The 288,358-nt window shown below is 42.3% G+C and overlaps 2 protein-coding genes across 7 annotated transcripts; both read left to right on the top strand.

The window, feature by feature from the left end:
• Positions 1-6,575: 6,575 nt before the first annotated feature.
• ODAD2 (outer dynein arm docking complex subunit 2) lies at positions 6,576-180,394 on the top strand. Of its 5 annotated transcripts, none has more exons than XM_050939024.1 (20): positions 6,576-6,814; positions 8,631-8,882; positions 11,606-11,763; positions 13,110-13,305; positions 13,903-14,009; positions 14,503-14,639; positions 28,485-28,601; positions 54,654-54,871; positions 59,532-59,654; positions 59,876-60,020; positions 86,300-86,446; positions 86,682-86,891; positions 87,061-87,297; positions 90,835-90,945; positions 93,136-93,290; positions 100,447-100,689; positions 117,582-117,696; positions 134,162-134,350; positions 135,024-135,245; positions 179,952-180,394. In XM_050939024.1, exons 2-20 carry the CDS (start codon positions 8,659-8,661, stop codon positions 180,063-180,065), a joined length of 3,168 nt encoding a protein of 1,055 aa, XP_050794981.1. In that variant the 5' UTR covers positions 6,576-6,814; positions 8,631-8,658; the 3' UTR covers positions 180,066-180,394. The 5 variants fall into 5 exon arrangements, with proteins under 5 accessions (XP_050794981.1, XP_050794980.1, XP_050794979.1 ...); XM_050939023.1 differs by lacking the exon at positions 6,576-6,814 and adding an exon at positions 7,118-7,151; XM_050939022.1 differs by lacking the exon at positions 6,576-6,814 and adding an exon at positions 7,138-7,210.
• Positions 180,395-203,100: 22,706 nt separating this feature from the next.
• On the top strand, positions 203,101-259,957 carry MKX (mohawk homeobox). Of its 2 annotated transcripts, XM_050939159.1 has the most exons (7): positions 203,101-203,142; positions 205,602-205,889; positions 208,561-208,720; positions 217,743-217,896; positions 219,147-219,482; positions 257,324-257,357; positions 257,474-259,957. In XM_050939159.1, the coding sequence occupies exons 2-7, from the start codon at positions 205,708-205,710 to the stop codon at positions 257,658-257,660; spliced, it is 1,053 nt and encodes a 350-aa protein (XP_050795116.1). In that variant the 5' UTR covers positions 203,101-203,142; positions 205,602-205,707; the 3' UTR covers positions 257,661-259,957. The 2 variants fall into 2 exon arrangements, with proteins under 2 accessions (XP_050795116.1, XP_050795114.1); XM_050939157.1 differs by lacking the exon at positions 203,101-203,142 and having other exon boundaries at positions 205,624-205,889; positions 257,479-257,551.
• The last annotated feature ends 28,401 nt before the right edge of the window (positions 259,958-288,358 follow it).

Genomic DNA, 288,358 nt, shown 5'->3' on the forward strand with positions numbered 1-288,358 from the left:
TTTGTTCTAAGAATGCCAACAAACTATCAGTGCCTAAATGTAGTGCTGTTTTTTGTGATGACACATATCAATGGAGGCCACCAAATTGTTAGTTTCCTGTAAGCTACACAAAAATGGTAACCACTTTTGGTGACAACTTACTTGGGATGCAATTGTACTGGTAATCTAGATGTGCTGTTTATGAAAGCCTGAGATAAAAGATACTATAAAGTGCAAACATATATTATGAATATAAGTAATGGCCTATATAACATATGAATAGGAAAAATAAAAATAGGTATCTATTGAACAATTACTTTTCTGGACCTTTTGCAGACAGCTCTTTCAATTATCACTGATTAACTTAACAATTTTTCACCTAATGTCTCTACACTGAAAATTCAAGTTATAATATGAACTTTATTTCTTTTTGTCATTGACTATCCATGGGATACCATATTTAGAAAAATATTTCTATTAAACACAAGATAACAAACAGTGGAAGTAAATAAATGAAAGCTGTCAACATCATTAGAGGATCATCTGTCTGTCCCTTGATTAAGTTCATGGGCTAAATTTTCATTTAATATTTAACATATGCAATAGCAAATACATTGTCTTCCTTAAACTCCCTTTTTTATGTATGCCAAAACCTTCCTCAACAACCTTATACATTCATGCTTCACCAGTAAAACTAATATCTATATTCTAGCCTAATACATATGGAAGAAAAAAGAGAAAACATACGGTTGTTTACACACTCCCATTACTACTGTTCCTGAGATTTAAAAAAATAGTTTCCAAAAACATTCTCCTACTTCATAGGCCAAGTCCCTGTCACTCCATATTAATTAGTTCTTTGCTTCCCATTCTTTGCTCCAATAAATGATTGACTCATCTTTGATTAACTGTGGGTAAGCATTATGCCTGTATTTATTTAAAATCCAGCCACTATACATAGTTGTACCTAATATAAAGTATAAAGGTCTAGCCAAATACAGTACATTTACTGCTTATTAAAAGGCCCATCCTCTGTCTAAACTACTTTTTAAAAATACATTACAGGTTCACTGAGTTCCGTTCACTGAGTTCTACTCCCTGGATACCTCAAAATAAATACACAAAGTCTGGTTCTGAGTTAAGACTCTCCAAACACAGCTTTACTAATTAACAAACAGATTTTTCAACGAGCAAACCCAAACTATTAATGTAAAGCCCAAACTGTCATACCCGACAAAAAGCTCTGTGTAACTCAAAAGTTTGTAACCAACAGAGAGTCCTGTGGCACCTTTAAGACTAACAGATGTATTGGAACATAAGCTTTCATGGGTGAATACCCACTTCCTCAGACACATGTAATGGAAATTTCCAGAGGCAGGCATAAATATGCAGGCAAGAATCAGTCTGGAGATAATGAGGTTAGTTCAATCAGGGAGAGTGAGGTCCGCTGCTAGCAGTTGAGTGTGAACACCAAAGGAGGAGAAATTGCTTTTGTAGTTGGCTAGCCATTCACAGCCTTTGTTTAATCCTGATCTGATGGTGTCAAATTTGCAAATGAACTGAAGCTCAGCAAAATGAGCAGGAGTACTTGTGGCACCTTAGAGACTAACAAATTTATTTCAGCATAAGCTTTCGTGGGCTACAGCTCACTTCTTGGATGCATAGAATGGAACACACAAACAGGAGATATTTATACATCCAGAGAACACGAAAAGGTGGAAGTATGCATACCAACTGGAAGAGTCTAATCAATTGAAATGAGCTATCAGCAGGAGAAAAAAAAGCTTTGAAGTGATAATTGAGATGACCCATAGATGATGTGAGGAGAACTTAACATAGAGAAATAGATTCAATTAGTGTAATGACCCAACCATTCCCAGTTTCTGTTTAAACCTAAGTTAATTGTATCTAATTTGTATATTAATTCGAGTTCAGCAGTCTCTCTTTGGAGTCTGTTTTTGAAGTTTTTTTTGTTGCAAAATTGCCACCCTCAAGTCTGTCACTGAGTGGTTAGAGAGGTTGAAGTGTTCTCCCACTGGTTTTTGAATGTTATGATTCCTGATGTCAGATTTGTGTCCATTTACTCTTTTGCATAGAGACTATCTTGTTTGGCCAATGTACATGGCAGAAGGGCATTGCTGGCACATATCACGTTGGTAGATGTGCAGGTAAAAGAGCCCCTGATGGTGTGGCTGATGTGATTAGGTCCTATGATGGTGTCACTTGAATAGATATGTGGACAGACCTGGCATCGGGCTTTGTTGCAAGGATAGGTTCCTGGGTTAGCATTTATGTTGTATGGTGTGCGGTTGCTGGTAAGTATTTGCTTTAGGTTGGGAGGCTGTCTGTAAGCAAGGACTGGCCTGTCTCCCAACATCTGTGAGAGTGAGGGATCATCTTTAAGAATAGGTTGTAGATCTTTGATGATGCACCAGCACCCTATCCCTCTCACAGAGATAGATACCTAAGTCTGTACTGTACTGGACTGTAGGGAAGCGTCTGTAATCCACAACCAGGAACCCCTTCGTGGAGTTGGGTACCTAATTTGTTTCTTATGTGAATGAGTTAGGCACCTGATTCACTCCACAAAAAATAGCAGAAGGAAGAGGAGTTGGTGGTGCCACCCATCTTGTAACGTTTAGCTCAGAGGTTGGAGCACTCGCCTGGGATGTGAGAGAGACGTATTAAATTTCCCTTCTGCCTGCTGGGGAATAAGTTTTTGAACAGAGGACTCCCACATCTCTCAGGAAAGTGCTCCAACCACTAAGCTATGGGATATACTAATGAGGGAGGAGGGGACTCCTTCTGCCTCTCCTACTGAAGCTATTCCACTTTCAAAGAGTCATTGGAGCCCTTGGGTCTCCCACCTTCCATATGAGTGCCCTAGACACCAGGCTATAGAGTCATTCTAAGTCTTTGATGCAGGGATTCTAATTTCTACACAGTGGAACAGCTTCAACAGGAGAGACTGCAGGAGCTCCTCATCAGAATATCACATAGCACTGGTTAGCACATTCTCCTGAGAAGTGTAGAAGACCTTTCTTCAAATCCTTTCTCCCCTTCTGACAGAGGTGGGAATGGAATCTGAGTCTCCCACATCCCAGGTGAGTGCTCGAACCACTGGACTAAAATTTATAAGGTGGGCAGCACCACCTCCATCCATCATTTGAATGGGACCTGATCTAATAGGCAGTCTCTGAGTACACCTACTGGATCAGGCCCCACATGTGAGATAGGTGGAGGGTGTGACACTGGCGAACCAGGTGCCAGCACATGAGAGAGCGCCAGACCAATTCACTTGTGTATTAGTATAGATAAAAGTGGTTATTAAATGAATAAGACTGTATTTGACGTTTAAACTTCATGAAAAGTTGGGATGTTACTTGCACTGTTTTCACTTCTCTGTATCCCGTTATAATGTAGTAGCAAACATTTACATTGTGTAATTCCTGTAACTAAAATAACGCATCAAATGAGAAAGAAGCCTTCTGGAATGTGAATGAAGCACTTTAACAGAAAAGTGCTAATTTCAAAGCAAGTGGTCATTGTGTGTGATGATCGGAGGTCAAAGACTCAAACTGCATTCCTCACTCGCCATCATCAAAGGAATAGCCCACGTGGGTAGTGACACTGTCATCTTGTTTTCTGTGAGAAGAAGCTATAAGCATAAGCACCGACTTCCCCTCTGCCCTGTGGGTGCTTGACCCCCCCCAACCCCACCCCTGGCCCTGCCCCTGCACCACCTTTGCCCCGCTCCAATTCCACCCTCTTCTCCCAAGTCCCCTCCCCTGCCCCGCCTCTTTACCACCTCTTCCCCTGAGCACACCATGTCCCCACTCCTCCCAGAAAGTCCTAAGTGCTGTCAAACAGCTATTAGACGGCTGGCAGGAAGTGCTTGGAGGGGTAAGAGCGGGAACGCTGCGCTTGGAGGAGGAGGGGGTGGGGGGCAGGAGGTGCTTGGCTGCCAGTGGGTGTGGAGCACCCACTAATTTTTCCCTGCGGGTGCTCCAGCCCCGCAGCACCCATGGAGTTGGCGCCTATGGCTATAAGTATGGATTTAAGGAAAGATCTTGCATCTCTAGACTGTTTGAACACTTATGGGAAAGTGTACCAGATGCAAAGCAGAGATCCCCAGAGATAATCCGGGTACCTTGAAAAGACTTTTGGGAAACTGGCAGTTTACTACATCATTGCCACCATTTGGAATTACAAATGCTGATATAACTGTGCATATATTTTACCTGCTTTAACCTCTCAATAATTTGCATTTCCTTTTCTTAGCTAATAAACTTTGAGTTAGTTTATTATAGAACTGGCTGCCAGCGTTGTCTTTGGTGTAAGATCTAGGATACCAATTGATTTGGGGTAAATGACTGGTCTCTTGGGACTGGAAGCAACCTAAATGTGATGTGATTTTTGGTACAAGAGACCTTTTTTCCAAAGTACAGTTTGTCTGGGTGGCAAGATAGATTACAAAGCCTAAGGGGACTGTCTGTGACTCAATGGTAAGACTGATATACTGATCGAAGAGTTCAGATTTGTTACTGGCTTGGTGAAATCTAATTACAGAACAAAGCACCAGTTGGAGGTGTCTGCCGTGTTTTCTGAAAGTCTGCCCTGAGGTAGGCACTCATGGTCATGAGCCATTCCAGACAGCGTGACAGAGGGAATGCCTAACTTCTCCCAGTTCATGGATTGCTCTGGAGCCTAGATGGAAGATAGGCATCCAGACACCAGATTCTGCAATTAGACACTCATGGCTGGCTCATGCCAGCTGACGGGTTTGCAGGTCTCAGGCTATGGGGCTGTTTTGCAGCGTTGACATTTGGGCTTGGCCTGCAGTCTGAACTCTGGGACTCTCCCACCTCGCAGGGTCCTACAGCTTGGGCTCCAGCCCAAGCCCAAACATCTCCAGCGCAATTAAACAGCCCCTTAGTCCAAGCCCTATGAGTCCAAGTCGGCCAGCAGCAGGTTTTTAATTGCAGTGTAGATATACCCTAGAGCAGTGGTTCTCAACCTATTTACCATTGTGGGCAGCATCCAATAATGCCTGTATGTCCCTGAGAATGTCCAATGGGCTGCAGCTGTGTGCTGATTGGGCTGCAAGTGGGCCATGGGTTGAGAACCACTGCCCTAGAGTGAGGCAGCAGTGCAATGCTCAGAGGCAGAATCTTAGGCATCTTTCACCCTGAAAATATAGGCACTGAGTGAATTTAGGTCTATAGGGTTAGGTGGAAGTGGAGCAGGGGTTTTGTAGATCACAGGGGAGCCTGAACTGATGTTTAGGTACCTAAGTATCTTTGTGAAGCTGGGCTGTAATGACTAGAGGACCATGATATACCATCAGTTTTTAAGCAGAAATTCCCCCTGCTGTTATTGACAAATATGGCTTAAAACTCAAGGCACAATCTGGCTGAGAATGAAGGCAGTAATGAACAAGACTGTTGTTGTCCAAACAGAAACTCTGCTAAGCTGCTCTTCACTCTTAAAATGTAACAATTTTAATGCAAATATAGATTTTGTTTTAAACTATTTATCAGGTATGTATATATAATGTATATAATCAACATCATAGCACAAGAAACTATAGCAGAATATAAAGATGTCCCCAAGATCTTCTGAGTGCCCAATGGTTAGATATTGAACAGTATATTACAACATAAACATTTTAAAATGTATTTTAATATGGAGAGATTAATACTTCATCTCTGTTGAAGGTGGTAACCTGCTAATCCCCAGTACTCTTTAGAAACCAAATGAGTGACTGAAAGAGTTACTATATCTATTAGGTATCAGAGGGGTAGCTGTGTTCAGTTTGTATCCACAAAAACAACAGAGGAGTCAGGTGGCACCTTAAAGACCAACAGTGCCCAAACAAATCTGCTAGTCTTTAAGATGCCAGCAGACTCCTCATTGTTTTTCTATCTACTAGATTACTTGATTGTGTTGTTTTATTTGTTAATAGTTTAATTCAACTATTCTGAGTCTAAATGGAGGACTCGAATCACCAAGATTTGTCAATCCCCACCCCCTCTCATGAGAACTAATTTCACATGATAGTTTTTTTTTAAAAAAGAAAAACATGTAAACATAAAATAAAAGTCTAATTGATATTAAACCTGAAATAACAACTAAGTCAACTTGATTAAAGATATTTTCTTGTAGTAACCTCAAGGTAGTGAATTATTTAAGTTACCACACGCTAACATTCTCCAGGAAATAAATGCGGTGCTTCTCGTTCAGTCTCCAGGGCCAGTACTTCAAATCAGTGAACTACTTTATTCAATCCCACACCAAAAACGAAGTGTGAAGCTGGTCCAATACCCTTTCCTCTAACTCAAACCTTAGAAAGCATGGACATGGGTCAGTCATTCATTCATTACCTTCCCCCTCCCCCCCCAACGCCTCAATTACACCCTACCAACTGCCCCACCCACACCACACTACACTCCCCTCACATTTATCCACAGCCAGCAGCCTTGTCAGACCCAGCCTCCCCGTTCCCTGATCCTCACAGCAAGTATTGCTCCTCAGGACCCCCAGAGCCGCCCTCTCAGACTTTCCATCCCCCCAGCAGCCAGGCGCCCCCTTGCCTTGCGGAGACGGCCGTGTTCCTGTCGCCGGGGCCGGGGCGCTGTGCTGAGGGCTGGGGAGAAGCCTGGCGGCGGGGGTGCGGGGTGGGACAGGGGCTAGTCCGCTCCCCCGGGCAGGCCCGACTGTGTTTACCCGTCTCTCCTAGTAACCGGCGGCTGCGGGCCAGTCCCCATAGCAACCCCGCCGGCAACGGTAGCCAGCAGAGCCGGCAGCAGAGGGGCCAGAGCTGGAGCGGGGCAAGGTACCGGGGCGGAAAGCGGGTGAAGGGGGCTCCTGTGGTCCTGCCGCTGCGAGCGGTGTGCAGGGGCTCAGCCCCCACGGGAGTGAGCGGGCCCAGCCAGGCTGGGTCTGACCCCCGCCCCACAGTGGGGGAGCCTCCCCCAATGAGTGAGAGGCCAGGGCGGTCTGATCCCTGCCCCACAACAATGCAGCCCCCACTAGTAAGTGAGGAGCCAGGGCTGGTCTGACCCCCTAATCCACAATGGGGGGGCGTGTCTCACACCCAGTGAATGAGAGATCTTGGAAACAAGCTGTTCTCCGTGCCCCAAAGTGTAGGAGCCTCCCGCTGCATGTCCCCAGTGAGAGAAGACACTTAGGCCTCTATTGACTCATGTGGCTCCCATCCCCCTGCTCCCAAGTAGGTGAGGGGGCCTGTGGCTCACACTATCCTCTTATTTCTACACTTAAATTAGATGAAGAGTTGGCTATGTTTACCTGCCCTCTGCAATCCTCCAGCTCTCATAAAGTTGCCTAGCATTAGCTGTAAATAGGATTGTCACCTGCCTACATTTTCCCAACATCATCCCTTTTTTGAGGTGGCTGTCCTGGGAAGAATCTGAGGGTGTTCAGTACACACTGCCAGCTGTCCAGTTTTATGGGCTCAGGATCACCCTGGATGTTCTGGGTTTTTATACCTGAGATGTGGCAACTCAAGTTGTAAGATGCCCCTTCATTTTCAGTTTAAACTGATTTTTACTGAAAAAGAATCCAAGTTTTCCAAAAAATATTATTTTTTTTCTGATTTTCACCCTACTTTTGTATCATTCAAATATATAGCAAATAATTTGTTTTATTAGGAAAATACAATACATTACATGAGATATATGTATTACAATAATATATTTGCGTGTATATGCAAAGCTGTCTGTTGAAGTAAGGCTTTGTATTAGTATAGACCAGTGGTTCTCAAAGCTGGTCTGCTGCTTGTTCAGGGAAAGCCCTGGGTGGGCCCAGCCTGTTTGTTTACCTGCCACGTCCACAGGTTCTGCCGATCGCGGCTCCCACTGGCCTCAGTTCACCACTCCAGGCCAGTTGGGGCTGCGGAAAACAGTGTGGGCCAAGGGATGTGCTGGCTGCCTTTCCTGCAGCCCCCATTGGCCTGGAGCAGCGAACCGCAGCCTGTGGGAGCCACGATCGGCCGAACCTGCAGACACGGCAGGTAAACAAACCGGCCCAGCCTGCCAGGGGCTTTCCCTGAACAAGCTGCAGACCGGCTTTGAGAACCACTGGTCTAGAAGATACGCACAATAAACAAACAGGCCTGCATGCAAGCTCTGAAGTGCGTGCGCATCTGAATGTAATGATGAATCTCATGCCCACCACGTAGATATTTCAAGCTGTTAGCAGATAATGGTTTAAAGATTTGACACACTAAAATTATTAATAGTTTTTTGCACTGATTTTCACCTGTTTTTATTTTTGTAGTAATATCTACCAATAAATTCCCAGGCAAAATTAAAATAAAAACTAAAAGCGAAGGACCCTAAAGATGACAAAAAAAATCTCTTAATCCCATTGCAAACAGAACAGAACCTATTTGCTTTGCACTTTTTGAAATGTTATTAGTATGGTTAATTAACAGAATTTTCCCCAAGTAGCCTCATTCTTTTTAATATAACATTAGCAAGCCTATTCCCCTCATTGCTGGTGCAGCTCCATTGAATTAACTGAATCAGGCCCAAAGATGCTTATGGCTAACTATTAAGTCTACAAATGTATTCTTTTAATAGTTTGGGATCTTAAACATATTTAAAGAATAAACTATTTTATTTGCTAAGGCACACATTGTTGATATTAGCTGAAACCATGGGAGTGGCACTGACAAGAGCAGCTCAATGGACCTCGGCTGGTTCTGGAACTGGTACACTAGAACTCACTCCTTTGAATGAATCTCTTCTAAATGACATAATTAAGTTTGCAGAGAACTTCAGCTCTAGACATCCTCAAGAAGCAGTATTTGTCTTCAGAGAACCACTTGAATGGAAAACACAATTGGATTATTCAATATTTGAATTAGGTTATGAGATCAGGTAGGTCTGAATGGCAGTGGTTTTTAAACATATTAAAGATGAACTGCAAAGAAAAAAATTGTGCTAACTTTGTATAAGGAATTTGCTCTTTTTATTGTATTTCTTTTCTCCTAGTTTGTTACATTGGACATTTTGTATTCTGATTTATAACTTTTCCCCAAAGGACTCTGAAAATTTTTGTAGCACCTAGATTGTGACTTCACACCTGTGTGTTGAAACCTAATCTCCAGTTTCTTACTGAACTGGGGCGAATATATTTGCCTTTGTCTATTCTAGGAATTTTGACACTCTATGTCTAGTGCTGGTGCAGACCTCCCAGTGCCAGCAATGAAGGAGGCACTAATGTAGGCCAGGCACAGGTGTGTTACACACTGTATGTCTAGACACCCACGGCTGGCCCTGGCCAGCTGACTTGGGCTCATGGGGCTCAGGCTGCAGTGCTGTTTCACTGCTCTGTAGACTTTTGGGTTCAGGCTTGAGCACGGGCTCTAGCACCCTGCAAGTTGGGAGGGCCCCAGAGCCCAAGCCCCATGAGTCTGAGTCAGGATAGCACAGCTCAGCTGCAGGTGTCTAGTTGCTGTGTAGACATATCCTGAGTCACCGTACCTTGAAATGAGATACAAAAAACAACGCAAAAAAAAAAAAACAATGCAAAAAAGTCCTATGTAGTTATACCCACTGAATCTTAGGTCCTGTCCGCAGTGTAATTATAACTGTATTGATGCACCCAGTTACAACATAGTTGAGCCAAGCCATGTTAAAGGAACTGTGCTACAGCTTTGAAAAGAGAAGGGCAGTTACACTTTTTTGGAATAAATTGATGAATTAAACAGTAATAGGTCACCATGACCAGATAGTATTCACCCAAGATTTCTGAAAGAACTCAGACATGAAATTTGAGCACTACTAACTGATATGTAACCTACTGCTTAAATCAGCCTGTGTACTAGATAACTGAAAGGTAGCTAATGTAACACTTATTTTTTAAAAAGGCTCCAGAGGCAATCCTGGCAATTACAGACTGTTATACCTAACTTCAGCATGAGGCAAATTGGTTGAAACTATAGTAAAGAACAGAATTATCAGACACATACATAAACATTCCTTTTATAAAGGAAAATCATGCCTCACTAATCTATGAGAATTCTCTGAGTGGGTCCACAAGCATGTGAACAAAGGTGATCCAGTGAATATAATGCACTTGGACTTTCAGAAAGCTTTTGACAAGGTCCCTCACCAAAGGCTATTAAGCAAAGTAAGCAGTCATGGGATAAAAGGGAAGGTCCTCTCATGGATTGGTAACTGATTAAAAGATAGGAAACAAAGAGTAAGAATAAATGGTCAGTTTTCACAATAGAGAGAGGTAAATAGTGGGATCCCCCAAAGAGCTGTATTGGGACTTGTGCTGTTCAACATATTCATAAACAATCTCGAAAAAGGGGTGAATGATGAAGTGGCAAAGTTTGCAGATGTTTCCTAAAATTAATCGAGATAGTTAAGTCCAAAGCTGACTGGGAAGAGTTACAAAGGAATTTCACAAAACTGAGTGCGTGGACAACAAAATGGCAGATGAAATTCAGTGTTGCTAAGTGCAAAGTTGTGCACATTGGAAAAAATAATCTCAACTATACATACAAAATAATGGATCTAAATTAGCTGTTACCACTCAAGAAAGAGATTTAGGAGTCACTGTGGATATTTTTTTGAAAACAGAGAGAATGTTAGAAGCCATTAGGAAAGGGATAGATAATAAAGTAGAAATATCATAATACCACTATATAAATCTGTGGTATGCCCACACCTTGAATACTGCATGCAATTTGGGTTACCCCATCTGAAAAAAGGTATAGTAGAATTGGAAAAGGTGCAGAGAAGGTGCAGAGAAAATGGTGAGGGGTATGCAACAGCTTCCATGAGATGAGATTTTAAAAAGACTAGGACTCTTTAGGGTAGAAAAGAGACAACTAAGGGGAGGATATGATCGTGGTCTATGAAATCATGAATGGTATGGAAAAAGTGAATAGGGAAGTGTTATTTACCCTTTCACATAACACCAAGGACTAAGGGTCACCTGATGAAATTAATAGGCAGAAGGTTTAAAATGAACAAAAGGAAGTATTCACACAACACACAATTAATCTGTGGAACTCATTACCAAGGGATGTTATGAGGCCAAAAGTATAACTGGGTTCAAAAAAGAAATAGGTACGTTCATGGAAGTTAGGTCCATCAATGGCTATTAGCCAAGAAGGTCAGGGACACAACTCCATGCTCTGGGTGTCTGTCAACCTCCAACTGCCAGAAGATGGGACTGGATAACAGCTGTAATGACCCTATTCGGTTCATTCCCTCTGAAGCATCTGGCACTGGCCACTGTTGGAAGACTGGATATTAGGCTATATGGACCATTGGTCTGACACAATATGGCCGTTCTGATATTCTTATGTGTATTTCTGTTGCCAGCTGTAATATATTAATATATATTTAATTGATAGAGCTTAGTTTGATAAGTAAGGTACAGCAACCTAACATTTCTTTCTGTGAACTCTTTTGATTTTGCAAGTCAACATGGTCTATTAGTAAATAGAAAGAGGAATGTAAATTAGAAGACATGGTCCATTTTTGATTCAGAGCTTTGAGCAGCATTCTCACAGTTGGACTCTACCAAAAATTTTCCTTTAATAAAAGTTTTCTCTTTATGAAGTATCATTTTATTCTTCTAGTGGAACAACAGTTCAGTCAGAAGAAAGAGACAAAGATGGTCAACCATTGCTTCTCCTCACTGCCTCAACTATCAAAGTACGCAGTTTTGGCCAACTCTCTCGTTTGCTACATGTGGCTATGGAAAAAAAGTTAAAGGAAGCACAGGCATGCCTTCAAGGTTGTTTTTTTTTCTTGCTCTTGAATTTTAATGTTTTAAAAAAATAAGAGAAAGAAAGAAACACATACGTTACATTTTATTTAGTACAAATTTTGGCTTATGAGAGATTGGTTGAAAATAGTGATGTGATGAACCAACAAACTTCTATTTTTTTATTTGTTTACCTTCACTGAAGTGAGTGATATAGAGCTCTGGAATAATGTTAACATTGAATTACATATAAAGATACATGTGTACTGATTGGTACCTCAACAATTATAGCAGATCATATATTCAAACCTTGGCATACTAAATGTATCCTCAGAAGCTAATAATAGTTTTTTTCTGTACTTCTAACGTAATCTCCCTTTTCTAATGTTAATTTATTAAAAATAACCAACAAAATATGTTATGCGTAAGAAGTTCATGGCTATGAACATTTTCAGATCTTTCTGATGAATGCTTCTAGAAAATATGTAACAGTATAGTTATTGGGTCATATCCAGTTCCTTGTACACAAACTGTGACTAAAAAGCACCTAAGTGTGCTAAATTAGACACCTATAGGGATGCAAGATCTGAGTAACATTCATTTGTGAAATTGGTAGAAAACAAGTTAGCTACAATTCTCATGCAGCCACAGATGTATTGGGCCTGATTTGTAAAATGCTCACACAGCAAAGGCCCACACAGGGATCATGCCAGCAACTGCTATGCACCTGTGTAAGAATACTGTCACTCATTGGGCCACTGAGAACAAGAGTAGTTTATAAAACCAGCTGACACACAGTTGTGTCACTGGTCATTGTATAGGACAGCTGGCAATCCTGAGCAAGTGATAGCTGGGCCTTTTATGGAATCATTGGGATTGTTGCCAACAAATCTTTTAAGACATTGTTTTATACTAAATCAAACTTCCGTAATGATGGCTTTTCTGTGAATTGAGCCCATTGACTTGATGTTTGGGCCATCGTCCAATTTTATTATCTCTGAAGGTAAATACTGACATAACAGAAAGTTTTAGATTTATTGAATCAAGAGGTAAATATCAATGTTTATTCACCAGAAGACAGCTCCTGTTTATTACTTGTTTGTTTTACTTGAATTTTGTTTTCATTTTGTTAAAAACTGATATATTAGTGTATTTCAAATCACAATAAAGTGATGTGAAATCATTTACTCCTACAGGATAAAACAGTAACATTTTAAACCTGTTAAGGAACCCATTATCTATCTTTTAAAATTAAATGTGTTCATATTATAAGTTACCATTGTTAAAATGCTTTGGCAGTGAAGGATTTTAGAAATCCTTTAAGATCAGTTTTAAAGTATCATTATCTTTATATTGACAATGTTTCTCATTTACAGCCAATAGAGATCCTATAGTGAAAATTCTTGGCCCAGGATATGGGACCATTGAAGGAGAAGATATGTCTATGCTGCGCTTGCTAGACAGAATGAAAAAAGATGATGATCCTGATACAGAGATTAAAATGAAGATCTCTCTTCTTCTTCAACAGCTGGATATGCAACTACTTAACAGTTCTTTAAAACATATTTCACAGTAAGTGCATTGCAAATTAAACTGTCCATTTTTTGCCAGTAAATTTTTTGTTTTGTTTTTAAGTTAAATTCATTTTAACCCAAAACATGTGCTTTTGGTGTGATATGAAGAAATCACTCAAAAGAGGTATGAAAGTAATTATCTTTATTGATTTATGAAAACCAGGAAAAGTTGCTGAAATGAAAGATATTTCCTGGAGGTTTAACAATATGAGTATAAATATGTGTGTGTGAAAGTGTGTGTGTGTGTGTATACGTATATATGCATGCAGTGCGTATGTTCTATATTTGAAAGCAACTCAATATCATATATATAAATAAATAATGCACTAGCAACTAAAACATTTTAATAGAGTTGTTCATTTTGTTACGAAAGTACCTAATAGATTATACTGAATTTGTCAAAGAGTTATAACGGTTTCATTTTAGTTGTGAAACTAAAATTTCACTAAATAGCTGTTTGCCTATTTTTAATTATTTTTCCACTACTCTGAAGCTAGTGAAAGGAAAGAGCAAAATCCCTTTATACAATGGTCTGATTATTTTTTGAAAATCTATTTTTATTATTAGATTTTAGACCATTTTCTATTAATTACAGAGAGGTGAGATTAAGTCCAGCTGCTGTAAAAAATGAAGTGGATCTGCTCAAACATTTCTCTGGAGAAGGAGAAGATACTGTGCTGGAATCTCTTGAATATACATCAGGTTAAAATTCTACCTTTTATGTTTTTGTTTTATCATGTTTTACATTTATACCTATACGTTAAATATAATACATTTTATTTTTTTTTCATGTAGATGTTAAAATACATTCATTATCTCTTACTGATTTAAAATGTGTATTTCTATTTTTAAGTAATAATATAGAACAACATGTACCTACAGATATGGAGCTCAATTCTTCAACCTTGATTTACATAAATAATCCCTATTCATTTCCCATTGAATTCAGTGGGACTAATTAAAGGCTTGGTCCTGAGAAGTGCTGCACAGGTGTTTAAGTGATTTGTTGCATCAGGCCGGAATGCTCAGCACTTTGCAGGATCAAGCCCTAAATCAGTTCAGATTGTTGACATAAGTAAGGGTTGAAGGATTGGGACCTTAATTTGTATAAATTTTATAATTAAAAATCTATTCAGGTCTTAATATTAGAAATAGCAATATATTTTTAAAAATAACAAAAACACTCTTGTTGCAGAGTATGAATTCTCCAATGGATGTCGAGCCCCACCTTGGAGACAAGTCCATGGGGAAATTTGTTATTTGATTGTTAAACCACATGACACCGATCCTTTGTATATCACTTGCAGCACAGCAGGAGTGTTTTTAAATGGGGTAAGTAACAATAAAAACTCAAATCTGGGGTAACAGAAACTTGAGTACTGTATGTAAAAATGGGTGAGGCCTGCCTGAGGAACAAGTTTGGAAACCACTGTAGTAGAGTATGTGGCCAGCTTTCTACCTCCTTTCACGGTGTTAGCATGCTCTAATAGGTCGAAATCAATATCTGTGGCATTACTTAAAGATGTTCCAGTATCTGCAGAGCCACTACATGGTCTTCAGTACATACCTTCTCTAAGCACTATGCCTTGGTCCATGCCTCTAGATTCGGTGTGTCAGTTGGCTATGCAGTTCCATCTTCATTTCTGGACCTGATTCTGTAGTATACTGCTCTCGGGAGTCATCTGAAGTGGAGCAAGCATAGGGACACTATTCAGAGAAGGAGAGGTTACTCTCCCTGTGCAGTAACTGTAGTTCTTTGAGATGTATGTCCCTATGGATGCTCCACTACCTTCCCTCCTTCCCCTGTACTTCAGAGTTTCCTTGTAGAATTTTGTGGTAGATTTTGTGGTAGAGGGTGGTTTGTCTGTGCAGTCCCATAGAGCCATGGTGCGGGGCACAAGGACATGTAGGACACATGTGCAGGCTGAATGGACACTGCTAATGAAAATCTCTGAATGAAGGCAGGTGGGGCGCATGTCACCTAAAGTGGAGCCCCTATAGGGACACACACATTGAAGAACTACAGTTACTGCACAAGGTTACTGCACCCTCTCCTTCCTGAGTCCCAGTCCCAAATTATTTTTCTCTCTTCTTATGATGATTGCTTGTATGAAAATATAAGAGTTTGGAACACGTATAATAAAGAATAAAACCCACACAAAATTTAACAGATTTTTAAGGAAAAAAATGCATACATTTTTTGCCCCAGCTATATATAAGGGCATGATCTTCTAAATACATTCTACTGGAAGTGCTTACTACTATGAATCCCACTGAAATAATAGAGTAATAGATTTTGTGGCCAGAACGGGCCATTACCATCATATAATCTGACCTGCATAACACAAACCATAAAATGTTATTCAGTAATTCCTTCATCAAGTCCATAACTTCTGGTTGAGCTACAGCATATCTTAGAAAGACATCCATTCTTGCTTTTAGGACTTCAAGTGATGAAGAATCAATCACATTGTCCTCACCCATAACTATTTCACATTTGGGGAAAATGTATACCTTCAAGTCAGTGGCATTGCTGTGGGGTACCCGCATGGCCCCACCATATGCTAACATTTTTATGGCTGACTTAGAACAACGGTTCCTCAGCTCTCATCCCCTAATGCCACTACTCTACTTGCGCTACACTGATGACATCTTCATCATCTAGACTCATGAAAAAGAAGCCCTTGAGGAATTTCACCATGATTTCAATAATTTCCATCCCACCATCAACCTCAGCCTGGACCAGTCCACACAAGAGATCAACTTCCTGGACACCACAGTGCTAATAAGTGCTGGCCACAAACACCACCCTATACCAGAAACCTACTGACTGCTATACTTACCTACATGCCACCAGCTTTCATCCACACCACATCACACAATCCATTGTCTACAATCAAGCTCTAAAAATATGATTTGCTCTAATCCCTCAGACAGAGAAAAACACCTACAAGATCTTTTATTTATAATTGGAGATATACCTATCTCTTAGAGCTGGAAGGGACCTTGAAAGAGTCATTGAGTCCAGCCCCTTGCCTTCACTAGCAGGACCAATTTTTGACCAGACCCCTAAGTGGCCCCCTCGAGGATTGAACTCACAACCCTGGGTTTAGCAGGCCAATGCTCAAACCACTGAGCTTTCTCTCCCCTATCAAGTGTTCTTAAAACTACAATACCCACCTACTGAAGTGAAGAAACAGCTTGACAGAGATATTCCTATCTCATAGAATTGGAAGGTCATTGACTCCAGTCCCCTATCTTCACTAGTAGGACCAAGTACTGTCCATGACAGATTCCCCTCCTTGATCTCTAACTGGCCTTTTGTAGGATTGAACTCACAACCCAGGGTTTAGGGAGCCAATGCGCAAACCACTGAGCTATTCCTCTTCCCCAAGACCCAGAAGAGTACTCAGAAATCACCTACTACGGAACAGGCCCAACAAAGATAGTAAGAACGCCACTAGCCATCACCTTCAGCCCCCAACTAAAACCTCTCCAGCACATCATCAAGGATCTACAACCTATCCTGAAGGACGATCCCTCATTCTCACAGATCTTGGGAGACAGGCCAGTCCTTGCTTACAGACAGCCTCCCAACCTGAAGCAAATACTCACTAGCAACCACACACCACAAACACTAACCGAGGAACCTATCCTTGCAACAAAGTCCATTGCCAGGTCTGTCCACATATCTATTCAAGAGACACCTAATCACATCAGCCACACCATCAGGGGCTCGTTCACCTGCACATCTACCAATGTGATATATGCCATCATGTGCCAGCAATGCCCCTCTGCCATGTACATTGGCCAAACTGGACAGTCTCTACACAAAGGAATAAATGGACACAAGTCAGATGTCAAGAATTATAACATTTAAAAACCAGTCGGAGAACACTTCAACCTCCCTGGACAGTCAATTACAGATCTAAAAGTGGCAGTTCTTCAACAAAAAAAACGTCAAAAACAGACTCCAACAAGACACTGCAGCACTTGAATTAATTTGCAAGCTGGACACCATTAAATTAGGCTTGAATAAAGAGTGGGAGTGGATGGACCATTACACAAACTAAAAACTATTTCTCCATGCTAATTTTCCCCTACTGTTACTTACACCTTCTTGCCAACTGTTTGAAATCGGCCGTTCTGATTATCACTACAAAATTTTTTTTCTCGTGCTGATAATAGTCCACCTTAATTGATTAGTCTCGTGACTGCTGGTATGGAAACCCCCATTTTTTCATGTTCTCTGTGTGTATATATATATAATCTTCCTACTGTATTTTCCACTGCATGCATCTGATGAAGTTGGTTTTAGCCCACGAAAGCTTATGCCCAAATAAATTTGTTAGTCTCTAAGGTGCCACAAGTACTCCTTGTTCTTATCCCTAATTAAGTTCTTCCAATGGTTAATTATCCTTACTGTCAAAAATGTGTGCTTTATTTGTAGTCTGGATTTGTCTAGTTTTAGCTTCCAGCCATTATCCCTTAGTTGTGAGTTTAGTCCTTGAGGGGGCCACTTAGGAATCTGGGGTAAAAATCAGTACTTGGTCCTGCTAGTGAAGGCAGGGGGCTGGACTCAATGACCTTTCAGAGTCCTTTCCAGCTCTATGAGATAGGTTTATCTCCATAAATTTTGTTATACTTATGTCCGCTAAATTAAAGAGCACTCTGTCAGAAATCTTCTCCCCATGTAGGAAGTTATAGAACATTGTTAAGTCACCTCTTAATCTTCTCTGTGATCAGCTGTAAACAGATTGAGCTTCTGTAGTCTCTCACTGTAAGGCAGGCTTTCCAGATCTCAAATCAGTGCTGTAGCTCTTTTTTATATCCTTTCCAATTTGTCACCATCCGTTTTAAAGTATGAACACCAGTACTGGACACAATAGTCCATGTAAGGAGGTGCCCTGGCTCCCTGCCGTGCCTGAGAGGGACAAGCCAGAGCAGGTGCCTCAGTGGGCGGAGCCACCGCCGCCTGTCCCCGCCCCCTGGAAGTCAAGGGGCGGGACAGGAAGTATAAAAGCCTGGCCCAAGCACTCAGTTGGCGGCCGGCTGCCAGAGAGGACAGACGCTGGTGCCCGAGCTCCCACTGGGCCCAGCCTACTGGAGGAGTGCTGGCCTGACCTGCCTCATGCTCAGTATTGGAGGAGCGCTGGCCTGATCTGCCCCGCGCTCACTACCCGGAGGAACGCTCATAGACTCGTAGACTCTAGGACTGGAAGGGACCTCGAGATGTCATCGAGTCCAGTCTCCTGCCCTCATGGCAGGACCAAATACTGTCTAGACCATCCCTAATAGACATTTATCTAACCTACTCTTAAATATCTCCAGAGATGGAGATTCCACAACTTCCCTAGGCAATCTATTCCAGTGTTTAACTACCCTGACAGTTAGGAACTTTTTCCTAATGTCCAACCTAAATCTCCCTTGCTGCAGTTTAAGCCCATTTCTTCTTGTTCTACCATTGGAGGCTAAGGTGAACAAGTTTTCTCCCTCCTCCTGGTGACACCCTTTTAGATACCTGAAAACTGCTATCATGTCCCCTCTCAGTCTTCTCTTTTCCAAACTAAACAAACCCAATTCCTTCAGCCTTCCTTCATAGGTGATGTTCTCAAGACCTTTAATCATTCTTGTTGCTCTTCTCTGGACCCTCTCCAGTTTCTCAACATCTTTCTTGAAATGCAGTGCCCAGAACTGGACACAATACTCCAGCTGAGGCCTAACCAGCGCAGAGTAAAGCAGAAGAATGACTTCTCGTGTCTTGTTTACAACACACCTGTTAATGCATCCCAGAATCACGTTTGTTTTTTTTGCAACAGTATCACACTGTTGACTCATATTAAGCTTGTGGTCTGCTATGACCCCTAGATCTCTTTCTGCCATACTCCTTCCTAGACAGTCTCTTCCCATTCTGTATGTGTGAAACTGATTGTTCCTTCCTAAGTGGAGCACTTTGCATTTATCTTTATTGAACTTCATCCTGTTTACCTCAGACCATTTCTCCAATTTGTCCAGATCATTTTGAATTTTGACCCTGTCCTCCAAAGCAGTTGCAATCCCTCCCAGCTTGGTATTGTCCACAAACTTAATAAGCGTACTTTCTATGCCAACATCTAAATCGTTGATGAAGATATTGAACAGAGCCGGTCCCAAAACAGACCCCTGCGGAACCCCACTTGTTATACCTTTCCAGCAGGATTGGGAGCCATTAATAACTACTCTCTGAGTACGGTTATCCAGCCAGTTATGCACCCACCTTATAGTAGCCCCATCTAAATTGTACTTTCCTAGTTTATCTATAAGAATATCATGCGAGACCGTATCAAATGCCTTACTAAAGTCTAGGTATATCACATCCACCGCTTCTCCCTTATCCACAAGGCTCGTTATCCTATCAAAGAATGCTATCAGATTAGTTTGACACGATTTGTTCTTTACAAATCCATGCTGGCTATTCCCTATCACCTTACCACCTTCCAAGTGTTTGCAGATGATTTCTTTAATTACCTGCTCCATTATCTTCCCTGGCACAGAAGTTAAACTAACTGGTCTGTAGTTTCCTGGGTTGTGTTTATTTCCCTTTTTATAGATGGGTACTATATTTGCCCCCTTCCAGTCTTCTGGAATCTCCCCCGTCTCCCATGATTTCCCAAAGATAATAGCTAGAGGCTCAGATACCTCCTCTATTAACTCCTTGAGTATTCTAGGATGCATTTCATCAGGCCCTGGTGACTTGCAGGCATCTAACTTTTCTAAGTGATTTTTTACTTGCTTTTTTTTTATTTTATCTTCTAAACCTACCCTCTTCCCGTAAGCATTCACTATATTGGACATTCCTTCAGACTTCTCAGTGAAGACCGAAACAAAGAAGTCAGTAAGCATCTCTGCCATTTCCAAGTCTCCCGTTACTGTTTCCCCCTCCTTACTGAGCAGTGGGCCTACCCTGTCCTTGGTCTTCCTCTTGCTTCTAATGTATTGATAAAAAGTCTTCTTGTTTCCCTTTATTCCCATAGCTAGTTTGAGCTCATTTTGTGCCTTTGCCTTTCTAATCTTGCCTCTGCATTCCTGTGTTATTTGCCTATATTCATCCTTTGTAATCTGACCTAGTTTCCATTTTTTATATGACGCCTTTTTGTTTTGTAGGTCACGCAAGATCTCGTGGTTAAGCCAAGGTGGTCTTTTGCCACATTTTCTATCTTTCCTAACCATCGGAATAGCTTGCTTTTGGGCCCTTAATAGCGTCCCTTTGAAAAACTGCCATATCTCCTCAGTTGTTTTTCCCCTCAGTCTTGATTCCCATGGGACCTTACCTATCAGCTCTCTGAGCTTACCAAAATCCGCCTTCCTGAAATCCATTGTCTCTATTTTGCTGTACTCCCTTCTACCCTTCCTTAGAATTGCAAACTCTATGATTTCATGATCACTTTCACCCAAGCTTCCTTCTACTTTCAAATTCTCAACAAGTTCCTCCCTATTTGTTAAAATCAAGTCTAGAACAGCTTCCCCCCAGTAGCTTTTTCAACTTTCTGAAATAAAAAGTTGTCTGCAATGCAGTCCAGGAACTTATTGGATAGTCTGTGCCCCGCGGTGTTATTTTCCCAACATATATCTGGATAGTTGAAGTCCCCCATCACCACCAAATCTTGGGCTTTGGATGATTTTGTTAGTTGTTTGAAAAAAGCCTCATCCGCCTCTTCCACCTGATTAGGTGGCCTGTAGTAGACTCCCAGCACGACATCACCCGTGTTTTTTACCCCTTTTAGCCTAACCCAGAGACTCTCAACACTTCCATCTCCTATGACCATCTCCACCTCAGTCCAAGTGTGTACATTTTTAATATATAAGGCAACACCTCCTCCCTTTTTCCCCGTCTATCCTTCCTGAGCAAACTATACCCATCCACACCAACATTCCAGTCGTGTGTATTATCCCACCAAGTTTCAGTAATGCCAACAATGTCATAGTTGTATTTATTTAATAGCACTTCTAGTGCTTCCTGCTTATTACCCATACTTCTTGCATTTGTATATAGGCATCTAAGATACTGGTTTGATCTTGCCTCCCAGCTTTGTCCTGACCCTCCTTTCTCTCTGCCATTATAGCCCGTGCTCCCTCCTGTTTCCAACCCATCTCCCAGGTCTTGTTCCCCACTTACCTGTGGAGTTTGCTCACCTGTCCCCGTCGAACCTAGTTTAAAGCCCTCCTTACGCTGGCCGGACTTGCCTCATACCCGGTACCCGGAGGAGCATCAGCCTGACCTGCCTTGTGCCCGGTACCCTGAGGAGCGGCCTGAGCTTCCCTACAACTGGTATCCCGAGGAGTGGCCTGAGCTTCCTTAAGACCGGTATCCCGAGGAGCTGCCTGAGCCTCCCTATGACCGGTACCCGGAGGAGCCCATGGTCTGGGACCCCCCCAGACAATGCTGGCAAGAGACAGATACCCAGAGAGGGGGACGTCGGAAGTGGCCCGGGGGTAGCCGACCCTAGTTTGGCTCCTGAAGAGCCTGAACCCATGTCAGTGTGTTGCGGCCAGGATCCCCACTGACAGCAGCGTGCCTTTGCCGCTGCTAGGGCCCTAGGCTGGAACGCAGTGGAGTGGGAGGGCCTGCATTCCCCCTGCCACCTCCCCCCAAGGGTGGCAGACTCCCCCTCTCTCTGGCCTGAGGAGGCCTTCTGTGTAGACCTCTGGGTTACTATGTTTGCTCAGCCTGCTGAAGGCCTGAGCCTGAACTGCTACTGCCCCACCCTGCCCAAGGGCCTGGGCTGATATACTGTGTTTGCTCAGCCCCTGCCTGAGAGTCTGAGCCTGACCTGGTACTGCCCCGCCCTGCCCAAGGCCTGGGCTGATACTGTGTTTGCTCAGCCCCTGCCTGAGAGTCTGAGCCTGAACTGCTTACTGCCCCGCCGTGCCCCAGGGCTTGGGGATTATGTACTTGGTGCTTACCCGACCCCGGCTGGAGGGCCGGGACTCTGCCTTGTTTGCAGACCCTTTATTCCCTCAACGCTTGCTGAGGGGTTAGGCCTACCAGACTGCTGTGTGTGTAAGGAGGCGCTCTGGCTCCCCGCCGCACCTGAGAGGGACAAGCCCCAACACCTCTGGCTTACACGTGGTACCAGAAGTGGGGAGTTCCACCCAGGATGTGGGCGCGGACTCTTAAAGCCGGTGAACGGGGGGCTGCGGGAGAGGGAGCCCCCTCCCCGAGATGGACATGTCCCAACTCGTCGCCCTTCTGACAGAGAACCGGGATTGGCAGCAAGCGGCTCAGTCACGGTGGTAAGAGGAGCAGCAGGCTGCCCAGCTCCAGCAGCAGCAGCAGCTCGTCGAGCAGCTGGGGACTCAACAGCGCCAGCTGATCCAGGGCCTGGTTAAGCAGCAGCAGGAGTTCCAGCTGAAATGCCTCCAGCAGCTTGATGCGGAGCGGGCCCCCTGAGAGGGGGCCCAGTCGGGAGGCACCGATGGGGGCCCGAGCCCCCACCCACCGATCCGACTGACCAAGATGGGCCCTGGCGATGACCCCGAGGCCTTCCTGGTCACCTTCGAGCGGGTGGTGACTGTCGCGGGGTGGAACCCTGACCAATGGGCCTCCATCCTGGCCCCATACCTGACAGGAACGGCTCAAGCAGTCTACCGAGGCCTGTCTGCCGAGGCGGCCCAGGACTATAGTCAGGTGAAATCCGCTATCCTGGACGCCCTTGATGTAAGCCCGGAGACTTTCTGACAGCGGTTCAGGGGCCTGATGTACCCCGCCGGGGCCCGGCCTTGTATGGTGGCTCAGGAGCTCCGGGAGACCTGCCAGTGGTGGTTGCAGCCCGAAAGTCGGAACAGCTGGCAGAGCAGGTGATCCTCGAACAGTTCACTCACATCCTTCCATCGCAAGGAAGAGCCTGGGTCCTCCGTCATCGACCGGCAACACTGGCCGCCGCTGTCACCCTGATGGAGGACTTCTTAATGGCGGAAGCCCCGGTGGGCCCAACTGGCCGAACAACCCCAGTGGGGCCGGAACGCCCAACCCCGAGAAGAAGGCGATGCCCACTCGGGCTGCAGCCCCACCTGCGAGGCTGGCCCAAGCCCCAACTCCCGCTCCCCGGAAGATGCCCTGGAACCCTTCTAGGGACTCCCCCAGGATTCGGCCCCGATCGGGACGAACCGACCTGGAGCCTTGTTTCTCTTGCGGTAAGTCAGGACATCTCCAGAGAGACTGCCCCCAAATGGAGTGCACCTTTGGCCAAGTCTGCTCCAGGGAGGCTCGGGCCCGTCGCCGACAGCCCGCCAAGATTACAGTGCCCGTGGTGGTTGAGGGGTACCCGACCATGGCCCTCCTTGACTCCGGCTGCGGACAGACATTAATCTGCGACCACTTAGGTCCCCAGGCAGATGCACGCCTGGGGAAAATTTGCCTGCAGTGCATCCACGGCAACATACGGCCTTACCCCAGCGCCTGGGCCCAACTGACAATAGACGGGGTGACTCGACGGCTGGTAGTAGGTCTCACACCCAGGCTGGCATATCCAGTGATCCTGGGCCGGGACTGGCCCGAGTTTCCGGCCGCCCTGCGCCAACATACCGGAGGCGGCATGGGTCCCATACCGGCCTTGGAAGGAGAGACCCCAGAAGGGAAGGAAAATGAGCGGGGGGCCCCAGAAACAGAGGAGGATGAGCAGGACCCACTCCCCCCCTGAGCACCCCGTCGAGATAAAGGATGGGGACGATGCTTCCCTGGGGGAGGCAGGGGATCCCTCGGCCCCCGTGGACTTCTGCTGGGACCAAAGAGCTGACCCCACCCTGAGCGGGGCATATGAGCAGCTCGCCGCCATGGATGGGACTATCCTCGATCCGGGTCGAGCAGCCCGGTGGCCGCACTTTGAATTGTGACAGAACCGCTTGTATCGGGTCGAGAGGGACCCGCACACCACGGAGCCCCGAACTCAACTCCTCGTGCCCCGATGTCATCGATGGGCGGTCATGAAACTGGCCCATGATGTCCCAGCTGCCAGACATCTGGGTACCGAAAAGACCCTAGCCCGAATATTGGGACGCCTTTATTGGCCGGGGATACACCGCGAGGTGAAGGACTATTGTCCCTCGTGCCCGGATTGCCAGTTGACTGCTCCGGCAAGGACACCCAAGGCACCGCTGGTCCTGATGCCACTAATCGAGACCCCTTTCGAGCGTGTGGCCATGGATCTGGTGGGGCCCCTCCCTAAGAGAGTTGCAGGGTTCCAGTACATCCTAGTGATGCTGGACTATGCCACCCGGTTCCCTGAAGCGATCCCGCTCCGTAACATCACCGCCCGCACCATCGCAGGCAAACTGGTCAAGGTCTTCGCCCGCGTTGGCTTGCCCCGGGAGATCCTCACAGATCAGGGGACCAACTTCACCTTGCGGCTGTTGGAGCAGGTGTGCGGGGTCCTAGGGATCAAGCAACTGCGGACATCGGTGTATCATCCCCAAACCAACGGGTTGGTAGAGAGGTTCAATCGAACCCTGAAGGACATGTTATGAAAATTTCCCCTGGAGGACCTCCGCCGGTGGGACCAGCTACTCCCGCAAGAGGTGCAAGAGGTCCCCCAGTCCTCAACCAAGTTCTCGCCTTTCGAACTATTGTATGGCCACCGACCCCGGGGCCTCTTGGACCTGATGAGGGAAACATGGGAGCAAACCCCATCACCCGCCCAGGGTCTCCTACAATATGTGGATCCAGCTCCAGGAGCGTCTCAAACAGGCTGGGACCCTGGCGCAAGCAAACTTGAAAGCTGCCCAAGAAATGCAGGCCCAGACGTACAACCGGGATGTGCGCACCCGTGACTTCCAACCTGGAGACCGGGTCTTACTCCTCCTCCCCTCCAGTGAGTCCAAGATCCTGGCTCGATGGCAGGGCCCTTATGAGGTGGTTCGAAAGGTGGGCCCCGTTACTTATGAAATTCGTCAGCCTGACTGGTGGAAAGAACTCCAACGGTACCACGTCAACCTCCTCAAGCCCTGGCGGGAACGAGAAGGGTTGTTGATCAATCTCTATCCACCGGAACCCAAGCTAGGGCCCCAGGTACACCCCAATGAAGACCCTGAGGGACCCCAGCTTAGGGAAACGCTGATGGAGGAACAGCTCGAGCAAACCCGCTGCCTCCTTCAAGCGTTCCCCCGTACCTTTACATCCCAGCCGGGACACACCTCCATGGTCTATCATTGGATTCAGACTGAGCCGGGGGTGGTGATCCGGGCCGCGACCAGACCCCTACCGTATCACCGAAGGTGGATCATTGACGACGAGGTGCGGGCGATGCGAAGGAGTAATCGAACCTTCGCAAAGTGAGTGGCGTAGTCCAGTCATCCTGGTACCAAGGCCCGATGGCTCCCAGCGATTCTGTATTGACTTTAGGCGCATTAACGCCGTCTCTAAGTTTGACGCCTACCCCATGCTCCGAATAGATGAGCTGCTGGCCGGTTGGGAGAGGCCCGCTATATCACTACCCTAGACTTAAGCAAGGGATACTGGCAGATCCCCCTGGAACCGGCCTCCAAGGAGAAGACCGCGTTCGCCACTCCGACCGGCCTGTATCACTTCACGCGGATGCCCTTCAGCCTTCATGGGGCACCCGCCACGTTCCAGCGCTTGATGGACCGCCTCCTCCAACCACATCACGACTACCCCACAGCCTATCTAGATGACGTAGTCGTCTACAGTCGGCAGTGGGAAACCCACGTAGAAAAGGTCGCCGCCATCCTAAGGTCCTTGCGGGCGGCCGAGTTAACGGCCAACCCTAAGAAGTGCTGCATCGGCTGGCGTGAGACCACCTACTTGGGGTATACCGTCGGAAATGGGCAAGTGAAACCTCTTGTGAAGAAGGTTCAGGCCATCGCAGCCTGTCCTCCGCCGACCACAAAGCGCCAAGTCCGCCAGTTCTTGGGGTTGGAGGGATATTATCGATGGTTCATTCCCCAATTTGCGGTGGTGGCCGCCCCCTTGACCGAGCTCCTCACTAAGGACAGCCCGCGACAAGTACGCTGGACCTCCGAGTGTGACGAGGCTTTCCAGTCGCTTAAGGCAAGCCTCTGTAGCAAGCCGGTCTTGTTTAGCCCTGACTTCCATCGACCCTTCGTCCTGCAGACAGATGCGTCGGAAGTGGGGCTCGGGGCTGTCCTCTCACAGGAGGTGGATGGGGAGGAACATCCGGTCCTCTACATTAGCTGGAAACTGTTCCCCAGAGAGCAAAACTACGCAGTGGTCGAAAAGGAAGCCCTCGTGGCGAAATGGGCCTGCGATGCCCTGTGTTACTACCTCCTTGGGGCCCTGTTCACCTTGGTCACTGTCCACTCTGCCCTCCAATGATTGTGCCGTATGAAGGACCACAGCATGCGACTTCAACCGTGGTACTTGGCTATGCAGCCCTACGCCTTCACTGTCTGCCACAGAGCTGGAAAGGACCACACCAATGCTGACTTCCTTTCCCGCTTGGGAGGTATGGACGAGCCTGGCCCTGTTGCCCGTGAGCCAGCCTTGAGGGGGTGTGTGTAAGGAGGCACCTTGGCTCCCCGCCGCGCCTGAGAGGGACGAGCCAGAGCAGGTGCCTCAGTGGGCGGAGCCACCGCCGCCTGTCCCCGCCCCCCGGAAGTCAAGGGGCGGGACAGGAAGTATAAAAGCCCAGCCCAAGGGCTCAGTTGGCGGCTGGAGAGGACAGACGCTGGTGCCCAAGCTCCCGCTGGGCCCAGCCTACCCTGTGCTCACTACCTGGAGGAGCGCTGGCCTGACCTGCCTCGCGCTCGGTATCCGGAGGAGTGCTGGCCTGACCGGCCCTGCGCTCACTACCCGGAGGAACACTGGCCAGACTTTCCTCATACCTGATACCTGGAGGAACGTTGGCCTGACTTGCCTTGTGCCCAGTATCCTGAGGAGCGGCCTGAGCTTCCCTACGACTGATATCCCGAGGAGCGGCCTGAGCTTCCCTACGACTAGTATCCTGAGGAGCTGCCTGAGCCTCCCTACGACCGGTACCCGGAGGAGCCCATGGTCTGGGACCCCCCAGACAACGCTGGCGAGAAACAGGTACCCAGAGAGGGGGAGGTTGGAAGTGGCCCGTGGGTAGCTGACCCTAGTTTGGCTCCTGAAGAGCCTGAACCCATATCAGTGTGTTGCGGCCAGGATCCCCACTGACAGCAGTGTGCCTTTGCCACTGCTAGGGCCCCAGGCTGGAACGCAGTGGAGTGGGAGGGTCTGCATTCCCCCTGCCACCCCCCGCCCCCCAAGGGTGGCAGACTCCCCCTCTCCCTGGCCTGAGGAGGCCTTCTGTGTAGACCTCTGGGTTACTGTGTTTGCTCAGCCCCTGCTGAAGGCCTGAGCCTGAACTGCTACTGTCCCACCCTGCCCAAGGGCCTGGGCTGATATACTGTGTTTGCTCAGCCTGCTGAAGGCCTAAGCCTGAACTGCTACTGCCCCACCCTGCCCAAGGGCCTGGGCTGATATACTGCTGAAGGCCTGAGCCTGAACTGCTACTGCCCTGCCCTGCCCGAGGGCCTGGGCTGATATACTGTGTTTTCTCAGCCTGCTGAACTCCTGAGCCTGAACTGCTTACTGCCCCGCAGTGCCCCAGGGCTTGGGGCTTATGTACTTCGTGCTTACCCGACCCCAGCTGGAGGGGCGGGACTCTGCCTTGTTTGCAGACCCTTTATTCCCTCAATGCTTGCTGAGGGGTTAGGCCTACCGGACTGCTGTGTGTGTAAGGAGGTGCCCTGGCTCCCTGCCGCGCCTGAGAGGGATGAGCCCCGACACCACCGGCTTACTGTCCACTAATGGTCTTGCTAATGCTATATACAGTGGTATATCCCCTCCATATTTCTACTTGCTATTCCTCTGATTATGTATCCTAGCTTTCTTAGCCACTGCATCATACTAGAAGCTCATGTTCATTTGGTTTTCTCACATGGTCCCTAAGCCCTTTTCCATGGGGCTACTCACAAAGCAACACACGCAGTAGTAACTACTTGCAGGACTGGGTCTAAGATGCTGATCATGCAATGAGTTTCATGTGAGTGGACCCTGGGGGCTCTGTGTTGGCACAGTGGTCAGTTGTGTGAGGATCATTGCAAGTTTAGGAGCTATATTCCTTAACAGTATTTACCTTACAGAGAGAAATCTATTATGAAAGAAATAATAATAATTTTAAATTGTGTTCTTTTTTTAAGGGTAGAGGAAAGGAGAAAGATGATATTGACTATGAGAGAAAAAGTGACATATGTAAAGATCTTATAACATTATTAAGGGAAAGATCACCAAAATTTGTAGAGAATATGGCTAAACAGGTATGTATATTCTGATGTTATTTTACATATTGTATTGTGATATAGTGTGCTCCCATATCAGTAGTAGTGCTTAGCAGTCAGCTCATCCCAGTTATGTGGCATGGCCCTTTAAGATTTTGGGAGGCTTTGATGTATGCAAAAGATCTAGGAAATAAGATATTGGAGTAAAGGAAGCAATCCCCAGAATATGTAATGATTGGGAGAAAGTCAGTTACTGTTTGTTTAAGGTGCTGGGATCAGAAGTCTTGCAGAGTGGGTGGGGCAAGTCTCTCTTGTCTTCCAACCAATTGGGAATGAGCTGGAAGTAGAGGGCTGTGTATATTCAGAGAGTCACCAGCATGAGAAGGTTGTCAGCTGAATCCTCTGAATCTGAGGACTCTTGTAGAAAGGGACCAGCTAAATGAGAAGCTGGTTGAAAGCCACAGCTGGCCTGAGGTAATGAGTGCAGGTCAAAAAGGGGAGCCATGGGCCTTCTGTGCCAAGGAGGGAGCAGTTTGACTAAAACCCTCTATCTCCAAGAAACAGGGCTATTAAGACTCCTGAACCTAAAGTGGAGCTCTTTGGGGGAAGCTGTATGAACTAAATAAATTGAATCCTAGGAGAAGGGGAATATTGTTTAAAGACTCTGGAGGCAAGTAGCTTATTTCTGAATACTAGTAGAGCAAGCTGAGGGAAGTGTGCATGCAGGGCCCTGCTTGGCCAACAGGGGGCATGTCCTTTGTGTCACTGTTACAAATAACTGCATTTGTAAAAATTACATGGGTTCTGACCAACTTGGTCTAAAACACAAATATTGCTATATAATTGACTTGCAAAGTTGTTAGATTTCTGCAGCAATGTTTCTAAAGAAAGTTAGTAAAAATCTGCTGCATATTTCATGTTTTCTGTTGTAGTTACAATGTATATCCATGATTAGATGTAGAATTTCCAAGAACTTGCAATGCCTTAATCTCTTTTGTATTAAATATTTTCTTTTGTACTAAATATATTCATATCCTATAACATCAAATTATGACAATAGGAGACTATTTTTATCCTCACTCGTCCATGAGTGAGCTAGTAAGTAAAAATATCTTTGTGATTACTGTATTTATACTACATTCTTTTTCAGTGACACCTTTCTAATATTTCTAACTACTTAAAATATTTTTAAAAGTTGAAATGTCAAGTTTTTGTTTGTTTTTTCTTCCAAATATGTTTCTTTTGATAAAATGTATCTAGAGAATTCTGTCAAGTGTCATTATCGAACAGTAATTACTACAATTTTATGGATTAAGCTACCAGTTTTATCAGTCATCTGCAACTATAAGCCTCCTCTCAGAATAACTGTGGTATGATACAGTGTTATTATATACAATGTATGGTTTTTATTACTATAAGTGCAAGATCCAGCCCAAAGAGAAAATTAATAATGAAAATGCTTAAATGAATAAAAAGACACTCAGATGTATATAATAGATTTCTAGAGACAAAGGAAACCACAAAATGAGAAAAATTGGAATGGCATTTATAGTACAACTTACCAGACTGTTAGTATGTAGTATAAAAACACAGTCTTATAGTACATACCATTTACATGTAATTAATAATTGTTCATACTTTGGTATCATCAACAATTTATTTTTCTACAGTTGTTTTTCATATCACATTGGCAGCTCATAGTCATCCTGTGATCAACCAATACTCCGAGGTCCTTCTCCTCCTCTGTTACTTCCAACTGATGCGTCCACATCTTATAACAAAAATTCTTATTAATCCCTAAATGCATGACCTTGCACTTTTCACTATTAAATTTCATCCTATTATTCCAGTTTCCAAGGTCATCCAGATCTTCCTGTATAATATCATGGTCTTTCTCTTATGGACAATACTTCCCAGATTTGTGTCATCTGTAAACTTTATTAGCACGTTCCCACTTTTTGTGCCAAGGTCAGTAATAAAAAGATTAAATAAGATTGGTCCCAAAACCGATCCCCGAGGAACTCCACTAGTAACCTCCCTCCAGCCTGGCAGTTTACCTTTCACTATGACCGGTTGTAGCCTCCTCTTTAACCAGTTCCTTATCAACCTTTCAATTTTCATATTGGTCCCCATCTTTTCCAATTTAGCTAATAATTCTCCATGTGGAACTGTATCAAATGCCTTGCTGAAATCGAGGTAAATTAGATCCACTGTGTTTCCTTTGTCTAAAAGATCTGTTACCTTCTCAAAGAAGGAGATCAGGTTGGTTTGGCATGATCTACCTTTTGTAAAACCATGTTGTATTTTGTCCCAATTACCATTGACCTCAATGTCCTTAACTACTTTCTCCTTCAAAATTTTTTCCAAGACCTTGCATGCTACAGATGTCAAACTAACAGGCCTGTAGTTACCTTTTTTTCCTTTCTTAAAAATAGGAACTATTCTTCAATCATATGGTACAACTCCTGAGTTTACAGATTCATTAAAAATTCTTGCTAATGGGCTTGCAATTTCATGTGCCAGTTCCTTTAGTATTCTTGGATGAAGATTATCTGGGCCCCCCAATTGAGTCCCATTAATCTGTTCGAGTTTGGCTTCTACCTCAGATGTGGTAATGTCTACCTCCATGTCCTCATTCTCATTTGTCATCCTACCATAACACCTAAGCTCCTCATTAGCTTCATTAAAGACTGAGGTAAAACATTTGTTTAGATATTGGGCCATGCCTAGTGTGACAGGCCCAGGCCAGTGTGGTACAGAAGTCTGGTAGAGGGCAAATATACTAGTCACTGGCTGAGTAGTTTTCTGTTCCCTGAGTGACTAGAGCAGGGGCTGCACTGGAGTAATCAGGAACCTGCTAGAACCAATTAAGGCAGACAGGCTGATTAGAACACCTGCAGCCAATCAAGGCAGGCTAATCAGGACACCTGGGTTTAAAAAGGAGCTCACTGCAGTCAGGGAGGGAGGAGCTAGAGGAGAGGAAGTGCGTGTGAGGAGCTGGGAGCAAGAGGCACAAGGAGCTGAGAGTGAGAGGCTGTGCTGCTGGAGGACTACGGAGTACAAGTGTTATCAGACACCAGGAGGAAGGTCCTGTGGTGAGGATAAAGAAGGTGTTTGGAGGAGGCCATGAGGAAGTAGCCCAGGGAGTTGTCGCTGTCATGCAGCTGTTACAAGAGGCACTATAGACAGCTACAATCCACAGGGTCCTGGGCTGGAACCCAGAGAGGAGGGCAGGCCTGGGTTCCCCCCAAACCTCCCAACTCCTGATCAGACACAGGAGGAGTTGATCCAGACTGTGGGGAAGATCACTGAGGTGAGCAAATCTGTCAATAAGCGCAGGATCCACCAAGGTAGAGGAGGAACTTTGTCACACTAGATTATCCTTAACCTCCACTCTATCCTCAGTATTTAGCGGTCCCACTTCTTTCTTTGTTTTCTTCTTATTTATATGGCCATAGAACCTTTTACTATTGGTTTTAATTCCCTTTGCAAGGTCCAACTCTACGTGGGTTTTGGTTTTTCTCACTTTATCCCTACATGTTCTGACTTCAATAAGGTAGCTGATCACTTCCATCTTCCATTCCTTGCAGGCTTTCTGCTTTTTCTTAATCACCTCTCTGAGAAGCTTGCTCATCCAGCTTCATCTACAGCTCCTGCCTATGAATTTTTTCCCCTTTCTTGTGATGCAGGCTTCTGATAGTTTCTGCAACTTTGTCTTGAAGTAATTCCTGGCCTCCTCCACCTTTAGATCCACAAGTTCTTCAGTCCAATCCACTTCCCCAACTAATTTCCTTTATTTTTTAAAGTTAGCCCTTTTGAACTAAAAAACCCTAGTCACAGATCTATTTTTTGTTTATCCTTCCATTTAGTTTGAACTGAATTAGCTCATGATCACTCGAACCAAGGTTGTCTCCTACAACCATTTCTTCTAAGAGGTTCTCACTACTCACCAAAACCAAATCTAAAATGGCATCCCCTCTTGTTGGTTCAGCAACTACTTGGTGAAGGAATCCATCAGCTATCGCTTCCAGGAAAATCTGAGCCCTATTATTATTACTAGCACTTGTCCTCCAGTCTATATCTGGGAAGTTAAAGTCTCCCATGATCACACAGTTCCCGTTAGTATTTACTTCATTAAAAAGGTCTCTAGCCATATCCAAATCAGATCCTAGTGGTCTATAGCAAACCCCAAGCACTATCCCGGGGAGGCTCTAGTAGCTTTCTTCCCCAATGTGATTTCTGCCCAGACAGACTCTGTCTTATCCATTCCATCCCTTCTTATTTCTTTACAGTCTACTTCATCATTGATATACAGTGCTACTCCACTACCTTTGCCTTTATTTCTGTCTTTCCTAAACAGCACATACAGTTCAATACCTGTACTCCAGTCTTGACTATTATTCCTATAATATCTGTTTTCACTTCCTGCACTACTAACTCTAGTTCCTCCATTTCGTTACCTAGACTCCTCGTATTGGGAGGGATCGGCAACCTCTGGCACGCGGCTCGCCAGGGTAAGCACCTTGGCGGGCCGGGCCAGTTTGTTTACCTGCCGCATTGGGAGGTTCAGCTGATTGCAGCTCCCGCTGGCCTCGGTTCACTGTCCAAGGCCAATGGGGGCTGCAGAAAGTGGCGCAGGCCGAGGGATGTGCTGGTCACGGCTTCCTGCCTTCCCCATTGGCCTGGAGCGGTGAACCGCAGCCAGTGGGAGCCATGATCAGCCGAACCTGCCGACGCGGCAAGTAAACAAACTGGCCCGGCCTGCCAGGGTGCTTACCCTAGCGAGCCGTGTGCCAGAGGTTGCCAACTCCTGCTGTACATACATCTTAATGTTTGCTGTTTGGCTTCTCTCACATTCTTTACCTGATTAGACACAGACATTCTACTGCCAGTATCTCGTATTAGACTGGTATCTACACTACCCTTCCTCCTTATGTCCATTCTCCTACCCACGGCTGTATCCTTTCTTACTTAGTTTTCTTCGCTCTCAATGTTAAAATCTGGATGGAGATTATCTGGACATCTCCCTGTCATAACCTTAGTCCCAGATTTGGACCTTAGCGTCCAAAATATGGGGGTTAGCATGAAAACCTCCAAGCTTAGCTACCAGCTTGGACCTGGTACTTGCTGCCACCACCCAAAAAATTAGAGTGTTTTGGGGCACTCTGGTCCCCCTGAAAAACCTTCCCTGGGGATCCCAAGACCCAAATCCCTTGAGTCTCACAACAAAGGGAAATAATCCTTTTTCCCTTCCCCCCTCCAGGTGCTCCTGGAGAGATACACAGACACAAGCTCTGTGAATCCAAACAGAGTGACTCCCCCTCTCCGTTCCCAGTCCTGGAAACAAAAGCACTTTCCTATTCACCTAGAGGGAATGCAAAATCAGGCTAGCAAATCCAACACACAGATCTCCCCCCTGATTTCTTCCTCCCACCAATTCCCTGGTGAGTACAGACTCAATTTTCCTGAAATTTCCCAGTAAAGAAAACTTCAACAGGTCTTAAAAGAAAGCTTTATATAAAAAGAAAGAAAAATACATACAAATGGTCTCTCTGTATTAAGGTGACACAATACAGGGTCAATTGCTTAAAAGAATATTGAATAAACAGCCTTATTCAAAAAGAATACAAATCAAAGCACTCCAGCACTTATATTCATGCAAATACCAAAGAAAAGAAACCATATAACTTACTATCTGATTTCTTTGTCCTTACACTTAGAAACAGAAGATTAGAAAACAGAACTACTTCTCCAAAGCTCAGAGAAAGCAGGCAGACAGAAAACAAAGACTCAGACACAAAATTCCATCCACCCAAAGTTGAAAAAATCCGGTTTCCTGATTGGTCCTCTGGTCAGGTGCTTCAGGTGAAAGAGACATTAACCCTTAGCTATCTGTTTATGACACGCCCCCCAAATTGCAGACAGTGGGGAAGCTCACTGGCGGCGATTTCCTTCTAGAACTTGAAAATAAACAGATTACTACAACACATGCACCTTTACATATACTACTAAGTATATAACTAACAGACTTCTACATTTTAAGAACACTTTTTAACTACTGAATTCTGGGAAACTCTCACGGGAGAGTGCATCAGCAACTTTATTAGAAGCTCCTGTGATGTGTTGAATTTCAAAATCAAAATCTTGGAGAGCTAAACTCCAACGAAGAAGTTTCTTGTTGTTCCCCTTGGCAGTATGAAGCCACTTTAGTGCAGCATGGTCAGTTTGTAGTTGGAACCGCCGTCCCCAAACATATGGGCGTAGCTTTTCCAGGGCGTACACAATGGCATAGCATTCCTTTTCACTGACTGACCAGTGACTTTCCCTCTCAGACAGTTTCTTACTGAGAAACACGACAGGATGGAAGTTGTGATCTGTTGCTTCCTGCATGAGCACTGCTCCTATACCACGCTCAGATGCATCTGTGGTTACTAGGAATGGCTTGTCAAAGTCCGGGGCCCTGAGCACAGGGTCAGACATGAGCATCGCTTTAAGCTGGGTAAAGGCCTTTTGACACTCATCAGTCCACTTAACGGCATTTGGCTGGGTCTTTTTGGTCAGGTCGGTCAATGGGGCAGCGATTTGGCTGTAGTGTGGTACAAATCGCCTGTAGTATCCGGCCAAGCCTAAGAAGGATTGGATTTGCTTCTTGGACCGTGGGACAGGCCACTTTTGGATAGCATCCACCTTGGCCTGTAGGGGGTTTATGGTTCCTCGACCCACCTGGTTCCCCAGGTAAGTCACTCTGTTTTGGCCTATTTGACACTTTTTGGCCTTAACAGTTAGTCCGGCCTGCCTGATGCGCTCAAAGACCTTTTCCAGGTGTAGTAGGTGTTCGGGCCAGGAGTCTGAAAAAATGGCCACATCATCGAGGTAGGCAACTGCAAATTCTCCCAGTCCAGCTAGTAGACCATCAACCAGCCTCTGGAAGGTGGCGGGTGCATTTCGAAGGCCGAAAGGAAGGACATTGAATTCATACACCCCCGCATGGGTGACGAATGCTGACCTCTCCTTGGCAGGTTCATCTAGCGGTACTTGCCAGTACCCCTTGGTTAAGTCTATTGTAGAGATGAACTGGGCACTTCCCAACTTCTCCAATAGCTCATCGGTGCGTGGCATTGGATAGTTGTCCGGACGAGTTACCGCATTTAGCTTACGGTAGTCCACGCAAAAGCGTATTTCCCCATCTGGTTTGGGTACCAGAACCACTGGAGATGCCCATGCACTGGTAGATGAGCGGATTATACCCATCTGTAGCATGTTCTGGATCTCCCGTTCTATAGCAGCTTGGGCATGAGGAGACACCCGGTAGGGTGGGGTTCTGATTGGGTGAGCATTACCTGTATCAATGGAGTGGTATGCCCGTTCAGTCCGTCCTGCGGTGGCTGAGAACAATGGGGCGAAGCTAGTGCACAGCTCCTTGATTTGTCGCCGCTGCAGACGTTCCAGGGTGGTTGAGAGGTTCACCTCTTCCACGCCACCGTCTTTTTTCCCGTCGTAGTAGACACCGTCAGGCCACTCAGCATCATCTCCCTGAACTGTAAACTGACAAACCTGTAAGTCTCTGGAATAGAAAGGCTTGAGAGAATTAACATGGTACACTTTAGGCTTTAGTGAGGAATTGGGAAATGCTATGAGGTAGTTTACAGCTCCCAGGCGCTCTTGGACCGTGAATGGCCCTTCTCATGATGCTTCCATTTTATGGGCCTGTTGCGCCTTCAAGACCATAACCTGGTCTCCTACCTTGAAGGAACGTTCTCTGGCATGTCTGTCATATCAGGCCTTTTGCTCTTCTTGAGCATCCTTTAGGTTCTCTCTAGCAAGGGCTAAAGAGTGTCGGAGGGTGCTTTGTAGGTTGCTTACAAAGTCCAGAATGTTAGTTCCTGGAGAAGGCGTAAACCCCTCCCATTGCTGCTTCACCAACTGTAATGGCCCCTTAACCTCGTGACCATACACAAGTTCAAATAGTGAAAACCCTAAACTGGGATGTGGTACAGCCCTGTAGGCAAACAGCAACTGCTGCAACACTAGGTCCCAATTATTGGAGAATTCGTTGATGAATTTTCGTATCATGGCCCCCAAAGTTCCATTGAACCTTTCCACCAGGCCATTGGTTTGATGGTGGTATGGGGTGGCAACCAAGTGATTCACCCCATGAGTTTCCCACAGTTTTTCCATGGTCCCTGCCAGGAAATTAGACCCTGAATCTGTAAGGATGTCGGAGGGCCAACCTACCCTGGCAAAGATGTCTGTTAGGGCCAGGCACACAGTGTTAGCCCTGGTGTTGCCTAGAGCTACTGCTTCCGGCCATCGGGTAGCAAAGTCCACTAAAGTCAGTACGTACTGCTTTCCTCTGGGCGTCTTTTTTGGGAAAGGGCCCAGAATATCCACAGCTACTCGCTGAAATGGGACCTCAATTATGGGGAGTGGCTGGAGAGGGGCCTTGACCTGGTCTTGAGGCTTTCCCACTCTTTGGCATACCTCACAAGACCGGACATACTTGGCAACGTCCTTGCCCATCCCCTCCCAGTGGAAGGACTTCCCCAACCGGTCTTTGGTTCTGTTCACCCCAGCATGGCCACTGGGATGATCATGGGCTAAGCTTAAGAGCTTCCCCCGGTACTTAGTTGGAACCACCAACTGTTTTTGCGGCTGCCATTCTTCCCGGTGTCCACCAGAAAGAATTTCCTTGTATAAAAGTCCTTGGTCTATAACAAACCGGGATCGATTAGAAGAGCTGAGAGGCGGTGGGGTGCTCCGTGCCGCCGCCCACGCTTTCTGAAGGCTGTCATCTGCTTCCTGCTCAGTCTGGAACTGTTCCCTTGAGGCTGGGGTCACCAGTTCTTCCTCAGACTGTGGACTTGGGCTTGGTCCCTCTGGAAGCGATGTAGGTGATGGGGTTGTTTCCGTTGCTGGTGAACCGCTCTCCGCTGGTGCACCTGAGGGTATTTCAGGCTCTGGCTGAGCCTTTTGGGTATGGCTGTCTGTTGCTTCTGCCAGTTGTGGCTCGCTGGCGCCCACTGGCGTTGAGTTTGAAGATGGGGTTGCAATCGCTGGTGCTGGTTGCTGTTCCAGTTCCGGGCCTGGGACTGGAGGTGCTGTGGCTGTTTCAGTGGTTGGCATGGAATCTGGATCCACTACCTCTGTCTGGGTCTCTGGTAACCCAGACGGGGCGTCTGTGGACGGTTCAGGAACAGGAATGGGTCTGGAAGCTTGCCTGGTTTGGCTACGGGTAACCATTCCCACTCTCTTGGCCCGCCTCACCTGGTTGGCCAAGTCTTCCCCCAGTAGCATGGGGATAGGATAATTGTCATAGACTGCAAAAGTCCACATTCCTGACCAGCCTTTGTACTGGACAGGCAGTTGAGCTGTAGGCAAGTCTACAGCTTGTGACATGAAGGGGTAAATTGTAGCTTTGGCCTTTGGGTTGATGAATTTGGGGTCAACGAAGGATTGGTGGATAGCTGACACTTGTGCCCCCGTGTCTCTCCACGCAGTAACCTTCTTTCCACCCACTCTCAAATTTTCCCTTCGCTCCAAGGGTATTTGAGAGGCATCTGGGCCTGGGGATCTTTGGTGTGATGGTGGTGTAATGAATTGCACTCGCATGGTGTTCTTTGGACAGTTGGCCTTGATATGTCCCAGTTCATTACACTTAAAGCATCTTCCATCTGATGGGTCACTGGGCCGAGGTGAGTTACTGGAGACTGGTGAGGTGGAAGAGTAGGGTGTCTGTGGCTTTACTTGGGTGGTATGTGGGGTCTTTGGCTGTCCTCGGTTGTAGGGTTTATGGTCTGTGTGCCCCCTGGGGTAATCGTTCCCCTTGACAGTAGCTTTCTTGCTTTCTGCCAGTTCCATCCATTTGGCTCCAATCTCCCCCGCCTCAGCGAGATCTTTGGGTTTTCCATCTTGTATGTACCGTGTGATGTCTTCAGGAACACCATCCAAGAACTGCTCCATTTGTATGAGGAGGTGCAGTTCTTCCAAGGTTTGAACGTTGTTTCCTGTTATCCAGGCCTCATAGTTTTTTGCAATGTAGTAGGCGTGTTTGGGAAATGACACATCCGGTTTCCACTTTTGGGTTCTGAAGCGCCGACGGGCATGATCTGGGGTTATCCCCATTCTGTATCTGGCCTTGGTTTGAAAAAGTTTATAGTCATTCATTTGCTGCTTAGGCATTTCAGCTGCCACCTCTGCTAAAGGTCCACTGAGCTGTGACCTCAATTCTACCATGTACTGGTCCTCGGGGATGTTGTACCCAAGACAGGCTCTTTCAAAATTTTCCAAGAAGGCCTCGGTGTCATCACCTGCCTTGTAGGTGGGAAATTTCCGGTGCTGTGGAGCAATAATTGGCGCCGGGTTGTTAGGGTTGGCTGGCACATGCAGCCCAGCTTTTGCCAACTCCAGTTCATGTTTTCTCTGTTTTTCCTTCTCTTCATTCTCTTTTTGTTGTTTTTCCTTTGTTCGGCGGTGGGCCAACTCATCTTCTTCTTGCTTCCTTCTGTGGGCCAACTCATCTTCTGCTTGTTTCCTTCGGTAGGCCACCTCTTCTTCTTCTAGTTTTATTTTGTGTGCTGCCTGTTTGATTTGTTCTTCTCTTTCTTTCATCTCCATTTGTCGCCTGTGTTCAGCTTCTTTGAATTGCTCTTCGGCCTCAATTTTTGCCTTAGAAGTCATGATTCCTGTTTTCTTGTGTTGGAGTGCCCTCCGGTGTTTATCTTCTGAACTGCAGGCTCTGTTGCCTCCTGGAGTCTGCCTAGCAACAATGCTTTTTTCCCTTTCTCTCTCTAGCTAATGTTCAATGAAAGGAAACCAGAAAAACCACTTTATTTGCATGCATATAGTGCTGGTACTTGCCTCCTAATGGGAGGGCTATTGTGTGACAAAAGACCCTTAACAGTCTCTTAATGGCTTCTTGCTTATTATGCAAGCCACAACTGCCAGAGTGAGCAGAAAAAAAAATTCTCTCTGGTTCCCTTTTAAAACCAAACTGTTTCTCTCTGCTAAAAAGCCCTTAGCAGAGAAAAGAAAAAAAATAATATTCCTACTGGCTTCTGGATTCTGTCTATATCCCAACCGCTGCTACACCATGTCATAACCTTAGTCCCAGATTTGGACCTTAGCGTCCAAAATATGGGGGTTAGCATGAAAACCTCCAAGCTTAGCTACCAGCGTGGACCTGGTACTTGCTGCCACCACCCAAAAAATTAGAGTGTTTTGGGGCACTCTGGTCCCCCTGAAAAACCTTCCCTGAGGATCCCAAGACCCAAATCCCTTGAGTCTCACAACAAAGGGAAATAATCCTTTTTCCCTTCCCCCCTCCAGGTGCTCCTGGAGAGATACACAGACACAAGCTCTGTGAATCCAAACAGAGTGACTCCCCCTCTCCGTTCCCAGTCCTGGAAACAAAAGCACTTTCCTATTCACCTAGAGGGAATGCAAAATCAGGCTAGCAAATCCAACACACAGATCTCCCCCCTGATTTCTTCCTCCCACCAATTCCCTGGTGAGTACAGACTCAATTTTCCTGAAATTTCCCAGTAAAGAAAACTTCAACAGGTCTTAAAAGAAAGCTTTATATAAAAAGAAAGAAAAATACATACAAATGGTCTCTCTGTATTAAGGTGACACAATACAGGGTCAATTGCTTAAAAGAATATTGAATAAACAGCCTTATTCAAAAAGAATACAAATCAAAGCACTCCAGCACTTATATTCATGCAAATACCAAAGAAAAGAAACCATATAACTTACTATCTGATTTCTTTGTCCTTACACTTAGAAACAGAAGATTAGAAAACAGAACTACTTCTCCAAAGCTCAGAGAAAGCAGGCAGACAGAAAACAAAGACTCAGACACAAAATTCCCTCCACCCAAAGTTGAAAAAATCCGGTTTCCTGATTGGTCCTCTGGTCAGGTGCTTCAGGTGAAAGAGACATTAACCCTTAGCTATCTGTTTATGACACTCCCAACCATCTCCCCCAAATTCCTAGTTTAAAGCTCTCTTAATCAGTTGTGCCAGCCTCCATCCTTGAAGTCTATTTCCCTCTTTACTCAGGTGAAGTCCATCCCAAGAGAACAGTCGTCTGTCCATGAATGCTTCCCAGTGGCCATACATCCCAAAGCCTTCCTTATAGCACCACTGCCTGAGCCATCTGTTGAGCATCATAATCTTGTCACACCTTTGTTGCCCTTCTCTAGGAACGGGCATAATCCCACTGAAGATCACCTGAGCCTCGATTTCCTTACGTGTCTTCCTGAGCCTTGCATAGTCTCCCTTGATACGTTCCAGCAAGAATCTAGCCGTATCATTTGTTCCCACATGAAGGACAATCAGTGGATTCTTTCCCGCTCCCATTAGGATCCTCTTCAGCCTCAGGTCCACATCCTGTATCTTAGCACCCAGCAGACAGCACACTCTTCTGTTCTCTGGATCAGCTCTGCTTTCAGGCCTCTCTGTTCTTATCAATAAGGAGTCCCCAATCATGCAGACTTGCCTTTTCCTGGTGATGGTGCAATTCTCTGGTCTATCCCCTGTTCCCTCTGGCTGCAAGTCCTCTCCATTCCTATTCTCTCTTGCAATCCTCTGCAGCCCATTCTGTATCCTCCTGGGGCTCATATTTGGTGTTATCTCCAGTGGCTCCTCCCCTCTTCCTGTCGGACTAGCTGCACTTCTCTTCTTCCTTGCCCTCTCACCTTCAGTGACCACCTGCTGTGCACCTTCTTCATTTTCCAACTCCGCAAACCTGTTCCTGAGCTCTATTTCTCCTTCACTGGCCCGTCTTTTCCTCTGCCTGGTTCTCTTAGTCTCATGCTTCCACTGTCCACTTTCCTTACCCAGCAGTCTCCCCTCAGAGTTTTTTGGTCCTGCTTCCATCTGCAAGTCTGAGCTTTTCAGCCTCCTCGTGTCTTTGCTCCATCATCTGCTTGAACCCCCTTCTAAACTCAACCAGAGTTTCCACCTGCATCTCCAATCCTCGGATCTTTTCTTCCATCAGCTCTATCAGGCGGCACTTCATGCAGACGAAACTCTTTTCAGGTACCCCCTCCAGGATCATGTACATGCCACAGCTTCCTCGTCCAGTCATCTTCATTGTGTCTTCCACTGCTTGGGTCACTAAAACTGCTGCCTCTGTATCTGTCATAGTCTTTCCACCTAAATCCTGTTAGTCTGGGAAACACAAACCAACCCAAAACACCACCAGCCACAGCAAAACAAACCCCCAGCGAGCATCAGAACACTGCCAGAACACCACACGCCCACTTCACTAGCCTGTCTGTTTCTCTACATGGTTCTTCTTCTAGTCTTCTCCCCAAACTTCTCTTGCACACTGTTACTCAAATTCCCCTGTTTACAGCTCTGTGTACTGGCTCCTGTGCTGCTGCAGCTGTCTGTGCCACTACCTGACTGGCTGGCTACCTTGATAGGACCCCTAGTCAGAGAAGCCTCTGAGCCTAGAGAACCTAGTCAGGGCTCAGCTTCTCTCCCAGCACACTGCCCCTACCAGCCTCTACACATACAAATACAAATAGCTACAAATACCTTCTCCTCCAAATACCTTGCCACCAGGCTACAGCAGCTCTAAGATTTAACTGTGTCTTTGGCTTCCATTCGGACTGCAACATTAGCTAGAGTAAAAAATATCCCATTTTACCTATTACAATAGCATCCAGTAGTGCCAGTACAGTTAAAGTTGTTTCATCATTCCTATTTACAGACCTCTCTTTACAGATTTTAAGTGGTTTATAACTCGGCAGTAAAATTAATTACAAGTTGAAACTTGTCAGAAGACCTCCACCATTACTGGAATTTAGGCTTTTTAAAATATCCTCTTAGGTTTATGTAGCACCTTTCAGCAAAAAGAATCCTAAAGCATTTTGCCCAACAAATTGCAATAGGACATAAAAAAGAATATTATTTCTGACTGAATCTATAGAAGAAGTTAGATAGGAAGACTGTTATCATTTAAATTGAAATATATCCACTATGCCAAGGCTAACAGCCTTCTCCTTGTAAAATGTGCCATAGGATCTTTAGGCTACAGTGGAGTCGCATCGTAGGTGCATTTAACTTATGCAATTATAACTATACGCGCTCAGCAAAACAAAGCAAAAAAGAGAAAAATAACAATTTAAATACTGTACCTGTAGTGCGGATGGTTCCGCCCGCCATTCCACTCAATGAGCGTTTGACTATACGCAATTTTCGCCTTACGCACTGACTTCAGAACCTAACCCCTGCATAAGATGTGACTCCCCTGTACATCTGCATTGTACGTCTATATTCCTTTTGGCAGCATGCAGAGTAGCATACCTTACACGCCCCCCTAGCGTGGGTCTAAACAGCAGTGTAGATGGTGAGGCACTGCTTAGGTGAATAGAGTAAAGAGACTCCTGAATCCTGTGAGTGTGTACCTGGGTATGTACCCTACAGAGCTCTCTACTTGCCCAAGTAGTGCCTCCCCATCTATATTGCTATTTTTAGTAGTGTAGTGTCTCACTGCCTCCCTGTTGCTGGACTCGTTTCCTGCCACAGGGAAATGCTCCAGTAGTGGAGAATAACTCTGGTAGTGGGGAAAAACTCTGGCATCTGCCTGCAGCTAGAGCCTTTTCCTGCCACAGGGAGCTAGCTGCCAGAGCCTTTCCTTGCCACAGTGAAAGACTCCAGCAGTGGGGCAATGTTCTGGCAAGGGGGAGGCAGTGTGGAAAGGATCTGGCTGCTCCCCGATACCTCTCCACTGCCAGAGTCCTGTTGACACATGTAGTTACACACCATAGAGTGGATGCAGCCTGCTTTTCTCTCTCTCTCTCTCTCAAGTGGTTTGCAGTGTACTTATAGCCTTAATTTCCACAAAGGTTCAGGACCTTAGTTTTACATTTCATTTGAAAGATGGTTCCTCCAGCAGCACAGTGGCCCCCTCACACCACACTGGAGCACTGGTTTAAGTACTGACTGTTTGGGAAGAATGCCACTTACTGAATCACCAGTATAACTTCCTAAAGCGCTTTGATTTATCTTGCCATTTAAATTCTAGCCAGAACCTGGCATCTTGAGACAGGGAGCATACTTCCTTTACATTTTGCATAGCATAAAGCACGTTTTATGGTATTTAGTAAATAACTGTCAACTATGTTTAGCTTATTGAGATACGGCTCCATATGAGAAAACCCTGCACCATAAATATCATCCTTTTCTAGCTTTTCTCAGCAGAGATCTAGGATTTGAAGTGATATAGATACTGATCGGCACACTCCTAATAACAGTTTCTCCATCTGATGGTTGAAATCATTTATGGAATAACACAGAGAAGCTTGCATTGCTACTGCCTTTGCTGTATCTGTTCTTTGGTTAATGGCTACAATTTTCTGTACAGTCAATCTGGCACCTTTCACAAGCACTAAAAAACTTAAAAAGCATATTGCATATGCTTGCGGAGAGTTATTAGAAGGGAAAAAATTCTGCTGCAGTGAGTAACTGTTCTTTTTTGTAACTGTGATTTTAAGTGGTTAGAAAGAAATACATGGCATTTATCAATACAGAAACAGAATCTACAGTATGTGAGGTCTGGAACAAGTTTGCTTCGTGACATACCATGAGAGAATTGCCTCCGAACAGTCTCCTGCTAATGTTCTCTAGGAGAAACAGGAAGAAGAGAACTTCTTTTGGCCTAAAAACTCACCCTCTTCTGTTGTTGATACCGCACATTCAGGGTATGGATCAAGGATCTGAGTCTTGATGTTTGCATGCCAAGATGAGGAATACTGTATCTTCCTCAAGGCCCTGGCCACAACTGCCATTCTTTCAAAAGCTCAACAAGACTCCTTTCAGAACTCATCAGCACTAATTTGTAATTGACTTGGAGAACACAGTCCATTATTAAGCAGTGTTCAGAAGGGTCTGGGATTCCTTTCATTGACCTTTTAATGCTGTTATACAAAAGAGTTGCATGGTACCTTGTTGACGCTGGTGGGTGTAACAGCTGCCCTTCATTTGGGATAAATGTCAGAAGCAGTTAAGCTCCTTTTGGAGTAAGGTAACTGAAACAATAAGAGCCACCACCCAAAATGCAGGCCACATGCAAGGCTGATCAGGAGCTGAGCTCATGAGCATGGGAACTAAGGGTGTGTGTGGGGGGGTGCTGCAACATCCCCAACCTGCACCTGGAGTCCCAGCTTCTGGCCCCACACCCAGGGTCCCAGCTGCCAGCCTCATACCTGAGGCTCTGCTCCTGGCCCGTGCCCAGGGTCCTGGCTGCCAGTCCCACACCTGCCACCAGCTGTGGCCTCAGCCTCAGCCCCCTTGCCCCGTCTGTGTCCCCCTCTCCCAAAGCCAAGGCTCTGGGGTTGGGGGAACAGACAGGGTTAAGGGGGGACATGAGTTTGGGGACCATTGCTTTACAGTTTCCTTAGCTGGCTTTCAGCACCTCCACTACAAAGTGTTCCAGCGCCACTGGATGAGCTGTGTGGGTAGAGAGATTTATTTGAGGCTGAATGCAAAGGCAGAGGGCTCAGTATTTTTTTGCTGGGCAGAGAAGGAGCAGAAAACCAAGGACCACTAGCGATGCGCACTTATAGTGTGACTGAGCAAAAGCAAAGAGAGACAGATTGAGTGCTGGCTGGAAAAAAAAGTTTGGAATATTGAGCAATGAAACTGGCCTGTTTGATTCTTACTGTCCTACAGGGAAACAGGACTTTGTGTACATTCTTTGTAAATGAATAGGCTTTCACAAAAAATCCCAACAACTTTCATTTTCTCCTCCTAACAGAAAGACCTTCCAAGACCCTGAATATTGGCTCACAAGGCAACAATACAGTATATATTTCCCCTACATGGAAGAGCTAAATTATTTATCATAAAAATGTGATTAGCTGGAAGAAAATTCTTAGAGTTCATTCTCATGTTTATGGGACTCCATTTTATTTGGTGAAATGAGCAAATAATTAGGAGCCAAATTTTCAAGAGTAGACACAGCTTTTGAGGTACTTCATCTTTGTGTGTCCAACTTTGATCCACCTTGGGCCTGATTTTCAGAGGTGCTGAGCTCAGGTTTACTTTAACTGGAATAGCACATTTTTGAAAGTCAGACCTAAGGTATTTCAAGTTGGGCACATAAAACCAGTGGCTAGTTTTGATAATTTTGGTATTAACCTTTAATATTTTGTTCTGTCTAAAAATAATACAGTTTTAATAATACATTGTTTTAAAATCCATTCTACATCTTTGCTTAGACAAAAATAATTCTTCATAACTGTATATAAATATGAATTTACAGGTCATAAGTATTGTGATGTATGAACATTTTTAATCACGATTACTGCAGTAACAGGGTTTTAAAAAGAACATAAGAACAGCTGTACTGGGTCAGACCAAAGGTCCATCTAGTGCAGTATCCTGTCTACCGACAGTGGCCAATGCCAGGTGCCCCAGAGGGAGTGAACCCAACAGGCAAGATCAAGTGATCTCTCTCCTGCCATCCATCTCCACCCTGTGACAAACAGAAGCTAGGGACACCCTTCCTTACCCATCTTGGCTAATATCCATTAATGGACTTAACCTCCATGAATTTATCCAGTTCTCTTTTAAACGCTGTTATAGTCCTAGCCTTCACAACCTCCTCAGGCAAGGAGTTCCACAAGTTGACTGTGTGCTGTGTGAAGAACTTCCTTTTATTTGTTTTAAAACTGCTGCCAAAAGGATTGACTTCACTAAACTAACTGCCTCTGCTTTAGAACTCTTGAAGGTAGAATTAATATAGAATTTAAAAATACAATAAGTGTTCCTATAAGTATGGCAAAAAGTCCCCATAGATGTATATTTTTTAAAATATACAGATTTTGAATTCATTATAAATTTTGTGTATAAAATATTAAATATACTATTATTTCTACCGATCTGGAATGAATGGGTATTCCCTTCCTCATAGCAAACTGCTAGGTAGCAACAACTAACAAAAAAGCTCCGAAGATGTTGGTGTCTCTTGATAGCTGCTGCATTTCTCACTGTCTAAGCCCTCGTCCAGACTAACCCGCGGCATCGGCGGGTTAAAATCGATTGCTCGGGGATCGATATATCGCGTCTAGTCTGGACGCGGTGTATCGATCCCCGAGCGCGCTTACATCGATTCCGGAACTCCATCAATCCGAACGGAGTTCCGGAATCGACGCGGAGAGCCGCGGACATCGATGGCGCCCCGTCCAGACTGGTGAGTATCTCGATTTTAGAAATTCGACTTCAGCTACGTTATTCCCGTAGCTGAAGTTGCGTATCTAAAATCGATTTTAATTCCTAGTCTGGACGTGGCCTAAATGTAATTAAGTTGCAGCTCAGTTGTTATGATTGTTTCTCTGAGATAAAATAAATGGTTCTTTAGAGGAAATGATAGTTCTTCAAGTGATTGCACATATGCATTTCAATGGGGGGGGGTGCACCGCGTGTATGATCGTCAGGGGATTTTTCCCCTAGCAGTACCCGTTGGGTCGGATGTGGAGCCCCACACAGTGGCGCCTTCATAGTGGTGTGTATAGGTCCCTGCAGACTTGCCACCTGCTCAGTTCCTCCTTACTGCTGGTGACAGACGTTGGAGAAACTTGGTCTCTTGCATTCGCAAGTGGCTACCTAGTGGTTCCCTTTTTTCTTATTTTTAAGTAGTTTAATTGAGTTGTAGTAACAGTAGTTACGTTTCTTTGCTCTCCCCTCCACCAGTTTTCCCCAGGCACCGTGGCATGCCTCAGTCGCAGGGGTTTAGGTTTTGCACATCTCTTGCACTCCTTATGTCCAGAGGTGATCTGCACGCTGCTTGTCTTAAGTGCCTAGGAGAAGGTCATCAGACAAACAAATGCTCAGGTTGCAGGAGCTTTAGACCCAGGACTAAAAGAGAGCAGGATTGTCATTTAAAACTTCTCCTGATGGAGTCAACCCTCCACCAGTACTGGAAATGGCATTGGCATCATCAGTGTGCTGCGCCCCAGCCTCTGTGGGAGACCTGGCACCGAGAAAGGACTCCTCCAAGGAGCATCAGCACTACTCCCTGGCTTGCAAAGCCAGCTGTAGTGGGCGGCACCGCTCAAAGTCCCTTGCATAAGAAAAAGAAGGCAAACAGGGGTCATTCCCCCATCAAGAAGCTGCAAGGGAATTCCAGCAGGGTGCGTCCTGCAGCAGGACGCTCACAGCCTGGCCTTCAAGACCCAGCAATATTGACTTCGGCCGCAGCCAGAGGTCCCTCAAGTCTGTTGCCAGTGGACTCCATGACTTGGGGGGAATTGGAGGAAGATCTCAATGTCCCCTCCACACCGGATACTATGAGGCAGCGCGGGACCTTATTGCCATGATGGCACAGTCCCCGGCCCCAAAGATGAGAGCACCAGCACTGCTCCAGATGTTGGCCCAAGTTCAGGAACCACCAGCGGCATCAACGACGGCACCATCTGCGGCATCTATGACAGAGCCACATATGGCACCATCTCTGGCACTCTTCATAGCACCAATGGCAGCACCGCCTCCTGTTCCCTATTGAGGCAAGCCCATGATGTTACAGTGCCACTCCCCCATCACCTCAGTACCCCTCCCCAGCACCATTGGGCTCCGCGCCCTCCCCCCCACTACATGATGGGGCTCAGAGTACTTGTCTGAGTCAGAGATTGAATATTCTGTCTACCGATGCAGCCGGTACTGCTTGTGATCCCAGCACCAGTGCCGGCACCGGAGGGTCATGAACTCGTTGGCACCGGCAGTATTCTTGTCACTCCAGTGGCAGGGCACAGTACAATAGCCCTTTTGGACTCCTTGGGCCTATCAGACTCAGGGTCAGGGCTCCAGGGCCGCATTGGTGGTATCCACACCCTGTGCTTCCCCCTCAGTAACATTGGTGTCACACCATACCCCCAGGGCTCTGGAGAACCCCACATGGGGACAAGGATTCTGGGCCTTCACACTTGGGCACAGCATCCGAGCCAGTTCCACCAGTGGTACTGGAGCCATCTCCAGTCATGGGGGGACCGGTGCACCCAACGCAGCCTTTAAGGAGCCAGAAGTTCAGGAATACCCGGTCCTATGGGCCGCCTCCTCCTCCTCACCCGACAAGGCAGTGGCAGGCACCCCCAACCACCCTACCAGCGATGGATAGCATGGGACTCCAGGACCTTCTTAGGAGGGTGGCCCTAAATCTCCAGGCAGAAGAGGTCACAGAGGAGTTGGACCCAACAGTGGACATCCATGCCCCAGAGGGTCAATCTAAGGTGGCCTTGCCCCTGATAAGAACTATCCAAACAGTAGTAGGGTGCTCTGGCAGACCCCGGCCTTGATACCACCCACCACTAAAGGGGTGGAGAGATGGTATTTTGTGTTGGAAAAAGTGTATGAACACCTTTTCACCCCGCCCCAACTGGAGACTCTAGTGGTCGACACGGCTTATCATAAGGAGCGGCAGGGGCAGCCTGGTCCCGCTCCAAAGTCATGGGGCACTAAGAAGCTGGACCTTTTTGGCCGGAAGGTCTACTCGACCGGGGGTTCCAGCTTCAAGTTGCCAACCAGCAAGCGGTACTCAGCCACTATGCTTTCAATTCCTGGAATGCATTAGCAAAGTTTCAGGAGTTGCTTCTGACTGACTCACGCAAGGAATTTAATACACTTCTAGAGGAGGGCAGGGTGGTCTCAAGAACCTTCCTTCCAGACCGCATTAGATGCAGCAGACTTGACAGCTCAGACTACGGCTACCTCCATTACAGTGAGATGCAGCACGTGGCTGCAGGTGTCAGGTATACCACCGGAGGTCCAGAACACTATCCAGGACCAGCCCTTTGACCATGTGGGCTTGTTTGCCCAAAATACAGAATCTTGCTTGCATAGTCCTAAGGACTGGTGGGAAACTCCAAAGTCTCTGAGGATCCACATTTCTGCACCCCAAAGACTCACCCTCAGCCCCTGTCCGCTTCTATGCTAGGCATCCAAGGTGAGACTCATCCAGGAGACGAGGCAGGAATAATAGGAGGCACCCATCACAGTCCTCCTCAGACCAAGGCCAGGCTCTTTGAAACAGCTCCCTGACCCAAAGCCAAACTTTTGAAGATGTGCCCGAGGATGGAGCACCAGTACCGAGCTCAGATCCTTACCCCTTCTTTGTGAATCGACTGTCCCACTTCTACCATTCTTGGTCTCAGATCACATCAGATGGCTGGGTTCTGAGCACGGCGGACATGGGATATTCTATCCATTTCTGTTCCCTCCTACCCCCATTCCCCCTCCCTCTTCAGGAACTCTTCTCACAAACAACTCCTTCTCCAGGAGGTGTAATCTCTCCTCACTCTAGGGGCAATAGAGGAGGTTCCTCAGGAGTTCAGGGCAAGGGGTTCTACTCCTGCTATTTCCTCATCCCCAAGGCCAAGGGTGGACTCTGCCTTCTCCTGGATCTGCAAGACTTCAATACGTTCAGAAAGAAAGTGAAATTTCACATGCTTTCCCTGGCCTCCATCATTCCTTCCCTGGATCTAGGGGACTGGTACGCTGCCCTCGACTTGTAAGATGCATACTTTCATATCTCCATTATCCCAGCCCATAGACAATTTCTTCGCTTTGTGGTCAGTGGCCAGCACTACCAATTAAGGGTGCTCCCATTTGTGCTTTTGGCAGCCCCTTGGGTATTCATGACGTGTATGGCGGTCGTGGCAGCCTTCCTCCGACCAAAGTCAAGTGCAAGTTTTCCCATACCTGGAAATCAAGGCCAAATCGCAAGCACAAGCAACGGAGCATGTGTCTCTGGCTTGGGCCACCTTCCTCAGGCTAGGCCTCATGTTGAACATGCCCAAATCCACACTAGCCCTGATGCAGAGAACAGAATTCATGGGAGCTCTCTTGGACTCCATGCACGCCAGGGCTTTCCTGCCCGAGCTGCGCTTCCGAGCACTCAGGGACATAATTGAGAACCTTTGCCGGTCACCACAACGATGGCCAGAAATTGCATGAAACTTCTGGGGCATATGGCGGCTTGCATAGACATGGTCCAGTACGCCAGATTGTGCCTTCATCCCCTCCAGGCATTGTTGGCACAGGTGCACAGGCCCAGCAGGGACCCACTGGACAGAATAGTTACCCTCCCGCCTCATGTTCTTGATTCTCTCTGCTAGTGGCTACAGCCGCAAGTGGTCTATGTGGGAGTACGCTTTGCCAAACCCCAACCTACGCTATTACTGGTCATGGATACCTTGGCACTCAGTTGGGGAGTGCACCTGAGCAATATCAGAACCCAAGGCCTATGGTTCCATGCAGAACTATCACTGCACATCAATGTAAGGGAGCCGAGAGCAGTTTGTCTGGCATGCCAAGTGTTCCAGACACACCTTCAGGGCACATGTGTGTCAGTGCTGATGGACAACACCACAGCGATGTTCTATATAAACAAACAGGGTGATGCTCACTCCTCTCCCCTGTTGAAGGAAGCCCTCAGGCGGTGAGACTTTTGCATTACCCACTCAATACACCTAGAGGCATACCTTCAGGGAGGACAAAATGAGCTAACCAATTGCCTCAGCCGCTTGTTTCATGGTCACAAATGGTCCCTCAGGGCGGACATTGAGCTTTCGATTTTCCAGAGGTGGAGCTTTTCCCTAGTTGTGATGTGGAGCAACAGGAAGTGCCAGCGGTTCTGCTCCTTTCTTGCCTACAGCCCAGTCTCTGTCGCAGACATCTTTCATCTTTCATGGATGAATCATCTGCTGTACACATTCCCACCCTTCCCTCTCATACACAAAGTCCTCCTGAAGGCTCGCTGGGACAGGGCTTCCTTGATCCTCATAGTGCCAGCATGGCCCCACCAGTATTGGTTCACCATGCTGTTGAACCTTTCAGTGGACAGACCAGTAGCCCTTCCTGTGTGCCTGGCCCTCATCACACAAGACCATGGCTGTCTACAACACCCCAACCTGGAGTCTCTCTTCCTCTTGGCGTGGAAACTCCATGACTGAACTTGCTAGAGCTTCAGTGTTCTGACTCAGTTTAGGGAAGTTCTGCTGGGAAGTAGGAAGCCCTCCACTCGTGCCACATACCTGGCAAAGTGGAAGCGGTTTTCCATCTGGTCTCTGCAGATGAGCAGGCCTCCGCATCAATCATCAATTCCCCTTGTTTTGGAATACCTACTGCACCTCAAGCAGTAGGGGTTGTCAATATCATCTCTCAAGGTACACCTGGCTGCCATTTCAGCCTTCCAACCGGGGTCAGAGGGTAGGTCAGTCTTCAGGAATCTCATGGTGGGCCACTTTATCCCCAGGTGCAGCAGCCCATTTCACAGTGGGACCTCAACCTGGTCTTGTCCATGCTCGTGAGGCCCCCTTTCGAGCCCATGGCAACCTGCCCTCTGTCCTACCTTTCCTGGAAGGTGACCTTTCTGGTGGCTGTAACCTCAGCCAGAAGGGTCTCTGAGCTCAGAAGGCTGACTTCCAAGCCCCCCTGTATGGTCTTTTATAAAGACAAGGTGCAGCTATGCCCTCACCCTGCGTTTCTACCAAAGATAGTGTCCCAGTTTCATGTGAACCAGGACATATTTTTACCTGTGTTCTTCCCTAAGCCACATGCCAGTAACAGAGAGTGAATGCTCCATTCCTGGGATGTCAGGCATGCCCTAGCCTTAGCGCACTAAGCATTTAATAAGTCACCACAGCTTTTTACTGCAATCGCAGAGAGAATGAATGGGCTTCCCATTTCATCCCAGCGCATTTCATCATGGATCACGTCCTGCATCAGAACATGCTACGACCAAGCTAAGATTCCAGCCCCTCCGCTGACAGAGCACTCCACAAGAGCGCAGACTTCATACGCAGCATTCCTTGTGCAGGTCGCTCTTCAGGACACATACAAGGCAGCAACATGGTCTTCCATCCACATCTTCACATTGCACTATGCCATCACCCAATAGGCAAGAGATGATACAGTCTTTGGCAGGGCAGTCTTGTATTCAGCAATCAGGTGAACTCCAACCCCTCCTCCAGGGAAACCGCTTGGGAATCACTTATTGGAATGCACATGAGCAATCACTCGGAGAAGAAAAACGGTTACCTACCTCTCGTAACTGTTGTTCTTCGAGATGTGTTGCTTATGTCCATTCCAAATCCCACCCACCTCACCTCTGTCAGAGTATTCCAGCAAGAAGGCACTGAGCAGGTGGTGGGTCGGCAGGGACCTATATACACCACTATGAAGGCGCCACTTCAGAGGGCTCCACCACCGACCCGATGGGTACTGCTAGGGGAAAAACCTTCCAACGATCGTGCATGCAGCACACACACAGAGCTATTGGAAAAACAACAGTTACAAGAGCTAGGTAACCAGTTTTTTGATGCATTTTTTCAATGGTGAGGAATAGCTTCAAAGAGTTCATTACCTTACATATATTGCAAAGCTAATCAGCTTTTGTATTGTCTTATTGGCCTTTTCTAGACTAACATTTAAAGGTGTGATGTTAGTCACTGTTAGAGATGTTAGCACAGGGTAGCTGTAAGAAGAGTACTGCCTTTAACATGTGCTAAAATGGTTAAGTTATGGCCGAACTAGGATTCCCCCCAGGCTTCAACTTGACCATTTTAGCATGTGTTAAAGGCAATTTACCTTGTCTAGATTACACTTTTAAAGTGTGTTAGTTAACATGAGTTAGCTAAGTGTTAGACCAGAGGTCGGCAACCTTTCAGAAGTGGTGTGCCGAATCTTCATTTATTCACTCTAATTTAAAGCTTTGCGTGCCAGTAATACATTTTAAAGTTTTTAGAAGGTCTCTTTCTATAAGTCTATAATATATAACTAAACTATCGTTGTATGTAAAGTAAATAAGGCTTTTAAAATGTTTAAGAAGCTTCATTTAAAATTAAATTAAAATGCAGAACCCCCCGGACTGGTGTCCAGGACCCGGGCAGCGTGAGTGCCACTGAAAATCAGCTCGCATGCCGTCTTTGGCACCTGTGCCATAGGTTGCCTACCCCTGTGTTAGACATTTGGGTCAGCATGCATGGGACAGTATGTTCCCATCACAGACTAGTAGGAGGCAGGCCACACTTTGACAGTCTCTTTAAAACTGCCTTGGACCAGGTACATAAAAGAATGTCACTGCTTGGATACATGCTAGTGACAGCTGGAATAATAATAATAATAATAATAATAATGAACAATCATAAGTTATCTTTCCTGTCAAAGCTGAATAGTCCAGTAGGAAATAGGAGTTGACAAGAGGCAGTAGGTGTTCTGTTGTCAATGCTTTGAAAAACCCTGGTACTAGGCAGAACCAGTTGTTGGTTTTGTAAGGAGCATTCAGCTCCCTACATGAGATTGTACCAACAACTCCCTTCAAAGACAAAACAGAAAAAAATATAAAGAGAAAATATTTACATTAATTTTACTTTAAAAAAATTAGCATACAAACTTGAAACTAATCAGCACATTAATTAACTTATTTTTAACATTCATTTTTTTGGGGGGGTGGCATATCTTACAATGGCAACAAACACTCCACACCATGTGATAGAGTTGGATGAATACTTTGGATTTACTGGAGATATGAGCCAGTGCTTCAAGCCTCACTGTCCAAGTAGGGAACATGTTAATCAGCACTCATTCACAGAGTGGATTACTTCATTGCTAATTAAAGATTAAAAACTAAGGACCTGATCCTACAAACGCTTTACTCATGAAAATAGCTCTTATACAAGTAGTCCATTGAAAGCAGAGGGAGAGAGTTTGCAGGACTGGACCATTAAAAGTGGTTTCAAATTGGATTCTGTAGCACTGCTGGTGTCGCAGATTAGCAGTGGGACAAAATGGACCTTTAGCGTAAGTTCAAGAATTTCCAAATTTAGCTAATGACTTTGTTTTTAAATACATTTCAGTTTGTGTATGGTGGCAAATGTTTTCACCCTAAGAATTTTCAAATTAATATGGAAACTGCATTCGTTGAAAGGCAATTTAAATGTACACAATGGAATGCATTCAAAGTTCTGCATATGCCATGTATAATTGTTAAAGTAATGTATCCTGGGATTTCTTCTTCTAACTTATTTTAATGTGTATTATTCATGTGGCAATATGATTGACAGACCATTTCTCCATTTTTTTATAGGATTATACATTTTTTGAAGAACCAACGTATGAAAAGCATTATCGCCATATGGAAATAGTTGACGCTGAGGATGTAGGCCAAGCCCAAAAGTTTTACGATTATTCAGAAAAGAATGTGTTTGAGAAGACGAAGAGTCCTCTTGTAAAAAGCAAACCCATTGACAAGAAATTAGAACCATCTCTGAAGTGGAAGAACGTTGGGCTTCCTGCTTCCCAGGAGTATGTAGTTATTTGAAAAACTGAGTTTATAGCAGACTTTGCTAATTCAGACTAATGATTTGGAAACACAGTGTATGTCTGTGATTTTCTTTTTAATTGAAAATAAATTAAACAAATACAAAATAAAATTCAGGGCCCTGCTCCTATAAAACATTTTAAGGGAAGATTGCTCACTTGTAATCCAGTTTCTTATAGTCTTCTTCTGCCATCCTACCTGACAACAGCCTGGAATGTCATCATGATGGCGCTCCACCTGTCAGGAAGGAGACAGCAAGATCTTGCAGTTATCTGCAGTACTTAAGCCTCAGTTCAACCATTTTCCTCAATTAAAAGTTTCTAAGGCATGAAGGAATAGACAACCTATTCCAAGCAACACTTTCTGAGGAGAGAAGAGGACTGTAATAAACAAGACTGTCAGTAAGTAATTTTCCCTTGTCATATAACACACTTCTCCTAATCTATATGGCAATAATCTTGGCTAACAGTGGACATAGCAAGCAGTCGAAAACCCAGAAGAGAGTTTACTTACAGTACAGATGGATCTTCTTTTTTGAAATTGGGATCTGCCACAGATATCAAGTACAAGTGATACTGGAGGATGACTGTCTAAGGGGAGGCCTAGGACAAGGTGGTCATCTTGCAGAAAGAGAAAATAGATGCCTCATCCCTTCAAACCCCAGAGTTGACATGCTGTAGGAGGAAGCACATTTGACATATCTGGGATGCAACCCATGGGCATGACTGATAAGATGAGGCTTCAGCGGTACAGGACATACCCTCCTGCACAGCCCCAGGTATAGGTCATTTTAGTCAGAGCCCAGGTACAGGTCATTTTAATGGGAGAGGGTCTAATTGCTCTCCTAGGTACAAATCGTGAGTGTCTCTTCTGTAGAGAGTGTAAATTTATGATTAGCCAAAGGGGCTGCACCAGCAGGATCTGGGAGTCCTCCTGAAGTCTTGGAACACCAGAACAAGAGGATCCTAGATGAGAGGGCCAGAGCAGGCCCTTGTGGAGATCACAGGTATACTCAGACCTGCCAACAATTGTGTTGTAATGAGGAAAGAGAGAATCATATTAAAAAATAAAACCCATTGCAGGTGAGGGAGATAGTCAGAAATGAAATCCAAACTTCCCATAATTGATGTGGACATGTCTGGATGGGAGCCCCCAGATTTGAGGCTTACCTGGTCCACAGTCCTTGTAGCCTGGTAAAATTGCTGTTCTGGGACTATCTGAAACAGCTGAACAACACAGTGAGGAGAAGCTTGTCTGAAGGTCCCTATAAAGTCAATCAATACAGCGGATAACAAGTGAGTGTCAAAGCAGGTACCAAGTGGTTGTGAAAGTCAGCAAGAGTACAGCTCCTCTGAAAGGAGAAGGCATTATTAGCTGGTTAGTCAGTGACAGAACCCCTGGAAGTGGAGTTGAGCTGTTTCTGGAGCTCAGGATGCTGGGACAATGAAAAGTAGAAGAGGAGTGGTGTCCCTATTTGCTTCTCTTCTCTCTTTATGAACTCTTTATTCTTTTTTCCCCCTCTTCTGTCTTTCATTCTTCTTTCAGTCTTTTTCTTCTTCTACAATGAAAGAAGAAAGGAAAAGGGCTAGTGGAACAGGAAGAAGAGGTAATTAGTGTTCCATGGTTCCAGCATTCAGGAAGCAAACCAGTGAAAGAAAGTGGCTGGAGGAGGACATACATACAGCAACTAACAGATCTTGCTTTCTGCATCCTGATTGGCTGAGCTGTAATGCTGAAAGTCAAGGCTTTTTCTAGTTAGGATCAGACAAGAACAACATAAACAATTAATTTAACGGCTGTTTAGTTTTAATTATTTATTCTGATGCTGCGTAGTATGAGACTGATCCTGTAAAGAGGTCCACATTGGCAGACCCTAGCAATCTTTCAGGTACCTTTGCAGGATAGAGGCCTATATTCGTGTATATACATTTACTATATTATATTTTGTGTAACTACTGAAGTCTTAATAATATGATACTTCACTACAGCCCTCTGCTATTAAGGAGTTTTAAAAGACCTAGGTGAGGAGCTCACTACACCATTAATGTTGCTTTTCAATAAGTTTTGGAATGCTGGGAAAGTTAACGAAGACTGTAAGAAAGCTGATGGGCCAATATTTTAAAATATTTATGGGCCTGTCAATCTGATATGGATCCTGGGCAAGAAAATGGACCAACTGATATACGATTCAATTAATAAAGAATTAAAGGAGGATAATACAATTAATACCAATATACATGGGTTTATGGAAAATAGAACTAACTCAAGTTTGATTGATAAAGATAGAATCATAGAATATCAGGGTTGGAAGGAACCTCAGGAGGTCATCTAGTCCAACCCTCTGCTCAAAGCAAGACCAATTCCCAACTAAATCATCCCAGCTGGAGCTTTGTCAAGCCTGACCTTAAAAACCTCTAAGGAAAGAGATTCCACCACCTCCCTAGGTAACCCATTCCAGTACTAATAGTGTTGCTGTAATGTACTTAAACTTCTGTAAGGCATTTGACTTGGTACTACACAATATTTTGATTAAAAACCAAGAACAATATACAATTAATAGGGTACACATTGACTGAATCAGAAGATGACTAACTAATAGGGCTCAAAATGTAACTGTAAATGGGGAATCATCACTGAGAGTGTATGTTTCTAGTGTGGTTCCACAGGGATCTGCTATTGGGGCCCTATGCTATTTAATATTTTTATCAAAGACTTGGAAGAAAACATAAAACCATGATTGATAAAATTTGCAGATCACACACAAATTGGGTAAATAATGAAGAGAATAGTTCACTGCTATAGACTGATCTGGATGGCTTTGGAAATTGAGCGCAAGTAAACAATATGCCTTTAATATGACTAAATGTAAATATATACATCTATGAATGAACAACATAGTCCATACTAATAGGATGTGAGGAGTCTATCCTGGGAAGCAGTGACTAAAAAAGATTTGGGAGTCATGGCTGATAATCAGCTAAACATGAGCTCCCAGTGCTACTCTGTGCCAAGAGGGCCAATGTGATCCTGGGGTGCATAAAGAGGGGTATGTCAAGTAGGAGTAGCGAGATTATTTTATCTCTATATTTGGCACTAGTGCGACTATTGATGGAACATCATGTGCAGTTTTGGTGCCCACAATTCAAAAAGTATGTTGATAAATTGGAGAGGGTTCAGAGAAGAGCCATGGAAATAATTATAAGATTAGAAAACATGCCCTATAGTGATGGACTCAAAGAGCTCAATCTATTTAGTTTAACAAAGAGAAGGTTAATAGGTGACTTGATTACAGCCTGTAAGTGCCTATATGGGGAACAAATATTTGATCATGAGTTCTTTAGTGTAGCGGAGAAAGGTACAATGTGATCCAATGGGTGGAAGTTGAAGCTAGACAAATTCAGACTGGAAATAAGGTGTACATTTTTAACAGTGAGGGTAATTAACCTTTGGCACAATTTACCAAGAGCTGTGCTGAATTTTCCATATCAGGCAATTTTTAAATGAAAGTTGGATTTTTTTTTAATGTTCATGTTTAATGAAATGGAATTATTTTGGAGGAGTTCTGTGGCCTGTGTTATACAGCAGGTCAAATTAGTGTATCAGAATGATCCCTTCTGGCCTTGGAACCTGTGAATCTATAAAAAAGCTGTCAGTGAGATCTCATTAACTTCGTTGAGAAAAAGAATGTTCTGTTTTGTTTGGATTTTGTCTTGATGAGATTACTGAACTACAGATTAGCAAACTGAGAAGGCTTCCACCCTCTTCTCATTCAGGTCTTGCTAAAAGACAACTTCTGTTGCAGTGCCTACCTGCTGATTTGCATAGATGATTTATGTATCTCATAAATGAAAAAAAAGTGGTTTTAGAATTTTATTTGGCCAATTAAAACATTGACCATTTTTCTTATGTTGTAGCCATAATTTTCAACTCTGGGTGCCTAAATTCAGGCACCCAAATCTTGATTTGCATACTTAAATGTAAGTTGCCTGATTTTGTGGAAGTGCTGTGCACCCACAAATTCTGTCTGAATCAATGAGAACTGGAGGTTCACTGTACTTTGAAAATCAGGCCATTTTATTTACATGCCTAAATTTGGATTTAGAAGCCTAACTTTAGGGAACCAGGTTTGAAAATGTTGACCCATACCTCCTTCCCTACTGATTGTTTGTTTTCAGTAGACCCGAGTATATACTTGCTGATTCCTTGCACAAGGCTCAGTCCTTGCCCCACAAAAGTTTACTTCATAAAAAAAACAGAAAAAAAGACAATCAGTGAAGTTGTGCTGTATCTTGTTTAGACACTCTTGGTATTCTCCGAATCCTCAAAACTTTGTCTGAACAGAAATTTAGGCACCTAAATAAAATCTTTACATTTCAAATCCAATAACTTCTGCTGCTAATTTTTATAATGCTCTCTTGCTATTTAATCCCACTGAAAATGTACCGTGGGGGAAAAAAATGCTCTAAGTATCATACTGTGCAGCAGAGCTGATCAATTTAAACAGTGTAACTTCTTAATGAAGATCATTACACAAATTAATTTACACACATTTGTATACTGATATTGTTGTGCAGATATTAAAGAACAGATACAATATTTATAGAACTGTAAAATAAGATGTTTAACAAAAACAAATATTTTCAGTGACAAAGCTGCAAACAAAGTTATCCCAGAAGAAAAAGAGAACAGACCTATTGTTCCGGAAAGCAAGAAAAAAACCAATATCCTTCCCCCTGGACCTATTAAAGGACAATCAGTTTCAAAACGGTATAGCGTATTCATTTTTCTCCCTTTAATTCCATTCTTGTATTATCTTTTAGCACATACAGTAATTGTAATCTCGTTCAATAGCTGGTAAATCGAATTATGAATTTTTTTTCTAATGAAGTTTTAAATGAGAAAAATCTTGTCCAATTTGTTATACCTGTGTCTGTTTACATTAATCAATAACTACTTAAAAGTAAGTGATTTTGTCTTTTTGTTACTAGTAAAGTGTCAGAAAAATCTGATGAAATTAGTGAAAGTTCTTCTGAGAGTGAGGAAGATGAAGAACAGCCTGAACGTCACCAGGAAGGGAACACTGATTTGCCATCTGAATACTGGCAAATTCAGAAGCTAGTAAAATACATAAAGGTATGAAAAGAAATGTTAACAGTTCTTTGTTTATAAAAATGCTGAAGACTCAGGTGTTGAAATTTAGCTAAATAGCTCATATATTGAGATTCTGAAACTCTGGACATTCCTGTCACCCTCCCCTTGCTTAGACTTTTTTATTTGCTCTTTTTGAAGTATAAGTCCCCGGAATCAGTCCATCTATTTAATTATTTATTTGATGTTATTTAAAACTTAAATGATTTCTTCTTTATGAATTATTGTTTGTTTTTGAATTTTGAGGTGCAGTATTCCAAGACATTTCTTTATGTGGATAACAACTTTCAAGAACTTTTATTAAATTAGAATACTTTGCCTAAAGTCTTTCATCAACTGTTTTTAATACATTACTGAAGTAACCCTAATGTTGCCTTGTATCATGTCAAATGTTTGTTAGCTGAAAAGAAATTGTCTGACAAATAGGAATCTCCAAAAGCAAAAAAAAAATTGATTGTTATGACTATTTTTGAAAATATATAGTAGCATATACATATTTATAATGCTGTTGTTGTATTACATAATAAAAATAACACCATTCCATGGCACTTTTAAGCCAATTATGTGTTTCCCTCAGGGAGAATCCCTTTACAAGTTTATCAAGGAATGTAAATAATATAATTTACTAATAATTGGCATAGGATTATTTGGGTTTTTTTAATAAAACTATAAATTATACAACTTTGTCCACACTCGAAAATCATCAGACAGAATTCCCAATGGTGCTATCAGTCGTTCAGTTGCCCTGGTGTTAGCAACAGTGATATCACTAATGCAGTGTAATCAAAGCTTCAGCAGTTTCCAGTGTTTTAACCACGATCAGCAAGTTTAACTGACTCCTCTCTGTCTCTTAGCTGGTTACCAATCCATCTTTCACTGACACCTTTTAATTTGTGTATGTAGAATCTACTGTAGATGCTATAGTAATGGATGCATAAAGAATTCAGAGGTGAATACTGCCATTGCCATGGTTCTCTATGCCTTCCCCACCTCTAGATTGGACCTTTATATTGCATGCTATTTGGAGCTATCCTAAAAGACCATCTGGAAGCTTAATGTTGTGCAGAATGTGGCATCTTGTTTGCTCAGTGGTGCAACTGGTGTTGAGCATATTACATTATCCTTGGCAGAATGCACTTATTTCTATTTGCTTTTAAGTGTAGTTCAGGATGTTAATGTTAATGTCTGGGCTGTGTCTACCTCAACAGACCACCTCTCTTTATGTATCTGCCCTGATGGATGCTGCAATCAGTTTTGCATTTGAACTTTGGGGTAACAGGCTAGGTCCTTGGCTATGGAATTCATTACTATCATTGGTCTCCCATAAACCCCACCCTTATCCGCACCTGTGAACTCACCTCCATACTGACAATACTGCTATCTTCTTTCCTTGCAGTGTAACTCACAACTCGTCCCTCCTCACAGGGCCCTCATATACATAATACAGCTGCTGCATATTATTCCTATTCTTCTTTGAGTAGGTGCGGCCATGTATTCCCTTTAGGGGTGTGTGTGTGTGTGTGTGTGTGTGTGTGTGTGCAGTGTAGCAGAGCCAGAGAATTTTGCCTACCAGTACCCATAAGAGGCAGCGCTCATACCTCGTGCTCACAGTCCCTACCCAGCTATATGAGGCAGCACTGCCTCAACCCCTCTCAGTTCCTTCTTATTTCCTGTGGCTGGAGTCAGAGCCCGTTGTGGTTCCTCACCTCACAATCTCTTTTTCTTAATAACTTTTTCTAGTTGTATATAGTTAATTAGTACCCTTAGTATAGTGTGCGTTAGCTTTAGATTAAGTATTTGCCCTGGTTTAAACGTTGTCCATCGTGTGCGGGAGCGATCCCCAATGACAATCGTCACACACAGGGGTTGCTGTGCTTAGGTGAAGCCCACATCAAGGAGCAATATTCAATTTGCATATCGTTCACAAAATGGACTGAGGTGGTGAGGGATCGTCATATAAAGCAGTACCTGCTCGAACAGGCCATGCAACCTGCTTTGACATTGAAGCCTATATTGGATTGGTGGTTGCCCTGGGGTTCTGAGAATGTCGCTGTTTTGCACTCTGAAGCTGGTGCCTCTCTGAAGACAGAAGTTGCTCCCCATCACGTGTACTGAGGAAAAGGTCACATAAGACTGTTGCTCCAGGTCTTGTGGGGATTTGTATGCATCCTCTAGAAGGCACACAGGCTGGTATGGTGTGAATGCTGGTGCACAGGATGGAGCAAGTCCCGTCTTCCACTCCCCAGTACTGCGCAAGGAGGTCAGAGACCCCTACCATTGGCTTTGGTTCTGGCCCCAGGCCATCTGTTGAGTCAGGTAATGACAAGGGCGATGTCGGCACTGGTGGTTTCCCTACCAGTGGCGTATCAGATGACAATCGACCTACTCTGCTTTTCAGTCCCTACTTCTCCCTTGATCCAGGACTTTGCCAGGGCTGTGGTATTTATAGCCACAGTGGCTGTGTGGGCTGCTGAACCTGTGGGTCTGTTAGCACCAGACCCCCATATTTCCCTTCCAGAGTTAATGGAAGTAGGGCTGGTGCTCGGCTTGGCACAAGGGATCTCCTCAGCACCGGAAAGTTCTTTGGCACCCCTGCTGTCGGCGCTGCCAGTGTTACCATGGCAGCACTCACCGCTCTCAGCTTCTGCACCGCTGATGACTTCCAGGTTGAGGCTGCTTTCAGCAATGGAAATGATGGAGGTGTACTAGGTGCCGGTGGTACTGTTCCCACCATCAGCACCAGTTCCCTCTTCATTCTGGGCTACGGATGAGTCAGACTGGTCGCTCACAACCTCAGGGCTGGCTCCACCTTTATCTCCTAAATCCTGGGACTTTTGTGGTGCATGAGTGCTCCACCTTTATCCCCTAAATCCTGGGACTTTTGTGGTGCATGGGTGCTTCCCTGAGTATTCAGGTGGGGTTCCTGCAGGAGAATACCCATAAATTGTTGAATATCCTGAAGCCATCTGCCCCTAGAGCCTTCTAAGTTTCTCTGAAGCACACTAGCTTTGGTACTGCCTACTGCAAAGCACATGGAGAAACACTACTTCATTTTGGTGCAGGGATTTGAGGATTTTTACTCCATCTGGCTCCAAATTTCCTGGTTGTAACCACAGTGAACAATAGAGCCCAGCAGGGCAGATTTAAGTCCACTCCCAAGAATAAGAACTCTAAATGGATGGACCTGATGGGTAGGAAGATTTACACCTCGTCATCCTTGCAGATTTGCATTGCTAACTAGCAGGCACTGTTGTCCAAATATGACTTTGTGAACTGGATGGCTATGTCTAAGTTTGCAGACCATCTATCCAAAGCATTGAGGGAGGAATTTGGGGCATTTTATCACTGAATGCTGCTTTGTAGTTAAGACTTCATTGCAGTTCATTCTGGATGTCTCGGCTACTTCGGCCAGAGTGATGGCATTAGCAGTGACCATTAGAAGGGCTTCCTGGCTGCAGAATTCGAGCATTGCTCCCGATGTGCAGCAGGCCATGGAGGATTTGCCCTTCAATGACCAAGTGCTTTTTTTTGGACACAATGGACGAGATCTGGACTCCTTCAAGGGGTCTAGAGCTCCCATGTGGTCCTTGGGGCACACCTTTAATCATAAAATCCTCAATATGAAATAACCATGCCGGGCAGAGCAAACATGAAATACTAAGGGCAGACTAGTACTCCACGATACCTCCCCTTCCCCCGCAATTCTCCACCAAAAATTTCTGTTACCAGTCTTCCTGAGGCGTCAGGTGATCAGGCTGAGGCTGCAGGATCATTGGGGAGGAGATGACGGAGCTCACAAAGTGATTGAGTTTTAAGCTTTATTAATAAAATAACAGCAAAGTGTGCTGGGGGTTCCCCATGTCACTCAGAGGAAGGAAGAAAGCGTTAGTGCCCCAAGCCCTAACACACTTTCATACTCACACATGCACTCGGTGGGGCTGGCCAAGCCTGGGTGTAACATACGAAGAAGGGTAGGAAGAGGTGGACAGGAGTTCTGTCCTATGCACAGGTCGTCCGGGGTCCGCTGTTGATCTCCAATTTGCTTCAACTTTCAGGAGGGTTTTAAGTCCTGGGGTCTTTTGGGGGCATTTCATTCAGGAACCTCAGTCCCCCATGCTCTTTGTACTAGTCCAAACCGGCTTTCTGTGGCCTCCTCAGTGTTCCCAAAATGCACCGGCTTTGTGAGACTGTTGTTTTTCCCCTCACTGGCTTTCACCGTCTCCCTATTTTTTTGGTGTTGGGTAAGATCCAGGTACAGCTGCAGACTTCTTGCTGTATAAAGTTTGTTCGAGTGCAGTGGCCTTGGACTGGAGCCGGCGTCTTTTCTTCGGGCTGAGCTGAGTTGTCACATTAACACATTCTCTTCTCCCTTTTTCCCCCTTTGGCCTCTCGCAAACTGCAAAGGAATCTTCCACTCCACACTCACACCTTTAACCCTGCCCAGAATACTTTGCAATGCCTGCAACAGCATTAGCAACATACAGTGCTGATCTGCCTCCCCAGGAGATCCCTTGAGGGAGGGGGCCATTGGGATGTGACAGTGCCACTACAGTGGTCAGCAGTAGCAGTATCATCAGCACATATTTGGGCAGCCTTTCCCTCCCTCAAGACAGCAGGTCTGCCCCAGAAAGAGACATAGGTCCAATAGGAGGAAGCCGACAGGTCTGGGGTTTGGCCAGTCGACATGCCTTCTCCAGTGCCCTGCACCCCCAACACCTATTTTGACTCCTTGGTCTGGAACAATGTTCCAGATGTCACTTCCTTCTCCCTATCCCCTCTGTTTGGGGACAGGCTGGCCCACTTTCACAATGTTTGGGGCATGATCACCACTGAAAGCTGGGTCTTAAGCACCGTCCAATCAGGTGATGCCATCCAGTTCTTTTCTGTCCCTCCTCCCCACCCTTGCTCCTCATCCCTCTTCAGGGACCCCTTTCACGAGGTACTGCCCCTTGAGCAGGTTCACTCTCTGCTGGCTTTGGGAGTGGTGGTGGAGGTTCCACTGGAACACTGCAGTCAGGGCTTCCATTCTTGGTACTTTCTGGTGCCCAAATCTAACAGAGGGGTAAATCTATTCTCAACCTTCACAGCCTCAACAAATATATCAGATACATGAGGTTCTGAATGGTCACTGTACTAACTCTCCTCATGTTATCTCAGAACAGCTGATTTTCTGCTCTGTACCTTTAGGACACTATTTTCATGTGGCAATTTTGCTAAGCCACAGAAAATTCCTTTGATTCGTCATAGAGTGCCATTTTCAGGATTCAGTGCTTCCCTTCGGCTTCTCTTCTGCCCCTTGGATTTCACCAAATGCATGGTTGTGGTGATTGGCATACCTTAGGGAGAAAGGAATCCATATCTTCCTATATCCAGATGACTGGTTCCTGAGGGGCAGGTCTAGAGAGGAAGTCCTTTCTTACAGCAACACTACATTGGTCTTGCTCAACTGGAGAATGTTTGTCAGGGTGTTCCCTTTGTTAGCCCTTAGCAACCATGTCTGTTCTCACCCATGCCTCCTTGATGGGCTGGAGAGCACATCTGAGGTTGCTGAAAGTTCAAGGTCTGTGATGGGAGCAGGAGTACTCACTGCATGTTAACGTGCTGGAGCTTTGGATCATCTACAATGCCTGTCACACTCTTTTGGACCATAGCAGTGACTTGAGTGGTTCACATACTTACCGACAATACCACCACAATGTATTATGTGAACAAGCAAGGGGAAGCACACTCCTGGATACTCTGTCAAGAGGCAATCAGGTTGTGGCAGTTTTGCATCAGGCAGAGTATCACTCCAATAGGTGACCAATTGCCCAGGGTCCAGAATCATCTCACAGACAAGCTTAGCAGGAATTTTTCCCTGAGTCATGAGTGATCCCTGAAGACAAGTATCCTCTGGATTATCTTCGCAGTTTGAGGCATTCATATGATTGATCTATTTGCTATGAGGGACAACAGGAAATGTCATATGTTGTGCTCTCAAGGGGACTCCCTGTCCAATGCTTTGCAACTCAGCTGGCAGTCAGCTCTCTTGTATGTTTTTCCCTTGATCCCAATCATCCCACAGGTCATCTTCAAGATGTAGATGGACCAGACCAAGCTCATTTGCATTGTCTTGGCATGGCCAAGGCAATGCTGGTTCTCTGAACTACTCAGGCTGTCAGTTCAACTTCCCATACCCCTTCCTGTCCATCCCATCCTACTCAGATAGAATCACAGTCACACCTTACATCCTGCACTCAGCTTCCTGCATCTCACAGCATGGCTGAATGAAGAGGAAGTGCAATGTTTGGTGACTGTTCAACAGATCCTACTTAACTATAGAAAGCCCTCTACCAGAATTGCCTATTCAGTAAATGGAAGAGGTTTTGGTATAGTCATTGGCCAACAGAATTCAGCTGACACTGGCTTCTGTTCAGGACATCTTGGAGTACCCACTGCATCTTGAGTCATTGGGACTTGCACTTAATTCATTGAAAGTGCAGCTGGCAGCAATATTAGCATTTCATGCTCCCATTCAGGGAAGATCACTCTTCAGTGCCATGATAACAAGATTCTGAAAAGGGCTTCTTCATCTCCATCCTCCAATCCAAGAGCTGCTTCCTATGTGGGATCTTAACAAGGTCCTAGCAGCTTTAATGGGACCTTTGTTCAAACCCCTGGCATGTTGTCCCTTTCTGCTTTTGTGTCAGAAGACTGCATTCCTGGAAGCAATAATGTCTGCAAGGAGAGCCTGAGAGTTTCAAGCTCAGATGGCAGAGCTTCCGTATACCCAGTTCTCCAAACACAAAGTGATGTTACGACCACATCCAACATTTTTGTCTAAAGTTGTTCCTTAGTTTCATTTGAACTAGCCGGTATACTTACCCGTGTTCTTTCCTAAACCACATTCACCTCTGGAGGAGCAGCATTGCCATACATTAGATATCAGGTGACATCCAGCTTTCTGTCTAGACAGGACTAAATTGTTTTGTGCTTGTTTCACCTGTTTGTGTCATATGCAAATCATATGAAGGGGCAAGCATTCACAGATGATCTCTCAATGGATAGCATTCTGCATCAAGACTGCATATGAAATAACTTCTGCTACACCTCAGTGAGTGCAAGCTCATTCTACAAGAGCATAAGAAACAGCAATAGTATTCCTCAGTGACATCTCAATACTGGACATTTGCAGGGCTGCTATGTGGTTGTCCATACATACATTTATGAACCATTATGCCATTACTGCATCTTCCAGAGCATGTTTTGGTAGTGTGATCCTGCAATCTTTATTTCAGTAGAGCCCAAGCCCTGCCTCCTGTGGTGGGTACTGCTTCTTAGTCACCAAAATAGAATACAATGCTGCATCTACTCAAAGAAAAAGAAATTATGACTTACTGTAGCTATGATTCTTTGAGATGTCCACGACCCACCCTCCATATCCTCTGTATCAGAGTCCAGTCTCTAGGTGTTTGGTGTAAAGAAACTGGGTGTGGGTGTCAAGGTGGTGTTGCCTCATATTGCTCGGGGAGGGGCTATAAGAATGAGACGTGAGCACCACTTCCTAGACTTTTGCCTAGGCAAAATTCTCCAGCTCCAGGAGCTGGACACTCTCACACCTCTGTGGAATACACCTCTGCATCACATCTCAAAGAACCACAGTTACAGTAAGTAATTGTTTCTTCAGTATGTGAACTGGTCAAATAGATATGTATGTATGAAGCCATTTTGAATTACCAGAGTGCAAAAATGGTTTGAAAGTGGAAGACGATTTGACCAGTTAACATATTGGGAAAAAAAAATTACTACTGTAACTGTGGTTTCTCATGCTCCTATATTTTAGAAATAGTCTGAACAGATCTTGTTTGACCTGTCAGCAACAATCACTGAAAAATTTAGAAATTTCATCTCAAAGAAATCTCTCTCAGAAAATTAATAATATTTGAAAGTAGGAATTTTAATATCTATCTCCATAAAGCAACAATATTGTTACCAAAATTCAGAATGCATACCTGTGTGTGTGTGTGTGTTTTTTTTTTAAAAGTATGTATGTATGTATATATATATATATATATGTGTGTGTGTGTGTGTGTGTGTGTGTGTGTGTATGTATGTATATATATATATACACACAACATATATATATACACACAACAACATCACACAGGTTTTTAAATTAATTAGAAAGTAGTTATTCTTAAACAAAACAATTCTCTAGAGGTTGTTGGCTACATTGAACAACAAATCTCCAAAGGGTCCAATAAAGCTGAAAAAGATGCTGCAGTGCAATACCACAGACAGTGGTGGAAACTCTTTATTGATGAAGTGTGACTTTAGCTAGCACATGGAATTAATTTATAATTCAAGTGCAAATATTGTACTTCAGGCCGTGCTGAGTAGATTTTTTGGCATACTTGTTCATGTGGGCAAGTGTTCATGACATATCCAGCATAAGAGAAGGTATATCTTCAGTTATATTTATATATGTTGTAATATTATATTTACAAAAAAGCTCAAGCGTAGTTTTTCAGGGTGTATGTGTGTGTGTGCATGTATCTGAGAGAGCTTCATTACCTATGACTTGCATATGATAATACCATAGTGTAATTTCTATTAAATAATAAAATGGGTGGCATTTTATCTGCCACTTCTCTTCTGTAATAGTCTGAAGAACAGTAGAGTATGTCTATGCGGATAAACATATTATTAAAGTAGAACAATTTGCTGGAATATGATACAGGTTTTAAGAAATATATATCTCAATTGATTAGACTCTTCCTGTTGGTATGCATACTTCCACCTTTTCATGTTCTCTGTATGTATAAATATCTCCTGTCTGTGTGTTCCATTCTATGCATCCGAAGAAGTGAGCTGTAGCCCACGAAAGCTTATGCTGAAATAAATTTGTTAGTTTCTAAGATGCCACAAGTACTCCTGTTCTTATAACAATATTGTCATGCTGTGAGGTATTGGTGAATGCTTGGATCAAAAACCTCTTTGAGATTAGGTATGAAGAGACCCTTCAATTAACATAACTCTCAGGATAAGTTAATCATAAGCCCACCATGTAAGACAAATGGGGGTTGTGAAACTGCCCAAGAGTTTTTTGGACTAAATGAGCGGAGGGCTTTAGCTGTGGGGTTGTGTGCAGTGGTGCTGGACCACTTTTTGTAGTGAAGGTCCTGAAAACCAGCTAACCAAACTGTAAAGCAGTGGTCTCCAAACTTTTTACTTCACACCTCACCTTCCCCCTGTCCACCCCTCCCCTTCCCCCTCAAGAGCTGGGGCCAGGAGCGGGGTCGTGGCTCCGGGAGGGGATTAACACCAACAGAGGTAAAGGGGCCAAGGCTGGGGTCATAGCTGGGGGCAGGTGCGGTGTGTGTGTGTGTGTGTGTGTGTGTGTGTGTGTGTGTGTGTGTGTGTGTGTGTGTGTGTGTGTGTGTGAATGAGAGAGAGAGGGAGTCAGAAGGAGCAGCTAAAAGCATGGTGGCTGACCCTGGAACAAACCTGGGGAGAGATTTTTGGGTCAGGGATGTAGGCTGAAATGAGTGTTCTTGGTGCTGTGAGAAAAACAAGCTGTTTCCTGCTATTTGATTCCTTCTTTGTTCACAGAGACAGGACTTTGTACATTCTTTGTAAATAAACAAAGTTGTATAAAAGAAACACCTGACTATCACCAATTTCTGCTCCCAGCTGGAACATCTGCAGTGCCCCAAACTTTGACTAGCCACTTGAGTTGAAAGGGGGCAACAATATTGATGTGTGCTTGAAACCTTTCTCTAGCACAGTTACCCTCCTCTCACAATGATTCTCCAGAATACTGTGCCAGAGCATTGTGCTTTTTTCAGCACTTACAGACATGCAGATAGTTTAACAGACATTTTTTGTGGTGTGCTTGGCAATGAGCACTTTTTTTTGTGGGGGAGGAGGAGGTGTAATTTAACTGAAATTGAAAATTCCAAAATGAACAAGTGAATATTGCTGCTCTTCAACTACCAGGGTGGACAGTTACTTGGCAGAAAGTAACACTTGTATAAGAGACAATTCTGTGCCATATTCCAAGAAAAGTATTTGGCTAACTTTGCAGCTCTGGCTACTAAATAACTTATCTATTTATACCCACTCTTCTCCATGACATCTAAATGCCTTTTGAACCCCCAACTTCAGTATTTAGTCTGAATCTCTTTAGTTCTTTAGATGATGTGAGCAGTAACAAAGGAAAGAATAAAACATAAAAATGTAGAATTTTTTTTTTTACAGGTTGCCTGCCTATTTTATAACAGTTACAGTGGTTATCATGAAAAAGTCAGCATTTTACAATAGATACCAGAGGTGGGAACTTTTGGCAAATGCTGATTTTATATTAGAACTAAGAATTATTATTATAAGTAGAAGTGGCAAAGTGTTTTGGACAAATAGTTTATTTGCTGAAAAAAATCTGTTTCAGTTGACCTGAAACTATATGCAAATTTGCCAATTTTCAGGACATTATGCACTATGGGGGTGTGATTTCTAAAGCACCTGAAACTATATGCAAATTTGCAAATTTTCAGGACATTATGCACTACGGGGGTTTGATTTCTAAAGCACAATAACATGTTACGCACTAATTGTTCCATGTAGATCCTGCTTATGACCATTAAAGGCTCCCTGATGGCCCTAGCGAACTTTTAGAGTGCACCACCAGAGTCTACATAGACCAATTAGTGTGCAGCATGTCAGTGTGCTTTAGAAATTATATCCCTGTACTGTGCATGTAGACAAGCTCTGTAGAAGATATTTGCGGAGGGGGCTAAGATGGGGCCAGGTACCTCTTTCTTAGAACTTTTAGCCCTGTGGTTATGGGATTTAACTGGGATACAAGAGACCAAGGTTCAAATCCCCCCCTCTACCTTTATAGCACCAATCTTCAAAATACTTTGCAAACAATTATTGATTTTTATAACAGTGTTGCGAAGTAGATAATTTTCAGTTGATTTTTGGCTACAACAATCCAATTCAGATATATTTCCACATTTTGAGGGGCCTTATCTGAATCTCTTGCAACATAAGAAAAACAGAGAAAAGGGCAAGGTAGAAGTAGTGTAAAGAAGAACACTAGCCAGGAAAAGACGTTCAACAAAAGTGATGCAGAGGAAACAGAGTTGGGAGGGAAAGAAGATCTGCCAAAAATGAAAGAGGAGAAGACATGCCCTTCCCGTATAAAGGGAATGAAGAAAACAGGTTTCCCAGATATGAAAATAAATTATGATAGCAGTCATGTTGTATTGTATTCAGAAAGTTTTCATGCTAGTAATTAGACAGTAACTGCTTTAATTGGGATTCTAAAACACATGGCTAAATTTATTTTTAATTACCATTGCCGAGTCAGTTGGATGAAGAAATTTATAATTATGGAATGGAGAGCTGATTTATTGTTTTTGCTTAAAGAATCAGAACTTGGTTGACTCTGGAACTTGCCATGAAATTTAAAAAAAGATAAAGGGACTTCTAAGGTGTGTTTATGGTTCTCTATGAGAATGAAATTGAAAAATATATTCCATATTGCTGGACAAACTTAGCTACACAGATATCAGCTGAAAGATGAGTTGAATAGTTTCACTTAATAGGTTTTTTGCATTTTCCAAAGAGCATAGATGGGACTATAAGTAGAGCTGGCCAGAAAACAAGAATTCTGTTCCATTGTGAAAAATTTTGACATTTGTTTTCATTCTACATCAGAATGAAACCGAGTTTTTGAAAATGTTCATGAAAATGAGAATGAGAAACCCTCATCTCAGAATAGCCAATAGTCCAGTGGTCAGGGAATTCACCTGAGATATTAGAGAGCCAGGACCAACTCTGCGTGTTTTAGAGCAGAGACTTGAACCTGTCTTTTACACATCTCAGGTGAGTGTTTTAACCACTGGCTATTCTGGAGTGGGTGGCTCTTTCTTTCTGTGAACCTGAGAAACTTTCATGACAAAAGTTTCATAGAAACTAATACATTCTGCAAAAAATTTCAGGTGCAATGAATTGGCATTTTACAGTGGAAAAAAAATAGTTCGTGCAAAAGATATAGAGAAGAAAAAGAAGAAGCCTATAAGACAAAGAAAAATTTTAAATGACCAAACTGGCCTTCTAAACACATTCATTGTTAGCAAGAAAAAAAAAAGAGTCTCAGCAATAGCCTCCCAAATGGAGAGACTGGGTCACAGGTAATTACTCTTATAAGAGAAAAAGGAATTAACAAATAGAGGGGGTAATGTAATGAGGGAAAAAGAAAAGGAAATGCATAAATAAAATGCACTGTAATAGCACAGTACCAAGGCCTTCCTTCCTTTTTAATGCAGAAATTTTTTAAACCGGTCTAGTATTTTTATGTCACTACATTCAATTTAATAATAAAATTTGTGTGGGTGACTGTAGTCCATTGGGGGGAGTGGCTCGTCCCCTTCTGGGTCTGTGCGTGGACAATCCACCTCACTACATCTCCAGGGGTCGCCTGATGTAGGGAATCAGCAAGGCGATGGGAGACGTGGGCTCGGGCCTGAGATCAGGGCCAAACAACAAACACAGTTACAGAGCCCCAGATCCTGGTCGGGATGGGCAGCAAAGTTTCTGGCTCAGGCCTGTACTCAGGCTGGGCAGCAAACAGTCAGTTAGCCCAGGCCTTTGATCGAGTGAGGCAGTAGAGAGTCTAAGGGGCTCAGGCCTGCACTCATGATGAGCAGCAAACAGTCAGGCCTCCGAGCTCTAGTGGAGGGCTGACAAGTGCAGGCTTCATGCCTAAGAGATGGGGAGACTGCCAGCCACGGGTTGGGGTGGCAGGGGTGGATGCAGGCCCACCCACGCCACTGCGTCCTGGCCCAGGGCCCTAGCAGTGGCCGAACGGTCTGCCACTGGGTCAGTGGGGATCCTGACCCCAACATGCTGACTCAGTTGCTGTCAGCGTTGCAGCCAGAGAGGGGTCGGCTACCCAGGGCGACTTCCTAACTCCCCCTCAGGGTGTACTTGGCTCTGTAGAGGGTCATCCTGGTTGTCGGGGAAGGAGGCCTCAGTCAGTTTTTGCAGCTCCTCCGTGCTCGGGTCTGTAAATGGCCCTGGCGGTCCTGGCCAGTCCTCAGCTCCCTTGGAGTTTGCAGTGACCTCCCAGCCTGGGAGCTCAGAGGAGGCATCTAGCTCCTCCAGCAGCTGCCTCCCAACTGAGTTCTCTGGCATGCCTTTTGTACCTCCAGTCCCACCCACTAACTTCCGGCTGGAGGGTTGAGCGTGGCGTGGCTCCGCCCACCATGGTTCAATGAGGGGCTCCTCCCCCTCTGGGTCTGTGGGCAGCCAATCTGCCTCACTACAGTGACTCTGTTGCTATTTGTGGAGATTTTGTTGATTTGTTTTTGTTTACTAGGATCCTATATCATTTTATTTGTAGTAACAAGTGTAATTTAGAATATACCCGTATGTCTTGTGAAGAGTAACAAAAACTTCTGTTTTTTGTATTAGAAATAAACTTCCTTTTTGTTTCCCCTCTTTTTATATCACTTTTTCCCAAAGTGGTTCTTTGATTATCCAGTTCTCCAGTCTTAAAGATGTCATGTATGGCATATAGATGCAGTGCAGTTTAATCACATCTTAGTGTATATGCAGTTGTTCGAAAACTATGGCTATAGAAGGTGCTTAAGCCATGCCCTTCTCTGTGTGTCTCTTTTTGTCATGTGTTTACTAGCTTACATTGCTGAGCAATTCCATTATATATCCCCAGAGGACATTTTTCCTCTTAGATTTTCATACATTCATTGTAGCTTAGTTTTACTCATGAAATCCTTTTTTGATTTGTCTGAAACCAAACTGTCTTTTTTTGGCTGCCCAACACTTATCCAGGCTCAGCTGCCTGCTAGCTTCTCAGTGGCCTGTAGGGACACAAGGTCTTCCTAGTCCATCCTCATGAAATTTCCTCCACAGACCCACATCCACCTGTGCCCCAAGTAACTTGGATTCATTCAAACAAAATATCATAAGGTAGTTAGCTATAAGAGTGTTAAGGCTTTTATCCTCTTTCTGAGCCAACCGCTATGACAAAACCACAAATAGTTAAGTAAATCTGATATTTTATCCCTTAGAACCAGTATTACGCATATATTCTATGCAGTGCATGTCATATCCCCAACTCTGCAGTTAGGATTTACAGGGGCCAACCCAAAATGGAAAAGCACCACGTTGTTTTTTTTATTTAAATTAACTCCATCTTTGCCCTCTGGTCTTTCACCTCCACTTTTTTTCCCTTCCACTCAATCTCCCATTTATTTCCACTTGTTTGTTAATTTTTATACCAGATGAGGTGATAGATATGGACAGAATTGCGGGCAGTTGAAAGAGAGATGAGACTATTGGTAAGCACCAGGGGAGGAGTCACTTCTTTCTGGTTTTCCTAGATGTTAAAGAAAATGATGTACTGTATCACTTTCACTCAGTTCCTCTCATCTAGTCAGCTCCTTAGTAAATCTATCTTTTCACATAGATAGATAACAGTGGCAGTGACATATGGTTATGTGGACCAGCTAGAGCCACGCTTAGCAGGTTTGAGTCTTTATTGCAGTTTTTAAAAAAGATATACATAAACAAAATTTATTAATTATGTCAATATTTTTTGCTGGCCATCTTCTTAACCATTGTTAGTAGGCCATATTAAGGATAATCCCTAGCCAACTAAGACAAAATCCACCCCTTCTACTCAATCCTCTTCTCAGAAAAAGCTGGGAAAAATAGATAAGCCTTGCACTGTGCCCTGACATTAAACAAACTCTTCTAGACTAATGGGGGAGTTATGGATAAACACTAAGATTCACGTTTGGAAAAAGTCCTCACTAGACTTTCCAACTTTGTCTTCAGTGTATTGGATTCATATCTTGGATCCCTGAAAATGGTACCTTCTCATTCCAAGAACCCAGGCAGTTACCCACAGTCCCTCATTTGAGATCTCAAATCAGGGTGACACAATCCTTTTTCCATTAAAAGCTTGCTCAGTAAATTTACGGTCCTATATCCCAAGCTACGCAGTTACTTTAGATTTCTTAAATCATTTTGAAATTTGGGCTTCAGATGCTCTTTATGCTTAGCTTGCTTTCTACCCTTGGACTCTTTCTTCGGAGGAGCAACCTTCTTGGTCATTGCAATTGTAATTTAATTGGCAGTATTCAACTGGTTGGGGGCCAGCCCTTTCAGTTTCAACCAGTCTGTTAGCTGGTATTTTTTTACCTTTTGGTTTTGATGAAGCAATGCCTAGAGTCAGGATTCTCCCCAACAGTGTCCAGCTCCCCAACATACACATCTAGGGATGTTAAGACAAAGCATCAAAAATTGACCTCAAATACTGGGAAAAACAGATAGAAGTTGTCTCTTATAGTAACCAGGGCCCAAACCATTTGGAGTTTTATATATCAAAACAAGCACCTCAAATGAACTAGAAGCCAGCACATTCTCTGGATGTAATATCTCCCTGCGTGGAATACTACGAGGGCAGTCACATTCTGCACTGGCTGTTTGTTTCTAATTGGTCTTCAAATATATCCCAAATTAAGAGTGCATTACAGTAATCCAGACTGAAGGTGACAGTGGAATGGGCTACTATCTAAGTTGCATCTGAAATAAATGATCACAACCTTCTTATAAAATGTAGCAGGATAAAAAGTACCCCAGATCACTTATTTCATTAACACATTTAGAAGCAGCTATCTAACAAGCTCTCCAGTTTGCAAACCTGATTAATGAGAGGTTGATAAACTCCCTTGTTTCAAGGGCTCAGATATTACCTCTGTCTATTCTTCTGATTGTTCCTCCCCTCTCCCCCCCAGTCTCCTTCCCCTTTAACTCCCAGGCATGGCAAAGTTCTAGGAAAGACAATCAGCTGCACAGTCCAAGTCTGATGGAACAGAGATATAGATACGAGTATCAGCTGAAAGCACCACGAGCCATGCTGCTTTTTATCTTCCCTAATACTCTGATTACTGTACAGGTTGAGGAGAATAGGTGACAGAATAGACACTTGTGGTACCCAGCATGACAGAGGTCTCAGGAGAAAATGAGCAATTGCCCCATTATACCCTGTGGTTCTACTCAGAGAGAGAATAACAAAACAGTTTTTTGATGGATCATTCTCCCCTCCCAGCGCCATTCTCCCCCTGCATAAAGTATGGCAACAGTTGTAATCCACTGGTTTCGTGGTTTTCTAGCATGTATGTCATTTCTGTCATTGAGACATATCATGACTGCCAGTACCAAGCTGTTAATTTGCAATTAAACAATAGTAATTTGGTATATCTTACAGATTTGTAGAGAAGTGTGAACATTATGGAATTTATGATTTTTATCATGCTTGTGATTTTCCAGTGGCCTTGGATATATTAGTCTGTTTTTTTTTTATGTGCTGCCAGGCTGTAGGCCCCAGAACATCCAGGAAATGGGGCAGGGAATTATTCCATAACTCAGTTCTACTTGTCCATAACTCATCTCTACAAGTTCCTACTTGACCTGTGTTTTATAAACTAAAATGAAAAGTTGGAACTAAAACTTAAGCCAAAACAAAACTGAACATCTAGGGGCTCACTAGTGTACAAAACTGTTCTGCTGAACATATACATATAGGGCCCTTAGTTTTCAGTTTTTATTTTATTTATTTTTTTCTGGGCATTTATCTGTGTTTACTACTACAACAACAAAAACAGGTGAAAATCGATGGAATTCAATGTGTTTTCCTGCAGCCCTGATTCTATGGAATGAGCTGGGGAAGGCCTCTGGAGCCTCATTTCTGGTAGAGGCCTCAATGTGGATCTGTTTAGGTCCTGAGGAGTCTGAAGGGTTGGTGGATAGGCTCTGTGGACTGCCCCCAATGTAACAATTGTGGAGAAATTTTATGGAAAGGAAACCTCACAGAGATGTCCTCACCATTATCTTCCTTCCTCCCATCAGTTTTCTCAGAGAAGGAGCAGTCAGGCCCATGGATACCAAATTTATATATGCTGATCATATCATTTTCCAATATATCTGACTTTGTATACATTTTCTTAAGTTTTTAAGCAGATTTTACTGTACAGTCTAGAACTCTTAACAAATCATTCCATTTAACCCTTTAAAAAGTGAAAACAAAGGAAAGACAAACTTTGAAGTAGATTTTATTTTAAGGTAAGATTTTTTGTGTGTGGCCATTTTTTATTGTATTGTAATTCTCAACTGTGTGATGTGTGCCTTAATATTGAACTTATAATTACTATACTGACACTGACTGGAAAATGTTTTATTAGCATAGCACACACCCTGTTTTAGAATTTATATTTTATTTTCATCTAGTTTGTGGATACTTATACTGTATCATTATATAAGAAGAGATACACATTTTAAACTAAATCTGCATTTAATCTAAAGTCTTAAACTTGATTGTTGAAGTGCCAGTAGAATTCAGTTTGCGTACAACACATGATTTTGTGTAAGTTTAATGGGACACTAACTATTTCCATGCTTGTTAAAATCTATGCTGTATGACTTGTGTAATGATAACTACAAGAAAGAGAAATATTTATTGTGGTCACCAGTAGTATTACTTATGCGGCAGAAGTAATGTTTTGGGACATGAAAAATATTTTATTGGGGTTTTGCTTGAAAAATGTATAGTAAGCTGTGTTTTTCATATTCTGTTTTATTTAATATGGGAGAATAAGAATATTTTTAAAATACTTGGAACATACCAAATATCTTATGTCAACCATTACATGTGTAATAGATAACTATAACATGAATTATTGCATGATGAGTTAAAGTATAGTTACAGTTTAGTGAGTGTATTTCTTAAAGGAAAAGACATCACTGGGAGTGCTAGACACACATTCCTTACATGTGCGTAAAGAAATGAAATGGCATGTATTTTTAAACATCTGTCCTTGCACACCTTGTTATAAAGCAAAGCAAATTTAGAATATATCTGTAACATAGGCGCCGACTCCGTGCTCTGGGGCTGGAGTACCCGTAGGGAAGAATCCCCGCCCCAGCTCACCTCTGCCTCCTCCCCTCAGCGCGCCTTCCCCACTTCTCCTCCCAGTGCTTGCCTCCACAAAACATCTGTTTCACGGCGAAACAATCAGTTGGAGGGAGTGGGGAGGAGCAGGAACGTGGCGTGCTCAGGGGAGAAGGCAGGGAAGAGGCAGGGCTGGGGCGGGGATTTGGGGAAGGGGTCCAATGGGGCAGGGAGGGGGCAGAGTTGGGACGGAGAGTTTGGGGAAAGGGTTGAAATGGGGGCGGGGCGGGGGTGGTCAGGGGGAGCGGGGGCGGGAGCACTCACCGGCGTCAGGAAAAGTTGGTGCCTATGATCTATAACCTGAGCTATGGTATTAAGATTATATACTTTGTAAAAAGACAACTGTTAGCCTTTTTGAACTCTCAGACCACAGTGTTTGCTGTAGTTTTGGGCTTTTCTGTTATTTAGACAGGACAGCTATATATGTCAGAGGAAAAAAATCACTTCTCTAGGAAAGCTGCTGAAAATATTACGCAGTACTTTGGTATGGAATGTACTGTGTTCAGTAGGTTTACCTAATACTTAAAGTTAGGCACATGCTTAATTACCTTGTGGAATCAGAACCATAGTAATGATTAAACAAACAATCAGGCTTATTTTTAGAGAGACAAGGTGGGTGAGATTGTTACTCTGAAATATGGATTTTGGGATGCCCCTGTAATAAACTGCCTATTGTCCCCTTAGTCTGTCCTTGAGGTATACATTTCTGAGGTTGTTAAGGAAACACTGAAGGACACTGATATAACCTTCTGATAAGGTAATTGACACAGGCAGTTTTCTTTCCAAAACAAAATATCTTTTATTAAAGTGTAACTTTAGCGCCCTTGTGGCGAAGATGGAGTCTGCTGTGCAGGCAGCTCTCGCCAAGAGAAGGTGTGCGCAGGAATGCAGCAGGGAAAGTCCCTCCCACTCCAGGGTCACCTGTTCCAAACCCCCCAGAGTGAACACACACTGGAAAAGTATAATGAACGTAGGAAAAGAAAATATTTATTTACAGAGGGATGAAAGGAGAAAAATGGGGAAATATAGGGGGAATGGTAAAACAGGGTTGCATTCAACTCAAGGCCCCACAGGCCCAGTGGTACAGTCTGAAAGGGCAGACACTGAGCAATATGTCTGCACACAAAGTTCAGGAGTCCTGGGCAAAGTTCCAGTCCAGTGAGTCTTGGGTGTCCTGGTTGTCTTTGGTGTCAGCAAACTTTCCCCAACAAACCCCTCCAGTGCCCTCTTGTGCTACTCTCTGCAAAGCCACAAAGAATGACAACCTCCCCACTTAACTAGCTAACAGCCTCCCTCCTTATTCCCAATGCGAAGTCACGAGCCCCAGTACTCATAGCCCCATACAGCTCTGGGCAGTAGTGATACTGGGTCCAGCTCTGGTTTGTCCTTCTCAGGTGATTCCTCGCTGGCACAGTGCTCCTCCTGGCTCCTGTCTTGGGGTGTCCCCAGTTGGTCACTCTGTCCCTCCTAGGTTTCAGGCAGGTTCTTGGCTGCTTCACTCTGTGAGGCCTGCTTGCTGCAGCCCTTCTGTCTGGAGCTCCTGACACACCCTGTTGCTCTCCCCCTTAGGCAAAAGATTTAAAGGGACCATGCTCTCTAAACCCCAAAGGGGTTACAAAAGTAACTAATAATCCCTAATACAGTATAATCTAAAAATCCTAAACAAAGCACAAAATCCCTGACACCAATCCCTTATTGCAAGTTAAAGAGCATTCAGACTACCATAACATATAATTTAAATCAGTGGTTCTCAAACTTTTTGTATTGGTGACCCCTTTCGAACACCAAGCCTCTGAGTGCGACCCCCCTTAGAAATTAAAAACACATTTTTGATATTTAACACTGTTAAATACTAAATTTAAACCCTATTGCTTAAAGTGAATTTACCTTTTCTCACTGCTTTTAAATTAAGACTAAAACACATTTTTATCGAACTAAATATAAGTGGAAAAGTTATTTTTAAGTAGAATTTTATTTTAATACTTGACAGCAAATAATGACCTGAAGCACCCAAAAATCAGTGAGATGGATGATGCTGTTTATTTGACACAAGAAGTTTTATTCTTGGTGTTGTTTTAGAAAGGGCGCATCTGATGTCATCCTTCACATCACGCTGGTTTCGAGATGTCGTCTTTATTGTGAGAAGGCTGGAGAATCTACTGTTGCATTTGTAGGTAGTGGGAAATGGCAGAAGGACTCTCAGGGCCATTTCAGACACCAGTGAGTAGTCACTTGCAACTGAGCACCAGAACTGGTTTAGAGGCAGCTGTGTGAATTTTGCTTTCACTTCATCATCATTGATCATGTCAATAAACTGTTCCTGTATGTGAATATCGTCAGTAGGTAACTGCTCAGCTGTCACACTGAAAGGGTTCTTCACCAGGGAATGAAGTGCTTCTGGTAGCACTAGGAAGTAGTGTGAGAACTCTTCATGAAGGGCTCTCAAATGTTCACTGATCGCTGACTTGAGAGCACTCTCAATGTTAACTTCCTCCTCCTCGCTGAACGAGGATAGTGTCGGAAACATGCCATATCTGTCTGTGTCCAGCTTCCTGCACTACAGATCCAACTTCATCTGGAAGGCTTTGATTTTATTAGTCAGAGTCTATTAATGTTGAACATTTTCCCTGAAGTGACAGATTGAGATCATTAAGGCTACCAAAGATATCAACTAGGTATGCCAAGCAGAGAAGCCATTTCTTGTCACTGAACATTTTGTTCAGCTCTTGTTTCTGTTTTCGCAGGAGAAACCCTGCCATCTCTTCACAAAGTATGAAAAAGGCGCTTTAATGCACATCCCCTAGAAAGCCATCGGACTTGAGTATGGAAAAGCAAAACTTCATATTTACCACCCATTTCATTGCAGAGCTCTCGAAAGAGACGACTATTCAGCTCATGAGCTTTAATGTAGTTCATTGCTCGTATAACAACATCCACCACAGCATTAAGGCATATTGGCAATGTCTTTGCAGCTAGGACTTGACGATGGATTCCACAATGAGTGACAATCACATTAGGTGAGACACACTTTACCTTCTGCTGAAAGCCAGACCATGCACTCATCATTGCTGGAGCACCATGAAGATTTTTCCATTCAATGCCATTGCTTTTGAAAAAGGCATTCACCTTATTGAAAATGGCCTGTGCTGTTGTGGTTGTTGCAAGTTGTTCACAGAATAAGAACTCATCCTTAACATCCTTGGCATTAACATAGTGTACGAATGCTATCAGTTGCGTGCAGTGAGTAACATTAGTAGTTTCATCAAGTTGCAGGCTGAACATACTGAAAGCGGAATGTGTAATTTCGTGCACAACTCGTTTTTTGATATCTTCAGACATCTCACATATTCTGCATTTCACAGTATCATTAGACATGGAAAGCATATTCAGGTTTTTGGCAGTATCATTGCCAACCATAAGTACCACAGTATCTTCACATGCTGGCAGAATAAGCTCCTCACCAACTGTACGTGGCTTTTTGGTACAGGCAATTCATAGGGACACAACATAAGAGGCCTCCACAGCTGAGGACGTTTGCTGTCAGAAACTTCCATCAGCATCAAGCCTAGCCTTCTTTGTTGCTTCTTCTCTGCATTTGAAAAAATCCATGTTTTGATTCTTATGCTCTGGATGTTTAGTTTCAAAATGTCGCTGCAGTTTGGATGGTTTCATTGACTCGGCAGACAAAAATTCACAGCAGATGACACATTGCGGTTTTTCAATTCCAGAGTTGATGATACTGGTAAAACCGAGTTTAATGTAAGACTCGAGATACTTTCATTTTTTGGCGGTTTTAGCAAGTGGCCATTATTTTCAGGAGAAAATTTGCACTTGTGTGTCTGACTGTTAATTAATAAAGTACTTGTTCAGCTGCAAATCACGCCCTCTAATGCTGTCTCAGTACAAGGCTAGCCGTAGGAAAAATGGCACCCTGGGCAAACTTCTATTTGGCGCCCTTTCTTTGGAGGTGGAGCAGTCCTGGAGTGGAGTTGGGGGTGGAGCTGGGCTGGAGGAGCTTGAGGCTCTGAGGTCAGCACATGGTGATGATGGTGGCTCACAACCAAGTGCTTGGCTGGGCTCACAGCGGGTGGTGGGGCTCAGGGTTGACAACCACAGGGTGTGGCAGGGCTGGGAGTTAATTAACAACCTTGTGCCTGGCAGAGCTCCTGGCTGATAACCTTCAGCATGTCCTGGCTCTGCCTGACAACCCCAGTACAGGGGTCAGGGCTCACAGCATCCTGGATGCCCTAGCTCAGAGCTCACAGCCCCTCTGCTGGTTGAGGCGGGGACTCATAATCCTGCCTGGCAGTTGGAGTCGGGGATCACAGCCCTGTGCATGCCTGGAGCTCGCAGCCCCATTCCTGGCCAGAGTTGGGGTCTGGGCTTGCAGCCACATGGGGGGTCAGAGTCGGTGCTCTCAGCCTCGTGTGGGGGTCAGAGTCAGGGCTCATGCCCCACGCCTGGCCGGAGCTCACAGCCCCGCTCCTGGCCAGGGTTGGGGTCGGGACTCGCAGCCACGCATCCTTGTTGGGGTCGGGGATCACAGCCCCACGCCTGCCTGAAGCTTGCAGCCCCACTCCTGGCCAGAGTTGGGATCTGAGCTCACAGCCCCATAGGGGGTCGTAGTCAGGGCTCGCTGCTCCGCACCTGGCCAGAGCTCACAGCCTCGCTCCTGGCCAGGGTTGGGGTCGGGGCTTGCAACCACGCATCCCTGTCGGGGCTCACAGCCCAGCGCAGGGGTTGGTGTCATGGCTCACAGCCTAGCGCAGGGGTAGGGGTTGGGGCTCCCAGCCCAGCTCAGGGGTCAGGGTCGGAGCTCACAGCCCAGCGCAGGGGTTGGGGTCAGGGCTCGCAGCCCAGTGCAGGGGTCTGGGTCGGGACTTGGAGCCTGGAGCAGGGGTCAGGGTTGGGGCTCACAGCCCAGTGCAGGGGTTGGGGTCAGGGCTCGCAGCTGCGTGCCAGGGTCAGGGCTCACAGCTCGGCACAGGGGTCAGGGTTGGGGCTCACAGCCCAGCGCAGGGGTCAGGGTTGGGGCTCGCAGCTGCGTGCTGGGGTCAGGGCTCACAGCTGGGCACAGGGGTCAGGGTTGGGGCTCACAGCCCAGTGCAGGGGTCGTGGTCGGGGCTCGCAGCTGCGTGCCAGGGTCAGGGCTCACAGCTCGGCACAGGGGTCAGGGTTGGGGCTCACAGCCCAGCGCAGGGGTCGGGGTCGGGGCTCGCAGCTGCGTGCTGGGGTCAGGGCTCACAGCTTGGCACAGAGGTCAGGGTTGGGGCTCACAGCCCAGCGCAGGGGTCAGGGTCGGGGCTCGCAGCTGCGTGCTGGGGTCAGGGCTCACAGCTGGGCACAGGGGTCAGGGTTGGGGCTCACAGCCCAGCGCAGAGATCGTGGTTGGGGCTCGCAGCTGCATGCTGGTGTCAGGGCTCACAGCCCAGCGCAGGGGTCAGTGTTGGGGCTCACAGCTGAGCACAAGGGTTGGGACTCACAACCCCCCACATAACTGGGTTGCGACCCCCAGTTTGAGAACCAATGGTTTAAATGATTCTGAGTGTAGCGCTGTCTTACAAGTGGTCAGTGGGAAGACTGAAAAAATTGGGTGTGTTTAGTCTGGAAAAGAGAAGACTGAGAGGGGACTTGATAACAGTTTTCAAGTACATATAAGGTTGTTACAAGGAGGGAGAAAAATTGTTCTTAACCACTGAGGATAGGACAAGAAGCGATGGACTTAAATTGCAGCAAGGGAGGTTTAAGCTGAACATTAGGAAAAACTTCCTAACTGTCAGGGTGGTTAAGCACTGGAATAAATTGTCCAGGAAGGTTGTGGGAGCTCTGTCATTGGAGATGTTTAAGGGCAGGTTAGACAAACACCTGTCAGAGATGGTCTAGATCAGGGGTAGGCAACCTATGGCATGCGTGCCGAAGGCGGCATGGGAGCTGATTTTCAGTGGCACTCACAGTGCCCAGGTCCTGGCCACCGGTCTGGGGGGCTCTGCATTTTAATTTAATTTTAAATGAAGCTTCTTAAACATTTTAAAAACCTTATTTACTTTACATACAACAATAGTTTAGTTATATATTATAGAGTTATAGAAAGAGACCTTCTTGTTGTCAGTAGCTATCGGTGTGGTGCGCTGCTCTTGTTTAATGATGTTAACAGTCGGCTGCGTGCATATCTTACTACACTTCTAAAAATGTTAAAATGTATTACTGGCACGTGAAATCTTAAATCAGAGTGAATAAATGAAGACTCAGCACACCACTTCTGAAAGGTTGCCGACCCCTGGTCTAGATAATACTTAGTCCTGCCATGAGTGCAGGGGACTGGACTAGATGACCTCTCGAGGTCCCTTCCGGTCCTATGATTCTATGAAATTGCTGACAGCAGTTCTTAAATAATACTTTAAGTATTATAGAAGTAAAATACAATAAAAATACAAACATTCCAAGCATACACATGTTAAATACTGTGCCAAACTATACTATACTAAAAATTATATCAAAAACTGGCAAATTTACTCAGTACTGGGTTTACAATGGCGTAATGGCACCAGGCCCACACTCAGAAGGGGCCCCAATGCCTGGACCATTGATCTGCCCCCATCCCATCTGTCGCCCCACCCAAGGCCCTTCCTGCTGCTTGCTCCTCTCCACCTCAAGTGAAGCGTGGATGAGGCCTCAGGAGGGAAGAGGCCGAGCTGAGGCGGAGCCTCGATTGGGAGTGCAGGTGGAGTGGAGGTCGGGACTATGGTCCAGGTGCCGGAGCCCATAAAAGGTTAATCCCGTCCTGATCTTATTTTATAAATCCATTGGTATCCCTTTAAAATCTCTGTTGCTGCTTTGTAAATCTTTAATCACTGTTGCTGTTCAGTCAGCTTTGCTCCACTCTGGTTTTCTTTTCTCTCTCTGCAGCTGCTTTTCTGATTTCTTTCCAGCAGCTTTCTCTTTGCTGGCTTCCAATTCCCATCTTCTCCTGATTGAATCTCTCTCCAGTGCAGCTCTTCTTGTGCAAATTTGCCTGCTGTTAGCTGGCCTTTTATGTGGCTCTCTAATGTTCTCCTAATATACCTTTCTGAGAAATGTACATACCCCGTATCAACTATTACTTCAGAGTTCTGATTGACAACTCTGACCTTTAAAACAAGTTGTGAGCTGTATGAATGGGGTCTGACCAGGTAGCTGCTCAGTTAACTAACCTCTCTGTCACCTGGTAGTGCACATGCTCAGTAGCCACTAATCTTGCACATGCTGACCTAAGTTCCCTGTAGATCTAGATGTTGGCCCAACTTTTGTAGAGTTCAAAAGGATGTTTGGATATAGGGGTTTTATAGAGTCATAGATTTTAAGGTCACAAAGGATCATTGTGATCATCTAGTTTGATCTCTGATATAACACAGGCCGTAGGACTTCCCTGAATTAATTCCTCCTTCCATCTAATAGAACTAGACTAGAGCAGATCTTTTAGAAAAACATCCAATCTTGATTTGAAAATTTCCAGTGATGGAGAATCCACCACAGCCTTTGGTAAATTGTTCCAATGGTTAATTAGCCTCAGTGTTAAAATATGTGCCTTATTTTTAGTCTGAATTTGTCTAGTTTCAACTTTCAGCCATTGGATTTTGTTGTACCTTTGTCTGATAGGCTGAAGAGCCTTCTATGATGAAATTTCTGTTCTCCAATGTAGGAACTTACTAGACTTTGATCAAATCACCCCTTAACCTGCTTTTTGATAAACTAAATAGATTGAGCTCCTGGAGTCTCTCTCTATATAAGGTATATTGTTTAATCCTTTAATCATTCTTGTGGCTCTTCTCTGAACCCTCTGCAATTTATCTACAGTGGACACCAGAACTGGAGATGATATTCCAGTAATGGTAGCACCAGTGACATATCCAGAGATAATATAACCTCCCTACTCCTATTCAGTATTTCCCTATATATACATTGAAGGTTGCATTTGCACTTTTAACCACTGCATTGCTCTCTAAGCGCATGTTCAGCTGATTAACTACCTTGACCTTCAGATTGTTCTATATCAGTGAACTGTCCGTTTAATTATTTACTACTCCCTCAATTTTTATATCATCTGCAGACTTTATTAGTAATAATTGTATGTTTTCATGCATGTCGCTGATACAAATGTTAAATAGTGAAGGGCCAAGAACTGATACATAGGGTCAGTTTCAGTATGTTTATTTAATAATAAGGTTGTGTTTTACCTGTAGCTATAATAATTTTTACATTATTTTAGGGAGGTAACCAGACAGCTACAGTAATTGCATTATGTTCAATGAGAGATTTTAACTTGGCTCAAGAAACTTGTCAACTGGCCATCAGAGATGTTGGAGGTCTTGAAGTACTAATTAATTTACTTGATACAGAAGAAATTAAATGTAAGGTAAGTAAATTTGTCTAAATAAATTGACCTTGTATATGCTAGCTAATATTAGAATGTTCTCCCCCTCCCCTCCCCTACACATCCCATGGAATATATGGTATAAAGAAGTGTTGTTTAAAGGGTTCCATGTAGAAGAGAGAACATGTTAGATCACCTATTCTTTTAAATGATTGCTAGCTAAAATGATTATATATTCTTAAATAATGCCTCACATTTAATATCTTCCTCTGTTTAGATTGGTTCTTTAAAAATCCTGAAGGAAATTAGTCAGAATTCACAAATCAGACGTACAATTGCTGATTTTGGGGGCTTACAAATTATGGTGAAAATACTAGATTCCCCAGATAAGGATCTGAAATGTTTGGCAGCCGAAACGATTGCTAACGTTGCCAGGTTTAAAAGAGCACGAAGGACAGTAAGACAGCATGGCGGAATCAAGAGACTAGTAAGTAGATATTAAAATCAGCACATTTACTGTATTTATATATTTTTTTCCACTTTATAAGTCATTTGTTAGCCAGGAAAAAAAATAGTTGTAGATCATTAAAATGCAATATAATTACATTCTTCCTGATTAACAGTAAATACACTAAGAATTCTTTGATTTTTGTCAGGTTGGGCTACTGGACTGTGTTCCATTGGGGTCAGCCAATCTGACTCCACATCAGGAAAAAGATATTGAAGTAGCACGCTGTGGGGCTTTGGCGCTCTGGAGCTGTAGCAAAAGCACCAAAAATAAAGAAGCAATTCGTAGGGCTGGAGGCATTCCATTGCTGGCTCGGTTGCTAAAGTCCCCACATGCAAACATGTTAACACCTGTGGTGGGGACATTACAAGAGTGTGCATCCGAGGTAAGCCAAATAACTACTTAGGCTATGTGTACACTTATGGCAGCATGCAGAGTACGGGCACTACATGTGTAGGTACAGCAGTGCCAGGACAGGCAGGAAGCCTGTCTTAGCAGACTCGCTGTGCCGCTAACTGGGAGCCCACACCCCAACTCTGTGCCCCAATCCCCTGCCCCAGCCTTGAGCCCCCCCAACCCCAGAGTCCCTTCCTGAACCCCAAACCGCTCATCCTCATCCCCATCCCAGAGTCTGCACCCTCATCCCAGAGCCCTCACCCCCCTGCACCCCAATCACCTGCCCCAGCACTGAGCCCCCCAAAACCCGAAGCCCCCTTGTTGCACCCAAACCCCTCATCCATGGCCCCACCCCAGAGTCTGCACCCCCAGCCCAGAACCCTAACCCCCTCCCACACCCCAACTCCCTGCCTCAGCCAAGAGTCCCCTCCCACACCCAGGACCCCTCATTCCTGGCCCCACACCCCAGCCCTCTGCCCCAGCCCTGAGCCCCTCCCACTCCCCAAACCCCTCATCCCCAGCTCCTTTGGGTCATGGGCATCAACACTTTTCTTCAACTGAGTCACCAGAAAAAAAGTTTGAAAACCGCTGCTCTATTCTATTTGCCTAAGCCATGCCTCATTGATACTGCTATTTATGCCTGCTGGGTGTTTGAAGTGTAAGTGCAGTGTAGTCATACTTATAGTTTAACTAGTCTACTTCTAACTTTTTTAAACTGATGGCTCAAAGTCAATCTGGGCAACCTACCCTTTGGAAGAATGCTGTAGTACACTCTCTATTCCATCAAGTAGTTTGGTCCCATCTAAAGGGCAACATTGGACCAAGGAGAGTGAGTACTGTAGGTGTGCCTTATACAAGTTTTTTAATGAAGGTCATGGCTTATGAGGCTGTAAGGCCCAGTCATCACATCATATTTGTGCTGGAGGCCAGGAGTGATTTGTGAGAGAAATTATATGAAACTAATATAGTTCAAGATTTTCATTTTTGTAAATTTTTCATATTTGACAAAAATGTCTGTTTTTATTGCAAGAAATTTGAAAAGTGGATTTTCAAAAGTTGTCACAGCTACATCCTGGCCCAGTAGTATACTTAAATAGCAGAAAGCTGAATTGGAAACACAAAATTCTTAGGGAGGAAAATGTGGGAATTCAAAATATGTATAAGGCTACTAGTGAATCAGTGGACAGGAGGCTGATCCCATCACAACACAAGTTAAATAGTTTATATTATACATGCGCTTTATACAAAACAGCATCTTGGCAGTCTCAGAAGGAGTAAAGGAAAGTGTATGATTTCCATCAAAATTTCCATTACAGATTGTACTGTCTTGATGTATCCAGGGTTTATAAACTGCCAAACTTTGAGCTGTTTTGGTGTGGGTTTAAAATGTCTGTCTAAATAAAATATGGCCAGGAAGATTGCTCTAATGGTTAGAACTTAATAATATGCATTTTACAACTTTAAAATTACTTTTCTTTCTTTAAAAAAAATGGGCTGGATTCTGCTCTCGGGTACATTGGTGCAACCCCACTTAGTGTATTTCAATGCCATTTTACTAGTGTACCTGAGAGCATAATTTGGTCCTGTGTTCAAGTAGAGTAAGTATCTTATTTAAACCAGTGAAAGCCAGGAAATTCAAAGTAAGGACTGTGACACCCTGGTTTTAATTCACATTGTAGTTCCTAACTTTGAATTTCCTGACTTTTGTCACTTTTCAGACCTTAATATTTAAAAATAGTGGTTTATATTTAAAGTGGACAAGGTATTTTAGCGCTATATAGTAATATGGAACTATATAGAGAATTGCTATTATAATAAGCACAGAATTCTTACAAGCATACTATTAAAATTATACACAAAAACTACATTAGTAAATCATTAAAGTTGCAAAGTCATGAGCACATGATTTCATATTATTTTTTTCTACAGGAATTCAGTGCACAGTTGATGGAAAGTGCTCAATTATTCAGCAGCTATTCAATATTTAGTTTTATTCTTATTGTTCATTGTATGGCCTTAGGCCTTATATACTGCACACTGTTCAAACACTGCTGTGAAGACAAAATTATTACTTTCCTCATGGTCTTAGAACTATAATATCTGAGTGCTTGACAAATATTAATTATTTTTTCTTCATAAATTCCCTGTGAGGTGAGGGGGTGGAATTATCGCTATTTTACAAAGGGGCGTGGAAACACAGCAATATTAAGATCAAAGGTATCCACTAATTATGGGTGCCCAGTTTGGGACATGTATGATCCAATTTTTCTGAGTACTTACCAATATGTAGCACTTACATGTGCAGAGCTTAGTTCTCATTGACTTCACGTTCCATTTGTGAGTGCTCTGCAAATCAGACCTCAGATTATTAAATTGGACGCCCAGAAAATGAGAAATATACACAATTAGTGACCATCTCTGAAAAGTTTGGTTTCAGTGATGTGGCAGAGGTGGGAATAGAATCCAGTTCTCCAGGGCAGGATTCAGCTGCTTTTACCATAAGAACCTCCTTTTTCTTTCTATAACCCCATTTCATTTTCTGCATACTTTCCAAATTATGCAATATATGTGGCAGGGGTCCTATGGAAAACAGCCTCCTTCACTACTCAACCCTGGTCCATTTTGTGCACTTCATGAGGCAAGGGTGCTGTGGAAAAATAGTATATGATCTTGTAATTAAAGACTGTATTATAATGCTAAGCACAAAGGGGCCAAACTAAGGAACCTCTCTGAACAAAGGCCACTGCTCTGCCACATTTCAAGTCCCTGCTCTACAGCATGAGAGCACTAGATATTTTCAAAGAAAGGTTGCGAGAATGTTTTAACATGGGCAAAACAGCTTATTTGCTCCTAGCCTTTTCTTGGAAATAGCTGAACCATTTTGGTTGAAATAAAAAAATGAAAAAAAAAAAAGAAAAAGAAAAAAGCCAGGAGCTGCTTGCAGCCAAACAGTTAAAGTTTGGCAAAGTTATAAGCAAGTGAAAACAGGGTCTTATAATGGTAAGTGTTGGGCAGTCTTCACATAGGCAGGGCAACCAGCCTCACTTATAAGAAGGGAAACAATAGCTCTATTCTTATGTGATTTTGTTACATAAAAAAAAATCACACAGAAAAGAGCCTTGAAAATTATTTGACTCAAACAGGAATAAACTATTTTGAAGTAAATCTCTTGAGTGTCTTCCAGAGCCATGGAAGTTTGACAACATGTATTTATGACTGTTTTGGGATGGGGCAAGGGTTGTTATAGCCCCATGGCTAAGTCTACACGACCCCGCTGGATTTCAGAGTAGTGCAGCCTAGTGTCCAGAGTCAATAGAGCCACCCCCCGATCAGGGCTGTGCAGCCTAGCGGCCAGAGAGTTAGTCAGGCTGGTGACTCATGCTTAAACTCGTATGCTTAAAGTTAATCACAGGCACAAATCTTTGCAGGATTAGGAGCTACATTAATAGTGCAGTAGGTTTTAGGATAACAACAATCTTATTCATTTGCTGATATATGTAACTAAAAATGTAACTTGCATTCATAGCCAAGTTACAGACTTGCAATCAAGACAGAGAGGATGATTGAAAACCTTGTGAAAAACCTGAGTGGTGAAAATGAGGAACTTCAGATGCATTGTGCCAGTGCCATCTTTAAGGTAAATGTGTGGTTTTAATTATCAGATCATTTAATGATAGTATTTCTGTTTGTTTTCATGCAGTACATTCTATAAAGATCTCTTATATATGTGGTATAGTAAAGTTCTACTTGAAGAAAATATGGGTGGTTCTGTGGTTTAAATTTCCTGAGTTTTTTCTATTGTACATCTAAAGAGATTTATCTGTAATGTAATGATTAGTTATTTTATCCCTAAAAATAATCATAGTATGCTGATATGTCACAATTCTGCTCTGACATACGGTTGCAAGGTGTCCAGCACAGCCAACTGGGCCTTTAAAATTCCGGTTGGTGGAGCAGCAGGGACCCGTGGCTAAGGCAAGTTACCTGCCTGCCCTAGCTCCACGTGGCTCCCTAGAAGCAGCCACCAGGTCCTTGCAGCCCCTTGGTGCATGGGTGGCCAGGAAGGCTCTGCGCACTGCCCCCGCACCGAGTGTCGGCTCTGCAGCTCCCATTTGGCCAGGAACCACGATCCATGGGAGCTGTGGGAGTGGAGCCTGCCTGCATAATGGCAGTGTGCAGAGCCCCCGCCTGCCTATGTGCCTAGGGGCTGCAGGACCTGGCGGAGGCTTCCTGAGAGCTGCAGTAAGCTCTGCCGGGACCCTGCACCTCCTCACATACGCCAGCCCCTGGTCCTGAGCTCCCTCCTGAACTCTAACCCTCTGCCCCAGTCCGGAGTCCCATCCTGCACCCAAACTCCCTCCCAGAGCCCACATCCCTGCAATACCCCAACACCCTACCCCAGCCCACTCCTGCACCCCAAACTCCTCATCCCCAGTCCCACCCTAGAGCCCACACCCCCTCCCACATTCTGAACCCCCTGAACCAGCCTGGAGCACTCTACTGCACCCTGAACCCCTCATTTCTGGCCCCACCTGAAGTCTGCACCCCCAGCCCAGAGCCCACCTACTGTTCTCAAACATTTGAGATTATGATTTCATGACCTGTTTGCATTTCAAAATTGTCACTTTCTAAAATAGTTGGATTTTCTAACAGCTGGCTGTTATTTTGTCATATTAAGTAAGATGGTGATGTAGCAGGAAACAGACTCAAATTCTGTAACTGGTTCTGTATCTGGGGTCCCCTGTGCCCCTGCAGAACCCTCTGATATCAGATTCAGCCTGTGCAGAGCCAGCTGCAGTTTTGAGGCCTAAATAGATGTATCTTAATAATATTGGTGTAGTGTTAACCTCAAGTTTTATACATATCAGGTACAAAACCCATAGACAATGTTTGCATCTAGAATTTGAGCACTCAGTACTGGTTGATTTCAGTAAGAATTGTGTGCATTCAATGCCCTGTAGGATCAGATCCCTCAAAAGCAATTAAAATAGCAATGGTGTAATTATGGCTGAGAAGGTAGTTTTCATTCTAAGCTTCTGTTTTCAATACTTTATATCTTCCCTGATAATGATTTTCTGAGCTGAAAGATTTTTTATTTGTCTTAAGATAAGTATTAATTTTTGTGGGGGAGGGTAAAGTAAAAAATATCCATTCATCATTGGAGTGTTTTAAAAAACTGTTTTTCATCATTTATGAAACATTTTCAGATTTTGTTCCTTGCCAGGCTTAAAATGGCTTAATGGTTTGGAATTAGAATTCCAAACTTTGCCTGTATAGTAATAAAAAATGTGTGGTATGTAGTAATGAGGAATAAATGCTTTTTAAGTATGAACAATTGATTAATGAAAAATAGCATATGTTGAGTGTTTTATTTTTGTTTGCAGTTAAGGGCCAGTGTTTTGGAACTGGAAGCCTGAAATCTACAGACAAAAATATACATAACAACATGCATTTGTAATTGCATATACAGTAGTTCACTGCACTAGTCTTTTGTGTGCACACATACCCATTTGCAATTTGCTTGCACAGTTGTGTTAACTGCACACGTTTTCTGTTTATGTGTTTTGTGCAAGGACCTGTTCCTTTGTTTTCTGAACATTTGTCTGAACTATTCTCTATTGTTATGTACAGTTCTGAACCCTCATTCCTTTATTAATTTGATAATATGAATTTAATTAAAAAATATATTTTGAAAATATTTTAGTAAATAAAATAATTACATAAAGTTCCCTATCAGTTGGTATCAGTCACTGTGATAATACACCAGACTTCCAGGGCCGTTGTTTTATACATTTTAAATATTCTGTATATTTATTTTGTTGTGTAGTGTGCAGAAGATGAGGAGACACGTGACCTAGTTAGGCATCATGGAGGCCTACAACCACTTGCTACTCTGCTCAGTAACTCTGAAAATAAAGAACTATTAGCAGCAGTGACAGGAGCAATCTGGAAGTGTGCAATCAGCAGAGAAAATGTGACCAAGTATGAGTAACAACTTAATTTTATCAAATATATGTATTCTATTAGTATCTTTTTTATTTTATGGGCTCATTTTGTCTTAAACATGGGTACATAGTAACATCACTAAAGCAACTTTTGTTTGCCCCCATATTCTAACTGGTGTTGGTCCAACTATAACCACTTGGGCAAATTATTACTATTTACAGCATAAATAATCTGTATTTATGGGTGATCTGCAATTGCCATTGCCAGATCAGAAGGGTGTGCACACAAATGCATGGGCTTATGCCCTGACTTCTAAGGCATCTCCTCCCACCCTGAACCTAAGGGCAGCAGTTCCCATCGTCGCAGAGGGTTTGTGAAGTGGCCTGTCCATGGGTTTTGTGGGTTCCCCACAATTTACCCAAGCCTTTTAATTTTCTGTTATGCATCATTTATATCTTCCTTTTCTATTGATATTTTTGAAATTGTTTGGCTGTTTCTTTGTTGTCTTGTGCTGTTAATATATTTTCTCTTGGAGAAACATTACCCTATTCAAGAGGAACAAAGACCTAGGAAGATTTCCCTAGGAGGCTAGCTATGCTAATTGCATTGTTATTGTAATACACACCAAGTTCTGAAGATCATCTTTCGAGAAAATAATCCTAACCCTTCTGCCTGAACTTCAAAGATTCTGTTATTTTTCACAAACAAAGAAACATACAAACAAAAACAGATGCACAGCAAAATTCTTTATGTACCTAGTCCCTGGAAAGTAGTGAGCACCCTTTACTTGTATGGACTTCAGTAGAAACCTTCTCAGCTGTAGGGAAGGCAGAAAGAACAACTCTGAAGAAAGAGAACAGTAAGAATTGATATGAAGAGATACATAGGCTACAATGTCAATCAAAGTAAGTACTGTAGTATAATTATCAGATAAGACACAGGTTAGATTCAGCCTGATGTATCTTGTTCTTGTTGCCACGTTGTATTCTGGAAAGTTTATGAAAGAAAAATAATGCTTCTTCTTCTAGTGATTGCCCATGGCCATGTCACTGTAGATGTGTGCATGCCTCATGCACTGTTGTTGAAGATTTTTCCCATTAGGGCAGTGTGAGTACCCTCTGGTGCTTTGCACCACTGCATGCAAGTATAAAGGGCCACACTGCCCCCAACCACCTCAGTTCCTTTCTACACCAGTGATGGTATTTGGAGCTGTGATCTTTGCATTTGCAAGTCTTCCATCTCTTCTTGTATATATGATACCTGTCATGTTAGTTAAGCCTAAAGTGGTGTATTTTGTAAATAGTTAGTTACTAAAGTACGTTTAGTTTAGTTCTTTGTGAAGCTTGGTCTCTGGTGCCTGTTTGGGTAACAGGCCCGGTACCAAATTTGTATTGCATTCTCCCAGTTTCAAGGCCTGTTAGTCCTGTGGCAAACTTTTGCCAGTGAGCGACCCTCACCCCAGCTGCTTTAAATGTCTGGGGGAAGTGAATGTAGGTGACAAATATCACATTTGTAGAGGATTCAAACTTTATCCTAAAAAGGACAGAGCTGCCAGGCTCAAGTGCTTACTCCTGGATCCTGTGCTTCGCCTTCCACTGGAACCGTGCCACTTGGAACAGGTACTGAGCATGTCTGAGTCTGTCAGGAGTGCTCTGCCCGTTCTAGCTGCGTCTGTAAGCAGACGGTCCTCACTGTTACCAAAGAAAAGACTTCATAAGTCCTCGAAGGACTCAGTATTGTGGGCCTTTGAAATCTGCAGGCAAGGCATCAACTGGAGGCAAGGACACTGAGGGCATGCAAAGAAGAGGCACCACCTAGATAAAGCCTGCATGCAAAGAGGGATTGTTGACTCTGAAGTCCAGGAAGGGCCCACTAAGACCAATCCCAGGACTGGTGCACCTTGCAGCACCACAGAGTCAGGAGCCTTTGCTGGTGTTGTCTACATGTGAAGTGTTCAAGGCAGCTCAGGAACTACTGAACTTGTCGGCACTGTATTCACCCACGGTGTAGGATTCCTGCCTGTTACTGGGATCTGATGTGTTAGATCCTTTGATGCCATGTCCAGCCCTGGTGCACCATTCAGTACTGGTGGATGCTGCTGTTGCTGTGTCTCAGCGATTTCCAGTGATTCGAGGAGGAAGCTTGCGGTGATTTCTCTAGTGCCTCCATCACCCGACTTGCAGCCAATCTCCCTGATAACTGATGGGGGTCAGCTCCCTTGTGGCCAGAGGAAACAGACTCACCTTTCTCACTGGACTCTGAGATTGGGTTCTACGCTTCCAGAACTGAGCAACCCCGGCACCCCAGTTGGGTGCATATCCACCATGGTTCAGATCCCAACCCAATGACCAATGGCCAGCATCTTTGTGGGTGTCACCTCCATATCAATGGCCCTTTTAGAGTCCTTGGGGTTTCTGCCCATGCTCTATGACATCCCCACTCCCTTCCTACCCTCCCACATTTAGTAGGCCCCAGGACACTTGCAACAGGGGTACCATTCCCCCCTCTCTGGGTATTGGGACCATTACCAGAGAAGGAGAGTTGCTTACTTGGGACTATCCTGTGCAAAAGTTGGATGAGGGACCTCCTCAACAGCCAGTAGCCTCTTAGTCTTTGCCATTATTTCTATCCTCCCTTCTTGCCCCCATTCCTCCTCTTCAGGGACCACTCTCACAAGAATGTGCTACTACAGGAGGTCCAGTCTCTCTTCCTAATAGGGGCTATAGAAGAAGTTCCCGGGTCTTTCCAAGGAAAGGGATTTTATTCCCAATACTTCCTAATCCCAAAGGCAAAGGGGGAGGGGGGTTTCAGGTCTATTTAAGATCTAAGACAACTAAACAATTTTCTGAAGAAAACCAAATTCCGAATGGTTACTTTTGCTTCTCTTATACCCTCTTTAAAGACTGGGGACTGGTATGCTGCTCTTTATTTAATGGATGCTTACTTCCATGTGGCAATTCATTGGAGCCACAGAAGGTTCCTCAGATTCATGGTCAATGAATCCCACTATCAATTCACAGTTCTGCTTTTCAGTGTCTCAGCAGCTCCTCGCATGTTCAAACAATGCGTGCTGGTAGTAGAGGCATCCCTGCGAAGGTCGGAAATACATGTTCTCCCTTATCTGGATGACTGGCTAGTGATAGGACGATCCAGGTCTCAAGTACTCTCCAGTGGATTCTGCACTGACCAGTAACAGTGCCACATGAAAGCAAAAGAACTGCAGCTGGCATACTAGAAGACAAGGGAGGCCAACAGTCAATCTGGAGCCAAGCTGCGCACAAGCTGCTTTTACAAAGAGCTGCATGCCATACTTGGAGGACACTCCATCACCACCCTTCACACCATCATTGATACCTCTGAGGAGCCTGAGTCACAGGCTCCTGTCATGAACAGCGAGGGCACGGAGGAGTTGGAGAAGGGTGGAGGACATGCTACTCGGAAATCCAGCTATCCCGTAAGCCAGGACCTCTTTCAGATTCCATCACATTCCAGTCAGTTTCTGGAGCACAGACAAGCTGAATGAAGGGGAAGGAACCCTGAGTAAGTGATTTCCCATTACAGGGATGGCACCCCCAATTTAGCAGGACACAGCTATTGACTTTTCATTAATGTACTTGTACTACAAAAGGTAGCGGTACAACAGAGATAGGTAGAGTTGTAATCTGCTTTTCGTTCCCTTATAGAGTTAGGCAGGGGTGGCCATGTTTATGTACACAAGCATGTCCCTTGAATCCTCCTGAGAGGTTTTGATGAAATTTTCATGGAGATATTCTGCAATCCTTTTCCAAAGATTTGCAGGGATCATTAATCATATTTACGAGCCATACGTGATGGGGACCACATCCTGAAAGAAATCTTTCCTGAACCCTCTCTTCTGGCCTTCAAACAACCTCCGAGCCTCACCAAACTCATCTTCAGAAGCTAGCTCCCACAGACCAGGAAAGCATTGAAAGCAAAACCAGACCTGCCATAAGAACAGATGCAAAAACCATGGGCATATCTCCACTATTATGATAATAAATACCCCCCACAACACACCTTTCAACATCCATGGATCTTACACATTCCTATCACAACATGTGGTGTAATTCACTGCACTATATGACCCATAACAACTCTGGCGGTGAAACCAGATAATCACTATGAATGAACTCACACAGAAAAATGATAAAAGAGAATATTATCTCAGGGTGAACACTTTTCAAAAGTGATCATTCCATATCTGAGCTCTCAGTCCTCATCCTCAAAGGAAATCTGCACAACACCTTCAAAAGACAAGCATGAGAGCTTCTGTTCATAACTTTGCTAGACACTAAAAATCAAGAACTTAATAAAGACACTGGATTTATGTTTTATTACAATAATCTGTAATCCACTAACCCCTCCCCTTTTTTTTGTTCTATAACTGCAGACATATTAACTGGGCACTCCATCTTGAATGGTCTCTTACAAAATGTGTTAACTACTTAAACTAAACAATCTGTTCCAGCTTGTATTTAGCTGTGACACTCTGAGTATCTTTCCCAGACCTGAAGAAGAGCTCTGCATAAGCGTGAAAGCTTGTCTCTTTCAGCAAAATAAGTAGGTCCCATAAAAGATATTACTTTACTCACCATATGTCTCTAACTTTGTTAGACCAACACAGCTACAACAACACTGTAAACTGTTGTATTAATGTCATATGTTCTATACCTATCACTCTTCTTAATACTTTCATAATTTAAAAAATGAAAAAGCTTTTAAAAGTCTCAGAGACCTGTTTGGTTTTTTTGCTGTACATCCTAACTTGCAAACAGATTCACATGGTTGGACACTTGCACTCTTGCAGTGCCCCACTGTAGTCAGTGGAGTTGTGTGCAAGTTCAACATTCCACCAGTATGGATTAGCTTGCAGGATCATGGCCTTATGTTGTAAACTCCTTGAGACAGCTTCATGTCCTGTATAATGTTTAGAGGCTTCTCAGCACTCAACAAATAATATACAATAAAAAACGGTTGCCTACCTCTCTGTAACTGTTATTCTTCAAGATGTGTTGCACATGTTCATTCTACTGTGAGTGTGTGTGCCTTATGCACAGTTGTTGAAGATTTCCCCCTCAGCAGTACCCATCAAGGCAGAATGAGCACCCTCTGGAGCCTCCCGTCACTGCACATGGGTGTAAAGGGATGTGCTGCCCCCAACTCCTCACAGTTTCTTCCTACCAGAAAGACTCTGATAGGGTGGAGAAAGAGGGTAGATCATGGAATGGACATGTGCAATACACTGCACAGAATGATAAGTTCTAAATTAGCTATTCCACTGAAGAAAGAGGTATTGGAGCCATTGTGCTGAAAATGTCTGCTGAATGTGCAGAATGTTAGAATGTTAGAAACCATTAGAAAGGGATAGATAGTAAAACAGAAAATATATTAATGGCACATATATATATGGTACATTCATACCTCAAATACTGTGTGCAGTTGTAGTCGCCCCATCTCAAAAATATATATATATTAAAATTGGAAAAGGTGCAGAGAAGGGCAGAGAAAATGATTAATGGGATGGAATGGCCTCCACATAAAGAAAGATTAAAAAGACTTGGATTGTTCATCTTGGAAAAGAGACTGATATAAGAAGGGGGGATATAATAAAGGTCTGTAAATCATGAATGGTGTGGAGAAAGTGTATTGGGAAGTGTTATTTCTTCACATAACACAAGACTCAGGGGTCACTCAATGAAATTAATAGATGGCTGGTTTAAAACAGAAGGAAGTACTTCCCACACAATGCACAGTCAACTCGTTACCATGTGATGTTATGAATGCCAAAAGTATAGCTGGGTTAAAAAAGAATTATATGAGTTTCTGGATGATAGGTTGATCAATGATTATTAGCCAAGATGGTCACGTATGCAAACCCATGCTCTGGGTATCCCTAAATCTCCATCTGCCAGAAGCATCTGGCACTGGCCACTGTCAGATACAGGATACTGGGCTAGATGGATCATTGGTCTGACACAGTATGGTCATTCTTCTGTTCTTACACAGGGAAATACAGATAAGCCCTTACAGAGCCAAACAATATTCATATTCAGAGAACCTATAACCTGGACCTGAGCTAGGAACAAACGTTTCCAGGGCATGCATACAAAATAATGACATTCATTTCAGTGTATATGAGATCCTTTTGATGTGTAGAGCTGACATAGGGGCTCTTTTGGTACTTGCCCTCCCTGCTGCTGGCATAGCAGAAAAAAGGCATTTTCAGCCTCCTGTGGCCAGTGCAGCTCGGTGTAAATTAGAGTAGGGCCAGTCTGCAGGAAAATCATGAGATTAAACTTTAAGCCACCTTTGCATACATGCCCCTGACCTGTGCTTATCTGTCTGCCCAGGTCGGGCCCAAGAATTTTAACTTTAACCTAGAAATTAAATTAACATAGTATAAAATAAATAAGTAGATAAAGTGTGAACACAAGCACTAGACTCATGTGATCATACTGCAGCAAAATCCCAAACCAGTCATCTCCAGCGTTACCCAATAAAATAAAAATAAGTAAACTTTATTTTTGATGGTGAGTGGTTAATTTGGGAATAAATGGTTATTGTTTTTTCTTTTTAAAAAAACTATTAATTGAAATAAAAAATATTAAAAAGTCATAGAAGTTAGGGTTGGAAGAGACCTCAGGAGGTCATCTAGTTCAACCCCCTGCTCAAGGCAGGACCAACCCCAACTAAATCATCCCAGACAGGGTTTTGTCAAGCCAGGCCTTAAAAACCTCTAAGGATGGAGATTCCACCACCTCCCTAGGTAACCCATTCCAGTGCTTCACCACCCTCCTTGTGAAATAGTTTTTCCTAATATCCAACCTAGACCTCCCCCACTGCAATTTGAGACCATTGCTGCTAGTTCTGTCATCTGCCACCACTCAGAACAGCCTAGCTCCATCCTCTTTGGAACTCCCCTTCAGGTAGCTGAAGGCTGCTATCAAATCCCTCCTCAATCTTCTCTTCTGCAGACTAAATAAGCCCAGTTCCCTCAGCCTCTCCTCACCATACTGTTTCATTGTACATTACATTTCCAATAACTATTTTTGAATGAATAACACATGCAGTTGTTTGTTTAGCAACACGATTTGTTTATAAAATGAAAACATTGTCTTGTAACCTTAATACAATGGAAATAATGTTTTTGGTTTTTTTTCTTAACATTTAGATTTCGAGAATACAAAGCCATTGAAACTTTGGTAGTACTACTAACTGATCAACCTGAAGAAGTCCTTGTGAATGTGGTTGGAGCATTAGGGGAATGTTGTCAGGAGCCGGCAAATAGAGCTATTATCCGAAAATGTGGTGGCATCCCACCCCTAGTTAATTTACTTACTGGAACCAATAAGGCACTTCTTGTGAATGTCACGAAAGCAGTGGGAGCTTGTGCAACAGAACCTGAAAATATGATGTAAGTTGCTCATCTTCATTTTAAATGGTTCATGTAAATGAAAAATACTGGCAGTTGTGATGGCTAAACATTAGACATTCTAACATGAATATAGATAAGGTTGTTATGTGAAATGAAAAAAAGGAGAGATTTATTTGCCATCAATTCTGCATTTAAGTCACAGAATAGTTAATTTTTATATTGTCCCATTGTACCAAATATGTGATGTATTATTTTAATATCAACCAGCTCAGAATATTATTCATAACACACTAGTATGACCTCCTCCTGCATTAAAACTCCAGTTAATTTCTCAGTTGTTTCACAGTGTAAGCACATTTATAGGTTTTGCTTTTGTCAAGTTAGTGTTGGCTTTGTTCAGTGACTGTTTTGAGCAATACCTGTATTTTTGACTTTCCACAGAATGTGTATTTTTGGTATGAGTTACTGTAGATAATGCGATATAGAAAGACAAACATTTCAGCAGAAAAGTACTTTATTGGAAGAAAAAGATTTTGCGTTCGTGAAAGATTAGGATAAATCTTAAAAAATTTTATTTTATCCAGATCTGATTTAAACTTTCAGAACTGGTTTATAAATTCCCGGTTTCAAGTGCTCACAGCTGAGGACATATTTTTCCTCAACTTACCCGACATTGAGGCTCAAATTATAGAAAAGTTATAGTGACAGAAATGTGTTCAGTTAGCACTGTGAAAAAGGTTTTTTTGAAACTCTTATAATAGCAATATTATTAGTATTTTAACTTGGAAACAAAAAATCCATGTTAATTCTCTTTATAAATTAACACACACACCCCTTTTCTCTTTTTTAGACAAGTATACACCCCCCCACCCCCCCACTAGCACACATACAGAACCAAAGAAAAAAGTTGATGTTTTATTCAGAACGTTACTGCTCTCTGACTTGTCAGATTTGTACAGCTTGCGAAAATCAAACTTTAAATTTTTTGAGAAATGTTCCAATAAAATATTCAGGTCTGCATTTAGTATGTCTGCTGTGTTTAGAACAGGGACATTTTCCCCAAGGTTATGGGCATAATTCCCTCCTCACACATGAGCATGGTCAGAAAGAGATAGTTGTCTTATTCCCCTGCTGTTCTGATTTGCATAATTCACTTGATATTCATATAGCACTGCAAAGATTCCTTTTGCTGAATAGGGCTTTTGTTTTCATGCGTTGGCTGTCACCCAGTGGCAAAAGCCTAGATAGTGCACAACTGTAAACATGGCATATATGAACAGTGTTAGTCATGTAGTATAAAAGTATGCATAAATGAAATAAACTCCACAGCATATTTCATATGAAGAATTGTAAGCATCAGCCTTATACACTGATATATTAATCCAACAGAATGAACATCATAAATCAACTGAGAAATTCAAACACCAATAAATATAAATTGACACTCGTAAAACCTCAGACATACTCCAGTACTCAGGGCTATCACTTCAAATACCCAGTATGGATAGCTTCATTCTGAAATGTGGTCAATCTAAGCACCAAAAATAACATAAGTTATTGCTAAAATTGTGGTCAAACAAAGTCCATCTTGTGTTTGAGAAGGAGAGAGTACAGGTTGTTTGGGAGGAAATTTTAAAAAGGGTTGCCAAGATTGGGGGAAGGAATTGAATCTCAAATTAGAATCATATGAAAATTTTTCTCCATTGAAATTATTTTCAACACTAGATAACTAAGGAAGCAAATTTGTAGTCCAGGACTAAAATGTATTTTTTATTACTAGAAAAAAGCAGGCACAGCTAACTGCTTATTATGAGCTAGAGTGTGCGATTCACACGTAACTCTTTGCAGACTGCAGTGCAGATCTGCTCCATCCCTCAGCAGCACTGGGAGAGATTGTGCTACAGTCTTTCCTAGGATTTAGTCCTGCAAGATGCAGAGTACTCTGGTCCTGATCTAGAAAAGCAATTAAGTACATATTTAAGTCTAAGCATGTGATTTAATTCCATTGACTTCAGTGGAACTAATCACATGCTTAAAATTCAGCATATACTTAAATGATTTGCTGGATTTAGTGCTCAGCACCTTAAAGGAATGAGACACTAGAGGTCCCCATTATGCATGGAGGGTGCACACTCTGAGTCATCCATTGTTATTCCTAGTGTACCAGTTCTGCTCCACAGACAGGCCAGAGAACTGAAGCCATTGGCTCTCCGCTTCCCCACACTATCCTTTTCTAGGCAGTTTGGCTAGCAAGGGAGATGAGAATAAGCAGTCACTACCATATCACTCAATGCCAAACACCAAATGTGGGACATAATGTTTGACAAAACCAAAATGTGAGACACAAAAAAATTATTCATGCAGGAAACTTAAAATGCTGTGGGGTTCATTCCTTTCATATATTTTTTTTCTGTTAAGTGTCAACAAAAAAGTGAGAGGATACCTAATATGTGTGGAAAATAGCTAATTTTGGGACTAAAATGAGTGACATTCCTTGCAGTGAGAGACAGTTGAGAGATATGGCCCCTATTCACAGGGCCTGCCATTGTGATTGGCTCATTGACTTTATTGAGGCCAGGATTTCACCCCATATCTCAAAATGCTTTACAGAGTTAATTAGTAGAATCATAGAAATGTAGGGCTGGAAGAGGCCTCAGGAGGTCATCTAGTCCAGTGTTTCCCAAACTGTGGGTCACAGAAAATTTCTAGATGGGTTGCAGGCCTGGTGTAGAGAGGAGATTCTGGAGTGGAGGGTGTTGAAGAGTGAGCCCACCCTGCAGTGGCAGCTCTTGCCCTAGCTCCCCACTCCGGACATTGCAACCTGGTGCACAGGATCACATCACTTATCAGGTTTGGCCTGGTTGCTAGTCTGTTACGACAGACTAGCAGCTGGACCAAATTTTAGTTAATTGTGTTGTGATCTGGCACACAGAAGGGCACTGGGCCAAATCTGAATGGTGCTGCAACCCTGTGCGCCGGGTCATAACACTCAGAGCAGGGAGCCAGGCCCAGCCCTGAGGCACAGGAGCCACCATTGCAGGGCAAGTGTGGGCAAGATCACCCCTCAACCCCTGCGCCCACCCAGACCTCCCTTCCAGGCTGGGATTAGTCTTGTAGTGCTGTGGTGGAGGGCGCTGCTGTGGGTGGTCATTTCCCCCGTGGCAGGGCAAGAAGGAGGAGGTGGTAGAGAAAGAGAAGAACACTGGCCCATGATTTTGGGGGGATCTCACCAAATTTGGAGCCTTGGTGGGTCACAAAAAAAGACAAAATGTAACTTGTTGGTCATCTTACACAAAAGTTTGGGAACCACTGATCTAATCTATCCCCTCCCACACTGAGACAGGACTGAATATACTTAGACCATCCATGATAGGTGTTTGTCTAACCTGTTCTTAAAAACCTCTAAAGACAGGGATTCCACAGCCTCCCTTGGTAACCTGTTCTAGTACTTAACTACCCTTATAGTTAGAAAGTTTTCCCTAAAATCTCCCTTGCTGCTGATTAAGCCTGCCTTCTTGTCCTGCCTTCAGTGCACATATAGAACAATGGATCACCATCCTTGCTATAACAGCCCTTAACATATTTGAAGACTATGACCAGGTTCCTCCTCAGTCTACTTTCCTCTAGATTAAACATTCTCAGTTCTTTTAACCTTTCCTCATAGGTCAGATTTTCTAAAGCTTTTATCATTTTTGTTGTTCTCCTCTGGAATGTCTCTAATTTCTCCATATATTTCTTAAAGTCTGGCATCCAGAACTGGACACAGTACTCCATCTGAGGCCTCACAAGTGCCAAGTAGAGCAGAACAATTACCTCCCATCTTTCACATACGACACTCCTGTTAATATACCCGGAATGATATTTGTCTTTTTCACAGCTGCATAACATTGTAGACTCATGTTCAATTTGTGTTCCGCTATACACCCTAGTTCCTTTTCAGCAGTGCTGCTGTCTAGCCAGTTATGCCCCATCTTGTGTTTATGCATTTGATTTTTTTTTCCCAATCTAGTAATTTGCATTTGTCTTTACTGAATTTCATCATGTTGATTTCAGACCTGTTCTCCAATTTGTCAAGGTTGTTTTGAATTCTAATCCTGTCTTCCAAAGTGCTTGCAATCTCTCCCAGCTTGGTGTCATCAGCAGATTTTATAAGCATACTCTCCATTTCATTATCCAAGTAATTAATTAAAATATTGAATAGTATTGGGACCAGAACAGACCCTTGAAGGACTCCACTAGATATGGACTCCCAGTTTCACAGCAGACCATTGTAACTACTGTTTGAGTATATTTTTCAACCAGTTATGAACCTACTTTACAGTAATTTCATCTAGACCACATTTCCCTAGTTTACTTATCAGAATGTCTTACTGGACTATGTCAAAAGCCTTACTAAAATCAAGATGTCAGTGGACTTCAAAAAAGCAGACTTTTAACAAACTCAGAGAATTAGTAAGTAAGGTCCCCTGGGAAGAAAATCTGTGGGGAAAAGGAGTTCAGGACAGCTGGCAGTTTTCTCTCAAAGAGACAGTATTAAAGGCCCAACGCTAAAATAATCCAGTGTGGAGGAAAGAAAAATGGAAACATGGATGATTGCTTTTTTATTCCTTAGCAATTTGTCCATGTTTCCACTTTTTCTAGGATTCCTTTGTAATGAACAGGTTCTTAAAGAGCTCCTGATCCAGCCATATTGGCTTCTTACTATTCTTCCTATATTTCCTCCACAGTGGGATAGTTTATCATTGGGCCTTTTCCCTATAGATTTTCTTCCCTTGGGATTTTACTTACCAGTAATCTGAGTTTGTGAGTCTGAAGGTGGAAGGCAACTTGGGTGAAAGTGATCATAAAATTACAGATTTCATGACTCTAAGGAAAGCAAGGAGGGAGAGCAACACATTGAGGACATGAAGTCTGTAATTTTATGGTCACTTTCACCCAAGTTGCCTTCCACCTTCAGATTCACAACCAATTCATCCCTGTTAGTCAAAATCAAGTCTAAAAAGTCTAAAATGGCTGCCATCCCAGTTATTTCCTCCAGCTTCTGAAACAAGATGTCCCCAACACATTCCAAGAACCTATTAAAGATTTCCAACAGATGTCTGGGTAGTTGAAGTCCCCCATTACTACTACTTATGTTTTGCATATTTCTGTTGTTTGTACTAGAAATGCCTCATTCACCTCCGCCTCTTGAGTTGGTGGTCTATAGTAGACTCCTACCATGACACTGCTCTCCTTTTTCCCCTTCTGTATTTAGCCAGACACTTTCAATTGGTCTGCCTCTCACCTTCTTGTGTACCTCAGAACCAGGGCTGGGTTAAATAATTTGTTGCTCTTTGCACTATGGCAATTGGGCCCCTCTACATTCTGTACCTCCGAGGCAGAGCTTCCCTCAGGTGTAGGAGGCCCTGGGGGGAGTTGGGTCCTGCCCTAAAGGGGTAGGCGGCCCTGGAGAGGATTCTGTTCTGAGGAGTGGGAGGCCCCGAGGGAAGGGTCAGACCTGTCCTCCGGGGAGTGGGAGGCCCAGATGGGCATTAGAGAGCAAGCCTGCGCCTCACTCACCCCACAGAGGCTCCTGTCTCATGGGGCTGGGCTGGTTCCCCGCTCTGCCCCATTGGCTCTCACCTCAGCATGTAAGCATTGCCCTGCTCCAGTGACGCCCTGCCCTGCTCTCTTCCTGGCTGAGGGTTGATTTTTTTGTGTCTGTGCAAACTGATTTTCTTTTTCCAGTGGTCAGTGGAACAGAGATGGGGGCCTCATGCAAGTGCACTGAGTGCACAGTGGTTAATCTGAACCTGTTTAGAACAACTGTATATATTCTTGATGTACAATGCAGCACCTTCTCCCTTTTTTTCCTGCCTCTCCTTCTGAACAAACTATTCCTCTCCATGCCAATAGTGATAGGGATAGAGGTAGGAAGGGAGAAAAATATGTTTTCAGATGTGGACTGAAAAGAGATGGCCAATTCATGAGGTGGAGCTGTACAGAAGAGTTTGCACGAATAGTATCAAGATATTGTGAGAATGGACAGAGGAACCTAGACAGGCAAGCAGAATCAGTGAAGAGAGCCATAGTGAGATTCCATGTGGTTGCATCATGTTCTGTGCATGTTCAGTGTATTCTTTGTTTTATTTATGCAAGATGATTAATGTTTGCTAGGGACTAATGGCATGCCTAATGTAAAGTTTCCAATGAAGTTGTTTATGAATAATATGCAAAACAAACCTTCAATTAAAAAGATTAGCACCTGATATCCTCCCTTTTTTAGGTTTTTCTCACATAAAAGCTGGGAAATTCTTCCGTTGGTGAGGAAGGAGGCAGGTTGGCCTCCTCACTCACATAGTACCAGCCTGGAATTGGGCACCAAAACTCTGTGGATCTCCTGTAGGCCATTGAAAGCAAATAAAATTCTTTGGAAGCTGACTGCTGCTAGTGAAGCTCTGCTGCCACAGAGTCCTCTGCCAGTTGTTGCCCTTGAAAATCCCCACTTTCCAAGGAAGAGGGGTTGTAGGCCCGGTAAATCTGATTCAATCAGCAAAGAGAAGTCTGTTGGCTTTATAACGCTGCCCCTAGCCTGTCCCAGCAAGATCAGTAGAGTCTGAATCCCACAGAACACCTGCAGGAGACTTTCCTTGGGGACAGGAATGGGAAAAGTATTTTGCAGAACTCTCCTCTGCCTTGCACAGCCCTCCAGTCTGCATTTGCAAAATTGGAGCATATTTTTTTAATGTTCTGACACCTCACAATTGTCTACAACGGTTTTGTGAAACTTGTCAAAAATCATCATTCTCTGACTAACAGCAAGCTTGGAAACAAGCATGCAAAGTCTTCGCTTCAAAGGAATATATTAACTAAAGTTAAGGGTAGTTCAAAGTAAAGGCTTTATATAGACATTGTTCAACCTCTGTCACTTCAGTAGTTTGGTGCTGCTATAATAATCAAGGAAGGATAATCAACTATCAACTTAATGATACTGAAATACTGAAAATAGAGTTTGGCAGTATTATGTTGAAACCCATCGCAAGGTTTATGGGGAATAGTAATAGCGTTGAATTTGCCAAAACTGATGAGCAATTTCCCTCAAGCTATTAATCACCGACACTACCACTAGAACTGAAATTTCTGACATTATTAGAAATAGCAAGAGACCACATATGGGAATATTGTATTCAGATCTGGACATCTCTGAATCAGAATGAGATTCACTGGAGAGATTTGAGAGAAGAATATGAAAAATAGGGCTGAAGGGATTAATTTGAGTGGAAAGATTATAAGAACTAAATATAAGAATCTTGGCCAATCAAAAACTCTGTCTAATATATATGTTTTTCTAAATTTATATAGAACTTATCATCACAGGGTGGCATCCAGCAGGAGCCAGGATTTCACCCTGGTTATTTTAAGTGCTGTACAGAAATTAAAGGCAGTCAGTTCTCTGTCCTGGTCTAGGTGTAATCATAGTCAGCTCTCCGTTCTGCTCTACATGTTCTCTCGGGCTGCTATTTTTTAAGCATACCATTGAGTTTTTATAGTTTTTTTAATAAGGTGAGGAACATTGGACCACCCGCTCTACGGTTTTTTAATGTAGAGATGTGACAGTTCCATGGTTTGGAATCTATTAGTACACTAAACAGCTCAAGTACTAAGTATTTATATTTGTTGATTTTAAATCCCCTCCTCATCCCAGAATATAAATACAGCATAGTATATTATCCTGTTATAATAAATCAGATTTAGAAACATATACAAGTATGTACCTAAAAATAAATTGATATTGCAATTATATAAAATAGATCAGAAAAATAAGACACAGAGCCCTTCCCCAAATCCTGCCCCACCTATATCTTCTCATTTTTTAAAAAAGGCAGCTAAATGTAAATCTTTTGATAAGATACTCTCATTGTGAATTTCTCCCAGCCAAAAGACTTTGAAACAGTAGGCTTTGTCTACACTATGGACCACAGCTCTCCTGCCGGCATAATTAAGTCACCCCCCCAATGAGCAACAGTAGCTACGTTGGTGGGAAACGCTGTCCTGCCGACATATTACTGTCCACAGTGGCGCTTTTGTTGGTGAGACTTATGTCGGTCAGGGGTGTGTTTTTTTCACACCCTGACTGACAAAAGTTTTGCTGACAAAAGTGCTAGCATAGACAAAGTCTAAATGTTCATCATGTCCATAGGAAGGGCTACAGTGCCCCTATTCACTCCATCTCTGTTAATCTTTTCAGAGTGCTAATGGGACTGCAGATTACCCTGATGAAAGATGGTTGCCTGGAATCCTTTGTCATCTCATTTTGTTAATGGTTTTTAATTTGATAGGAGTGCTGTGTAGGGAGGCTTGCCGCCTCATTCCCTACTACATCTTTATATAGGAATGATATCAGCAAGTAACTTCTTTTTGAGGGATCTGCTCAGTTATGCCCAGAATAACTATCTGTACCTGGCAGATGAAATGCTCCTTTTTTGATCTCTTGGCAACCTCTTCATACATCCATCTTTCATTTTCAATCTTTTCAAGGTGATGGAGATCCACCAATATCTTCCTCTAGAAAAAAAAACAACAAGGCAAGCTCCCTTCAATACTGTGTGCCTTTCAGGTGATGAGAGCTGCTGGCTACAGTTTTTGTGCCCTTTCTGGTTCAGCTGATTGATCCCCTCTTATCTCCCACAATTCCTATTTGTTTTTTCCAGTGAGTGGCTTCAGATGTGTCCTAGTAGATCACCTGTTTGTACTGTTAGTTCTTGCCTTGGAAAATCTGACTTGTAGGTCTTATACCCTCCCTTCCCCCTATACCTGTCAGGAAGGCAGGGGTAAGGGGGTTAGGAGCTGCAACTGCCACTCTGCAGCATGGGCGGATTCTCTTGCACTGAGGTGATCCTCCCATGTCCAGCTGTTCTTGAGCTAATATTCACCAGCAGTGCAGGGCAAAGTAGCCACATCACAGGGGAGAATCTAGGCCTTAGTGTAGATTTTTCAAAGAGAAACTAGCATTGTGTTGTTTCCCTAGCTGCATTTGTTCAGCAAGCTATGGCTGAGCAATCTCGTATTGTGTGGCATCTCTGTTTTTCCTGGAACCAGATCTCATGCATTACTAAAGTCATCATGTTAGCATAAGCAATTACTACCAGCTATCTGAATCTGTACACACTGTTTGACAGGGGAACTTACCTAGTACTTTGTGTAATTAATTAAAAAAATAAATATTCAAGTTCCTAAACTGAATATTGCAAATAATGAGGATGGAGAGGAATCATTTAGAATTGTTCAAGAGAGTATAATTAGGAGGATGGGATTAAGAAAGTGAAAATTTAGGTTGAATATCAGGAAAAGTTTCAATAGTGAAGTCTATTAGATTGTGGAATAATTTCCTAAGGGAAATGCTGGAATCCCCATAACATGGAATGATTAAGTGCTCGACTGCCCAAAGCACTAGAAAATATACTGCAGAGAGCAAACCTGCATCAACAAGGGGGTAGGATTAATCCAGTTCCCCTTCTTATGAAGATAGGTCTTCTGTAGATCTTTTCTGTTTGGTTTCTCTGTGCTTCTTTTAGAGTGAGACCTTAAATTTCTTTGCATGTGGAGTGTCTGAGTAGGCACTTTCTGCTGTGCTGCACCTAATCTTGGTGATATTCTAAGGCAACTCATGCAAATTAAATTGTTCTAAGTGTAGATATGGGCATGGGGAGGGAAGAGATGGATCATGAAATTACATTTTTCTCCAAATTAGTCCACTCCTTCATCCTCATGTTAATGCAACTTTATCACAGGATGAAGCCCTTGGAGGCTGGGTGAGCATGCAAGCTTCTTCATGGTAGTATGGCAGGCACTTGTATAACAACAGATAATTTATCTTTCCCCAAAGCATAGCTATGTGAATGAGCTTCACCAATCCAGGGTACAAAATGCGTTGTTATTCTCCATATCTATTCTCCTGCACAACCTTATGATGTGTCCTCACCAACTGCAATGTTCTTATTTCTTATTTTGAGGCAGTTCTTTTCCAGTCATTATTTTTCTATTAAGGATGCTATATGCGTTTATTTCGTATTCCGTTTTTTAAATTTTACTACATTTTCATGAGCCCTTTTGTTTAGAAAATCTATAGATTTTAAATCTAGTTTTCAATGCTGAATCATTAGAGTCTTATGGACTAAAATATAAGATTATTTTAACCAGATGGATTTAGAGTCACTGATATACAATTTATCAAAGCAGTTTGCAAAAAAATATTGTGAAAGTTTTAAAAAACATATTAAATTGTGGTGTCAGAAAAGATGAGATTACACTCTACCAGAAGTAAACCCTGTAATTTTACCAGTGAGCACAAAATAGACTCAATATAACATTGTTTGTTTATGTTTGTACATGTGGTCTCAGTTGGCAGGAGATATGCTTAGACTTCTCAAAAGTGCTGGCAAATAGTATTGTTTCAAAGAAGATGATAGATATAACAAACAGATAGCTAGAGAGGCATGCATGTTTGTTTGAGCAATTCATGTTAAAGTTTAAGCTGGAAATATTCAATATCAAATTATTTGAATGCAAAATCAGTTTGTATAGATTACATTTTTATTAAAATGTAGGAATAGAAAATTGATTTGTATTCCTAGAACTGTTATCCTGGCCAGCAAACAAACTTAGCCATGATAGCTTTGAAGGTCTTTAAAATAAATACAGTGAAACCTGTGTGAAAGACAGTCTTTATTAAATAACTAGTGATCCTAAGCAACAACCCCAAGGTCTTCCCAAGCATTTTATGATATAAAATTATCTGTACTAAGTAACCACCTCTCCATTATGACCAAAGTCTGCCCAGAATTGGTCATAGAAACAGCAGCAACATCTCATCCTAGGAAACTGACTGAACTGCTCTGAAATTCAATGCCCATAAGGCATGCATTCTATATGCATACAGTTGGTCAGCTGTTTTGAGTGTCCCTGGAAATTAGTTTTGCTTAGCCTCCTGGGAATTCCCCTTTTGTAAGGGGAATCCTCAAATAGTGCAGAGCTGACAGCAGCTCTATGCCACCCTCACTCTTGGTTCGTGGTATAGAAGTTGTGGCCAGTGGAAAAGGGCACTGATAGAATACACTCTGGTTATTCCCAGTTGCCAGAACAGCTGCTTGAGGCCATGGAAAACCTACAAGCTGCTCTAAATTATGCCACTGAACAAGCCAGACCAGTTTCCAACCAGCCCCAGAACTCTGGGCCTGAAAAGGTAGCATACAGCTACCTTTTCCCCACATCCATGTTTCAGCTGCACTGAGTGCAGCTCAGTCACAGCTAAGCCATGGTCTACACTAGAGACCTATGTCAGTATAATTATGTGGCTCAAGAGTGTGGAAAACACACCCCTGAGCGACACAGTTATACGACCAAACTTCTGGTGTAGACAGGATTATGTCAATGAGAGGGTTTCACCCATCAACTTAGCACCTATGTGCATTCTTTCTTATTATGCATTTTAAGTCTGCTTTGGGCCCAGTACTGTTCCATTGTTGAAGAGAATGGCAGAACTCCCTTTAACAGGAGCAGGATCGGGTCCATTGACTCCAATGCAAATTGCAAGTGCTCAGCACTTCACAGATTTTTGCCACCATTGTTTCTTGTTCTGGTTATTCCATCTTGAATGGACTTTGTGAGCCAGAATCTGAGTATAACTATACACTTGTAACATTGACTTCAATGGGAATTTTCTGTGAAGGCCAGTAAGTCATTTTCATATGAATCTGCATACTTCAGCTAAATTAGTCAATATATAAATGATGAGGAAATATAATAAATTTAATATTTGCCTCCATTTTCCATTAGACATTTTTGAATGTATTATTCTGAAATGGTACATAGCTTACCAATACTTGATTTAGACTTTGAAGTTATGCATGCAGCTATTTATGTGGCAAGAAGAAAATCATGGCTAAAGGAAATAAGCAATGGGGAATATTTGAGAGAGCAGGAGAAGAGAAAAGAAAATCAGGAAAGGCTAAGAAGAGGTAGAGACAAAAAAAAAAGATGAAGAAAAAGCCATCTCACCAGAAAAGAGCTTTGTTAATCAATATGTATTTGTTAGATGTAGTAAACACCACATTAATGGTATTATGTGCATGGTATTAATATAATATACATTATATATATGGATGTTGGAAAGGTATGTTAACTGAATGTATTATGCTCCTCCCACAATTGTGTTCCCCCATGTCAGGTATCCCACAATGCTTTACAAAGCTAAACTCAGCTTTGGTATTAGAAAATAGGAAACTTGTCAAAGCAATAATACATGAATACTTTATACCAAGTACTGTTAGTACTATCATGGCTCATCATCATCTGGAATGTAGTATTCAAAACAAAATATGGGAAAGTACAGGGATGTACCAAGGACAAAGCTAGGGTTGCCAGATGTCTGTTTTTTGACTGGAACACTTGGTTGAAAAAGGACCCTGGTGACTCTGGTCAGCACCGCTGACCGGGCCATTAAAAGTCAGGTTAGCGGTGCAGTGGGGCTGCCAGGCTCCCTGCTTGACTCCACAAGGCAAAGAGGCAGCCACAGGGGCACTGCACACAGCCCCTGCCCCAAGGGCTGGCTCCTCAGCTCCCATTGGCCAGGAACCACGGCCAATGGGAGCTATGGGGATGGTGCCTGTGGGCAGGGTCATCGCGCAAAGCTCCCTGGCTGCCCCTCCATCTAGGAACTGAAGGGACACTCTGAACCCCTTGGCCCCAGCCCAGAGCCCCCTCCTGCACCCCAAATCCCTCATCTATGGCTCCACCCCAGAGCTCACACTCAACCAGAGCCATCACCTCCTCTCACACCCCAGTCCCCTGCCACAGCCCAGAGCCACCTCCCACACTCTGAACCCCTCAGCTGCACCCCCCATCCCAGAGACCCTTCTGCACCCCAAACCCCTCATCTCTGGCTCCACCCCATAGCCCAAACCCCCAGCTGGTGCCCTCACCCTCTCCCACACCCTAACCTCTTAGAACAGCCTGATGAAAATGGGTGGGGGAGAGCAAGCAATGGAGGGAGGAGGGATGGAGTGAGCAGGGGTGGGGCCTCCGAGGAGGGATGGGGCATGGGCAGGACCATGGGGAAGTGGGCGGGGCAAGGGTGTTTGGTTTTCTGGGATTAGAATTTGGGAACCCCAGACAAAGCTGGCACAAATTAGTGGGTTAAACCTAAACTTCAAGTGATGTGTAGGGGGCTTTTAGCTTGTAAACAACCAGAATATAAACAGAAGTACTTTTAGGTAGGTGTCTTTAAAGCACACCTTCTGTGTAAGGTGAATATGCTGCAAGATAAGAATTGCTTCCTTGAAGGAGGGTATGTATGTCTTCTTTTCTTACTGTATTGCTTTATCTTTAGACAATGAATTTGGCTAAATTTGGTTTATTGGTCAAAGTATGCCTGATTTTCTTTATCTTCATCTCATCTGCTTTGAGTTTAACATACCTTTCTGAACAAAGACATGTTTGTAAAGGATATTAAGTTTTGTTTTGCCTTCCTCTCCATTTAAAGTACTCTGTGGACCCTAATGTGAAGTTATGATCCCCTAGACTGATTGATATATGTGGAGAGATGACTCTGATGAACATTTTTATTGAACATTTTTTAGAACAAATCATGATTGAAGTCAGTCAGTTGGTTTATACTGTTAATCAATAGCCTCAACTTTAGTCACACACAAGAAATGTTGCTTCCAGAAAAGCCAGGTCAGGCATTGGGAAGTGGGAGATGCTTCAAGGAGGAAGAATAGTTTTGTGATGGTTTCAATTCCACTGAACTGTGACTCAGGAAACTTGGTCAGTTTCTTGACTCTGCCACACAGTCCCTGTGTGACCCTGGGAAATTACATAATCTCTGTGTGGCTCAGTAATGTCTGTAAAAGGGGGATAATAATTTCTTTCTTCTGCCTTTTGTCTGACTCTTCTGTTTTGTTTGCAAACTCTATGGGACAGGAACAGTCTCTTATTAAGTGTTTGTGCAGTACCTAGCACAATGGGGTCCCAATCTCAGTAGTGGCAACAGGTGCTACTGTCATACAAATAATAATAATAATATGGGAGACAACCTAACTTGAGCCAAGATGCATTGTGGTGATGAGTGCAGTATGAAAAATTATAGACTAGAATAGCAGATAGGAAAACGGAAAACATAATGACAGTCAATTTGCAAGGGAAAGAAGGATTAAAGGAAAATACAAGAGAAAGCTGAACCAGCCTAGAAGTTGTGCTCTGTAGTGCAGTGCAGGAAACCTGAGTTCAGTTCATAACCTCTGTCCCTTGATTCTAGGGCTGGTAGCAGTGATGGGCTACCATATTTGCTTCGGCAATATATTTAGTCACTCAGGAGAGGAAGTACCTCCCATTGCTCAATGGTAACTTCTCTGATTGACTAAGGATGGAGATACTAATAGACTTCAAAAGCAGTGCTGTTTGTTGCTGGTAGAAATGTGGCACTTACTAGAGTCCATGTGAAACTATGTAAAACAGTGCAAAATGAGGGAAATCTTTGGGGTTCTAGCAGAGATGCAGAGGAACCTCAAGAGAGGAGGAAGAGAAAAGAAGGATGAATTCAAACTGGAACAGGTTCAGAGACGGGCTACGAGGATGATCCGAGGAATGGAAAAACTGCCTTATGAAAGGAGACTCAAAGAGCTTGGCTTGTTTAGCCTGGCCAAAAGAAGGCTGAGGGGGGATATGCTCGCCCTATATAAATATATCAAGGGGGTTAACGTTAGGGAGGGAGAGGAATTATTTAAGTTTAGTACTAATGTAGCCACGAGGACGAATGGGTATAAACTGGATATTAGGAAGTTTAGACTTGAAATTAGACGAAGGTTTCTGACCATTAGGGGAGTGAAGTTCTGGAATAGCCTTCCGAGGGAAGTAGTAGGGGCAAAAGACTTTCCTGGCTTTAAGACAAAGCTTGATAAGTATATGGAGGGGATGTTATGATAGGATCGTTAATTTGGGCAATTGATCTTGAATTACCACCAGACAGGTCTGCTCGATGGTCTGCGGGGAGATGTTGCATGCGATGGGTACTGAGTTGCTGCGGAGAATTCCTTCTTGGGTGCTAGCTGGTAACTCTTGCCCACATGCTCAGGGTTTAGCTGATCGCCATATTTGGGGTCGGGAAGGAATTTTCCTCCAGGGCGGATTGGCAGGTGCCCTGGAGGTTTTTCGCCTTCCCCTGCAGCGTGGGGCACGGGTCGCTTGCTGGTGGTGTCTCTGCAGCTTGAGGTCTTCAAACCATTTTTGAGGATTTCAATAACTCGGTCCTGGGATAGGGGTTGTTATAAAATTGGATGGGTGGGGTTCTGTGGCCTGCCTTGTGCAGGAGGTCAGACTAGATGATCAGATTGGTCCCTTCTGACCTATGAGTCTATGAGTCTAAAAGAAAGATTACGGTAACAAGATGTTCTTCTGAGTAGAAGACATCATATCTTCTATAGTTTGCCAAGTTACTGTCATAATACTAGGGGAGAAAACAAACTAGAGCTACTTTTTGGGTTAGGTGATTTCTTGGATAATCGCTGGCTGTTATGGTTTGTTGTGCTACTGCCAATGCGAACTCTGATTTCTTACTTTCTCAGTTGACTTTTCTTCTGGCAGTTGGTATATTTGGCACTGAGTGTATAAATGAGACTGCCTTCAATTTAGCAGGTCTTGCATTAAAAAGGGCTTTTAAAATCAGGTCCTCCTTAGTTCTGGGGAAAAATCTAGATTTTGAGAGCAAAATTATATAACCAGGTTGCATCAATTTGTTGTAAGTAATGCCCCACATTACTTTAAACAGAGTTCATGTTATAGGTCATTTCTTCTGCATCATATAATTGTATAATTACGTACAGAACTGATTTTATACTTAGTTTTAAAAAAATCCTGGCAAACGTTTACATAGTGAACACAATTATATGTTTCTGTGTGGTATTTTATAAGATTCACAGTATAAAATGTGCACTATTGGTGTACTTTTAAACTTTTACTTTTGAGGTTAGAAATCAAAGTATGCCTGATTTTCTTTATCTTCATCTCATCTGCTTTGAGTTTAACATACCTTTCTGAACAAAGACATGTTTGTAAAGGATATTAAGTTTTGTTTTGCCTTCCTCTCCATTTAAAGTACTCTGTGGACCCTAATGTGAAGTTATGATCCCCTAGACTGATTGATATATGTGGAGAGATGACTCTGATGATAATTCATTTTTCAGCTAGTCATTTAGATACTTTGATTACTGTGTGTTTAAGTAATTATAACACAGTGTTCAATGTTAGTCTTGTTAGTGGGGAACACATGGGAAACAAGTTACACATTATTCATGCCCAACAAAAGATGCACTATGGTGTGACCATTTTAATTCCTAAAGCTAGATTAGAAACATAGGACTTTAAATTATGTCATACTGTGAAGTAAATAAACATAAACTGAATAAAAAGTTAAGTACATAGTTTTTTGGCATAAATATTTGTTTTGGAAAATATTTGTTACTATATGAAAGAAACTAGTATGTTTGAATTAAGGTTTCACCTTGCATGTAGCTCATTAAAATCGCACGTAGCTTGTTTCTAGGTTTACATGAGTCTTAGATATAATGCAGTTTGCCTGGTTCCTTGAATAAAGCATTTTAAGTGTAAATACTGAGAAAAAGATAAACAACACCCATAAGTTTTAATTGGAAAACACATTTTTTGTCTAAAAAATTTGTGCACAACCATCTAGTGACAGTGAGTAACGTTTATAGAAAATCTTGATAATATTTAGTTACCAATAAACCACTAGCACTTAAATAACACAAGACTGTTTATTTAAAAAAATCACACCACTATTTCTTGACATGACTTTTGAAACAAAATTACATAATTTCAATTTTACATTGTTTACTCCATAATTAATTATGATTTCATAATGTCTATTTCTATAATAGGATAATTGACCGCTTAGATGGAGTTCGTTTGTTGTGGTCCTTATTGAAAAATCCTCATCCAGATGTTCAAGCAAGTGCAGCGTGGGCTATCTGTCCCTGCATTGAAAATGCTAAGGTGAGAATATATTTACAAAAATATAATTGTTTATAGATAAGGCTAAGATTTAGTGACTGCCCCCAACACCTGCTGCTCTGAGGCCCCGGAGACTGCTTTTCGGGCCCTCCTCACAGCCAGCCACCCTGGGACTGCTGCTTGGGTGCTTCCTGAGGCCAGCCGCCCAAGCAGCAGCTGGAGTGGCTGGCCCCAAGGCATCCCCCAGGACTGCGGCTCGGGTGCTCCCCACAGCAGCCTCTGGGACTGCTGCTTGGATGCTCCCTGCGGCCAGCTGTCTTGGGCCGCCCAAGCAGTGGCCTGTGCAGCTGACCGTGGGGAGCTCCAGCCACTGACCCCAGGGCCAGCTGCTCTGGCAGCCCTGGGATCAGCTGCACCAGCCACTGCAGCTGCAAAAGTCACAGGAGTTGCAGAAAATCACAAGAATCCATGACCTCTGTGACAGAATCACAGCCTTATTTATAGATCATAATCACATTTTTCTCATGATTTTCAATAATTCATATTTAAAGTCTTGCTAATTAGTCACCTTTTACTTGTATTCTTTTAACTGCTTTAAATAATTTAATATATTTATTCGAATATTTAAAACACAACTACAGAAACCCATCTACTGCTCATAGCAACCTGGTTGTCCTTAATTGTACTTTCTCTGTTTGTAAAATGTCATCTTTATAATAATGTAACCAGAAACGCTGCACACTGTTCCCAGTAAAGCATCCTGAAAGGTGCTAGTTGAACAATAATGAAAATAAAAGTGTTCTATTAACAGACCGTGAACAGCACAGCTAGTGGCTCTCCTCTACCCTACATACCTCAACCATGTTCTCAGGGGAGCATCTTTTGGCTTGAGAGCGTATTTCAGTCTCCATGCCAATGAAATCCTTAGATTCTCTGCTCAGACTGCCAACGAAAAGTGCCAGTTGTGAATGGTAGTTCTTGTGCAGGAGTAAGCTGTGCACAGAGAACTGAACTATTAATTTATTTCATATAGATTGCCAAACAGAGATAAAAAGGTGACTATTTTCCTTTACTGGTCTAGAATAGATTAGACCCCATGATCGATGGTACAGTAAATATGAAAGGTTTTGTTTCTCTTAAGCATATCCCTAAAATATCTAGTAGTCTTGCATCACAAACTCTTCTACAAGGCTGGAATGATTTCTTCCAATTTCTAACGAATGACCCCATTAACACAAGTTTTGATTTTCCTTTGTACTCTGTCACTGATATAAATCATTCTGCACAACGTTTAAAGACCTGATCCTGTGAGATGCTGGAGCCCCTTGGAAGTACTAAATCAGTGATACTCAGGACTGAGGCTCACGAGCTGCAAGTGGCTCTTTATTGTGTCTCCTGCAGCTCTTTGTAGCATGATATTAAAACACTGTGTGATTTAATTATTAACCAGTCTAAGTTATTAGCCAATCTGGATGCTTTTATTAAGTTATTAATCAATTGTAGTTGATAAAATAATAATACCTGGTCAGTCATTAAGTTGTGATAATTATATATACTGTATATAGTAAATGAAACAATGAATTCACACTATTGTGGCTATTTTGGGTAATGATGATCGCTAATTTGGCTCCTGAACTACTGATGTCTGAGTATCACTGTACCAAATGCTCTCAACTCCCACTGAAGTCAACATTTCCTGTGAAGAACTAAGCAACTTAGAGGATCAACAATTTCTGTGTATCTACCTTTCTTTTTAATGCTTTATAAACATCATGAAACAGTTGAAGGGATGTTTCCTCATGAGTTTGATTCATAGATTCAGCATCTTACAGTTTTCCACACTGATTTCTAGAGACTACTTACCTGCCCTTTTCCCAAACTAACCAAGTCATTCTGAATTCTATTTCCCTTTCGTTTTTATTGACACGCTCTCCTCTAAGGTTTTATATTAACAAGTGATATGTCACATGTATTTCCCTTCTTTCAAGAAAGGGATGCACCTGCCTGTATCTTGGACTGTTATTACCTATACATGTTGCCTGTATTTGACAGCTAAGACTTTTCATTATACAATTGAGTAGGTGTCCCATCACTTGGGCTTAGGGACTATACTGGGTATTAGCTCACCTGGCTCTGAGAGTTGTATTGCCAGAAACCCCCACCCCACCCTTGAAATTCCTTTCAAAGGTGTTTTTCCTGGGGTATAGAGAGCAATGGAAGAGATATTGTAGACTTAGGCTGCATTAACTTTCTGTTGGTTTTTTCATTGGTTTTGTGAAGAATGGGAAGCTATGTACATCATCATGCCAGCCCCCTCTCCCACCTCTCTCTGCCTAACTTAAGATCTCTGATCCTGCAAAAAGATCTCTGTGTGTGGCCTGGGAAATAGGGGCACAGTGACATAGAGGCAGTTACCATCCTTTCCCCCAAGCATTGAATGGGAGAAGATCCACATAAAGGGACAATTATAGCAGCATAAGCGGGGCTGCTTGCATGTAATCAGAATTATTTCTTTAGTTACAGATAATATTTACCTATTCACATGATCTACCAAGAAATGCCATGCACTTGATTCTTCTCTATATATTGTGAGATAAAATGGTGTCTGTGTCTTTAAAACAAGCTTATGTACTGTGGCTTCCCCAACCCTATCTAGTTATGTGTAAGCTATGTGTCGTGTAGCTCTGGGCCTAGGATTTGGGTTTAACTTCTTTTTGCTTCATTTTGGATGAGCTGCAGTGGTTCTTGTATGCAGTGTGCAGGTTATAGAGGGTGAAGCAAAAGGGAATGCCCATTGTAACCTGTATTTTGAATATATGGATTTTTATAATTGTGCCATACAACTGAACAGCCATTTTCCTGCAAAAACATGTAATGTTCATGGAATTTAAAAATTATGTTCTATAACATTCATATTTATGTTTTGTGCTGAACACGTGCGTTGAGTGTTCAGTGTACCAATGCAGTTCTTTCTATACTGAAATAAAATAAATTTCCATAACTTTTACTGAAACTAATTAAAAATACACTAGTTTAGATGTTGTAACAGAGTTACTGTGCTGGATCTATCTATCTATCATCACACTGAAATGGCCTCTATTACCATAGTATCTAAGCACCTAACAATCTTTAATGTATTTATCCTCACAACTCCCCTGTGAGATAGGAAAATGCTGTTATCTCCATTTTACAGATGGGTAGCTAAACTGCAGAGAAACTAAGTAACTTGCCCCAGATCACGCAGGAAGTCTATGGCACAGCAGGGAATTGAACCTAGGTGCCCTGAGTCCTAGGCTAGAAGAGACCACACGTACACCATAGTGCCTAATTTGGGTCACTATGCTGTAGAAAAGATGTTGAATTAAAGTTAAAACTGCTGTTTGTTAATACCAATACAATGATTTGGTTACTGTAATATTGTGTGTGATAGATTTAAGACATTTTTTAAATGAAGAGGTAGGTTGTACTGGCCAATGCATAAGCCATTCCACCTCTGGAAGCTACAAATGATAGTTTGCTGGTCTGAAGTTAGTCACTGTTTTTATATATCAATAAACCACTACACATGGTGGATTCCAGAGTGGCCTAAGAATGACTTGTGAGCAAGCAGTTGCGAGTTGGCATCAATGTGATCGAGGTAGTGGAGCTCTGTGGGAAAATTTGCACAACTGCCAGTGCTACTAGTCATCCACTTTCATGAGCATTAAATTAATTTTCAAAGTTTATATATAAACTATAAATATATGAATACATGCCTCTTTTACAAAGCAAGAATAGAGGAGTTGTGTAGGTTATTAATTCAAAAGAATGATCTTAATGGAAACAGATTTAGATTAATTAGTTTCTTAATTCAAAACGTAAAAACCGCTACTATAGTAATGTTGGTAATGACAGAATATCTGTGTACTGTCCAAGAAATGCAAATAATTATGAAAAAGTGAAAAGAAAAGTATACTCAACTTATTGATATTGGAATGTTAAATTATGTGTTATGAATCATGCTACCACAAAAATCATTATTTATACCTTTGTTCCAAAGCACAGCAATCCAAACAGAAAAATGTAGCAAAACTCTACAAAGGTTTTATTAATGCTATTGTGAAATTTGCCTGTGGGGTAGCAGACAAAGGCTCTTCACACCACTGAAGGTGACACTATCAATATGATGATTTTAACTGATACATTAAAAACAAAATCAGTTTCCTGGTAGAGGAACCTTTAAATAGTAAATCCTGACATTTAAAAAATTGTTATAAGGGTTTTCTGCTCCTCTCTTTATGTTTAGAGAAATCTTTTGGGTAGTCCTGAGAGCAGAACACTAAACATGCTCAGGCTTACCCATCCTCTCCCCTACCTATTCTCTCTGGGCACACACCTGCTTGCTGTCTGTTCATAATTAATTTCAATTTCAGCTGCTGATGTTATTGGTACACATCCCTTTAAAGGGATTGGGGAAGGATGAGCCCCATGAACAATACACTGAAACTGACTATACCTTAAAGTGCAGTCAAGTTAGTAAAGCAGTAAAACTGGGAAAAAAGGGAAAGATTTCCCCCACCCCCAATCTCTTAGCGATTACTTGTAACAATGTAGTTCAACATTTTCAGATGGAAGTGTGCTTTTCAAGTTGATGGCTGTCCTTGAAGCCCTACATTAAAGCTTCATGGGAAAGCTGCAGGCTGAGCAGCCATGCAGACTGTGTATCCCCTGCCTTCCATGAAAGAGGATCTCTATATTGGTTCCACATAGGTCAACACAGAAGGCTAGGGTGGAATGGATGGGTGGGGCCATGAAATTGGCATTTATGCAGATCCAGTGGCCTCCACACTTGCAGCCCATATCTAGCACTGGTGGAGTATGTGCTACTTTCTTCTTCATGCCACATGATTACTCAGGCTTTATGCAGGAGAGGGGCATTTCACCTGTTACAGAGTCATTTAACATTACCATATGTGTAAACCTACAGTGAACCTTTGTAACAAAGAAAGTTTGTTGAGTTTATAAAGCTTTCTGATGTTTATAAAATAAAAATATTGCCAGTTACTGTTTTAAATTAGTGGTGATAGTTTGTTTCCACATTTCAGTAATAAAAAATGTTAGAATATCAATTTCAGTAGTTCCCAAACTTTTCTGAATACTGTACATAAAGTTATGCTTTTTGTTCTATGGCTTTTTTGAAAAGATATATAATGTCACTTTATAAATATTTGTGTCTGCACCATGTTTTGTTTAAACCTGTGATGTCAACATTCCTTATATGAGCACATACAATACTTTCCAATTTTCTTGTTTTCTTTCATATGCTTCTTATATTTGCATTCCATTTCCCTATTTTTTTCATGTAAACATTATACTATTTTACACATCAGTTGGGACCCTACTTTTTTATACTCTGCTAATTGTAAGGAATTTGATCTTATTTTGTGTAATTTTAAAGCCATGCAACTGAGAGCTAGAATTTCCTAATACTAAATTCTTATATAAAATGTATTCCTGTTCACTGAAAGAAGATCTGGGCCTACGTTATCAAGAAGACATTAATTGTTAATTATCAATAAGAATTATTAATTCATTTTCTTGGTAGGTTCTACAATATGATAGGTTCCAAAACAACATAAAAAAAGACATGGTACCTACCCTAACATGGCTTTCATTTGATAATAAAATGGTTTAAAGTTGTCTGATGTAGAAGTGATGCTTTTCTGCAGCCCAGCATCTACCACAATTCTGGACATCTGGGCTGCTCTCCTGTCTCTGCAGCTTAGGGAAGTGGATCAGCATTTTGGCACCAAATGGTGTCTGACCATGCCCCTCTGTTTGAGTGCCAGATTCTTTGCCTCTGCAGTAGAAAACAGTGATAGTTTCTTTTGCTCTCACGCTTGCTCTTTCTATTTTAAAATTTCTGCCCATTTTTGGGGCAATGGGCAGCATTCATCCTCTTTCCTGGTTCAGTTAATGCCTTCAGGGGTTTAACCATCACTGAGCCTCCAGAACAACGTCTCCCTGCTGGCTTCTCTGACCCTTACAGGCATGATAGAACAGGCAAGAAAGCATCTGGTTAAATCCAAGCAGTGCTGTATATGTGAGGCAGCCTTCCCAGGTTTAGCAGACTCAGGTTGCAGGCAACTCAACTGTACCGCTTCCTGGGCGACATCCTGATCAGAGCTCCATTGCAGTCAGCAGCACACAGGGCCACATCTCGGATGTTGAATCTCCTCTAGGCACATATCTTCATCACCAGTGCCTAGAAAAGTTCTCTGGCTCCGTCCACCAGAGTAACCCACCAGGGGGTATAAATAGACACTTTGGTAGTGAAAATCTACCCATCATTAGAAAGATTTCAGAAAATCTGGAAATTTATTTTCTTGCTCCAGAACCACAGGAGACCTGCTGAAGCACTGTGCAGGATTCCTGGTGTTGTGCATAGGGATCACTCCATGGGCACAATCATGCATCAGAAGTCTTCAAGCCTTCATATTAAAGGTCTGAGGCCACTCCCTGGAACACATAAACAATCATGTACAGGTCTGACACAGGTATTCAACTGCTTACAATGGTAATCAGCCCACAACAATGTCTGTAAAGGCATGTCCACTTGCCTTCCGGGCAATGGAAGTAATGAGGTGGGCTGAACAGTTCCTCCTTTTCCCTAGAGCAATCCATATCAAAAGGGACCTGAACCAAAAGGCAGACTGGCTCAGCAAGCACCAAGTTAACAACTCTGAGTGGTGCCTAAATCAGCAGATTTTCAACTTAATTGTTCAGATGTTCAGCATCCCTTCAGCCTACCTGTTTGTGAATCATATGAATGCAAAGAAGCCAAAATACTTCACAAGGCAGATCCCAGGTCTGTGGGGACAGATGTCTTATTGCATAGTTGATACGTTACACATATCCACCCTTTCCACTACTGGGAAAGGTGGTCCAGAAAATAAAATGAGAACAGGCAGTAGTAATACTGATAACTCCTCATTGGCCAAGGAGATGTTGGTTCTCAGACCTGACAGAGCTGAAACTGGAACCGCCCACTCCAGCTTCCATGGAGACAAGATATCCTTTTGCAGGGTCCTCTTCTTCCTCCACACCTGAAACAGCTTCAACTAACATCCTTGCTATTGAGATGGAAGCACTGGAAGTTCTCAGTCTGTCCTCCAGAGTCATGAAGACATTGTTTTCATCTAGGAGAGTATTGACACTAGAAGTGTACACTTCTATCTGGTCCAGATTCAACAACTGGAGCCAAAAGCACAAGGCAAATGCCAGAAATTCAGGAATTGCAACCATTCTGGACTTTATTTGTAGAGGCATAGACAGAGGCCTTTAGCCCAGTACCATTGCATATCAGTTGTTAGCTCTTAGTAGCATGATCTTCAAAGGTTCCTCAGGCTTCTTGGCAGACAGTCCACAGGTAGCCAGATTCTTTTGAACAGTCCGATTAGCCACACCAATGGTCAGGCCACTCTTCCCAAAATGGGAGCTTCCACTAGTTTTGAAGGCCCTGACAACCCATCCCTTCAAGTCTCAAACTTTAGTGTCAGCCTATTTTTATCCATTAAGACTTGTTTCTTAGTAGCTGTCACGTCTGCCAGGCAAGTGTCAGAGATGGCAGCCTTATCTATACAGGAACCTTACTGTGTGTTCCACAAGGACAAGGTGGTGCTCAGAACACCAGAATCCTTTCTTTCTAAGGTAAATTCCTCCTTCCAGACTTCCCAAAAGGTTGTGCTTCCTTTGTTCTGTCCAAAACCAGAGCATGAAACTGAAAAGATGTGGCACAGCTTAGATGTCAGAAGAGCATTGAAAATCTATCTCAAGTGTACAGAATCCACAAGAAGAATAGGCTGTGTGTCCTGCCAACCAAAATGCCAGGGACTCAGTGCTTCCAACTCCTCCATCACTAGATGGTTTAGACTTTGTATTATGAAAACCTGTGAATTATCAGAGGTTGCTGTCGCAGAAGAGAGCAAGGTGCAATCCATGAGATCCTTAGTGACCTTACGAGCAAGTGTGTCCTCTTCAGCAATTTGCAAAGTGGACACTTGATCTATAGCTGATATCTTCATTAAGCACTACAAGGTGGATTTTCTGTTTTCTGCAGAGACCTCCTATGCTGGGAGGATGCTTCAGGCAGAAATAATACAGACTTTTGAGTGAGCTCACAAAAAGGGATGGTACTTCTTTCCCACATAATCTTTATTTTATAAACCTTGCTACATAACAACTCACAGCTCGCTACTTTCCAGAAATCCAGAATTGTGGGAGATGCTGGGCTGCAGAACGGAAAATTTCTTACTAATAATTTACTGTCTGCTAGCAGGGTCTTCCACAGTTCCACTGACCCTGGATGGTTCATAAGCCTAGTGTCAGATATTAAGTGGCATCTTTTAAATCAAGATTGGATGTTTTTCTAAAAGATATACTCTAGGAATTATTTTTGGGAAAGTTCTATGGCCTGTGTTGTACAGAAGCTCAGGTACATGTTATACAGGTCAGGTGATCACAATGGTTCCTCTGACCTTGGAATCTATGAATTTATTAATCTCCATTGGACTAATGTATACAGCTATTTCATTATCGCTGAAATAGTAAGTTTATAGTTTGGGAATAACTCATCTGGCTACAAGCGGGAGCAGAGAGGACGTGACCAGAGCTTGCGGCACCAAAATGCTGATCTGCCTCCATGAGCTGCAGACAGAAGAGCAGGTCAAATGTCCAGAATTGTGGGAAATGCTGCTAGCAGAAAGGAAATCACTGGTAAGATCTTTTTCATTATTTCTATATCTCAATTTGTTGAATTGATTACATATTTTTCTTTTAGTTTTTAATGTCTAACAGGAGAAATAACTGTAGTTTCCATCTACATCCTCTCTTCCCTAATCATCTCTTATGCTCTTGGTAGGACTGCTTCCCTCTGCCTTCATATACAACTATACACAGTGTTCCAGCTGGATTCATAACTGCTGCTGTTCAGAAAACAAAATTTAGATTCCATGAAAAAATTTAAAAAATTTAGAAAAAAAATTCCAAATCATTATGAAAAGTCAAAAATTAAAAAAAAAATTGGGGTGTAATTTTGAATCTATTCCGGAGTCACAGAGCCTGACTCCCTGGCAACCTATCAGGCAAGTAGATGGGGAAACCCAGCAGTCCACTGGGGTCACTGTACGGTTACTCCATTTACACTTTTTGTCTCATACTGGAAATACAATGGTGCTTTACAAGATGCCATAAAAGGCAAGTCGTGATCTTTCCTCCATGTCCACAAAGGACCCTTACCATAGTAGTTCTGCTGCTTTTGTGCAAGGGAAATCGGATTTGGGAGCTCACACAGGAATGTGCACTCCTGAGGGCCACAACTCAGAGCACAGAAAGTGTCCTGGGAGACTGGAAAGTTGGAGGGGGGCAGATCTGATCCCATCTTTGGGGGTGGGAGGGGGAATGCAACAGCCACAAAGGCTACTGTGGCCCTAATGTTGCAATAACAGCTGTGAAATGGCCTGAGAAAGGGAAGATTCTTTCCCTCACTCCCACTGGCTCTCACAGAATGACATTCTGGTTACTAAGTGTCTGGTTTTCAACTGGAAAGTGCAGTCGAAAGGGGACCTGTGCAGTGTCTGGTCAGTACTGCTGATCAGACACCAAAAGTCCGATTACCGTAGTAACTGCAATTGGCCTCTGCTGCTGGGAGGGTGGGAAGAGCAGTTGCTGCTGGAGGAACTGGCTTGCAGCTCTGGCGGAGAGGAAGGTACTGGCATTGCCCAGGGAATGGATCCTGACAGCATGAGGCATTTGAGGAGCAGGCCAACAGCTGGGCTTGTCGCCCATGATGGCCTATCCCACCTTCTCAGCCTGCTGGGGCCCTGGCTCTCTCTGACCCCTTGTTCTGAGAACCTCTCCACCCTGCTGTGTCAGTCCCCAGCCTTTCACGCTGGGGACTGACCCTTCCTCCACCCCACTGTGCCCCAATTGCCCCCAGCTCCGGCGACCACTCTCCTCCGCCCTGTTATGCCCCAGTTGGGCGGGCAGGCAGACAGGCAGGCTCCGCATTAGCTCCTCTCAGCCCAACTCTTCAGGTGGCAAGTGAGTGGTGGGAGTGGGTGCAGTGAGCAATGGGGGGCCTGTAGTATCTGGTTTTGAAAATTGGAAAGTTGGTAACCCTAAGAATGCCCCACTGAATAGCTTGGTTACTTGGCTAAGGATTTTGCCTTACTGCTTAAATATGGGCAGCAACACATAACCAAAGTATTTGGTTGTTTGATGATTGCTCCAGGAAGAGTCAGAGAAGTAATCTGCCCTCTCAGGCCACAGTAGCCTTTGCAACCTCAGTGGGGTTAGAAGGACAGGAAAATCTGTGTAGCATCAATGCCACTACCCAGCCCTGCCCCCCTCAATACACTGGCAGAGCTGGGCATCCTACTGGAAACCTGTCCCATCTTGTGAGATGGAAACTCATCAGTTCTGCAACCCTGGGAATCTTCACAACTTCTGAGGTAGGGGGAGGATTTGCCTTATCAATTCTGCAATTATGAAAGCTTTCTCAGCTTTGGAGGAGGGGCAAGATTTGCTTGTAATATGAACAATGAATAGACATTTCCTTATGTAAATACCATACTCCCTCTTTTCACTAAACAACAGAAGTAGAGTACTGTGCCTGTTTTGTTAGTTATCTAAGAACATTCATAGATGGGAAATAATATGTATTGTATTTTTTAAAACTAAGGTCAGAATTTTGACGTTTATAAATTGCATTGTGCTTTAATATGCTAAATTATGGGATTGGCAATGGAGAGTAAAAATGGACAGTTTCCATTAGAGGAAAGGTAGTATAAAGATGACTTGATAATTAAAGTTTATTTGAACAACCATACCATCACATTTTTGGGCAAAAGCAATCAGAGTTGACAAATTAGCTTTGACATCTTAAGCTTTGTAAGAAGTTCTAAATGTAAAATACTACTGATTTTAATGGAGAAACTTTTATATGTAAAATGAAATATTTTTAAAGATAAACACAATGTGTTTTTGCAGTGCAGTATTTAGTTTTCAAATAAGAAAAGCAATGGAATCTTTAGAAGAAATGAGAGAGGAATCTGGTTTCAAAAGAATGTTTTTTATTAATGCCTGGACAAGTACTTTATGTCTCAATTTAGAGATGATGAGCTTTGTTTTCTCAATGGAAATCACTACCCCCAAATTAGGTATAATATGGTAATGGGAAAACCTCAAAAGGGGCCAGAGAACTTGGCATAAGAACCCCAACATTCAGCTGTTTTCCAAATCTGTATTTTCTGAAAATTAAGATAGAAATATTACAATACTTCTGTAGTTGGTGTTCCCAATTAGGGAACACATTCTTTAAGATGAGGCTTTCTGACAGTATTTCTGCTTCTATCAGGAGCTAGAAGTGTAGAAGTATGTGAAAATAAAAATTAATGAAAGAAAAGTTCAGTAGATTTTGCTGAGGTGGTGTTTGAGAGGATCAGTAAGATGTACAAATCAAATGTGTGATTAGAAAGCGATAGGCTGCAACTTCTCTTAGCATAACAAACAGGGCTCTTGTCCTCTGAAAACCTGACAGATATTTGTTTTACCTGTATATTTATGATTGTAAGTCTCTCACTGTTCTGACGACACAAGTTTTGGTGCCCTGTAGTTAGGGGCAAAATATATGAGAATGTACGATTTATTTTGGTCTTCTGGTCTACTTCTTACAATTAAAAAAAATAGTTTAACAGCATATCCTATTTTTATAGGTTTTCTCCTGTTTTTCATTTAAGATTTAAATATTACATTTCAAATGTCAGTGTAATAATAATTGAAGGTACTTATTCACTTGGTAATAACTTTTTGTCCATTCTACTTTTTGATTTCTGCTATAGATACCTCAGCATTTGGCCTCTTGGTTTGTCCAGCCTAGGATACAATTTTTACCTTATAAACAGGAAGCATCCACAGTTTATCAAAACATACCAGTAGGACTTTACAGGGAAAAATACGTTTAGTTTATTTATTGTCGATGAGAATGAATAATATTAATTTTTTAATGTATGAAGTGTGTTGTTTAGAGTTATCCTTACAAGGCAGTATTCTTTCTGCATTACCCTCAATGAATAATTCTTACTTCATGAGGACTATTCAAGAAGTGAAGTACCACTTGATGAGTAAAAGTTGTTGAATGAGTACCAGAAGTAATGTGGTAAATTCACTCAAATACATTTTCCCCTGTATCCAAATGCTGGCATTGTTTTGTAGTATAACTATACAGTAGGATGCTTTCTAACTTTTCAAAACAATACTAAAGGTTTATATTTTTTTGAATAACTCCATATGTAACTTATCAAAAAGAAAATAAGAAGTCTGAACAGTGAACCTAAATATGTTTAATACATTAGAATTTTATAGTATATAAAGGCTTATTATGTCTTATATGTACAAAGTTAATAGTTTAGCCTTAGGCTTGAAAAGTGACACTCTCCTCTCCATGTTTAATGTCAGAATCTTATTATTCCCCAATAGCAAACTAACTGTTGAGCCAAGATTTAGAAACAATATCATTTACATTTCTATAGTAAGATTTTAGGATTACTAGTATATATTAAAGCCTCACACACTAGCATTTGGCAATGACAAACCTTTGGGGTTTGACTCACAAAAACGTTATGTGTTGATTAGTTTAAAAGGTGCACTTTCGTTATAGAGCAGAAAGGTTGTATGTTTTATTCCTAATTCAGAAAGAAAATTGAGTACAAAGGAGATCTCTGAAGCCATATATGATTTTTTTGTTTTGTTTTGTTATGAAAGCAATTTGTAGACATAACTGCCATAGGCTACTTGAACATTAAATGGGAGTCTGAGAACACAAACAACTGAACACTTTGGTAAAAGAAATACTAATAGTATGAAGATCTATCTCATTAACACAGATATACTCATATAAAAACATCTAAAATAAATGTGGCAATTGTATACCTATAGGTGTCAATAAACACAAATTCAAGTTGAAACTTAATGTAGTAAGCAAGGTATATGGTTATGTTAAATGATACTAAAAGATTGAATTTGAATTTAAATATCTTTACAAGAAAATCTTTTCAAAAGGTCTTGTAAAGAGCAGAGTATGACATACCAGATGTACAAACTCTCAGCTCTACTTCTTTCTTCTCATTATTATCCTGATTTCCTGCTTCTCTGCTTTTCTTTTTTTCTTTCACAGACCAGCAAACTGCACCCACAATCACATATGGGAAACTTTCCTGACATGTGGTTTCTGCAGTTTCCCTCTGCTTTTCATTACTGATAGAAGGTTCTGTCCCTGTGTTTAGCTGGTTTTACAATGGATTCCCAAGACTAAGCTTTCTTCCTTACTACTGTGTTGTTTATATGCTAGCATATCACCAGTCTAATTTCACCTTTACAAAAGGCAGAATATATATTCTTACCACAGTAGATATTGATCATGGAGGGCTATAGTTTCCATGTATGGGCCTGGAAAATCTGAATTTTAACTTTTTAGAGATTTTTACACATCTTTACATCAGTGGGTGCGGCTGGGGCAGGTTACCTCCTCTTCATAAAAGAGCCTTGCCCTTCAGAAGCATGCAGGGAAATCCTATAGAATTTGAACCATCCATAGAGGCAGAGGCATTTGCAGGGAGGCCCAGTCCTTCACTTCAAGAGGATAGAACTGTAGCAAGCAGAGCAGGAAGCAGAGTAGGATAATGCAGATATGTTCAGCATTAACTTTTGCAGAAATATACTTGCAAGTTGAGGTGAGACAGTGACCATCCACCATCCTTCTGCTTCGCCACGTCTTGAAGTCCTCACACTACAGTATACTTTTTAAGAGGAAACGTTTCACAAAGCTGTTACTCTTCCCTTCCATGTCCTGCCCTAGATCTGTCCATTAGTACTAGTGGGGAACATAATAATCTTAGAGAATGAATTTCCAGATTGAAATATTTGATTGTGACCAGTCATCTGATGTCTTTGGGCAGTAATTTTAAAGTTTTCAGGGAAAAGAAGGATTTTCTATCAAGAAATCTTGCTGCTTCTTGAAGTGATAGTCCCTATGTGTGTTCCACACATGGGTATGCATGAGCACCATGCGCCTGAGTCTGTTGCTGTAAGTAAGTAGTCTGCAGTTGTTCTCCTCATACTCCAAACCAAGGGTATAAAGGGCAGTGCAGACCAACACCTCTCCAGTTCTTTCTTAACTGCTGCTGAGTCAGAATTCTTTGTATCGCCTTGGTTTTCCTCTACTTTAATATCTTTAAATACAATTTGTAAATAGTTTTAGTAGTTTTTAGTAGTTTAGACTTAGTGTGCTAGTGTAGTTTTATAATTAGTATAGTTAGCTTAGTTCTCCCCACCCCATGGAGCATCCCGGAAAGGATGAAGTGTCCTGAGCCTCTGTTTGGGGAATGGGCGACAGAGGATGGATCACTTGGTGATTACCTGTTCTGTTCATTCCCTCTAGGGCACCTGGCATTGGCCACTCTCGGAAGACAGGATACTGGGCTAGATGGACCTTTGGTCTGACCCAGTATGGCTGTTCTTATGTTCTTAGATTAATCAAACCATCCATTTACTGGTATTATTTCTGAAACCTCATGTCTCTGATGAGGACAAACTGCTTCACTCTGTAGACGTCTGACAGGCTCAGATGTTTTATCTACAGAGAACAAAAACAATTAGAAAAACACCTAGACTTTTCATCACTTTTGATTAAGGGGTCAAGGTCTATCTGCACAGAGACTTTCAAAATAAATCTCTTGCTACATCATCCTTTGTTACCGGCTGTCTTATATTCTGCCACCCCCACCCAAAAAAAGGGGTGAGACTCCATTCTACCAGAGTGCAAGGAAACTCTGCAGCATCTCTGTGAGACATACCCTTACTAGATATATGTAGGGTGGTTACCTGGAGATCCATACACATCTTTACAACACATTACACATTGGTCCAGACTTCTGCAGGTACAACAGTGGGGATGGCAAACATCCATACCATCTGCATCCTCACACCCATCTCCTGTTTGACAATCGCTTACTAATCTCACATGTGTGGAATACACATAGGGACCATCACTTGAAGGAGAAATGGAGTTTACTTACCTGTAACTGGAGCTTCTCCAAGATGTGCAATCCCTAACTGTATTCCACTACCCACCCTCCATCACCTCTGCTGCAGACCATGACCAGATACACTGAACTGAAAAGGAACTGGAATGGAGTTGGTCCACACTGCCCCTTTATACCTTTGGTTTGCAGCATGAGAACAACTGCACATGTGCAGACTTACTGAAAGCTCTGGGGCAAGCAGTTGATGCACATGCAAACCCCACTTGTGGAATACAAATAGGGACCTTAAATCTTGAAGAACCTCCAGTTACTGGAAATTAACCTCAATTTAATATTCTAGGGTCCCTCTTATTTTTAGCATTCTCACCCACATATTTTATATCAGCCTCTTTCCATTTTTTTCATAATCTCTCTCTCTCTCTTTCTCAGGCTGTTTTTTCTCACAAAATCAAGTCACTTTTCTTTTCACAATTTTAGAATAATTAGTTAGCAGTGACTCTCTTATCCTGGCATTGTTTCTCACCATAGATGGCTAGAAAAACTAAAACATAGATTGTATGAAGTGATCACATGCTTGTACCATAGAAAATATGGATATATTTTCTTTCAAACATTTCAGCTCAATGAAGTACAATGCATCAGCATGGTCTCTGGGATATAGCAATGATCAATGATTTTTTAGTCTAACTAGTTAAGAATTTGTCTTTAATCAAGACTGTTAGATTGACATTATATATGCTTTTAAGGGTCCATAAAGTACTATGAATGTCACATTGTCGCATAACTGCCAGTTCCTTTTTGCCGGAGGCAAATTCCTAAGAAGAATTCCATATGCATTAATTTAACCACACTGTACCAAAACTGCTAGTTTTCTGTTTTACATATTAATATATAAATCTTTGCTTGGTAAACTGAATTGATTAATAAATAAATAGTATTTTTCAGTCGTAGTTCTACAGAGTCACACTGGTATATTGTTTAGTTTGATTTTGTTTTTGCCTTTTCATTTTCAGTGCTAGTTAGGACAACCCAGAAAATGCCCAGCTGCTTCATCAGGTGCTCCTAGTGCACCAGGATCATGTCTCACATTCACTAAAATGGCTGGTATAATCACTGTTGGAGAAGAACTGCATGTTCATTTACACTGTGTGAATGAATGGATAATAATGTCCCTTGTCTTGAGCTGTCAGGTCTAATGTGAAATATGGAAGTATTTTAGACTGCCTGTAAAATAGTCTAGCCTTAATATGCAGCAAGGAGACCCTGTGGATTCTAAATTAACTGTAACTCTTAGTAGAAGCAACCCAGTGACAGTTGCAATGTTTTGAATATCTCGGTCATAATGTCAATTTTAATACATTTTTTAATATTTGTATAAAATGCAGGTTTGTCATTTAAAAGTAACATTTATTTTGGTTTTCACGTAGGATGCTGGAGAAATGGTTCGCTCCTTTGTTGGTGGCTTGGAACTGATTGTCAGTTTGCTAAAATCCGAGAATAAAGAAGTTTTAGCAAGTGTATGTGCTGCTATTACCAACATAGCCAAGGATGAAGAGAATTTAGCTGTTATAACAGATCATGGTGTCGTTCCTCTGTTGTCCAAACTAGCAAACACAGTAAGTGAGATCTTTCTGTAATATCCAACCATCTATACAAATTGAATTAGCCATTCGATTCCAGTCCTTGTATCAAACCCAAAGCGAAAGAGCATGGCATGAGTGGTGAGTTCTACAGCAGTTGTGGAAAAGGGATATAGACTCTTTTCCCACTTCAGAATGTAGACTGGCTATGAAGTCACTCTGTGACTAATACTACAGCTGCTTTGGCGCATGCACCCCTTTTTAGTATTCCTTGCAAGTAGTACAAAGGGGATAAGGGTGCCTCTCTATGTAGCAGCTGTCCTCTGGGAGGAACAAGGAGGAAGGGAATGAGCAGTATATTTGAACAACACAGAGAAATCCTTATCAGAATCTTAGTGATGGAACCACATTCCAAGCTGTGGCTTTTCGTACAGATTTTAACACTAATTTTGCCTCATTTCCAACCAGCCTATACAGAAACCTGACTCTTTAAAAATATATAGCATCCGTTAAGCACAGAACAGTATAAAGCTGTCAGCTCCACTTCACGCATGCAAGATTCTTAATAAATTGAGATTATAGTACATTGCTTTCTTTCTTTCTTTCTTTCTTTCTTTCTTGTGGCTGCCCTTAAACTACTTGGAAATATGGTTCTCCTACTTATTTAAGAAAGATATTTAATGGATTCTTTTTTTTTGTTTTTGCCCAGAACAATGACAAATTAAGGCATCATTTAGCAGAGGCCATTTCTCGCTGTTGTATGTGGGGAAGTAACAGAATTGCCTTTGGAGAAACCAAAGCTGTGGCCCCTTTAGTACGTTACTTGAAATCAAATGACACATCAGTTCATCGAGCTACTGCTCAGGCCTTGTACCAACTTTCAGAGGATCCCAATAACTGCATCACCATGCATGAAAATGGAGTAGTGAAGGTAAGGTGCAAGATTTTTGTAACTCTGGGTTCAAATTGTTAAATAGCATTGGCATGATAAGAAGAAGAGTTCCAGCACATTAGGAATTTCTGAATATACTTGACCACATGAGATCAACTCAGGTTTGTTACAGAGAACTTTGGGTAAACAATGAGTTAGAGAGTATTTATATTCTAAAAAGAAGTCAGCTGGATGGTTGACAGAAATGGTAATATGACATGAGCCATTCACCTCTAGATTATTCACTCAACTCAAGTCCAAGCTGGCTGTGATGCAGAGTCATTATTGTCTTACTATTTCAACTAGTCTTTGAAAAAAATTAGATCATCTTAGTGAATGGTTGAATTCTTTGCCACAGTAGCCACCTAGTAGTGAAAGAATCTGAGAGCAGCTGAATCCTATAATGTAATGGGTCTTGTTGGGCCAAATTAAGGTAGAGTAGTACAAGCCTAGGAGCAGTTTTGGCTCTGCATTCACTTATAAAAGTCTTGGGACATGACAACAAATTAACCAAAGGTTTTTATCTGTTAGGGGTATGTCTTCTTATCAGAAGCTTTTTCCAGTAAAGGTTTTGACTCCAGAGGTTAAAGTCAGAGGAACTGGACAGAACAGGATTATGGCCTTTGAGATGGGGGGAAGGGGATGAGAAGTGTGTTAAGCCAATTATGGTAAATTTCCTAAAGGGTTTACTATTTAGAATTCTTCTTTTTACTTTAGCATCCAGAGTAAATGTGCTGGGAGCAAAAGAGATGCTTTATGGTGCAATCTTATTGTGAATTTTAAAGTCATATCTTGTATTTGTGTTAATGATGATGCATTTATTGTAGGAATCAGTTGAGAGGCCAAAATTTGAATTGAGGTGACCAGATGTCCCTTTTTAAGCCCTCCTGTAGGTGTCCTGACTTTTTCTTAAAAAGAGGAAAATTGTCCAATATTTTCTGTCTCCCTCCTCCCCCACTCAGTACTGGTGAGTCCTGGTGCTGGCCGGATCTCTGCTCACCAGCCATCTGCCCACCAGCAGCAAGTGAGGGGATCCAGTGGCCGATGATAGGGGTGGGTGGCATGACAAAACTGCAGTGCATGGACCAGCCACTCCCCCTGCCGGTCCGTCAGTGCAGCCCCCGCTGCATGCAAACTCTTGGCCAGCAGAGCCCCGCCCCCCATCCCATTTCTGCCGGCACTGACTGTGTGCTGTGGTGTCTGGTGTGTGCTTCCAGCCACAGGAGGTGGAGGGGGTAAGAGATGAGCTCTGCAAAGACACAGGCCAGGTTATCCCTTCCCCGGCCCCTTCTCTCCCTTCTCATCCCTCCCGCACAGTACCAAAATGCTGCTGCTGGCCACCTTCTGGTGTGAATCCTGGCAGAAATCTGGGGAGGGGGGCCTGCATGCTCCCCCACCATGTGCTGCTTTGGGAAGATGTGGCACCAGGAACCAGGAGAAGCGGGTCCATCCAATGGTCCCAGCCAGCCAGGCAGGGTGGAGAGCACCAGGCAGGGAAGGTCCAGTCAGTCAGTCACCCCACCCCATGTGAGAGAGGTGTATGGGTGTGTGTGTGTTACCTCTCCTCATGTGAACCCTAAAGCACTAAAGATAAGAAGGTAAATAAAAAGAATCCAACTACACAGTATTTCTTTTTAACATGGGTGCTGTCAACTTGATGTTAATTTGAACATTTATACTTCATAGTTCTGATTGATTGCCATTGAACTCGCTTGAACATGAGTAATTTTCCAGGTGTCTTGTATTCAGCATAGGGAAATATGGTCAGCCTAGGAGTGACTCAAGTTTGAACTACTCTCTTGCCCCTATTATGTAGTCCCGGTAGGTCTAGATGAGGTATATTGGTAATGTAGTGTGGGGAAGCTTTATGCTACCATCACAGCCCATCTTGCAACTGTTCTCTATGGATAGAGAGAATTCGGGGTTGTCTCTTCATTTTTGATGCCTTCTGTTCCTGCTTATCCTCCCTTTCTAGTCTGGACCCTTGTCCCGATCACCAGCATCCTTTTCCTGCTCATTGCCCAACTGCAGTTTGTTGTTCTCACTCATTGTATCATGTCTAAAATTTGATTACGAGTACCCTACAAGAAGGACCTTCTCTTCCTTTTGATCTGTAAAGCTCATAGCACGCTTTAAGCTGTATAGTATGATGATAAAGTACTTTTATTTTATTGAGATTTCACCTGGATCTAGGTTCATTTTTAACTTTCAGTTCTAGCTATAGCAGCTTCTAGCTTGGCTGGTAAATTTGCCCAACATTTCCCATTATAAGATCTTATTTTCAGTTCCCTATAACTTTGCCAGACTTTAACCATTTGGGCTGAAATTTTCCATGCCAGGTGCCCACATTCCCCATCCCCATACCTCTGGGGATGGGGAATGTGGGCAGGGGTCCAGGTGGCTGGGGGCGGGGTGAGAGAGAGATTGATGAGTGTGTGAGAGAACTGGGATGGGCTGGGGCAAGGTGCTGGGGAGTTGCACTGAGGAGGGACTGGGAATAGCTGTTCAGAGAAACAGGGAATGATAGGGGAAGACTGGTAGTGGGGTTAGGGAGGACTGGGATAGGGAGTCTGGAAGGGTGAGACTTCAGATCTTAAACTACAATGTAAAATTAAACATTTTAGCAGCATTGTCATTTAAGGTCTGAAGTCTGAGTTATTGTTAGGCATTCTTAGCCTATGCATGGCTGGAATCTTTGAGCTAACAATGGTTATGACACTTTGAATAGTTTTAAAACCATCCCAAACCCCTGTCCCAAATTTCAAAAAAATAGTATACAAAAACAAGGCTTCTTGAGGGGGAGAAGTGAGCTTATTGTTGTAAGTGAAGGCTTGGGGAACAATTCCAATTAATATTTTAAAATTCAAAGATGCAAGTTTTTAATATAATTTTGTCTAGCATCAAATATGTGTGTGATTGGCTTCAATTCCCTCCATAGTTAGTTTTTAAGAGCTACAAATTAACTGGTTACACTAAATTGCATAATTTTATTAAACACCTGCATAAAATACAATATTTAAATTCTCCATGTATTAATTTTCATTTACATTCAAGTGAGTAATCATAGCAGTGTTTAATTACCTACATTTATTCTGAAGAATATGAAATAATTATATATGTCTAAACCTACCAAAACACTTTTTCACAAGTAATTATTTCTGGGCTTTAATTACACTGCTCTACAGCCAAAATGCTTCTGAAATAAATGTAGTCCAACTTTACTAATTCTGGGTCACTGAGAACGAAAATGATGCTTAAAATTGTTGATTGGCTCTAGTTTTCAAGATATGCTATTGGATCAGTATATACGACCCTTGACTTGGGAATGGCGGAGGATAAGTGAGTTATAAAGGGAAGAGATCTCAATTTAAACCAGAAATGACTAAAATACATCTTTGACTGGATCTATGAATAAATCTATGACTGGGTTTGGACAGTACTTGCTTTTTAGGCAAAACAATGAATGATGCAATCTGAAGCTGGTATTGCATCATACATGATATGAATTGCATCATGTTATTCCTAGAAGACATGGATGATGCAATCATAACGAAGCTTACATCACTCTGCTGAACAAATTGCCCTATATCAGCTCTAGAAATCATCCAGTGTCGTGCTCTCTTATTTGTCAGTGTTTGATTTTGCAAAGGGACACATTTCTGTTTAGCCAAAGTGGGCAGAGATGCCTCGTACTTGTGTGAACAGTGCAGATAACTTCTGTTATGTTTGGTGAAGTGACTTTTGCATCACAAAAGCGCAGTATAACCACTATGGTTAAGAAAGCCTATCATCTTTCTTTTGGCTGCAAAATTGGAGATCAGGACAAGAGGTGGGCCCCACACATATGCTGCAACACTTGTGCAACAAATCTTTGCCAGTGGTTGAACAGGAAAAGGAAATCTATGCCTTTTGCAGTGCCGATGATTTGGAGAGAGCCAACAGATCATACCAGCAATTGTTACTTCTGCATGGTGCCTCCAGCTGCGAAAGGTGTATCAAAGAAAAAAAAGTGGACTGTGCATTATCCAAACATTCCATCAGCTATACGCCCAGTACCCCACGGAGAAGGACTGCCGGTTCCTGATGCACCAGAATCATTCTCACTTGAGTCAGACGAGGAAGAGGAAGAGGATGAAACTTCTGGTCCTGAACCATCAATGTCACAGGACTCACATTTTCTCCCATCTTCCTCCTCTGAACCACACCTCATAACACAAGACCTTGTCAGGGATTTGGAACTACCCAAGAGTAAGGCAGAGCTGTTGGACTCCAGATTACAGCAGAGGAATCTCCTGGCAAGCTATCAGGGCAAATGGAGCCCATCAATGTTGCAGACCATTGCTGGATAGTGACAAGAGATGCTCCATTTAATGAATACAAGAGACAAGCCAAGAAGCGCCGAGTAGACACTGAATAGGACTAAACTATGTACATAATAGTTTTTTGCCTTTTGGTTTACAATTTATGATTAAAACTCTACTATATACACAATATACATAGACATAAAATGTAAAAACTTAAATATCTTAGAAACAGTAGCCAATCAGTTGTTTTAATTGTCATATTTGAATTCAGCACATCAAAATACATAATAAATATCACATTTTATCTCTGAAGCAGACGACTTCTCAAAAATTGTAGACAATGTTATCCAAATATTTTGAAAGTTTATAACTTATGAACTGAGGTATTATTAAAGGCCTCTTCCTTGAAGTCCTGAGCTTTGACGAAGTATTAACATGAGGCCAGTTGATAGAAAGAGAAGCCTTGGTGTCAATTGTTTTAAAGAATGGCTCAAGGAAAGATGTTGAGAAATGGAGAGAAACTTATGGCTTATCTAAATAAACTGTCAATGTTTGGCAAGCTGGGTTACAAATTAACTTTGTACTAGCCTGCTGCTTACTAATTGTCTGCGTGGACTCTGCTGCCATGCACTAAAGGTTCCCTAATGCAGCAACAAGATCCACACAGACAATATGTGGCAGACTACTGCAAGGTACATTTACACCCCAACTTGCTGTGCAGTAACTATTCATCTAGATAGTGTGAAACTTCTGTTCAACTCCCTGTAGGCAATAAACTTGTATATGAATTAGTGTGAAGCATGCCAACATACACTATAGTATTTCTTTCCCATCAAATTGGAAATTACCACTGTTTCCTGAGAAGCATATTGCATTGCCTTACCTCAATGCTTTTTAAAAGACCCTTCTCCCTTTTGCCCCCCCAAAATCACCCATCCTCTAAAATTCCCAATCCAAAGTAATTTTTGTTATTAAATATGGGTAAAAACTTGAGACCTGCTCCCCCTTCATGACGCATAAAAGGGACAGAGTGGTGCATAAAAGGGACTTGGTGAGCAGGGGCAGCTCTAGACATTTTGCTGCCCCAAACACGGAGGGTCTGCTGGTCCCGCGGCTTCAGCGGCCCCTCCGCAGGCATGCCTGCGGGAGGTCCACTGAAGCCGTGGGACCAGCAGACCCTCCACAGGCAAGCCGCCGAAACCTGCCTGCCGCCCTAGCAGCAACTGGCAGAGCGCCCCCAGTGGCTTGCCGCCCCAGGCACACGCTTGGAGCGCTGGTGCCTGGATCTGCCTCTGATGGTGAGGGTTTGTGTTTGGTCTGTCTTTTTGTTCATTTATTTTCTGGCAAAATCATGTGGCTTGACTGTGGGCCTCTGAACAGTCTGGGTGAGTCAGGTCTGTTTGTGTCTTAGTGAGGGGAGGGCTATGTGGCTGGGACCCTTGGGTCCTTGATCCGATCCAGTGTTTGATCAGTCCCAGAGGGCAATTCCTTCATGCTAATGAGGGAGTGGAGCTGAACAACAAGGCCTGATATATAAGTCATTTGCCTGGCTAACTCCTGAGTAGGAGAACAGGAGCAGCAATCAGTAGCATTTCAGAGGGAGTTTATAGAGGGAATGTGTAAGGTTTTCATTCTATGTACAGTTCTACACTCAGTGCCATGATGGTCAGTGATGGAACAGTGGTTGTGACCTGCAATGAATATGCCATGTGTTCTTTCCTGCCTGAAGCCAGAAATCAAACCAGAGAGGAGCCTTGGTAGTTCATAATCACCAGAGACAAGAGAACCAGGTGGCATTCTACATGGCTGGAGGCAGACGTGGATGGGTAGACTGTGACCACCAGAGAGAAGAGGACTAGAAAGAATTCAACACAACTAGAAGAATCCTATCATTATCATGTTCCTGGCATGGAAACTAAAGAAAATATCTCTGAAGATCCAGCTGGTCAAATGGAATGGAGAGGTGTACAGGATATACCTGAGGATGGCTTCTCAACCCAACCTACAAGCATGCCCACAAAAGAGGAAGACAGATGATCCTTGTTGGGGATGCTGTACTAAGAAGAATGGAAAGAACATTCTGCAAAGGACAGGTGGACAACAGGATGGTTAGTGTACACTCTTCCCGGAGCCAAGAAACGAGATGTAACTTTAAGATTGAATAATAGATAATGAGATAATAATCCACTGATGACAGTGCGTATCAGCACTAATGACACTGCTTCACAGGACATTTTACAGATTATTGATGACTTCAAGGAACTCAGAAGGATGCTGAAGGAGAAGAATGTCCATGTGATCGGCTCGGAGATATTTTCTGCCTCGTAAGTGAAGAAAGACAGAAGGCAGAAGCTTCTGCAAGTGAACACTGACTAGGTGAGTAATGTAAGGGCTTTGATGTTGTGGAACATTAGTATACCTTCTACGGGGAGAGGGGCTATATAGTGTGGATGGCCTCCATGTCAGTAGAAAGAGAACCAGTCTTCCAGGGCACAGGCTGGCTAGACTAGTCAAGCGTGTATTAAACTAACAACAAAAAGGGAGGGTGAAATGATGGAAGAAATTAGCATGATTTAGCACAAAATCAAGCTGTTGAGAACAAAATTAATCAAGACACCATGGGAAGTGAAAAGAAATTCATATAATTGTCTATACAACAATGCTCGGAACCTGGATAATAAACAAGAGGAATTGGAATAGTTCATTTATGAACATAAATTCAACCTAGCTGATAGGACTAAAGCCTGATGGGAAGATTTACATGATTGGAATGTGAAAATCAGTGATTATAACGAAGGCTGCAAGTCTGTCACAGAAGTAATGGATGGCATGACTTTCTGGGACCTCTGTGACTTCTGCAGCTGCAATGGAGTGGCCCTAGGGCCAGCCACACTGGCCATTGTTAGGGTGGCCCTGGGACAGCTGCTGCTGGAGTGGCCCCAGGGCCAGCCACACCGGCCACTGTTGGGGCGGCCTGGTGCAGCTTGCCTCAGGGGCTCCAAGGATAGCAATGGTCTTGAGGGTGGCCCTAGAGCAGCGGTCTCAGAGCAGCTGTGGTCCTGGGGGCTGCCCCGGAGGCCATTGGAGCAGTGGTCCCTGGGAGCCTTGGAGCAGCATACAAACAGGGGCAATTAGCCCCCATCACTGAAGCAGGGGCGAGCTGTTGGCCCCCTGGGACTCCCAGAGCAGTGTTGCCCTGGGGCCACCCAGAGCAGCAGCGCCCTGGGGCCCCAGGAGCAGCTAAGATTTAGTCAGGGGTATTTTTAGTAAAAGTTATGGATAGGTCATGGGCCATGAATTTTTGTTTATTGCCCATGACCTGTCCATGACTTTTACTAAAAAAAAAACCCCATGACTAAATCTTAGCCTTAATTATAACGTATTTAGGAAGGATTGAGTGGGCAGAAGGAATGGGAGAGTAACATTCTATGTCAACAAGTCACCTTTTTCCAAGTCATTGACAAGAACATGATCTTGAATGCTTATGGATCAGTGTTCTAACAGTTAAAGCACAAGATGGGATTCTCGTTGGTGTCTGCTACAGATCACTAAATCACATGAGAGAACAGGATGACTGATTCCTTCAGAATCTATCTAACCATAATGTGAGGAAAAAAACTCCATTATTATGGGGGACTTCAATCTGAGTGACATATGCTGGAGGTTTCATGCTGCCAGTACTAAAATGTCCTCAAAATTTCTAAAAATTATAGATGATCATTTCCTGACTCAAAAAGTGTTGCATACAACATGAGGAAATTCTGTACTAAACCTCATCTTGACTGATAAAAAGGAATTGATTCCAGAAGTAAAAATTAGTGGTTGCTTAGGTGCAAGTGATCATGGTTTCATTACATTTATGTCCAAACACTATAAAGTCCAAACCAATAATATATACTTGGTCCCTTTAAAAGGGCCACTTTCACAAAGATTAAAACTATTATGGGCCAAATCAGCTGGAGAAAAAATTAAACACAGAAATATAAATGATAATTGTAAACTGTTTAAGAACATTTTACTAGATATCCAAAAGTCACAATCCCAAAATTGAGAAAGAAGGCTACACTGGTTAAAAAACCAGTCTGGCTTACAGGGGAAATTAAAGGAGCTATAAAAAATAATATATATACGAGTATCAGAGGGGTAGCTGTGTTAGTCTGGATCTGTAAAAGCAGCTAAGAGTCCTGTGGCACCTTATAGACTAATAGATGTATTGGAGCATGAGCTTTTGTGGTATTCACCCATGAAAGCTCATACTCTAATATGTCTGTTAGTCTGTAAGGTGCCACAGGACTCTTTGCTGAATATATATACAGGGGGCTCCTGGTATGCATCTCTCCCTTATCCATTGTTTTGCATATCTGTTACTCATCAATAGGGGAATGTATTCTGATTTATGTTGGTCCTGATCCATATATTCATCATTTGCATGGATTGGGATAGACATGAATTTTTTATATATATATATAATTGGAGATATACCTATTTCCTAGAACTGGAAGGGACCTTGAAAGATCATTGAGTCCAGCCCCCTGCCTTCACTAGCAGGACCAAGTTCTGATTTTTGCCCCAGATTCCTAAGTGGCCCCCTCAAGGACTGAACTCACAACCCTGGGTTTAGCAGGCCAATGCTCAAAGCACTGAGCTATCCCCCCCCCCCATTCCCCTATTGTACAGTACAGTACTGCACTATACTTGCATCCACTGGCCATGTTCAAGGCTTATTACCTACAGAGGATGTTCTCCATGGTGATTAAGGAGATGGCAGATGAAGGAAAGCCCAGTGTAAAGGAGTTTTGGACGTCTTACGACATCTTGAATGGCATGGAAAACATTGATGCATCAGGGGAAGAGGTCACTTCACAATGTATGAATGGTGTTTGGTGCTGTGCATGGCCAGATGCTGTCCACAGCTTCATGGGATTTGATGTCATTCCTACTCTTGAGCAAGAAATTGTCAAGTTTGCGAAGGATGTCAGCTTCGAGGAGGTGGAGGAGGAGGAGGATGTATAAGAGTTGTTGTGGTCTCATGCTGAGCAAATGACAAATGAGGAACTGATTGAGCTGACCAACAACAGATATCTGAAGAAAGCAAGGACGATGATGACAATAACGTAGGACAGGAAGCCAGGAGTCTGATTACAAAGAATCTCACCCATTTCTTTGGATTGCTGGATGAGATGACAGAAATCATACAATGCAGTGATCCTTTTTGTGAATGGTCTGCCAAAGTCTCCAGAGCTCTCAATAATGGAGTGGCTTGCTACAGGGAGATCTATCATTCAAAGATTCATGCGGGAGAGCAGGCATTGATAAAATCCTTTTTTAAGATGTCTGCAACCAAAAAGCCAGCCATGGAAAAGCCAGCCCAAGAAAAGCCAGCCACCACCCCTACCTAAGTTTAGCGTAATTGACACTGTTTTATACTGTATTACTTCACTGTATTTACTGTATTAAAATGTTCTATGTGTTTGAATGGTGCTAGCAGGGTTCTACTTTGTTTTATTCAATGTTTTATTGTAAATGTGTACCATATAACCTGTCATTGTAAAAAGGTACACTGTTTAGGCAAAAAGAGAATTGTCGTAGGCGAGTGTGGTGAAGTTGTGAATGCATCCCTCCCTTATTCCATTGTTTCTTATGGGGAAAAATTGTTTCAATATTCATCTTCATTTTCAAGAATGCAACCCCAATTTATAAAGGAGACCCCTGTGTATTTGGAAAAACAAATGGAAGAAGGGAAGTTGATAACTATAAATATAAATCAGAAGCCAGGAATTGTAGAAAATTGATAAGAGAAGCCAGAGGACATAAGGTGAAATATATGGCCAGCAGAGTTAAAAACAATGACAAGGAGTTTTTTAAGTATATTAGAAATAAAAAGAATCCCAATAATGATATTGGTCCACTGCTAGAGGGGAATGGTAGAATTCTCAGTAACAATTCAGAAAAGCAGATGTATTCAATAAATATTTATGTTCTCTATTTGAGAAAAACCTGGATGATGTATTCAAATTAGTGCTGTCAAGAAATTAAAAAAAAATCATGATTAATCTTGTGATTAAAAAAATTAATCGTGATTAATTGCGTGATTAATCACACTGTTAAACAATAATTTAATACCATTTATCTAAATATTTGTAGATGTTTTCCACATTTTCAAATATATTGATTTCAGTTACAACACAGAATACAAAGTGTACAATGCTCACTTAATATTTATTTTTATTATAAATATTTGCACTGTAAAAATAAAAGAAATAGTATTTTTCAATTCATTTAATACAAGTACTATAGTGCAATCTCTTTATCATGAAAGTTGAACTTACAAATGTAGAGTCATGTACAAAAAAAAATGCATTCAAAAATAAAACAATATGAAGCTTTACAGCCTACAAGTCCTCTTAGTCCTACTTCTTGTTCAGCCAATCGCTAAGACAAACAAGTTTGTTTACATTTGCAGGAGATAATGCTGCCCACTTCTTGTTTACAATGTTACCTAAAAGTGAGAACAGGTGTTTGCATGGCATTGTTGTACCTGGTGTCACACAATATTTACATGCCAGATGCACTAAAGATTCATATGTCCCTTCATGCTTCAACCACCATTCCAGAGAACATGCATTCATGCTGATGATAGGTTCTGTTCGATAACGATCCAAAGCAGTGCAGACCAACGCATGTTCATTTTCATCATCTGAGTCAGGTGTCACCATCAAAAGGTTGATTTTATTTTTTGGTGGTTCCGGTTCTGTAGTTTTCACATCGGAGTGTTGCTCTCTTAAGACTTCTAATAGCATGCTCCACACTCTGTCCCTCTCAGATTTTGGAAGGCACTTCAGATTCTTGAATCTTGGGTCAGGTCAAGTGCTGTAAGCTATCTTTAGAAATCTCACATTGGTACTTTCTTTGCGTTTTGTCAAATCTGCAGTGAAAGTATTCTTAAAATGAACAATATGGTGGGTCATCATTGAAGGCTGCTTTAACATGAAGTATATAGCAGAATGTGGTAAAACACAGAGCAGGAGACATACAGTTCTCCCCCCAGGAGTTCAGTCACAACTTTAATTAAAACAATGAGCAGTCCGGTGGAACCGTAAACACTAACAGATTTATTTGGGCATAAGCTTTCGTGGGTAAAAAACCTCACTTCTTTAGATGCATGGAGTGATATTTACAGATGCAGGCATTATATAATGACACATGAAGAGAAGGCAGTACCTCACAAGTGGAGAACCAGTGTTGACGGAGCCAATTCGATCAGGGTGGATGTAGTCCACTCCCAATAATAGATGAGGGGGTGTCAATTCCAGGAGAGGCAAAACTGCTTTTGTAATGAGCCAGCCACTCCCAGTCCCTATTCAAGCCCAAATTAATGGTGTTAAATTTGCAAATGAACTTTAGTTCTGCTGTTTCTCTTTGAAGTCTGTTTCTCGAACTTGCTTTGATCCACCAGAATGCACAGCCTCACCCCCGTGGAGCACTGCTTTACCACGTTATATCCAAATTCGTGTTGTATCAGGTCGCATTATATCGAGGTAGAGGTGTATTTATTTGTATTGTGATAGCAATTAGAGGCCCCAATCAAGGATCAAGACCTCATTTTGGTAGGCACTGTTGTATACACACATCATAAAAAGATGGTTCTTGCCTGCAAAGAACTTGCAGTCTAAACATATGATAAGACACAACGATGGAGATGAGCAACAAGTGGGAAAGGGGATAACAATATTTATATTGATCTATTTGGTAAAATGAGCAGCATACCATCCACTTCTTAGCTTCCAGTTATTGCACACAATGTCTTACTGTTTTGAAGAAAACAATATTCTTTTAAAATATGTATATTGTTAATTAAAAGGTAGATCTGTTCCTGCCACCCAGCCCAAGTAATCTGGCTGGGCAATGAGATTTTTCATGGGAAAGGAATCCTCATACACATGTCACTGAGCAGCACTGTTGTCTGCTCCATGTCTTCTTCTTAAGCCTCAGGTCTGGAGAAGCCTCCTCTCTTATGCCCCTGCTCCACTGATAAGAGGGAGACAGTTATCAGTGAATCTTCATAGTGGTGGATCCGCGAATCCTGCCCCAAAGTACTGTTGCACATGGCTGGGGTAGGAAACCCATAGAGCAGGGGTAGGCAACCTGTGGCACACATGCCGAAGGCGGCATGCGAGCTGATTTTCAGTGGCACTTACACTGCCCAGGTCCTGGCCACTTGCCTGGGAGACTCTGCATTTAATTTAATTTTAAATGAAGCTTCTTAAACATTTTAAAAACCTTATTTACTTTACATACAACAATAGTTTAGTTATATATTGTAGACTTACAGAAAGATACCTTCTAATAATGTTAAAATGTATTACTGGCACGTGAAACCTTAAATTAGAGTGAATAAATGAAGACTCGGCACACTATTTCTGAACGGTTGCCGACCCCTGCCATAGAGCTAATTTTTGTGGTGTGGAAAGATCATGTAAACCCTGCACAGGCTTCCAAAAACTTGTTCCTTCCACTTTCATGCTCAGATGAACCACATCAGTCCCTGTATGTCTGGGACCCTTAACACCCTTGAGGCATAAAGGTTAGCCACAGGACTTGCCCTTAAGTAAGAAAACTCAAGTTCTGAGCCAAGACTGTAATCAGTATAATTCATGGAGTACTGTGTCAAGTATTGAACTTTAATGATTAGTCATAAGATCCACTTCTTCATTCCAAAAATACACTTGTGCAATTCACACTGAAGTCAGTGGAACTTGCATGCATATCAAAGGGCAGAAGAGGCCAAAACTGGGAATTTTTTTTAGCCAGTCTGACCCTTTCATTTTCCCTTATCAGATTTTAATTTAAAATGACATGATGCATCTTTTTTACAGTCTTCCTGTATAGTTTTGTCAAAGATGTAGTTACAGTTAATAGCTTTTAGAAAATACAGTTATGAATTAATATATAAATAACTGGTTGTGTATTTTGGAGTTATATTACCATTTTTCAAGAGAGAAAGATTTATATCTATGGATCCTACCATTCTGTTGTAATAATCTAATGTTCAAAAGTGGCAGATTTCACCATGGATCTATATAGATTAGTTTGACATGCAGATTTAATATCAGACATGTAGTGATATACTAATATTGTGACTGTCTTAAAAAAGTATATTCTGCATTTTTATCATACACTGCTTTCGAAGAACTGAGGATTGTTTGCAAAGATCATACATTTTTACAGACAACTTTGGGTAGATTTTTTATATTAAAGAACTTCTTTCATAAAACAAGTTTTGTGAAGTAAATTGAGGTAAATTACAAAATATAGAAGATAATTATTTATAATTTCTACTGCAAATATTCCAAAAATGACTATTGCCAGCTGCTGCTATGGGCTTGAAGTTCAATATCAGAAATACTAAAGCAATTGGCTTTTATTTATGGCTAGGGTTTTTAGGATGTTTTCATGAGAACATGACAGCACAGAATCTACTGTTTTCTTCGAGTGCTTGTTCACGTCCATTCCACATTAGGTATGCGCGTGCCGCATGCACAAACATTGGAAACTTTTCTCTTAGCAGTACCTGTCGGGCTGATGGGGCCCCCGCCTGAGTGGCACCACTGCGCTGTTCATATATCCACTGGCCTGACCCCCTCCAGTTCCTTCTTACTGTCCATGGCGGCGTTGGAACAACCTCTCACTCTCATAGGAGAAGCAATCCCTTAGCTTTAGAGTACTTAGCTGCTATCAGTTCGTTAGCATTCTATTGTTGTGGACACTTGATAGACTAGGTGCTTGGAGGCTTCCAGCACCCACCACGGGCCCTGGGGCATGCCGCAGGCCCATGGGTTTAAGGCTTGCGCCACGTGCCACAAGCCTATGCCAGTTAGTGACTGCCACGATTCCTATCTACGTTCCTGGGGGAAGCACACCAAACAGAAAGGTGTAAGATTTGCAAGATGTTTAAGCCTAGAACAAAAAAAGAGAGAGACTTTCGTTTGAAGCAGTTGTTGATGGAGGCGGCACTGCAGCCATTGGGCCTGGAGCGCCCGACGCCGACTCCAGCCTCCTTGGTGCGGAGTGCCCCGAAGTCGTCAAGAGACCCAGGGCCGGACAAGCACCGCAAGCCATCGGCCCCGGAGAAAAATAGACCCCGGCACCGTTCATCCTCCCCGGTGCGTCCCAAAGCCAAACCAAAAGAAGGGCGGCTGTTCCCCGCAAAGGAGACTGATGCCATCTAAGGGCCCAGGCACCAGATAGAGCAGGAGGGACATTGTACCGGTGCTGACATCGGTGGCACCAGCACCACAAGTCCCTCTGAGTCCGGTCATAAGTGAACTCAGTGAGGACGATGGGCTCGAGGGAGTAATGGATCAGCCCTCCACGCCTGACACCTTTGAGGCAGCAAAGGACCTCATCAGGTTGTCGGCGTTGAGCCCCCTCCCATTCAGGGAGAAGCCTCCGGCACCTGGGCCCATGGTGCTGTCGAGGGGAAAGCTGGCAATGGTGCGCTGTTCAAGGTCACTGTCCTGGCATCACTCCCTGCTTTGGTCCCAGTCAAGCATCGAGTCTGCGGACTCTCAGTTACCCCGATGCAGAGGGAAGTCTCAGTACCGGAGGCGAGTCAGCGCACAGGGTGGTGCAAGGGACCTGACGCTCTCTGACACCCTCCAGAGACCAGCACCAGGAGAAGGCGAGCCAACCATCACTGAAGGCTTCCAGAAGTCACCGGTCCCGGTCCAGGTCTTGGGAGCACTGATACTGGTCCCGCGAGCAGCGGTACCGGTCCTGTTCCCGATCAGCAAGAAGCTGCTCATTGACCTCCTGCCAGCACAGATTGACAGCACCACCGTGACCTTCATGCTTGGCATTGCCAGAACCCAGCTCTGACTCAGGCCGGTACAGCTACCTGCACCAGGCACTGGACAGCAGAGAACACCTGGCTGGATGGCAACCCCAGAGTGGGGACCACCGGGACACTGTCCCTTCTGGACCCCCTGGGCCTACCATCAGCAACAAGGGGCTCCCTCCAGGGCCAGATACTCGGTGCACTGGTTCCGATCCCCACACCGATGCTTCTCCGTGCAGGAAGCTACGGCGTCCAGACTGCCTGCTCCATTGCTGAGTGAGAGACCGGAGAAACCGGCACCGAGTCCGCCGCCCCAGGGTCAGCTGTCTGGACCCGAGCTGGAAGCCCCTCCTTCGGGGAAGGTGGACCAAGGGGACCAGCAGGAGGAAGCGGAACAGCTGCTGACCTCCTCGTCATCCCTGGATGAAGTGGTGGCAGGCACAGTGGTATCAGGACCTCCACCAATAGACCACAGAACCCACCAAGAGCTACTGCATGAGGTTGCTCATAACTTGGAGTTACGGGCCAAGGAGTGGTGGAGCAGGAGGACTCCATGGTGGACATCCTGAGCCCAAGGGTCCATCCAGAATAGCGCTTCCTCTTATTAAGACCATACAGTCGAACTATAAGACTATATGGCAGACCCCGGCCTCCAGCGCCCCAACAGGCAAAGGTGTGGAATGCAAGTACTTCACCCCGTCAAAGGGGTACGACTTCTTGTTTTGCCACCCAAGCCCAAGTTCCCTGGTAGTCTCAGTGGTAAATGAGAAAGAGCGCCATGGGCAGTAGGCCCCAGCCCTTAAGGCCAAGGAAGCGAAGCGCCTGGATCTATTTTGCAGGAAGGTGTATTCTCAGGGGGCCTCCAGTTGAGGATTGCTAACCAACAGGCCATCCTCAACAGGCATAACTTCAGCTCCTGGGTGGCAGTGGGGAAATTTAAGGACACACTCCCGCAGAGTTCCCAACAGGAGTTTACGGCGCTGGTGGACGAAGGCAAGGCTGTAGCAAAGACCTCTCTCCAGGTGTCCTTGGATGTGGCGGACACAGCAGCCAGAACAATCACATCTGGCGTGGTCATACAATGCTTGGCATGGCTGCAGGAGTCAGGTCTGCCGCCTGAGGTCCAGAACTCACTCCAGGACCTTCCCTTCAAATAGTCTGGGCTCTTTTCGGACCAGACGGATGCAAAGCTGCATAGCCTCAAGGACTTGAGGGCCACACTCAAGTCGCTGGGTATGCACACCCCAGTGACCCAAAGAAAGCCCTTCAAGCTGCAGCTGCCTTCTCAGCGTCACTACCAACCTCATCCTAGGCAGGCGCCCTACCGCAGGCAAAATGGGGATAACAGGAGGCAGCGCACTAATAATAACAATAGCTCCAATAGGCCAGGCCGGAGCCAAGGCCAATGTAAGTCTCAGCACGACCCTAAACCAGGCTTTTGAAGGTGCACTCAAGGACAGTGTACCAGACCAGTCACCAGATCCATCTCCTTGTTTCCTGGACCGCCTGTCCCGCTTCTCCTGTGCGTAGTCCAGTATTACGTTAGACCGCTGGGTGTTACACATGGTGCAAAGTGGTTACAGGCTGCAGTTCTCCTCCCTGCCTACCCCCTCCACCCCTCTTCCTTGTCCCTCTTAAGGGACCCTTTTCACGAGTACCTCCTGGAAGACTCATAGACTCTAGGACTGGAAGGGACCTCGAGAGGTCATCGAGTCCAGTCTCCTGCCCTCATGGCAGGACCAAATACTGTCTAGACCATCCCTAATAGACATTTATCTAACCTACTCTTAAATATCTCCAGAGATGGAGATTCCACAACTTCCCTAGGCAATCTATTCCAGTGTTTAACTACCCTGGCAGTTAGGAACTTTTTCCTAATGTCCAACCTAAATCTCCCTTGCTGCAGTTTAAGCCCATTGCTTCTTGTTCTATCATTGGAGGCTAAGGTGAACAAGTTTTCTCCCTCCTCCTGATGACACCCTTTTAGATACCTGAAAACTGCTATCATGTCCCCTCTCAGTCTTCTCTTTTCCAAACTAAACAAACCCAGTTCCTTCAGCCTTCCTTCATAGGTCATGTTCTCAAGACCTTTAATCATTGGAGAGGGTCCAGAGAAGAGCAACAAGAATGATTTACGGTCTTGAGAACATGACCTATGAAGGAAGGCTGAAGGAATTGGGTTTGTTTAGTTTGGAAAAGAGAAGACTGAGAGGGGACATGATAGCAGTTTTCAGGTATCTAAAAGGGTGTCATCAGGAGGAGGGAGAAAACTTGTTCACCTTTGCCTCCAATGATAGAACAAGAAGCAATGGGCTTAAACTGCAGCAAGGGAGATTTAGGTTGGACATTAGGAAAAAGTTCCTAACTGTCAGGGTAGTTAAACACTGGAATAGATTGCCTAGGGAAGTTGTGGAATCTCCATCTCTGGAGATATTTAAGAGTAGGTTAGATAAATGTCTATTAGGATGGTCTAGACAGTATTTGGTCCTGCCATGAGGGCAGGGGACTGGACTCGATGACCTCTCGAGGTCCCTTCCAGTCCTAGAGTCTATGAGTCTATGAGTCTATTCTTGTTGCTTTTCTCTGGACCCCCTCCAATTTCTCCACATCTTTCTTGAAATGCAGTGCCCAGAACTGGACACAATACTCCATTTGAGGCCTAACCAGCGCAGAGTAAAGCGGAAGAATGACTTCTCGTGTCTTGTTTACAACACACCTGTTAATGCATCCCAGAATCACGTTTGTTTTTTTTGCAACAGTATCACACTGTTGACTCATATTAAGCTTGTGGTCTACTATGACCCCTAGATCTCTTTCTGCCATACTCCTTCCTAGACAGTCTCTTCCCATTCTGTATGTGTGAAACTGATTGTTCCTTCCTAAGTGGAGCACTTTGCATTTATCTTTATTGAACTTCATCCTGTTTACCTCAGACCATTTCTCCAATTTGTCCAGATCATTTTGAATTTTGACCTTGTCCTTCAAAGCAGTTGCAATCCCTCCCAGTTTGGTATCGTCCGCAAACTTAATAAGCGTACTTTCTATGCCAACATCTAAATCGTTGATGAAGATATTGAACAGAGCCGGTCCCAAAACAGACCCCTGCGGAACCCCACTTGTTATACCTTTCCAGCAGGACTGGGAGCCATTAATAACTACTCTCTGAGTACGGTTATCCAGCCAGTTATGCACCCACCTTATAGTAGCCCCATCTAAATTGTACTTTCCTAGTTTATCTATAAGAATATCATGTGAGACCGTATCAAATGTCTTACTAAAGTCTAGGTATATCACATCCACCGCTTCTCCCTTATCCACAAGGCTCGTTATCCTATCAAAGAATGCTATCAGATTAGTTTGACACGATTTGTTCTTTACAAATCCATGCTGGCTATTCCCTATCACCTTACCATCTTCCAAGTGTTTGCAGATGATTTCTTTGATTACCTGCTCCATTATCTTCCCTGGCACAGAAGTTAAACTAACTGGTCTGTAGTTTCATGGGTTGTTTTTATTTCCCTTTTTATAGATGGGCACTATATTTGCCCCCTTCCAGTCTTCTGGAATCTCCCCCGTCTCCCATGATTTCCCAAAGATAATAGCTAGAGGCTCAGATACCTCCTCTATTAACTCCTTGAGTATTCTAGGATGCATTTCATCAGGCCCTGGTGACTTGCAGGCATCTAACTTTTCTAAGTGATTTTTTACTTGCTCTTTTTTTATTTTATCTTCTAAACCTACCCTCTTCCCGTAAGCATTCACTATGTTAGACATTCCTTCAGACTTCTCAGTGAAGACCGAAACAAAGAAATCATTAAGCATCTCTGCCATTTCCAAGTCTCCTGTTACTGTTTCCCCCTCCTCACTGAGCAGTGGACCTACCCTGTCCTTGGTCTTCCTCTTGCTTCTGATGTATTGATAAAAAGTCTTCTTGTTTCCCTTTATTCCCATAGCTAGTTTGAGCTCATTTTGTGCCTTTGCCTTTCTAATCTTGCCTCTGCATTCCTGTGTTATTTGCCTATATTCGTCCTTTGTAATCTGACCTAGTTTCCATTTTTTATATGACGCCTTTTTATTTTGTAAGTCACACAAGATCTCGTGGTTAAGCCAAGGTGGTCTTTTGCCACATTTTCTATCTTTCCTAACCATTGGAATAGCTTGCTTTTGGGCCCTTTATAGCGTCCCTTTGAAAAACTGCCAACTCTCCTCAGTTGTTTTTCCCCTCAGTCTTGATTCCCATGGGACCTTACCTATCAGCTCTCTGAGCTTACCGAAATCCGCCTTCCTGAAATCCATTGTCTCTATTTTGCTGTACTCCCTTCTACCCTTCCTTAGAATTGCAAACTCTATGATTTCATGATCGCTTTCACCCAAGAGCTCAGACCTCCTAGAGATGGGGGTGGTACAGTTAGTACCAAAGGACCTAAGAGGGAAAGGGTTCTACTCCCGCTACTTCCTCATTCCCAAGACTGAAAGACCTTTGACCCATTCTGGACCTGCGCGGGCTCAACAAGTTCCTGGTCAAGGCCCGGTTCCGCATGGTCTCTCTAGGCACCATCATCCCTTCCCTGGATCCAGGGGACTAGTACGCTGCCCTCGATATGAAGGAGGCGTACTTTCATATCACCATCCACTCAGCACATCACTGATTCCTGCACTTCACTGTGAACCAAGAACTTTACCAGTTCACTGTTCTCCCGTTTGGCCTAGCTGCGGCCCCATGGGTGTTCACAAAATGCATGGCGGTGGTCGCAGCCTTCTTACAGAGACAGAGGGTTCGAGTTTACCTGTACCTCAACGACTGGCTCCTGGCGGGCCAGTCCAAAGAGAAGGTTCGGTCCCACGTGCAAGTGGCCCTGAGACTATTTCACACGCTGAGGCTCCTGGTCAACGTCCCCAAGTCCACCTTCATTCCAATGCAGAGAGTGGAATTCATAGGGGCAGTCCTAGATGTGGTACAGGCAAAGGTGAGCCTCCCAGTATCATGATTTCTGGCCAGCCAGCAAGCAGTGAACTCCCTGTGCCAGTTTCCCACTACAACAGCCAGATGCTGCCTGAGGCTGCTGGGCCACATGGCAGCATGCACACATGTGGTCAAGCATGCCAGACTGAAACTCAGGACACTGCAGGCTTGGCTCGCCTGTGTATACCACCCAGGCAGGGACCCCCTGGACTTGATAGTGACAGCCCCGAGGGACTCCCTACAGTGGTGGCTGTCCCAGACCGTGGTTTTCGAAGACATCCTCTTTGCTGCACAACAGCCAGACCTGACGCTTGTGACGGACGCATCAGACCTTGGATGAGGTGCTCACCTAGGAGACCTCAGGACTCAGGGCTTGTGGTCGGGAGCAGAGCAGTTGCTCCATATCAATGTGAAGGACCTCAAAGGGCGGTTTGTTTAGCCTGCCAGACCTTTTATGCCACTTTGAGTGGTCACAGTTCTGATGGACAACACGGCCGCCATGTTTTACATAAACAAGCAGGGTGGAACCTGGTCCTTGCTGCTCTGCCACGAGATTCTCCTCCTCTGGAACTTCTGCATAGCCCACGCTATTCACCTCAAGGCATCACATCTCCTGGGGGTGTGGAACAAACTAGCGGACCACCTCAGCAGATCGTACCGCATGCACGAGTGGACACTCAAAGTGGACGTCGTGTATTCGCTCTTCCACAAGTGGTGGTTTCCCTGGGTAGACCTGTTTGCCGCCAGGGGCAACGCCCAGTGCCCGCAGTTCTGCTTGTTCCAGGGTCGCAGCCCGGGCTCAATAGCAGACACATTTGCGATCCCATGGGGAGGAGAATTAAAATACGCCTTCCTCCCCGCTTCCTCTGGTGCACAAGGTCCTGTTCAAGGTGTGCAGGGATGGGGCGGCAGTCATCCTCATTGCCCCGGCCTGGCCCTGCCAGCACTGGTTCACTACGCTCCTGGAGAAATTGATGGAAGCCCCGGTAACCCTGCCCCTACACTGGGACCTCCTCACGCTGACGGAGGGTGGATCCTGTACCCCGACCTGCAATCACTGCGTCTGACGGTGTGGAAGCTCTGCGCCTGAATGCTTCGGAGAGCCAGTGCTCCCTCCCTGTGCAGCAGGTTCTACTTGGTAGTAGGAAGCCCTCTACCAGGGAGACTTACCTGGCTGAGTGGAAAAGGTTCTCATGCTGGTGTGGGCCCCAACAGGTCTAGCCATGCCAGGCTCCGGTGCCCACCATTCTAGAGTACCTACTGCACCTCAAGCAGCAGGAGCTGGCCCTGTCCTTGATCTGGGTGCATCTGGCAGCCATCTCCGCCTTCCACCCCGGGCTTTCAGGGGGCTCAGTGTTCTCCCACCCAATGGTGGGGTGGTTCCTTAAAGGACTGGAGAGGGTGTTCCCTTACTCACGCCCTCCAGTTCCCCTATGGAATCTCAACTTAGTCCTTTCTAAACTCATGGGGCCCCATTCGAGCCCCTTTCTATCTGCTCCTTCCTCCACCTTTCCTGGAAGGTGGCATTTCTGGTGGGCATTACCTCTGCCAGAAGGGTATCTGAGCTAAGGGCATAGACAGTGTTTCATAAAGACAAGGTGCAGCTCCGCCTACACCCCAAGTTCCTCCCAAAGGTGGTCTCACAATTCCATCTAGGCCAAGACATTTGTCTGCCGGTGTTTTTTCCCAAACACCATGCAGACCCGAGTCACTGCATTCTGCACTCCCTGGATGTCCGCCGAGCATTGGCGTTCTACTTGGAGTGCACCAAGCTGTTTCGTAAATCTGTTCGTGGCCGTGGCGGAAAGGATGAGAGGCCTCCCAGTGTCGGCGCAGCGAATCTCCTCCTGGATTATAGACTGCATTCGGGCATGTTATGACCTTGCAGGTGTTCCGGCCTCGGTGGTCACGCCCCACTTGACCAGGGCATAAGCAGCTTCTGCAGCTTTCCTGGCACAGGTCCCAGTCCAGGAGATCTGCAGAGCAGCCACCTGGTCGTCGGTGCATACCTTTACGACCCACTACATGGTCAACCAGCAAACCCGAGAGGATGCAGCAGTTGGCGTGGCTGTCCTCTGATCAATTGCTCCGTGACTCCAACCCTCCTCCAAAGGTAAGCTTGTGATTCACCTAATGTGGAATGGACATGAACAAGCATTCAAAGAAGAAAAAATGGTTACCTACCTTTTCGTAACTGTTGTTCTTCGAGATGTGTTGTTCACGTCCATTTCACCACCTGCTTCCTACCCCTCTGTCAGAGTCGCCGGCAAGAAGGAACTGGAGGGGATTGGGCCAGCAGGGGTATATATGCATGGCGCAGTGGTGCTGCTCAGGTGGGGGCCCCGCTGGCCCACCGAGTACCACTAAGGGAAAAGTTTCCGACGCTCATACATGCGGCGCGCGCACACCTAATGTGGAATGGATGTGAACAACACATCTCAAAGAACAACAGTTACGAAAAGGTAGGTAACCATTTTTTTTTACACTATTAGCCATAGTTTAAGAAAAGATATTTTTTAAATTGATGCAAAGTATTTCCATTTAAATATATGTAACTACACTGCACATAGTTCTTTACCAAAGTGTGTATCTTTAGAATGTTATTTTCAACATAACATATGGAAGAACCTACTTTTGTAATTGTCATTGTTGGCTCCATGTTGGCTCCATGTTGGCTCCACAGTTTAGGCTGGAGGTGCAGTGCATGGCTGGCACATACACCAAGCTGATGCCTGTTACTTGTTATAAATTAGTTGTTACAGTACTTGGACAAAAAATAAGGCACTAGATGGCAAAATTGCTGCATGTCTGTCAGCTGCAGAAAGTCTGTCCAATTCCTTTGCCATTTACAAGCCAGCAAATATCAATCAAATGGAATTCTAGAATTTCAGAGAAAAGAGGCTCCATAAACCACCCCCCATACTTGCATATTTTGTATTGTTTAGGAAGGACTGCTGAAACTTGACAACCGTAAATCACTGCAATCTGCATTCTGTTTAAAAGTCACCAGGTTGAAACATTTTCCTTAAAGATCCAACTCCATTAAGGAAACAGCAGCCTCTGCCTTCAGATCAAGCATTCCTTTACCACAATTTGCTATTGCATCATTGCCAGAAGTCATAAGGGTTTTGGTTCAGTGTAAATTAGACCTTGACTGGAGTTAATTTCTCAAAATTATCACGTTACTAAAGTTTGGGATATGTAGAAAGTCTTTGTTAAAGTCTGTCTGATCCCAGATGGGAAAAAACAGCAGCAGCAAGGGAGATCAGCTTATCTTTGCCTGAACTGTGTGCTTCAGGAGACCTCTAATTTAGTAACGTTTGGATAACAAACCTTGAGGCTGGCATAAAGCTTCTCTTGGCACATTCTAAACAACTTTTAGTCTTATAAAAAGAAGCTTGTCCCACTAAGCTGTAGGTTTGTTGGAGCTGTTCAACAGTAGCTATGCCCTGCAGCTCTTTTAGTGATAAATGAGCCGTTTCAAATAAGTGGAGCTACAGCCAACTGTGCAGAAGGAATCATTAAAAAAAATTTAAATAGACATTTTTGAAGGTTAAAAATGCACAAACAAAGTATGTTAGACCAAAATATATGCTGCTCCTTTTAATGGAAAAGATTGCTACTGGCTAAGTCTGCCAGCTTCAATAGGTGTGCCAAAAAGCCAAGGAATCTGGCAGAGTCCATAGATAGCAGTTCCATCTTTCATCTATATTTCTTTTCTGTATTTATCTTGCTTTAGAAAATGCAGGGAATGTCTTTTCCTTCCGACTTGGCATTTTTTCCAAACCACAGAAATACACAGAGCAACTTCTTGCAATTGTTTAGTTCCTTGCACAGTCTGATCTTTGTGAAATATTTCTTTTTAATTTGGCAGTAATAAAAAAGAAAAATACTATTAGAATGCTGTTTATTTTTATGAATAATGGTATATACAATTAAATTTTAAAATGAATAAAATTAATTTTCTTATTTGGCTGATATTGGGCTTAATACACAAGGGCAGATTGCCAGATAACTATTTTTGGCATTCAGCTGACCAAAAATAGTTTCCTTGTATAAGCAGCTATTCACAGAAGCTGAACATAAGAAATAATAATAATAACAACAATAATGGTGTTTCAGACTTCATGAATAACTCTTTTTGGCATTCAGTGAAAATATGATCTATTTTCCTTTGAATACAGCAACTCTTATGTGCATAAGTAAATAGTTCTTGAATTAGCACTCAGGAGTCTTAATGTACCAAAATATGCATTTATTAACATCATCTTCTGAAATTCCTTTTTCCTCTCTGCAGGATCAATCAGTTTTTAGTTAAAAATAGGTTTCAAACACTTAGTCATCATTGTCTTTGGATGTGTCTACCTCAAACACCCTGCAGCAGTATTTTTATAGTAATACAGCATGTCTGGTTGGTTCACATGTAAGGTGCAGGTGGTGAATAAAGGTACTTTTTGTACATGTGGACTATCAACAGATGAGTTCTAGTTTTAAAAATCTGTCTCATAAAAGACTTCTTTCTCAGTCCCACATGTTTTAGGTAAAATGAGGTGTAAAGGCCTGATCAAACTCCCATTGAAGTCAATGAGATTTTTGTCATTTGACTTCAATAGGCACTGGATTAGACTCTGAATCACTGTTGCAATAGTGTTTTTTAACAATAAATATTAAAAGGTATCCAAATATAACACTTTTTTCCTTTGATTATTGAAAGTCTGTAAATTTCATTTTCTTTCATTTTGCTGTTGTTTCCAAGGATAACCATTTTGTCATACTTACTAACTGCTGATTGGTGTAAGAATTCAAAGTTTGTATTGGTTCTGTTTGTGAAGTGGAGAGCGTGGTCATTTAAAGGAAAAGGTAATGTTAAATTAATAGAACACTGGCCAGTATTGTGTTCTCCTGAGTTAACTTCTAAATGTAGGGCCCAATACAGCAAAAAATATCCGTAGTCCAAAACTGGAAAACCAGAAGGCTGTGTGGAAGCGGACTTTATGAAGAAACCATTTTATCCATGGGGAAAATTAAGTAAAAAAAGTGGTGGTGGGAAGTCGGCATGAGATGAAACTACAAATCAGCTTGAGGAAGAGGGCTAACATAAATGTGCTCCCACCCTGCCTTGCAGGTACTGCAGCTCAGTAAACTGGACTTATCTCAGTATGCTCTTTTCTCTTCATATATTGTACCTGTGCAGCTTGAAGGAATTCCTGCAACCATAGAGTTGGAGTAACTCCTTTGCATGAACCCCAGGATAAAAGATAAATGGGTCCCAGCCAGGTTCAATTGGGCATCATCATCTAGTGGAATGTGTACAAACCTGGAAACCAGGCATACTTAACTTCTAATTTTGGCTTTGCCCACTGACAGGTTAATCTGTTTCTGTCAACCTCTCTGGTCCTGAATTTCCTCATCTGAGAAACAGAACCTCTCTTTACTTTCTGTCCTCCCAAAGAATTAACAATTAAGAACAAAAATTGTCTTAATATCCCTTTGTCCTCAAATGGGTCTTGACTTCCCTAGGGGAAAAAGCCTGGTATTCTGTTCAGTTTTCCAGTAAGTTACAGGCATACTCAAGAACAATCAATCCTGACAGATGCCTCAATTCAGAAAAGCCCATAAGCACATGCTTAAGTCCCATTGACTTCACTAAGGCTATGTTTGTCCTTAAGTGTTTTCCTTATTTGAGCCAGGATGAAAAGGAAAATGTATTCACACTTGGGAGAGCTGCTCTGCCTTTGGCCTGGCTTTCCATGTTGCAATAGCTAGACCACAGAGGTGCCCAAGGCACACCTCATTTCATCTGAAAATGCCCACTATGCTGGCAACAATGCCCCTATACCAGCTGAGGAGTTTCGGTATGCAAATAGAATTTTCAGGTAGTCATTTAAGCCAGATTCCCAGCTGTTTTGTGCTGCTGGAATGGTACTAAGTAGTTAGAGCTGAGATCAGAATTTTGACACTGAATCTTTTAGCTTCTGTAGATGCATCCTTCAGCCAGAGGGTCCTTATATACTGGTCTCTCTCTCTGTTTTTCTCTTTTTCTCTGCATATGAGAGTGGAGAGGGGTATCTACAGTGCACACTTTTTTGTAATCCATCTGCCAGGTGCTGTAGCAGCAACAAGGATCAGATTCAGTATCTAGGGGATCCTGTTAACAGTACAAAACAGAACTAGCTCGAGCCTCCAAACAGTAATTTGGGAAAACTAAACACCACCCGGGGACACCTCTCAGAGCAATACTTCCCCACTTGCAAGCACTGAGATGGGGTTTAACGAAAGCAAACTTTTATTAACAGAATGAAAAAAAATTAATTTGGGAAAATGCTGCAACAATGACTTGAAAGTACGCAACCAATAAGTAAAACATCCGCCCCACAGTATCTTGGGCAGTGTCCTTTTTCTTGGTTTCTCATCCTGCAGGATGAAAATCCAAGGGAGGAATGTTTCTTTAACATGCCACTCCCTTTTTCCCTCCACTGCACTCCACTCACAGTCTGTTGTCTGAAGTCAGCAACGTTGCCAAAGTCCAGGGATGTGTTTGGATGAGTTCGCCTCCCACCCTGAAGAGAGGGTGGTTGAGTGATGCATCTGCCAGGGTTTGTTGCTGTCTCTGCTGCTGTCACTGCCATTTCTTGTCACTGCCACTGTTCGTTGCTGTCACAGCCTCTGCCACTGCTTGTCACTGCCACTGCCTAGCACTGTCTGTGTTGCTGCTTGTCACTGCCACTGTCATTGGCACCATCACTGCCACTGCTCACAGCTGCCACCATAACTGCCAACTCTTGCTGTGATGCTGTGTTCTGAGATTCCACCACTTAGTCTAGTTCTCAGTGATTTCAGCTCTTTAGTGATTTCATGGGGTAGTGGGGAACCTCTCTGCTACTGCCCCTTCTGCATTCATCACAACACTTGTCCCTGAACCAGATCTAAGGGTCAACACCTTTAGATCAGCTTATTAGTGAGCTCAGCTCTACTGATCACTGAGAAAGAACCAGGACTCTCAAATAAGTCTAGTCAGTTCTCTCTTCAAACACTGGAGAAGGGGGATGGTCATGTGGCTTCCTCGACCATTTAATGAGGTTAAAGTAGGGTGAACCCCTCAATCAAGGCATGCTAAGCACAGTCCTGCAGCCCTTTAGTCATACAATAGGGACAATATTTCATTACCTCTGCACTCAGTACTTTTGATGGAACTATACAAAATTGATCACTGCATAGCAGCTCTGTCTGCTGAATATCTAGGCAGAGTAGGTGTGACTATGCAAATAGACAAATGACTCCTGAAGTCCTTCCCCCCTGTTAATCACTAGATGTCAGGGGAGAGCTCATTCAGACCCTGCTTACACATCTTTTGTTAGCCTGTTTAGTGTACATACTGTGATGGGGCAAGGCCAGATGGCTACAGTAAAGTACTGAGAAACAGGTATGTTAGCCCCAGGCTAAACAAATCCCTAGTACCCTAGTAACCAAATGGCAGTTGCTCCAGGTTAATCAAGGCACCTGGGGCCAATTAAGATCTTTCTAGAAGGCAGTGGAGATAGCTACTTTAATTAGAACACCCGCAGCCAATCAAGGCAGGCTAATCAGGGCACCTGGTTTAAAAAGGAGCTCACTCCAGTCAGGAGTCAGAGGAGAAGGAGTGTGTGAGAGGAGCTGGGACCAAGAGGGCAAGGGCAAGGGCAAGGGCAAGGGCAAGGGCAAGGGCAAGGGCAAGGGCAAGGGCAAGGGCAAGGGCAAGGGCAAGGGCAAGGGCAAGGGCAAGGGCAGAGTGAGAGTGAGAGTGAGAGTGAGAGTGAGAGTACTGCTGGAGGATTGAGGAGGACAAGCATTATCAGACACCAGGAGGAAGGTCCTATGGTGAGGATAAAGAAGGTATTTGGAGGAGGCCATGGGGAAATAGCCCAGGGAATTGTAGCTGTCATGCAGCTTTTACAGGAGCCACTATAGACAGCTGCGATCCACAGGGCCCTGGGCTGGAACCCGGAGTAGAGGGCTGGCCCGGGTTCTCCCCCCGCCCCCCTCCCCGAAACCTCCTAACTCCTGATCAGACACAGGAAGAGCTGACCCAGACTGTGGGTTCCACAAGAGGGGAAGATCACTGAGGTGAGCAAATCCGCCAATAAGCGCAGGACCCACCAAGGTAGAGGAGGAACTTTGTCACAATACCTATGTACATGCCTCTTAGAATTGGGTGTAAATAGCGGTGGTGAGACCCAGCTAAGGCGAGTAAAGACCCACCTGAAGAGTGTGAGTATGTACTCAAATGCATACACTACATGGCTCTCTACTTACTGAAACTATGCCTTCCCCTCTACACCCCTGTTTTCAGCACTGTAGTGTCCCACTGCTGGAGCCTTTCTCCACTGCAGGGAAGACTCCAGGAGCAGGAAAATTCTTCAGCAGTGGGGAAAGGCTCCACAAGCTCCCTGTTTTTGGATCCTTTCCCCACATCAGGGAAAGACTCCAGCAGTGGGGAAAGGCTCTGACGGGGGGAGCCTTTCCTTGCTACTCCTCCCCTGCTGGAGCTTTTTCTCACCACTGTGAAAGGGTAGCAGGAAGCTGCTGAAACCTTTTCTCCCTCCCTCACCTCTGCCAGAGCCTTTCACTGACGTAGCTACACACTGCAGTGTGGACACAGTTTGCTTTTCACTGTGGCATGTAACTACATATATCAATGTGTCACCAAAAGTAATGTGTAGTTTAGATGAAGCCTCTGTGTGTCATATAAAGATTATATGATCACATGTCTTGTTTCTCAGAAGTTAGACTTCATACTTCCACTGTGTTGCTGAGGTCTGGTCTGCATACAGTTTTTGTATCTCTACCATAAAGGTTACAACTTCCTGATATAGATGCAGTTATGCCATTATAAAGGTGCTTATATATGTATCATTTATTTCTATAACTTTATGAAACTGAGCCACATGAGGATTGAAGCACTTTTATATAATGTCCACATTAGTACTGCTTTCACTGTAGAGGTTTCTAAACTATTATAGTGAAAGCAGCATAAAAACCATGTGTAAACACACACTAATACTTCCTTTCTTTCCCCATCCTACTGTTTCACAATTCAATACTTACCACTAGTGGATGACTTTCTTTTCTTAAAACAAATAAACAAACAAAAACAACCCTTGATTTTTGGGATGAAGAGGGCACCTATCTAATCAAATCACTGAATGTGAAAATTATAGGAGCAGCTTTTGCTTTAATCAAATGAGAATGAGAGGCCTTCCCTTTTATCAATAAGTTCTTAATTCATCCCCCAGTAAAAGTCTTTAGAGAAGTAAGGCAGGAAGCAGGTTGGACCCTTTGTGTTTCACTTAGCTAGCACAAAGCTGTCAGGAAAGTGATATTGCTTGTTTTCAGGCCATGCAGTGCCTTTACAGAATTTTGGTCTCACAAAACTTCCAAAGTCCAGCAGCCACTCAAGCAATCCTGGGCTGGATAGGGCCCTTAGGGGTAGATTTAACAAAATGTCTGTCCAGCTCCTCTCTACGGAAGTGAATGCAAATGTCAAGTACTTTGCCTTGCACAGATGTAGTTTGTGTGAGCTGGATGGTGTTTTTATTCTATACAGCCTTTGTGCTTTAGTCACAAGTAAAGGTTTTATCTCATAGTAAGTCTGTATGGTAATTATTTTTATTATGTAACCTTTGTTATAAGTTTCTAACACTCCCAAATACACTTTATATTCACTGAAACATTAAACTCTCTCACACACAGTTTGTGTTCACTAAATCACAACATTCTGAAGGTTACCATGAGCACATTAGACTAATGCTGATGCTTCTCGACTTATTAATAGTTGGGTGACACCTAAAAATTAGGTTCACCCAGATCAGGGGTCCCCAACGTGGTGCCCATGGGCACCATGGTGCTCACGGGGGCTTCTTAATGCGCCTGTGTCCTGGCCCCCAGGAGAGCACCCGCTGAAATGCCACCGAATTTCAGCGGCATTTTGGCAGGGATGCCTCTTGATGACGCCACTTGCTGTCGACAAGTGACGTCATTGAGAGGCGTCACCCCCGAATTTCGGCGATGACACCTCTCGATGACGTCACTTGTCGACGACAAGCGGCGTCATCGAGAGGCATCACTGCCGAAATGCCGCCAAAATTCAGAGGCATTTCGGTGAGTGCTGCACCACCTCAGTGGTCCTTGGTCTGGTGCCCGCTAGATGAAAAGGTTGGGGACCACTGACCTAGATCCATCTCCAAGATCTGTGAAAAATGTCATGCCCTATGTGGCATAGTTAGGTCAACTTAACCCCCGCTGTAGATGCAGTTAGATCAATGGAAGAATTCCTTCACTCAGCTAGCTACCACCTCTTGGATGTGTGGATCAACTACAGTGATGGAAAAAACCCTTCCATTAATGTCAGAAGTATCTACACTATGGTGCTACAGTAGCACAGCTGCAGTGCCATAGCTGTGCAACTGTGGCTTCTGTAGCATAGACAATACATTGACATTTCGATTGAATTGGAGAGAGTGTTGAATCACCAACAAAGAGAAAATTTACTTCTAATACTTTAGTTAAATAGATACTAACAAAAACAAACAGTTTCTAGACACTATGAAATAAATCATTTGCCCTCTCAGTTCTGGATTCACGTTGTTTGTTTGGCTGCTGTCATAAACTTAGTTTTCCAGCCATCCATGAACTCTTTCAGAGTAGGCAGAACCTGAATTTTTAATGTTCAAAACAAGCAATGAATAAATAAATTAATTAATACCAAATCCCACCTTTAAAGTATTAGTTTATGGATCATAAGGAAGCAAAAAGACTGTAAACTCATTTTTTTCCTTTGGAGGCCACCTTTGAAAGAAAAACATTTTGTAGGCTCTTTCATTCAATCTGACCTTCAAAAATGTCAAGAGTTGTATATTTAATTTTTCTTTTTTTCTTGACATGTTGATCTCTTTGATATCATAAGATTGTAATGTGCTCTAAATAGTATATTTTACCAAATGAATTCCAATTACAGGATGTCTGACTTTTATTTATCCATAAAGGTTAAAAACAAAAAAACAAACAAAAATTACAATTCCAGCAAAAATCCTTCAGCCAAAATGTAGACTGTGAATGAGCAGTTTTGATTGATTTAGCAACTGAGATTTATTCTCTAAAGTTCCAGTCTGACTATATTTTTAATAAAAGGTCACTGAGCAGTTGTCAGTTTCTTAAATCAAAATATTTCAGTTTCAAATTCTATTTATTTTTTAACCATTTGATAGCAACAGAATGTTGTTTTGAGTAAAAATAAATGTCTGGGGCTAGAATCATTTCTGGTGTAACTCAGTTGACGTTAGTAGTGTTAAACTAAAAATGAATTGGCTTCATGGACTTTGCATTTACATCTGTTTTCAAGAAATGCCTCATTTTTCCTTAGTATTCATCTGTGAAAAGGAAGCCATTATTATAAACCAGTCAGTACTGCATAGAAAAGTTTAACTCTGATCACTGGATCACTTTGAATAATAAAATCATAGGACTGGGAGGGACCTCTAGAGGGCTTCTAGTCCAGTCCCCTGTACTCAAGGCAGGACTAAGTACTATCTTGACCATCCCTGACAAGTGTTCAAAGTCTCCAGTGACAGAAATTCCACAGCCTCCCTAGGCAAGTTATTCCAGTGCTTAACCACCCTGACAGTTAGGAAGTTTTTCCTAATTTCCAACCTTGCTGCAATTTAAGCTCATTGTTTCTGGTCCTATCCTCAGAAGTTTAAGAGAAAAATTGTTCTCCCTCTTCCTTGTAACAATCTTTTATGTACTTGAAAACTGTTATCATATCCTCCCTCAGTCTTCTCTTCTCCTGACTAAACAAACCCAATTTTTTCAGTCTTCCCTCATGGGTCATGTTTTCTAGAGTTTTAATCATTTTTGTTACTCTTCTGTAGACTTTCTTCAGTTTGTCCACATCTTTCATGAAATGTGGCGCCCAGAACTGGGCACAGTACTCCAGATGAGGCCTAATCAGCACGGAGTAGAGTGGAAGAATTACTTCTTGTGTCTTGCTTACAACACTCCTGCTAATACATCCCAGAATGATGTTTGCTTTTTTTGCAAGAGCATTAAACTCTTGACTCATATTTAACTTGCGATCCACTATGACCCCCAGACTTTCTACAGTGCTCCTTCCTAGGCAGTCATTTCCCATTTTGTATGTGTGCAACTTGTTGTTCCTTCCTAAGTGGAGTGCTTTGCATTTGTCCTTATTGAATTTCATCCTATTTACTTCAGACCATTTCTCCAGTTTGTCCAGATCATTTTGAATTTTAATGCTGTCCTACAAAGCACTTGCAAGTCCTCCCATCTTGGTATCATCTGCAAACTTTATAGATGTACTCTCTATGCCACTATCTAAATCATTGATGAAGATGTTGGAAAGAACCAGACCCAGAACTGATCCCTGTGAGACCCCACTTAATATACCTTTCCAGTTTGCCTATGAACTACTGATAACTACTCTCTGGGAATGGTTTTCCAACAGTTATGCACCCACCTTATAGTAGCTCGATCTAGGTTGTATTTCTCTAGTTTGTTTATGAGAAGTTCATGCGAGACAGTATCAAAAACCTTACTAAAGTCAAGATATACCACATCTACCACTTTCCCCCTATCCACAAGGCTTGTTACCCTGTCAAAGAAAGCTATTAGGTTGGGGTCCTTGGGGAGCTGTCTAGTCTTCTGCATGGTGGTGACTCCTTGTCCTTGGTTCCACCTGCTAATCCACATTAGAATACACATAAAATATTTAAAGTGCTTTCTCAATTGATTCTCTTTGGAAAGCCCTGGAGATGTTAATTGATCCCAAATGTGAGTGTGGTGGTCTCTGCAATTGCAAATAGTCAGGAAAGTGAGACATTTTTTCTATTAAGATGTCCATGCTATGAAAAAATTGTTATGCATAATACATTTTCTCTTCCTCCCACCCCGTGCCCCATTTTTTCATTACTAGAGAAATTTATAAGAGAACAAGATGCATGATTTTAAGAGTTTTTCTCTCTTGCTCCTTTATTCCTCCACAGCAACCAGTTGTAATAGACTGAGACCTATTAAGGAATAAAGAACAAGGTCAGATGGACCCTTAAAATCAAGCATCCTGACTCATGTGCATGTCCCTATTAATTAAAAAGGGGAAAGATTATACATAACCAGAAATGTCCTTAACGGATTTACATAAGTTATCTGCATTTTTTAAAAGACCTTGAATTACAGATTTCTTAGCCAATCGTGTTCTGTTTTTGCCACAATAGCTTCATTTATCGATAGGCAATATGGGTCAAACACATTTCTTATTGTAACTCTATTGAAGTTAATGGAGTTACAAAGTAACCAGTGTAGCTGTGTGCAGGGCTGGCTCCAGCGTTTTTGCCACCCCAAGCGGCAAAAAAAAAACAACGCTGCGAACGGCGGCACTTCGGTGGCAGCTGTACTGCCGCTGCTTCATTCTTCGGTGGCAGTTAGGCGGCAGGTCCTTCCTTCTGAGCGGGACCAAAGGACCCGCCGCCGATTTGCTGCCGAAGACCCAGACGTGCCGCCTCTTTGCGTTGGTCGCCCCAAGCAACTGCTTGCTGCACTGATGCCTGGAGCCGGCCCTGGCTGTGTGTGTCATACAAGATACTAGTTCTTCAGTAACCTTGGAACTCTTGCTTTCTGGTCTGGTGAAAGCTGCTGTAGATACACTATAGAAGTGATTTCTTAGTATGGGAAAATTTGCTGTACTGTTTGTTAATTTTATTGAGTTGTATTTAATAGGATGGTTACCTGGGAATCTACTTACTGAGCTAAATGCTAGTAGCAGTCAATATCAGTGAAACTGCAAATAATGTCTAATAAATTATACTGTGTAGAATATAAATGGAAAATTAAAAATCTTTGAATATGGGAACTGTTTCTTACACCGTAGCCTCCTGACAAACTGAACATAATTGTGAAATAGTGGTTAATATGGACTTTTGAATCTCAGGTGATACCCAGAATTATTCAGATAGAAATGATAAGACTGATCACTCTAAAAAAGAAATTGGTGAATTAGAAAACTGTAGGGTCAGCTATAATTGTGTTCATCCTAATATATCCAGAGCCTTATTTATAGTGTTCATGGGACAAGATAGTCAAGGCATGAGATCCTTATTTATGCTTGATTATATTTCATTAAAAAAAATTAAAGTATTTTTGCTCTATTAAAAAGCAATAAAGATGGGGTGTAAAGTCTGATTATGATTTGTTTTATTCATCAACGTTTTGGATTAGTTAGGCAGGGAACACTCATATTTTGCCACACTATGACAATGAGAAGTGAATGAATCATCAGACCGGTAAAGCAGACAGAATCGGAACTAGAGCCCCAGCTGAGCAGAGCACTTAAGCATATTGTAATGTTAAGCACATGAGTAGTCATAGAATATAAGGGTTGGAAGGGACCTCAGGAGGTCGTCTAGTCCAACCCCCTGTTCAAAGCAGGACCAATTCCCAATTAAATCATCTGAGGTCAGTGGGACTTAAACACGTGTTTGGAGCTAAGCACATACATAAGTGCTTTGCCGAATAGGGGTGAGATTACTCATGTACTTACAGTTAAGGACGTACATAAAGTGCTTTGTAGAATCTAGGCCCTTCATACTTTCGGCCTGATTTTGTTTTTTCTTATACTAGTGTAAATTAGCAGTAACTTGGTTGAAGTCAGTGGAGCGGAACTGGTGTAAATGTTAGTATGATAAATTCAATACTGTGGAATCAGGATTGTGTGTACCTCAATTTCAGAAATTTAATGTTTTTGTTTATATTATTTGTCACTGCGTTTGTGAAGTTCTAGAAGATATTATGCCGTATAATATTTTCTCTTTTTCTCTTGTTTGATTTAATTGCTGTTAGCGAAATCTCTTTGGTAGTCCCTGAAACAAAGGAGAATATTAATATGGGAAAGAGAACCAATAACGGATTACTTTAAATGGCCCTCTCATGTTTGGGCCCTAGGCAAATCAGTGGTTTTCTAGATTCGAGGAGCTGTTCATTGTATCCACAGGGATAGTGAGCTTACATGTGATCACACAGGTGAAACTGTTCATGCTGATTTTATGTTTAATGGTTGTTTGGTTAAAATGTTGGCTTTGGCTTACTGGATATACAAATAGTGAGAGCCAAATGTGAGAAATCTCTAGATTGATATTATTTAATCTATATAGTCTTCTTTGTCTTGAAATAGTCTTCCTTCATTAGAAGATTCTAGAGTTCATATATTGATTTTATAATGTAATTATTATTAATTTTACACAATGCACCAAACATTCTCTAGAACATTTACTTAATTTAAAAACAGTTGATGTGCAGAGCAATATCGGTCCTAAATATACTTGCCTGGGATTAATCAGATGTATGCACCACTGCCATCCATACAAACAAAAGCCTGAGAATATACATGAGTCTTTTATTCTGCCCTGAAAGCCAACAGACTTAAGATTTCTTTGACCAATGTAGGAAGTAAAATCTAGAGTATGGAGCTCTCCAATAAGAACATCCTGCTTCTAATCCCCAGGCATTCAGATCTGAGAACTACTAGCAAAAGCATGGTACTGGTTTGAGCTTTCATGGTTGAGTATATAGAGAGGGGACATACCCTTAGATATCCTGGACCCAAATCTAGTAGAGCTTTAGAGATCAAAATCGTGTTGAATTAAACTCAAAAGACAATGTGAATTCAGTGCTGACTTTGAAGATTGATTTAATATACTCCTTAAAGCTAGCTCTGCTAAGTAACAGTCAGATTCTGCCACCTTGAAACAACGGGGATCCTCACAGAGTAAGGTACTACTTGATGGAAGGATGGCAGAATCTGACCGTAATCTGGAAGCTGTATAGTGTTTGCTTGCTGTAGTTCAAAGTAGCGTTCAAGGACAACACTGTGTAGCGTGAATTTCAAGAACCCAGGAAAAACTGAGAAACCAGAAGCATGCCCAATCAAGGATCTTACAGACAAGTCATGCATAACCCTTCGGTAATGAGGACAGACACTATCAGTGTGTTTTCTACAATAAATGAGTTATTTGTGGCCAGTGTATACACTACTTTACTCTTAGGACTTCTGTTATTTCTGTGACCCCAATAAGAGTAGGAACTTTGTGAGTCCACAGCAACTAGTTGTTGTTTATTTACAGTTATCCTGTTTCTGTACTCCGTAATCTTTAGATAACTACCATAGATGGAATGTCTGGCAAAACATTTCAAATTAATAGCAAATTAACAAAAATTTGGAAAAGTGGGAGGTCACTTGGCAATCCCTTCCCAGATTTCCTATACTACTCCCACAGTAATTCATGTAGAGGGAGGGCAAGGTAAAATTCATGCTCACAAAAACAGAAAGAAATAGACATTGTTTTTTTTTTAAAAAAAGAAAAGTATAACAAAATGTGAAATAGCAAAAGGAATCAAAAGAAGAAAGGTGGGTGAGGGTAACAGCAACAAATGGAAAAGAGGGTCCTCGGGATGTCATGGAAGCAAACCTAAATTACGAAAAAAAAATAAAAATAAAAAAGCTACATCCCTGGCAAAGGGCTTTCTGTTCTAAATGTCTGTTACACACAGTGACTAATTAAGCTCCTGTTTTAATCTTTATAAAAAGGATTTCCAATCATTCGTAAAAAGCTTTTGTCTGTGTTCTCTCTTTCTCCAAGTGCCTTTTTTAAATGTTAATCTTCTCTTGAAAACTACAGTGAAATAAAAGTAAAATTGGATAATGGTCCAAACAAAAATATGCTATAAGGTATTTGGCTTCATCATTTCTGGATTATCAGATCTGCCTATTGCTTTTTGTAGGATGAATTTCAAATCCCGTAAAACTCTTAGTACATTGGAATGTTCTTGATGATAGAATTCTTTCTAAATATCGCACCAAACCTCTTACAGCCAATTATTGTTACATGTTTTCATATATGATAAACAAAGATTAATAATCTGTTTTAATATTAATTATATTCAGGTACAGTTCATACTTGTGTGCTATATGAGTATATCCAATAAGATCCCCATTTTACATTTGTGAAAATGTTCCTTGAAAACATATGAATTACAACATAAAATGGGAGAATCTTAAAAGTTCCTATATTTTAAAGTATTCAAGAAGTTTACCAACTTTTAGTATTTTATATTTTGTTTTACATTTGCTCCCCACCTCTCTGCACTGTCAGGGATTCTCCAACTTCATTTGCCCATTTGTCAGATTCTGAAACAAGCAGCTCTCTACTTCATTTCATCCTGCCCGTCATCCCTGATCTGCCCCATAATGCTATAAGGAATTAGAGAACTGATAATGGGTAGGGAGAGTGGAGAACAGATTACTCTTACTTAGTCCATTTACAACATTAAAAACATGAAAGTATATATATGTATAAATACTTTATATATTTGATAGTATCCTCCCCATATGCCCTTGGTATATTGCTTATCTTCTTTGATTGTAAGCTCATCAGGTCAGGGACCTGTGTGTGTTTGTGTAGAACTTAGAACCATGGAAACTTGAACCTGATTGTGGATTCTGGATACTGTTTTAATATTATTTATTTTATTTGTTTATTTATGGTATTTCCTCGAGGAACTCCAGTCCCATTGTAGTAGGCACAGTACAGACAAATAGCAAAGAAGACAGTCCTTGTCCCAGAGATTTTACGGTATTGATTGAGGTATCAGACAGGATGCAACTGATGGATAAAATAAACAGGGATGAGGACGAGGAGATTGGGAAAATGATAGTCATGAAGTTTCACAAAATAAAAACTTCTAAACTAAAATATCTGTTTTACCAGAAAATCAATTAAAATGTAATGAAAATGTTTATTGTATTTAAATAGATCATATCTTATTGCTAGACAATTAGACACAGCTTACTTGGCTTCCAATGTTGGATCTCTCAGGAATGCTATTTCTTTCTCTCCTCCCTTGTGTCCAGTCATTTCTCTCTATCTCATAGTCTTTCTCATATTCCCTTCCTCTGTCCCATTTGCAGGCTCCTTTGTCCCCAGGTTTCTCTTTTTTGTTTTAGTCTTTCCTTATTCCTTTCCTTCTTGCTTTTGACTAGCCATTTAGAACCTAGCATTATAGCTCCCCAACTCAACATAGGCCTGGCCTGGTCAGGGCATTAGTCAGAGCGTCCCAGGGACTGCCCTAATTTACACTACTAGATAAGATCCCTAAGATCCCTTATGCCAATGGAGAATCATCAGACTGGAGCTTTGTTCTGCCCATCCCCTGCCATGCCCCCTGCCTTCCCTGTCACACCCTCTGTGCTGTGATGGGAGGGTGGCTGGAAGAAGAACTGGCTTCTCTCCAGCTGCCAGATTTACACCAGCAGGGAGTTCCCCTCCACAAAGGGAATTCTTTTACAGCTGGAATCCATCCATTTTGTGCCACCTGAGCAGAGCAAAACGAGCATACAGTACTGCAGAATCTGGGCCAATGCCTTTTTCAGCAGTATGGATATGGTCAATATTGTCTTATCTTTTGCTCAGTTGGAGATGGAAATGAGCTTGGATTTTAGTAAAATTGAAACAATGACTGAGCTTAACCTCATGTTTTGATTGTACAGTATGTTGTATTATTTATAATTTAATTGTATGAGAAATATTTTCATAAGGATAAATTATATGTGTAACATAACACTCAAAGCTAGGTGCTTTAAAATTTTCCAGTGTGCAGTATATTGTTGAAAGTTACAAAATGTTGGCTGGATCCAGACTGATACATTTTTGGATAAGTTTCTCCCATATGCTTTTATTTAAAGTATTTTTTCTTTTAGGTTAGATTTAGAAAAAGCATGTAAAATGTCTTTTTTTGGAATGGGAGTGTTTTACAATTAGAAGATCATAGTGCTAGGAATTCAGCATCTTCTAGGAACTGTAACATATGAAAGAAATGAAATCCTAAATCTGAAAAGAAAGAAAAAAAAGGCAAGTCCTAACACCAGTTGGGCACACTGTGTCAATCTAAAATATGTCATTGCCAAAGTGATAGACACAAGCAGCAATCTTATTGAAACAAACATTTTTGGTCTCAAGGACTCTAGGCTCCATCTGATTTCTCCCTGACATCCCAGTCTTTCTCTGTCTAGTAATAGATTTAATTGAAAGAGGTAGCTCATATTTTCTTCAGATTAGAAAAAGTTGAATAAATTTGTTCAAAAAGGATGAGAGAAACAGAAAAGGAATGGTGTTGAATGTTCTGTGTGTAGAGACTTCTTCATTCTGTTGTTAGCGGGTCTATTTGTCTTTCACATTCTCAGTATGCTGAACTGTTGGATATGGTGGTCTCTAAAGTATCTGTTTTACCTCAGCCATGAAACCCTTGTCCAGTACAGCTGTTGTGCCCTTGCATGCTGTTTTGGATCAGCTGAAGAGTGTATGGCAAACACTTCACAGCTACCCCTTTCTGAAAGGTGACACCAAGATAAAGTATATTCTCCCTGAAAATGCTGCCTCCCATGTCTTCCACTGCCCACACAAGACTTTGGTAGCTGAGATAGCCATGGCCAGAGCAAAGAAGGTGAATATACACTACCGTGCTCCAGAACCTTGATCTTAGGCACCAAGATATTTTTGGATGAATGGTTTACTAGTGTATCAGTGCTTATGTTTGCATTTTTTCTGTTATGATATCTCCTAAGCTACTTAGTCTCCAGGGATGAGAATTCTGCCAACATGGTATCTTCAAAGAAAGGAGAATTAGTTGAGCTTTGTAACTGCTTCCCTGAAAATATCAGAGTTCTCATTCACAAGCACATTTCTCCTCAGAGTTTGGAGGGCAATCTTTAGAAGTGGTGTATATCTTTACAATTTGATGTTTGTAATGTTCTATTTGAGGAAATAATTTCTCAATCAGTTTGTTTTGTGATTGGCTAGGACTTTCTTTGAGGAGCCTTTGCTTTTTGCTTGAAGGCAATTGGAGTCCTTGATGATGCACAATTACCAACAGAGATGCTGTGGCTTACACCCTGACCCATTATTGCCACACTAGGGACCAAAAACCTTGGATCTTTATGCCTGTCTTGTGCTAGAGAACACAAGACTCAGCCATCAGAATCCTGTAAGAATATCTTCAGATTAACAGAATTACAAGGCAAGTAATTTCCCATTATGCAGCCTTGGAATCTTGTATTATTTTAAAGCTGGGCTAGCAATAGCAAAATCTTCTCTATTGCTATGACCATCTGGATAATTGAGGCTGTGAATTATTCTTGCTTTTAGAGCCCATATATGATGTGCACACTCTGTCTGATTTCCAAACATCTTATATTTGTGCTTATTGCTGGTATGATATGCTACCTATGCCAAATTTGCTTGGACCTTTGCCTTAGAATATAAATATCAGCCAACAAAAATGGAATCTATATAATATTGAAATTGCCTTCTCTTTTTGTGGAAAGTGCCTCTTACAAGCCAGACAGACACATTTATACCACCTGCCTCTTTGCAGCCTCTGACATATGTTAACATTTACATGTGTCAGAAAACAATATCTGAACAGTAAAGAGAGAGGATGCATGAAGTTCACGGGCATTGCATCTGAAAAAAAGACAAATTATGTTGCATTGGTGTCTTGGAAGCCCAAAAAGTCGTCTTGGACTCGTCAAAATGTGTGTAATATTGTGACTAGAACACCCCAAATCACAAGTGAATTGAACTAACCCTGTGAAACAATTTACTCTGCTGTCCTGCCTGCCATTTTTCAGTGGAAATGACCTATGATCTTGTTACCATGCAACAAAGGGATACATTTTTTTTCACATGAGGGAAAGATAGTAACAACAACACTTAGTTAAAAGCCTCAAACTTAAGTGCCAAATTATGGCATTAGATACCTAAATTGAGACATTCTGGGTTGTGTGCTGGTCACCTCTGCAGTGACTCTGAGAGTAGGATGGGGGAGAGAAAGAACTAGAGGTTCTGCTGTTATGTATCCTCCACCCTCACAGAGAGCTACCATAGTGGCCTGTGGTGGCAGGATTACTTCTCCCTATACACACTATGAAGATAGAACACAGCCTGGTATATGGATTTGTCTATACAATGGCAGTTCTGCACATGTGTCACCATTTGTTGATGATTTGGAAGAACAGCAAATTGGGAAGTGAATTGATCCTTGCCCTGCCAAAGTCAGAAGAAAAACTCCCATTGACTTCAGTAGAACCAGGCAGATGTTTTTATGGCGGACAGTATCATTGAATAGGTTTATAAAATTGATGTTTATAATATTTATTACTGATCCTATAATCAAATAACAAAATAGTGTTTATTTTTAAAAAATCGTGTGTTCTCAAACAAGTGAGTGGCTGAAGGAAAAAATAAATAGCATGGAGATGAGGGGTGTCATGGTATAATTCCCCACTCTGAACGTTAGCATCCAAAAGATGGGGTACCAGCATGAATTCCTCTAAGCTCAATTACCAGCTTAGAACCTGTAGCGCTGCCACCAACCAGGAATTCCAAAGCCTGGTACACTCTGGTCCCCCCAAAACCTTGCCCAGGGACCCCCAAGACGCAGTCCCTCTGGATCTTAACACAAGGAAAGTAAACCCTTTCCTTCACCGTTGCCTCTCCCAGGCTTCCCCTCCCTGGGTTACCCTGGAAGATCACTGTGATTCAAACTCCTCGAATCCTAAACAGAGAGGAAAATGCACCTTCCTCCCTCCTTCTCTCTCCCCCTCCCAGACTCTCCCTGAGAGAGAAAGTAATCCTAACACAGAGAGAAAATTAACCTCTCTTTCCCCCTTCCCTCCTTTCTCCCCACCAATTCCCTGGTGGATCCAGACCCAGTCCCCTGGGGTCTCACCAGAATAAAAAAAAAACAATCGGGTTCTTAAACAGGAAAAGCTTTTAATTAAAAAAAGAAAAAACAGTAAACATTCTTTGTAAATTTAAGATGGAATATGTTACAGGGTCTTTCAGCTATAGACACTGGGAATACCCTCCCAGCCTAAGTATACAAGTACAAATTAAAATCCTTTCAGCAAAATACAAATTTGAACTCTTTCCAGCCAAATACACATTTGAACTCCTCCCAGCCAAATACACATTTGCAAATAAAGAAAACAACCATAAGCCTAACTTGCTTTATCTACCTAGTATTCACTATTCTGAACTTATAAGAGCCTGTGTCGGAGAGATTGGAGAGAAACCTGGTTGCACGTCTGGTCCCTCTGAGCCCCCAGAGCGAACAACCACCAAACACTAACAGCACACAGAAAAACTTCCCTCCCTCTAGATTTGAAAGTATCCTGTCCCCTGATTGGTCCTCTGGTCAGGTGACAGCCAGGCTCACAGATTTTGTTAACCCTTTACAGGCAAAAGAGATATAAAGTACTTCTGTTCTATTAACTCCTACTATCTGTTTATGACAAGGAGCTATAGGCAAAGCACATTTTTGTATATTTTCAGTGTATATGGCTTATTCAGTTGCATCATGGAGGAGAGATAACTCAGTGGTTTGAGACTTGGCCTGCTAAACCCAGTTCAGTCCTTCAGGGGGCTACTTAGAGATCTGGAGCAAAATCAGTACTTGGTCCTGCTAGTGAAGGCAGAGGGCTGGACTTGATGACCTCTTCCAGTTCTATGAGATAAGTATATCTCCATATATTATTAGACTGTAATTACATAAAGTATATGGTTTCTGTGTTCCAAAATTTCAAAATTATAGCTTTACCAAAATCACCGTATGTACAGTATATATGCATATTTTTGGTTTGGAATCAGACACATGAAATACATATACCTTTACTCTATAAAAGTGTCACAAAAAAGTTGTGGCATGTCCAAGGGAACTCTTTTTTATTTTGATAGTTAAAGTTTATCACAATTATGACTTACTGAAGGAAAAAAATAGGAGATATATTGTAATTAGTAAGGAAGAAATTTTTTTATCAACACCATTTTTTAAAAAACTGCCTCATTTAAGCTGTCTTATAAGAAATGCATTCTGGTTTTGTACTATAGAATGCAGTTTTGTCACCACACACACATGCAGAGCCTGATCCTGCTCCCATTGAAATAAATGGCAAAGCTCCAGATGACTTTACTGACAGCTGGATCAGGCCCATAGTTTGGGAACAGGTAAAAATAAGAGTGTTTGGTATAGATGCAAAGCTTTCTCATGCATTTTTTCCATCAATTTTAACTTGTTTATGAGCAAATAAACAACATTTATATCTTTCTGAAGTGTTCACACCTTAAGAATTCTGATCTACTGTTCATATATATGTAAATTCCATTAAAATTTGAGTTATGTGAAAACTTTGACAAGAATTAACCCCTACTGACACTTTATTTAAATAAAGACTTTAACATAATTCAAGCATACTCACGGCAGCCTTTCATAAGTTACTTATAGGGGTCGAGGGGTGAAAAGTGACTGGCAAGAAGCTTACTCTGTACATTAGTCTAACACAAATACTTCCTTGAGTATAAAATGCTTTGATCTTCATAAGCAAATGCCATGTGTGCAGCTGTGACCCATGCCTTACAACTGCTGGAAGGTTAGAGAAAGGTAGCATATGAATTTGATATCTGCATTCAATTTATGCTTTTATATTTAGCAGTTCATAATTTTATGTAATATTTTAGCTGTATGAAAAATATGCACTGGAGTTGAGTGATAACAGATTTCTTTGTGGTTTGACTCAACATTGTTTGGGTGAATACAGAATCCTAAGTATTGCAGACTGAAAGTAGGGGTTTAATTAGAACTGTCTGTGTTTTAAAATACCTGAACTCACATTAAGATTGGCAGATTTCCAGAAATCTGAAGAGTATGTGGAGCTAATTTGAGCTAAGCAAGAGTCTTCTGTTTTCCAGTGTATATGGCTTATTCAGTTGCATCACTGACTTGTAATACATTAAAAATAAGGAAATAGAACTATGATCAGTCATTTGCTGATATGTAACAATTTTTTTTATCTATAAAGACCCAATTTTATCACCCTTATTTTGAGTAGTGCCTTATTCAAAGAGAATTTCCATTGAAAACAATAGGACTACACAGAGTTAAGTTCTATTCAACTTGAACAAAGGACAGAATCTGCCTCTAAATTGTTTTCTTTTTGAAACATGTCTAAAGAATTACATTTTAAGATTTGGATCCCTCAACTAGATGAATATGGGTGGACTGTTAGTGTGGTGGTTCTTGGGTACAAGGGTTCATTCACATGGATCCAATCACAGGAGGAAACTCTAAAACAGAGCACATGGCTACTTACATAAAAAATATCAAATATGATTTGTTCTCATAATTTATCAAAGAAAATTTAGTAATTTCAATGAAAATTGTTCTGCAAATGAGAAAAAAATCCAAGAGAGAACCCAAGATCAGAAAAAGCAGTATCACTGTCATGAATGTGACAGAAAATATGTCAGGATTCCTTATAAGAATTGAACTAACAAGATTTGTATTATTTCTTAATTTAAAATTCAAAAAGTCTTCTTATTTGCTTATATGAATATGTTAATATGAGGGTGTGTATACATATGAATGTGTGTATATATGATTTTAAATTTAATTCAGTAATTTAAGTGTATCCATTTTATATTTTCTGTATGATTTTATTTTACTAGCTTCTACTGGGTATGGTGGGCTCTACAGATGAAACCCTACAAGAAGCAGCAGCTGGTTGCATAGCAAACATCCGCAGATTGGCTCTAGCTACAGAGAAGGCAAAATATGGTTGATGCCTCAACTAGTTTTACTGGCTCCCATGTTTTACACACTGCAAGACATTTGAATATGTAACTGCATGGACTACCTAAGTTTGAGAAACGTTTATTTGGGGATATTTTTAAAGCCTACTATCTAATTAAAATACATGTGTTTAAAAATGGAAATGTACTTCATAGTGCACTCATTCTGTATGCTTTTAAAAAGGTTCAGTTATTTTATCATCTAAAAAGTACTTAACACATGAAAATAATTGTATGAATTCCAGGTTAACATCATTAACTCTCAAATTTAAGATATGGTTTTGCATTTAATGAAATTGTAATAAATACATTTTTCTTCACTGTGTGTGGCTTACAGTAATTCATGAATGTCTTGAGCAATTCCCTTTCTGCTAAACCTGTCTAATCATCCTGTCATTATGGTTTTGCCTGTTTGATCACTTGCAATCCACAAGAGAGGACTGACTACAGATGCACCAATTTCACATCTGGTATTACATAAGTCCTGCAAACAGCTGGAGCTGTAGACCTTATTCCACATTTATCTCAAATTGCCTCTTACTAGCACCAATATCAAACAAGATAACATTTAATTATATGAGAGAATACATGTGATTAACCCAATAGTTAAAATTCACAGCAGTAAATTAAGAAATAATAAAGATGAGCATTTTATACTAATACTCTTATATTTATATATTAGAAATATAATCTCTCAGGGATTCAATTAGTCTTTTAAATTTAGAACAACAATGTTTGAAGCACTTTATTTTACATAAAACTAATCTTCAGAATTATTGACTTTCCTTTCAGTAATCAAGGTCTTTATATTAATGTTTTAATAAAATATCATTAGTATTGTAGAACAATTGTTGAAACACATTCAGGCAATTAACTCATGAGTAGTCCAGGTTTATGCATGTGCTGTGCACAGCAACCTTTGTAAACAGTAGTATAAGACTGAGATCCTGAATTATAAGTGCAGACAATTCTGTCATACCTGAAAAAAAAACTTAAAATAATTGCATTTACTGTCAAACATTTGCTTCTGAATGAACTGTATTACTATACTTTTCAATGCTGATGATTTGAAATACAGCACATCCTAGTCTAGAAGCTACAGTGTCTATTAAATTTAATTAATTTCCCCTGTGCCTTGTGATATAAAATTGCAGCTACTGAATGAGGTTGGCTTCTAATGGAGACATTCTTACAAACCCCAATTTTTTCATATTTATTACTTTCTTTTAAATGTATGCACAGACTCATTAGCTATAGCTAGATTGGTGTAATACAATTGTTTTTCATTTTATTAATTAAAAGAAAATCAACATTTGTTGCCTAAAACAAACAACATTTCTTGCATCTTGAGCTGATTTTAGGTTTTTGAAGCCCTCTGTGAGTTTAATCAGTGGACCCTGGTTCAGGCAAGCATTAAGCATGTGCTTACATCCAGATAGTGCTTAAACAAATTCTCAACTTTAGACATAGTCAAGTACTTCCTGAGTTGGGGTCTAGATACTTTAAAATGATATTCTTGTTCATATTTTAATGCAGGCACCACCAAATTTGACAACAAAATTATACATGAACTAGAAACTCTAGTGTGATAATTCACTGAAACCCAGTGACCCAAACCTGCTTCTTTATAGGGAAGACAAGTTTCATACCCTAACCCAGAGATATAATGTGAAGCATCTGTGCAGTTGCACTACTTTCCTCTCTACAGCCAAATTGAATCTAGTGGCAGTTTTGATCCCTACACATGCCCTATGTATGGTTTGCATCTGTGGATTTGCATAGTTGAGGATCTACTGTCTGTTCCTCCACCACACATGTAGAACTCCATGGTGCATTGCGGAGGGAGAAGGGGAGTACAGAGTTCCCTGCGCATAAATCCATTCTCTGCCTTCCCAGTGCAGAGGAGTCAGCATTTCCACATCACTCAGAGCAGGGGACAGCATTTGCCCTTTAGTAAGGTATTAGGAGTTTTAATAAAGTATCTGGGGACAGATTCTGAGCTCCATGACAGTAGTTTAAATATAGAGTAACTCCACTGGTATTAAAAGGAGATCAGAATGTGAGTCCACTAATCAACAATTTTACATGCATGTAAACCTTTGCAAGGCATCATGAACGTCCAAATTCTGTTGGTGATGCCTTCTACACCAATGGCCTTGCTAAGTACTTTGAAATAGATGTATCTCTATCTTGCTTCTAGTATCACAATAAAGTCTGTTATACACAGAATGTATCTATCCAATAAATACTTTTTGCAAATATGTTTTAATCATGTGAGGGGGAGGTTGGGAGAGAATAGTTTGAGAATAATTTCATTTTCTTGCTTATGAAAAAAGTGTAACAAGTGGATATTTTACTGTATAAAGGGAAACAAACCTACCTGTCAAGAATAGTTGGTCTTGATATGACATCTTTTCAGTCTTTAATGTTTTATATCAAATTCTAAAGGGTGTAAAATCTAAAAGTAAACTTAATTTTATGATATAGTTATTTTGAAAATAAATGTAATTCTCACTGTTATAGGGCGCGAACCTGAAGCTCTTACTCACATGAGTAGCCCTTACGCCCAGGAGTAGTTCCCTTGAAGTCATTCATTTAAATCAGTCTTGTAATCCCAGCTTTGAGCTGTATTATTTGTGGTGTTTCCTTTAGCATTCCTGAAGGTGTTCTGTTCTATACAGGAAGAAGAAGCCTTTTGAAATGGAGGCAGAACAGCTACATAGTCACAGTAAATATATTAAAAACATAGCTCTCATTTGTGTAAACCTGCTGGATTCTACATAATTAGTTCAAACAGATTAGATTTTAAAGAACAATTGAATTCTGGCTTCTCTGACATACTGTACAGTGTAGGCAAATACATTTTCAAAGGCTTCCACATCCTTCATTGAACTGAGCAGGCATCACAACAGAGCAGCTATTTGAAAAGGAACTATACAAATATGGTTCTCAATCACTTTTACTTCCCCGAAGCATGGGGGCATCCAGGAGCCAGAACAGCCCCCAGGGCAAATTAGAGAAGCCACAAGAATTTGACCACATGTTGAACGCCTCTGATGATCAGACCAAAGTTATCTCTAGCTCTAGTCCCTGTATATCACTAAGCACAGGGACTGCAATTCTGTGGGCTATTCAAAAGTTAGGAAGGCACCTTAATCTCTCCCCTTGCAGTCCTCACCCATGTAAGAATCTAGTCTTTTGAAACTTTAGGTCATATTGACTGACAAATGAAGACTCTTGTCTGGAGTTATTACACAAGAAATGGTTATTAATTATAACAATGGAATGATTGTTAGAAAAATGCCCATCTCTGTTGCATGCATCTTCTGCTCACCTGCTCTTGACCTCCCCAGCTTGCTTTTAAATTTTCAATTCTTTTTTCAGCCACAGCTTCTGATATCTCTTCCTAGCCTGCTCTCTATTTGCATTTGTTTTGCTGTAAGAGCAGAGCCTGTCCCAATGCAGGAACTACCTTTTCAAATATTTGGGGCTAGGCCCTCAGTTAGCGTAGATCAGCATAGTGACACCAAAGTCAGTAAAGTTGTGCCTGATTTACGCCAGCTGAAAGTCTGGACTTTTGCTCTTCATTTTCATTAAAATGTTCAGAAAATTTGAAATTCCAAAATATGTAAAACTGCCAGGAAGACAGCATTGTTTCTAATGCAGAAATACTATAACTGACCAGCGAGAAAGCAGCAGAAAGACTCTTTCACCTTTATGTAATTCCTGATTGAATCTTAAAGGAAAACCAAGTCTTTCATTCCAAACATCTGTCAGCAGACAAGAAAGCTCTATGGTTGTGTGATTTATTGTTTGGCGACAATCATTACCAATTATTCAATTGTCTCAGGATGGTCAAACTACACATTTAAATGTAAGATTTATGTTCATTTTTCATTAAAGTTCATGTTTATGAAAAATGCATAAGTAGTGACACACAGTTTTATCTTTAAGTTGTTAAGGAAACATAAAATGTGTTTCCTGGGTGCAACATATTTTGTATTGTGCTAGCTGCTGCTTTATGCTAGTTTGTCACCAGAATTATTGTCCCTTAATATAATGAAAGCTGGGGGTTGAAGATCACAAGGCTCTGTCATGAGATTTAAATTTGTTGTAGGCCAGCTGATCATAGGGCAGAGCGGCACCGCACTGGTACTGCAGGAGTTAACCCTTCCTTCGTAGCAGAGGAAGCCATTCCCCTGAGGCTCTGCTGGGCATGCTCCACCTGGAGAACAGGTATAAAAGCCTGCAGAGTTGCTCAGTTTGGGCTGACTGTTGGAGGGGAAGGAGACATGCCATGAGCTCCTGAGGAGAGACAGCCTGCACTCTGGGATCTGGAAGCCAGACAAGCTGGGATGCACCCCGATGCTCAGACAGAGTACATAACAGAAGGGGAACAGAACCCCCTGAAATGGAGGACCCAGAAGTTATGGTAGGAAGTGACCCAGGGGAACTTTAGAGGAAAATGGTGTTAGAGCTACTCGGAGGCTTGGTGTGTTTCGGGCAGCTCCCCACTGAGCCTGTGGCAAGGGGAACTTGCCACTACCAGGCCCTGGGTTGGGACCCAGTGGAGAGGGTAGTTCCCTACCCCTCCCAGCCACCTGTCCCTCCCACCCCCCAGTCAGGGGGGTGGCCCAGCATGGGAATCATATGAACTCTGGCCGCTAGGCTGCACTACTCTGCTAACAAGGGGGATTATGTGGACTCTGGCCATTAGGCCACATTGCTCCAACGCTAGGGGCGATTTATATGGACCCTGGCCTTTGGGCCACACTGCCCGGATGTTTGGGGCAAGTTACACAGACTCTGGCCGCTAGGCCACACTATCCCACCTGCGAGGGGGGGATATATGGACTCTGGCCACTGGGCCACACTGCTTGGATGCTGGGAGAGAGATTTATATGGACTCTGGCCGTTAGGGCACATGACCCTGACTAAGGGATGATTGCATGGAGGGAGGCCATTAGGCCTCATCAGGCTGCCCACAGAGAAGTGAGCACACGAACTTGGGAGTGGCAATGTTCTGACACCCCATCCCCCACCGCCCCAAAGGGGCGGTGAGGTACCAGGCCCGCCATAGTGTCAAAGAAATGAGCCTTTCCACTAGGTTGAACTATTAAGAATTTCATCTCATAATAAATTAAGTGGCTGCTCCTTGTACTTTTCTTTCTACTGAAGTTATCTTTGCCTTATAAACAGCAGCAAAATACTATAAAGGAAAACAAATTATGTGTCTCTCTAATGATGCTAGTCAACTTTCCATATAGACTGTCTGCGTACAAAGTACAGTTCTGAATTCATAAGCAAACTCTTCCCCAGCAGTAAGCTGTGGTTTTCGTCTTTGTAGTCTCTTAATCTTTGCCACATACTCCTCAGGCTGCTTGAAAACCATGAGAGGCAATCTTGTGTGGCTCAGCCACACTGAAACAAACTAGTCCTCTGAGTTTCAGTGACATATTTACCTTTTAGAGGGCCAGAATCTCTGGTGGTGTAATACCACTGAGGTTAGTGGACCTATGCTAGCAGAGGATGTGGCCCAAAAGTGCATTCTAAAGGGAACCATTATCTTATGGTAACTATTAGACTATACGGCATTTCTCACAAAGAAAAAGATAAGGCATACCAATTATGCTATTCTACCCTGCTTAAACTGTAATGTGCCACACTATTCAGTACTTCCCTCTCCCAACCAGGACGCTGAAACTAGCGAAGTACTGCTCCAGTTTTATGAATCTGTTCTATTTTGTTAGATTAGTCCTAATATCTGTTTTGTATTTCTGTAACTGGATTTTAAACATTATCTTCTAGATACCAATTCAGTGATGTTCCCTATTTTATATTGAGGATTTTTATGGACAAGATTGCCTTGATTTGTTAGTTTTCTAGTCTTGTTTCTGTGGTCTATACAAGGCACCCTTTGGCTGGCAAGTTCCTCTCCTATTCCTGCTATTTTTATTGGCATATTACATGTTTTATCCAAATTTATATGGTGCATAGTGTTATTCATCTGTTTGATCTCTTCTTACAAAGAGTGGTCAATTGTATTATGGTGACAAATCTGGTTCCCCTTCAACAGATTCATAAACTCATGTGTGCAAAGCTCTGCACTGGATATCAAATGACATATGGGCCTGATCCTGTTGTCATTAAGGATTCTTTGCATTTCTCTAATGGCAGAAAGACATCTTACATTGACTCCAGTTGCAGTGTATTGCATATTCACCTCGCTCCATTGCTTTATTCCTGCCACTGATGTACTGTCAGAAGATTTCTCAGAACTTGTTCAAAGAGGATTCATGGTTTTTCCACACATCATTAAATCTTCCAATGAATGGAGGGGGGAAAAAACACATTGGGACAAACTGTTAAAAAAAAATCAGACAGAATGAAGATTAATAATAGATGGTGAGTAGTTTGGTAAGGGATAGGTATGCATTTGAGTGTGATAGCAACCAAAAGTCATCGCTATGGGGTGGTTGTTTGATAACCTATATGAAGTTACCTGGGGTTCTCCAGCCAGTTCATAGAGAACAGTTGGAAGAAATTAGCACCATTGTTAGGCCAGTGATTGCCTGGGTCTAGTAACTATAGTAACACTGACCCTTTGGAACAGAGTTGTGGCAAATTACTATGACCATGTGAGGGAGCTTGCACTACCAGTGCCTGTTCAGTAACTAAACAGGGGATTTCTTTCTCCAAGGCTGTCAATCTGCCACTGTTCAGTAGCACCCAACTCACTTAATAGCAGTGATTCCCTACCCCATAGGATTTGCACTAGTGCCCTGTCAGCACTGTGCAGGAGAAGGAAGAAGAGCCACCATTCCTCGTGGTCCTGTCTAGATGTGAACTAGAATCAGAATGTTATTCAATAGTTCCTTCTGGTTATTGCCAAAGGAAGGAAGCAAAGTTATGCATAAACGCTTAAGTAACTTTAAAAAGAATAATTCAGGTTCATTCTGAGTTTTGGGCAAAAGTTTGGGTCATTTTTTATATTATTCAAACTGTTTCTGCCATTTTTGTCCTACAGATTCCCTTCCTTTCATTTCCCTTGTTAAGTTGTTGTTGGTGTCCTCCCCGTTCCTGGTAATAGATGAGTTGTGAGTTTGTTTTTGAAACAAACAAAAGACAATACTCACTAAAATCCAGGTCCTGCAACACTTAATTCCAGGTTTAATTGTATTACTTCAATGGGATTTCTTATTTGTGCAATATTAAGTACATTCATAAGTGTGTGCTGGATTGGCAACTAAATCTGCTCTCAGATCCATCAGTCCATACTTGCTGTTATTAGTTATCTATATCTGTATTGAGAGAGAGAGATCTGAAAGCAGTTATGTATGGGATATATAGGTTCCTGTGTATTTAAGGACAGAATTGCCCCCTCCAAGTGTTTGTAATGATGTGACATTTTTTTCCCCCCAGAGCGCTCAATGAAGCAAGGTGCCAGTCACTTGATAGTTTTTGTTAGATGTGGGATAAATGGTATTGCTTTCCCTTCGGAAACAGTCATCATATAATGTATGAAACATTTTCTACCTTGACTCAGAATGGAGATTCAAAGAAATGGGAAGTACTTGCAATAATATAATGAGCCATGGCAAGACTGCTGCCTTTTTGATACAACTGTGCTCATATGTCCAATGCATAGCTGAGCTACTCAGAACTCAAGAGGCTGATATATCCTTAAATAGTCACTGCTAGCATTGGTACCCATGCCAGCCAATCCTAAATCTTGATGGGAAAATATAAAGGTAGGCGATTCATAAATGATCAGGGATGGATGAGACCTCAGGAAGTCATCTAGTCCAACCCCCTGTTTAAAGCAGGACCAACCCCAACTAAATCATCCCAGCCTGGTCTTTATCAAGCTGGGCCTTAAAAACCTCTAAGGATGGAGATTCCACCACCACCCTAAGTGACCTGTTCCAGTGCTTCACCACCCTCCTAGTGAAATAGTGTTTCCTAATATTTAACCTAAACCTTTCCCACTGCAACTTGAGACCATTGCTTCTTGTTCTGCCATCTGCCACCACTGAGAAACAGCCTAGCTCCATTCACTTTGGAACCCCCATTCAGGTAGTTGAAGGCTGCTATCAAATCCCTCCTCACTCTTCTCGTCTGCAGACTAAATAAGCCCAGTTCCCTCAGGCTGCCTCTTCTCATAAGTCGTGTGCCCCAGCCCCTGATCACTTTTGTTGCCCTCTGCTGGACTCTCTCCAATTTTCCACATCCTTTCCGTAGTAAGGGGGCCCAAAACTCGACGCAATACTCCAGATGTGGCCTCACCAGTGCCAAATAGAGGGGAATAATCACTTCCCTCAATCTGCTGGCAATGCTCCTACTAATGCAGCCCAATATCCAGTTAGCCTTCTTGGCAACAAGAGCACACTGACCCATATCCAGCTTCTTGTCCAATGTAATCCCTGGGTCCTTTTTTGCAGAACTGCCACTTAGCAAGTCGGTCCTCAGCCAGTAACAGTGCATGGGATTCTTCCATCCTAAGGGCAGGACTCTGCACTTGTCCTTGTTGACCCTCAGATTTTTTTAGCCCAATTCTCCAATTTATCTAGATCACTCTGGACCCTATCCCTACCCTCCAGTGCATCTACCTCTCTCCCTAGTTTAGTGTCAGCCGTGAACTTGCTGAGGGTGAAATCCATCCCATCATCCAGATCATTAATGAAGATGTTGAACAAAACTGGCCCCTGGACAGACCCCTGGGGTGCTCCGCTTGGTACCGGCTGCCAACTAGACATCGAGCTGTTGATCACTACCCATTGAGCCTGATGATCTAGCCAGCTTTCTATCCACCTTATAATCCATCCAATCCATACTTTTTTAAACTTGCTAGCAAGAATACTGTGGGAGACCCTATCAAAAGTTTTGCTAAAGTCAAGATACATCATGTCCACCGCTTTCCCCATATCCACAGCCAATTATCTCATCATAAGGCAATCAGGTTGGTCAGGCATGATTTGCCCTTGGTGAATCTATGTTGACTGTTCCAGATCATCAAAATTGATTCCTTGAGAACCTGCTCCATGCTTTTTCCAGGACTGAGGTGAAGCTGACTGGTCTGTAGTTCCCCAGATTCTCCATCTTCCCTTTTTAAACATGAGCACTATATTTGCCTTTCTTCCAATCATCCAGGAGCTCCCCTGATCACCATGAGTTTTCAAAGATAATGGCCAATGGCTATGTAAGCACTTCAGCCAACTCCCTCAGCACCCTCGGATGCATTAGATCTGGCCCCATGGACTTGTGCATGTCCAGCTTTTCTAAATAGTCCTTAATCTGTTCTTTCACCACTGATGGCTGCTCACCTCCTTCCCATACTGTGCTGCCCAGTGCAGCAGTCTGGGAGCTGACCTTGTCTGAAGACCAAGGCAAAAAAAGCATTGAGTACTTCAGCTTTTTCCACATCATCTGTCACTAGGTTGCCTCTCTCATTCAGCAAGGGTCCTACACTTTCCCTGACCACCTTCTTGTTGCTAACATACCTGTAGAAACCTTGTTACCCTTCACACACCTGCCTAGCTGCAATTCCAATTGTGTTTTGGCTTTCCTGATTACATTCCTGCATGCTCAAGCAATATTTTTATACACCTCCCTAGTCATCTGTCCAAGTTTCCACTTCTTGTAAGCTTCCTTTTTGTGTTTAAGCTCACCAGAGATTTCTCTGTTAAGCCAAGCTGGTCGCCTGCCATATTTTCTATTCTCTGCACATTGGGATGGTTTGTTAATTCACCCTCAATAAGGCTTCTTTAAAATACAGCCAGCTCTCCTGAACTCCTTTCCCCCTCATATTAGCCTTCCAAGGGATTCTGCCCATCAGTTCCCTGAGGGAGTCAAAGTCTGCTTTTCTGAAGTCCAGGGTCCATATTCTGCTGCTCTCCTTTCTTCCTTTTGTCAGGATCCTGAACTCAACCATCTCATGGTCACTGCTGCTCAGGTTGCCACCCACTTCTACTTCCCCTACCAATTCTTCCCTGTTTGTGAGCAGCAGGTCAATAGGAGCATGGCCAATAGTTGGTTCCTCCAGCACTTGCACCAGGAAGTTGTCCCCAGCTCTCTCCAAAAACTTCCTGGATTGTCTGTGCACTGCTGTATTGCTCTCCCAGAAGATGTCAGGGTGATTGAAGTCCCCCCATGAGAACCAGGACCTGTGATCTGGAAACTATTAGTTGTCCAAAGAGCCTCATCCTCCTGGTCTGGTGATCTATAGCAAATGCCAACCACGACATTACCCTTGTTGCTCTCGCCTCTAAACTTAACTCAAAGACTTTCAACAGGCTTTTCTCCAGTTTCGTACTGGACCTCTGAGCAATCATACTACTCCCTTACATACAGTGCAGCTCCTGCACCTTTTCTCCCCCTCCTGTCCTTCCTGAACAGTTTATATCCATCCATGACAGTACTCCAGTCATGTGAGTTACCTCACTGAGTCTCTGTTATTCCAATCACATCATAGTTCCTTGATTGTGCCAGGACTTCCAATTCTTCCTTCTTGTTTCCCAGGCTTCTTGCATTCGTGTACGGGCACCCAAGATAACTAGCCGATTGCCCTGCTTTCTCAGTATGAATCAGGAGGCCTCACTTGTTGCACCCTCCTCCTTGTGTTTCCTCATGGTATCCCACTTCCCCACTTACATACGGGCTTAGGTCACCACCCCCCGGCAAACCTAGTTTAAAGCCCTCCTCACCAAGTTTGCAAACCTGCCTCCAAAGATGCTCTTCCCTCTCTTCGTTATGTGGATCCCATCTCTTCCTAGAACATCATCTCATGGTCAAAGAATCCAAAGCGCTCCCTCCAACACCACCTGCACAACCACGCATTTACCTCCTCAGTTCAATGGTCCCTACCTGGGCCTTCAACAGAGGATGGACGAGAACTTGACTTGTGCCTCAAACTCCTTTATCCTTCTTCCCAAAGCAATGTAGTTTACAGTGACCCGCTCAAGGTCATTCTTGATAGTATCATTGGTGCCCATGTGCAGAAGTAGGAAGGGGTCACAGTCTGAGGGCTTGATTATCAGAATGCTAACCATAATCACAATGCTACCATAATCACAAGTCTCCCAAAAGACCTACTAGGTAACACGAAAAAATGCCTTGTGATTAAGCTGCCATTTTCTTAGCTCATATGGCTTGTGAGTATTTTGTGTTCTAAGAAATGGTGTTTGAATGTAAAAGCATTTCAGTTAAAGTCTGTTAGTAGGCAACATCTTGTTCTGGCACCGTGCCACCCACCTTTTAAGGGAGTTCCAGACTTCATTCAGAGTGTGGATACATGTTGGGATTTGACCTAACATTCTGGGGGGATGTGGATAAGTGTACTGGGGGATGGTGGATGTGTGGCTCTAATTTGCCTAAAGTCATGATTATAAACATGTTAAGGATCTTATAGAGCTCTTGCATGAGAACTACTTTGGGATCACAAAAGGGAGTCATGAAGACTCCCCAGCTGTTCACGCTGATCTTACATTCACCTGCAGTTCCCATTTTCACTAACAGGTGGTGCTAGCAACTTCTGCATTACTCATACTGCTATTTCTAGCATTTTGTTACCTATACAATACACATGATCTGTAAACAAAAGGGATAAGCACTAGACTATGTGATCATTACAGCTTGTTGGGTATTAGTCCAAGAAGAATTTCTCTCAAACACAGGCAATAGCTTTAAAAAACAAAGCATTTTGTATCTCTGGATTTAATGTCTGTTTTAGAATGGTGCATGTGACTTGTCAACTGTTTGAATGGCACATTAATTCAGTTATATTAAAAAGACAGTACAACCGTTAGCACAGATTAATTAGCTACGCTTGGCATTCCATTTATTTGAATAGCTATTTCTATTAAACTTGGCTCTCAACCTCCAAGAAATGGTCTGCTTCAACTTGGGATTTTAAATAATCAAGATCACATGTAAACCAGAAGGTAGAGCTACCTAGGACAGGCTTTACATGACTGCAAGTCATGGGGAAGAGGCTTTTCACATGGGCGTCCAGTTGTTTTCATAGTTAAACATTTAGAAAATTTTCTATGAACCTACACAATCTCAGAACTATCAGGATTGGTCTTCCTATACCGGAAAAAGCTCTGCACTGTCTGACTTCAAGATTGACACAGGGAGAATAGGGTCCCGATGTCCTAAAAAAGTGCTTTCCATGGTTCCAAACCACCCAGATTAGCCTTCACAAAACAAGTTTTTACAGCACCTGGAAACAACTGGGGATTCTTTTTTCAGGTCACAAAACCATAATACAGCACGGTGTCTAGAATGCAGATTGATTTGACACATGCTTTCCAGCACCAGAAATCCACTGAATGGCGTTTAAGACAAAGGTTTATTCAGAATAAACTTACATTTTTCAAACCAAAGCATTGACAAAGCTGCTCATTGATTACAACAATCAGGGAATTTAAGAAGTGGAGGGGCTGGGAGGGCGGTTTCTTCCAATTATATTATTCAGTGATTGGGAGACAAGCATGCCTAAATATATTATGACTCTTTTTATCCATTTTAAGCCCTTAACGTCTATATGAAACTTCTATTTACACATAGAAGCTGGGAGAATTTCTGACTTAGTCCAGTATCAAAGGGGTAGCCGTGTTAGTCTCTATCCACAAAAACAACGAGGAGTCTGGTGGCACCTTAAAGACTAACACATTTATTTGGGCATAAGCTTGTGGGTAAAAAACCCACATCTTGCATCTGAAGTAGTGGGGTTTTTACCCACAAAAGCGTATGCCCAAATAAATGTGTTAGTCTTTAAGATACCACAGGACTCCATGATTTTTGTCTTAGTCCAGTTTACTTTTGTAACTGGATAACTGCCTGTAACAGGTTGTGCTCACCACATGCTGATTGCTCTGGGAATTAGCTCTGTCAATCATCAGGGCACCCTCCTCTTGTGGTGTCTCACTCTCCATCACTGCTTCTTCACTGTCTGTGGGGACCCATGTCACTCCTGGACCACAATGTCCTCTTCAGGGCACAGCCTGTGCCTCACCTGCATTGTCTCCCCTCCCTTCTGGGGGAACCAGCAGTCCTTCACCTGGCCTTTCACTGCAGTGGCAAACTGCAGCCCCTAGTCCAGCCCCTCACTCAGGCCACTGGGGCAAAGGGTGGGGGAGACAGGCCCACCCACTACTCTGGGCCCCAACTTAGGGACCCTATAGCTGGCAGCCACTCGCTGCCTCTCCTTCCCTTCTGCCACTACCTGCTTTGCCTGGGGCACTTCCCCATAGCCCAGCACCTACTTGGCCCCTGTATCAAGGCCTTCATCTGGGAGCCAGCCAGGCTGGAGCTCCACTTACTCCCCTGACCCTGCCCAGCACTGCTCTGTCCCAGCACTTCTCTGTACAGGCAGCCAGTCCTTCTCCCTCAAGCTCCAGGGGGAGACTGAGCTCCTCTCTGCCCTGCAGCCCTTTTTATAGGGCCCGGTCTGGCCCTAATTGGCTGCTTCTAAGCCTGCCTCTGGTTGGCTGGGTTCTGCACAGCCATTCCAAGGGCTGCTATTAACCCTTTGCCAGCCAGTAAGGGGTAGCTGTCCTGTCACACTGCCCAAACTGTTGGATGAGGGTAAGTAAATTGAGACATTGTGGGCAGATACCAGGAGAATAGTATTGTCAGTATAAAGTAAGAAGGAGGAAACCATTTCTCTGTCAGTATTATTAATGTTACAGTAGCACCTAGATGGTCCACCCATGATCTGGCACATACTATGTTAGGCACAGTCAAAAACAACTATTATCCCCTTGTAGTAGATTGCAACTTGTCCAAGGTCAAACACAAATTTGTTGTAGAGTTGGGCATTGAACCAAGACCTAATGAATCCCATTCCCATATCTTCACCACAAGGCCTCAGTACTCTTGTAAGCCACCCACCTATTACAGGTTTTGGTTTGGTTCTGTTATAAATATGGCAGCTATTTAAAGATGCTGAAGAGCTTGGAATGGTAGACTAAATCCCATGAAGATGGAGTAGAGGACAGATGAGGTGTCGAGCATGTAGGCTAAATGTTTTTATATCAATAGTTATAAAAGACCATCTCAGAATAGCCAGGTGGTTAGGGCACTTCCCTTGGATGTGGGAGATGTGAATCAGGCAGAGCAGGAATTTAGACTTGCATCTCTCACATCCCAGACTCATGCCATATTGACTTTGCATGCTTCTGTTTTCACAAAATTTCCCAAAAGGTCCTGGTCCACATTGGAATGAAATACTGAAACCTTGATTTTTTTTTTTTCCTAACTGGAATTGTTGTTTTCTGGCCAGCCCTAGCATAATGTCTATCCCTATGTATAAAAGAGGCTTTAACAAGAGTCCCTCACAACTTGAAACCTATTATAATGCTTTTGATTATTAAAAATGCTAGCTTGGCAACTATATTTATTATATTCGTGAAGTCATGCCAGTGGTATAGGTTACCCTACAAATATCTGACTTTATCCCTTTCAGAAAAACTAGATTGAGAACCAGAATAAATATTAGTGAATTTAATAAAATGATGTGTGATGTTTGTTTTTTGCACAGATGTCTGAAATGAAGCAAATGAATTTTTATTGTTATAGACTGTTAAATATTTAACCTTAAGTTTTCAAAGTAGCACTAGGTAATTTTAGCATTGTGGCACATACCAATTATTGGTGAATCCCCAGTAAATCCTTAATTAGTTTGGAAATGTCTGGCAGTAATCTGCTATTTCAGATGCTGGATTAGTTGGAACTGAATTATTCTGTCACTTGTCAAATATAACTCTACAGTGAATTCCAGTACAAGAATATGAAGTGCACAATGTCCTGGTGATCATTGCACAGAATCGCTTGCCAATCTGATTTTCTCCATAATTACACACTTATTATATCACTGTCACTGCCTGATGCTATTCCAAGTAAAACACTGGCAAACATTTAGTAAAAGCATGTATTTTATTTGCCTGCATGGCTGTCCTCAGAAGAAAATACATCTACAACATAACGTGCATCTCAGAGGAGCAAATGGGTCTTGCAATTGCACAGTGCGTCTCACACAAGGCCTGCTCCTGTGTCATTTGAAGTCAGTGCCAAGAAAACATTGGCTTCTGAGGAGTAGAATCAGATCCACATAGGATATGCTTTGTTATAATTTGTCCAGGGAATGGGAACTCTGAGGAATGCAATAAACAAGAGGTGGCCCAGAATGTAGAGAAAAAGAAAGCACTAAGCCCATCACCAAGTGATTGGCCATTGCCCTGAGACAATGAGGCAGCCGGGTCCAGGGTTCCATGCTGGGCATCAGCAGACCAAGGTCCTCTTTCTAGATCTACCACTGATTTGTTACATGACCTTGATCAAGTCTGAGTCTTCTTGCTTTAATCTACTAAACTCCTAAATGGGGATAATAATGCTTACCCACCTTTGAGATCTATGGATGAAAAGGACTATGTATTTAGCAAGAGTTACCTTATTTACTGGTCATTATTCTCTGTGAGGAAGTGATGGCCACCTCTGAATACATGACTGGATAAAGTGAGAGGAAAAACAGTGCTTGAATGCATCAGAGGTCCATGCTATCCATGACAGACAGGGCGATAAACTGGAGGCATCATATTGCTGTGGTTACAACATTCTAAATTAACAGCCTTAGGTTGTAATTTTTCCAAGTAACCCAGGGAGCCTACCATTCTCTTTTTGGGTTTAGAGTGACTGTTAACACTGGATCACAAGGAGGCAGGATCTTCCAGAGTCCTTTTCTGATATGTCGAACATCTGAAACCACTCACACAGTGTTTCCAGTTAATACTATTTTAACACAAAGTGGTCTCTTCTATTTTAAAAGACTCTGGGACAGCTCTTCTTTTCAGCTGTCATTTCTGACATTGTCTGTTTCTTCTAGATATAATTTTGCAGAATCTTACTTTCAGTTGTTTTCATACTCAAGGCCATCTTTTTTATATTAATGTCTTTCCTGGTAGGAAATAATGGTGTGAGTTACTCTGAGAGCAAGTCTCTGCTAGGTGTATAATCTTTGTTGCTCAATGAATTTAGTCTGACTAAAATTGGACAAAACAGGATTTTGTTTCTCTGTTAATTCTGCCAGTCTTCAGAATGTCATAGATGGACAATCTTGTCTTTTTGCCTTTTCATTTTCCTTTGAGCTCCACATTCCCTTAACCTGCAGCTTAACAATATCATCTGGCCAGAGTCAGAAGGAAAGTTAATTTAAAAACAGCCATACATTATATTGGTTTGTTCACTTTTCAAATATAGCTTCCCACTTAACATCTTCCTCTTACTAATTTGTTTGGTCCAATATCTGTAAAAAGAAAAATACAAGGTTTTGTTTTATTTTTCAGATGGATCCTTCGCATCCCTCATGAAACTGCAGAGATCTCCCATTTCCCTGCTAATATCCCTTTAATTCCTAGAGGCTCTGAACATATTTTTCCAAGGATTTGATCATAGCCCTAGAGTCAGACTTAGCATTTTTGAATGGACCTATAAAACAGTTGTTCTCCTTATGTATCAGACTTCTGTCCACCATGATTGCATCAGGAAAAAGTTTTTGTTGACATCATCTGTGATAACCTACTAGGCTAGGTTAATTTGGTTATGTGGCCTATTTCCCTACCAATGCAAGCTTGCTCCTTTTGTTTGGTACAGTACACTAGTGGATGCTCAGCACCCACCAGCAGCCCTGCCCCCCAGCACTTCCTGCTTGCTGGTGATCAGCTGTTCAGTAGCATGCAGAAGGTGCTATCATAACTTTCCTACTTAGATCTGAACCTTAGAGTTCAGAACATGAGAAGCTAGCATGAAACCTCCAAACTTAATTACCAGCTTGGATCTGATATCGCTGCCACCAGCCAGAAGATTCCAGTGTCTCGCTCACTGTGGTCTCCCCAAAACCTTCCCTGGGGACCCCAAGACTCAGATTCCTTGAGTCTCACAACAAAGGGAAATAACCCACTTCCCTTCCCCTCTTTACCTCCTCCCAGATTTCCCCACCCTGGGTACTCTAGGAGATTCCCTGCTTTAAGTCCTTGAAACACAAATACCGAGAAATCAAATATTTCTCTCCCCTCACCCAGAGGTTATGCAAATTGAGGCTTAGTAAATCTAACAGAGATTTTCTCTTCCCCCCCCCCCCGTCTTCTTCCTCCCACCAATTCCCTGGTGAGCTGCAGACTCAATCCCCTTGAGCCCCCACTAAAAAAAAAAAAAATCCACAGGTCTTAAAGAAAGCTTTATATAAAAAGAAAGACAAAGACAAAGACATAAAATTGGTCTCTGTATCAAGGTGACAATATACAGGGTCAATTGCTTAAAAGAAAAAATGAATAAACAGCCTTATCCAAAAAGAATACAATTTAAAACATTGCAGCAACTACACACATGTAAATACAAAAAAAAAATATAAACCTATTGTCTTACTATCCTTGTACTTACAACTTGGAAACAGAAGATTAGAAAGCCTGGAGATAGAGATCACTCTCAGAGCCAAGAGGGTTACCAAACCAAAACAAAGAACTTACACCCAAACTTCCCTCCACCCAGTTTTGAAAGTATTTTGTCTCCTGATTGGTCCTTTGGTCAGGTGTTTCAGGTCACTGTTTGTTAACCCTTTTATAGATGAAAGCTAAATGGTTAATGTCTCTATCTGTTTATGACAGGTGTGGGGTGGGGGAGAGGGGAGGAGTGGGTGAGGGGGTGCACTCAGGGAAGGGGATGGAACAGGGGAAGAGGCAGGATGGGGGTTTGGTGTAGGAGTGGAGTTGAGGGTGGAAATCAAGCACCCCCAGCAACTTGGAAAAACAGCACCTGTGACAGCATATTTTCTAGAACTTGATCCAGTCTGATTTCAGGTGTCTCAAGAGAGGAGGCTTCCACCAGTTGCTTTGGGAGGAGAGTATTCCCCAGTCTAATGAGGTCTCACTATTAGGAAACACATCCTAAATTTACCTTTACTTAGTGTCATTTCTTTGCTCTTGAGGCCTGGTCTAGATTACCAAACAGTAGCAGTTGGAGTGATTACAACTGAAGCATTAAACATGGGTCATATGAGGGGAAGCCCAGTTTCTCACCATTTCAGTTAATTTGGTTAACCAGGTTTTTCCTTCTCTACATTTACAGCTGAAACATGTTCAGTGCTGGTTCATCTGCAATCATTGTTAACAACAGTTGTCAACACCTGGTCTGTGTAGGAAAGTAAATAAGGCTTCTGTTGTATTATCCTAAACAATCCCTCACCTACATGAGGGCTTTAGGCTATTTAAATACAGGTAGAAGTTATTAGCCACCCAAAATCATGTAGCACAGTGTGTGTGAATGAGACAGGGAAATTCTTTGAATTTTAAACCTATATGTTAACTGTGGGAATCTGCAGCTGAAAGGAATTGTACATAAAGAAGAGCCCAGATTCTTACAGGTATCTAGGTGCTGAACTTCCACTGAAATCAATGGGAATTAGGTGCCTAAATACCTTTCAGGGTCTGGTCCAAGATGATATTTTTGAAATATAACATTTTAAAAATTATAGCTCATGAGGTATATGAGTGATATTTTGTGGAAGGGGAAGGATCGTTGTTGCTAGGCTAAAAGTGGATTGGATTGTTGAAAGTGAAAGAATTAGTGGAAAACTGTATTTGAGACCCACCACTTGGAAACTTCAGCATGATCTCAGCTTGCCACAGCATTGAAAAAGAAGGTTCTCAGAGCAGCACTAAAGAGAAAAGGAGAAAGCTGAGTAATTTTCTTCATGATTTCAATGTGCTCCGGAGCTTGCTCAGCAGGTGGGGCTTCCCATGGTCTTGGCTAGCCAGTACTCACCATTTCCTGTTCAGTGCCATTGGTATCACAGCAGGGCTTGTGATTTGGAGGTTTCTATTATTTCAGTCTTTAAAGCAAATCACCTTCTGAACTCTAGCCTGCACTTACTGGTGTTTCCAGTGGGAAATATCATTAGGCCCACAGTGCCTCTTTCAGGCCCTATGGAGCCCATTCTGAGTAATGCGTGTTTGAAAAATGCCCTCCTGACACTTCTCTGGGTTCCAGCTACGAGCTGTAGTCACCAAAAGGGTCATTCCTGAGTCATGAATGGAAATTTCCAATTACATTAAATACAGAATCAACTTCTCAGTGGGACTCTAGGTGACAGATAAAGGTAATAAGTGGAGATATACCAATCTCCTAGAACTGGAACGGACCTTGAAAGGTCATCAAGTCCAGCCCCCTGCCTTCACTAGCAGGACCAATTTTTGCCCTAGATCCCTAAATTTTCTCCCTCAAGGATTGAACTCACAACCCTGGGTTTAGCAGGCCAATGCTCAAACCACTGAGCTATCCTTCCCCCATTTTGAGTTCAAAACTGTTGTTCAGGTTTTGATCTATATCCTAAAACACTCAGTCATTCCATCCTGTTATGAATTTCTGTCCTTAGAGACAGTTAATATTTCACTGCTGGTGTTATTTGTGTAATCTTTTATAGTTTCTGAGACAGAACATCTCTGTTGCCATCCCTCTATGGACATTCTGAAGTGTGAGTGAACTGAGCTGGGAACTCACTGCCCAGCTAACAGCTATGGACATCCTGTTCCATGCAGTATTGAGTAAGTAACCTTAATTAAAAACATAAAGCCTACATTTTGTATCACATTCTAAATGTTAAACAAGCTCCAAAAATAGAAATCTTGTTTTCATTAAAGCTTTTCAAATGTGATCTAAGAAATAAAATATGGAGGGGGAGAGTGTATGTGAAATTTACATGTGATTATTTGGTAGATCTCACTACTTTAAAGGCTTGTAAGGTATTCTGGTGCCAACTGCTCCTGCAGTTCCTTCTCACTGTTTGGCAGATTTTTCCCCACAGGGCCTGTTGGTATTTTTCCAGCACCGCTTTCCAAATGTTGATTTTTTTAAAAAAATATTTTTTATTGCAATCAGCCATACAGGGTGTTCTTTTTGTTAACCTACTGTCCATCTATCGATTAATATGACCAATTGGGAGAACAGCACTCAATCTCCTGGCTCTGACATCTGTTTGTTTCTAGAAGACTTGCTGATGACTGGGGATGTGGCCTAAATGACAAGAATTTCTTTTGAAAGCACTAATGGAAAAAATGATTCCACTAGAAAGAATTTTGCCTTTAGTAAAACAGCATCTTTACAAAACACAAGGAAGTGAGTCTTTAACTTGGAAGTAAATATTTTGCTTAGCTTTACAATCATGTTTTACTAATGTTTTAAAATTTTGTTACAAGTAGAATTAAAGTGTCACTTGTGGGGGTTCTCATCACTTTGATTTAATAACCTCCATGATAAAACAAGACAAGAAGTCTTGAGAACCTATCACAACTTCACTATGGAGCTCCTTCAGAATGAACTAGGTATCAGTATTATCCAAATCTCTATTTTACAGTTCTCAGTAGTGGACCAAATGTGCATAAATTTCATTTACAATTAAAGTGTGGCAAAAGTTCCTTGGTGACATTTGTAGATAAAGGCTACATTACAAAATTGGTGTTGTTGGTTTTTCATATAATAGTTATATGAAATTCAAAGTCTATAGAAAAAGAATAAAAATATGATTATTATAAAGTCTAATCCTGCTTCTTGGTGAGCTTTCACCCCTTATATGTGCAATTTAATTACAAACCATGTTCAAGTGAACAATTATAAGTCAAATAATAAATCTATATTCCAGTGAGTTTACATGAGTAGTTAAGGTGCACACCAGGCCTCTAGTGCAGTCCTGAAAATAGATGGTGATTCATTAGCAAGGTTAACAACATGTTTACATTTTTAAAACAAGCAACCCCGCCAAAAGTAGATCAAAGATAGTGAGATTCCCTAAAGTCCAAACCATATTATTCTTCATTATTAGTAGTATTATGTAATATGTGGACACGTGTGTTTATGAACATGTACTTGTTAATTGTGACAATCACATTAGTGTGATTACTAAACAACTGATAGATGAATGCATAATTATTTGGTAAACTATCTCAGATCCCCTGAAATAAATGGGGCTACTCCTTGGGAATAAAACGAGCACGGACTGTTAACGTTTTAGTATTAACATCAGTATGAAAGAATTCATAAAAATGTTACCAGATTAATAAACCGAATTACTGTATTGGGGATCATCATTCTATGTATTAGCAAAAGTCATGTAGTCACGATTTTAAAAATCATTGTCGAGCCTGTAGCCTTTCCTCCTAACACATCGAATGTTTACATATTCTTTACCATGTTTAATTAAACCGTTTAGACGCCAGCACGGTGCACTGAAATCCATAATCCCAGTGTGGTGATCTGCTCTCAGTCTCTATGCCACTTCCGGGCTACAGCTCTACCTCGGGGTCCCAGATGACATTAGCAAACCAGTCGGTGATTTATGTTTAGTAACAAAATACCATCATGGAATTACAACCTAATTATGTATCGTCAAGTGTAAATAATTCCACGTGTTATTCGGCGGGTCCGGGATTATTTTTACAGTTCAAGCGCTAAGGGAAAATAAGGCAGTAACTGGAAAATGAACACTTTCTATGTTGTCTTTCCATTTTGCTCTTTCTGAGGTATCGCCTTCGGAAGTTGTTTTTCCTTCTTTCCTTCCTGATCTAGCGTTTCGCTTTGGAGTTTTGTTTAACTGTAAGACAATTATAATAATACTTTCACGCCATAAACAGTTCACCTGGGGCACTGAAAAATCGCTGAGTTGCAAGCTTTTCAGTAAGGCTGCACCCGTTTGCCCAGATCGAGTATACTTTACAGGCACCGTTTTTTAAAAGTCTGCTCCCATCCATAAAACAGCCAGCGTCTTTACTTATTCATTACTCTTGATGCGAAAATAGAGCGGAAGGTAAGGTGGAAAAGTGTAGGATAACAAAAATAAAACGACGATAGAAAGCTCCTAGTTTAAACTCGGCGCAGTCTGTACACTGAAGGCTGCCTTTAAAAGCCGGCACTTAAAAACTTTGTACAAAAAGTGGCGAGTTGTTTCTTTTTTTGTTTTGCTTCGAATATCTTATGTTTTTCTGCTTCGCAAAATGTCACCCCACTTGCCCCACCAATTCTCCTAGAATGTATAACAATCTAGTGAATTTTAAAATTAGGGTTTCGATCCCTGTTTTGCGGTCATTTGAATGTGCTTGTATTACGTGTTAAGCAGGTAGCGGTGACTGTCTTACCTGCACATTATATTGTGACATCACAGTGACACAAAGTGATGTCACTCATTAGAGCAGGTGTTAGCCAGCTGGAGCTGCAAACCATTTCCTGGTCGGACAGAAGCATAGGAAGAAAGCTAATGTCTCCTTGGCCATTCCTCGGCCTGTCTGTCTAAAATAACAGGTTAACCAGCCCGGCGCTCCCGAGGGCAGTTGTAAGTGGGTTTCCCCCATCTGCTCCGAAGGAGCTCCAGTTCCACCTGCGTAGCAAACAGCCAGGTAAACCTTACTGGGTTACCGTGTGCACTGAAGGTGTTTGGATGGTAGCAAGCACAGGCTGGGATGAATGTGCCGGTTTTCCCCGCCTCACCTCTGTCCGACCCCGACCACAACAGCTACCCTGTCCCCGGACGGGCTGTCAGAACGAGGACCCCAGTGGCCCCGAGGTCCCCCGGTCACTGGAGCCAGGCGCGCAGCGCGGCGGGGCTTCGCTCCCTTGCAAGCAATGGGGGAAAGGGCGGGTTCTCCGAGGATTTTAGGAGCAAAAGCAGAAAAAAATAAGGCGCAAGAGGCTCCCGCTGGGCACGTCTCTCCGCAGCCTGACGCCGCGGAGAATCGCCGAGGAGCCCGGTAGCCTCCCCTCTGCACGGCCCCGGAAGGTGGATAGCGCAATGGGAGGATGTTCGCAGGCTGAGCTCCGCAGCTAGGAAACATGAGACGGCTTCGGGATTCATGTTCCGGGGCCTGGCCGTGCCTGCCGCTTGGTAAATAAAGAGGAGCGGCTGCCGCTGTCGGTGTGGTCATAGCTCGGGCGGTGTGTGTAGCAAACATGTGGCGGGAGTGGGAAGGGGAGTAGGGACCCAGCTGGATTATTCGCGACAGAGCGGACTCCGCGGCCCCGCCCGCACCAGGTATTGTCTCCTCGCCGCCAGGCGGCTGGCGCGGCTCTGCAGCCCGGCTCTGCCCCGCTGCTTAGCTGCCGTGTGTGCAGGACCCCCGCGGGAGGGACCTTCCCCCGGCTGAACCGGCCTCCTGGCTCCTGCCTGGCAAGCACGTCTCCCGGGCTAGCGCCGCAAGCACAGCCAGGCCGAGCTGAGCGCTTCCCGGGCTGCTGGAAAGGGAGAGCCGGTGGTTTCCCGGGTTTCGGTTCTTCGGTGTTGTCAGCCACGTGTCTGTGCGTGTGTGTGTGTTGTCTGCCGGGACTGACAACAGCAGGATAGTTTGCTCTGGAATGTGACCTGCCCTATTGGGGAAGTAAAGCAAAATCCATGTGTGCCGGGGATAGGGCTGTAGCTCGGGATGGACCTAGCTGTGCTGGATACATACACCTGGGAGCTGTGCCTTGGGCACCAGTGGATTATGTTAGCAAGTAATTTTGTGCCGTTAAGCCCCTGGCAAATAGTTTGTGTTTAAAATCCGTGTCAGAAGAGTTGGCTTGTTAGATTCAGATGTGTTTTTTGCTCCCTCGATGTCTGAAAACACCTCGGCTGGATCATGGAAACGCCTTTGCTTTCTGTAGGGGGTTAGGACAGGAAAGCAAATGTGATTGATCGCGCGGCCGGGCAAAATAAGCACGTCGGCAAACAAACCCTTTGGGGGTAGAACAGATGATGGATCCTTTGCCGCGCTTAAAGGGCAGTTATGGATGGTGGGGCAGAGCAGCTCCCAAAGAAGAAGCAAGGAGGAGCTGTGGAAAATCCGAAGCGGTGTAATTGTAATGTGTGTATCTGTGTGCAAACACACACTCGGAGCAGTGTGCACGTCCCAGGCTAGTGGATTCAGACATCTAGTCATATTTCACACGCAGCAGCCAAATAATGTCTGAATGGCATCCTTGCAAATATTGACAGTGGCCGAGTTTTAATTGCTGTGTACAGTAACTTAAACATTTCTCCGCGCAGCAGCTCCGGGAGCAGCTGGCGAGGGCGGGCTGGCTGGGCTGCAGGTTCCCTGGGCTGGTGCAGGGGAGGCAGGAGCGGCAGCGGGAAGGGGGCTGTTCTTTGCAACACAAGAGCGGGTCGCGATGGGCAGGGGGCAGCTTTAAAAACAAACCCCAAGGCACGCAGGACTCTCCCACACATCGCCTCAGGGCAGGGGTCGGCCAGATAGGCTTTGACACCAGACAAGACATCGCCCCTCTCCGAGAACGTGTCGTTCGAGTTCATGGCGCTAAGTGGACCGGTCCGCCTGCCTGGCCCGCGGGCTAATGGATAAGCCTTGGTATTTGCAAGAAGAGGGCGCCCAGCGGCGCTATCTTCCGCAGCTCTTCCAGCCTCTTAATCATAGGCCAGGCTCACCTTAGTGCCAGAGGGGGGATGTAATTAGCCAGAGACTCGGCCACACACCAAAGCTTGTAACCCGTTCCCTTTCCCGCCCTTCTCTGGGCCCTGCCATCTGGGGCGCTGGGACAATGTGTAGAGTGGGGATGCCCAGAGCCATTGAACCGAACTGTAACCGGGGTATAGGATGGAAATCACTTCAAGCCAGGAGGTGCAGCAGCACCCTTGTTCCAGCACCTCTGGTTGCCATGCCCATGCCGCCTTCCCCGGGCCTCGCTGGGCTATGGCTCCAGCTTCCCCTCCACCTGATCTCCTCTGATCCTAAATCCTCGCCCCGCCGGGACGCGGATCTCCCGTGTTTTACCCACACTCACACCGTGAATCGGGAAACACTGGTGTCCCGACAGCGTGAGGCTCCTGCGCTGTGTGTCCGGGCGATCAAAGCGCTCTGTCTCCCGGGCTGCGTATGTGTTTTGAGGATCTTGAGTCCCGTTTACAAGGGCCATTGCCCACCCTCTGGAAGGAAGGCCCCACAGTCCAGCCTTTGTGAGCTCTAGATAGCAGCGCGCACCGCAGAGCCTCCAGGAGATGAGTTTATGGCTCCGGAGCTTAGTTAGTAACGAGCCCTGCGCTGTAGTTCTTCCTCGCGGGTAAGCTCTGTGTAAAAGCGAGCGTTCAGGCTTTACGGTAATGAAAACAATGTGTGTCCTTATTCCCTGGGGGGTGGGGGCGGAGAGGGGAAGCTCCAGGCTGTTGCGACACCCTGGGGAGCCCCGCGGATGATGGAGGCTTTTAGATAACCCTGCGGGGGCGATTTTACAGCAGGAGAAGCGATGATGGGGCAGGAATTCCAATGAGAATCAGGAACACAGAACGCAGTTGTGCCTACACCCGCTCTCACGCACAAAGAGCAGCTGCACAACCTGGGCAACAATTCAGACTGGACATGGAGACCTATAGTGATCCGTGTGCAGCAAAAGCAGCAGCAGACAGCTCCTTCCCTGCCAAGTTCGCCTAGATGTTTTTCGTGTTTAAATAATTACTATGATATGACTGATTTCCTCGAGTAACCCGATGCTGCTTCTTTCCAGCACAATCCGAGTCATCTGGACATCCAAGCTGCAAGTTTCCCACTTACCAGAGTCTGCTGCAACTGAAGAACCAGGCAAACTGCAGCCGACCACCAGCCCCCACACCATGAACACCGTAGTCTTTAACAAATTCAACAGCCAAGTGCTTTTTGAGGAAAACGCCAAAGAAAGGGAAAATAACAGCCGGCCTTACCTGGGGGTCATTGACAGCCCACACCACCCCGAAGTGCACATTCCCGACAGCCCTTCAATTAAAGACAACCTCAGTCTTCGGAACAGGCGGACAGGGTATGGCCCTCATTCTGATCACTGTCATTTGTGTTACTCTTGCAGCGCTACATAACAACACAACCTAGCGGTGTCAAACGAGTGTTTGACTGGTTATTGTGAATATGTTTTTTAAACCTTAATCTCTTGAGATTCCAGTTCCACAGCTATGGATAGTGCAAATTCCGGTAGTAGATAATGCAGTGTCAATCTTATTTTACTGGAATGTGTGAACTAGTGTACAGTACTTCTGGTTTTGGATGACTGATCTCCTACTTTTTAAAAATACAAATACAAAAAGGGGTAAAATACGTCTTTATCCTGTTTGTTTGTTTGTTTTCAAATATTAACTCTGCAATAACAGACCAGCAAGAAGGAAAGCCTCTCTATAAACGATCCTTTCTCATGGCATTGTATTAAATCAGCCAAATAGGGCAAGCTATAAAACACAAGCTCTAGGAAGTGACATCTTGAGATCTTTTTAGCAAATGGAGCTTAAGAAAGTCTAACAGTGTAAATCAAACTGTCTACAAATTTGTTTTTGTTTTAAATTTACTGGCTGAGCTCAAGAAAATAAACTTTATTTTTTGTTACAATGTTTGCAAGAGGATTTAAAAATAATTATTCTTTCATTAAAGCTCGTCAAAGACCGGGAATATTGGTATTAGACACAGAGTTGTGCTAAAAATCCACCTGACGATAAAACATCGGATGTTTAATGTTTGTTCTGGAACAGGTGAAAAGGGAGATGGTGTAGGAGGAGGGAGAGTAATAAATTTCGTTAGTTTAAAAGGCTAATAAAATATACTTTGTAGTGTTGATGTGATTAATCTTTGGTTAAATTTACAAACTAAGGATTAAGGCATTAAAAGAGATAAGGAAAATGAAAAATGCTGAAGAGCTATTTTTATTGCTGAATTTCCACCTTAAAGATTGCATAAGCTCATACTTCTAACTGCATTGCTGGTTGGTAGGGCAGAGATTATGTTTCATCAAAATGTTATTACCAGCCGATTCAGACATAGATTTTAAATAAAGTGTTTTAAAAGGGCAGGAAACAGGCGAGAGAATCCGGAAAATATGGGAGGTAGCTGGCGAAGCCAGACAGCGACACCTTCCGACAAAGTCTGGAACTACAACACCAAAATCACATTTCTTCCTGTTCCCTGTAGCAGCCGCTAACGACGTAGCAGGCATTTCATTGGGAATGTATCCTGGGAATATATTTTTAATCGGACTGAATGTTTGTTCTTCTGAATTTGGTTTATTGTTTCCTCTATTTATTTCCTTAAGCATTTTTTAATCTTTTAAACTAGCGTTTCACTTTTTCCTGTTTTAGTTTGTTTTCAAATCCGAGATGCTGATTTTTGCCTGCAAATTTGGGAAATGACACGTGTGTTTTCAAGAGAATGATTGTCTGATCTCTTGATTTAACAAGGGTTTGTGCACCAATGAACCAGGACCTGCTTAACATCTTAAAGTTGTAGCATGAATGGATTGTCTGTCACTGGCACATTAACTCGGTGAGATTAGCCAGGTTTGTAAGTGTACATTCCCAGCGTGCTGTGCAGAAGAACGCATTTCTGGTGGCGATACAACGGATGTCAGCCAGGCAGGGATGGGGTGCTGCAATGTTTTCAAACGCTAAATGTGCTCAAGACAGGCTTCTTTAGATCTTGCAAACCTGCGGAAAAGGCCGATTACAAACCTACCAAAAATATTATTTGCAGATGCCGAAAACCATACACCTCCTGATAACAGCCGCTAATGTGCCAAACACTTTGTGGAAATTCACGTTACTCAGCAATCTAATACTTCAGCTCGGCTATATGTAACCCTTTGCCACCCCCGTTCTTTTGTGTGCTAGGAGGACATTGGGTTTTTATGGCAGGCACTAAATATTTGTGTATTGCAATCTCTGTTTTGTCTGTTTTACATTCCTCCCTCCCCTCTTCGCTGTCCCAAGGTCAGCCTTCTACTTGTGCGTCTCACTGAAACGTTTCTTACAGTTTTCCTACTTCGTCGTGGAAATCTGAGGAGTTTGTTTCTTCGGACAAAGTGGAGAAACATGCAAACTGCAATATGCAGAGCACAGGAGTGGGTGTATGGAATGCAAGTTCTATTTTCTTGTAGGCAGTTGGCCCCATGTCTTAATGCACAGACACGGAGGTTGCTGAATACATCACTTTTTAGGTGACAATCATATAAGTATTGTTACGTAGTGTTTTGTCATCATTCTTTGGGATTAATTTCACTCATGTTAGAAAACCATGATGAAGTGGATGGGAGTGCTTTGCTTGTTTGTTTTGCAGGAATGTGCTGTAGGACCTTTGCTGCAAATATATGGCTTGCATGTGCAGTGGGGTGCATGTCCCTACGTGTTACACCCACACAAAGCATACATAACACACACAAAGAAGACATCGCTCGGGGGTGGGTTTATAGATGTTGTAGCTGCCCCGGCCCCTGTCGCTGGTTGTAGTGCATAGTGCGGTGTGTGTACACACACGTGTCCAGCGCTACAGATCAGTGGTGCGGTGTGATACGCACGTGTGCACACACACCGTGTCCTCCGCTCTCGGGCAGCGAGCTCCGGCTCCGGGGCCCCTGCGCGGCAGCGATCGCTGGGAGGGCGGCTGGCAGAGGACCCCCTCGAGTTACTAACCGGCTGGGCCGCTCTCTCCCTGTGCAGGGCCCGGCAGAGCAGCGGGAAGGTGCGGCACAAGAGGCAGGCGCTGCAGGACATGGCCCGGCCGCTCAAGCAGTGGCTGTACAAGCACCGGGACAACCCCTACCCCACCAAGACCGAGAAGATCCTGCTGGCCCTCGGCTCCCAGATGACCCTGGTGCAGGTAACCCCGCGCACTGGCAGGGAAAGCAGCCAGAATCAGGCACCGGCGGTGTCCATCCACTGGCTCTGCACAGCCGCCGGGCGCCAGCCTCCCTCGTGTGACACTCTCCGTGGGGTGAAAATGTAGGGCCACGTATCCCCCTCACACCCCCCAGGTGCTGACAGGGAGCTGGAGGCCTGACACCGGTTGGGTGTGAAATATTTAATACACAGGAAGCAATACATGCGGGCACCCACAAACCTACATTGGAAGCCTGTTAAGGAGGCTGACCAAACACTCTAGTGTGGGTGCGGTTTATACTGGCCTATTTGAAAATGCGAAGTGATCACCTAATTAAAGACTCCGTTGTAAGGTGTGCACACGCGGTACACGCACGTGTCACCTCAGCTTGCATTTCTTGAATTCTGTGCACTGAACAAACGGTCACATACTCATAACACCTTGTTAGATAGAATTTCCATAGTATGGAGTGTCTCTCTCCAATGCTGTGGGAATATATATAATAAGAAAACCCCCTCCGCACTATGCAAGTAATTGGCTACCCCCTCTGTAACACCAGTGCTCACCTTAGTGACTGAGACAGGTGTCTCTTGCAAAGTCCGTAGCTCAGCCCACTCACACCTTGAAAGGTCTAGCTGGGGGCAGGAGAGGTCTCAGGAACAAAGAATGAGGCAAGGACTCCCGGCACTTGTTTAACTCATTCAGAACCAAACCATAAATACTTCCTCTCAAAGAGGACTATTTCTCTACCACGTTTGAACTTTCTAACTTCATTCATGCTGATGGTAGAACTCTTAAAACACAAGTTGCAAGAGATTCCTTTTTTTGTGAGAAAGGGGTATATTTGTTAATCATCTCATTCATAAAAGCAATTTCGCTTAGTCTTTAAAAATCCTCTTAAGGCAACCACTAAGCATGGAAGATTTTTAGCACAAAAATCAAATGTTTCAGAAAGTGATGACTAGCTGTTCATTTCCCATATGAAAATGGGATAGAATGGAAAAAGCTATCCACTACTACTATTACACCCATTACACACAAAGGGTACCTGCAGCTAATGATTCTGACTTTCCCATTTTCACAAGACTGTATATACAAATGATCTTTATAAGATCTAGCAAGATGTGGGAGCCTATCTGATTTTACTTACCTGGGCAAAACTCCCATTGAAATTCATGACGGTTGTGTCAAGAGAAAGGAGTATAGGATTGACTCCCAAGGATTTGTAAATCTTCCTTTTATTTTCATTTTTCATCTGGCACCATCTGTTAAATGATGGAGTTACATGGTATCAGCTGTGGGGTGGTGCTATCTCAGGCTCTGATCCTGCAAAGACTTACACATTCTGAATGATTTTCTCGACTCATCATGGTGCATAAAGATAAGCATGTGTGCATGTCTCTGCAGGGTCAAGGCCTCAGTACTCCACTGTGTGCATTAGGTGCCACTTAGCAGATTACATTGTGTAGCAAAATATCATAAAATATTAGAAAAGTAGGAAGGAGATAGGAATCCAATATTAGTTTGCATGTTCCCTCAAAGAAGACTGTACTATGAACTATGATTGGAAGACAGTACCTCTTTTGTATGTGCGTGGAATGCATGCACTAGTGAATGCAACATAGCTTTGACCAAAATAATATTAACATCCTGGAAAATGCCATAACTGGAAGATATAGTTAAAACAGCATATCTCATTTTTAAAAAACAGGTATGAGAGGATCACTCTGAATTTTTAAATATGATTACATAACTATAACTTACAACAGCTTAATATGACTATTATTGGGCTGCACCTTGTAGAACATTTCTATATTTTTACATGAGACTTAAAATATTTTCAGAATACATGTGTGGAGAAAATATCATTTCACATAGCTGGTATATTAGAAAAATTTCTCTGTTTTTCTTTAGAAATGCCACAAATGAACTGTATAAAGCAAACTGTATTGGATCGATATTGTTTAATATTTACATGATAGTAGCAATCACAAGCCCCAATTGTGATAGAGGCTGTACAAACATGGAGTGAGACCTGGCCCCTATTCCACAGAATTTATATTCTAAGTAGGATGCAGAGTAAAAGAATAATATTGAGCTAAATTAATCCCTGGCCATTGACTTCACCAGAGTTACACTGGGGTTGAATTTGACCTAGGCATTTTATGTGAAAATCACATTTTAAAGAATCATGCAAACCCGTTATTATCTTAATATACAGAAGCACATGATCAAAGAGAAACTCCATCTGTTTTTCCCATAATTCAGGTGCAGTATTCTTTTAATCCAGAAGCACCATAGCATCTATATGAGAGATAAATATATATGTCTGGCATCCACAGTAATTCCTGCACGTGGAAGAATAAAACAACAGTATCCCATATATGCTTTTCAAATGCCAAAAAAGAACAAGACTGTAATCCAGATCAAAATAGTTGAACCTTGAGCATTAAACACACAGAACCAGGTTGTGATCTCAGACACACTGGTGTAAATCTGAAGTCAGTGGAGTTACTTTGAATTGAGAGTGGGATAACAAAGAGCAGATTCCGGGCCATATATTTGTATCTGTTTGAAAATTTTGTTTCTCATTCCAAGAGTTGCACATTCCAGATGTATCAAACAGGGTATTGTATAAGTGCCCTTCTAAACTAGTAATACCAAATGCCAAGACATGTAGTGTTTTTTCCTGACTGCATTCCTTCAAATTTTCTAAGCAGTCTTACATTTCATCTTAGCTTTTTTTCCAGTTCATCAATTCAGTTTCTCGGTGCTTTACAGCATCCTTTGTTATCACCTAGAATATCAGCCTATGTTCATAGTAGTCATGTTCTCACTAGTATTTCAAGCTTATTGTCTGCTGAAGCTGTTTCACCTTCAGTTGCAGACAGACTTAGTTCACACCCTGTATTGACAATCCGATGGGCGGTCAAAAGATACACTGTTGGCGGAAACTCAAGGGTTTTTAAAGTATCTACGGAATTATCCAATTGGTTTTATTGGGTGGTTTGTTTTCCTGAATGATTACCTTGCAACAACCCTGCAGAGATTCCAAGAATGACAGATAATTCCATACATGTAGGTGCATCTGCACTGAAGTCCAGCCCCTCTGTGCTGTGTTCTGGACTCCAGAATATTACAGGTGGAGTTGTGCTGCCAGTGTCTCCCTGCCTGCACCTGTCTGCTCCCACACATAGTGTTTGCAAACATGGAGAAGAAACCTGTAAGAATTTACTACTTAACTTTACAGGATCAGCGTTCATGCCTGCATATATTTCCGCCACAGTTGGCTGGCAGGTGATGCTGAATACAGTAGAGTGACTGTCCCCAGGCTATGCCCAGTCTACATCTCACCCACTCTCTCCAAATATGCAAACCTCCAAAATGCAGAATTCGCACAACAGGGCTTCTACAGGATCATATGAAGCAGAAAAGGGGGTATTATTAAGGTAATATCTTTCTAGCCAGATTTTGGGCCATTTTCGAGTGTCCTGCTATTTTAATTCCCTCCGCTACCTCACAGTTGTTGTTTTTTAAATTAATTTCCATCATTTTACTAATTCTTTGTCTGTTGGTGCTGTGAAATTAAAAGGAGGTTTGTTCTATTTCCTAGTCCCTAGAAACTTAGGAAATAAAGACAGACTTGTATGAAGAGCTAGCGTTTGGTAGGTATTATGAAGTTCCTTTATTTCTAATCACTAATAAAAAACACACTGGGCAAAATTCTGTGCTGATATATACCTAAACAACCCCAGTAAAGTCAATAGGATTGCACTGGGTGTGTTTGGCCTAGCAGTTCAGAACATTATACTTCCAAAATTGCAAAGGCAGAAGTATAGAAAGCAATGTACTTCTAAAAGCCGTCTTACATTTTACCCCACCGATTAGACTCCAGTTTGGAATCCACCAATTTGTTCTGTTAATTTGCCATGAATATGTTATGTTTTCATTTGCACCATTACCACAGCATTTGATTTATTTTATTTTAAATTTTAGTTTAAATATTCTTGTGAAATAAAAAAGAAAAATGACTGCATATTCTTTCCAAAAGGAAATATGAATGGCTTTATTGTTTAATAAGAAGTTATTTGCCATAGCAAGATTAATATACTGGTCATGTGCTGCTGTGGATTTAATAATATTACCGTTTACACAAGCATGTCTGTGACATAATTTATTTTGGGGAAAGGGAACATTTGCCTATTATCCCTCTTCTAAATCCTTTGCTCTTCTTAAGTAGAAAAGCACAATAAATTAGAATAATTTTTTCAGAGGTAAAGCCAAAGGGTCAGTATTTCTTGGTGCCAGTGTAAATAGTTTTGACCATTCTGGGGAATTTCTACAAGGCTGAGAAACATATTTATGGTAATTCCACCTGTTTTTTCTTGTTTATACATGAGGCTCTTGTTTTAATACTATGACTATGATTATTATTATTATGCATAATTAGGGAGACAGTAGTATCAATACTTAGTCATTGGTTGAATTCTAATACAAATTTCTTCTCACCGTGTCTTGTAAGCAAATTTTTTTTTTGTTTGCTAAGATTTTTCGTTTACACAGCGTAATATAATTCATGACCATCTTAATAGGTGCTTGAGTGTAGTTAGTTTAGGGTACTTCCTTTTATAATAAATACTAAAAAACAGTGGTAATGATATTTGCAGACAGATTAATAGATTATAAGGTCAGAAGGAACCACTCTGATTATCTAGTTTGACCTCCTGTATAACACAGGCCATAGGATAACAGACTTGTTGGGACACATGACATGCAACATTTGAATGAATACATATGGATATACGATGAATTCCTGCCCCAGTTAAAGTTAGTGTCAAAACTCTCTTTGACTTTAACAGGGCCAGGATTTCACCCACTGTATTTTAGGAACTGTTAGGTGGATAGGCCTAACCTTCATTCAGCATTAGTGAGCATTCTTGTATTTCCATTCAGAATCTGTGTGTATAGTCATCTGAGGGGGAGTCAATAGCTGGGGTGTATTTCTGAAGCAGGATCTGTAATACTATACATTTGGGAAAAGACTCTTTTATAAATGCTGAGTTAAGATTATTTCTTAACAGTTGTATATTATTATTTAATCCTCTCATACCGGAAGGCTTAAAATATGAATATACAGTTCATATTAATATGAAAAATGTTTGAAGTTGGCATGGAAAGAATGTATCCACAGTGTTTGCTGTCAGGTTTTCAATAAATGGATAGTGTAAATCACTTTAGTTAAATCTAATTGCTTTCATGCAAGAGTCACACCATTGTTGTACGTGGCAATCTGATAGCACCATGGTGATCTGTGTAGGCTTGGCTTGACAACAATATGTTTCTCATGGGATGCTGAGAAAATGGTCAGTTTTCTTAAGCATTGCACAAACTGTTAAAATATTCAGCTGGACCCCAAATCAATCAGTCTCTATTATTGAACATATGAATCTAGAATTATACTAAATCCTGTGGAAGTCAGGTGACCAAAGTTTTATCTGAACAGTCTGGAATCAGTTTAATTGCATTAGAAGGTGGATGGATTCCAGTATATCCCTTCTGGTTTACTATAATGATTGCTGTGTCAATATGATGAATGTAAACAAGCAGCCTTGGAGCAGAACAAAGATTACTTAGTCTTCTCTGCCAGTTCCAGCTACAGTTTTGGTCTCCTAACTCCTAACAGCAAATGACAGGGCTTGTAAAGCAATGAATGTGGCTTTAGAATGCTGATCCAGAGCTCAGGGTGCTTGCTGTGGAGCCCTGTTTCATATAAAATAGGATTTAAGTAAAATCAAAGTGACAGGCTTAACAAGTCTCTACTAAGTTCTAGATAGAAAGCTGAACCAAAATTTTACTTGTAATTAAGCAGGTAGTGTTTATTTTCCTCATAATCACCCTTAAATGGATTAGTGATCAAAATAATTAGCTAGCTACTTGTATGATGTTTATATACTTTCCCGCAAGAGCTGGATTACAAACTAGGCCAAATCCATCTTTGCGATCCACACTGCAGCTTTCTGATAATAGGCTGCTATCTGGTGTGTTGCCTGATCTGTTGATTAGTTATTGCAGTGGTCCCCAACCTTTTTTGTCTGGCGGGTGCCGGATGACGAGCCACCGAGGACCATGGCCGGTGGATGAGCATCCCCTGAAATACCACCGAGAAGCGGCAACATCAATAGGCATCACCGGTGAAATGCCGCCAACAAGCAGTGTCATCCAGAGGTGTTGCCGCCAAAAATCAACGGCATTTTGGCGGCAGTGCCTCTGGATGATGCTGCTTCTTGGCAGCATTTTGGTGGATGCTCGTCCACCGGACAGTACGTGGGCACACATAGATGCCCCGGCGGGCGCCAGGGCACCCATGGGCACTGCATTGGGGACCACTGAGTTATTGGGTGGTTAGATGTCTGGGTGGTTAAACACTGGAATAAATTGCCTAGGGAAATAAATTGCCTATCTCTGGAAATATTTAAGAGCAGGTTAGACAAATGTCTATCAGGGATGGTCTAGGCAGTATTTGGTTTTGCCATGAGGGCAGGGGACTGGACTCGATGATCTCTTGAGGTCCCTTCCAGTCCTAGAATCTATGAATCTATAATTGACTAGTTATTGATTTAGAATCTCCAATGAACACTCTGAAATTTGGTAGGTTCTTGTCCCAAGATCAGGCACAGTATTACCAGAATTGCTGCTTTGGAAGCCCCCTGGGTCATGGCAGTGACAACAACATTCCCAGTCAGGGAAGACTTTCTGTAACTGTAAAAGTTTTATTATTAAAATAATTAGTCCAATAAGTAAACCAATCCCAACAAGTAAAGTGATGTAATATAGTATTGTCAAGGTGGCTGTCGCCATCACAGGAATATACTTGGGGAAAGCTTCTAGACGTTGAGACAGATTTTAGTCTGACTCTGGCATGCCGATGAAGAACTCCAAAGGCTGTACCTGAGACCAGATGTTTTATAGCCCTTGATGGTATTCATGCATATGTATACATAGCTCTTCCCTCCTTTACCATATCTTAACTTATTCCCCCTCATAATATTGGGGTGCCCTTATTCTATAGGTGAATATATTAATGAAGCAATGCTTATTAACATATACATCAATTGGATTACTATGGTTATCTGCATCTGAACATCTGATAATGTTCCCTCCAAAAATACTCTTATCTGATACAAACTGCCTTCTTGTGGTCACTTACCTGCAGTTTGAAACACTTGTGACTATTACAAAACAATAATCAAAGTCTTATGCCACCTTGTGATTTAAGGTCATTGTTAGTTTACTTTCTTACGCTAACTTATTGAGTAACTACTCCTATCACACTGTAAGACCTTACGCTAACTGCTTGAGCTCCTGTTATAGGTCTAGGCCTGTAGGTCTCTTGCATTTCTGCTATCCATTCCTTATCCCTTTATCTTATGATTGCTGATACAATTACTACATGGCTACAGGTGATTGAACATGAAATAGCTGGCTTTGCAGGGTAATAGGCCCTGCTATAGTGCTGAAATCAGTGTGAATCACCTATTCTACTGCTTTCTGTGTTAGGACTCTCACAGCACAAAAATAGGGGAGGGCTTTGTAGACAATCGAGAGATCCCTCACATTCTGCTTTTCAAGTAACGATGCTTTGCATCCTTTCTGAAGAGAGCCAATGAAAATACAATTAACCCTGGCAGAAGTAAGCTGCACTCTAAAGTCCTTCTACATGATCAGTTTCTATTTCCACATTTCTAGAACATAGGCAGCTTGACTCTCTTTACTTACGCTGACATCAATCGAGTTTCTCCAGTTTTACACTCATTTAAGTGAAAGTGAAATCAAAGTCAGCATTTGCCCAAATACTGCAACCGTTACTATTCAAAGTCACTGTAAACACATGGGATCATGTCTGGAATGTTTGCACAACATAGATGACTTGTCAGAGTCTATAGCATGTGTAACATGCTTTTTCATTTCATTAACACACAAGGTACTACACAATATTGCAACCCTCTCTTTTTTAGCCTCACTTCTTGGAGCCAGTGTATATCAAAATGTGTTAAATAATTTTTGTCCATTTTGTCATATCTTACTCTTTGAAAAAAATTGTTTTGGATAATTATCTATAGATCAATGTCTAGGTTTCTGCAGTGACTGTAAGGGTACGTCTAGACTACCCGCCGTATCAGTGGGTAGCGATCGATTTCTCGGGGATCAATATATCGCGTCTCATCTAGATGCGATATATCGATCCCCGAAAGCGCTCCCGTCGACTCCGGAACTCTACGAGCACGAACGGCGGTAGCGGAGTCGACAGGGGGAGCTGCGGACGTTGATCCCGCGCCATGAGGACGAGAGGTAAATCGATCTAAGATACTTCGACTTCAGCTATGCTATTCACGTAGCTGAAGTAGCGTATCTTAGATCGATCCCCTCCCCAGTGTAGACCAATACTAAATGTGGTATGTTCCCTACACGCTGCTCCCTTTACCTTCTTCTCATCAGTCATAATGTGCCAGCATAGCAAAGGGCAGAATTTAGTTATTTATATCAACATATTGAAACGGGTTTATATTTTACTCTTTTATTATGCACATACTTTATAGTCTAAGAATAGATGTTACAGTGTCAACTAGTAGATGATCTAACATTACTTTAATTAAAAAAATGAATATTATATTCGAAATGCTTATTAAAATGTCAGTATACGATCTTTTCACAAAGATGCTGAAGTTAATATAAAAGGGAAATTATGGAAGAGTTGAATTAAAACTGACTATTATTAGCAATAAGTGCTTGCTAACTCTTCAGAAAGAGTATTTGCCAACTGAAGGCCTGATTCTGCATTCCTGTCTCAGGCAAAATTCTCCATTCTCATTAACTGAGTTTAACACGCACTTGGGCCTTGATGCATGTGAATACATTTCAGTCATTAAATTTTCACAAAGCATACCTGAAACTTGTAAAACAATTAGCAGATTAGATTTGTAATTTTTTTTTGAGGAAAACCATTGCATTTGTTTTTATGTAGGTATCAAACTGGTTTGCCAATGCAAGACGTCGCCTAAAGAATACAGTCCGGCAACCAGATCTCAGCTGGGCTTTACGAATAAAGTTGTACAACAAATATGTTCAAGGAAATGCTGAAAGACTTAGTGTAAGCAGTGATGATTCGTGTTCTGAAGGTTTGTTGATTTTTTTATGTTAACTTTGTTCCATATTTCTATATGAAACTACAAAATATCAGACTGTTCAGAAAGGATTCTGATCTTTCACAAAAAGCTTTCAGTGCCATAGGCTTTATTTTTCATGAGCTGTACGCCAAATTCTGTTTGCAGTTATACACATGTAACTCCACTATAGTTAATAGGATTACATAGTTTAACTTGGGGAGAGAATCTAGCCATACATTAGGTTTGTTTGTCCTTGCTGTATGTTATTGTTAGACAAAATAATGCTTAGTTCTTTGTATATTAAATAACAGCCCTACTCCTTTAGGTCCTAGTACAGCAAAACACTTTAAAATGTGCATAGCTTTAAGGACTTGGTTAGTCTAATTGAAATCAAAGGGCCTTAATGTTCCTATGTTTATGTGATATATGCCGGTAGGGCCAAATCATGGTCACTTTATTAACAAAAGTTGTCTGATTAACTTCAGTTGAACTTCTCACATAGTAAGGTGAGCAGGATTTGGTTTGTAGTGCGATCATAGCAGGAAAAGCAGTCTTTGGAAAATTCCTTCACATTTCCTCTCCTCAGCAAAATGAAAGTTCAGAGCTGTAAAAAAGTTTTATATGGCACTCTACTTATGTTTCCTGAATGTTGATAGTAATCATACATTTCAATAATTTTGACACATGATATATGTATTTATCCACTGTAGTCATATTAGAAATGAGCCAATGCCACAAAACATTTATGGAAATATTTGTTTGCCTTTAAATGAATTTGTTTCATCTGCACATGTGTTTCTTTTGTGTCCACTTTCCATAAAAGTTTAGTTTCAGGAATATTGTTTAAAGAGCAAATTTTAAGGAAATATTTCAGAGTGTTCATGGGAAATGAATTTCAAATTCATAATTCTTAGCAAACACAATGTTAAGAATTAAGCTAGTCAAATCACGGTATTGAACGATACCATGCGATTTAGTTGACTGTTCAGATTTCAAATATCAAATGCATGGAGTGCATTGTTCATCTAAAAGTTACGTACAAGCATTATTTATAAAATTGTTTAGAAAATAATTTAGAATAGCTAAAACATTTGAGAAGATCATGATCTGCTCCTGGACAATTTTGAACAGAAAAAAGTGAAATTAATTGAGAAATAGTTATGTTATTTGCCTAGCTTTAATCACGTTATATGTATTTAAAGATGTACAGATAAGGATGATCTATAATATTATATAAACCATTACATATCTTTCTTCTTCAGATGGGGAAAATCCTCCAAGAAACCATATCAATGAAGGGGGATATAACAAACCAGTTCACCACACTGTGATTAAAACTGAAAATTCGGTGATAAAAACAGGAGTGAGACCAGAGACAAGTGCCAATGAGGATTATGTGTCACCTCCCAAATACAAAAGCAGCTTATTGAATCGTTACCTAAATGACTCACTGAGACATGTCATGGCTACTAATGCAGCCATGATGGAAAAAACGAGACAAAGGAATCATTCTGGTTCATTTAGTTCCAACGAATTTGAGGAGGAATTGGTGTCCCCATCATCATCAGAGACTGAAGGCAATTTTGTCTACCGGACAGGTAAGGAATTCTTCATGTACCATTTTGAAACAGTTGGCTCTGTTTGTTAATGTCACCTGAAAATGAATATAGGTGTCCATTCTGCCCTTCATATGAATGGATAACTCCCATTAGCGATACACGTGCAATCACGTAGTTATAAGCTATTATTGTCATCATCAGAACATCCCAGAACATCCTCCCTTGATACATCCCAGAACATCATTCCATAAGCAAGGCACGAAAAGTAATTCTTCCACTCTACTCTGCACTGATAAGGCCTCAGTCTGGTTCTGGGTGCCACATTTCAGGAAAGAGGTGGACAAATTGGAGAAAGTCCAGAGGAGAGCAACAAAAATGATTAAAGAAGGTCTAGAAAACATGACCTATGAGGAAAGATTGAAAAAAAATGGATTTGTTTAAATCTGGAGAAGAGAAGACTGAATTGGGGGCAGGCATGATAACAGCTTTCAAGTACATAAAAGGTTGTTACAAGAAGCAGAATGAAAAATTATTCACCTTAACTCTGAGGACAGTACAAGAAGCAATGAGCTTAATCTGCAGCAAGGGAGGATTAGGTTGGACATTAGGAAAAACTTTCTGTCAGGATGGTTAAGCGCTGGAAGAAATTGCCTAGGGAGGTTGTGGAATCTCCATCATAGGTGGTTTGTAAAAACAGGTTAGACAAACCACTGTCAGGAATGGTCTAGCTATTACTTAGTCCTGTCCTGAGTGCAGGGGAATGGACTAGATGACCTATTGAAGTTCTTTTCAGTCCTACACTTCTGTGATGATTGTCCACGAAATTAAGCTACCCTAGTATAAATACTATATTTTACAGTAGATATCAGGGAAACATTTTAAAAATGGATATTACAGAGCTGTTGCCCCAGAGGCTGAGGTAGACATCTGTTGGGGCTGAAGATGGGGGAGGATGGCAAAGAACTCTTGAGACACTCCTTAATCTTTCCCCCCTCAGGGTAGGCATAAAAAGATACATGTAGCCAACATTTTCAGAAGTGAGTGCCCCAGTTTGTGGGAGCCCAGAAGGAAAGTGCTGAGGTGTTTAGGGTGCTCAGCCATCCTCTCTCTCTCTTTCTCTCTCTCCATTAGGAGTCACATGAACATTACTACAGTGCTAGGGTACAAGTACCACCCTGGCCTCATCAGGATCTAAATACACCTAGGCATCCTTGGAGGGGGGAGCAGATGGAGTAGGGAAACATTGTGAGTTACCTGCTCCCCAAGCAGCATGTGGATACCTTCCTTCTTGTTTGTACATCAGGCTCAACCATACACAGGATGAGTCAGCCCCACTGTGCAGCTGGTTATATGACCTCTTGGGGCTTATAATCGTTAATTGCCTCCTACTGCTGCATACATTGGCAAGTGGCTTGGCCCTGTTGTTGCTGCACTACCTAGGCACCACACACTGAGCTCATGCAGTTTTAGGCTTAGCTCTCGGTTTCTTGGTTTAATCTTTTTAACATTTAATTTATTCTTTTAATATTAACACAAAAATGTGTTTGTGTCACCCAATTGGCTGTCTGTCAGGGAATCACCAAATCTGCCTTGACACACCCCTTTAATGGGTGTACATCAGGGCAAGATTTGGACCATCTCTAGACTCTGCCACCCCTCACAGATGGGGGAGAAAAGCTCTGCTTTGGAGCTTACTCCAGTTTTTTTTTGGGATGGGGGAAGAGGGCAGTGGCTCCCACTCTCCCCCGTACCTGAAAAAAGTAGAATTTTGAACCTCAAACTTTTGATCCAACCAGCACCAGCATAGGGCCTTCCCACTGGCTTAGGGTCTTCCCTGATAAAGCTGCCCTACCAGGGACTCGGTACACAGCTTTTTCCCCTTTCAGCAGTGGTCATTTTTCTATGGCTTGGAGGGGCTCTGTGGGAAAGTTCATACGGCTCTAGGCTGTGGATGCCCATCTGGGCTGATTGGGAGGGAAAGACACAGGTCCCTCTTGACTTGTCTGTAGCTCTTTACCTCTAATCCCTTGCCCATATCTCAGGATCTCTGTCCCTGTGAAGAGATCTCCACTGAATATGAGGGGAAGAATACAGTGCTAAGAAGGCAGCAGTCACCCCTTTCATGCAGATCTTAGGGGGATGATGAGTTTAGAGTGTGTCGTAATAGCAAATCTTATGTAGAACAGGAATGGTGAACACATTCAAAAATTAAATTGCTTGATTATTTAACATTATTTTTCAACATACCAAAGAGCATTTGGTTCACATTATGGACTAATCGCCTGCCAAATTTTGTTTTTAAATCAGAAGTTATTGAAAAACAGATACAGCAGCATAGACATGTAAACTTTGGATTTTTTATACTTTTATATTGTAACTTTAAAATGGTCACAATGATTTTTTTAAATGTAATAAATTTGCTACTGGGCTAAGTTTTGCTTGCCAAGTTTCAGCCAAGAGTGAAAAACAGGGTCTTTGATGGAAAGGCTGAGACAGCCGTACTATAACTGTAGCAGTGTTAACAGGCTGGGCTGTAATCTACGAATAGCAGCATATTTCCCTATAAGGTTAATAACCATGGCATATATGGAATTCATTGTAAGTTCTTTTTAAATATCTTTATTAACTTTTTGAATGTTACAGTCTTTGATGAGAACTAAACAACTTTTAGGATATACTTTATTCTACCTACACTTATAAAACAGACAAGCAGAAGTTTGTGGAAAGAAAATTGCCAGGTGTGTGCTAAGTCATGCAATCTCTTTCCCATGTGTACAGAGCCACTCATAAAATAGTAGATGCAGGTAGTCTGTTTTTAAACTATACATTTATAATTCCATTAAAGGGGTTCTGGTGATGTTATGAGATGCAAGAACAGAGCTTGTTATAAGAAAAAAATAATGCGTGTGTTTTCAAGTTATTTCAAGTCCATTTATGAGAACTATTTTAGAAATATTTGAAATTACCAAAATGATTGCTAGACAGTTTGAGTTAAAATAAGAAAGTTTTAGTGTTTCAGAATTTCCCCCCTCCATTGTTCCCAGAATAATCATGTAGCAGACATGTATGTATGTTCTCAATAATAGCTACAATCCATTCTTGTGATAACAGATTAGCCAATTATTATTTTCTGATGTCAGTCATAAGTCTCTGATTGCAGAAAGTGAGAGAATTACTTTTTAAAAAGTGACACTTACTATACATTTATTAACCCATGTCGTTTGTGTCAATAAAATAAATAATTCTTTGGAGACAAGAATTGAATTTCAAACTGTTTGGCATTTTAGTTTATGACAACAATTTATTTGGCATTTAAATAAACTGTAAATGAAAATTGATTCACATTTTAGTTTTGAAAAAATATTAGCAAAGTTGATATATTTATAACGGTAGAAGACATGCCAGAAGAAAATGTTTTGAAGCAAACTATTTGTTGAGCGTTTTCTTAAGAGCAATTTCTTGTAGCTAATCATGAATTTAGAGTTTACTAACTGCAGCTGGTCCATGTTACAAGTCACATTCTGATTTCAGTTATATCAGTATATCTGGGATAACTTCATTAATATACTCTGGTGTAACGGAGATCAGAATGTGGCCCTGTGTATCTTAATGTTTCTCACCAAATTAATCAGATATGAGTTCAGCGTCCAATGACAAAAACAAGAAATTACAATTTAAAATTTATACGGAAAATGGGTTGTACCATTTCCCATTTCAATCATTAATATGCTTATAAAGACTGGACCATATGCTGCCTTAGATCCATGTATGGCATTGGGGAATCCTACCTTGAGATCAAGACGAGAGTGTAACCTATTGTTAAGAGAATGTCTTTGTGTTATACCTCTACATAATTATTGTGAAGTCATGAGAACCAAATGTTAGCATTTTAATACCCACTATAGTCTTCAAGTGAAAACAGAAAGCTGCATAGCTTAAATCTTTTACACATCCTGTATTTGTACTTCCCTCAGCCATTTCACTCCATTCTCACATATCATTGACATTGTTAAATAGGAGAACAGACTGAAATGATATGTACCATTGTCAACCCGTGAAATGATAGAGTAGTGAAAAAAAGAAAAAATATTTACATTCATACATACTCCTTATGTAAGAGCTTCTGCTTAACGGATGCATATATCATCTGCTGTTATATATGTGGTCAATTAAGACAGAAAGTTATCTGTCCAGAGTAGGTCTTAGTGCAGATCTACTATATATAGAATTGATCAGCCTCCTGGCTTTAGTTTGATGTATCTCAAGTTTTCCAGTATGATTTTGTTTAATCTTTAGTTAAAAAAATTTATATTAGGTAACCAATTGTTGCTGGTCCCTTTGGATAAGTTCCACTGTATATTGTTCTGATGCACTCACTGAATATATGAAGAACTGAGAACCTCATTTATTTATTCTTATTTATTATCGTTTATATTGTGGAGGTACCTAGAGGCCAGGTTTCCATTGTGTTAAGCATTGTACAATAATATAACAAAAAAATCTAACAATATTAGTGAGATCTGGATGTGTGTCAAAAACCTAAGTTAATCTTTGCCCAATGGTTTATTAAAATTTTAACATTGTAATTATCTTGATATGTTCTTCAAATGCTCTATCTATTGGTCACCTATTGATACAGAATCTTCTGCACTATTACAGTTAAAGAAAATTAAAAAGACACCCAACTTCCTGGAATGTCACTGTTTTGTGAACTAGGGCTGATAAACAAAGCAAAATTTAAAATTGAAAATAAAAAGGATCAAATGCCAGGATGGAGAGTTTGCAAACTTCTTGAGACGGATGGATTGTCATTAATTTTACTTTATGTGTTACCTAGCACTGTTGGAGAGCCAGAACAAATACAAATAATGAGGAAATTAAGACTTGCAGACTTGGAAAGAAAGGTAGCTTAAAAAAAACTTCAGAGACTGGTTGATTTTGAAGATGTTTGATCTTTATTTTTAGACGTTTGTACTCAGGAGCATGTTTGGTTTCTCGTGTTTTCATTACTGTTGCTTTTTTCTCTCCTTTTTTCCCGCTCTCACTTTTCTCTTTTCCATCTTCTGATTCCTGGGAAGTTTGTGACTGACACAGCCTGATCCTGTGCACTTTGTAAGCACCCTCAACTCCCACTGATTTGCACTGGGAGCTGAAAGTGCTTAGTACTACAATCTTGTGGGAGGCATTCAGCATATTATAAGATCCGACCCATGATCACAGATGTCATTTATGCCTCTGTGTGTGCGTGTGTGTATACCTTACAAAATGGTTCTGTGATTCTGTGTTGTCCTTGCCAACTTTTCCTCTCAATTTAATATTTTCAGAAATGAACATGTACTTTTAAAATGGGCTATACAATCTAAAGCATAACCTGAATACAATGTAACCTGTCTTGAGGGGCCAGCAAAAAATTCTAGTATTAATGATTTCTGCAAGTTTGAACAAAATTATACAGGAATCCTTGGGGATACTTTAAAATAAATGGTCACTTAAAACCAACTGCAGGAGGTGCTAGCTACAGACCCAAGTGTAGTCAAGAACCAAAATTGGGAAGTGAAATTTCAAATATAGTATTTAATGCACAAAATGATAGAACTGAAATTTGAGGGTTACACAGTTAAAATAACTTTGCTGATGGAACTTTACCTTTTGCATTATCATATTTGGCAATATTGCATTACTATAGATTTTCTTTGGGAAGAGATTGCATTTAATTTTTTTAATGTTGTTTTTAGAGAAAAGAGAAACAAGAAATTACTTGTGCTAAAATGGCCAGTTTGTTTATTTTGTAAACAAACTGAGAATTTTAAAACTCAAGTTGGCTTTTTAGTACTTTAGCTGTTTGCACACTTTTTGAATTTCTTTCAGTTTTGACAATGAAAATCAATTAAGTCAATTTCACAGTTGTTTCTAGTCAGTTTCTCTTCTTGCTTTGGTTGATGGCAAGGTAAAATTCCCATGCGCACTTTAATAAAAGCAGGATCAAGCCAGTTATTTGGTTGCAGACAGTTTTGTTGCAGGGTAGCAGCACATTGTTTTTCATGATTTGTGCTGGCTTTTTCATTATAGCAGAGAAGGATATATTTTTAAATTAAAACTTTGAATTTGAAAATATTAAAATGTAACGAAAAATCCAGAGAGATCTAAAAATCATGGGTTAAGCAATGATTGTGTGGCCACAGCTTTCTCCTGCCGTCAGTGTTACAACAGTGTGTTTAATTGAGACCATTACAGATTCCCTCATACAAATGTTCTTACCATTAGGTTGAAAGCAACAGTCCCTGTGCCTGCCCAGGACCTGTGTCTGGCCAGGTGGGAAAAATATACAGTGCTGTCACCATGGGACAGCACTATTGGCAAGTGCCTCTGAAATGGTAGACAATGCCAAGAGAGTATGCCCAAAAGTGATTGGCAGTTGCTTGAACCTTTTTATGTTTATATCCTCCCTCAAATTTAGTAAATGCTCCAGTCCTCAGTGAGGACTATGCCCCTGCCACGTTTCAGACTTCATCCATCTAGGCTTATTGAAAACATGTGGTTAATGTGTGACCTAAGGGGAAAGAATATCTTTTTTCCCATTCTCTCATTGCCCAAAATGACTGAAGAGATTTTGCAGAAAAGAAAGAGAAAGAAAGAAAAGAATGAGAATTGCCTTTAAAAAGAGGCCAGCCCAAAATATGACTGTTTCAGGAAGTAATGAGTGTGTGAAAACAGATGGCTAGATTGGTCATAAATTGTTTTGCAGCTTCAGCAATGGAGAGCGTGACCAATAATAATTACTATAATAAGGAAATTGGTAAGACAGTTAACATTAAAGAAGAAATATTCAATGAGCATGTAGAAACTGACAAGGAAACTGCGGTTTTGTCCATATGACAAAATTGTACGGATTTAACTAAAGTGCTTTAGAAACTGATTTAGTTAAATGAGTTTAACACCTGTATGTGGGCACTCTTGTTGCAATTTAGGCTATTGGTTAAGCTTAGGTCAATAAATTATTAATTTAAAGGAGGGTTTCAAAGGCACAAAGGAAATGTACATGTCCAATTCCCATTGAAAGTGTATGGAGTTTGGTGCTTAACTCCCCTTTGTGCCTTTGAAAATCTACTTCAGAAGCTAAATTGATATAAACCAGAGTGAGAAGGTCCACACAGATGATTGCACCAATTAAATAAATCAATTCTGAAACAGATTTAGTTAAGTCAGTACAATTTTCTCATGTGGAGAAGGCCTTATATCCAGTCCTGCAAACTCTTACTCATGTCAGCGATTCCTGCTGAAGAGAGTGAAATTACTTGCTTAAGTAAGACCTGCTCACAGCCTTTACAGGGTGGGGTAGGTTGCACACCAAAATGCACTCCTTGCAATCTTGAATGTGGGGGCTTTGTCTTGCCAATGGGAAGAAAAGGAGTTGTGGCATCTTTAAGAGCCCCTCCCCCCCTTGGGTTAAAAAGGGAGGGAAGGAGGAACATCACCTGAGCCAGGAGCTGACTGGAAGGGGCTCAGGTGGGATACTGGACCAATCACACCTGGGGGAGAGAGAATACTTATATTTCATTCCCTCCACACAGAGCCCTCTGTCATGCTGGAGCAGCAGCACCCTGGGCTCAGAGTAGGCTCAGGTGTTTTGGTCTCCTGTTAGGTATTGGACTACCTGGGAAGGAATTTTTCCCTCATTGCCAGATTGGCTGGGCTGGGGTGGTGTTTTCTGTCTATGTCAAAGCAGCTCATGGATGTGCTGGGGTAGAGTCAGGAGTTTGGTTCAAGTTGTCACAACTTGGAATGTGTCCAGTGCACATACTCATTCTATTGGGCATCTGGTTCCCCGATAAACTGGAATTGGAAGTAGATTCAGGGGAAGGCATCGCCTAAAGAAGCTGGGGAAAGAAGATACGGCTCCTAATGTCTGGTACAGCAGGGAGACAACCTGCTTTCCTCAACCTCTTAGCACTCATACAGGATGAGGGCAATGGGGTCCCAGCAATGGGTTGGGGCCAGGTTGGGAAGGGGGAGGACTGACAGCAGTCCTCCCCAAACAGGTGGAAATGATTAAGAAGAGAATGATGACCTGTACCATATGAGTTATTGCTGGGTAGTCCCCAGATGAGTTAAGTTAACAAAGTTGTAGCCTAATTAAACTAAATCTCTTGAATCCTGTCTGTCTTCCTGCATGTACAGAACAATAAAAGCAGGGACTCCTAATATAGCAGACAACGGGAAAAATTCTTGGGCCCACAGAAAGTCAACAGAAGCTCTGAGCATAAGTAACCTGCCATTGTTCTGCTGCTTGGGGAGGAATGGTGCAGAGGCTGCACAGAACAGAGATCTGGAGCAATCTCCCCATTGGATCTATGGAAGGGGCTGGGGATAAAGCTGGGACATGGCACCTTTGCAGATCCACTGTGTATTTATGGGGGAGGTTTGGGGCAGGCATGTGCAGTGGCCGCAGAGCCATTCCACTGATGCTTTACCATCTAGGAGAGGGAGGAGAGAAGAATCTGTTTTCTCTGACTCCTGGGAAGCCCTAATGCAAAGCCCTTTTACTAGATATTTGTGCAGGAGGGAGGAGTTGGGCCAAGGAAAGTGAAAAATATGACATGAGACAAAGAAAATTCAAGTGAAATGTGACGGGAAGAACAAAACAAATTTCCACAGATAAAAACATGTGACTCCGCTCCTTGGGGACTGGCTTTGAAATCACACGCTTCACTCTGTCATTGACAAGAGAGATTCTGCTTTCTAGTACAAAGCTGTAGCTGGAGACAGACTGAACTGCTGCTTTGCTGAGCTTGAACTGGCAACTTTCTTGTTATACCTGACATTGAAAAGTTCCTGTTTTGCATACTGGATTTTCAGTGGCTCATCACTCATGGAAGCTTCCACTCATATACTAACATCTGCATGTACAGGGAATAAAATTATCATAGGCAAAACACCTTTTTGCTTGGTGAATTTTACACCTGAAAATTCCACTCTTCTTGTGTGCACATATGTTAATGCACCAAAATGTATATGCAGGTGTGCAAATGCCAGGAGCGGTGTCAGGGTTTTTGGCGCCCTAGGCAGGGGTCCTTCAGCACTCCCGGTCTTTGGGGCACTTCAGCGGCAGGTTCCGGAGCGAGTGAAGGACTCGCCGCAGAATTGCTGCCGAAGACCCAGAGCGCGGAAGGACCCCCTGCCGCCGAATTGCCGCTGAGGGCCGCAAAATGCCGCCCCCCCAAATCCTGGTGCCCAAGGCGACCACCTAGGTCGCCTAAATGGAAGCGCCGGCCCTGGCAAATGCACCCAAATGAACATGCACAATACGGAGAACTGTCATTTGAACATCCATTCCAGAATGGGCATGTTAGCAGGAGTGGAGTGAAAGAGGGATGTATTTTTAGCATTCCTTCCAGTAAACTTAAAGGAACGGGGAGCCTATAAAAATTCATTTCATTCTGGAAAAAAGTCTGAATTGAAACTTCATACCTGGGATGGTGTTTGTGTGTGTTCCATTCTGTTTCCACTGTTTGATAGAAATAAAACAACTCCTGGTGACATGCTGGTAAATTCTACTTGTACCACGGTCTATTGGATTGGCCTGTGTCCTTCTACAATATTAGAGAGGTGCTGTTGATGCTGCTGTATTTAAGGTTGTATTGGTGTTTCCATTAAAATCCTTTTTAATCTAAGACTTTATAACCCAGCTGTTAAAATTCAGTCTGGACTGAAACTTGGCATAGATGGGAGTTTATTCTCCTATCTGGGTATAGTGGATTTAAGCAGGTACATCCCAATAATACCAGTCTGAGTTATACATGTAAATCCCTGATGTGTTGATGGGATGATAAAACTCAAGGCATCTTACCAGGAGTAGAGATGTGTGAATACATTTTATTTCCTTTGTGAAATTGGAGAAAAACTGTTTTTTCAATGGTTTGGGGAAAACCAAAATGTTTTTTCTTTAATTCTTCTGGGTTCTTTCTGTCTGTCTCTCTCTCACATACACATACTTCTTTCAGAGAAAAAGAAAAACTGTCATTTTGCTGTGAAAATATTTTAACTTGGTTGACAAATGTGTGAACTGCCTTAGTTTGTTGCCCCAAGATATCATTTGATCACTTCTCATGGTGAAAACTTGTGTTCACTGGTGAAAATAGTGAAATTACTTTATTGATTAGCTATACATATTCATGAGAAATTAATAGTTGATAGTTTCATATAGCCAATTTTTTAACTGATTTTTTAAAATTAAAGTTTGAACAGTAGGGCAGAAATTAATTATAATTAAAAAATCTCTTCAGTACAGCACTGCAAAATCAGTTTTAGTCACTATATTTTTTTCCATTTTGGTCTGAAATGTCATGTATTGGACACTGCCAGAGTAGATGGACCAATACCCTTATATAATATAGCAAATCCTATTGCCCTTTGTAGGTTTGTGGCTTTTGAAAGCCACGCCATAATTTTAAAAACTGCTTTATGTGTTTAACAGAAATTTTGAGGTCTCTTGTCCATGATGGGAACATCTGAAACATAATGATGGAAGTAGGTTATTGAGACCAGACTTCTGCTCCTACATACATGTACAAATGCACTTTTACAGGAGAGAGTTGACACTAATGGCAAGTGGCGATAGATTGAGGAAGCAGAGCTTTGATCTGTGCATGCACTAGGTTTAGACTGTGAATTGATTTATATTCTTTCACTCCAAAATGTCATTAGCTTCACCCTCATAATGGCGGGAAACTTGTCAGATCAACTTATCTTGTGATATTTCTGCCATCTTGAGGGGGGAAACTCATGAGAACCAGTTCTAGTGAGATTTCTACATTTTGGACCAAAAACCATAACTGAAACAAGGAGCCAGTGTTGGACTCAAGTCTATCCAGCCCATCCCTCTACAAAATTCAAAAGGGGTGGGATTTAAGGTTCCAGTTTTGGCTTCTCTCTGTTACAAAGATATAGGCCTTCAAGAAAGACTAGATTTCTAAACTTCCATGAATAATAAATGCTAGATATTATTTGATGCCTTTTGAGGTTTTTTTAAGAAGCAGTTGCAGAAATAACCACACATTTTACATAATGTGACGGTGTCTGAAATATACAGTCAGTTCACAACAAGGTATATGTGAGTGAGTTTTATGAGAGACAAAAAGCAAACCAAACAAACAAAATAACCCAGAGAGACAAAAGTTTAAAGCAAGAGACTAAATTGGAAAAGGAAGTTGTTTTGCAAAAAACCTGGAAAAGTAAGAACAACTTAAATCAAAAAGAGAATGAAATGAAAAGCTTGAGGGTTAGAATAGCTGAAAAGGGACACAAAAATAAATGGTTAAAGCAAAATTCGAATGAGTCAGGAAATGTGTTCTTCCTCTTAATTCTTCACAAGCCTTGAATCTTAATATGAAAGACTTTTGGTGTCTAGGTCTTTCACCCGTGGCTAGGGGCTAAAGTTATGATGACCAAATCTTTTGGTATTGCACTGACTTTTCAGGTTAGAATGAACTGCTTTGCCAAGATGCTCAGTTATGACATTAAAATGTACCATTATTTCAAAAGCCAGTTTTCAATCCCTCCCTCCTACCTTCAGGTTGATTTAGACAACAGATGCATAGAAGGCAATGCAACATTCGAAATCATCTGTCAGCTGAACCTAGGAGGAAAGATGGCCAGCTGACTGAAGCCAAAATTCCTTAGATGTTACAGTGTTTTACATTTCTAAATGAAAAAACTCTCTTTCCAGCATGAAGTACTAGCCAAGTGCCTGAGCTGTGGTATCTCAGACTAGCTTAAAGTTGGAATATTAGAATCTTGTGGTCATTTGTGACTCTTGACAGATTTACACTATTGAAGTTAAAGTTAAATGTTGTTTTCTCTATTTCCCTTTATTTTGTCTGCTTCCTTCTTTCTCTCTCAGCTACTATTTGTCATCTTAAATCCAGCTTGCTGAAGAAATCAGGGATTTTTCATAAACTAGTGCTGGAGGAGTGAACGGCTTCAAGTTCTGTTTGTTAGCAGACTTTTCTGTGTTATACTATTATTTGTCTAATGCTAGCAGTGTGCTAGACCAGGGGTTCTCAGAACAATTTTTTTGGTGGCCCCAGAGTGCGGCCATCAACCCTTGTTGGTAGCCACTCTGATAATTTTTCCAAGCCCAAGCCCCGCCATCTTGGGCAGAAGCCCAGAGCTGGAGCCCAGGGGCTGAAACCGGAAGCCCACTGATCACACACACTGGCCCCGCATGTCTGAAGAGCTGCTGCCTGGAACCCCCAGGAGGCTGCGTGGGGAGGGCGGTGATCCCTTGCTGGTGGTGCCAGCAAACACCAAGGCAGCCAGAATCCACAGCTCCACCTCCACAGAATCCACCTCCACTACATGGAGGGGCCATTGTTTTGCCCTGCCCCCCACAAGGATGCTGTCATGGCTGCAGAAAAATTCCCTGGTGGCTGCATTTGAGAAATGCTATGCTAGACACTTTCTGGACAGATATAAAGACAAATGGTAAAATGCTGGCCCCACTGAAGTCAATGGGAGTTTTGCCATTGATAGTGTGGGGTCAGAGTTCCACCCTAGGTTCCTTAACAAAAATAGTCACCCTGGGCTAGATTCACAAAGCCCTTAGGCATTGCAATGCCTAACTCCTAGCCGCTCTACCGTCCAGTGCAATTCATAGTCCTGGATTGGGTGCTCTGGAGAGCTAGGTACCTTCTCAGAAGCCAGCAAGCAGGGAGCCATCTAAATGCAGAGGAAGGGGTAGGGCTTAAGACCCAGGTCCACAAAGGTACTTAGGTGACTAACTGACAGGCCAGAGATAGGAACCTATCTTAGCTTGGGATTCTTCTGGAGTTAGGTGTCTAAGCCAGGCCATTCTTTTCTTGTGATGGGGTGGGGGAAGAGGAGAGAGAGAGAGATCGATAGAGATTGATCTTCCTCCCTTATTATAGCCAATGGCCAGGCACTCATCTGAGATTTGGCAGACCTGTTTTCAAATCCCTACTCTGTCTGATTTGAAGTAGAGACTCCCCCATCTCAGGTGAATGCAGTGTTGGTTGATGGTATATTATGCATTGCAGTGATGCACTGAAAATCACTGCTCTCCTACATTTCTCTCTTTTATGTTGGTTAGATGGTGCCTCCATTGGTTAGGACGTAATAATAATTTCCTTGCATTGTCAGATAAGATCATTGTACAGGAAGGTTTAGTCCTTTTATTATTTTTTGCTGACAAAACATTCATTGACTTCAGTGGGGTTCCTGACAGCAGTAAAACATTGTTTTCAATGTGGTTGTACAGGGGTCAATGAAAGCACAGTTTAGCTCATTTAATTTCTTTTCACGGGAATAACGTATATCATTGATTTGTCATACAACTTGGAGTCCTCCTACTTGAGTAATATTTATTGGTGTAATTGCCATACCATCATCATTATTGACTCTCAACAGTACTGAATATTTAGTAATACTTTTGAACTGGAAGTATATGATAAATGCTATGAAGTCTGGACATTTCAGGAGATTGAATTTGTACATGTAACTAGCACACTCCACTATATTGTATGTATAGTGATTTGGCTCTCTATTGTGATAACACCTCCTGCAATATTAAAGTCTGTTGCATTGTCTTCCTGCTTATTTAACTACTTCAGCTAGGATCATTTTAATTGTTACCCATTAGAACATTCTAAAGCTAAAGGAAATGCTATTGGTTAGGAAATCTTGCCCTGATGTTTTTTGCCTCTCCACAGGTTATTATGCTTCACCATTACAATTAAGTGTTCCTATTATAGGCTTAATCCTGCTTTTCTTTCTTACGCCAAATATCCATTCAAGTAAATGAGAGCTGGGGTTAAATAAATAGTGTAGTATACTCCTGAGGGAATTCTAATGAAATATTCTGCATCAAAAAATTAAAAATTCTGTGCAAAATATTTTAAAATTCTGTATTTTTTGCCAAAATAACATAATATAATCATATCATTTTCAATTATTTGCTGGTATGTATTTTGAAATAAATTACCAAAATAATTGAAAATGGTGTGATTATATTGTTAGTTTCTGTTATTTTGACAATTAAAATATGCAGTGCTTTGCAGAATTTTAATTTTTTTTTTTTGGTGTGGAATTCCCTCAAGATTATCAGGATTCTATGTGGTGCAATCTAGAAGTGGGGGGGTCTGGGTACAGGGGGAGAATCTGGATCCACAGGGGATTGGTGCACAGTTCTGAGTACAGGGGAATGAGACTTTGCAGGAGAGTCCAGGTGAGGTGATTAGGGCTCCGTTGGGGCTGGAGGAGTGGACCTTGGTGGGGCAGGGGGGTCAAGGTGCAGCTGGTTGTGGCTCAGTGGGGTGGGAGGTCTGGGTGCAGGGGGCTCCTGAGGCAAAGGAAGAGGCTTGGCAGGGTGGCAGTTTGGGGGACTCATAGAGGGGTTGAGTGCGGCGGGCTCCTGATGTGAAGGGGCTCAGTGGAGGGAGGGTTCTGGGTGTGCAGGTGGGGGGAGGGGTCACTGTACAGGGAGCCCCTGTCTGTCCAACCCCTGTGCATCTGGACCCCCTCCCAACCCCCGCTCCCTAAGCCTCATCCTCTCACACCTGGAACCCCCCTCCTCAAGCTTCACACTCCCCACTGCCAAGCTCAGCCTGAGGCTGGCTCAGTCTAAGGGACATGCTCTGCGGAACCTTACATGTCTTTAGAGCTTCAGTAGAGCTTTATGAAAGTCAAATGCTCCAGGACTACAAACACATACTAATTGTTTATAGAGAGTAAGAAAAACAAAACTTCAACTTCCTGTGATATATTGTGTATCATCTATACGTGGCATATGTTACACTCCAGTACCTTCAAAACTACAAGTGCTTAAACTAAAGACTAAAATATAATTTAGTTAGTAAAAATATACCTTAGTTATAATAAAATGATAATAGTGGAATTTGGCAACAGAGTAGCTAATAAATACTACACTTCTGAAATGTGACTGGAATCCAAGTACATACTATTTTACTGTGTAGTTAAGCATGTGGCAGGACATACTAGAGCAAGATTTTCTTTTTGTCTTTTCAGTGGAAAACTAAAGTTCTTTGTTTAAGTGAGGCCTGATGGGTATTTTTAAAGTAAAAACAAGGAGCTAAAGAATTTTATTCCATTCCTTTTTGCCAACTTTTTTTCTCCTTTAAGCCAAATTATCGATTAATGGGGCATTAAATGTCAAATACTACATAGATGTTTTCTTACCGTTTTTATATAGGGTTACTTCAATCATTTCTAGCTGGTACTTCAAATACCAAGATACTCCACAAAGAAAGAGAATAGCCTTTCCAAAGTTTTGGCCTTATAACAGTAAAGGTCAGTGCTATGAAAGACAGGAGATTTACATATTTAGTCCTATTTCTATTTTTTTAGAAATCTTCTCCCATTCCCCTATAGCTTTCTTTGTTCTGAATCTCAATCCTTTGTCATCTTCATTAGCAGTCGCCAGTCTGGCACAGCTAACTGAATGCTTGACCATATTTTTGTCTGGCTGTAGTTAAATCGTGATCTGACAATAGAATACTTTTTGCTAGGTTTTCCTTCTTCCCCCAGGGAACAATACTTCAAGGGCAACCTGCTTGTCCAGCATATGAACATGTGGAAAATCCACTGCTATGCACTAATGATTTTCAGATGGGCCATTGTTGCTGAAAATCATCCCAAGAATAGCAGCTTCTCCATTGTAGCACCTAAATATTTTGAGACCACATTGCCAATACTTGGATCTGAAATAAGACCCTTACATTAATGTGTGTAGTGGTGACATGCTACATTGCATATGCCTAACAGTAAATATTTTGAATCAAGAAAATAGGTAAATTTTCCTGCTGTGGGCTTCATTGTAGTCTGGAATAATCCTACATTTACTTCAGCATAAAAACGTAAACATTGGAAAAAGGAAGATCACGCCAATCATCCACGACAGCAATGGCAAAAGCATCCTAAATATTGTTTATAAATTAATTACTTTCACACATTTGCTTTAAATATTTATGGGTAATGTTGCCTCACACTTGGGACTGGAAAATGAATTTTAAATTTCAAACAGTTTCTGTAACTGTTCTGCTCAGCAAACACATTCTTTTTAAACAACTTTCACTTTTAATCTATAATTAAAGCCAAAGTTTTCTTTTAATTTTAAAAGCTTGTCCTTGGACTAAAATAACATGGAACATTTTTAAACATTGATCCAAACTGCTGTAGATACATTTTATTTAAACCACAGAGCCTGCAGTTAGATTCCTTACTTTGCCAGACAGACTACAAATTGTAATTGTGGCAGTAATGACTGTGAATTTCTGGATGCTGTTCTACCAGTAAGGAGGGTTGTTTTTCTGGAGTTATTCCTCCCTTTGGGCCCTATTCATGAATGACTTAATCCCTGTGTATTATCAAATGTTGTGCAAGTTACTGTGCACAGAAAAATCATGCAACACTTCTCTCCCTTACGTTCCTTACATAGAATTGGTATGCTCACCTTGTAGGCAGTTGGACAGCAGAAAGGATGGAAAGACAGCAGTAGCAAAAAAGCATGTGAGTGAAATAAAAGGGGTGCGGCAAAGAAAACATAAAATTTTGAAAAATTGGGTGTGCACGTTGGACTAGTCCTTAGACTGATTTAACTTGCCCAAGTAGCACCAGCTGGAGATGGAACAGAACTTAAGGCTTGGCAATATTACAGAGGTAATATTTTCACCATGAAAAAAATGTTCCAGAGTAGTTTCCAGTATATTGGGTACAAACATGATTCCTTTATGCATGTCTTTTGTTCAGCCTGTTTCTAATGGAGATTAAATATTTATTGTAGTGATGGGCAGACCTCAAAAGGTTCAGAAGTTCAGTGCATATTATATTTTTCTGAACTTCCTGGGCCAAATTAATTCATGGTGTAATTCTACTGATTCGAGTGATGTTAAGCCAAGAGTGAGTCTGATTCCACCTTTGTTTGAAATTTAAGACAGAAAGGCTGCCTCACAAGATTTCCACTACTCTATGGTGTTGGCCTGGTCATGTACACCACACAAGTAACCTCTCTTGTGGTATTTTAATATTTCTGCTTTAAGACCCAGCAGAAATGAAGAGTGTAGAGGTTAACAATTTTTAATTAAAAAGAGAGAGAGAAAGAAAGAGAGAGAGAGATTTGTCTAACACTTTTGACCTCAGCAAAGGTTTGCGTTGTGTTAAGTTCCATCCTGGGTGAAGGTTGAGGCTGTATCTTATTTTATCTCAACTGTTTTCCACTCTAATTTGTTGTGGTCAGTGCAAGAAAATCCCATATTCCATGGTCATCCAGGGTATTGATTTAGGATAGATCTTTGTTACAATCCTGTACATATTCAAGACTGCCTTTCCAGCAGAGGAATTGGTAGCAAGTGTGTATAATGACTTGATTCATGTGCTGAACTCCCATTGCTATCAGTGGAAGTTATCCAGGGCACTATGTGGTGTAGTCATTTACTTCTGTTGTAAGAACGTAAGAATGACCATACCAGGTCAGACCAATGATCCATCTAGCTCAATATCCTGTCTTCTGACAGTGGACAGTGCTGGATGCTTCAGAGGGAATAAACAGAACAGGGCAATTTTGATTGATCCAGTCCCAGATTCTGATGGTTGGAGGAGTAGGGACATCCAGAGCATTGGGCTGCACCTCTGGTCTAGCCATTGATGGAGCTGTTCTCCGTGAACTTATCTGATTCTTTTTTTAAACCCAGTTATACATTGGCCTTCACAACATTCCATGACAACGAGTTCCACAGATTGTGCACTGTGGTGAAAAAGTGCTTCCTTTTATTTGTTTTAAACCTGCTTCCTATTATTTCATTGTTCTTGTGTTATGGGAAGGTGTCACAGGGTCACTCACCACACTGGAACCTCCTGGTGGGCATTACGTGAATTAGTTCAGTCCAGACTGGTGTGCCCTCGGGTGGTGGTGGTTCTCCCATCCTCACCTCTGCTTGCAGACCCGTTATGGCTCCTTTCACTCTGCATCTGCTTCGTGGCACAGCCCTCTGGCCATGCCACCATCTGGTTTCCCCTCCTTCCTGGGGACTCCTCCAGCAAGAGTCCAGACAGTCCTCACAGCGGCTTGGCAGTCCACAGCCGGGTCGCTCCTTCAGCAGCTAGTGGTGGGGAGGAGCCCACCCACTGCTCCAGGCCCTGGCTCAAGGACCCTACAAACAGCAGCTTCCTGCTACCTCTTCCTTCCAGCACTGACTGTGGACTTACAGGATTTACCCTCACTCTTCAGGTTGTTTGGGACTCCTGCTGTGTCAGTTCATCTCTATGATATCATGAAGTGGGGGAAGAGGCAGGAGAAGGAAGAAAGAACAGAGGGGGAGAAAAAGACATTGTGGCCAGAAGGCAGATAAGAAATGGATAATAAAGAACAGTGAGAAGCTGGTGGGGGAGGGTAGAGACTGGGGAAAAAAAGAAAGGAATGGGAAATAAGCGCTGGGAAGGAGAGGAAAAAAGGAGGAAAAGGAAGGGAAGTTTTAGGGGAGAAAGACAGGAAGAGAAAATGCTGGAGAGGGCAGAGAGCTGGCAGAAGTGTTGGGGAAGGCCTGGGGCAAATCTAGGCAAGAAATCTAGGCAAGTATAGAAAATGTCAACCTTCCTATGGGGTATATGCAAAGGTAGCCTCATTCTTTACACAGCACTTTCCGTAAAAGGACATGCGTTTAAGAAATGTATTCACCACCCAGCCTCTAGCAGGAACGTGAGTCCACTCGCTGCATGTCTGCACTGTTTTTACATGTAACACGGGATCAAAGTAAGCACACTTTTTCTCTAAAGATTGGTATGACCTGGCCAGGATAGGATACAATAAGAATTGATACAAATCTTTGCTCAAAATATAAAACAAACCTGATCTTATTTGGAAAAGGCTCAGTTGACTGCTTTTTTTTTTTCTTTTAATTTTCTGTATGTCTGTACTTCCTGATTTTGGCAGGAAGTGGAAGTGCTGAAATACTATGATAAATGCTGTACTCACAGTGTTCTTGGCTTAACCGAACCAAAGCTGGAGATACTGGAAATCTCTCACAGAGGCATGTCTTAACATTTTTAGCCTGATTTTTCAGCCTATTGTAAGGTGGTTTGGACATGTTTGGATGCATCTCTGACCCAATATTTCAAATATTTTGAACTTTACCCCATACTTCCTTTTCTTTCTGTCACCTCTGCAAATCGAATTTCTTGTTTTAAGACATTTCAGACCACCATCTATAAGGCCCTGGAAGAAAATTCATCTACCCCATTCCACAGGCTTTGGACAGTTGGTAAGGAGCATTACAGGATCTTCCCTTCCTTTGAAACATCAAGTATTGGCTATTGGCACACAAGATGGTCCAATAGCCTGATCTGGCATTGCAAATCCTACATTCACATATAATTCATTTTACATGTATATGCAAGTGTATGAATGTATGCCATGGCAGATCAGGCTATCCATATAATTTTAAACTTAAATGGAACATCCACAGAAACCTTTGTTCTCCCTTCCCTTTTCCCTGGCCCAAAAATATCACTTCTAAAAGAAATAAATTATCTGGATTAAAAATGCAATCTGTGGTGGTGAGTGGGTGGTTCTATTTACTCCGCCACATTATATAGTACCACTTCTACCCCTTTTTTGGACAGCAGTCACAAGACCTAGATATCAAGCTGTGAAAGTTATTTTTCTTGCAGCAATCGTTCTTTTTTTGGCAAACATTTCTATCAGTGGCTTTGGAGATGCCTCTGTTTTTGTCATGTGGTTGGGCTGATGATGAGATTTCTGTGCTGCTTCATTTTCCTGGATTCAGTTGGTCTTTGAGTCTTCTTCAGTTCTGAGTAATTGGCACACTCTTGAACGCATGCAGATTTGCATCACAACCTAATAAGGTCTTAATATAAAGTCTCTGTAAGAAAATAGCCTCAAAAGAAAGAATTCATTGTGCTGTTCCACATGATAAAAATCTGTTTTCTGTCTCTGCAGCTACCCACATCCAAAAACACATTCCATTTTCTATAACAATTTTCATTTGTGAATCAAGGCATAATGAGAGGAAATGACTGGGGTATAATCGTCTCATCTAGAAACATTCATTTTAGTCCTGTAAACACAGAGCTAGAACTGTGTAAACAAGTGTCTTAATTTTCTTTAAACTGAATATTTTAGATGTCAGAGGTAGACAAGCTGGTTATATCAATACCATATGCTTTTTATTGCATCAGTGGCTGCCTCTTTATTTAATATTCTGATCAAAAAGATAATTTTTCAAAAGCACGTTAATTTTATGAAATCCAATAATCTGTCTCTCTCTTCCCACCCCTCCCCTACCTCATCTACAGTTTATTCTCCTACCCATCACCCTAGTGTCTGAACCCCTTGCATGTAAAATCAATAGCAATATTGAAGTCCCTAGTGGACTTCAAGGAGTCTCTGGCGTGTCTCACTTTTTGAGGTCAAAACTTTTCTTCAGGTATGTTTGTAGGGATTGGTACAGGTTTAGCAATAGGAGAAGGTATCAGTGGCGAAATGAGTGCTAAGGATTATAATGCATTTATTTATTCAGATAACTAATTTATAATACAAAATACATGGGCCAAATAATGTCTTTAATATTGCAAAATTCCTGTTGACTTCAAAGAGAACCAGGCCTACTTAACTACAGGCATTATATGTAAATGTCATCAAACCAAAATCTGCCTGGTCTAAAGAGAAAATTTTGTTTGGATTATAGCATCCGAGAGTGTGAGCAATGTATGCTAATTTTTCATTGTATAAACAACAGCCAGCAAAGTAAATATTATATATTTAATATGCAGTACACATATGTAACTTAGGCACTGCAATGAGGTTTTGCTTCTTACCATTAACATAAGCTTTAATCGGGTTTATTCTCTGGAGATAACTGAGCAATATATACCTGCATACATGTTGTTATGTTACAGAGATGTCTTTTTAAAACTGAGTTACAGTCATCTCTCTTGCGACATTCTTTTCAGTTTGTACTGCAGCCCATTGAAGCCAATGGGAGTCTTGCCACTGATTTCAGTTAGGATCAGTCCCTACTTCTACCTAAAATCACCTTTTACAAACATGCAGGATTCCTAACTGTAGAATTATTGTTTGTGAGTAACATGTCATATAAACTCATAAAGGCCATAGAGATCAATCACTTTGTTAAGTGGAAATATTTATGTTTGGATCTCCAAAACATTATGAATCATTTTGGTTCTTTAAGTTCAGGATACAGAGTAAATTATTCCAAAAATTATAGTGGCCAAATATCATTCCCTCCAAACATTTGTGTAATATCTATTTATCTGTGGGCCGATGACTGCTATGTATAATTAGAGGCAGACTTTGTCGAGTTAAGACTAAGTAAACACAGCTGAACATAAGCAAGTTGGACTACAAGCATTTTTCAGTTTTGCCAACATCATCCAACCTTGAAGACTGCTGCTTCTTCACTACAATCTGCTTTCAATGAGAGAGGATTCTTTTGGTTTCAGATGAGTAAGTGTTGATTGGAAATTTCGTTTGTTTAAATTTTTCTTTGCAACAGAAATGAACAATATGCATGTACCTGGTGGAGGGCATCCTTTGTATTGTTTAGGAATCAGAGTGGTTTCATAGTGGATTGCATCTTGAATAATCTGCTGAAACAAGGAACAATAACATAGCTAAAGACATAGTTACACACTAATTTAAAATCCAGTGTTTGTGAAAGAAAACTTTCTACTGTTTCTGTAGAACTTAAACATGTTTAAGATTCTGTATAAAATTATATATATGTATAGCATTCTTAAAATAACATGAAAACTCGAAGAAAAATTTTTGACTGGGTTTCTAAGACTACCTTTCTTGATAAACATTTTCCACAACTCCTGTTTTGCCTCAAGGTACAAAAAGAAAATATAGCTTGATCTTCTCGTAGAGAGAGTGGCACAATTTAAAAACGTATTCATATGGTAATTTGCCATTTTTATATTATCAAGTGTTTAAATCGAATTCCTGTTACAAATTTGATTTTAAAGGTCACATTATTTATCAGTTCAAAGAGTCTTGAAAAAAATGAAGTAGTAGAAGCTTAGCTGAAAAATAAATAGGTGTTCTAATTTCTGATTTCTTAAGACAAAGATTTCTGATTTATACAACAGGAGGAGTGATTGTAATGATTTTTCAGTGTTTTCGGTTCTATAAATCTTTCCTTTTGCCCTAGATCATACATTTTAAAATAATATTAGCTGATTTTGCAGCAAAAATGCATGTACAGTGTAAGGCCCCGATCTGCCAAATTGTTTCATACTGGCAGACCCCTGCACCCATGTGTAACCTCATTGCCTTTGATAGAGCCTTTGGGTGATAATGTAATACAAAGATATAAGAAATGTTACATTATTATCATCACCAGTCTCCTTATCTCATGTTTGTGAGGCACTGATCACTGTGGTAACTAAGTGCCAATTCTTTCAAAGACTTTAAATCATATCCAGTTTTTAGATCTAGTTTCAAGAAATTGTTCTTAGGTGCTGCTTTTGATAACACAGTGCTTGATTCGAAGGGGCAATGACCCCCAGTCACGGAGCTAGACTTCAGCGGGAATCATGGATGCGCATCGCTCTTCAGACTCAGTTGTGGACTAGTTTGCACTGGGCGGGGCAATGAGCAGCTTTCTGAGAACCACACTTAATAATAAATATGATTGATACAGTCTTCCTGTCAGGTAGATCAGGCTGTGCTAGTATGTGGAAAACCATAGTAACAAGGGCATGTACTATTGTTTTATCACCTGCTATCTAAGACCTAGGTAATAATTAATAATAATAATAATAATTATTATTATTATTTAGGTTCAATTTCAAATGGGCAATACAGTTTCTTCAAATGAAATAATTTTTTGAATGATCTCACACAATCAGAAGAGTGATTTTTATTTAGAGCACAGACAGTCCCAGAGCTTATCAGAACAACACCCCATTAATACCCGTATTGTTTCAGATGTTGGGTTTTTTCATTTCTCTGCTTGAAAATGATTTTATGTTTTTGTATGAGTTTTGCACATTAGGAGCCTCTGTTGTTCTGTTCAGTGTTTGACTTTGTAAAAAGTCCTGTTCTTGTGAACAATTCTCCATAGAGACATTTTGCATTTGTAGTGGATATTTATACTAATAGCCAGCCCCTTTGCACTGAATAGTAGTGGGGACTCTCTGATAGTGAAGGGATGATGGAGCTGGCTCCTGTACCAACTGCCCCTCTTCTTGTTTCTGAGAACATGCTGCAACTGGGGGAAAGTAAGGAGCTGAGTGAGGAGGGGTATGAGAGATGTGTAATTCATTTTAGGGGCCATAGCTTAGAGCAGCCGCTAGACCAGAGCCAGGGGAGCTAGAAAATGAAGGAGTCATAACAGAGCTGGTCTGAATTTCTGTTTGGTGGGAAATTTTAACATTTCATAATTTGTTTTCAGTTTGGTTCCAAACAAAATCAAATATTTTTAGAATTTCCCATAAAATGGAGTTTCTGAAAAATTCAAGTTTTGCAAAATTTTCTGAAGCAATTTCTTTGTCCAGTTTGAAATATATTGTTCTCCAGGAATTTTCATTGAAATCAACACATTTTTTAATGTTTCAATTCCAATAAAAACAGCATTTGTCACTGAAAAAAGATTTTGATGAAAAATTTCTGACCAACTGAAGTCAGAAGCTGCTGCCTGATGGCCCTTTCTCCAACTTTTTCCTATTCTGTGCAGATCTCAGGAGAGGGGAGAATCTGTCTGTACATGTCTTATGTCAATGTTAACAGACAAAACTCTTTGCAACTTTTCCTCAAACTCATTTTAAAGTAATGCAAGTCTCTTGCAAACCCCCAGATGCCATTGGGTTTGAATATCTGCAGTTACTATACCCGTTATACAAATAGGTCAGCTGAGCCACTGGGAGGCTACCCAGGTCACACAGTCTGTAGCATAATTCAGACCTGAACCCAGGAATCCTGACTCCCAGACCAGTGCTCTTACCGCTAGTTCACACCCTCAACCCTCCTCTGAAAGCTAGTTTCTTCAAGATCACTTTCTGTCAAAGCAGCAGTATCTACTGTGTAACAAACTTCTTCTCATTTAGACCAGTCAGGCTTAGGAATGGTGCCAACATTCTTAAAGAATGATTTAGTAGCCAGCAAACATCTGCAAAGTCTGTAAGCCTGTCAGAAACAATAACATTAGAAGTACAGATCCTATCAGAAGCAATCCCCCAGTTCTGACAAGGCATTCAGTACAAATATTTGTTTAGTCCTCCTTACTCTCATTCACCCCATCACAGACAGTTTCAAATGTTTTGCTGAAAGAACCATTCAGTTCTCCTCAGAGCTCTTCGGATCCAAAGCCTTCACAGTGTCATATACAAATCTATCTACTACTGTTTTAAGACCTCCCACACTATTCTGGAGTAAAATGGCCTCATCTGTTTTACAACTTTCAGTGAGTTAATATTTAAAATGTAAAGATTCCTCTGCTCCTCAAGAACACAAGCTAAGCTATCTATATCCTGATAGCACATCCACCACCAGGGCCGCCCGGGGCGGGGGGTAGCGGCAAGTGGGGCAATTTGCCCCAGGCTCTGGGCACCACAGGGGCCCCGCAAGCCCTGGCCTGGCTGCGCTCTGGGTCTTGAGCTGGCATTTCGGCTGCCAAAATGCCACCAAAGACCCGGACCACCACCAGGTGAGTACAAGTGCCGCAGCTCCCCCGCTTTGTCCCAAGCCACCTGAATCCTCTGGGCAGCCCTGCCCACCACCATAGCTGGGTTTGGGAGCTCTTTCAAAGATCACTTTCTTGAGAGCACACTGAAATTGCACAATGCTGGACTCCACATGGGGATTCCATCTTCTTAAGTCTGAAGGGAGGGAATCTCCTGGTACAAAGACAGACCCAAACCTTCCTTTGCACGCAAGCAAGTGATTGGAGACCTTGAGGAGCCGAGGTATTTCTGCTTCTCCTGAACTCTGGACAAAATTTGTGAACTCCTTTTTGCTGCAATATCCTTCTCTCCTTTACCTTGTTTGCTGTATTCTTTTTCATTCACTCATTTAATGGGAAGAATGGGCTGATCTGAAAGCATAGTATCTACATCGACAAGCATTCCAGTTTGTGGAAGTCTCCAAGGACCCGTTGTTTGGAGGTGTCTGGGAATATTTGGATTTGGGAAGAAACATGTAGTAGAAAAGATAAAGGTAAACTGAGTTGTGGTGAGCAGAGGAGGCAAAGAGGATAAAACACAGCTTAGGATCTTCTAAATGGTGTTAGCTGGTTGTATTGTATCCTAGGCTCTCTCCTAGTTTAAAAACATACCCAGACAATATAATGTACCTGGGACTTATAGGCGGGGCTGGTAGCACTGCCTGTTAGTAAGGATCCCTGACACTTCCCAGCGTAAGACCTTGTTTTCACTCACCCAGAGATTTTCTGTGCTAGGTGTCTGCCTCATGTTTAATTCTTTAGAAAAATTTGAGCCAAAATGGTTGAGCCATTTCTGAGAATGAGGTGAGGGAAGATACATTGCTTTGCCTTTGTTAAAGTATTTCTTGGAAATGTTCTAGTGCCCCCATGCTTTGGAGAAGGGACTTGAAATTTGGTATGAGGGTAACCTTTGTATCAGGGATTTGCCTTTTCCCATCACTGTGAAAATCCATCCAAATTTGGCAAAGTTATAAGCCTTTGAAAAATTGTGGTTTGCACATTCTAAGTGGAGACTGCTTGGATTTTAGAAGCTAAATACTCTGAAGATTCTGTGCACACTAGGACTGAGCAGGACTTTCCCTGCAATTGCATCTGTAGGCTGCTGTGGGCTTTGTTGGGTTGGGGTGCAGGCTCGTGAACTGAGAGCAGAAAGCCTGTCTCTCCGAGAGTCAGACAAAGGGAGGGGGGAGGGTAGGTTGGGTCAAGGAGCTGGGATGTCTGTGTGTGGAAACTGGAACTGGGAGTTGGGATGGGAGGAGACTGGACCATACTGTTTTTTCCACAGGAGTCCTGCCTCATTCAGTGCATAGGATGGACGATGCTCATTTAATGAAGAGCTGTTCAGTGTTTTGTTTCTCCTCATCATGTGTGGCCCTAGGCTTTATTTATTACATGCTATTCAAATCCTGCTCTGAAAACAGAATGATTGGTTTCCTCATGAGTTTTCTATGGTGCCTACTGCTATAGTTTCTGAGTGCTTCACAAACATTAATGAATTTATTTCCACCACACCCCGGTGAGGCAATGGGTGTGGTATTATCCCCATTTTACAGACTGGGATCTGAGGCATAGAGCGATCCCTTAATATTGGGTGCCCAGTTTGAGATGCCCAGAACCTGATTTTTCAGAGTACTTAGCATTATATAGCATTTTATATGCTCAAAGCACAGCGCCCATTGACTTTAGTTGCAGTTGTGAGTGCTCAGCACTTCTGTATATCAGACCCCAGGGTCTCAAGTCAGGTGCTCAGAAAATGAGGAACACACAATCAGTGACCCCCTGTGAGATGTTGGTGTAAATGACTTGCCCAGGGTCACACAGGAACTCTGAGCTAGATCCCAGGGGGACTAAGGCACCGAACTACCTCCTTGAATTTGCCAAATTGTCTCTGCTAAAAACAAAACAAAACACAATTCTGAAAAAATCAAAACATTTTGTTGTGAAATGTATGCAGTGAAGCATTTTGGTTTCTTTTTATTCAAAATGACTTTTCATGTATAAATTTCCGTCAAACTGAAACCTTTTGTTTTGGACTAAATGAGCCATTTAGTTCAGCCCAAAACAGATTTTTTCCAACTTTTTGGTTCACCAGAAATTTGAAAAAAAATTCCTTTCAGGTCAATTCAAAACAATTATTTCTTGTGTTTTGGGACTCCCAGTGAATTGAGAAATCTGTTGTTTGCCCTTCTCTAATCTGAAACAAGTTGTGGGGGCCCCATTAAGCTCTTTCCCCTCTTGAAACTGGTTCAAAAGCACCATGATGGGTGGGTCAATGTGTGCATGTGAAGATTCTCTGTATATGGGTGAAATTTGCCCCTGCACTGTTTATGCACCATTGAAGCCCTGTTTTAAGCCTTCCCTATGTGATTGCATAGGTAGCATGTATGTCTAGGTGCAATTTAGGTGACTGTTTTGAACATTTGACTGTAAAAACTATTACTGACATCCCATTGTCCTTTGAAATGGACATTTTTGTGGATTTATGTTTAGAAAGATCATGTCAAGTGCTCCTTTACCTTTTCTTCAATCAGGTGTATGCAAGAGAAACAATTAACTGCTTTCCCTCTTCTGACTTGCATGTTTCACTCTGTAACACTGAATAAGTACACCATGGAATCAGTTCTGGCACTGGATTAGGGCATCTTGAAGCATAAATGACTTTTGTACATTGTGTAAGCATGTTTTGTTGTTGTTGTTGGGGAGGGCTGACTGGGGATGTGGGAGAAGTGGACAGCTCAGGGGAATGGTTATGAGCAGGGGCCCTGGAATTCTGTGCAACATTTTTGTGAATTCTGTGGCAGGCGTCTGAAAACATCCTGTGTGTATGCATTTATATCATAATATTATACTGTGTATATAGGATCTGCTCCCAAACCCACAGTCAACTAGCATAACAAAATCATATTTTACTGCTGTAGTGTCAACATAGTGTTGAAAAATGACTTTGAAACCCATTCCTTTATCCCTCACTTTTAAAGAAAAACAATTGGGGCTTGCCATGGAGTGTAATAGAGCTTACCCTGGCTGCATTTAACTTTAACTTTTTTATTTTAAAAGCCTTATTTTAATGTTTAAGAACTCCTAGTTATAGTTTTCAAATAGAGTGAAAATCTGAACATGTCTGTCTGCAGTACTATGAGGATCTTGGTGGGAAGAGGATATTTTAATATTAAAAATAAAGAAAATAAATACATCCAGAAGATTTCCTCTCTTCTTACCTCTTACTCCCTTTCTCCTCATGGACTCTCACTCTCTCCCCACTCCCCATTTTAAAATCTCCTTTACCATTTTTCCTTCTCTTCTCCATTCTCCTCTTTTCTTTCCCTCCTTTAGCTCTTCTATCCCCCTCCCCACTGCTTGACAAATGAAGTTTACTTAGTTTATATTATAAATCATAGCAGTTTGAGATAGAAAAGCCCTATTTCATCATCTAGTCCATTCCTCCAGTCAATACAAGATATTTTCTAGTCCCTTCATATGCAACATTTCATATATTAAGCTTATGACAGCTATTTATTTACTTTAAAATGTATACTGCTGACTATCAGCAAGGTATCTGAGCCCTTCCATTATTAATTACAAAGGAAGGGCCTGATCCAAAGCCTAGGGATGTCAATGATGAAAGATTCCCGATGACATCAGAGAATTTTGGATCAGGCGCCAAAAGAACTTAACACAACGCTCAGTTTGCTGACAGCTCCCCACCAAGATCAACACTTCCCATTCTCTGTTATAAACTCCACAGAGAAAATGTCATGCTCTTGTGTCTCCAGTGACTTGAGTGTGTAGATAGGCCTTGTACCAGTCCCTGAAGGTTAACATACTTGGGTCTGATGTTCCAGAGCCGGAAGCGAATTCAAGAGGTGAAGGTTTCAGAGAATGCCTTGTCACAGCCATTCAAATCTAGGGATGATAATTCAGAGCAGCAGTGTTCTCAACTGTCAGTTGGGTGCACGAAAGGAGGTGGTTTCTGAAACAGGCAACTCCTAACTGTCAGGGTAGTTAAACACTGGAATAGATTGCCTAGGGAAGTTGTGGAATCTCCATCTCTGGAGATATTTAAGAGTAGGTTAGATAAATGTCTATTAGGGATGGTCTAGACAGTATTTGGTCCTGCCATGAGGGCAGGGGACTGGACTCGATGACCTCTCGAGGTCCCTTCCCGTCCTAGAGTCTATGAGTCTATAAGACTTGAACTACGTAGGGCTTTATAGAATCGATCAATACCTACACCTGGGTTTGCACCCAAAAACAAACTGGTAACTTATACAGTCTGTGGAGAATAGGTATAATATGATCCACATGAAAAAATGTTTCTGCACTAGCTGAAGTTTAAGTGGTCTACCAAAGTACTCCCATGCACAGAACATTGCAGTTATTCAGTCTGGAGTTGGCAAATATATGACTAACTGGTAAGGCCTATATCCAATAATCTCCATAACCACTGTCATCAGCATATTGGTGGCACTGCAGCCCACACTGTCTCACTCTGTTCCAGTGGCCTCATATACATTTGAATCAAGAGAGGAGGAGTGACAGATTTCGATACTGTGGTACCCTCAGAACCATCAGAGCAGATGAGCAACTCCTCACAGCAAAAAAATCTCTATAAATAAATACAAATCTATGCTTAACTGTCCCAATACCACTCTCTGGAATCTCTCCATAAAATGGTAGTTGGGCCATTCAAACACAACTCTCTTCTGCCTACCAGTGTCTAAAGATGAATCTGAGAGCAGCTGACAGATCTAAGGACAGTACAGGTATCTGTATCTTTGTCTGGTGACAGAAAGAGATTATTAGCCAGGAAGACCAGTTCAGTCTCTATACTGTAGCCAGATCTAAAATCAGATTGAAAGGGGGTAGAGGCAAGGTGTTGCTGGAGCTACTTCATCACAGCCTTCTCAGTAACCCTCTAGCATACAGAAAGGGTAATCATCAGTGAAAACATCAATTTAAAGAATTAGTCTCCTGAGCATAGGGCTAGAAGTCATTCATTTGAGAGTTTCTGGCATCTTTCCTCCTCCAGCTCCACAAAATAAGGTATTGACAAATTTCTGCCAAGTGTGAACCCAGTATACGCTCAGGAGATTATACCAGTATGATGGACGTGGGTCCAGTTCACAGGTCATAGCCTGATACTCTTCTGGCAGTGCAAATTGGCCGCAAGTCAACCAGCGCTTCTCCCCTGACCTGACATAAATAATTCTGTCAGTAGCAGCTAGTCTGTTCAAAATCGGATCAACCCTGTCCACAAAGCAGATAGTAAATTCCCCATGGGAGAAACACTTAATTCTGATTCCAGGTGGAGACAGGCCAGATTCTCTAGGCTGTAAACTGCCTTGAGCAGTTCTGCTGACTACAAATTTGCAGATGCTTATGATGGGGAGATGGAGGGGGGGCGGAAACGGGACTTTCTTCACTGCAAAAAACAAAAATAAGCTATATACAACAGTCAGATTCAGAGTGAGATTTCCATTCTACCCTCCTCCCTCCATAATTTATCTCCCATGGGGCTTCTGTAGAACAGCGAGACATGGATTAGGGGAGCTCAAAGGGAAAAAGCTTTTTGAAGCCTTTGCACCGGTTTCTGGGGTCAGCAGATGATCATAAATGCTCTACAAAGCAGTTTGATAGAATGGCTCATTAGCTGAACAGAATTAGCCCTCCAGAAAAAAGTGTATTTCTTGGTTTAAGGATCAGAACGGTAACACCTAGTCTCCATAGATTGAGCACAGAGGTAGGTCAACTCACATTTCCTCCAGTCGTGCTAGATGAACTGCTGTTTACTGAGTCCTTTCAGAAGGTACTACCTGCTCTGCATGGATATTAAATGACACTCTTTGCAAGAGTAGGAGAATGGCCTAGTGTTCATGATTACAATTGTCTCTCCATTCTGTGGCGTAGCATGCTCTACGCTGATTGCTTGCTACTTTCGTACTCCAGAGGTGGCTGGATTTTAGTGTTGTTGAATGGTTTATGGTTTAATATGGGATCCACTGGGAGGAAAGGAGCTATATCGATGTAAATTAATATAATAATATTAACTCCAATTAACCCGGCTTTCCCCTCTGCTTTCTCACATTGCTGTTTAAGTCATGTACCCTTAAATTGTGGTTTGAGAAGCATTATACAATCCAGATATGTCTGTAACCCGGAGAATTATATCACATCACCACTAATTTACATACACATGTAAACTTGATTTTTCATTCAGCTGACTCCTATTATTCCTTATCCCTCTTCCTCCTTCTGTTTCTTTCTTTTGCTTGTTTTGAAAGTGCTGGTCAACACCCATGAAACCAGTGTCTCCCAAACCAATGAAAGACAGTGCACAAGAGGAGGAAAGAGAAACAGTTGATTGCTGGTGCCAATTTTAAAATGAAGATCATTATACTTGGCCTTTTATCAACCCAGTAAATATTTTACAGTATTCACGATTTAGGGCCAAAGAACCCTTTTGATCAGAGATGTCTTTATTTCTGGAATAGAGAATGTGTAATTCATAAAGAATCTATACATTCTAAATATGTTTCAGTCACGTGAGATTGACTTCCTGTTTCTTAATTTCCATGTTGGTTTCTTTTCACTATATAATAATCCGTAACCTTCTCTTTTTCTCTCTTCCACCGTCTAATACATGCCCCTTCTCCTTTGAGTTGCAAGCTCCATTTGCTCTGCATATTCCAAATGATAACAAAAAAGCAGGGTCTGGCACACAAAGACTACAATTCTGTATGACCCTGATATGAATTTCATAAAATAGAAGGGAAGGGGGATGTGCGTCTCTTAAGCAGGACACAGCACAATTGATCATTTTTTCTTTAGCTGCTCACTAGAGGGAATTTGGTGAAGCTGTTCATAATGTCACAAGTGCATGCTGTGAGAATAATATTGTCAGATCAAAATGAAGACTAAGCTGTAGCTGTAATTTACATTATTGAAAGCATTGTTCTTAAATTCCAGCCTCTTTCCATACTGGGGCTAGACCAAAATAACTAGACAGGCCTATGAGTGTTTCTAAAATAACTGAAACTGCTGCAAGCATGTCAAAATAAGAAGCCCTTAGTTTGCTGGGGTCTGTCCTAGTTGCACGGACTGCTCCTGTATGCCTGCCCTGGCTTTTACATCAATTCCTTCTGGGGCATTGGACAAGTCATGTAAAGGGACACTGTCAACTTAAAAACCCACATTTCTGTTTGTAAAAGTTTTGCCTGTTATTGTTACAAGTAACAGCTATGATAAATGTCATGGAAAGACGCTGGAGAAAAAAAACCTTTCTCTTTCCCCAGTTTGACTTAGTGCACGTGGCAGCCTGTTCTGTCTAGCCAGTTTCCCTGTTTCTCTTGTGTAGTGAGTTATTCAGTTTGTGTGGGTCTTTCACACAGCAGCAATGGAGAGAAAAATATTTTTAAAATAGGCAACTGTGCTTGCTGATGAAAGTACTAAAACTGGCAGGAGGGCTCAGGGCAGGTATAGTAACCAAAATAAATGACTTTTAACTTTTCTTTTGCAGTGACGAAGTTTCAAGTGAATATTGTCACTTTCAGTACATTGCATCTCATTTTCCCCATCTGTTCAAATGAAGATAATAACAGTTACCTCACGAGAGTGTTGTCAGGATTATTAATGAGTTAATACTTTTACAGACTTTTAATATGGAAAACAGAATATACTATATGTGTGATGTATTAATAATGATAATTATGTGACTCCTGAAAAACACCATACTGCATTACAGAGCTATTATTGTCCAGTAACTATAATCTTGGCACTGAATGTTATGAGTTTTAATGCTTACTCTGTACTGAACACTTATATTAACGGAAAGGTATATAGGATCCCATTGGTAGGAGATTTATTGGTAATTCCTGCTATAAACAACAGGGACCAAATATTCAGCCTAGCTGGTCTCTGGGTACATGGTGGGAACACAGCGAAGCATTCCTGCTCAATCAGAATCTAACCCTCTTGAGTGCTTGTGCAGTTGAGAGCAGAAAGGAACAGCAGAAAGGAAGATACAACAACAACAACATTCATAATTATTTATTATTTATGTTGTGGTAGCTCTTAGAGACCCCAGTTGTACCCTGTACTAGGCACAGTACAAACACATAATAAAAAGGCATTTCTGACTATTGCTGTTTAATTGTCTTTCACCCCAAGGACCCTGAAGTATTTTCCAAAGTGTACACAGAAATCACTCCTCCCATCACTGAAGTGCATCACCCTTTGAGACTTAACCCAGTACCTTTCCAGTAGCACACAGAAGAAGAATATTGTATGCGGTTGAAACAGGAGGACATTTAGAAAATGTGATATTTGGAATTCAATAGAAAGTGTTATGCAGTTGATAATGACTGCAGGTGCCTGTCATGTAGTATGTATTGCTATATATTTATCTTTACATATGTGGTGTTATAGCTGTGTTGGTCCCAGGATATTAGAGAGACCTGGTAGGTAAGGTAGTGTCTTTTATGGGACCAACTTCTGTTGGTGAGAAAGACGACTTAGGAGTTCTTCAAGACATAGTTGTTTATACAGTGCTTTTCACATGTAAAGTGCTATGGAGGTCCTATAATCTGGTAATACTGTACATAGTGCATGACATGCTATTGGCTTGTTCTTTTATCAAGCTACACAGGGTCAGTAACCAAAATATGATACCAAAGCCAAAGGTGGACCAGAGACCTCTACAATGCAGCCTGTAGTTGTATTATTTTTTAGTAAATAAGTTGGCTCATTGAGGCTTAAGATCCCAGTATGTATTGCTCCATCTTGATCAAACCAAAAGGAGAGTCATGTCTCTACAGTAAAGAGAAAGATGTCTGCAATCAGATCTACTTTATGCAAATTAAGAGAGCTCCTATGCTTATGGCTACTAAATAGGATAAATCTGGCAGGGCCGCCCAGAGGATTCAGCGGGGCTGGGGTCTTTGGTGGCGGGGCCCCCCACTGCCGAAGACCCGTGGCGGAAGTACCCCCACTGCCGAATTGCCGCTGAAGACCTGGAGCAGAAGAAGCTCCGTGGGCCCGGGCCCTGTGCGAGTTTTCCAGGGCCGTTGGAGCAAGTGAAGGACCCTGTTCCAGGGGCCCCAAAAAACTCTTGTGGGAGCCCCTACAGGGCCTGGGGCCTGGGGCAAATTGCCCCACTTGCCCCCCCTCCCAGGCAGCCCTGAAATCTGTGGTATCCGTGCTATCCTGAATAAAGTACTGGTCATATTTGGAATCTGCAGTTCAAGTCTATTTTATAGTAGTTATGGATCAAGATTAAAATGCTCAGTCTGTACATTGCTGGTGACTAAGTACTCACCTCAATATGGTCAATGGGATTTTGTATGTTTGGCATTATTAATTCATTCCTTTCAAACACCATTGTCAAGGATAGCATTCCGTGCCAGTGACATGCCATTTTTACCACTGCAACTGAAAATGATCTGTCTCTTTGGAAAAGGCACCAGTTTCAGGAATACATTGTATATTCTGGCTTTCAGCATTCAAGATCACCATCTCCTTTGTTGTTCAGAAATACAGCATTCTGTGGGTATTTTTTTACCTTCAGAAGTTGTTTTCACTAATGTGTTTCCTTTGCAGTTAAAATATTCTGGTATTCAGATACATAGAATGTCAAAAGACATTATGTCGAGTACTCAGAGAGACAGAGCAGGACAAATTACGTGAGATGAACAAGCAAAATGTAGCTTTGCTTTGTGAATTTGGTCCAGTCATTTTAAACACTTGATCTTCCCAGGTGCTGAGCAATCCTAGAGACCCTCAATTCCCCTTGACATCAGGGGGAGGTAAACGCACTAATCACCTGGCTGAATGGGCTCATTAACCTTTTGGTGCTTCATTGTCCCCATCTATAAAATGGAGACAATGTTTACCAACCTCAGTGGATTGTTATGAGGCTTAATTAATACTTTTCGTAAAGTGCTTTAAGATTCTTGGCTACTATAGAAGTGCAAGACAAGAAGTGCATTAGAAACTTGGAGTAGAAGCAAAGGAATTATGGCAGCAAAAAGGGCCACAACACTAGAAGTTAAAGGTGTTCGGAGTTCATTATTCAATCTTTCTCTTTTATCAGTTGTTAGCAAGAACTTTGCAAAATAATCAAAGATATTTCTATTACAGTCCAGTTTTAGAGGCAAATATTTCAAATAAATCTATTTGTTTTTCAAAACAAAACCTGACTGAGTTAAAGAGTTTTTTCTTTAAAACAATAGCATTATATAATGGTAAGTGTGGGTGAGTGAGGACTAGAATTGCATTGTATATATGCAAGTTATTTGAGTGTATTCTAGCTAAAATTAGTGCAATTTAAACTTCTCATGTAGACAAGTCCTTAGATTCTATTTTTTGGCTGTGGTACTGTTTTGGTATGACCATGGGCAAGTCACTTTCATTTATATCTAGATGAACACTCCTAAAAAAGATTTGCAAATACTCATTGAAATCAACAGTGGAACTGGAATACTGATCACCATTCTTGGCCACAGTCCTCAAATGTTTGTACAAGCAATTTTTTTGTTCACAAGGATGTTTTCCTAAAGTAAAAGTCTCACAGATGCTTGAGTGAGTGTGTGTTCTTATGGCAGTGACATTCATTATTTTTTTCCATTTTTATTTGTACACCTACCCACATTGGTGTTTTTATTACAAGGCGGGGCATATTCACCGCCATCCTATCGCCTTAAAATGAAAGAAAATAAATGAATAAGAAGAAAATAATTATTGTCCACATATCTATTCAAGGGACACCATCATAGGACCTAACCACATCAACCACACTATCCAGGGCTCGTTCACCTGCACATCTACCAGTGTGATATATGCCATCATGTGTCAGCAATGCCCCTCTGCCATGTACATTGGCCTAACTGGACAATCTCTATGCAAAAGAATAAATGGACACATCAGAAATCATAACATTCGAAAACCAGTAGTAGGAGGACACGTTAGTCTCTCTGGTCACTCAATAACAGACCTAAAAGTGGCAATTCTTCAACAAAAAAAATTCAAAAACAGACTCCAATGTGAAGCTGCAGAACTGGAATTAATTTGCAAACTGGATACCATCAGATTAGGCCTGAATAAAGACTGGAAATGGTTGGGTCATTACAAAACCTAAACTTAATTTCCCCAACACTAATTCCCCCGTACTATTACTCACACCTTCTTGTCAACTGTCTGTAATGGGCCACTGTCTTACCACTTCAAAAGTTATTTTTTCTCCCTTGGTAGCCTGCTGTTAATTGATTTATCTTGTTAGACTGACCTCACACTTGGTAAAGCAACCCCCATCCTTTCATGTATTTATACTTGTTCCTGTATTCATGCATCTGATGAAGTGGGTTCTAGCCCACGAAAGCTTATGCCCAAATAAGCTTGTTAGTCTCTAAGGTGCCACAAGGACTCCTCGTTGTTTTTGCTGATACAGACTAACATGGCTACCACTCCGAAAAGATATAAGAAGGTTGCCTTTGTTATACTGCGATGATTCAGTACATCCCACCAAATCAAATGTTTCTTCTCTCTGCAACTCCCTCCCTCAGTACAGATTGCACATTTTCCCTGCTCAGTCCAGTACTGAAGCAATACCCTAAAATACTGCTAGGGGGCACTAGGCTTTTGGACGTTTCATCTTGGAAAGACATAGAAAACTCAGGTCCCTGACCACTTGGGAAGATTTATGAAACTCAGGGCACTTTGGAAGAGGAGAGAGTATTTGTTAAGTTTGGCACACTAGCCAAATTCTAACTCATTTAATTATTTCCTGCCAGCTTACTTTTCTCCTGCAATGTCAGCTAGGTATCATATTCTTCACTTCCCACCCTGAACTATTATGGAATATTGCTATGTGCTGTGTTATGCTGATAAACATATGCTGGGTTTCATGACAGAAGTGGCTGCATTCCAGTGGCAGATGAAGAGATCCATTATATATAGTTTGCACAATTACCTAGTAAAGTTTGTAAAGTGTTTTAGGATCCGTTCAGATGTAAGCTCTATTTAAAGAAAAGATCAACCTTGGAATTATCGTGGTGGCTGGCAACCAGTGATCAGCCTGATTCCCAAATATGTCTTCTGTGGAATCCAAACACACAGATAGGGAACACCAGCACCGTTAGGCTTGTGCCTACTGTGCCTAATTGGAAATCCACCTCTGTCTGTTACTGTGGAGAACTTCCTTGAATTAACAATTGTCATTCTTGAGTGGGCAATGGTGTCATTTGCTATGGGCAAGTTGCCCCCCAAAGCTTGGTTTGCCCATCAGATGTTTCATAGGTCTATAGGGGCCACTTCTTGCACCCCGGGAATTTTGCAGGATATAGCATAAACACATATAATGTTCTATGTGCTGATGCAACTTTCCCCTCCCCTCTCAGAATTTTTCTGAAAAGAATCCCCTGGATGGGGTGAAGGAGATTTAACAAAATCACTAAAGGCTACTGATCATGTCTGTTTGTTAGTTATGTAAATATGTATCCTTTCTAAATCCCTGTTTGTAGTTTAGTTGCAGACTGGGTAGGGGTCACATTTAAAACCACGTACTGTCTTGTCAGTGGAAATTTTGTTTTGTAGAAAATTTACCCTTAGATTCGTACAGGAGTGTGGTTCTGCTTTTTCATGTTTCTTATCATCCCTGATGTCCTCAGGATTATTTTTTTAACATCTAGCTCCATTCCACCAGAACCTTTAAGTAACCTTCCAGGGCCAGAGTCACCTTTGTTGAAGCTGAGAGAATTACATCTACCACCCAAGCCTGATACACTGTGCTCCAGGAGGAATTCATCTCTAGAGAGCAGATCCCTCCTCACTAAAGTTGCCTACTTTGGGGACCTTGCTGCTTATGATATCCCTGTGTCTTTGCCTGGCTGTAGCCTCTCAAAGTGGACTTTTTGTCATCTGGTGCCTTGCTCAGGGTCTATGCTAGTTCCTCCTGGCTGAGACCCTTGAGTGAATCTGGTCCACAGTATTTCAGGCTCTCTCGCTGAATATCTGTACAACTACTTTCATCAAGGACTAATCTCCATTTCAAAAGTAGTCTTATTTCCACCTGAGCCAATTTAATGCTGTGTTTGGGGTACATTTTGGGAAATACTGTGCAAAAAATGAACAATAATAGGATTTTCTTTCTGCTTTCAGAAACTTTGGAAAATGGACCCAAGAAGTGTGAAAGGTGAGTGAGGGGCTGTCATTGCCATTTGAATTTTTCTGTGCAGTTTGTACCCTGGTCACATGTCATGGTAGAAATGTAATCTGTATATGTAAACGTTTTTTGTTGCTTGAATCTAGCGCAGCTAACAGAAAAGGAACAAGCAAAGATGAAACATACTGGAAGGAGATCAACGCAGCGATGGCCCTAACAAACCTTGCCCAAGGAAAAGATAAACTGCAGGGAACTACCAGCTGCATCATTCAAAAATCATCACATATATCAGAAATAAAGACTGTTAAAGTGCCATTAGTTCAGCAATTTTGAGAAATTGTTACATTTTTTGGTCAAATGGACATTCCTCACAGCATTGGTTTTCAGTAAAATCCTATCCACAGGTATGAAGCAAATATTGAAAATAGATCCTTTTTACACTATGGTCAGTTACAAAATTAAAATGCACTCTCAGACCCAGACTTTTTCATTGTATTAAATAAAATGTTCAATTGCTTCTATAAAAGGCATGTAAATTATAAAATAAAATCCATTTTTATCAAAATATTAACTTATTTTATGTTAATCAAAGTGCGCATAAAATGTCTGCATTGCTATAACAATAAGTGCCTTGCTTTCAAAAAATAAGCTATAACGTGGGCATAGTACAACACAGTTATGCCTCAAAATGACAATGCCATTAACTTTAATCTTTGTACATTATTTCAAGTGAGCCTAGCAGTCTGGGGCTGAACATGTTATTACTGGAAGCCCTTGAGCGAATTGTTGTGTATTTGACTTATACAAATTGATGACTGGTGAATCTTAATGAAAACGTTAAATCTTTTTTTTTAATCCACAGTATTATTAAAAATTGTACAGTGTGTTTTGTCAAAGTGACCATGAGGTTGTTGTGCATGTTTCTTACCTGTATCTGCAGTGTGTTAAAATACCAAAATAACTGCTTTGAAAAGTGCAATACTGTAGAAAACATGCAAGTTTAGGAATATTTCAGTCATTCAAATTAATCTGAATGCACACGTACAAACAGACATTGTGATAATTAGAGATTTATAGTGAAGGTTGCAGCAAGACCGTCTGTTCAGTCAATTTGGATTTCATCCTTCTAAAGCTTTGCTATTGACTTATTGAAGTAATTTTATACATAAACAAAACCAATCTCTTCTGGTACCAAACTAAACCTATAGTACAGTTTGTTATTTGTACTGGAACTCAATAACTTTCCACAATGGAAACTCTTATTACCTTTAATATGTCCAAATGCTTTTATTTTGTACATACTGTATCAAATAAGGACAGTTGATTGACAATTCACATTTAAATGGAAAAAAAGACATAATCAAAACTATATATACTCCAAGTTAAAACCCAAATAAAAAACATCTGGGACATGAAACACTGAATAATATCAGCATGTATCTTAGGTGGGTTTAAAGTCAATGCTAAATCATGCATTAAAAATAACATTTTAAGTCTCTAAACTTGACTGCTATTGAGTGATATAATCAATGTAAAAGCAGAAATTTGTGTTTGGTGTGCAAGGTTTTCTTGAATCATACAACAATATCCTAACCAGTGCTTGAATAAACAGTGGTGAAGCCAAATAGAATTTGAACTGAATCGGTTACAGAAAACTGGAAAAGAGCTGATTGTTCCTAGGATTTGGATATTTTTTCCTGCGGGTGACCTATCAGTTGTTTTTGCTAGCCCTTTGGTCCTGCAATGTTGACATTGACAGCAAAACTCCCGAATACTTCAGTGGAAGCAGGATTGGGCCAATAATGACACTACTCTACAAGCATAGTCTGTTTCAGTTGCACTAAAATAGTCAAGATATACAGCAAATATCCTTTTTGTGACTTCTAGGACACTTCCTTATGTAACATACTATTATGTTGGGTTTATTTAGGGTACAGTGGAAATTATCGATATGGAAATATTTTGTACATATATATTTTTACTTTGTTTTCTAAATTGCTGATTTGCATTGACATAAAGTGCCAAGCAGGAAACATATGTCATGACTGTATGAACAGTTGAAGTATACTTCTTATTGACTTGCATCATTATGTGTTTAGAATTCCATGACAATAATTTTTGATACCTGACTTATTGGATTTTTGTCATAATAATGTGAGTTTGTAACTAAGAACAGAAAGTAAATACTTCACTCTTGTTCATACTATTATAAGTTATTCTGGTATTAAATATTTTGTGACAATAAATTGATTGTCTCGTCAAACTATTCTGTTAGATATATTCTCAGTGTTTTTATTTGAGTAAATGACAACAATATTTGTCATATTGTTAAAAATGAAAAGTACTTTCAGTGACTTCTCTGGGATAAACTGGAGAAGACAAGCCATTTTAGAAACATGTGTTTGTCTTTTTTTAAATGATCAAAGCACAAAGGATAGCCTGCAAAAAAACATATCGAATAGGTTTTACAATTAACAAATACTTGCATCATTTCTTGTGACAATTTTCTTTAATTTATTTTTTTCTGTTGCTGCTTAAATGTTTTCTAAAAACATAAATGCTAATAGGTTGTATGTGTGCGTGGTTTTTTTTTTAATAACAAGGATCATGATCAATGCTGAGCCAACAGCTAATGGAGACTCAATAATTATTTATGATGTAGGAAAAACAAACATTATTAGTATTGCTCTTTTTTGTTTCAACATATGTAACCATTTTAATAAAATAAATAACTGCAAACCACATCTTGCTGTTTTTGAATAAATGGTCATTTCTCTTTCCTTAGTCATTATTTGCATGGCATGTTCTCTCTGTTTTCATGTAGTATTATGGGGTTGTTAGAATGGGGGCAGCATGTGATAAGCAGAGGGAGGAGGGGAATTGTAACCTGTCTGTTAGTAGCCCCTTGATGAGTGACTGAATGTTGCTTAGCGAGGTCATGACTGCTGACTGATCCTTCTGGCATAGTGTTCTGGGCTAGAGAGAGGAGAGTACACAGAATCTGATTTCAGAGTCTCACATGGGAATTTCCCCTGAACAAGCTCATGCTGATGGCTCTGATGCTGCCATTTCTTATGCTTTGACAGATGCTAGGCCTTATTTTCCAAAGCTGGCACAGGAAGGCAATCCTAACCTTTATGTGTCAGTGAAAGTAACTGTGCCTGGTGGAGGAGTCCCCCTGTGGGAGGGTAGCTAGTATTAAGTCTGTCTGGGGTCCAGCTTGTGAAGATTGTAGCAGAGATGTACTGAGTCAGCACATTTCTTTGGCCACATTGACAAGACACTGTCCTCGGCCAGTGCTGCCACTTTTTTGGGCTGCCCAGGATGCCTCTGAATCACATGGCAAAGGGAAGTTTGTGACTGACTTTCACCACTGCAGAATTTGCACCCCTGGCATATATGCCAGTTTTTTGTGGCATAAAGCCTGAGCTGTTCTAGGGTGATGCCGTTCTGTGCCACTGGACACACACAGGCATGGGCATGAAGGACACAGTCTTGAGTTGCACAAGTTAATATCAGGAAAATCGATTTAATCACCTGGCAGACTGAAAAAAATTGAACACTCCTAGTGCCCTCTAGCATTTAGAGTTTTGAAAGTTGCTTCAGCGTTCTTATAGGGGAGGGGAATGTGACTAGGTATGGATCACAGACCTGTACTGCACTGCAGCATTGCCTTGCTTCCACAACTGTAACAGAAATGTAGCCCAGAGGTGGGATCATGCTGCAAAATTTCGACCTCGATTTTGAACATGCCAAAGTTTCAGCATGTTTTGCTCCAGGATATGAGAGATTGCAAAATTCAGATCCAGGTCTGGGGACAGAGTTTAAAATCCCCCAAAATGTAGGGTTGTGGATCTGATTTGGGTCCCATTTCTAAACTCACCTTGTTTAACAAAGAGGGAAGTAGTTGGCCACAGTACAAATACATTTTTTAAAAAATAAGTGGAAAAGAGACAATAATGCCTAATGCTACAGAAAAGTCCCCAAATGCTTCTGTTATGTCAGCTTGGGCTATTAGCAGTGGAAGTGATTATTGGCAGTGGAACTTAGACCTTGTTCAAGGCTAATTTAACTCTCACACCTGACTTTTTAAAGGGAATTGAGATGTGGATTCTTAATGGATGTTCTTTTTACATTTGTGATCTGGGTCCTTTCTTCAGATTTTCACTTTCCCTTTCAGCCTCTTTTGGACTTGCTTCCCCTTTCATCTTTCTTCCTGCTTGAAAAGTATCCTGTTACATATAGATGGCAACAGGACCCTTTATGCCAAAGCTCATTCTTCTGTCTAGGCCCATATGGGTGAAGGCTATATGAGTTCAGTGGGATAGTACTGAATGACAAAGTCTCCCATTAACTGATATCTTCATTCTCCCATCCCAGTGCTAATTAACAGTTCTCAACATGTGAAGGGCTCAACAGTGTGCTATAAAGACTGTCCAACCAACAAACTGCGCTATCTATCACTTTGTTCTTAACTATTACTGCTTTTGGCTATCTTAACTCCCTAAAGGACTGTCAATTTAACCATAACTGCAAAAGAACTGCCAAGTCTCATTTTATGAGCTGCTGTTGAGAGTTTAGTTATTTAAGTCTGATATTAAACAATTTTTATTGGTACTTCATGGCAAATGATTGATTTACAGTGCTGTAAATAACCACAAATTAGGGGCATTTCTTTCCTTTATGGTAAAGGCACATTATCTTGAGAGGCAGAAAGATGGTTTGCAGGTGAAGACGTGGAGTCTATTCCTAGGTCTATCACAGCCTTCCTGTGTGAATTTGAGTAAGGCCTATGTACCATGAGTTCCAAAGGAAGCCATGGGGTAAACATCAGGGGACTGGAGCTCTCTGTTATGGGTGCTCTTAAAAACAAGAATTTCAAAGCTGTAGTCTAGAATGATCCAGAAGTTCTGAAAATGTAGCCCTTGCTCTGGCTGCCCATACTGTCCAGATGCTCTGAATCTAGGTGAGCACTCACAGCTTAATGGGTTTTCAAATGCCACTGTCATAATAGGTTATGCAGTAGAGGATCATCTGTCCTATTGGGCCTGCAAGCTGCAAAATGCAAAAGTGTTCCTCGTCTACTCTTGGACGCCAGCTGACAGCCAACCAGGGGCTATGCAGTGAGCACAGGGTAACGAAAAGAACAAACACAGAACTTGGAAACATACAAGACATTAGAAATGTGTATAATGGGCAGATGTGTATGGAAAATTCACATCAGCAAAAGTATGACTCTCTAGAGTACATGCTGGAGAAATGGCACGTTCATGAGGATAGGCGCAACTGTTGCATATTCTCCCACAAAAGGTGAGGGTGCTATAAGTACTGTAGCTTCTCTCATATTGACCTCGTAATGCAGAGGTCATTAATTCATTTATGTCTGCCCCTCCCTCCAGGCCAGGGTAGTCCAGGTGTCACAGTAGTATTATGTAGCATAGAACAGATCAGGAAAACCCTGTTAAAATTCACAAGGGGTTATTTTAATGGGCTACCAGTCTGATGCTGATGCCTTGTTCTCATTTTGACAAGGTCAAGTGACATCTCCGTGGCCACTTAGGTGGAGCTGGGAACACTGCACTTCTTTGTGTTGACCCTGTTGGAAATTCACTATGGGGCTCAGGAGCCATGTTCTCAAGGAAAACTCTCAGTGTCCTGAGGGAAGGAAGGAGCTAAAGTAGCACACTGAATGACTTTTCCATCAGTGTGTTCTCGTGGGAGTCTGTGTGGTGTGCATAGTATTTGCCTGCTCATTCAGGATGACCATAGACTCGCTGGCTCAACTCTCAAACAGTGCAGAGAGGGATACTTTGTTTAACACCCAGGAGTCATGGCATAAAATGAGGACTATGGCCACAACCGCTGTAAACTGCAGCTGATGTTTGAACACAAAAACTATATTCACGAGTGTGAGCTTTCTACTATTTTAGGGAGCATGTCCCACACTAAGACCATTTAGGGGCATGTGTGTGCCTTCCATCATGCTTTGCTGTGATGGAAAGTCAGCTATCTTGTGAGATCTCTGAATGTTTTCTGGTTGTCTGTTGTCCATTGGGAAGGGTATGTATTGTGTAGCCCTCCACACCGTGGAATTAAGGAAGTCTGCCAGGCATTGTGAAGCAGCAGATTGGCATATGCCAGAAGCATCCTGAGGGCCTCTGTACAGCATTTCTCGCATGCGGCCACCGTGGCTGCATGCAGCCACCAGGGGCTTTTCTTGCAGCCACAGCCTCCTGGGCTGTGATGGGGGGGAGGGCCCCCTCCCTGTTGCACCTGAATGCACTGCCTTGATGTTGGTTGCTGGGGCTACTAGGCAGGGATTGTGTCCAGCCCCCCTCTGGAGTCACTTAGGGCACAACGCTGGAGGACCAGGCAGCCAGTGAGTTTCCTGCCTTCCCAGGGGTGGTAGGGCTCAGGCTTTCGGCTTCAGCCCTCGGGTAGCGGAGTGGCAGGCTCTGGACATGGGGCTTTGGGCTCCAGCCCTGGGCTCTTGCTGTGCGACAGCAAGCCCCAGGCTTCAGCCACACAGCTTCGGGCTCCATCCCTGGGCCCCGTCCTCCAGCCGCACCGCTTCAGGTTCTGACAGCAGGGCTTCAGGCTCCTGTCCCCTGCTACCTCCCCCAACCCCCGTCTCCTCTGGCTCCCAGTGACTTCCCCGACCCTCCATCCAGGGCTTAATTTGTCTCCAGGCTTGCCAGGGCTGAGTAAGACTGCTGTGAAAAGTGATACTTGTATGTTCATTAATATCACTTTTCACAGCAGACTTACTAGCTAGCAATAGATATATACATGTCAAAATCATTGTAATTTGTGCATATTTATTTGGTTTTCCTAAAGCTATTTAAGTATTTTATGAAAAAGTATGAGTGTGGCCACCAGCAAGAGTTGGTGGCCGTATTCTGAGGCCACCAAAAAATTTGTCCTAAGAACCCCTGTTCTAGAAGGACCTACGGACCCTAAGACTCACCAGACCACGTTGTTTCTCAATATGAACTAGCCTGTCCTGAATTTGGTCATTGCCTGCTCCAGTGGTTCCTACTATTGGGAGAGAGGTGGCAATTTCTCCTGACAACAGGATTTCACCTCCAACTCCAGGATGACCTGAATGTCTATGGACCAGGCTTCCTGTCAATCCAAGACAGATGCCACCTTTGACATGATAACACTATTTAGCTCAGTGGTTTGAGCATTAGCCTGCTAAACCCAGGGTTGTGAGTTCAGTCCTTGAGGAGTCATTTGGGGATTGGTCCTGCTTTGAGCAGGGGGTTGGACTAGATGATCTCCTGAGGTCCCTTCCAACCCCAATAATCTATGATTTTAGTTCAGCCACAGCTGAGCTTTTTGTCCTTTTCCCTCTTCTGCCATCTTCTCTGTTATCTGTGCTTGTCTGTCTGTCTGTGTTTGGTTGGGGAAAGTTATAGCTTGGTAAGTAACTGCATTAATATTTATATCAGCCATGAAGAAAAGTATGAGAGACAAAGCTGATTCTGGAAACCATGTTTTCCTTGTACACTTAGTAAATAAAGGAGAAGTTTTAACACTGAAGGGGGAGAGTGGTTGTTGGTTCCTGAGAAGCTGGGACTTACAGCTTGAAAAGACCCCTCATATATTGCACTAATTGGGAGCACTCTGACCTTAATGTCTGCCACAGATGTGATATCATTCTGCAGTTGGGACACACATAGCAGGTGAAGGGGGTGAGGAGCTCATGCACTTGAACTGCCTGCCCCTGCTAATCAGCCCTTATGGAGCTTTCCATTTCCTCTCTGAAGTCTGTTGCAATCCTGGGATTCACAAAGCTGCTGTGGAGGTGAGAGAGGAGCCTGAAGATGAGACAAAATTTTGCTTTGTGTGTGAGTCACTTGGGGAGTCTAGGGAAGCTGTATTATCTCCTCCCCACTTCCCAATTGCCCTGAGGGAGGGAATCTTCATCCTTAAGTATCCTGCTCTGCCCTACTTGGCAGCCTCATATAGGAATTGTCTGTAGGTTTGTAAACTATGGGGTGCATATGGCACATTCATGAGCTATCCAGATGTCACTCAGCTAGAGATAACCCTTACCCTGCACTGGGATGACAGATGAGGAACAGCCTATATGGCCGTGGAAAGCAGATTCATAGATGCCCCAACCTGTGGAGCAGAGAGACTGCATTATCCTTGTGGGTTCTCCCTCAATATTACATTTCCCTTTCGTGACTGCTGAGCCTGGAGATAGCAAAACAGTGGTTCAGAATTTGGTCCACTGGTTGTTGGTGAGATGAAGGTGATTGCTGATGAGGGCCATTACACAAATAAAAGAGTTTAGTGACTTTTTTTGGCCAAAATATATGTGCTTAAAGTTAGTCTCCTAAGTGTGTAGTGTGACAGCTAAGGCAATTTCCTGGCCAAACCTTGCTGAAATAAGTTTAAGTAGTAGGAGTGCAATGTATTAAAAATGCAAATGTTTGTGTGTTATTGTGGGATTGTCTGTAAATTGTCTAGGAGACATGATTGATGTAACCCTTGGGAAGTGTTATGAGCTTCATATGAATCTTTTAAACAGTGGGCCAAGACAAGAATGTACAGTTAGTTGAGTAGGTAACCTAGGAAATACTTGAGAGGAGGGGAATGCAAATGCCCACCTCCATCCCTGCTCTTTTGAAACTTTGCCTTTAGGAAGGGACCTTTGGCCACCAGTAATCTATTCCCAGGATCAAAAGGCCCAAACAGCATAAAGGGATAACTCACAGTCACAAGGGTTCTTGTTCTGGACAAAAGGGGTTATGAACGCCTAACCAGAGACCACGCCCTGGTGGGGTTTGAAGGACTTTTCACCATCCAGAGCCCTGGCTGAAGTTGGAGTGACCTCTGGTAAGCTTATTAGCATGTGTCAATATGTTTTCTCTATAATGCCTAAAGAATGTGCTCACTTAGAAAGAGCCATGTGGTAACTTAACTGTGGCAATTAGGGTTTTCCTGGGCATTGCCTCTTTTTTGATAGTCCGCTCTCCGTCCATTCAAACTTTTCAAATAAGAGGCAATGTCTGGGATTTTTGCTTGAGAGCAGATGTTGAAGCTCAGAAAGAGCCATCTCCTTGCCTGATTAATCCCACCTTTGCATCTGCAGCTGATTTGCCCCTCCTCCCCCACAACCGCAGCTGTTGGATCCCACCTACCTTGGCCTGGCCCAGCCTGCCAGGTAAGTGGAGCCAGCAAGTGCCTCTCAGCTAGGACGCCTGCACCAATGCAGAGCCTCAGAGCCTGGCCAGGAGGGGTGACAGGGCCAGGTCTCTGCCTCCCCCAGGGGAGGCGGCGAAGCCTGCAGGGAGGTCCTGACTGATGGACTGGTGCTGCATCCCGGGCCTCCACCAGCCACCCTGCCATTATAACAGGGAGCATAACACTGCCACTTTGCCTAGAGTGTGAGGCTGCAGGTACCCCCTCCAGCATCCCACAAGTATCCCCTCCAGCATCCCCCAAATACTCCTCCCAGTACACACGCACCTCCTTTCCCTGCCCCCCAGCCTGGCTGGGGCTCCTGCACATTAGCCACTCTGTGGCCCTGGTTAAACCCCCCCAGGATACCTGTGTGAGACCCAAACAAACACAGGGCAGGTGCCCAGCCTCAAAGGCCAATAGTGACCCCTATGGCAGGCCCAGCCCTGTGAGGCTTGGGCAGGTGTGGAATTTGTCCCCCATGCATGGCCCTGTTGACCTGGCTGGAGCTGTCCCTCCACCCAATATACAAGTCAAACTATTCCTATCGTGCCCTCTCTGTGTAGCAGAGTAAGGTAGTCCTGTTTAGACAGTCTGACTTCGCTAGAGAATTCACCATGAAAACATGAAGCTGTGCAGCCTGGCAATACCCTGGTCAGGAGGGAGAGAGACATGTGTCCTCTCCCAAGAGAGGGGATGGCTGGGGAACTGGAAGCTTAAGGGTGAGTGCCTTTTCTGGACTATACAAGGTCAATACAGAGGCAGTTGCCTTCAACTGTGACACACAACTTGACATCTAAATAAATGGTCTGATTTTTGAAAGTCCTGAATATTCCACGGCTTGCACTGTTGTCACTGGGAACTTCTAGTTGTTCAGCATTTTTTAAAATCAGGCCACCTATTTAGATGCCAAAATGTGCACTTGGGAGCCTAACTTTGCACACCTATTTTTTAAAAACTTAGGTTTTTGTGTTTAACAAATTCACTAAGCACAATGTTATTAGAGTTGAATGGTAGCTTTGTAGCATTGTTGCACTGCCTTCAGAGAGACAACGGTTTGGGACAAACTCAGGGCTCCTGCTGCTCCCTGGGTTCATGAGAAGTAGGCATGATTAGTTTGAAGATGAAGAAGGCAAGCACAGAAGTCTCTAATACTGCTCACCCTTAACTACAGGGCTTGTTGTTTAATGCCAGGAGCTCATGCATTTCTCCTTTCAGACAGGAAGGTAAGGGTTAAGATCACTTTGAGTAAAGGAGGAAGCAGGAGAAATCACAAGACAACAGATCAGAGGTGGGTATTGCCTGTACTTAAAATGCTCACCACCACCACCACCAAATTAGTATGTGAATTTCTGAATGGTCATGGTGAGCAGCAAAATGGTACCCATAAAGTTCCAGATGGCCATAGATTTGTTGCAATATTTTATTGGTAGTGAAACCAACATAAACTGTCAATACAGAAAACATGGTTGAAAGTGACCAAAACCTTTTAAAATAGCCTGTAAAGAAAAACTTGGAAATGTCAAAGTTTTATAAATCATTGGCTATATTCTTGGAACAGATATCAGCTTAGTAGGCTGTCTGTGAATGAGTAGTATAAAGACTTTAATCAGAGAAGATTGAACAAGGCTGGCTCTATGGCTTAGGAAGATCCATATAACTATATCTTAAGTTATGCTCTTACTGAAAATGTTCAAAGTGTTTGTCACTTTGAAATGTAAAGTATGGTACAATGTTAGATTATATATTTATATGCACCCTACCCCCTTTTACATAAAAAACAAACCTGTTTCTTATAAAAATACATTTCCTCAAATGCTATCTTAACCAAAGCAACTTAAAATAAAAGCCTTTGCTGAGTGAACTACTATAAATAAATCACTATGTTAAATATAGTCTGAAGAGCATTACTCAGGGCCCCCTTTAGAAACAAAAATACAGGGAGGGCAGTTGAAACCTTTTTGCAATTTCCTCATGAGCAACTGTGGTGGGAATTCTATACCCAATTTATAACATGAAATATCCCCTGTATCTGTTTCACAAGGACATGTACCAGCATAAGTGTGTGATTTAGTGGAACATGGATTTACAACTGGACGTTAAACATGGGCATGTAGAAACATTATTATGTAAACTAATACTTAGCTACTTTTTGTTACATTTCCTCAATAGCAACAAAATGGTAGCACAGAAACTAAATGCCAAGTGTAATTTTTAAACTTGTTTTACAAGAACAAAAAGAAAAAAGTCTTCTGTGGATCAAGGACAATTAGTTACATTTTTTTAACTGTGAGTGTTCTAATATTCATTCTTTTTTTCTTAACTGACTAAAATTCAAGGCCATGTCATAAAGGTCTTGAACAAACATGGCATGTGCAGTTACCAAATAAAAAGTTAGCATAAAAACTTCTTTTTCTGTTGCAAAGTCTTAAATGTAGCCAGATTCTGCTTCTACTGAAATCAGTGGAAATGTTCCATCAATTTCGATTTTTAGCAAAAACAAGCTCTGGGATTATTATTTTTTAAATACATTATTAAGAATCTTTGGAACAGTTTTTTAATCCTCTGGGCTTCTTGTGTTCCGTAGTCCACTATGATGACTCCTTCCTTGCTCACGTAGGAGCTTTATCTCAAGATGGCTGCAGTTTAGACATATATAGACTCTTACAATGTTAGAGATGGATGTAGGTGGTGCACAAACTTTATGATGGTCCTCTTCATAGAAGTGAATTTCACCTTTTCAGAGTGCCACATGGTGGGTGGGTGAAAACCATAAGGCATAGTGCTTTAGGATGCAGCCATGGCCCCTTCACCTGGGCTCTAACCTCTTTGACCAACACACTGAACCAGAAACCTCCAGGGCTAAAAGCCTGAGTCTCTACAGCTTGAGCTAAACAGCCTGGCACAGCAGTTGGGCACCATGGGTCAGACTGCATTATGTGCACTGATCAGAGAGTTATATACATCTACACCCACACCCTTGCTCTGATCTCTTGGGGTAGATAGCCAAGCCCCACTTTTGGTTGAGGTTGCATTATGTATTGGTAGTCAGTGCGACTTTCCAGAACATGGATAGTCCACCATAACTGTCTACCTTAAAACTGTAGGCTGGCAGCAACCATCTAATGTCTGTTGCTCAATAGACTATTAGACGAATGCATTGATACCTCACTGCTTTGTATTCATTTTTTGGAGAATGTTTCCTTTCCAAGGTTAACAGTGTTAAGAGGGAAGGTGCAATTTTTTGGCTGAGACATTTTTCATTGAAAAATGAAGATTCGGCAACACTGACCTGTTTCATGAATTGTGCTGGTTTCATTGAACCGTTTAGTTAAACAATAATCTGAAAAAGAACATTTCATTGTGACATTTTCATATTTTATTTAATTTTATTTTTAAAAAATCAAAACTATTTTTAAATGGTCAAAACTGAACCTGAAACATTTCATTTTGATTTGAACAAAACTTTTCGTTCAACCCAAAATGAATTTATTTTTAAGTTTGCCAAAAATTGGAAATTTTTCATTTTCAGGACAAGCTGAAATGAGACTGTTCTTGATTTTTCAGAATTGCAAGAAAATTGAAAAATACATTATTCACCCAGCTCTACTGAAGAGGACACCAATTTGTGACATCACTACCTGGGCAAATCTACCTGCAGGAGAGTTAGTACTGCAAAGCTCTCTGTTTCTCAGCCTTCCAGACTTCAAGTAAAAGGTAAGACGTGCTCCTGGATGGAAAACAAAGTATTTGAAAAAGAGGGAAGAAGGCCGAGAGAGAGAGAGAGAGAGAGAGAGAGAGAGAGAGAGAGAGAGAGAGAGAGAGAGAGAGAGATATATATATATATATATATATATATATATATATATATATATATATATATATATATATATATGCATATTTAAAGCAAAAGATAAAATTTCCAGAAGCAAGGAAACCTTTCATTTAGATGCAACTGAGCAGATCATGAGACAGAATGATTTTTGGTACATGCTCTTTGGCCCCATAAAGTGTATTGATTTGAACATAAGTTACCATAGTGGCAGGTATCTGTTGATGAGAATGTGGGGGGGCTCCTATATTTTTGAATATTATGTAGCTGCACATGCTTTACTGAAGGACCAGATTGTATTCACTGTGCTGAACAGCATAGGAAATAAATAACTTTCACTCTATTATGGAGTCTGATGCAGACAGACACACCAGGAACAAAAGCACATGCAGAGATCCTATAAAGCTCCGGAGCCTCTGGTGATTGCTGAGGGATTCCCGTTACATAAAAGAAACCGAGAAGAGGAAGGAAAAACTTCACAGTTTATTGCAGTCTTAAACATGGTGGACGCAGTGTTAACTGATGCCCTTCATGACAGGCTGGGCTATGTAGTTAAGCAATACAGAAACAAGTGCCTATTGTCTGAGCATAGTGTGTCATGCCACAAGGTCATGGACATTGCTGCAAGAGAATCCCAAGTGGTGAGTGTGTCTAACAAAGTCCACAAGTTAGCAGATTTTTCACGTCACATATAACTACTTCAGAATATTATTGATGTGACAAGATGGGTCACTCAGAAGCAGGGACTTGGCATGATGCAAAGACCTGTTGGGCTGGCAGTGGGTAATTCTATTATCCGATGCAGTGGGTATAGCAAAATCAGTCACCTTCCTCTGTGATCTACATCATTTGCAAAACAAATTGCCTCTCATGTTCAACAGTCACAAACAACTAGATTGCCATTCTTTGTAATGAAGGATGATCCATCCTTCCTGGTCCAAAAGAACCATAAGAATTGGCTAGAACATTGCCTGACAATGATGAAAGGTGAAACAGTTCTGTGCACACAAGGGAAGAAGCGGTTAATTAGAGTCAGAGAGCCTGGATACACCTGGAGAGAGAGTAGCAGACTCAAGGGAAGATTCCCAGGGCAGTTCATAGATTCATAGACTCTAGGACTGGAAGGGACTTCAAGAGGTCATCGAGTTCAGTCCCCTGCCCTCATGGCAGGACCAAATATTGTCTAGACCATCCCTAATAGACCATCCCTAATAGATGAGGCCAAGTTGGATGAGGCCAAGGGGAGAGGCAGTCTTGGATCCTCTCCTGAGAGGAGAGGATGGACAAGAGTCATGGATAAGGGGCTATGGAAAAGCTGTAGGAGAGAATTAGCTACTGTGGTGGGCCCTGGGAAGGGATCAAACTTGAGCAAAGAAGCCCAGCAAGTCAATATCCTGAGAACAGGACAGAGGATTCACGGGGGAAAGAAAGAGTGTCTGAAATTTCAAGCCCTGAAGGGGTGAGGTCTAGGAGTACTTCTTGTCTGACACCATTTGGTAATGAGACCTGGATTGAAAAGAGACCCAGGAGGGAAAGAAGATGTTGGAGGAGATTACATGTGAAGGGCATCATGGTGGATATTACCTGAGACTCAAAGGACAGTGGTACCCCAGAAGGTTGGGACTAGAGTGGGCCATGGCCAGGGGGCCAAGTCATCTCAATGCTGGCCAACCGAAATCTCAATGGAGAGCTGAGGCAGAGTTGTGGAAATGTTGCATAATGCCAGAAGGGGGCACTTCAGGACAGTGATTCAGTTACAAGGTCCAACCATAGTGCTGCAGAAACAGCTGCTACTTCTAAGAGGGAATTGGGGAACATGAAAGGCATCTCTGTAGAGCTGAACATTAAGTCAGACAACTAACCAGGTGATGCAAGGTGAGAATAGAACCATAGGTTATCAGACCAAATGTTAAAGCAGATCTTAAACATCTGATCAAGGCATGAATTCTTGACTGGCTGAGAAAATGGGCAACTCCACCTTTCCAATCTGTGGAGACACCATAGTGACTATAAAGCTAGTATTTTGTTCAGACTAAAATCCACTTCCTCTGATCTCTGCTTCTTTTGCAGTAGGTGAAAAGCTTAGCAAAACTGGCCTGTACCAAACTTACTTTTAAATGCAAATGATGGGAAAATCTCAGGGTTTACAGTGATACCCTGGCACTATTGTTTATCTTCTGGAACCAGCTTTGTTTCAGAGGGCTTTGGAGAGGAATGTTGGGGATACACTACTAGCTGGCTAGTCATTGGTCAGAATGAAAGTTAACATGCCAAGAATCTGTCCATAGTCTTGCAGAGCATTATAGTCTGAGAGTTCATAATGGCAAATACAAAGTTTTCCAGCATTCCCTAATATGTGGGCCATATGGGTGATTCTAATGGTTTTCACAAGGTACCCACAAAGGTTAAGACCATGGTGGATGTTCTCGTTCTTGAAAATCTGAGATTATTGAATTACTATAGATTCTTCATTCCTCATCTACCTACAGTTCTAAATATTTTTCTAGATCAAAGAAAAACCTAAGGCCCTATCTCCAACCACTGCCCGCCAAGTATGTTGTACATCATTTTATATTGCAAGCTCTTTGGGACAGACAGTGGTGCAGCTGCAGCATTTCTAGTGAAGGCATAGTCTAAGTTTCTGCAGTTTCTGTTCCTCTGATGTTCCAGCTGCATCCTACACAGTCACAGTATCTGTGTACTTAATGCTCTAAGGATTGTGCGAGTGTTTGGGAATGGGTGTGCTTTGCTGTTCTCGCAGTGCTTTTTCTGCTGCGGAAATGGGGTTTTGTTTTATGGTGTGTGTGGTTGTTGTGGGGTTAATTTCAGTTTTCTTTTCTTTTCTTTTAGCAGCCTTCTGTCAGCCCTTTGGGTTGTCATGGCCTGCCCAGGGGGACAGAGACCTCAGTTTGTGTGGTGTCTGAAGGTTTAACCTGTGACCATGAGTTGCAGATTTTGCTTCCAGACTCTGCCTCTGTGGAAGAGTGGGTTCTAGCTGTGGGGAAGGTGACTGGGTTTAAACATCTGAGGTATGCCTCCCACATGAGAGAGGCTGTTATTGTGTGTGCTGCCACACTTAGACTGGTTGAGCAGGCGGTTGTGGAGGGGATTGTTGTGTGGGGTGCTTTTGTCCATTTAGTGCCCCTCTCAACACCTGCTGCTAAAGTCTATCTCTCTAATGTGCCTCCTTTCTTAGGAAATGAGCAGCTGGCTAGAGAGCTGGTGAGTTATGGTAAGATCACTAGTCCTATCACGAGGATTCCTTTGGGCTGCCCGGAGATTTGGCATGTCCCTCTCCTTTCATAGGCAGGTTTATGTGATATTAAACAATACTTCCAAAGTGTTAAAAGTTTCCCTGAATTATAGGAATGGGGAGTGTAATTACACTGTGTTTGTTGCCACTGAGGACAGAGCCTGTTTTGGGAGTCTGACACATTTGGTCAATCAGTGCCCTAAGAAGAGATAGGCTGCCCATGAGAATGGTGACCCTGGGAATGTGGGGGTTTCTGAGAGTAAAACATAGGGTGAGGTGGCTTTGGCAGAAAGTGAGTCACAACAGGCTCCAGATGTCTCTGAGGATGTTGGTCCCAAGGGAAATGGCATTACTGGTTCTGTGGCTCCTGACTCAGTGGCCGCTTGGCTTGAGCCTGACTTCAAAATGGAGGCTGAGCCTGTTGCTATGGAATCCAGGGCCTGGACTGAGGATTCTGGCTTGCAGGCGAAGCCCCAAAGCAAAAAAATGGCTTTTGAAGGCAGAGGGGCTCTAGTTTTTGAGGGTGTTGCAAAGTAGGCAAGTTTGCTCAGTGTAGTTGGGAAGCACACTGCTGAGCAGGGGTGGCTCTAGGCGCCAGCAAAGCAAGCACGTGCTTGGGGCAGCCCATTTTCAGGGGCGGCAGGGATCCAACCTGGGAGCTGAGAACTAATAGCCCTTGGAGCTGTAGTTCCTTGCTTAGCTCCCTGACTATAGAGCCAGCCCTGGAGAAGGGAAAGAACTACATTTCCCAGCATTCCCTTAGCCACCACTAACAGGGGAGGAAGTGAGGCAGCTGGGAACTCATGCTGCAGTGTGCTGTGAATGGAGAGCTGCACTGTGAAGGGTGGGGATACCGTATTTTAACATTCAAAAAACAGGACACTCCACAGGGAGGGAGGGTAGCCCCACCCTGCCACCATCCGCTCCCTCCGACTGCCCCGCACAGAAACCCCAACCCATCCGTCCCCCCCTGCTCACCCCCTCCTGGGACCCCACCCCCATCTAAGCGCCGCTGGTCCTTGTCCCCTGATTGCCTCCTCCCAGGACCCGTGCCCCTAACTGCCCCTTGGGACGCCACTCCCTATCTAAGTCTCCCTTCTTCTTGTCCCCAACTGCCCCCTCCTGAGACCCCCCCCAACTCCCTCCCCCAGGACCCGACCCTGTCAGGTCCCCTGACAAACTCCTGGGACTCTCATGGCTATCCAACCGCTGCCTGTCCCTTGACTGCCCCCCGACCCTCTACCCCCCCTTCTCCCTACCCGCCCTCCCGAACCTCCGCCCCATCCAACCCACCCTGCTCCCTGTCCCTTGACTGCCCCACCGGAGCCCCGCTACCCCTTCTCCATCCCCCCAGCCCCCTTAGCCACTCAGACCAGCGTGTCTAGCTTCACGCAGCGCCAGACACGCTGCTGCATACATGCTGCCGTGCTCCCCCGCGGAACCAGCCCGCGCCCGCACCTGCCTTCCAGATTTGAACACCTCATTCAGGAGTGCTCTAGCTCAGTTTGGGCAGCTGTTACTTCATTTCTCCCAAATCAAATATACTGATCCACTGTAACTTGCTGTAGAAAAAGTAGGATAAAACTGAGCAAGAAATGCTTCCCAGTGGTTATTAGGACTGGAATTGCTATTTTCAACAGCCATTGCCTTTTTTTTGTTTGGTTGTTTAAAAGGAAGACCGTGATACTGCATTGGCAAATTCCCCATAGAAAGAAAGAGTGGAACAAAAGAATAATAAAGGCACCTCAACTTTTCCTCATTTATGGAGGACAGGCTTATAATATGCATCCAGATATCCTCCAGTCACACAAGCTGAAAATTGTTCCACGTTACTGCAGTTCTGTAACCATATGGGAACCAATCCTATTTGTGTTCTGTGCACATCTAAAATTCCTGCTGAATGACCTGCTCTGGGAGCGATTTACCAGTGACCCAAGGCTGCGGGTGGAAGGAGGGTGCAGATGGAGGCGGGGAGAGCCCAGGGCTGGGGCACAGGGGGTGCGGAGAGGAGCCCAGGGCTGGGATGGGGGGCAGCCAAAATTTTTTTTGCTTGGGGTGGCAAAAAACCTAGAGCTGGCCCTGCTGCTGAGAGTTTTGCTGAGGGTTGCCCTTTGGTTGGGAGCGTGGAAAATTCTCAGGTGTTAGATTTGCCGCCTCAGTCCCAGGTCTCTGGTCTCTCTGAGGTTCTCCAGTTGAGGTCAGTGGTGACTCAGACCGCGGGGCTGACAAACTCACAGAGTCTTTGGGTCCTGAACTGCCTGAGATGGGGGATATATCCTGGATATTACCTGGTAGGTAAATTTCTGGATGAGACTAAGGGGAAATGTGGAGTAGAGGTGGTTGATTGGTTTCCTGGCCTTAATCTGTTTTTGTTATCTGCTCAGTAGGCGATGAGACACGTCTCTGTGTGTCTGAGTTTGGCAAACAGAAATGGTACAGATGAAAAAACTGGTGACCAAAGGGTGTGTCCCTTTTGACCAATGGAAATGTTGAGGATTAATTGATATAAGAAGATTTGATGTTTTTGTTTGAGGTTTGGTTTTTTTTCTTTCTTTGTCCATCTTATTTTTTCAGTTGAGTATTGGTCTGGTGAATAATTTTGTATGTGGCTCTCTGAATGTGAATAGGTGTAGAGACATTAAAAAAAAGGATGGCTTTCTTTGAGTACCTGTCCTTGAAAAAAAGTGGACATTTCATTTTTTCAAGAGAGACACACTCATTCTTGGTTTGCTGTGTAGGAGACAGGAGGTTTTTTTGAGTCATGCTATCACTGCAAGCACAGGGATTACCATTCTCGTTATGGACATGGTGAAGCCTGATTCAGTAGTTGTGCAGGAGGTTGTTCTAGGACATTTATTCAAGCTACTTTTGAGCGCTATCATTTTTTAAATTAACGTTTATGTTCCTCTGTAGGGAAAGACAGGGTGTGGTTTTTTTTCGGAGCTGTGGTGCTTTTTGACAAATTGTTTGACAAGTGATATTTTAATTTTGGGGGAAGGTTTTAATTGTACTCTTAATGAGAGATTGGATAGGAATCATTTGGAAACACATCCATTGTCTGCTCAGCAATTTGCAACTCTTTTACAGGCTGCTGATCTGCCTGATGTGTGGTGATATTTTCACCCTTATGCAAGCAGTATACCTGGTTGAGTGCTAGTGCTAGCCCTTTCTTTATGGTCCAAATGGGCCATATTTATGTTTTTATTTATCATTTGTCTCATTTGCTTTCTAGCTGCATTGTTCACACTGGGATTTCAGAGTATGGTTTCGTCTTATTTATGTTGTCTCTTCCTTCTATGCAAGACTGCCATCCATAGTGGCATTTTAACTCGTCTTTTACAAGGTGTTCACTTTTGGGACTCTTTCAGTTATTTTAGGGGAGCCTGGCTTGCCTCAGAAGATGTTTATCCACTTTGCGCCATTGTCCCAAGGAGGGGAAAAGTTAATATTAATGTTTTTGTCAGCAATAAACACAGCAGACAACTCTGGGCCTTTGCTGGAATAGGAGGAATTAGAGTTGGGAGATGTGGAACCTGAAAAAGCCTCTCATGACAGTAATGAATTGCTTGGGCTGCATAAGAGCTAGAAGTATAAAAAGCTGCTTATTAGGACTTATTAGATAGCAACATTCAGGGTGCATTGGTTCGGGCCCTTCTCCAATGCATGAACCTACTCAGTTTTTCTTCAGCCTGAAATTCAAACGTGGATTTTCTAAATTTACTTTTACTAGCTTAGGCCATAAGTCATTGTATCTGAGTGTGGTAAAGATTCCTCATTTTTGAATGCTTGTTGATTATCCTGATACAGTATGGAAAAGAGCTCCTGGTGGTGGACCCATCCATCCAGCTTGGTGAACTGTATATAAGCTTCTGATTGGATCTCACCTATACTCTTTGCAATGGAGAATTCTTCACAGGGCCATTGCCATGACTGCATTTGTGCATTGTTTGACTCTGGAGGTGTTTATTCTTTTTGTGACACAAAGGAGACTGTTTTGCATATGTTTCTTACTTGTTCCAGGTTACAACCATTATTTGTTTTACTTCAGGGCATTTTTTCAGTTATTCTCCCTTGATTTTTCTCTTACTGTATTTATTTTTACTATTAAGTATAGATTCACAAATAGATCTATGGAATGCTTTGCTAACGTTATTTTGGGTCAAACAAAGATGGGCCATTTTAAAAAGTAGATTATGTAAATTATTTGGTACTGGGGTTGTTGCTGTTCTTCAGGTTTTTAGATTTTTAGTGTTTTTTTGCCTTCATTTGGAGTTTAGGTATTATACTCATAAGCAATCTGGATCAATTTATTCAGTGGTGGGCAGTTGGAAATGCACTTTGTACTGTTTGGGATGGTCAACTGTTTTTGAACTTGTAGTTTTAAATGTTAAAAGGTCTCCCTTTCTCTCTCTCTCTTTGTACATTTACAGAACTTCATTCAATAGGGCCCTTGATACAGATCAGCCCTCTATGTGCTACTGTAATATAAATTTTAAATAACACATCTTAAAATAGTAATTTTATTAAACACATTTTGATCCCAGTTTACCAATATGATTGGTGTGTAATATATGCCCACATAGAGTGGAATTGGGAGAGAACTTCAAGGACACAGGACAGGAAGCAACTCTGAATAAATTGGATGAGAAGATTTAGAACTTCTACATAGAGTGTAGAAATTGTGTCAATATTTGTGTGGACTAAGAATTATGCTTCTGAGATCACCATCTTTTCATGTCTGTATTTGGGCTTCACAAACTATTACATCTCTAGCTGCCTGTAGGATGCAAAGATGGACTCCTTACTACTTGTTTACCCCTTTGTGATTTGGCCAGAGGGCCAAGATGCTGAAGAGCCACCAAAGTCAGCTGGCAGCCTGCAGGGGGTACCAGGGTGAGAAAAGGTCTGTGGCACCACACCCAGCCTCGAGGAGGTGCTCAGGAGATGAATGCCCCAATTAGAGTTGGTTTATGTAATTTTGCAGTCACCCAGCTTTCATGGTGATGAGCACATTAGAAAGATTCATAAGTAAGAAAGCACTCAGAATGAGCCAGTACTCTCCAGTTGCATACCTGGTTTTTCAAGGGAAAACACTAGAAGATCAGAAAAGTGAATGTCCTGTTATTCTAGATGACTAGTTTAGTCAGCACATACTTACTGCAGTATATTTGAATTATTATTCCACCACTCTTAAAACAACAGATGCTGGGTCAGCTTCGTGCTGGACATAGTGAAAGGTTGCATCTGAAAGACACTGCCTGATGTCACTTTTGATGTCCTCATTTGGATCACGCCATTGAAGAGGGCAAAAACATTCTTCCTTATGAATCAGATTATAAAGAATATGCTGAAACTAGCACCACCACATATGTGATCATGGCCTGAGAATCCATGGCAGGATAGTCAGGTGGATTTTGCTGGGGGTTTCCGAGGACATATGTTCTTGGTGGTCACTGATGCTTATTCAAAGTGGCCAGAGATCTGTGTAATGGCCTTCATGTCTATTGAGTGTGCTATCAAGATGTATGTGAAATGTTCAGTCAGTCTGCCAGGACAACCACAAAGTGACAAAGGAATTCTATTTCTATCTTCTGAGTTCAAAACTCTTTTGCAGTTTAATGGGGAAGAAGGTTATATTAAATCAGCATTGCACCATGCAGCTACCTCTTCATTGAGAAAAACCCAATTTATGCATAAAGGCTTAGCTAACTTGTTGTTATGCTACTGAAACACCAGCTCATACCACAACAATGGAATCCCCAGTACTCCTAGTTAGAGGATATTTGCATATGTCTTTCAATTTACTGAAACTATTGGGGATGATTCATAAGGCACAAGAACAACAGGTGCAGATCGACCTTGGGAGATATAAGTCAACACCAGGACAAGTAATAGCTCACAACTATGTTATACATCTTAAATGGGTTCCTGGTTATCCCTTAGCAAGACAGGACCTGTATCATGCACAATGAGCACACAAATGGCCTCACATGCCAGAGACATATTGCTCAGGTTTTGGACATGTGTTTATAAGTTCTTCCATTCCAGAGCCCTCTCTAATATCAGTTTCAGAAGATGGCCCTTTGTCAACATGTTTTCAAAAGTAACTGATACTTTTATGCTTTGAATACTTCATGCCACAGTTAAAGTTCCAGTTCCTCTACAGACATTTGGGTACATCATACTTCCTGGTCTAGGATAGGTGTAGGAGAGGAAGAATAAGACAAAGCCGGAAGAGCAGGTTGTGGGTTTTTAAACACAGGTTTAATTCCTCTTATTATATGTAACTTAATAAGGAAAGACAGGGAGATGCTGAGGGCCTGAAAATGTAGAGACAGCATGGAGGCATTGAAACAGGAACGTGAGCCTACAACCATCAGTAGGGATTCCAGCCAAGACAGCTATTTTTATTTACTTTTCCATGCCAAGAATATTTTCTTATTATATTTTGAGTAATGTCCTGCTATCTAAAAAGTTTAAGGGTCCCTCCAAGCCCTTTACATTTGTAATACCCCTCTCAGTCCCCTTTCTTTCCCTTTGGAGTTGTGCAGCCCTGGGGTACATAACTGAGAGATGCCCACTTCAGTCAGGGGAGCAAGCTTCATGAATCACCAAACAACAGTGCTCAAGTGGGAAAAACACTTTCTGTGTACCTCTTTGTGGATTTGAGTAGAAAGTGGAGCTTTGAAAACCCCTAGAGAGCAATCATGCTCATTTTCTCTTTTGGCCTCTTCAAGCTTGTAAGTCTCAGGGTGGTTTAATTAAAGTCCTTAAAACTCTACCAGTAACACTCAAATGCTTAATTTTTTTTTTCCTCTGGACTCACAAAATTTCCATCCCTCTTTCTCATGTCACTCTCACTCTGTAATAAAACAACTGAGTCACACACTGGTACATAAATATTAGCAGATTTTTAGGCTTGCTGTATTTTTTTTCTTTCGGCCTATTGGGCAAACAGCCTAGAAGGGCTAAGTTATTTGCCAGAATTTGAATTTCTGGCAAACAGCACAGATCCAGTAGAAATCTCAAATCGTATTTCAGGAATGCCATCCTTGTACTGTTCCTTTCCAGCTCTTTTTCTGCACACTAATGAGTATTATGGGGAAATGTGTTCCAGATATGTGAAAAGTGATGCAGTGGGAAATGTACCAGAACCGTCTTTCCACTTATGTGGTTGCAGTTGTCCAAAAAACACAATTAATTAGCATGACTGAACTGTTTAGCTCCCCAAAAAAAGCTTTTTGAGTGACTATATGAAGAGCCATTGGTACGGTAGACTTCATACTGAAATAATTAGTGGAAGTTTTAATTACATTCTGATAAGTAAAATACTAGTTTGTTTGGTATGCTGCGCACATGAAAAATGCATACGCTATTGAACACAATACACGGAAGTTTAGATTAGAGATGCTGATGAACTATGTGGAGATTATGTACTTGTCAGGCACATAATGGGTCTGAATTTGAAAAGCAGCCTCTCATTTTGTTCCTGTGATGTTGAAGGTGTAAATAATTGCAGGTGATTTTCTATCAGTTATGGCTAGAAAGTGAATTAAGTTAAACTGAATTAAGGGCACCTCTGTCTCGAATAAGAGTGTCCACAGAGGGATTTAATGCAGTTTAATTAATTTCCAATTTACATTTACACCTTTACTTAATTCACATTAACTTTTCTGAGCAGCTGAATATAGACAAGACCGTAGGCATCTTTCACTCCCTGATTGAATGCTTTAAGGCAGGGGTCCTGTTCCTACAGCACCTAATGCACCGTTGATTATTTCTGTTTGTTTGCAATCAGTAGGCCAGATTTTCTACTCAGTTACACCAATGACAGCCAAGACTCACTTCTCTGCAGTCAGCAGAGTTCTACTAGTGTAAACCCAGAATAAATGAGAGAAGCGGCAAGGCCAGTAACTGTGACCCAGCACTGTGTTAGGGGTATGGTTGACGGAGTTTCTGTACAACAAGCAGGGATACAAGTTCAACTTTTGTGTTAAACGAAAGCTTAAATGTTGAAGAGGAGGCATCACCTGAGCAGTGGTAGTCTGCAGTGGCACTACCCCAAAATCCTCCCCCATGTTCTAGACAGAGAATAACCTGAAATTTAAGATCTGTCTATAGTGAAAGAAAAAAGAACTGCCAGGAAGCACCCTTTGATTATATGTACACTTCAGCTGAGGGCTAGGAATCCTGTATATCCCTCAGACTCAAAAGGTAATGGACCCCCCTACTTTTTAAGAGGCCTCTACACTCTCCCAGAGTTTTGTTTCACTTGACCACATAAATGACTAGCCATTTTCTAAAGCTGCTTTTGTATATGGGAGCTCTTCTACTTCTCATCCAGTTGCAAGCAGGAAGTGTAATTTCAGCTGCCTTTCAGTCCAGGCCTGTTGCAGCAGCTGATTCCAGGACTAGACCCTAAATCCCGTCCTGCATACAGACAGGAAGCGTTCTTTTCCTAAGGTTTAATGCAGCAGGAGCTGGCTCTGGATCCTCTCTCCTAATTAGCTGCTGCAGGTGGAGAGCTGTGCAAGTCACCAGGATTGTTTTTATAGCTATCACATCTTTATGTGGCTGAAGTGGTTTTTTCCACTGTAGGTTGGCCATTTTTGCAAGAGAAATATTTTAGGTCACATTATCATTTTTCCCCCCAATGGAAAGCTTACAAAAACTAAATCTGCAAGTAAATTATTAGGGAAAAACATTAGCAAGCGTGTTTTTAAATGGATAATCTTAAAAGGAGCTCTTTCCAGGGGAGTTACAAAGTAAAAGCTTTGGGCTGGCTCCTGATCTCCACCTCTCTTCCCCCACCTAAGCTGCTTTGCATCAGTCTCAGCTAACCCTCCAGTGGTTGTTTTCCTAATTGCTGAATTTAATGCTGGTGAGAATGCCTGACTGGTTACCTGTGAGACTGAAGCTCTTTGTTTTCTATCCACAGAACAAGTACAACACAGGTAGTGCAGTGAAATCTTTCCTACGCTGCCTTGCTAGTCTATCTCAGCTCCTACCTATATGGGTGGGAAAGTTAGTTCAGGCCCATTCATTTACTTGCCTGTCTGGCAGGGTGACCAGATGTCCTGATAAAAATCAGGATTCTCATGATATTAGGGACTTTGTCCGGATCAAAGAACAATTGGAATGTCGTTTATCCTGATTTTTGGCAGCACTGAAGGCGCCCAAGCGGAACCATGCCACGTGGAGTTGAAGGTGGCTCCTTCAATGCTGCATGGCAGGGCTCCTTCAAGGAGTCCTACAGTACAAGGTAGGCCTATGCGCATATTCTATTTTTAACTTTTTACAAAAATCTTATATATGCAATGTTTCCCCTGCCTCCAGAAAAAAAAGTCTCAATTTTTCACACTTTCTATCTGGTCACCCTACTCTCTGCTGAGGTTGCCAGCATGAGTCCCAGTTGTGCTGGTCATGGTTTGTTGTGTGTGGATATCCCTGTAGTGGGAACTGGATTGAAGCCACCACAAAGGCCCATGAGATGGTAGCAATTTCAGTCTCTATCAGCCTGTGGCTAATTCAAATCAAAGACCTTGATAAAAGAGACTCCATTGCCATTAGTAACCTGTAGCAGTGCAGCCTCTCTGTTCTTTAAAGTGATGTTATGAATAGAGCAGAAAATTTTCAATGCAACAATGCAGGCATTAGTATTTTTAAATTTATCATTAACATGCATGAACTTTCCATATAAGTATTAACAAATCTTAGTAATAAATAACCTGTATTTGTTACCATTACAGACCCATTTGTATTTAGTTAACCCCTTATTACTATTTGTGTATTTACTTTTTCGAAATTCCCAAAATGATACCCATACATTATAATACCAACTTGATCTTAAAGTAAGGCTGTCTTTGATTTTTCCTGTTGGAGTGATTTCCCAGACTTTAGTTCTCCATGCCACTAATATTTGGCAGGGGGAGGGATATGATCTTTTCCAATAATGAATTATTACACATCTGGCTGCTAGGAATAATTGCATTGTCTGTGGGTTTTTCCAAGTGAATAACCTCCTTTGGATTTGGTATTTTATTTTCAACTTCCCTTCCCTTCATTGTAACATGATACTAAATATAAAATTGTTTAAAAAAAAATCAGATATAAGGCAGACACTTCCCCTTTTTTTTTTATCATTACCCCGTGATCCAAGAAATATCAAACCTTTACAAAAATAAATGAAGTCTCTCTCTCAATTCATGGCATATCCATTATCCCTTCATGTAGAGAATTTCCATCACCTACTTTCAACATATTCTTCATGCTTCAACAGACAGTGCAACTTCTGTCCAGGGCAGCTTCAGTGAGCCTGGACTGCCTTGTGTAATCATTTGCTTCTGTAAAAAGTAAGTGTCAACTCACTTTGCACTCACTTTGCGCAGGTGCAAATGACTACTCAAGGTGAAGAGCAGTGGAGAATGATTGTAAAGCACTTAAGCAGGTGGAGATGTAGAGCAGTGGAGGCACCTGGGATAGAATGATCAGAAAGTACATGCATGTCAGCAATTGCCTAGGAGTACATTCATCCCTTACTCTATGTGTGTAGCTTCCATTACCAGCAATGGAAGCCATGTATGTGCATCAAGAGAACAGTAAGTAGGTGAATATGTTAAGCATGAGTATTCTGAATTCTGCCTGGTACTGGGTTATATGAGGCTAAGCTTCTACATGAAGCTTAAAGTTGCTCCCATCTAGAAGACACTATGCACTGTCACACTATTGTGGGCTCACAAACTCAAGCTGAGAAACAGGAGCTACTTGCATAGACAGGCAAAGAACGCTGCCAGGCTAAGTTACAGCAGCATCAGAACTGTGTTTACTTTAAAGATTATTTCTTGTTGTTAGTTAAGTAAATTATCCTAAAACCTGCCTTAGCCATCACTGAAATATTCCAGGCACTACTTGTTCTTTACAATATATTACTTCTCAAAGGCACCTGGGAGCTGGTACACATAAGAACTTTTCAAGGGAACGTTACTCTTTATGAACTGCTGAACATAACAGAGTAGTTTGCTCTAAAACATAAATCTGCTGGCCTTTGTGAAAGCTCCCAGACCAAAAGGCTAGTGGTAATAATTACCACAGAGCCCCATTAAAAAAAAAAGAGAGAACTATGTATCTTGTTGAGTTTTTGACTAAAGAAGTGGATTTATACAGTTTGGGAGCTATTTTTTGGTAGTATAAAAAAAGGACCTGCAGAAAATCTTTCATCTTATTTGTGCACCTGCCAGCTTTCCTCACCCCTTCCCTTACCCTCATTAGATACTTAGTAATTCCGGTAAATACATCAAGAAAAATATGGCTCTTATAAGCTATTGAAGTTTTCTGCATAGAATAACATAAACAGTACATGTATTTTATTTATCAGGTTTTTTTTTAATGCGCCTCTAGACATGATATTTATGAATAACTTAACGCAGAACACATTCTCCACAGCAGTGAAAGTGCATTAGCCCATTCCTTAGAGTCATCAGCTAAAGGAAACGCATTAAGGTCTAATCCTATGAGCTGCTGGGTGTCTTCAACTCTCAGTGAAGTGAATGGTCTTTTACCAGCTCTAACTAATTGTCTATATTTGTCATGTTCATAGTACATGAGAAAGAACTGGCCACTACTACTAAGTGAGACACTATGTCATAATTATGGTATTATTTATAGCCACTATGGAAAACAGAGCCAAGATATTCATTTCTAACCCGTGACAGTCAGACTGAATCTGATCCACAAATAGAATGATGACCATTAGGACAGAAGAGCTTTACTACTTGTAGCACAAGCAATTAGACGTGACTGTGGCAAATAATCCAACCAGAACTTTAATCTTAGTACAGTGTATACAAATAATAGCATCAAAGAGTCAGTGTCAGAGATGAAGCATGTGTGATGTTACGCTCTGTATTCTTTATGAAAATATGCTTATGATATGGATATGACACAACTGAGATATTCTTTATGCAAGATGTCTCATGCAAGATATCATTGGAAAGATTATGATTTACTGAATGTGATTATACAATTTGTATGCATGTATCATTTCTGTATCTAAAGTTAGGAACATGCACTATGTAACAATTACAACTGGGTGTGTATTTGAAAAGACACCCACCAGATGATAGGCCATCAGATTTGATGGGCCATTATGAAGAAACAAGAAGACTGCGAAGGAACTAATCTCTCTCCTTCTCGAGAGGTGTCCTGAGACATAACTGTCACGCTACTAGGTCACGTGGTCTCGTCACCTGATACTAAACATTATCTTGGACTTCTTGTAACTTTCCACAAAAAGAGAGAGGCTGTGTGTCAAGTTTGGGAAACAAAAGATTCTCACCTTATGTAAATCTTATTTAAGGATGGGGAGGAAAGCAAATGGGACTCTCCTCCATTGCCTATTCAAGAAGAAGGACTGCTGAAAGAACCTGAAGGGATAGAGGAACTAACCTGAAGGGAAAGGCAGGGATGAGTGCAGACTGAGACAAGGGTCCAGTCTGTAAGAAGAAATAACTGGAACTCTGAGGCCTGGTCTACACTACATTTTAAAACCGAATTTAGCAGCATTAAACCAATTTAACCCTGCACCCGTCCACACAACGAAGCCCTTTATATCGATATTAAGGGCTCTTTAAACCTGTTTCTGTACTCCTCCCTGACGAGAGGAGTAGCGCTGAAATTGGTATTGCCCCGTTGGATTAGGGTGAGTGTAGCCGCAAATCAACGGTATTGGCCTCCAGGCGGTATCCCACAGTGCACCATTGTGACCGCTCTGGAAAGTGATCTGAACTCGGATGCACTGGCCAGGTAGACAGGAAAAGCCCCGCGAACTTTTGAATTTCATTTCTTGTTTGCCTAGCATGGAGCTCTGATCAGCATGGGTGATGATGCAGTCCCAAATCCAAAAAGAGCTCCAGCATGGACTGTACGGGAGATCCTGGATCTGACCGCTGTATGAGGAGACAAATCTGTTCTATCAAAGCTCCATTACAGAAGACGAAATGCCAAAGCATTTGAAAAAATCTCCAGGCTATGATACAGAGTTCACAGCACAGTGCTGTGTGACAAGCGTAACGGAAAGCCAAAGAATCAAATGGACGCTCATGGAGGAAGGGAGAGGGTACTGAAGACTCCAGCTATCCCACAGTCCCCGCAGTCTCCGAAAAGCATTTGCATTCTTGGCTGAGCTCCCAATGCCTGAAGGGTCAGGAACATTTTCCCAGGTGTTTCAGGGTATATGTCGTCAATTTACACCCTTCCCCCCACCCCCGAAAGAAAAGGGGGAAAAAAACGTTTCTCACCTTTTTTCAATGTCACCCTATGTCTACTGCATGCTGCTGGTAGACGGGGGTGCTGCAGCGCTGAACACCAGCATCCCCTTCCCGGTGGCAGATGGTACAATATGACTGATGTCCGTCTTCATCATCAGCCCATGAGTGCTCCTGGCTGACCTCGGTGAGGTCGGCCGGGGGTGCCTGGGTAAAAATGGGAATGACTCCCGGTCATTCTCAGCAGATGGTACAAAATGGCTGGTAACCATCCTCATTATAGCAACTGGAGGCTGAGTTCTATCAGCCTCTCCCCTTTCATGTCTAAAGAAAAGATTCTGTAGTGCCTGGACTATCATAGCAGCGGGAGGCTGCGCTCCTCTTCCCCCCCACCCCCGACCCTTTAATGTCCTGCCTGGACTATCATAGCAGCTGGAGGCTTCCTCCCCCTCATTTTATCTCACTAAAAAGTCAGTGTTTCTTTTTCCTGCATTCTTTATTACTTCATCACACAAATGAGGGACACTGCCACGGTAGCCCAGGAAGGTTGGGAGAGGAGGGAAGCAACGGGTAGGGTTGTTGCAGGGGCACTCCCTAGAATGGCATGCAGCTCATCATTTCTGCAGGATCTCTGGGGCTCTGACACGGAGCAGCTGTGCTCTCTGGTTCTCTAGTACACTTGCCCCTTATTCTAGGCAGGACTGACTCTATTTTTAGACAAAACATAAAGAAGGGAATAACCCGGGGAGTCATTCCCATTTTTGTCCATGCGCCCCCAGCCGACCTCAGTGAGGCCAGCCAGGAGCACCTATGACAGCAGCAGATGGTACAAAACAACTGATAACCGTCATCTCATTGTCAATTTACAATGGCAGACGGTGCAATAGAGATGGTAACTGTCTCTGCTACCTTGCAAAGGCAAATGAATGCTGCTGTGTAGCACTGCAGTACCGCGTCTGTCTGCAGCATCCACTACACATACGGTGACAGTGACAAGGCAAAACGGGCTCCATGGTTGCCATGCTATGGCATCTGCCAGGGCAATCCAGCGGAAAAGGGCGCAAAATGATTGTCTGCCGTTGCTTTCACGGAGGAAGGATTGAGTGACGACATTTACCCAGAATTACCTGCGACACTGTTTTTGCATTGGGATCTCAACCCAGAATTCCAATGGGCGGGGGAAACTGCGGGAACTATGAGATAGCTACGGGATAGCTACCCACAGTGCAACGCTCCAGAAATCGACGCTAGCCTCGGTACATGGACGCACGCCGCCAAATTAATGTGCTTAGTGTGGCCACGTGCACTCGACTTTATACAATCTGTTTTACAAAACCGGTTTATGTAAAATCGGAATAATCCCATAGTGTAGACATACTCCGAGATACAGAAACTCTGAGATCCAGAAACTCTGCATCCTGCCTAATTCAACATTTAGGGTGATAAATTACATTTTATAACCTGTTTCTTTAGTGAATCAAGCTTAATT

This window comes from Gopherus flavomarginatus, chromosome 2 (genome assembly GCF_025201925.1).
Source record: "Gopherus flavomarginatus isolate rGopFla2 chromosome 2, rGopFla2.mat.asm, whole genome shotgun sequence".
In the NCBI taxonomy this organism is placed as follows: domain Eukaryota; kingdom Metazoa; phylum Chordata; order Testudines; family Testudinidae; genus Gopherus; species Gopherus flavomarginatus.

What these genes read in the sequence shown, in the direction of transcription:
- ODAD2 (XM_050939024.1), top strand. Translation starts at nt 8,659, where the DNA reads ATGGGAGTGGCACTGACAAGAGCAGCTCAATGGACCTCGGCTGGTTCT. An exon ending in AGCAGAGAAAATGTGACCAA is followed by an intron (nt 93,291 to 100,446) that starts GTATGAGTAACA and finishes CTTAACATTTAG; the next exon opens with ATTTCGAGAATACAAAGCCA. An exon ending in ACAGAACCTGAAAATATGAT is followed by an intron (nt 100,690 to 117,581) that starts GTAAGTTGCTCA and finishes TTTCTATAATAG; the next exon opens with GATAATTGACCGCTTAGATG.
- MKX (XM_050939159.1), top strand. Translation starts at nt 205,708, where the DNA reads ATGAACACCGTAGTCTTTAACAAATTCAACAGCCAAGTGCTTTTTGAG. An exon ending in CCCAGATGACCCTGGTGCAG is followed by an intron (nt 208,721 to 217,742) that starts GTAACCCCGCGC and finishes GTTTTTATGTAG; the next exon opens with GTATCAAACTGGTTTGCCAA. An exon ending in GGACCCAAGAAGTGTGAAAG is followed by an intron (nt 257,358 to 257,473) that starts GTGAGTGAGGGG and finishes GCTTGAATCTAG; the next exon opens with CGCAGCTAACAGAAAAGGAA.